The 286,528-nt window shown below is 32.7% G+C and overlaps 26 protein-coding genes, 3 long non-coding RNA genes and 7 other non-coding genes across 140 annotated transcripts in view; 14 read left to right on the top strand and 22 right to left on the bottom strand.

Moving 5' to 3' along the window:
* Positions 1-4,269: 4,269 nt before the first annotated feature.
* Positions 4,270-9,617, bottom strand: LOC101254844 (uncharacterized protein At1g10890). 3 transcript variants are annotated; one of them, XM_069292896.1, is made up of 6 exons: positions 9,171-9,474; positions 8,691-8,883; positions 7,674-8,531; positions 7,342-7,554; positions 5,216-5,435; positions 4,270-4,780 (listed from the first exon to the last, which is right to left on the bottom strand). In XM_069292896.1, exons 3-6 carry the CDS (start codon positions 7,715-7,717, stop codon positions 4,514-4,516), a joined length of 744 nt encoding a protein of 247 aa, XP_069148997.1. In that variant the 5' UTR covers positions 7,718-8,531; positions 8,691-8,883; positions 9,171-9,474; the 3' UTR covers positions 4,270-4,513. The 3 variants fall into 3 exon arrangements, with proteins under 3 accessions (XP_069148997.1, XP_025883548.1, XP_004230496.1); XM_026027763.2 differs by having other exon boundaries at positions 7,674-8,883; positions 9,171-9,617; XM_004230448.5 differs by lacking the exon at positions 7,674-8,531 and having other exon boundaries at positions 9,171-9,516.
* A 383-nt stretch (positions 9,618-10,000) lies between these two features.
* On the bottom strand, positions 10,001-14,874 carry LOC101255143 (ankyrin repeat domain-containing protein 2B). The gene is made up of 9 exons (XM_004230449.5): positions 14,642-14,874; positions 14,380-14,410; positions 13,366-13,514; positions 12,786-12,998; positions 12,535-12,683; positions 11,940-12,105; positions 11,436-11,528; positions 10,487-10,626; positions 10,001-10,333 (listed from the first exon to the last, which is right to left on the bottom strand). Exons 1-9 carry the CDS (start codon positions 14,648-14,650, stop codon positions 10,234-10,236), a joined length of 1,050 nt encoding a protein of 349 aa, XP_004230497.1. The 5' UTR covers positions 14,651-14,874; the 3' UTR covers positions 10,001-10,233.
* Positions 14,875-21,721: 6,847 nt separating this feature from the next.
* LOC101255737 (uncharacterized) lies at positions 21,722-22,528 on the top strand. The gene has a single exon (XM_010316494.4). The coding sequence runs from the start codon at positions 21,847-21,849 to the stop codon at positions 22,297-22,299; it is 453 nt and encodes a 150-aa protein (XP_010314796.1). The 5' UTR covers positions 21,722-21,846; the 3' UTR covers positions 22,300-22,528.
* LOC101255436 (fatty acyl-CoA reductase 3-like) lies at positions 22,520-24,188 on the bottom strand. Its single transcript, XM_069289337.1, has 6 exons — positions 24,051-24,188; positions 23,813-23,974; positions 23,638-23,719; positions 23,236-23,505; positions 22,958-23,085; positions 22,520-22,787 (listed from the first exon to the last, which is right to left on the bottom strand). Exons 2-6 carry the CDS (start codon positions 23,926-23,928, stop codon positions 22,640-22,642), a joined length of 744 nt encoding a protein of 247 aa, XP_069145438.1. The 5' UTR covers positions 23,929-23,974; positions 24,051-24,188; the 3' UTR covers positions 22,520-22,639.
* A 234-nt stretch (positions 24,189-24,422) lies between these two features.
* On the bottom strand, positions 24,423-29,161 carry LOC138338384 (probable fatty acyl-CoA reductase 4). 2 transcript variants are annotated; one of them, XM_069289345.1, is made up of 6 exons: positions 25,687-29,161; positions 25,432-25,526; positions 25,231-25,334; positions 24,886-25,085; positions 24,720-24,820; positions 24,423-24,619 (listed from the first exon to the last, which is right to left on the bottom strand). In XM_069289345.1, exons 2-6 carry the CDS (start codon positions 25,508-25,510, stop codon positions 24,423-24,425), a joined length of 681 nt encoding a protein of 226 aa, XP_069145446.1. In that variant the 5' UTR covers positions 25,511-25,526; positions 25,687-29,161. The 2 variants fall into 2 exon arrangements, with proteins under 2 accessions (XP_069145446.1, XP_069145443.1); XM_069289342.1 differs by having other exon boundaries at positions 25,432-29,161.
* Positions 29,162-47,499: 18,338 nt separating this feature from the next.
* On the top strand, positions 47,500-51,827 carry LOC101256528 (transmembrane emp24 domain-containing protein p24delta4). The gene is made up of 4 exons (XM_004230454.5): positions 47,500-47,850; positions 49,748-49,963; positions 51,311-51,387; positions 51,476-51,827. Exons 1-4 carry the CDS (start codon positions 47,647-47,649, stop codon positions 51,618-51,620), a joined length of 642 nt encoding a protein of 213 aa, XP_004230502.1. The 5' UTR covers positions 47,500-47,646; the 3' UTR covers positions 51,621-51,827.
* Positions 51,828-52,864: 1,037 nt separating this feature from the next.
* On the bottom strand, positions 52,865-55,992 carry LOC101256812 (F-box protein At1g10780). The gene is made up of 4 exons (XM_004230455.5): positions 55,869-55,992; positions 53,827-54,563; positions 53,466-53,746; positions 52,865-53,374 (listed from the first exon to the last, which is right to left on the bottom strand). Exons 2-4 carry the CDS (start codon positions 54,557-54,559, stop codon positions 53,138-53,140), a joined length of 1,251 nt encoding a protein of 416 aa, XP_004230503.1. The 5' UTR covers positions 54,560-54,563; positions 55,869-55,992; the 3' UTR covers positions 52,865-53,137.
* A 7,358-nt stretch (positions 55,993-63,350) lies between these two features.
* On the top strand, positions 63,351-69,062 carry LOC101257115 (uncharacterized). Its single transcript, XM_004230456.5, has 5 exons — positions 63,351-63,963; positions 65,300-65,409; positions 65,500-65,868; positions 67,511-68,108; positions 68,517-69,062. Exons 1-5 carry the CDS (start codon positions 63,723-63,725, stop codon positions 68,603-68,605), a joined length of 1,407 nt encoding a protein of 468 aa, XP_004230504.1. The 5' UTR covers positions 63,351-63,722; the 3' UTR covers positions 68,606-69,062.
* Positions 69,063-69,229: 167 nt separating this feature from the next.
* LOC101261862 (RHOMBOID-like protein 10, chloroplastic) lies at positions 69,230-73,723 on the bottom strand. Its single transcript, XM_004231292.5, has 9 exons — positions 73,369-73,723; positions 72,395-72,648; positions 71,958-72,012; positions 71,789-71,869; positions 71,612-71,708; positions 71,455-71,522; positions 70,936-71,034; positions 70,574-70,615; positions 69,230-69,812 (listed from the first exon to the last, which is right to left on the bottom strand). The coding sequence occupies exons 1-9, from the start codon at positions 73,552-73,554 to the stop codon at positions 69,666-69,668; spliced, it is 1,029 nt and encodes a 342-aa protein (XP_004231340.3). The 5' UTR covers positions 73,555-73,723; the 3' UTR covers positions 69,230-69,665.
* Positions 73,724-73,760: 37 nt separating this feature from the next.
* On the bottom strand, positions 73,761-76,513 carry LOC138340763 (probable E3 ubiquitin-protein ligase RHC1A). 4 transcript variants are annotated; one of them, XR_011213561.1, is made up of 3 exons: positions 74,599-76,513; positions 74,287-74,479; positions 73,761-74,091 (listed from the first exon to the last, which is right to left on the bottom strand). XR_011213561.1 is itself a non-coding variant. In XM_069292898.1 (2 exons), exons 1-2 carry the CDS (start codon positions 75,464-75,466, stop codon positions 74,445-74,447), a joined length of 903 nt encoding a protein of 300 aa, XP_069148999.1. In that variant the 5' UTR covers positions 75,467-76,513; the 3' UTR covers positions 73,761-74,444. The 4 variants fall into 4 exon arrangements, 1 of the variants encoding a protein (XP_069148999.1); XR_011213560.1 differs by having other exon boundaries at positions 73,761-74,130; XR_011213559.1 differs by having other exon boundaries at positions 73,761-74,137.
* LOC101257411 (protein RETICULATA-RELATED 1, chloroplastic-like) lies at positions 76,502-82,301 on the top strand. The gene is made up of 8 exons (XM_004230457.5): positions 76,502-77,101; positions 77,978-78,142; positions 78,237-78,329; positions 78,418-78,533; positions 80,223-80,321; positions 80,493-80,798; positions 80,913-81,077; positions 81,490-82,301. The coding sequence occupies exons 1-8, from the start codon at positions 76,754-76,756 to the stop codon at positions 81,770-81,772; spliced, it is 1,575 nt and encodes a 524-aa protein (XP_004230505.1). The 5' UTR covers positions 76,502-76,753; the 3' UTR covers positions 81,773-82,301.
* A 368-nt stretch (positions 82,302-82,669) lies between these two features.
* Positions 82,670-84,058, top strand: LOC104645217 (fatty acid elongase 3-like). Its single transcript, XM_010316535.3, has one exon. The coding sequence runs from the start codon at positions 83,025-83,027 to the stop codon at positions 83,829-83,831; it is 807 nt and encodes a 268-aa protein (XP_010314837.1). The 5' UTR covers positions 82,670-83,024; the 3' UTR covers positions 83,832-84,058.
* A 254-nt stretch (positions 84,059-84,312) lies between these two features.
* On the top strand, positions 84,313-85,843 carry LOC101257711 (pathogenesis-related thaumatin-like protein 3.5). Its single transcript, XM_010316538.4, has 3 exons — positions 84,313-84,504; positions 84,643-85,303; positions 85,477-85,843. The coding sequence occupies exons 1-3, from the start codon at positions 84,444-84,446 to the stop codon at positions 85,619-85,621; spliced, it is 867 nt and encodes a 288-aa protein (XP_010314840.1). The 5' UTR covers positions 84,313-84,443; the 3' UTR covers positions 85,622-85,843.
* A 266-nt stretch (positions 85,844-86,109) lies between these two features.
* Positions 86,110-100,507, bottom strand: LOC101258009 (uncharacterized). Of its 2 annotated transcripts, none has more exons than XM_004230459.5 (11): positions 100,160-100,507; positions 98,831-99,053; positions 96,626-96,773; positions 95,779-95,886; positions 93,862-94,025; positions 92,873-93,038; positions 92,483-92,619; positions 90,518-91,205; positions 88,891-89,003; positions 87,871-88,126; positions 86,110-86,620 (listed from the first exon to the last, which is right to left on the bottom strand). In XM_004230459.5, the coding sequence occupies exons 1-11, from the start codon at positions 100,359-100,361 to the stop codon at positions 86,333-86,335; spliced, it is 2,493 nt and encodes an 830-aa protein (XP_004230507.1). In that variant the 5' UTR covers positions 100,362-100,507; the 3' UTR covers positions 86,110-86,332. The 2 variants fall into 2 exon arrangements, with proteins under 2 accessions (XP_004230507.1, XP_069148998.1); XM_069292897.1 differs by having other exon boundaries at positions 93,862-94,019; positions 100,160-100,497.
* Positions 100,508-102,863: 2,356 nt separating this feature from the next.
* On the top strand, positions 102,864-102,936 carry TRNAA-AGC (transfer RNA alanine (anticodon AGC)). Its single transcript has one exon. It is a non-coding gene; the product is annotated as a tRNA-Ala (tRNA).
* A 70-nt stretch (positions 102,937-103,006) lies between these two features.
* On the bottom strand, positions 103,007-107,073 carry LOC101258309 (uncharacterized). 2 transcript variants are annotated; one of them, XR_011211817.1, is made up of 8 exons: positions 106,241-107,073; positions 105,702-105,845; positions 105,119-105,191; positions 104,902-105,007; positions 104,725-104,821; positions 103,867-104,018; positions 103,631-103,726; positions 103,007-103,537 (listed from the first exon to the last, which is right to left on the bottom strand). XR_011211817.1 is itself a non-coding variant. In XM_004230460.5 (7 exons), exons 1-7 carry the CDS (start codon positions 106,940-106,942, stop codon positions 103,379-103,381), a joined length of 1,377 nt encoding a protein of 458 aa, XP_004230508.1. In that variant the 5' UTR covers positions 106,943-107,068; the 3' UTR covers positions 103,007-103,378. The 2 variants fall into 2 exon arrangements, 1 of the variants encoding a protein (XP_004230508.1); XM_004230460.5 differs by lacking the exon at positions 103,867-104,018 and having other exon boundaries at positions 106,241-107,068.
* A 1,438-nt stretch (positions 107,074-108,511) lies between these two features.
* On the bottom strand, positions 108,512-112,358 carry LOC101258601 (probable plastid-lipid-associated protein 4, chloroplastic). 13 transcript variants are annotated; one of them, XM_069289396.1, is made up of 8 exons: positions 111,959-112,291; positions 111,750-111,880; positions 111,484-111,628; positions 111,286-111,399; positions 110,098-110,196; positions 109,262-109,336; positions 108,953-109,020; positions 108,512-108,883 (listed from the first exon to the last, which is right to left on the bottom strand). In XM_069289396.1, exons 3-8 carry the CDS (start codon positions 111,580-111,582, stop codon positions 108,811-108,813), a joined length of 528 nt encoding a protein of 175 aa, XP_069145497.1. In that variant the 5' UTR covers positions 111,583-111,628; positions 111,750-111,880; positions 111,959-112,291; the 3' UTR covers positions 108,512-108,810. The 13 variants fall into 13 exon arrangements, 11 of the variants coding, with proteins under 11 accessions (XP_069145497.1, XP_069145499.1, XP_025883566.1 ...); XR_003243953.2 differs by lacking the exons at positions 111,484-111,628; positions 111,750-111,880 and adding an exon at positions 109,858-109,983 and having other exon boundaries at positions 108,512-108,874; positions 110,098-110,212; positions 111,959-112,358; XR_003243952.2 differs by lacking the exons at positions 111,484-111,628; positions 111,750-111,880 and adding an exon at positions 109,858-109,983 and having other exon boundaries at positions 110,098-110,212; positions 111,959-112,357.
* A 420-nt stretch (positions 112,359-112,778) lies between these two features.
* Positions 112,779-112,850, bottom strand: TRNAE-UUC (transfer RNA glutamic acid (anticodon UUC)). The gene has a single exon. It is a non-coding gene; the product is annotated as a tRNA-Glu (tRNA).
* A 2,530-nt stretch (positions 112,851-115,380) lies between these two features.
* LOC778262 (green ripe) lies at positions 115,381-125,997 on the top strand. Of its 6 annotated transcripts, XM_010325870.3 has the most exons (6): positions 115,381-115,716; positions 115,818-115,869; positions 117,525-117,578; positions 118,323-118,381; positions 124,750-125,101; positions 125,275-125,982. In XM_010325870.3, the coding sequence occupies exons 5-6, from the start codon at positions 124,793-124,795 to the stop codon at positions 125,695-125,697; spliced, it is 732 nt and encodes a 243-aa protein (XP_010324172.1). In that variant the 5' UTR covers positions 115,381-115,716; positions 115,818-115,869; positions 117,525-117,578; positions 118,323-118,381; positions 124,750-124,792; the 3' UTR covers positions 125,698-125,982. The 6 variants fall into 6 exon arrangements, with proteins under 6 accessions (XP_010324172.1, XP_010324171.1, XP_010324179.1 ...); XM_010325869.3 differs by lacking the exon at positions 118,323-118,381; XM_010325877.4 differs by lacking the exon at positions 118,323-118,381 and having other exon boundaries at positions 124,768-125,101.
* Positions 125,998-127,050: 1,053 nt separating this feature from the next.
* LOC101259086 (uncharacterized) lies at positions 127,051-134,202 on the top strand. Of its 2 annotated transcripts, XM_019211817.3 has the most exons (7): positions 127,068-127,273; positions 127,733-127,874; positions 129,461-129,920; positions 131,584-131,894; positions 131,975-132,031; positions 133,143-133,546; positions 133,840-134,202. In XM_019211817.3, the coding sequence occupies exons 3-7, from the start codon at positions 129,523-129,525 to the stop codon at positions 134,080-134,082; spliced, it is 1,413 nt and encodes a 470-aa protein (XP_019067362.1). In that variant the 5' UTR covers positions 127,068-127,273; positions 127,733-127,874; positions 129,461-129,522; the 3' UTR covers positions 134,083-134,202. The 2 variants fall into 2 exon arrangements, with proteins under 2 accessions (XP_004230511.1, XP_019067362.1); XM_004230463.5 differs by lacking the exon at positions 127,733-127,874 and having other exon boundaries at positions 127,051-127,273.
* Positions 134,203-134,499: 297 nt separating this feature from the next.
* On the bottom strand, positions 134,500-134,571 carry TRNAE-UUC (transfer RNA glutamic acid (anticodon UUC)). Its single transcript has one exon. It is a non-coding gene; the product is annotated as a tRNA-Glu (tRNA).
* A 279-nt stretch (positions 134,572-134,850) lies between these two features.
* TRNAE-UUC (transfer RNA glutamic acid (anticodon UUC)) lies at positions 134,851-134,922 on the bottom strand. Its single transcript has one exon. It is a non-coding gene; the product is annotated as a tRNA-Glu (tRNA).
* A 1,333-nt stretch (positions 134,923-136,255) lies between these two features.
* TRNAE-UUC (transfer RNA glutamic acid (anticodon UUC)) lies at positions 136,256-136,327 on the bottom strand. The gene has a single exon. It is a non-coding gene; the product is annotated as a tRNA-Glu (tRNA).
* Positions 136,328-137,916: 1,589 nt separating this feature from the next.
* On the bottom strand, positions 137,917-137,988 carry TRNAE-UUC (transfer RNA glutamic acid (anticodon UUC)). Its single transcript has one exon. It is a non-coding gene; the product is annotated as a tRNA-Glu (tRNA).
* Positions 137,989-139,416: 1,428 nt separating this feature from the next.
* Positions 139,417-140,590, top strand: LOC112940111 (uncharacterized). Its single transcript, XR_003243958.2, has 2 exons — positions 139,417-139,656; positions 140,243-140,590. It is a non-coding gene; the product is annotated as an uncharacterized lncRNA (long non-coding RNA).
* Positions 140,591-142,057: 1,467 nt separating this feature from the next.
* Positions 142,058-143,038, bottom strand: LOC101259584 (large ribosomal subunit protein P1). Its single transcript, XM_004230465.5, has 4 exons — positions 142,923-143,038; positions 142,726-142,820; positions 142,421-142,636; positions 142,058-142,319 (listed from the first exon to the last, which is right to left on the bottom strand). Exons 2-4 carry the CDS (start codon positions 142,792-142,794, stop codon positions 142,266-142,268), a joined length of 339 nt encoding a protein of 112 aa, XP_004230513.1. The 5' UTR covers positions 142,795-142,820; positions 142,923-143,038; the 3' UTR covers positions 142,058-142,265.
* A 4,678-nt stretch (positions 143,039-147,716) lies between these two features.
* Positions 147,717-148,354, top strand: LOC543646 (plantacyanin). Its single transcript, NM_001247506.2, has 2 exons — positions 147,717-147,948; positions 148,062-148,354. Exons 1-2 carry the CDS (start codon positions 147,777-147,779, stop codon positions 148,256-148,258), a joined length of 369 nt encoding a protein of 122 aa, NP_001234435.1. The 5' UTR covers positions 147,717-147,776; the 3' UTR covers positions 148,259-148,354.
* A 2,044-nt stretch (positions 148,355-150,398) lies between these two features.
* Positions 150,399-151,022, top strand: LOC101260083 (basic blue protein-like). The gene is made up of 2 exons (XM_004230466.5): positions 150,399-150,652; positions 150,735-151,022. The coding sequence occupies exons 1-2, from the start codon at positions 150,481-150,483 to the stop codon at positions 150,929-150,931; spliced, it is 369 nt and encodes a 122-aa protein (XP_004230514.1). The 5' UTR covers positions 150,399-150,480; the 3' UTR covers positions 150,932-151,022.
* A 1,291-nt stretch (positions 151,023-152,313) lies between these two features.
* Positions 152,314-155,079, bottom strand: LOC101260379 (basic blue protein). Its single transcript, XM_004230467.5, has 2 exons — positions 154,565-155,079; positions 152,314-152,634 (listed from the first exon to the last, which is right to left on the bottom strand). The coding sequence occupies exons 1-2, from the start codon at positions 154,725-154,727 to the stop codon at positions 152,435-152,437; spliced, it is 363 nt and encodes a 120-aa protein (XP_004230515.1). The 5' UTR covers positions 154,728-155,079; the 3' UTR covers positions 152,314-152,434.
* Positions 155,080-156,481: 1,402 nt separating this feature from the next.
* On the top strand, positions 156,482-156,554 carry TRNAK-CUU (transfer RNA lysine (anticodon CUU)). The gene has a single exon. It is a non-coding gene; the product is annotated as a tRNA-Lys (tRNA).
* An 85-nt stretch (positions 156,555-156,639) lies between these two features.
* On the bottom strand, positions 156,640-163,900 carry LOC101260672 (sterol 3-beta-glucosyltransferase UGT80B1). 4 transcript variants are annotated; one of them, XM_004230468.5, is made up of 15 exons: positions 163,706-163,899; positions 163,293-163,364; positions 163,069-163,153; positions 162,854-162,993; positions 162,531-162,601; positions 162,058-162,139; positions 161,628-161,729; positions 161,207-161,262; positions 160,755-160,789; positions 159,999-160,215; positions 158,772-158,987; positions 158,241-158,300; positions 158,035-158,074; positions 157,078-157,299; positions 156,640-156,786 (listed from the first exon to the last, which is right to left on the bottom strand). In XM_004230468.5, exons 1-15 carry the CDS (start codon positions 163,769-163,771, stop codon positions 156,730-156,732), a joined length of 1,521 nt encoding a protein of 506 aa, XP_004230516.1. In that variant the 5' UTR covers positions 163,772-163,899; the 3' UTR covers positions 156,640-156,729. The 4 variants fall into 4 exon arrangements, with proteins under 4 accessions (XP_004230516.1, XP_025883581.1, XP_069149001.1 ...); XM_026027796.2 differs by lacking the exon at positions 158,241-158,300 and having other exon boundaries at positions 163,706-163,900; XM_069292900.1 differs by lacking the exon at positions 162,531-162,601 and having other exon boundaries at positions 163,706-163,889.
* Positions 163,901-200,186: 36,286 nt separating this feature from the next.
* LOC101260973 (uncharacterized) lies at positions 200,187-207,388 on the bottom strand. 50 transcript variants are annotated; one of them, XR_011213580.1, is made up of 11 exons: positions 207,252-207,373; positions 206,889-206,936; positions 206,517-206,740; positions 206,142-206,362; positions 205,036-205,276; positions 204,705-204,862; positions 204,551-204,572; positions 204,093-204,366; positions 203,441-203,659; positions 203,126-203,333; positions 200,187-203,001 (listed from the first exon to the last, which is right to left on the bottom strand). It is a non-coding gene; the product is annotated as an uncharacterized lncRNA (long non-coding RNA). The 50 variants fall into 50 exon arrangements; XR_011213582.1 differs by lacking the exon at positions 206,889-206,936 and having other exon boundaries at positions 206,151-206,362; positions 206,517-206,577; positions 207,252-207,388; XR_011213585.1 differs by lacking the exon at positions 206,889-206,936 and having other exon boundaries at positions 204,518-204,572; positions 206,151-206,362; positions 206,517-206,577; positions 207,252-207,388.
* Positions 207,389-210,669: 3,281 nt separating this feature from the next.
* LOC101262758 (uncharacterized) lies at positions 210,670-227,358 on the bottom strand. Its single transcript, XM_069292902.1, has 5 exons — positions 227,275-227,358; positions 227,046-227,103; positions 226,829-226,964; positions 225,714-225,774; positions 210,670-210,956 (listed from the first exon to the last, which is right to left on the bottom strand). Exons 3-5 carry the CDS (start codon positions 226,943-226,945, stop codon positions 210,787-210,789), a joined length of 348 nt encoding a protein of 115 aa, XP_069149003.1. The 5' UTR covers positions 226,946-226,964; positions 227,046-227,103; positions 227,275-227,358; the 3' UTR covers positions 210,670-210,786.
* Positions 227,359-228,246: 888 nt separating this feature from the next.
* On the bottom strand, positions 228,247-229,126 carry LOC138340766 (uncharacterized). The gene is made up of 3 exons (XR_011213599.1): positions 229,037-229,126; positions 228,611-228,658; positions 228,247-228,471 (listed from the first exon to the last, which is right to left on the bottom strand). It is a non-coding gene; the product is annotated as an uncharacterized lncRNA (long non-coding RNA).
* Positions 229,127-233,176: 4,050 nt separating this feature from the next.
* Positions 233,177-286,528, bottom strand: part of LOC104645291 (uncharacterized) — a 68,680-nt gene continuing 15,328 nt past the window's right edge. For 8 of the 27 annotated variants that reach the window (XM_069292909.1, XM_069292911.1, XM_069292903.1 and 5 more), the window contains 11 exons: positions 286,324-286,384; positions 277,114-277,174; positions 276,004-276,527; positions 270,082-270,232; positions 258,360-258,420; positions 254,784-254,825; positions 254,504-254,543; positions 253,247-253,397; positions 250,068-250,131; positions 234,515-234,757; positions 233,177-233,542 (listed from right to left, as the gene is read on the bottom strand). In XM_069292909.1, the coding sequence (XP_069149010.1) occupies positions 234,534-234,757; positions 250,068-250,131; positions 253,247-253,397; positions 254,504-254,543; positions 254,784-254,825; positions 258,360-258,420; positions 270,082-270,222 (723 nt within the window). In that variant the 5' untranslated portion in view covers positions 270,223-270,232; positions 276,004-276,527; positions 277,114-277,174; positions 286,324-286,384 and the 3' untranslated portion in view covers positions 233,177-233,542; positions 234,515-234,533. The other 19 variants (XM_069292914.1, XM_069292913.1, XM_069292912.1 and 16 more) reach the window with 16 other exon arrangements.
* LOC138347289 (uncharacterized) lies at positions 279,531-281,561 on the top strand. The gene is made up of 3 exons (XM_069295209.1): positions 279,531-279,588; positions 279,925-280,074; positions 281,233-281,561. The coding sequence occupies exons 1-3, from the start codon at positions 279,531-279,533 to the stop codon at positions 281,559-281,561; spliced, it is 537 nt and encodes a 178-aa protein (XP_069151310.1).

Consider the following 286,528-nt stretch of genomic DNA (forward strand, 5'->3'; position numbering starts at 1 on the left):
CAAAAATAGACCTAAATCTTCCCTTTCAAGATGGATATATAGCATATTTACCATGGGTTCAATCATGTGGTGGAGGTAGAATTATTATGTTAAAAAATGACATTTAGCAGCAATAGTTCAATTGTTGCTTAATATATATTTTTAGTGATAACTATCATTTTTTATATATGTTTCTAAAGTTTATAAAGACATTAAATATAATGACACTTAACTAATAAAGATAAAAATTCCTAAAGAGATACTTAGCTTGGTAAACCTCCTCCACCCCCCATCCCCCCGGTGTTCACTAAGCTCAATAGAACTCATCATTTTCGATGACATAAAGTCAGAGGCGTACTATTCAGAATTTGGAGATCTAGATTCTTATCATTGAAAACAATTAAAATTTTAAAATTATAGATCTAAAATTGAAACGCTTAATTAATTAAAAAGTCAAAAGTGCTATCAATAACCACTTATAAAGGTGTTAACCAATTTTAGAAAGAAAGAAAAAACAACATAGATATAAATTCAAATTTCTAACCTCACTAAAAGGTGCACCTGATCATCGTCAAAATATATAATATTTCGCACATCTATGTTCAACAAAAATTTAAAAATATAACAACTTTAGAAAAGAAGCATAAATTCACGTGAAATCGATTATCCCTCTTATATACGCCTCTACATTAAGTACGCAAGTCCATGTAAAAATTACTAAATTTGTAATAAATAGTTAACTCGTACCCGTTAATTCCTAATTTGCAAAACCTAGGTTCAATAGTAACAATATGAGAGAATGCTGGTTTCAGAATTATAGACTTTGAAATTACTACTATATAATAAATATATATATATAAATGATAAGTTTTCACCAATTTTTTGTTGTATTCCCTTTGTCCGGTATTATTTTTTATTGTTTCTATTTTTAGAGTCAAACAATAAAAATTTTGACTAACATTTTAAGATATACTTTTTCATCACATTAATATGCAAAAAATTGTAATGTATAGTACTTTTCATATAGTTTTAGAATATCTAATTTTTTTGTTTAAAATATCAAATTAATATGATATAATTTACCTTTAAAATTAGTCAAATTAACTTTCGAAAGAATTCTCAAACAGAGAGAGTAAACATTAATTTATTTCGGCAGCTTAATCTCCTGACTCCATAAAACTGTTGTATGAATATGTGCATGAGTCATGACATTGTCATCTTCTGAAATCTAGGCAGGTATTTACATTTTCTATTATCTCAATTTATATTGACAAAATTTATTTCGACTTCAAATTTTTTTTAAAAAAACAAACATTTAAAACTTATATTTTGAAATAAATCAAAAATAGTTTATTATAAATTGTCTTATTTAAGTGTGAAATAAGAGGTTATAAATTGAATAAAATTATTTATTAAAAAATATGCCTTTTTTAGGATGGAATTAAAGCGAATTTCATCGCACAAATTGAGACTCCAAAAATAAATATATAAAGAGTATAAGCTTGTATTCTTTCCCACAAAATTTTGTAGAACGAATCATTTATTTCTCTTTTCCATAATTAACTTCTTAAATAGTCAAAATTAAAGTAAGTCGTTGGGTGATATTTTAGACTGCAACAGATTTTGTTTCAACTCCCTAGACCTCTCTAACAACATTTTTTGTCTCGATCAATATATTTTGATTCGTGATGTAATATCATAAACATATTAATATCACAGACCACGAATAATATGATTATTGTTATAGCTAATAAAATATTATCACCGTCAAAAATAAATTTAATTGTACCCCATTATTTTTTAATAGGGTCACTACTCTCATCGACCCTAAACCTTACAATGAAAGTTTTAGCTATAATACTTCGCATACGCAACAACTTGAAATAAGAATAAAACCCCTTTTTTTTTTCTTCTTTTTAATTTAACCCTCCTTCTTTCGGAGCTCTAATTTTATTTTTTTTGTTCTCCCTTCGTAACTTGAACTCACAAGGGAAAAAAATTATCAAATAAATTGTTATTTCACAATGCATCTTTCCCTTCTTCCTTTTAAATATTTTTATTTTTGTTGAATTATTCTAAAAGAAAGACAAAAAAGAAAACAATACTTTTTTTTTTTTGGAGAATAGGGAAGCTCAAAATACAATGATATTTCCTTTTCACTATGTAAAAGAAAGCATAACACAATTCTTGAATTAGAAAGTGTCAATACGTAAGCAATTCCACAATAACAAGCAATCTCCATCCTCCAATACATTTTATTTATTTTTTTAATTAATTAATTGAATAAAAAAGGTAAGATTTGTTTTTTTTTTTGACTCCCAAGAAAATAAAAATGATTCGGGTTTTGTCAGCGGTAGCGGAGGACCCGGAACTCCAAAATCCAATTAGGATTCTATTAAAACCCATGAAACTAAATCCCAGTCGCAACATTATTGTTCACGCGCCATTACGGTGACCCGGTTTGAGTTGAGTTGACCCGAATCTGAATTAAATACAGGTTGTACCCACACCAACTACCTTTCGCTTAAAATTCAGAGACTAGTTAAAATTAGTGGGTCCCAATGACAAGAAAGGTGGTGGGAAAAAAGAGTAATAATGAGTTAATGATAAGAGGTGTCGCTCTCTTTTTGCCAGACCTTTTTTTTTTTTTTTTTTTTAAAAAATGACAGCTCACTACCCTCAAACTATACATTTAATAACATTTTTGAAATATAATAACTATACTCGGACATTTAAAAATGGTAGAAAATGTATGTGAATTTTACGAATAATTTAGTTGTCGCGACATGATATTCGAATCTAATTTAATTTCATAAGCTAGCTCATGAATGGAGGTTTGTTCGAGTTTTTATAAGGGAATCGATTTTCTATTCATCTATTGATGTGAAACTTTTTAACAATTATTCAAAAACTTTAAATTTTAGTTGAAATGATTATTTTGGAAAGAGATAAAAACCCTATTATGCTAAAGATTTGATCAAATGGAATTTGTATATATAAAACATTTGATTTACTTAACATGCAAACTCCCTTTGACTCGAGTCAAATGTTAGGGTTGGCGGGAGTATTTCCGACAATGGTACTATGCTTCAATCCTAAAATAATAGTGCTTTCTCCGTCTCATTTTATTGATATTTTTCGAATTTCGAAATTCAAATAAGTTTAGTTTTGAACGTAAATTTTTTTTACATCTTTTAGATATTTTGTAATATCATTTGTTGTGACTTATAGTATTTTTACTTAGTTTACAAATATATAGATTTCATTTTAAAAAAATTAAAGATTTCATGCCCAAATTTCTCGTTAAACTTAAATTGTTTAACTCTTGAAAAACGAAAAATATCACATAAATTTAGACCGAGAGATTTGATGTTCTTCTGGAGCTGTTGGCATGTGTGTCTTGGTTGACAAGGCCCATTGTGCTGTCTCACTCCATGAATAAAAAGCTATTTTTATGTTCTAATGATAACTCTATTTTAGCTACTTACATTTCATTATAAAATTAAATAATGTTTGTCTTTGTTTATTGTTAGTAAAATAATAAATGGTGAGGGATTAGACTGTAGTCGTCCTCATTTTAGATTATAATCTTCTTGTTCTCTTTCTCTCATCATATACACTCCAAAGTCGTAAATTTCAGTTATTTATAAAATAAATAAAAATTACGAAAAAGTTTCAAATATTTTAATTTCAAGATCAAATTATGCAAAATTGTTACTCTGTTTAGATTGGGTGCAGTTGCAAATGATTGAAAATATCAATTTCATATTGAAACTTGAAGAGGAAGATGAACAACAAATTTATGTATTTTGATTTTTGTATGTCGGGTGTAAAGTTATATATATGTTCGATATATTAAAGACAGATAACAATGTAATTGTCTATTTTTGTATGTCAATTATATGTTTTACTGGTTGTTGATATCTCTATTTATACTAAAACAGATAATTTCACCCCAAACATTGTACCGCTATGTAAAATATCTCTATTTATTATATTTTAACTCAGCTCTTGTGTTGATTTGGACCAAGTATCATGCAGAGAAATGAATACAGCCTAAAACTCCAAGCCCAACTATTTTTTTGGCAGGGTTGAACACTAGCCCATATATCGATTCAAATCAGCGTACACCTAATCTCTTCGCACAGAACATCTCATATTATCCACAACGCGTCGTACACTATACATTATATTCTTGTTTGTGAAATATCACTGGATATGTTTTCTTCTCATTTCAAATTTTCTGTGTCGCCTCGTATAAAGTAAATAAGGAAAGAAAGAGAACAAACGAAACGCAGACAACTAGCCCAATTGATAACAACAACGATATCACAACTGCTAGTAATGGTTGGCTCTAAATTACATCAGTTGCAAACAGTGCATACGACCAAGGAAATATACTCAGCAAGTACTTAAGATTACACAAAAAATGGAGCAACATAAAGGAAGTATCCAACAAAATGAAAAACCAATTGCCTTCTTTGGTGATCAGCAAGATCATGACCGTGATTCAAATGACAAGGCAAGTCATTTGTCATTTCAAACCCAATGCAAACGACAACTTAGGCCTGGATTTGTTCTTGCCCAACACTTTCATTTGCTTTGCACGCTCTTCCTCCTCTTGTTGTTTTTTCCTCCGCAAAGCCTCTTCTTTCTGTCTCTGGAGCTCTTCCAGTTCTCTATAACGCTGTTCTTCTTTCATTTGCTGCTCCATAGCTTCTCTTCTCTGAGCTTCTTCCACCTTTCGCCTCTTCTCTTCAAGCATTCTTTCCAACTCTTCTTTCTCTTTTCGAGCTTGTTCCTACATGAATAATTAAAAAAGAGAGAATCTTTTCACTGTCGATACTATTTTAATATCAATGAAGAATGTGGCGCCCAAGCAGGACCAGTATAACTTCAAGAAAACTAAAAACCCCAGCCCCTGCCCCCACTTTGTCCTGTGGTGTTTTACTTTATTTTTTTTAATGGGATTATTAGCAGACTGTGTAACCTAATAGCAGGCTCATAATAGATGGAATGAAGAACAATCACAGTAAGTGCACTATTTTCTTTTTAAATAGGATGAACATCTGGACACCATCTCGGAAGCCCAAACATTGCTACATAAACTATTGACTCAGAGAAGATGAAATTTATTATCCAGAGTACAAAAAACATGCTCACAAGTCACAGCTAATATAAAAGAAAAAGACCAAGACATGGGGTAACAGCATATTATTAAGCAAAAATAACTTGCCTCTTTTTGTTTCGACTCAATAAGAGCAGATTCCTTCTCTTTTTCAAGTTGAGCAGCAACTTCATTCACAAGTTTCTTTCTACCATCTTCTAATCGCCTTCGAATTTCAATCATGATCTCCTCCTTGTTCAAGCTTTCATCAACTTTTCTCTTAATTGCATCTTCAACTCTTTTTGCAGTTTCTTCTTCTATTAATCTCAGTTCTGCTTCCTCTTGACGCCTGAGAGAGAAAAAGGAGTAAAAATTAGAGACGGATAAACATTGATTCAGAGAGCACAGACTCCTTTTATGTTCCCCAGATTCGTAAAAAAAGAAAGAACTAACTTGCGAAGTATTGCCCTTTTTCCTCCTTAGTATATAACTAAAGGAACAACACACTGACCTCCATGTTGATATATGCACTAAATATACATGTTAATGCTTTATAGCATACCTCTACCTGAATTCTGTCCAAACAAATGAGAATCAAAACTGGTGAACAGTAGATAAACGAAGCACCCAATTGATCATCAAAATTAATTAGTGGAATATAGCAGTAACTTCCTCCAAATAAGCCTGTGGAGAAGAATGTCAAATAACCTGTAGCAATTTTTAAAGCTAATCACCAAAATACTAGATACTTTACAGCAAAAGTAGAACTTTAAACAGAAAAGTTTCTACTTCTTAAATAGATGACCAAAATTGCCAACATGTCAGCTAAATAGTCAGAAATGGTGACAAAAAGAAGCCTGAGCCCAATGCTTGTGTAACAAGAAACTGTTCAAGATTCAGATTAGAGCATAACAGAACTAAAGAAACTTGTTCAAGCCAACTAGAAATTGACAACAAATTTGAAGCAAATAGCTATCATCCATCTACACTAAATAATGGCCAAATTAAATCTTGTCAAATGTTCCTTATTAACAAGTAAATTCATGATTATGCCGGTCCTATTAACTTTTCGTGACGCTGGGTATGAAAACAACATGTTTTAGCAAATGCATGTAACATCTGTCCTTGCAGTTGCCACATCTGTTGATGTAATGAAGGATAGATAAGACCATTGATGGGCAGCATGGCAGAATAACCAAACAAAGATCAAGGTGTTGTGCCATTCTCTCTTTCTTTATCAGCCTTAAATAATTTAGCAAAAGCTGAACTAAATAAAAGGCATAACTAATTACATGCAGCACTTTGGCTGTTGTTTGTTTTGCTACTTGGTGATCCAGCTGCATTCTTTGCATTATGCTGTTTTATAACATGTACAATAGAAACTTGCAATCCACTTGCAACATAGACAGATTCAAATCCATCAACCCTATAGCCATTTACCTATTATTACAAATAATTTTTTTTTTTGAAACTGGTAACTTTCTATGATTACAAATAATAAGGCAAGAAGAAGAGTGCAATAAAACCCAGATCCATTAGGCATAGCTAGAGAGCTCAGGCAAGCAGCGATAATTGTATATCTTCTTTTTTTGGGGGTATTGTCCATGAAATTCTTTTATTCCGAGAGGAACATAACTACCTTCATGTTGAATTAGAAGGATAAGGAGGTTAGATAAAAATGTAAAGCATACAAGTGTTACAATATCATGCTACATTAAACAGTAGATGCACGTTACACAACAACAATTCAAGTCTATCACACTCTACAACTATCTGCCACTCAACACTTGCAGACTAGGTTTATTTTAATTTTAGAGCTGAGCTTCCATGAACAATAAAAATCTTCTCATTTTCAGGCAATGGAGTAAAGCGCCAAAATTCCCACCATCCGATCCTACATCTACCTCATCATCAGGCACATCACAAAAATCTTTCAATTAAAGAACTGACATTCTGTTCTGTAGTCTCCAAAGGCCAGTCCATTATAACTAATCAGGAAAAAACTCTCCTGTGGCCTCAGTGTAAACATTTCTACACAAAATTCCCATTTATCCACAATACATTTCAGGAAAACAGTACAGAAACTAGAGATGTCTGCTCAAAAGTTGAAAGAGTGTATAGAAGAAGTTCTAATTCTATAGGTAGATACTCAAAACAACAGCATAGCTTACTATATGATGAGGAAGAGATGGAAAGGAAAAATACAAGACAGAAATAGCTACAGAAAATGAGAAGCTATACAAATACAGCAGTACCTTTTCTTCTCCTCTTCATCAAGTTTATTTTTTTCACTGATACCCTTTTGCTCCTTCGATCCGATACTTGAACCAGGTGATTTACCAATAGGAGACAATGAGGTACTCCTACTTCTCTGTCTCCTATGGTTCCTTGGAGAGCGACTCTTATGACGTCTGGTGGCTGGAGAACGACTTTTGCGGCGCCTAGGGGACAATGAACGACTTCGTTTTCTGAATAAAAATGATTAACATTTAAGCAACAACATATATTGGCACTAGACAACATACACATCCCCAGACATACTAACCAGTCCTCCAAATCAATTAGATACTAAAGCATGTACAGTTACCTCATGAATTGCAAAGAATAAACTCGAGCTCCGTCTTTTATCATAGGAACAGCTAATATCACAATCGAGCAACCAATGGACACTCACCGGCACCCATGACCTGCTTGCTTCCCATGAAGGGAAGCAATTACTTCTTTTAATTTCTCACTGAAGAACATAGGTTTGCACCGGGTATTACATTTAGGTTTCTATTATTACTCTACTCATTAGGATCATGCATATCGTCGGAATTGCAATCCAACCGAGGACGAAAATTTTGCAGCTGAACAGCGCAAGAATCATCTTACAATAAAACATATTACACCGACAACCACAAATTTTTTAACTATGGTGATGACAGGTATTGAAAACTCTTAGTAGCAGCAACAAGTCAATTCGACAAGTACATAACTTGATTTTGTAGATATCCACTAACTCATAAAATAAAAGACTAGTGAATTTTGATGAGCAAATACCAATCTGAACAAAATGAAGTCAATACGGCAGCAGAAGCACGAAACACATCTGCACCCCCAATCTCCCCGCTTTAAAAAAAGAGCTAGATATCCAGTGATGGAAATTGACCAAATGAAATGAAAATTGAGGTATTTTATCAAAAGAAAGGTTAAAGTTCTGAAACTTATTTATCATTCGGCGTAACTTAGTGCTACAGAAATGCACCAGTCACTAAAAATTCCTCTTGAAGTCTTTAAAATACAAGCAAAAATAATCAATCATCAATCCCACCACATCTTAGACCAATGTTGTCACTACGAAATCCTAAATCCTTTTTGATCAACGCAGCAAGTCCATCCAATAAACGGTAGACAAAAACCAACAGTTATCAAGAATCAAACACGTACACATTGCCTGAACAAACTGTAAGTGAATCAGCAAACACATGTGAGCTTAATTAGAATAATAAAACAACAAATCCTTGTACATACAAAAAAAAAACATACAAACCAAAGACATTAACATAAGGAGAAAATCCATATATGTCAAATCCATAAATCAATTTATGCCAATGGGTATCACCTGCTATAAGCATAAGGGGATCTGCTTCTATCTCTCCTGCTTCTTCTGCTATGTCTGCGCACCACAGGCGAGGGTGACCGTGAATATCTCCTCTTATATGCTGGTGACCTCGACCTAGACCTTGAAATATCCCTATCCCTACCTCTACCCATCTCTTCCTCAAATAGTTATATCTAAAAAGCCAGAAATTCACCTGCAATAAGAAGAATCAGAACTCACCTAAACAATTCAAAGACCATTAGACCAACAACAATACAAAGAAGAAGCTTCACAAACCACACCCCCACAACAATTCCGAAAAACAAGCATTAACTTTAGACCAAAACGAAATAATATTAACAAGAATCAAAACCCCATCTGCCCAAACCAAGTTCAAACACATATATAACCTTATACCAAACAAAAAAAAGCTAAAGTATCAAACTTTATCCACTAAAATAATAATCAAATTGAATAAGCTATATATATAGTGAAAATTACCTGCTATAACAAAGAAAGAATGGATCTTTCCCGGAGCATAACGAGAAAATAAACCCTAAAAAGTGGAAGGAAGTGAGATATATTTTGTGGGTCTTTTTCAGGGCCGAATGAATGATTGAACTACACACAAATGGGAGTTTTCTTGTACAAAGCAAATACACAGAAAGATGAGAGATTATGGATGGAGTCGCTTGCAAAGGAAGATGAGCGATGACTATACCCAACGAAAAAGGGCCAAAAAAACGTAAATAGAAAAAGAAGCAATATTGAATCATTAGGGGAAAATAATGGCCAAAAAGAAAAATATTTGCCTAAATCAGACCAATATCTTTTTTCGTTTTTCATTACACATAGGACTCCTCAATATTATATTTAGGGGAATGGACATGGTAAAAAAAAATTTACTATATAGAACACAGAGATGTTAATTAGAAGAAAATTTTGATTATATTTAAAGATTTACTTTAGTTTGATTTTATATAATTTAAACATATTATCTAGAAATTACAATAAAATGGTGAACTCATCAACTTGCGTCAAACACTTTAATTATTATTACGGATCAATGGTTCAAATTGAAACTTTAAAACTCAAAACTCAAACTCGAGCGTCAAGGGCTAAAATGTATCAACACCCCTGAACGATGTTTAATTGAGTATATGCAAATTGATTCAAGCACCACCGTTATAAAAAAAAAATGTATTACGATTCTACCCCTTTTTACACCCACTCCATACAACAAGAAGCTTTCGTGGCTGATTCTTTGAAGCGGGTGGGTGTATGTAGCCTTACCCTTACGTTGTAAAGGTAGAGACGAAAACTACTGTCAATTGGAAAAAAAAATTGTTGAAGATTAATTTGACATGGTAGCAAAGATGTTTACAAATACAAAACATCCAGAGGAAATTCTTCGAACAGGCACAATCTTAGAAAAACAATAAAATTATACACTGGCAAAGATAACACTAGAAGTATGGATAAGATCCTCAAAGTACAGATGTCTTGAATCACACTCTGTGACATCCAAAGTTTCAATTGTACATGACCAAACATCTATGCCAGTTCACAGAAATGCATCCTTCTCAAGCAGCTTTAGGACATCCTGCTGGTTGTTGAGTTTGGCAACATCAATTGGCGTCTTTCCGTCCAAGTTTTGAAGAGTTCTGCATAAACAAAGGAAAAACTTTTACTTCGACTTGCATGTGTTAAGCATATAGTGTTACATCAAATCTAGTATACTGGACGAGAAAATAAATCATAATTAGATATGTGAGGGAAAACCAATATCAGCAGGATTGTAGAAAAGTAAAACATACACAGCGGCTCCATTCTCCAGCAGCAGTGCTACACACTCCTTTCTACCATATCCAGCAGCATAGTGAAGAGCAGTATTCTTGTTCTTGTCCAATGCATCAACCTTTGCCCCAGCTTCAACAAGGAGCTGAGCACACTTCTCCTGAAATTAATAAAATAACCACTTTCGCTCAGAAGAAATTTGATGAAACATTGGCTTTACTTCAACGGTAATATACTCTCAAATAACATTTAATCAACCTTAAACCTCCTATCTCGACAATATGGAAATTTCCTTATACGAGGATGTTGAAACTTTTCATTTCTTTTTTTTCCCCTGATTGATGACTGTTGGTAAAATGATACTGTTATTGTGCCCCTCAATCCATCCCGGAAAAGTATATAATACTTATTGTTAATTAGGTAAAAGTAAACCCGAAGAAGTATAAAATGATTTCCTAGCTCTGAATCTGAAGCAAAAATAGCGCTTACCAAAACAGCTTAATGAAGAAAAGAAACAATGTATCATAGCTCTATACCAAACCCGTGCAATCAAGTGTGGCTACAAACCCCTACAGCTGAAATTCTAAAATTGGCAAAACTGCTGCTGTTCAGACTAAATTGCTAAGGCTAAAACAAGCTAAAAAAAACTATACCATCAAATTAAAAAAAGTTTGATGATAAGATTTCATCCGGGTATATGGACATTTTCAGAATAATAGAAATGGTCTGAATTAAACAAAACGTAAAATATAAAAGAGTTCCGAAACACACAAATTCTGAGGGAGAAATAATTGGTGCTTTTAGAAAGAATTAATTCCTTAAAGAAAGCTTCGAAACTTTGATAGATTCATAAGAAAGCCAAGAAGGATCACCTAGAAAGCTGGAAATATTTAGGTAGCAAGCTGAAACATATGCATACATGAATATACTGAAGGTCCTATATGAACATCATATCGATCAACTTCTTACCTCGCCATATCCACAAGCAAAATGCAATGCTGTCCTTCCTTCTGAATCTTCTTCATCTTTGTCAGCACCAGCAGCTAGTGCTGCCTTCAAGCCCTAAATTCCAATTAAAGAAATTATTTATTTAGATGGACAATACCGTAAGTCTCGAATGTGATCATGGGTATAGTTCAATTTTAAGGTAAAAGAAAATATAGGCATAGGCGTATTGACACAAAATTGCTTTCTGATATAAGAAAAAATTAACAGAATCGTTCATAATAAAAGCAAAAGAAAAATAATGTTTTATTTGCCGAAGTGTAATTCTAATGTTCACATCAAAAGGATCATAAGCATAATTAAGGAACACATCTTGCATGCATGGAGTTGACAGAAGGGTAATCTCAGACTAGAAGGGGAAGGAATTTCAAACAAGTTAAACGGTTTTTGAACAAAATCGCAAAATAGAACTACCACATCCCTACGTTTAAGCCCCAATAGCAAAAGGAAGTTGAATCTAAAAGGCACCTCTGCATCACCAACACTAGCACACTGATGAACAACAGATTCATCTTCATTTGCCTCTTCCGTTTCATCTGGCCCAGGTATTTCAGAAGAGGTAGCACCCTCTCCTCCAGCAGCAAAACCCATTGCTTCACCAATCTTCTTCAGAACATCTTGATCGTTCCAATACCTGAAAAAAGGAAGGAAAAGAAAACCAACCATTACAGTCGTTACGCCTAACAGAAAAGGCAACATACCCCAGAAAAAAGGCTACAGATATCAGCAAAAGTGTCGCAGATTCCCCTCAAGCCAGAAGCTTAGTAAATTAAACTATTACATGTTCATTTATCACCTTACTGTTACAGACAAAAAGTTTCCTGCAATATTACTATTTGTGGCGCTGTGTTCATTTTAGAACTTTAAAATGTGAAAAGGATAAGAATTTTGAATATATTCTGCAAAGGTTGAAATGATGATTAGATTCATTTAAATTAGCTTAGTGAAGTCACATGCTTAATAAAGTATAGGATATCACTTAAGTTCTGGTTGACCAAAAGTGAGAAGGGAATAATTAACTTCACTTAACACAACCTAAATCAGAACAAATAGGAGATATGACCTCATCATTGCAGCTGGTCCTCCGCTCTCTATCTCTTCCAAGATTGGTTTGAGTGATGGGTCTTCTTTAATGCGCGCCATCCGTTCTTCAAGTTGCTCCTTCTGAGCAGGGTTTGACAAACTCTCAAGCATGCCAGACATGGATGGATCCTGAAGTAAAACAAGTAAATAAATCAAGTGCCAATCACTCAAAGAAGAAACATTTCTCGTTAAGAAATCTAGTGGCTCGTACAACATGAGGCAAAAAGATACCTGCATCAATGCATTACCAAGCCGCTCAGCCATGGTCATAAACTGAGGATTTTGCATAACCTGTTGCATTGTAGAGTAGTATTGTTGGCTATCAAAGTTGGGAACACTTTCTTCCACTGCTGCACCTTGAAAGGTCTTCTGAAGCTGCTCTGCCATCTGATTAAATGCAGGGTCTTTTGCAATCTGCTCCGCTAGTTCTTTGATACTTGGGTCCTGCATCAGCCACAACATAAAAGAGATGTGCAGAATAAACCAAAAGACACTATATAAATAATTCAAAGTTTGTTAATCAACAAAAATAAAATGACTAGAAAGGCAGCAAAACTAAAAGTATAATTGATTGCAAGTTGATGGTAATAGAACTTTTTTCTTTTTTGCATAACTAAGATATAATTTTAATAGGTTATCACCAAGTGCGGGAGCTTTGTTTTTGCATCTAAGTAGTTTGTAACCCACATGTACTTTCACATCTCAAATACCATGTATTCAACCAAAATGAAATTAAATATGTAATTATATTTACTATTTAAAATATTTGAACATAACAGAACTTTTATTCTGCATAGAAACGTGTATGTACATTGAGCAGTCCAGACATGGCTGAGAAATCAAAGGGATTTTGGACTCCAGCTCCAGCCGCAGCAGATGCTGTTCTCCCCTCTCCTGATGGTGCTTCCACGGTAGAAGACTCAGGAGATTTTTTACTCTCAGCTGCCCCAGACTTCTCATCTGAAAAAAAGAAAAATTGAACTTTCTTCAAATTGTGTTCCACATAGCAATTACTTTTTCTAGCAGAAAGAACTCGTATCAAGACAACTTTCAAGAGCACTCATGATGCTATAAAAAGTGTCATCTTCGGTAGGAGGTACAAGAAGGTGTAAAGCTCAAAATACCAGCAATGTGATAATTCCAAGTCATGAGAAAATATAAAATAAATAAAATCTAAAAAAAAACAATGTTCCAAAACAACAATAGACAGCAGGCAACCAACATTCAGACAACTACAAGTATTCATTCTGGCATCCTGATCCTGACCCATAGATATACGAAAGTGCACACATGCCTATTATAGTCAACCTCAGTCAGTTTGGACTGAGGCGTAAACATATCTGGTCATACTAAAGTTTTTTTTTTTTAAGTCATACGTATCAACCAATGAACTGATAAAAAAAACATCATATGCACCAGTTAAGAGAGTACTATTATTGGAGGTTGAGACATGCCTTCCAACCAAGTTTGTAGCACTGTCAACTCTATTTGTCTAAGTGACTTTTAATCAATATAAGTTGCACACTTTTTGCTTGATTCCGCAGCATCAAAACAAATCTAAATTTTCACATGATTGCTTCTTCATTCAGCATATTCTATTACGAAAGTTACTTCAAATCAATTCGATTAAATAACTCAAATAGCTAATGTCAATGTAATCATTCCACTTTCATCCACACACTTATCCCTGAGGTCAACTCTCCTCACATTCAAGAATAGCTGTTTTGGTATTAAGTTCATACATATACTAAAATCCACATACAACTAATATGCACGTCAAACATTCACTATTAAATCAATCCATCAAAAGGGCGATGACTTATACCTTTGGATGCAGTCGGCAAAGCCTTCTCTCCCTGAAATAATGAAATTAAAGTTATATGAATCAAAAACCAAGAAAAAAACAAAAACCCAGAAAGGTAAAAACATACAAATATCAAGAAACAAGATTCTTTGACGAAAACAAAAGCAATCCCCAGAAACCCTCAAAACCCCCAATTCAAAAAATCCAATCTTAAGGGAAAACAAGATTTGATTTGAATTAAAACAAAATGAAGAAACTATGAAATTGAAGTGTGATGATATACCTCAGACATGGCTGCAAAGAGATAGAGAAGTGAAAAAAGAAAAAGGTGAGATTATTTGAGTAAATGGGGAGATTTGGGGTTAGAGAAAAATCAAAAGGGTTTTTGTGTGTGACACAGATAATGATAAAATTGACAGATGGACTTGTTCAATTATCAAGAAAACCTTATACTATATTTTTGTTTTTGTGATATAATGAGTGGGCCACATCAATCTTCAAAATGAATGGCACCCATATGCTTTCTTTAGATTCTCTATTATTTGGGCTTTCCCATTCATATATTGGGCCTAAAATATAAGGCCCATAGCTTGACAAAAAAATTGGGTTATATTTTGATGAATCAAAGAGGAAAAGAGACTGTTTCAATGAAAAGATTATTCAATTACTAATCGATAGTATTTAAGAATATAGGGATATTCAGGTAAATAGTTTGGATTGTGAATCTAATCACGATATAAAGGAAATATTAGATTTAATCTAATTTGAATAAATATTTTACCTAATAAGTCCAATTTGTATAATCTTTCTTAAAGTTAAATAGCCGGCAATTCAACTCTTTAAATCACAAATACCCAACGAATATATTTGTGTACAATTAGTATATTTATAGGTGGTTTTTTCTTTTCTCTTCTCGCAATTTATGAATCTACTAGACTATAATCCGAATATTTCTTCCAAGCAAAATGATAAACTTATAGAGAAAATGTTAAAAGAGTAAAATCTAAAAAAATGATTAAACATTCGATACTAATCTAATAATTTGTAAATTCCAAGGGTCATATTTGCATAATTTATGAAATTAAATCTCCTTATGACATACAATCTGTTATAGTCATATTCATATATATATATATATATATATATTATAATCTTTGTTTATTGAACTTCGTACTTTTAAATAACACTTCATTAAGTTCCACTCTCAATAGTCAATACAACCAACTTTGTATATGTATGTGTATATATATATATATTATGTGAGATTTCACTAATTAATTATTTCCAATCCTTGTAGAAGTAAAACAATACAAATATACTCACTGATTAATTTATAACCAACCACACTATGTAGCTCACAAGTTACAATAATATGTACTTTTATTTGGTGAGTTTCTTCATGATGTTTTCTTGGAATTATTCTTGGCATAGGTCTTGAAGTAAAAGTTGAGAAAAAGTGCTAAAAGTGAAACATTGAAACAGATAGTGTAGAACCAAATATCAATTCCAGAGCACCCAAACTCACTTGTCAAGTGATAATATATCACTGCCCCAAAACACACAAAACAAAACATGAACTGACCAATCTGTACATTAGTCACCAATTTCTTCCACTTTGGCCTTTTTCCAATAGCAGACAAGAAGTAATAAGCATACATTAGTACATGAACAGAACCATTAGTGATCACCCCAACATGCCACATGGATTGCCCACTCGAAACACCAAAATAACAAAAGAGTGGCACCAATGCATGGTGGTACACGTGGAGGAACGAGAGTCGCCGAGATCTCGACCTACTTAGTAGGATTAAAAGAGTGTCTAAAAATTCAAGAATCTTGGAAATATAAAATACGTAGCTCCAAAAAACAATGGGTCCTTGAAGAAGAGCATTTTCGTAATTTAACCTATTATAACAAATGATCCAATTCCAATCATGGATATTGGCGGTCATCTCTTGAATGACTGAGACGCCGCATCCAACGACCATGATAAGCGAGAGGATACAAAGGATGAGGCTGTGGGTGGCGGTGATACAACGGAGGGTGGTGGTGGAAACGATGGGAAGAAATGATGGAAAACGAAGACATAATAAAGTAAAAGACAAGTAAATTAAGATAGAAAATATTGGAAATAACAAAGTGGCACCAAAAGTTTGTCCATGCTTAAACTCAAATTGACTAATAATTGGGTGGTCAACTAGCCAATAGTGGACTATATTGGTGTCAAGATCTTTCATTATTTTTTTATGATATAATAATGAAGAGATGGACGTTGTAGTTATATAATATGGAGAAGGAAAATATATAGGTGTTTGGATAAGAGTATAACAAACAGCTAGAAATTGGCGCCAACCATTTTACTATTGTTTAAAGTTGCCTAATTACATTGCACCTGCCGTTATAGAGATGATAAAGATTCGCTCAAAACTATAATTAGGTTACGTTTAATAACCTTATAGATTTATGTCATGTGTATTATTTAATAATTTGTAGTTAAAATTTATTTAAATTATAAACTTTTTTTAATAATAAAAATAAAATCGTTAATTAATTTTATTGATTTAAACCATCAAATAAAACAACTAACTGTAGTATAGCTAATATTTTCAAAAAAAAATAAGATTAGTGGAAATATGCGGACTTTTTGACTTTTTTACCTGTCAAACCTCGTACTTGTATTGGATTTTTTAAATCATACTAATTTTAAAGAATCCGACACTTTTGAAGAATCTGAAAAAGTATATTTTTTATAATTATTTGAAAACCTCCAATTAAGTTTTTTTTTTAAAAAAAATGTGTTATCGTGTTTTTTAGTTGAATCATTATTAAGAACTCAATGATAGTTTTAAGTTTGATCTATTTTTGGAGATTACTTCAGAATTCGGAGAAAAACATGTGTGAAATTACTCAAGAAGAAGTTTGGCGGATAAAAAGTCAGGAAGTACTCATATTGTCAATCTTAAATTTTTTTTCTTTAAAATATAGCTTGGGTACACTTAATTGCTTTATTTGATAGTTTTAAAAAATAAAAAGAGTTGACAATTTTGTTATTTTATTATTATAATGAGTATATAATTTAAATGGATCTCGACCATAAATTATTATATAGTACACATAACTATTAAACATTACTTGACCGGATCTTCATCTTTACTCTCCAATGAATTTAAAATTAATGTAGACAACTATTTAGTAGGTGCTTACACTACTTATTACTGTATATAATTTAAATTAATATACTCTAATTGCATTGAAAGATTTGGTCATGTGTATATTTCTCTTTCAAGATTGTACATAATATTAATTAGGATAAAAATTTCCTTATATGGTGGGAGATGGAATTAATGAATTGCCAAACTTTCGGTAGAACCTGCTGCAGTAAAGTGTTAGTCATAGTTTTCCCTAAATGTGGTCATATTTTAATTAGTTTGCATTAATAATAAGTATGAAGTTATTTATTATTTTTGAATATCACAAAGTTTATAATTGACAAATAAAAATGGAGTAATAATTTTTTTGCCATTGTTATAAGTAAGACATAGTAATATATACTTTAGCATTGTTTAATATATATATATATATATATATTAGTAAATGTGGTATCGGTTTATTTTTTGTTTGGTAGAATGTTGAGCCTTATACACCATATATTTAGTGTTTTAATGTGGATAACTAATATATATTAGCAAATTATGATCTTCGCAATAAATATATGAATTATTAATGCATGAATAAACATGGATGTTAAAGACATAACAATTCGTAATATATCAAATTAAATAATAGATAAAAAATAATTTCATCATAACTAATTTTAGCATTACTTATTTCAATATTATTATAATATATATTTTATACAATATACCCTCTAACAAACAACTTATAATTAATAATATAATATAATCAAACACATAATCAGATTTGATTCTTCTCTCTTATATTTCTTATAAGATAATATTAATAATTTTGAGACAATAACAATAACATTAGTTTGTGCAGCGATTTAAAAAGAATAAAATAACAAACTCGCTGCATAAACAACTATTTTTATTTTTTATTTTTTAAAACATTTCAATAAATTTATCCAAAAAATAAAATAAAAAGAAAAAAGAAAATGAAAATTTTTCAAAATGTCAATATTTTAGCATTTAAGAGAACTCATTAGCAACAATTTCAATATTTAGTAAAATGTCATTTTAGTTTGTTATGTATCTTATTTATGTTTTTATTATTTATTTTTATTTAAAGAATATAATTATTTAATAACAAAAAGGAAAAAATTAAGGGGGGATATTTCAAAAAAAGGCAAGCATGCTTAATTTTCTCATCAGTTACATTTTCAAATAAAATTTAAATTTTGTTTTTTTTTCTCCAGAATTTTTACCTTTTTAAAATTATATTATTCCACAATATATTATATTTATATTTATTATAGTTTTTTATTAGTTTGTATTCATTCCAATAGGTATGCCGAATTTATCTATATAGTCATTTAAGAAATATATTTGTATTTTCATATATTTTTTCCCTATATAGTTATTCTTTTCTTCAAAAATCATGTATGTATTCATTTCAATATGTATTTTATTTGTATTTCTATTTATTCTAGTTTTTATTTAGAATTTTGTATAATAACATATAAAATACAAAAAATTAGTATGATGAAAAAGTGAATGAAATATAAAATTGAAAAAAAATAAATGAATATTTGGTGTACTCATTCTTAAATAAAATACATAACTAGTTGACATATCTTTAGAATAAATACAAATTAGAAAAAAATGTCAAATTCAGTTGACATACCTTTATTAGTTTGTATTCATTCCAATATGTATGTCAAATAAAATGTAGCTATTTAAGAAATACATTTGTATTCGTATATATTTTTCACTGTGTATTTATTTTTCTTTTCAAAATCTTGTTTCTTTTCTAAGTCATATTCATTCCAATATGTCTATTATTTGTATTTGTATTCGAATACAAATAAACTAATAGAAAGTTGTTCTTCTTATAAATAAAATACATAACTAGTTGACATATATTTGGATGAATACAAATTAGGGACAGATGCAAGATTCATAAACCATGCAACATGAAATTTTTAATAAATACAAATATTGATAGTATACATAGTGATTTGAATACAAATTAAGAAAGCATACCAAATTTTAAAAAAGAACTATAAATACAAAACAAACTAATAGAAAATTGTTCGACAACTATCCGATCTTCGTCGTCTTTTTCAAGATCCTCACAAGTAGACAAAGATTCTACATTTGCGTTCTGAATTTGAGGAAGGTTTTGCACACCAATGAGTCTCGTAAATGTTTTTACCCTCTTTCTTCCCTCATTTTAGCAGCGGATCATATATTATACACTATTTGTAAAGTAATAAATAAATTAAAGGATGAAAAATCACTAGAAATTGGTTGATTAAGATGAATACCTCTAGTAAGCCTCTTGGATTCAGCCATTGGACAGTAAATCATAACGGAAATTGAAAAATACAAACAACATTTTTTTAAGATTTAAACAAAAATAAAATTAGAAAAGAAATCTGAAAATAGGATAAAGATTAGAGATACCTTAATCAAGGGATTCTTGTTGATTCAATTTTGGATTAAAAAAACAACCAAAATATATGACAAAAAATATTTGCAACTTGAATGTTGGAAGAAAATCAGAAAAGTAATCATGAGAGAGAGAAAAAAATTAAATGGGAGAGAGAATTAACAATTTGAAAAGATAAATATGAGAAAGAATGATTTTTTTTTTTAAAAAGATATATAAAATTAATTGAAAAAGAGAGATAAAATAGGAAGAAAATTGAGACACATAAATTTTTTAAAATAATGACATTTTTGACATTATTGCTAATATTTATAAAGTATGAATATTTTTACTAAATATGTTATTTATTTTGACTAATTTACTAATTTTTCCAAAGAAGAAACCCATTGGCCGGGCAGCGAGAAACAAAGAAAAATGGATATATATCTCACATGATTGTGCAGCGAGATTGTCTTAAATTTTACGCTATTAATGGTGGTTAAAATCACAACATATCTAGCTTTCAATAGTACGTTTTGACTAAAAAATAAATAAATGTCAAAAATATATTTAAATTATTAAAAGAGCGAGTTTCATATCTAATTATGCTTATTAATTTGGTTTACCGTTAAAGTGAGAGACAAATATGTTCTAGTTTTTGAACTACAGGAATATCAATATCCAAAAATATGACGAAGGATATCTATATACCATTTACGATAACTCATAAATATATTTGTCCTTTTCCCTTAATTGTTATTGTCATCAGAAAAGGTTGTGGTAAAGTGATGGTTTATAAGTACTTCTTTATGTTTAATCAAATTGAAGGTTTTCATTTCGAGTGGTGATCAGTATAAAATTACCTCTAAAATCTAGACTTCAAAATAAGTATCAAGCACCGAATAGAAAATCAAAAGAATTCACTATAAATATTTTAACAAGACAACAATTGTTACTGCACAGATAGGCTACGTTACTTTCTGATTGAATATTGATACCTAACTAAAAATCCAGGTGTTTTTGTATATGTGAAAATGCAATACTCAGTTTTCCAGTACTTGCAACCTGAGAATATCTAATGTACAAATATTTGCATTATGAAGTTAATCTTCTTATCTTTTATCTCACACATTCTTTTCATTTATTTCAAACACATCCTTCGATTGTGATCTAATTTATTTTCTTGTGCTAATTACTTTAAAATTATTTTGTCAATGAATTTCGATGAAACTTGAATTCGTATCTTTGGGTGTGATTATAGTAGTGACCCAATGCTGACAAGAGATTAGGGCCACTAGTATTTATTACATCTCAATTTTTTGTACGTAAACAGTAACTTTTTGATGTAATTGGCCACCTCCGATAAGCATTAATTATAATTCACACTACCCACAAAATTGCCCCTCTGTAGGATGAGGATTGATGGCTTTGACAAAAACGCAAAATTTCTGGCCCACACATATATATATATATATTTAGGATTAATTCGATTATCAATGTAGAATTATGATGTAGAATCATTTGATCATTTAATATGAAATTATAATCTATGTTATTTAAATATTATTTTTTTTATAATTTAAAATTATTTGATCATATGATATGAAATTATAATTTAGAATTATAAAATAAATAATTTTAATCATACAATATAAAATTATGAAATAATAATCATATATATAATATTAATTTTACTATGTGAGATAAAATTGCATATTCAAACATTTACTCGCTCTATTGTTTTTGTTGTGTACTGCTAATTTTATTGCCGATTAATTTGAATTCGCGTGGAGGAAAAAGTTACTACTGATATAAAATTCAACTTAACCGTTGGTGTGACCCTCATCTGACATTCCTTTACCAAATAGGTGTTGCTGTTTAAATATACTTTTTCAATCATTTTTCTCCATCCCCAAATTCTAGAAGAAGAAAATAATAATGGAATCTCTTTTTGCTCAATTCGCCATTCTTTCGGAGCAAGCTCTTTGTGACAAGAACTTCGATCCTTACACTATAGAAGATGATCTGATGAAGCTCTTTGAAGTGGAGGCTTACAAGGCTTGGGCAGCCATGGAATTGGATCAACAAAAAGAAGTTGAAGAAGCTGAAAATTTCATGAAAGAAGCAGAGGATCATCTTAACACTGCTATGGAAGAAGCCATGGATGAATTTCGCCGATTCGAAGAGGAGATGAATGAGATGGCTAAATCTGAGTATGATAGCCTTGTGAGTGTTGCCGAAAGAGCTAGAAATATGGGGAAAGCTATGGAGAAAGTGGCTACAATTGCTGCCAAAAAGTATATTGAAACTGCTGTAAACTCTGCTGGTGCTTCAACGAAATCTGCTTTTAAAGCAATTTCTTCTCACTCTAAAAAGGTTCATCCTTCTTAACAGATCTCTCCCTAATCATCAATTTGGACTTCATTTGCTGAATTGTGTTGGATTATAAATGCATAATAAGTATTTAAAGTTGTTTTCTATTGAGCTGAGCTGAGAGTCTTTCGAAAACAGCCTCTCTAACTACATTCTACTGAGATTTTAATCGGCTATGTTGTTGTTGTATTCTAATTACTATATATTCTTCTGATTCAATATTATTACATAGTATAAATTATAATAATGTGAATAGTTTATTGAACGGATTAAAAAACAACATAATGGAATTTAAGCAGCAACACAACTTTTTATTTGGATTTAGAGAACTTGCTTTATTAAAAAAAAATCTGTTTTCTTAGAAAATGTACTTTACTAATCCGGGTATGTGAGTTTCCTTCAAGTATTTATCCCACTGAATGGTTGTCGGATCAAAATTGAATGTATCATCTGCATTGCTTTCTCTTGTTGCCATTCGCAACATTTCAGCATTCGTATCATCGAAACTGGGATAAATCAAGTATGAATGTTGTTAGAGTATCAATTAGGAACAAATTTAAGTTTGATCAATCAGTTTCCACTAGTATAGTATATCAGACGTTACATCGAGGTGTCCAAATCAATATAACATAGAATTAAGAGGAAGGAAGGAAGGGACATCAAATTATAAACTCACATTCCTTTGAAGAACACGTAAGGCTTGTAGAGTTCAGCTAGTCGAATGGCATGATTGATCCTTCTTTGTAAGTTTGTGTGCTGGACTTGCAAATGTCGGCAAAGCATGAAGTTTGCCCACTTTAATATCTGAAACATGTTAAAACTATAAACTTAGCTTAGTGGTAGGCCATCAATGCTGAAGTGCATCTCAGCAGTCATAAACACCCTCGGTATTCTTTTATAATACATCGCTCCTACATATCGGGATCTTTCCCTCTTTTACTATGCAAATCTAACCTTTAATGATGGCATGTAGTGGATTGCTATGTATTTGTGAAGACTATCCATGCTATCCAGTAAGTGAAATTGCTTCACTTTGACTGGCTTTCCTCTTTCATCAATCCATGGATTCTTCTTGAAGTAATCAACGCCATTTTGTATAAAATCATCAATTTTGATTTGATTCCTCCTAGACGAGCTAATATGGTAAACAGTTGTTCGGGACGATGGATTTCGATGGGCTACCATAGCTGCAATGACTGAGTTCACAACCATATCTGCTGGAATCTAGGCAAAATTGTAAGATAGCATTAAGGAATTAGTAAATACTTAGTAACTCAAAATATACGTGGATGAACTGATTTACACCAGCTGACATAAGGTACACTATATATATATATATATGACTGACTCACATACCACATCTATTATGGTGTCTCTGCCACCCATTGCAACTTTCTGTTTTCCTTTACCATAGCCAACAATGAACGTGTCCGTGGTTCTGTGGGAAGGAAGAAACAGATTATATTGGCTTACTAGCAAGAATTACGCTTCTCTAATTCCCTTGGGTGCTGAAATGGTATATAATTATTACCTCATTCCTTCAATCCATCCAGGGAATGGCTCCTTGTAGGTGCTCAATATAATCGTTGGTCGGAGAATAATGAGTTGGAGATCCTCCTTGAGGTGTCCCAAAAGCATCTCTCCCATTGATTTTGTGAATGAGTATGTGTTTGCCCATCCATGTAGCCTTGCCCTGAAGAATCATATATATATATATAGGACATATTGATTGATGAGACTCAAAATCGTGCTCAAAGGGAGGAGCTTACCATGTGAAATTAGGTTTTAGGCCTAACTCACACCCCAAAAACTAGCTCAAAGGGAGGTGGATTGCCCAAGCCTTATAAGGAGTCCACCCATCTCATTAACCACCAATGTGGGACTTTTGTCATTCTTTAACACCCCACCTCACGCCCTGTACTTAGCATCTGGGACGTGTGCAATTTTGATTTTGGGGATCCCAACATCGTGTGAGACGGGCCCTACTCTGATACCATTTGAAATTAGGTCTTAGGGCTAACTCACACCCCAAAAGCTAGCTCAAAGAGTGGAGGATGTACAAGCCTTATAAGGAGTCCACCCATCTCATTAACCACCAATGTAAGACTTTTGTCATTCTTTAACAGATTTTATGAATAGTTTTAACTCTCAATACCTAGAACTCTCATAGCTAGCCTAACTTCTTTTTCAGTGGCATTTCTATGTTGAAGGTCCTTTAGTGCCTCCTCGACCAACTTTTGCTCCACGTCTATGTCTAAGTGAGAGCTTCCATTAAGCGTCTCACCATAGTTCAATGTCTTCTCTAGTATCAATCCTTCCTTTTCCCCACAAACATAGGCTGAAAAGAATCAGTTTTTATGCTAAAGTTAATACGCCCAAAGAAGTCACATGATAATGAAATTTGGTTGAGAACACACATAATAAATGATGGAGCTGACCTGTGCTTACATGGAGAAGCATCATAAGTTTTGAACACTGCTTGGAAAAATTGAGAACATGCAGGGCACCCAATACATTGGTCCTAATTGCAGTATCATATCTGCAAAAATATGGAATAAAGTTTTTCGTTCTAATTTAAGAAAAACAATTTCATTCTTTATGTACCTTTCATCAAATCTAGTTGTTGCAGCTGAGTTTACAATTATGTCTATTTCTCTGAACATCTCATCTTTCAGCTCAGAATTTATCCCCAAACTATCACAATCTATATCCCCTACAACTGGGAAAACTTTGTCTTCTATAAAGCCATGTAGGTTGGTGCCCAACTTCTCCCTCAGAACTCCGAACAGATCAGTTTTTATAACCTGCACTTAAAACATCATATTGAGCAGTGAACTCTGATAATCTATGCATGACTACGGTCGTGTAGTCTAATGTGCTAGCTGCTATTATTTCTACTGCTGCTGCATACAATCATATAGGAGTAGTAGTTTAGTAGTATTTATATACCTCGTTGTTAAAGCGTTGTTTCGCTAAATTTGAATCTGGAGCTCTTATTAGCAAGTAAAGCTTCTTCACATTTGGTTGGACTCTGAGTATCTTCTCACTGAGAACTGTAAGAATTTACAATGGGAGCAGTAGCAATACTAATATTATTCACAAAGCACGATTAGTTCAACCTAAAGGGGGAGAGATAGATAGAGAAATTACTCTTTGCTAGGTAGCCTGTTACACCAGTGATGAAAATGGTCTTTCCCTCGAGAAATTGCTCAATGCAGCACGATTCCATTGATGGAGAATGTGAGCTAGAGATGAAGGAAATTAATAATGTAAATATTTATATATTAGATATTATCGTTTTGCAAGTACTGTACTGGAAAAGTATGTATTTTAGGGAAACTGCACTGGAAAACTGAGAATTACATTTGCACATACACAAAATCACCTGGATTTTAAGTTACATACCAAATATTCAACAAGAAAGTAATGTAGGATATCTGTGCAGTAGCAATTGTAGTCCTGTCTAACTATTTATAATGAATTGCCAAAGTCTTATCTTAAGATAGTACTAGTTTTTTCCCCTGTTTCTGATTGGTGTCCTGTACTGGGGCTGGCTATTCCGGATTCGCACCATACACGAGGCTCTAATCCGAGATATTGGAGTAAAAATGCGTAACACTTATCACTCTATCACAATCTTAGGGTGATAGTGCTAGTTTTAATCTTAGGGGTGACAGTACTAGTTTTAGTTATGTGCAGTTCAATATTGGAGCTAGCTAATCCCTAATGGCCTAAATCTAAATCTTAATAAAATATGTGAAATATATGTAGTAAAATTTCACCTTATTCTTCAGTCTTCTAGAGATGCAAAATTAATTACTCCATTTTTTAAAGTTATATGCAATCTCTTCTGTACCAAATTCCTTCCAATTGATCATATATAGCCAATCAATTTAAATTTTTTTAATTGAGACATTGTTGATCCTCTCAGGTAAAGATCTTGTCATTTTCTTGATCTTGAAAAGTTTTTTTTTTTTTTAATTTGAGGTTATTGTTACAAAAACGGTTAAATTATTTAGGGATGAGTCAAATCTTATTATCGAGTATACTAATAAAAGTATTAGTACTAAATATGTATGTTGTCTTACTTAGTTACTTATAAGTAATAAGTCAATGACAGAGATTGTTACTCCTAAATTCTGATATAAGGAGCTTGCCTTTTTGGTTGAGCTTATTATATCAGGAGTTTCATAATGCGGATTACTTTTTTTGTGTAATTTGTAAATTATTTTATAAAAATAATAATTTTACTTTATATGCACCTAATGATAGCAACTATGAGCTTCCCTCGTCATCACAAAGATAAAAGGAAGAACGATTCATTTTTATCTGTCCACACAAGACTTTTCATGCCTTTTCAGAATAATGAATAAAGTACACTTTTATGATTAATGCAAAATTATTAGTTTAGGCAGATTCTACCAAAACTTTGGCAAGTCATTTCGCTAGTGTTTCATCATATATTTTCAAATTTTTTTGGCAAATATTATTAGGATAAAATTCATCATATGTTTGGTCATAATATTTGAAAAACATATTTTACTTTTAAAAAAATATATGATATATACTTATAAATTTTTAAAACTATCAAAACTAACTATGAATTTGTATTACAAGTCAATTGGATATTTGTTGCAACAAATAAGTAGTAATGTCCATGACACTAGAGCAACAAGCATCACTCGATACATCGTGAAATAGACTAAGCACATGACTTTGTTACTTTAAGCCGATTGTTCATCATTTTCAGCAATAACTGTATCATCACTTTAAAATTCTCTGAATATTCCATCACTATTTTGATATTTACGTAAAAAAAGTATGTAATACAACGTAAACAATTACTATAGAGGGTGTTTTTACCAAAAAAAAATAAAAGTTTGGTGTATTTATAACTCGACCAAACCTTAGGGGTGGCAGTACCAGTTTAAGTTTGGCATCGATAATCCAAGCAGCTCAATAATGAAATTGCACGCTTACTTCGATAAGCTACTTAAAACCTTAGTGCAGGGGCACTCCTAGCATAGCTAGTGGCCTAACTTAATAAATCACCTTTAACTTACCTAATAAAACTTCACTTCTATCTTTATTAATAAACTTTTTGATCATATGGCCAACTAATTGTATATTAAAACTTTTTTTAAGTGTAGTTGTTTAAGTAGTTATTCTAGTTACTGTAAATCTCTTTCTATATATAATTCTACTAAAACAATTTCTAATTGAATATTGATCATCTCAAATAAGTTGTTACGAAATCTATTAATATTACCATATTATAAAAAGATAAGTGTCAAAAACACACCTAAACTATTCACTTTTTTTAAGTTTCATATCCAAACTATTGAAAGTGTGAATTTCATACTTAAACTATCACTTTTTTAGTTTGAGAAACACACCTCAGTGGTGTGTGTAGTGCACTCTCTTTTATATGAAAAACTTTGACACGTGGCATTCCATATAGTTAAAATATTTTATCTAGATAAAAATTAATATTAATTAAAAATTAAAGATTAATATCCATATAAAAAATTAAATTATTTTTCTTATTTCACTCCACCACCTCCTCCACGTATCCCTCTTCCCCCGCGACAACCCTTTCTTTTTTTTTAAAAAAAAAAATCATTATAAAATATTTTTAAAAATTTCATATTTGATCCTCCCCCTCCCCCTCGATAGAAATTGATATTATTTTATTTTAAAAAAATCTACCCCATCCTATTTAATTTTCTGCTCCTAATTTTATTTTATTTTTACATTTTTTCTTATTTTGTGTAAGATATGCACTTACATATATTTTTAGAAAAAAAGTTCTACTATTGTACCGAGTATAACATAAACAACTAAAAACTATAAAAAGTCTTGTGACGTCAAGTAAAAAATATTTTTGATATGTATACATAAACACTGAGAAAAAAATTGAAAGCAGAGGGTCAAGTGGGATGGGTAGAATTATATATTTAAGAAAATAAAATAATATCTAAATTAATATTTGATGAGGGGGAGTAGATGAAGTAAAAATGAAATACTTTTATAAAAAGAAATTTAAACAAAATTAAAAACTCTAAAAAATGATGTGGGGTAAAAAAAATATTTTACATTTTATTTTATAAAGAAAATATTTTTTTTATAATAGTTTTTTGATTTTTAATTTTAACTAATACTAATAATTTATTTATTTTTTGGCAAGGTTGAATATTTTGCCATATAGAGTGTGATGTGGAAATTTTTTAAAATAAAAGAGAGTGAGTGTATTACACATGTCATGATGAGAGTGGTATAAAAGAGAGATGTGTGTTTCTCAAACTAAAAAATGATAGTTTAGGTATGAAACTCAAACTTTCAATATTTTAGGTATGAAACTCAAAAAAAATGTAAAGTTTAGGTATATTTTTTAAACTTATCTCTATTATAAGCCACATAAGTGTTTAGGGAAGAGTCTAAAGTCTTATTATATGAACAAGTATATATATATATATATATATAGAAGAGTGAATTGGGAGGACAATCAAGGGCAAAAGCATAATTTTACGCTAATAAAAATCTATGAAATTCTATTCTATTATATAGAAGAGTGAAGTGGGAGGACGATCAAAGGCAAAAACGTAATTTCACGCTAACAAAAATTTATGAAGAAAGATGGTAAATAATTTTAGAATTATCTTTCTATATATGAAGTGAATTATGATCATGGGCAAAAATATAATTTCACGCTAATAAAAATCTACCAAGATTGATAACAAAAAAAATTAAATAGTTCTAGAAACATCTTAAGTAATTGTTATTACCATTAACTTATTTTGTTATTACTTCACTTTCTTTTTCTTTTCTTTTGTGAGTTATTGTGATATTAATTATGCTTATAAAAAAAAGTCTACTTTTTATATAAAAATATCATGAATTAATTATTTCAATCTTTATTTTGGCTCTAATTAATATAATTGAAGATAAATTAGTGTGATAAAATTAATAATATATATTAGATTGAAATTAGAGGAAAAAATGTTAAAAAAATAACTTTACAAATAAAAATGAATAAGCTGATATATTTGTATTAAAGATGACCAAGAATAAAAATATAATTTCATCCTAACAAAAATATATCAAGAATAAATAATTTTAGAAACATCTTTCTATATATGAAGTGAATGATGATCAAAGATAAAAATATAACTTCACGCAAGCAAAAATCTATCAAAAATGATAACAAGAAACTTAAATAGTTCTAGAAACATCTTTAGTTATTATTATTTGTATTACCTTATTTTTGTTATTTCTTCATTTTTATGAGTTATTGTGATATATATCTATTTATTATATGAAAGTAAATAAATAATGATTACGCTTAGCTCTTAATAATTATATATCAAGTATAATATTAGGTGGAACCAATCAACATTAACATTAAAATTTATGTATTGAAATATTTTTAAATTTTGTGATCTTAAATATGTTGTATAAAAAAAAATTAAAATTCAGAAGTTATTTTCTTTTTGAAATGAAATAAAAAAATGAGTTCATATAAATCGAAAAGGAGGGAATCATATATTAAAAATGAAATATATATGTGTTATTACGAAATGAGCTTTCATATATTATTATTTTTTCTTAAAATTGTTTGGCTTCCTTCTATTAATTTGTGCATATATGTCGAGTTTTAAAGATTTGGACATTTTAATATAGAAATATAATGATTAGAAAACTTTAATTCTTCGTTTTAATTTCTAATTTGTTATATAGTTGAAAATTACATAAAAAAGAAGAAGCTTAAAACGCAATATAACAATTTAAGATATTTTTAGAAAAATATAGTTAAAAACACATAATGAAATTTGGTTGACTCCCTTATTTTTATCGAAACAAAAAAATTGCATATATTGTTTGAAAACAACGTAAGAACTAAAAAGTACTATGAATCATAGTAAAATGACAACTAAAATGACAATTTCGTTTACTTTCCTAAAATCACTTGTATCACATAAAATAAAACAGATGGAGTAACATATATTATTCGCAAATAACATAAAAGGTACATAAATTAATAATTTAAAATATATTTTAGAAAACACATAAAAAATTTACTTCACTTTTTTAAATTTCATTTGTGTCACATAAATTGAAAGAAAAAAAAACTAAAATATGTTGTGGTTGCGCTTGCGCTGGCGCGGACACATGATAGCTAATATATACATATATAGAGAGAGCGAGAGAGAGATCGAGCAAGTCATTCTTTATTTATATTAGCAGTTTCTCTCAGTTATTTTTGAAAGTGTCTTGGATCGATCTTTTGGTAATCTTGCAGAACAACGTTCTGCAGTTTAATTCTTAATTAAAAATTAGTCCTCAGATGATTCTAATTAATTTGTGGGTCGGATATATTAATAAATATATTTTATAACTTTATTTATTTATGGGGTTTATATAATTACATGGCATGCATAAAAATATTTTATTTTGTTATATTAAATATATTATTAAATGTAGTTGAGAAATTTTTGAAGTTAAAAGTTTTAAATTGAGTGGTTTTATTGATACAAAAGAAAATTTAATGATTTTATTAAATAATTTATCATAGTTTAGTAACCTTTTAAGATATTAACTCAGACCAAACGCCTTCGAATTATTGGCTCGTCCAACATTCATGAGTCGCTAGTTTAGTAGAAACATTGACAAATCCATGTTCAAAGTTTTCAATGTAATCTAGTTTGCCTAAAACATGTAATATTCATTTTTTACATGTCCTTTTTCTCATATAATTTGGAACTTAAAGTAAAGAAATACATTTTGAAAGATTTAAAACATAACAATTTATCTAATATTATAAGGGGGGAAAAGAAGTACTGCTAATTACCCAAATGATTTGGATTATATCTTTCCATCATTAATATTTAGACTCACTTTCCATGCTCTTTCACTTTCCGTTCATTTCTATTTTTTCACTAATATAAAAATAGATTTTTTTTATTTACTATCAAAAAAAAATAATTACTTTTTTCATATTTTATCCTATCATTAATAATTTATCTTCTAAGACCTAATACTACTAAATATCAATTAATACAAATATTATGATAAGAATATTTAAATCAATTATCATTTTTTAAAATTAATTACTAGCGTATCATATCAGTATAACTTGTGCATTGTAGCTCGACTAATTCTATCTAGCTAGGGACGGTAATTGGGCGGTGCCCGCCCCGTATTAGTTTATTGCAAAAAAAATTTTCATATTTTATTTTTCTGATTAAGTTTGATAGTAAAAATAAAATTCATAAAAATAAATTTATTTTTTCATTAAGTTATATTAATTTAATTGTTGATGACTTAAAACATTATTTTTTAAAGGTCCATTGAAAAACATGTAAGAAATTGGAGAAAATGGTCAAATGCCCCTAAATGTATATCCGGATTTTCAACTACACACTTAAACTTCTTGGGAGTCCTTTCACCCTCCTGAAATGTTCAAAAATGAAATAATTATACCTTTAAAAAGCCATATCCAGATCTATGGTGGCATGTGAATTTCACGCATTTGACACGTGGAAAAGTCATTAAATATATATTTTTCTCACTTTTTATATTCCGTTTCCCTTTTATTTTATATTTTCACCCATACCTTCCATCACCGATGCACTTTCACCATTTTCAACATTATTAGAACACCATAAGTTCATCAAAATTGGGTCTTTGAAGAAGATAAGTGAATAATGAACTGAGTCTTTGAGGAAAATAGGTGAATGATGACATCGGAATATTGGAACATTGCTATAAAAATCTAAAAAACAAATTTTAAAAAGTGAACGAATAGGGGAGAGAGGACGAACAAGGCAGATTATTGCCATTAATAGAGGTCACCGAAGCTCTCGAGAAAGATGAGAAGGAGTCTACTATGTCTTTCACATCATCATCGATAATTTCGAAGAGGAAAAGTTCGATTCACGACGGATGATGAATTAACGAGATTGATAGCGACAATTTCTAAGGTGTAGTTGATTGATTGAGATTTGAGATTGATAATTGAATGATTTATTAGTAAAAAAAATTGAATTTGAAGTAAACCCAGATCCCAAGATGCTAGTTTTTAAAAGGCAAGAAAGAAAAAAATTGGTGTAACCCATATATTGCCTCCCAAAAGAGGTGAAGATACGAACGTAAATCAATTAACGAATTTGGGAGGAATGTCTCAAGAATCCTTGAACTCCATAAAAATTAAGCAAAGTGTTGTCAAATGGTTGGAGTCACAATGTGTTTATCTGTTAAATGTGCACTTTTATATATATTGAAAATTATCTGTAAGAAATGTGCACTTACCCAAAGAATTTATCAAGAAAATTAATATATTATATTAATTTTTATTTATTTTTTTAATATAAAGTAAATTCAGGTTGATTTTTTTCAAATCAGATATAAAGTATTTTGAGGTAATATGAATATGTAAATTTATCTACAATTGATTTTGCAAGAGTTTTACATTGAGTTTGAAAATTTGTTTGAAATCAAATGATAAATTCAGTGGAGATGGTGGTGACAACAATGGCTTAGAGATGGTGAAAGATGAAGATATTTGATTTATATTGCTATAGAGAAGAAAGAAAACAAATAAGAACAAGAAATAATTTAAAATAAATATATTTACTAAAAAGAGATATTTAAAATGAAATTTTAATATTGTTTTGATTGCTCACTCTCTCAAAAGAGAGTGAAATACACTTACTTTTAGGGAGGTAATAATTTCAGTTTTATAAAATTTAGGAGGTAATAGGACTCCCGTAAAGTATAAGTGTGCAGTTGAGAATCCGACTATAGATTAGGGGGACTTTTAACCATTCTCTAAGAAATTGATTATTTTCTACTGACCCATTTTCATTTACTATCTTGCTATTTTAGTAGCTTTAAAGAAATCATCTTGATAATAATGTTATGTCACTCTTGTGATGTAAAAAATTAAAATTAAGTTTGAACCCATATAAAATATAATCATATGAATCTGTTGGCCAAAACTCACTCCGCCCCGCATTAGTATAAGAAAAATCCATTTCAACCCGCCCTGCTCCCTCCCATCCTACCTAGCCTTATATCAATGGCACTCCCACATCCACCTGGTTCTATTGTCATCCTTATATCTATCCGTTTCTATTAGTAAATATACTCCAGATCTTTAAAAAATGCATGTTTGATGTGAAGGAATTGTTTGTAAATAGTGGAAAAATACAATTAAAAGATATACGGTGACTGATAATCGTGTGTTATTGATAGTTTTATTAAGATATCATATTATGATTTTTGAATAATATATCATCTAATTATTATAAAATAATAATTTTGTATAAATCATATTTTATATGATAGTATAAATCATGTTTTATAATTAAAATATATTTTTATAACTTATGATCAAATGCATATTAAAAATTTGCACTCAAATTAAAAATTTTAAAAATATTTTAATATTTATATTAAAACGCTAGCTAACTTCTTTCTTCGTAATCATATGGGTGGCACATGTGGCAGAAAATAGGTTGCTTTTCATAATTTTTGGAAGACCTATAGGATTATCACTAGAATGAAGAAATTATGTTGATCGATTTGTCAGTTGTGACAAAAATATAACATAAGATCGTTTCTCCTAATTTCCCACTTTAGAGCACCGTCCAATATTAAATGCAATTAATAAGTGTTTGAACTTAAATCACGTACGGTATGGTGCAGTAAACACCTACTTTAAGGGTGTATTTCGCACGAAAGAAAATGTTTTCTATGAAAAATATATATTTCTCTAGAAAATGTTTTTATGAAAAATAAATAAATATTTATTTTAGTGTTATGTTTTTGAGTGAAAAATATTTTTAAGAAATATCTTTCATCGTCGTGGTGATGGTAATGGTGGAGGTTTCGAGGATAAAAGTGAAAAAATTAAAATTTTGAAGTTGAATTTTCTTTTTTTAAAAAAAACTATTAATTTTTTTTCTTTTTTTTGGGGGGGGGGGGGGAGGGGGCGAGGGTTCGAGGATATGGATAAAAAAATAAATTTTTAAAGTTGAAAATATTTTTAAAAAACAAACTTAAATTGTTTCTTTTTTGGATGGGGGGGTGGTAAGAGATTATTTTTTTGGGGTGGGGGTGGGGGGTGGGGGAGTGGGGGATCGATGGTAAGGGTGAATAAATGAAATCTTGAAGTTGAAATATTTTTTGAAAAATAAACTTAAATTTTTTTAGGAATAAGTTGGGCTAGTAGGGTGGGGTTTGGGATGAGGGGCTAGGGGTGGAGGAGGTTGGAAGAGAGTTTTGAAAAATATTTTCCTTAAGCTTTGAAAGAAGTCATTTTTTTAAATTTGAGGAAAATGAGTTGATTTAGAAAACATTTTTCAAAATATTTGACCCAATTAAAACATGAGAAAATTGTAAAACATACAAACACATAGTAAATAGTGGTTTAAATTAATTAACTTAAAACTCAGGATCGTTTTGTGTGAAGGATTATATAAAAAAAGCCATGGGATTAAATTATAGTGTCACTTAATTTATTGTTTGATTGGCTGTCCAGGATAACTTATCTCGGGATTAATAACTAGTATCGGGAGGATTTATCCCTCCACTTGGATGATATAGTAATTTTTGAATAAAATAAGTAAATGACAAAAGTATCCTTTAAACTTTTTTTATACATCACTTTTCACATTCATGAAAGGTACTTCTTGTAAACAAATAAGTTGTTCTTAAAATTTATATAAAGCTAATTATTTTAAATACGACAAACCAAACATTCAATAAAAAATATTCTCAACATAACTTATGACTCCATCATAACTTATCGTACAATAATTAATTCTGTCATAACTTAAATTCAAACTAAACAACATAATTAATAACAATACAACGTAATTAGACGATTTTAATTAAATGAGCAACAGTTACAAGGTCTGGCGCCGATTGTTCTCTCTGTGTAAAACGTAACATAATTGGAATCTCCTTCATCCTAAAACTTATATATATATATATATTATATATATATATATATATATATATATATATATATATTCCTTCTCCATATATTATACATATAATATTTATTATCTCATAAAAAATAGTTGAGGAAGTAATAGGATCTTAGTTTAGTTAAGTTGTGTCCCTGAGATTTTGATCATAGTCTAGGGAGATATTGTGCATTTTCCCTTTTTTTTGGAGCCGTTTTCATTTATTATTTTACATATTTTAGTAGCTTTAAAAAAATAATCCTAATAGATAATGTTTTATCACTTTTATAACATTTAACAAGACAAAATTAAATTTGAAACCATATAAAATTGCATATATCCGCCTGCCACGATTCGCTCTATCTCGCAATAATTCAATCTTCCCTGCACAACATTAAACTCACACTGCCTCCGCATTCGCCCCGCCTAATTGTCATCCCTCTTTCCTTCAATAAATAGAAACTCCTATACTAAAAAATGCATGCTCACTGTGAAGTAATTGTTTGGAAATTGTGGGAAGATAGAAATAATAAATATGTGGTAATTAGGGGTATTCGTGGTTCGGTTTAGATCGGTTATTGGTTAAAATCAAAACGAAATCAATCGAGTCAATTTTTTAAATTTCTAATATCAAATCAAACCAAATGAAAAAATAACCATCAGTTTGGTTATTGACGGTTTGGTTTGGTTTGCTTCAATTTTTCTGATTTTTTTTCGATTTGAAAGTAATAAATTTTTAGAAAATACGTATCTTGATTAAAAAAACATCTATTACATGAATAATTCACAAAAGAGCTATTGTTGGTTCAATTAAGCAATTAAGCAATACTAGAGTTCTCATGACACAAACAAAGTTATTAAATTAAGAGAAAGTGTGTGACTATCTTATGAAAGATATGGTAGATAATAAATTTTGATGAAATTGGACTTAGCATTGTAATTAAGCTAAAATTTAAGTGTTAAGTTTGAGAAAGTTGTAAAGTTGAAGACCTAAGTTACTTACAAATTTAACAAAGTATTTATATTTATTTATAAAGAATATATAAATAATTATAGAATTTAAATTTTTAATTTATCAGTTTGGTTTGATTATTTTTGCAGTTGTTTTTTAGTAAAATCAAAACCAAATTAAATAGTATCGATTTTCAAAATTTAAAACCAAACCTAACTAAATCAAATCAAATATCAAAATTTTTAATTGATTTGATTCATTTGGTCATTTAACCATAACTATGAACAGTCCTAGCGACAACCAGTAATTGTGTATTAATTGGTATTTTTATTAAGATGTCAGTATTATGATTTTTGAATAATATATTATCTAATTATTATAAAAATAATAGTTTTGTACAAACTTACATTATGAGTATTTCTCATAATTTTTAGAATTTATAATTGTATAAATCATGTTTTATTATTAAAATATATTTTCAAAAGCTATGATCAAATACACCACGAAAGGCTACCTAGGCGGTACGTACATGTCTTGGTTCAGTGTATGTGTGTGCTATAAATATGTGTAGGAATTATGTTAATCGAATTGTCACTGTTGACTCCTCGTTTAAAGTGAAATTTATTGTGCTACTAAATACCAATAGGAAGAAGTATAATTGGATCAAATAATATTCAATGACTTTATAGATTCATGACATGTGTCTTATATAATAACTAGTGAATATATTTGTGTTTTGCGTTATTATAAAAAATGACAAGTTATGATTAATCATTAAATTTAATGCGTAATTAATCGTTAAAGCTTTTACTGACATCCACTCCATAGGTTGATTATAATTTAATAATTTACATCTTATTTATTGAGTCAAATTAAAATATGCAAATAATAAACATAAAAGAATATAAAACAGCAAAAAAATAAATAAATCAATATACTGCTATAATATCCAATATCAATATGATTATTAATTACTTTAAAAATTAGAAAAATAAAAATTTGTTAATGTAATGAACATAAATATCATTAAAACTTATATTAAAGTAGTTTCTTCACATTTTATTTAATATAATCAATAGAATTAAAGAATTAAATTTCAAATGAAGAGAAAAAAAATCCAAAAAAGTAAATTAAAAAAGAAAAAATTCAATTATTAATTAATAATCCGTTATACTTTTCCAAAAATAAGAAATTCAAAAGCTACCATTTTGCTTACATATAAAAATATATTTCTTAAATATTTCCTTCCTAATATTCCTCTTCTTACCTATATATATATATATATATATATATATATATATATATATATATATATATAAAAACTTAACTCCTGCCAGTCATAAAAAAAGATGAAGTTTAAAAATTAAAAAGATTAAGTTATAAATAAATTTCTGACACAAAAATAACAAATTACAAAAAAATAAAAATCTTTGAAAATGATTGTAATAGAGATTTATCAAAATTTAAGAAAGTGTTTTATTTTTTAATAAATGAAAGAAATTTAGGAGAATGAAAGATAAGTTTTTAAAAAAAATTAACTAATATTATTTTATTAATGATGCTTGTACTCATATTTTCTTACCAATATTTGTAAAAACGGTGATGAAAAGGAGGGATGTTGTGAAACAAACTTATAACATTGATCTCACCATACTTGTGTAAGATGAATGATAATTGTCAATTGATTGGTTTTGTCTTCTCAAAAAGTTACAAAGTTTTGGCGAGTAAAAAGTTAGAAAGTCCACATTTTTTTTTAATCTTAATTTTTTTTTAAAAAATATTAACCTGGATATACTTAATTTGTTGTTTGATTGGCTGTCCGGGATAACTTATCTCAGAATTAATAACTAGTACCGGGAGGATTTATCCCTTCACTTGGATAGTATAGTAATTTCCGAATAAAATAAGTAAATAACAAGAATATCCTTTAAACCTTTTTTATACATCACTTTTCACATTCATGAAAGGTAATACAACAAACCAAACATTCAATAGAAAATATTTTCAACATAACTTATAACTCCATCATAACTTATCCTACAATAATTAATTATGTCATAACTTAAATTCAAATTAAATAACATAATTAATAACGATACAATGTAATTAGACGATTTTAATTAAATGAGCAAAAGGACTTAACATAATTGGAATAACATATTGAAGCAAAACATATAATGGTATTTATCTTGTTTAAAATGAACACCTACGGGTTCTCCTTCATCCTATCACTATATATATATATATATATATATATATATTCCTTCTCCATATATTATACATATAATATTTATTATCTCATAAAAAATAGTTGAGGGAGTAATAAGACCTTAGTTTAGTTAAGTTGTTCTTGAGATTTTGGTCATAGTCTAGAGAGATATTGTGCATTTTCCCTTTTTTTTAGCCGTTTTCATTTATTATTTTGTATATTTTAGTAGCTTCAAAAAAATAATCCTAATAGATAATGTTTTATCACTCTTATAACATGTAACAAGTTAAAATTGAATTTGAACCCATATAAAATCGCATATATCCGCCTGTCACAATTCGCTCCATCTCGCATTAATTCAATCCGCCCTGCATAACATTAAATTCACCTGCCTCCGCATCCGCCCCGACTAATTGTCATCCCTCTTTCCTTCAATAAATAGAATACTCTTAATCTAAAAAATGTATGCTCACTGTGAAGTAATTGTTTAGAAATTGTGGGAAGATAGAAATAATGAATATATGGTAATTAGGGGTGCTCGTGATTCTATTTGGATCGGTTATTGATTAAAATCAAAATCAAATCAATCGAGTTTTTTTAAAAATTTCTAAAACCAAGTCAAATCAAATAAAAAAATAACTATTGGTTTGGTTATTGACGGTTTGGTTTGGTTTGGTTTGATTAAATTTTTCTGTTTTTTTTCGGTTTGAAAGTAATAAATTTTTAGGACATACATATCTTGATTAAAAAATATCCAGTACATGAATAATTCACAGAAGAGCTATTGTTGGTTCAATTAAACAATTAAGCAATACTAGAGTTATCATTACACGAACAAAGTTATTAAATTAAGAGAAAGTGTGTGACTATCTTATGAAAGGTATGGTAGGTAATAGATTTTGATGGAATTGGATTTAGGATTGTAATTAAGCTAAAATTTAAGTGTTAGGCTTGAGAAAATTGTAAAGTTAAAGACTTAAGTAACTTAAAATTTTAACAAAGTATTTATATTTATTTATAAATAATATATAAATAATTATAAAATTTAAATTTCTAATTTATCGGTTTGATTTGGTTATTTTTGAAGTTGTTTTTTAGTAAAACCAATACCAAATCAAATAGTATCGATTTTCAAAATTTAAAACCAAATCAAACCAAATATTGAGATTTTTAATCGATTTGATTTGAATTACAATTCGATTTGATTGTTTAACCATAATTATGAACAATCCTAATCATAACCAGTCATTATGTGTTAATTGGTATTTTTATTAAGATGTCAGTATTATGATTTTTGAATAATAAATTATATAATTATTATAAAAATAATAGTTTCGTACAAACTTACATTATGAGTATTTCTGTTAATTTTTAGAATTTATAATTGTATAAGTCATGTTTTATTATTAAAATATATTTTCAAAAGCTACGAAAGGCTACCTAGGCGGTACGTAAATGTCTTGGTTCATTGTATGTGTGTGCTATAAATATGTGTAGGAATTATGTTAATCGAATTGTCTTTGTTGACCCCTCGTTTAAAGTGAAATTTATTGTGCTACTAAATACGGATAGAAAGAAGTATAATTGGATCAAATAATGTCCACTGATTTTATTGATTTGTATTATATAATAATTAGTGAACTTATTTGTACGATTATGAAAAATGATAAGTTATGAATAAATTTATTAAGTATCATATAAAAGAAAATGTGTTTATAATATAATCGTTAGATCTTGTTTTTTGATATCAAAAAATAATATATAAATTTAATAAGTAATCAATCTTTAAAGTTTGTACTGACATCCACTTCATAGGTTGATCATAATTTAATAATTTGCGTCTTATTTTTTGAGTCGAACTAAAATATGTAAATAATAAACATAAAGAATATAAAACAGCAAAAAAATAAATACATCAATGTGATGATTTCTACATAATCTAACAATATCTCTCACAAAAATAACAACAAAAAAATTATTCTAATGATTTCTATAAAATTTGACTATCTTTATTTATACTACTATAATATCGAATATCAATATGAATTACTTTAAAAATTAAAAAAATAAAAAGTTGTTAATCTAATGAAAATAAATATCATTAAAAACTTATATTAAAGAAATGACTTTTTAGTTTCTTCACATTTATTTAATATAATCAATAGAATTAAAGAATTAAGTATTAAATGAAGAAAAAAAATCCAAAAAAGTAAATTAAAAAAGAAAAAATCAATTATTAATTAATAATCCCCTAATACTTTTCCAAAAATAAGAAATTAGAAAGCTACTGCTTACACATAAAAATATATTTCTTAAATATTTCCTTCCTTATATTCCTCTTATTACCTTTTATATATATATATATTCAAAAAGAAAAACTAAACTCCTGCCACTCATTAAAAAAAGATGAAGTTTAAAAATTAAAAAGATGAAGTTATAGATAAATTTTTGACACAAAGATAACAAATTACAAAAAAAATAAAAATCTTTGAAAATGATTGTAATAGAGATTTATCAAAATTTAAGAAGTGTTTTATTTTTTAACAAATGAAAGAAATTTAGAAGAATGAAAGAAAAAGTAACTAATAGTATTTTATTAATGATGCTTGTACTCATATTTTCTTACCAATATTTGTAAAAACGGTGATGAAAAGGAGGGATGTTGTGACACTGAGTAACAAACTTGTAACATTGATCTTACCATACTTGTATAAAATGAATGATAATTTTCAATTAATTGTTATGGTCTTCTCAAAAGTTCCAAAGTTTTGGCGGGTAAAAAGTCAGGAAGTTCACATATTTTTTTCAAAATATTAACTTGGATACACTTAATTACTTTATTTGATAGTTTTACAAAATAAAGTAGTTGACATGTTTGCTGTTTTTATTTTTTATTATGTATTAAAATGACTATATAATTTATTTGATACTCATAAAGTCACACACAAAGTTGTCTCGAATTTTTAAAAAGATATTTTAACTGTGCGAGTGTCTTATTACCCCACAAAAGTTACCTTTGTAAATAGACTATTCTGATCCTTTTTCTCTTTATGTTTGTTTTCACGCAAATGAAGCGCGTGAATAGAAATTTTTACTTCCAAAAACGAATTAAAAACACTAAGTGTCAATTTTTCTTTATTATTTAGTTATTTATACTTTAAATACATCATCTTCTCCAATTCTACCTATTTTTGTTCTTGTTGTAGCTTAACACTCCCTTGTGCAGGTGAGGGGAATCAGAAAACAACAATCCCAATGAGTTACTGTGAATAACGTTTTAGGAGTAAAACGTTACTGTAAATAACGTTTTAGTAGTAAAACGTTATTGTGAGTAACGTAAATCAACCTAACGCCGTCAGCTTTTAAAAAATGAAATTTACCCTAAAACGTTACTGTGAAATACATTATACTAGTTTCGTAAAAATTTTAAAAAACATATTATTTTAATAAAGTGCTTTCTATAATGACTTAATTTGGTCAAAACCTCTCATATGCTCCAATTGAAAATTACTATTAACAAAATAAAAATATGATAAAACAACATATTAAGGCTTGGAATGTAATAAAAAAAGTGATGTTTGGATTTCTTATTGCCTTGAAATTCTTAGCAAATTTAAGTATAAACCTGGAAGAAGTAAATTTGTAAAAAATATTAATGGTGGGTTGTTATGAAGAAATAGGAGCAGCCGGGGTGGTGCAATTTTGAAAGGGAGGATTTGAAAAGATTGTTATTTTTTTAAAAAAAATAATGAGAAAAAAAGTTTGAAACTGTGTTGATTAAATGATTCACGCGCTCAATAAGGCGTGAATCACACTTGTTTGCCACATGTGCATAACGTGTTTAAATGATTCAAATTCAGAATAATTCAGGTGTTCAATAGGTATAAGTGCTAGTTAAAATTTTTAAATGAATTATACGAATAACTTTAAGAGAGCGTCTATGACTTAAGCCTATTTAAATGAACACCCACATGCTCTCCCTCTTCCAACACCTTTATATATATGTTTGTATGTATATATTCCTTTTCCGTATATTATACCATATAGTATTCATCATCAAAAATAATGAAAAATCTTGACACCAATATAATCCACTATTGGCTAGTTGGCCACCGAATAATCAATCAATTTGAATTTAAGCATGGACAAACTTTTGGTGCCACTTTGTTATTTCCCATAATATCGATCTCAATTTATTTGTCTTTCACTCTATTATCTCTCCGTTTTCCATCACTCCTTCCCATCGTTTCCACCACCACCCTCCGTTGTATCACTGCCGCTCACAGCCTCATCCTTTGCATCCTCTCACTCATCATGGTCGTTGGATGTGGCGTCTCAATCATCCACGAGATGGCCGCTAATGTCCATGATTGGAAATGGATCATTTGTTATAACAGGTTAAATAACGAAAATATCATTCTTCGTGGACCCATTCTTTTTTGGTGCTACATATTTTATCTTTCCAAGATTCTTGAATTTTTAGACACCCTTTTGATCCTACTAAGTAGCTCGAGATCTCGACGTCTCTCGTTCCTCCACGTGTACCACCATGCATTGGTGCCACTCTTTTGTTATTTCGGTGTTGCAATTGGCCAGTCCATGTGGCATGTTGGGGTGATCACTAATGCTTCTGTTCATGTACTAATGTATGCTTATTACTTCTTGTCTGCTATTGGAAAAAGGCCAAGGTGGAAGAAATTGGTGACTAATGTACAAATTGGTCAGTTCATGTTTTGCATTATGTGTTTTGGGGCACTGATGTATTATCACTTCACAACTGAGTTTGGGTGCTCTGGAATTGGTGTTTGGTTCTACACTTTTAGTTTTAATGTTTCACTTTTAGTACTTTTTCTCAACTTTCACTTCAAGACCTATGCCAAGAGTAACACCAAGAAACCATGAAAAGACATAAGTATTCATATATGTTGAGACTTATGAGCTATATAGCACTGTGGTTGATTATAAATTGATCAGTGCCTATTTGTATTGTTTTAGTACTTCTACAGGGCTTGGAAGTTAATAAGTGAAAGGAAAAACGAAAAAATATATTTACGAATTATCATAAATGTATGCAAAAATCCTCCGTCATATTTTTGGGACGTTGATGTCCCTGTCATTCTAAAAACTAGAGCATATATATACCTTGATACTAACAAGTATAAAAATGTCATAAACTTATCCCCAGATCTGTCATCTATTAAATATCGGATCGATGAATAAACTTACGTCACATGTCTCTATTTAATCTTTCGTTAGAGTGAAAGACATATATATTCTAATTTTTATACGACAGGAACATCAAGATTCCAAAAATATACAACAAAAATAGCAATATCTCAAAAATATAAAAAAAGATATTTATATACGATTTACAACCATTTAAATATACACGTCTGTTTCCCTTGGTGAATTTTCATAAATATATACCTACATGTAAAAAGGGTGGTTGTATTGGGAATAACATTTAAGAAGGTTGTTGTAATTGGACAATCTCTGGTGGATCTATTATATTCCTGGCATCTCATATTATTTGATCATTAATTAAATAAAAAATAATTATCGCATATTAGTTGTCTATCTTACTAAATCAAAAAGATATTAATTAATTATTTTTTATATTATTTTTGTAATTAATTTTTTTTGAAGTGTTTATATTTATTTGTAAAAATTTTGTATTTTTCTTAAGAAGTGACTTAACAAAAATTATCTTCTTATTTATGATTTATTAAATATCATGTAAAATAAAAAGTGACAACTAATATGAAACATTTGAAATATTATTTATTACGAATTCATATGTACTCAATAGCTTTTGTAAGAGCCTTATAATTGAATGTGATTCCCTTTATTATATTTTCACTTCATTTTCCTCAAGTATAGATGAATGACTCTTGTTCGGTATAAATTTATTTCCAAAATTATGTCCAAATGCGTATTGAAACTTTGTGCCCAAAATCAAATTTTTAAACGCATAGTGAAACTTTGTACCCAAAATCAAAATTTTAAACTTTTTATAAAAAACTGATTAAAAACGATAGCTAATTTCTTCTTCACGGTTCTGTTGGCAGCACGCATATGGTACAGTAAACACCTACTTTAAGTGGTCGTTTAGACGTTTTATTCGTGTATAAAAAGTTACATTAGCTTTACTATGTTTGGTAGAAATTTTGTATTAGGTCTAAAAGTAATATAATTTATATCATGTTAGGTTGCATTTTTGTAGTCCTACATAACTACATAGCTTTACTATGTTTGGTAGAAGTTTTGTATTAGGTATATTAGCATTATATATTATTCAATATATTTCATATTTTATTAGTAATAATATATATTAATAATTTACAACAAATTTAATATTTAATAGTTAATAATTCATGTATTATAATATCTACGTAACTAAATAATATTTACATAACTAATACCCACATAACTAATATCTGCAAAATTAAGCCCAACATAACTAAACTTGCATAGCTAATACCTGCATAGCTCTAATCAGTAATCATACGGCCACTAAATGGCAAAAAATGAAATTTTTAAAATTAAATTATTTTGAATTATAAACACATAACTAGTATAACTATTTTAAGATGTTTGTAAAAGGGAAAATTGTATATAATAGCAAATTAATAATCTAAAATAAATGGAATAGCTAGGGTTTGATTTAATTGTGCTCCATAGCAAACGTTAGCTAAAATTTGCCAGCGTCTCTCTCCCAGAAATCTCGCTCGCCACTCTCCATTCTCGCTCGCCTCTCTCGCTTTATACACAGAAGTGTATAATTCTGTTTCTGTTTTGTATAAAGCGAGAGAAAATTGTATATACACATGCAAAAATATATATCTTCGTGTTATACACTTAATTATACAATTTACAAACATTTTACTTCAAATATTGCAGAGAAAAAGGTCAACGAATTATACAATTGCAGTGAAATACAATTTTCTCTAACTTTATACAACAGAAGTGTATATATTGTGTTTCTGTTTTTGTATAAAGCGAGAAAAAAACATACATCTTCTTGCTATACACTTAATATTACAGCGAAATAGGTAGTGAATTATATAATTGTGCATTATACAATTGCACTGAAATAAGATAGCGAATTATACAATTGCAGCGAAATAGGCCAGCGAATTATACACTTGTATATGTATAGCGAATTATACAGTTTTTATATTTGCTATGGAGGCAATTATGCAAAGTTTGTTACAGCATACAGATATGAATTTTTTATTGGGAAATTTTTCAAAATGTCAATATTTTAGCATTTAAGAGGCTCATTAGCAACAACTTCAATATTTAGTAAAAATGTCATTTTAGTTTGTTATGTATGTTTTTATTATTTATTTTTATTTAAAGAATATAATTATTTAATAACAAAAAGGAGAAAATTAAGGGTAAGAATATTTCAAAAAAAGGCAAGCATCGTTAATTTTCTCATCAGTTATATTTTCAAATAAAATTTAAATTTTGTTTTTTTTTTCTCCAGAATTTTTACCTTTTTAAAATTATATTCATTCCACAATATATTCTTATATTTATTATAGTTTTTTATTAGTTTGTATTCATTCCAATAGGTATGCCGAATTTATCTATATAGTCATTTAAGAAATATATTTGTATTTTTATATATTTTTTCCCTGTATAGTTATTTTTTTTTCAAAAATCCTATATGTATTCATTTCAATATGTATTTTATTTGTATTTCTATTTATTCTAGTTTTTATTTAGAATTTTGTATAATAATATATAAAATACAAAAAATTAGTATGATGAAAAAGTGAATGAAATATAAAATTGAAAAGAAATAATTGAATATTTGGTGTACTTATTCTTAAATAAAATACATAACTAATTGAAATACATTTAAAATAAATACAAATTAGAAAAAAATATCAAATTCAGTTGACATACCTTTATTAGTTTGTATTCATTCCAATATGTATGTCAAATAAAATGTAGTTATTTAAGAAATACATTTGTATTCGTATATATTTTTCACTGTGTATTTATTTTTCTTTTCAAAATCTTGTTTCCTTTTCTAAGTCGTATTCATTCTAATATGTCTATTATTTGTATTTGTGTTAGAATACAAATAAACTAATAGAAAGTTGTTCTTCTTATAAATAAAATACATAACTAGTTGACATATATTTGGATGAATACAAATTAGGGACAAATACAAGATTCATAAACCATACAACATGAAATTTTTAATAAATACAAATATTGATAGTATACATAGTGATTTGAATACAAATTAAGAAAGCATACCAAATTCTAAAAAAGAACTATAAATACAAAACAAACTAATAGAAAATTGTTCGCGATTTTCGTCGTCTTTTCAAGACCCTCACGAGTAGACATAGATTTTACATTTGCGTTCTGAATTTGAGGAAGGTTTTGCACACCAATGAGTCTTGTAAATGTTTTTACCCTCTTTCTTCCCTCATTTTAGCAGTGGATCATACATTATACACTATTTGTTAAGTAATAAATAAATTAAAGGATGAAAAATCACCAGAAATTGGTTGATTAAGATGAATACCTCTAGTAAGCCTCTTGGATTCAGCCATTGGAGAGTAAATCATAACGGAAATTGAAAAATACAAACAATATTTTTTTAAGATTTAAACAAAAATAAAATTAGAAAAGAAATCTGAAAATAGGATAAAGATTAGAGATACCTTAATCAAAGGGATTCTTGTTGATTCAATTTTGGATTTAAAAAACAATCAAAATATATGGCAAAAAAATATTTGCAACTTGAATATTAGAGGAAAATCAGAAAAGATAACCATAAGAGAAAAAAAAATTAAACGGGAGAGAGAATTAACAATTTGAAAAGATAAATATGAGAGAGAGTAATTTTTTTTTAAAAAAAAGATATATAGAATTAATTGAAAAAGAGAGATAAAATAGGAAGGAAATTGGGACACATGAATTTTTAAAAATAATGACATTTTTGACATTATTGCTAATATTTATAAAGTATGAATATTTTACTAAATATGTTATTTATTTTGACTAATTTTTCCTTTTTTATTTGCTATATATAAAAGTTGTCCCTTCGTAATATGGTTACAACCAAAAGAGGCCCATGGATCCAATGGGCTAATTATGTTCAGAGACCGTAATAATTAATTCATTCAATACGAGAAGATCGATCTCCTTCTCCATAATTGAAGATCCCTAAGCTCTGTCAGTCAAAATTCTTCAAGTAGAAGGGAATGATGGGTGACATGAGCATGAGGCGATGGATATTCTTGATGCTACTCTGTTTATTGCACAAGGGACAAGCTATATGGTTGACTGTTCCCTCCATTGGAACCAAGTGTGTTTCTGAAGAACTTCACAACAACGTCGTCGTTTTGGCTGATTACTATGCCCTTCCCGATGATCATACCCATCCCAGCCCCACACTTTCCGTCAAGGTATCCCCATACTACCATTCTATATGCTCGCTTTACTCTCTATTAGTTAGCTAGCAGCCCCCATGAACACTGAACAACGACAGGGGACCAAATTTGTAGATGGAATTCCAACCTGGGTTTTAATTAGTTTTACTTTAAGATTAGGGAAATAATTGTTTGCTGGCGTATCTTTATGTAAATCAATCTGTGATTTGATCTGCTTAAAAGGGTAGTTAGTTAGGCATGAGCTTCTTTGTTTACATTGCAATAGCTATTAGATAGGCTCCATAGCAAGGAACTTGGTGTCCAGGTGAATCAGACACTTGTATTTGGCTTTGGCTATGCCCCTGAAATTGCTTTTGGTTCTGCCCTTGCTTCTGCATCATCATATGATTCAGTGTGTAGCCTTGTGCTTTTGTTGGCCACATGATAATATCAACTTAGGCTCTACATTCTACATCAATCTTAAAGATTTGACCTGTCAATTGGCATCATGGGTTCCAAATTTACAAAAAGGACTGTCACTCCCTGAATTTGCAAACTCCCCCCACCCCCACTCACACATACCAGTTTTTTGCTACATTTCCTTAACCAGGTTCCTACATTTCACAGAACATGTCTGCAGCCTCATTGCTTAACCTGCTCGAGCTTGCTGTGTGGTTGGATGCAAGTATGGAAAGTTAGCATAAGTGACATCTAATTAGTTCTTGAGAGTGAACTGTATAAACTCGTCTCAACTTGACCATGTAATATATGATACAGTTACAATTTGAATCTTGTTACATTTAACATAGACCTATATATAAAGTAGACTATTAGAAATTAGAAAATACGAAAATATCCCAATTCTCCCTAATGTACAGAAAGCTCTTTAAATCCATTACATTAATCATTTTAGGTGAAATTCACAAATAAAATTGTGCTTGCTTATTGATAGGAGTGTGATTAGTTAGTATATAATGTGACGATTTTACTTGTTTGATGCTGATATGTTCTTTGTTCCTTCAAAATAATTTTAAAAAGTTATCATCCTTATTGATAAAATAACAGTACTCTCCGTTTTCTAGTTGATAGAATAGAATCCTGCTTATACTTTACACTCAACTGCTTCTCAAAGTTGAGTCTCCTGAGTTATCTGATGACAAGGGTGCAGATTTTCAAAGCCGTACTGTAGGCAGATTAAGTATTCAGGCTTTTGGCAAACGATAAAAGAAAACCACTACGTAAATCTTCTTTTCTTGTCACCTTGTCTCACGTTCATGCAGTATTTTTATTGGGTTACCGTGTAGTATGAGGAGTTGTAAGGAGGTATATTTGCATGTAGAAAGTGGAGGAAAATGTATTTGTAAGTTAGCATTATGGGAGAGATTCCTTGCCAAGCCTGCAAATATTTCAATAGTCACACCTTAAACTACCCTGCTCTCTCATAACTAAGAAAATAGATGGTTGTATTCAAATTGCATAGAACAGATTAAACGCTTTAAGATTAAAGTATTCTTAGTTTAGTTGTTTATGTTTCTCTACTGCTTCACCTTCTTGTTTATTGTAGTACTAAAGTCTAGACAGCTCCAATGATTCAATGCATCAAATTCAACTTATAAGCTGGGTAGTGTATTATGTTTGTATATACCTGATTGCTCGATTAATCGATAACAAGTATTAAATCAAATGGGCTTGTACTGTGAATTACTCTGTATCTCTCTCACTCACACATTAGGAGGTGTTTTGAACTTAAAGAGGTATTGCTAGTGTTTTCTCGAGATTCAAGTTTCTTTTCTTTTTTTTACTGAAAAAGTTTATCGTCCTTTTGTTGGCTAGAAAATCTGTACAAATTTTACGGGAAATGTTGTGTCTGATTTTCATACTTCGTCATTTCTGCTATTGTAGTGAATCTTATAGCATGATATTACTTGTGCAGGTCACCTCACCATTTGGGAACACCCTTCATCACAAAGAGAACTTGACACATGGTCAGTTTGCCTTCACAACAACTGAGGCTGGCAACTATCTAGCTTGTTTTTGGGTTGAAGATGGTCATAATCCAGGAGGTAAGAGCTTAAATGTTGGCCTTGACTGGAAAACCGGAATTGCTGCCAAGGATTGGGATTCAGTTGCCAGAAAGGAGAAGATAGAGGTGGGGCCTGATTTTGTTGTCCTTTCAGATTTTGATCTTCGTTCGTAACATAATTGTCTGAAACCGAAGCGTGCTAGTTTGAAGAAAGTACAGACCCTCAAGGGACAAAAGAGGACTAAAAGCTATAAATTTGAAGCATGTTTCACTACTGAGTCAATAAGGCCATAGTTTAATGATGGTATAAATGAATCTAGAGTTCTTTAATGAGGGAAGTCAATGATATCGATGTCACTTGGATTTGAAATCATGGAGAGCTACGGAGAGTGTCAATAGTAAAATCTCTTATTGTCCACAGTTTGAAGAAAAAAAGAATTGGCCTATTCTATATGGCATCTAAATTTTGGTACATCATAATTGGTTGACACAATTTCATTTAATATCATGTCATACAAATTTAAAGAACGTATATTCCATTTAACAATCTAAATTTGAACTGTTTTATGTGATATTTCTCAGTCGAACATTCTGTTTAAATTTAATATTTTCTCCATTATAACTATTCACTAATTTAGTACATAAGTCAAAGATCCATAAATACTGTGTCCAATCATATATCGTCATATGAAATTGGCAGAGGGAGTACGAGGATGATTCTTACCTTGAGTAAGATCGTCAACAGGGAATAAGTAATCTGATTTATACCCTCACAGTCAATTTAACTGCCAAGAGAAATTTGTTTGTTTATCCTTTACCACAATCCCGATGTGGTGTGGTCCTTTCTGGACCCTGCATAAAGCGGGAGCTTTGTTTACCGAACTGCCCTCTATGTGCGTTTGAACACTTTGCCTTAGTTGGTAGAAGACCCTTTGTTTATGAACCATTTATGGATGGTGGTCCTGAGCATATAAGGTTAATTAATGACTTTATGTGGAGGTTTGAGTTCATTAATTCCTTTGTGTGTCTTTGCTTATTGTTTCTGGAGTTGGTAAGTGGTTGGACAAATGAATGTTCTCCTTCTTGTGAGGGTGGAGGGCTGGCCCCATGGACTTTGTGACCTAGGATGTTCAAGGATCAAGCTTTAGCATTAATTATGATTTGATTGTGAAAGCCAGAATTGTCACCTTATAAATCATTCAGGAAAAAGGCTTTGTGGAAGCTTCATTCCATGATGGAAGTTGAACTCCACGATTCATCCAAGACGAGGACAGTTTAGTTTAGCAATAGAAAATTCTGACAAAAGCTTGTATTGTAACTTGTTTAAGCTTCGGTTATGTAGTGTTATCTCCTTCTGTACAATTGATACATCAGTAAAGGATCATACTTTGGCTATTCTTTCCCTGATAAGTAGATTAATAGATCCTTTTCTGGAAACTGTAGAAATTTTACTCAAATTTCTGCCTCTAGTAGGGTATTGAACTTGAGCTGAGAAAGCTTGAGGGAGCTGTGGAGGCCATTCATGAAAATTTGATATACTTAAAGACCAGGTACTTTTTAAAATATGTTTATAGATGCAATGCTTTTGGTTTACTGTTGTTCTTTCACCTTTATACCATCGTCTTTTTGTCCTTTCAGAGAAGCAGAGATGCGGGCAGTTAGTGAAATAACTAATACGCGGGTGGCTAGCTTTAGTCTTGCATCCTTGGGAGTCTGCATCATGGCAGCAGTTTTACAAATTTTGTATCTGAAGCGATATTTCCAAAAGAAGAAGCTAATTTAGATGGCAGATAAAATCTTAGGACTAGCATCATTTGGCACTTTTTATGTGATTTTAGTGGATATAGCTTCAACTGTATCAGATATTGAAGGCAAAGGTTTCATGCCTTAAGATTTGTTCTTCACTTCATCATTTCAGTGGACATTGTTGTTGACTACTTGTACATTCTCTGAAGCAGTCTTGCTTATTTAAGCAGCAGAATTATCTCTACTTTTTCCTCTAGTTGAGATTCACTGTCGACTTTTGATTACAGGTTCATCTGAACTCATAATTTTCTACACGAAGAGTGTATGTCTATATTAATTATGTGTGAGTAAAAATTTACTAAAATCCAACAAATGTATTATTCTTCAATCCATAATTTTAATATTAAATTCGTTAATTTTAAATTTTGAATTCACTTTGAAAGCTCATTTATGATAGTTCCCTTAGTTGTCCCTTTATGGTTGAAGTTGCATCGATAACTTAAATTTTTTGGTTTTAAAAAAACGATAATGTTATCATATTTAATTTACTTGAAATTCAGCATCCTTAAATTTAATATTGGCGATAAATTGATAATTATATTGTTCGACTTTGATTTACATATATTCATGTGATAGAAATATATGATTTTTCGTTTTCAAGAAATTTCTCATTTATATGTGTGTCTTACTGACACTTTATAGATGCAGAAATATTCAAAAAGTAAAATAAAAAAATACAAGCAATTTCATCATTAATCAATTGGCAAAAAAAAAAAAACATTTCAAACAAGATCAAATAGTTAAAATCCAACCTTTAAATAATATATTTGCTAGGCCATATAAATTCTTTATGCTATCGATATATTATTATTATTATTATGACACATTAATTTAACTTAATATGTATTGACAATGTAAAGAATTTATATGGTGGATACATACTCGCTTATCTCTTCATGTAATAATAACCAATTCCACCAATATAGTTATTTATCTAGTACAAAGAGGATTTGTAAAGTATTTCGTGTTTGGGTTAATTTGTTAATGCTTTATAATTTGATTGTATTTTTATTAATTTGAGTGTTCTTAATCAAGTATATTACAAACTTATTACTCGGACATACATTTTTATTCCATATTACATTATCATCATAAAATAAACACTCCACATATTAGTTCCACAAACTGCGGACACTATAGTGATCATAGTAAACTCTTTCTCTTTGTACTGATATAGAAGCTTTCGCAATGATATAGCAAAAATAGAAAATTACGGAAACGTTTCATCTAAAACCAAAGAAATTCATATATGATTTCCTCAAAGTACTCATGAGTTTAAAACATCTGAGCTCCAAGTCTTAGCTATAAAATTCGAAGGTACATAAATCAAAGTAAAAATGTCTAGGAACTATGACGTGAATGGTCCAAGTATGTTCCTATTAAAATTAAAGAGAACAAGGAAATATCCAATCGTTATTCAATCGAAAAAATGGGGTGCGGCCCTTCCGAGGACCCTGCTAACGCGGGATGCCTTGTGCACTGGGCTACTCTTTTCTATTCAATTGAAACAATCCTGCGATGACTGTGAGTGAATTTGCAAATATCCTCAAAAAAATCATCTGTACTGCTATGGCTGCTCTTCATCTGAAGAATTCTTATTCTCATCTTCCTCAGTTTCTTCCCATAGTTGATTAGAGACTCTAGAGTACTCATCTTTTGTTCAGCATTCAGTGGCGACCTCACGGTGACTACAACCTCCTCAAGGCAAGGGATCATAAATCTAGAGTCAACCTGCAAACATCCAAGATTTCAAATGAGCTAAACAAACATTAAGTGCTTGCACCATGAGGAACCATTGAGCAAGGAGAAACTAAAGACTCACATTTCTCAAACTGTTTCTCTGGCAAAGAGCAGCAAACATGGCACCATGGATTTCAAATTTTGTTAGCTTGGGATGACTGTTAAAGAAATCAACAATATCAATCTCAGGAAATGGCTGAAGAGCATCAAAATCCCCAGTGAATTCCACCTTCATCAGGAGATGCTTGACTTCACTTGCCAATTGAAGCATATAGTGTATAGCATGCCAACACCATTGAACTCCTCTCATCTCCAATGACTCAAGTGCCACAAGCTTTCCAAAATCAAGAGCACTAACCCGTCCTACAATAAAAGTAGGTTGATTGTGATACTGTTTGAAAGTAGAGGACTAAACTAGTATTTAAAAATGGAATTTTCAGTACCTGCAGTATTAGCAATGATAAGGTCTCTGAGAAATTGAGTCTCAAGGACTCTGATCCCACTAAAGCCTTGCACTTCCAAATGTTGAAGATTTCGAGAATTGACAGTAAGGGAGCAGTTACCTAAGCCATTGAAATCAAGTTTGCATTTTTCCAGATGAGGAAGCTCAATAAAGACATCTGTCACTCCTTCACAACCAAGGAGCAACAGGTTACTCAAATTGGGGCAAGCCCCTAATGCAGCACGGAGGTTAGAGTCATCTGTTACTGCACCAACTATTTCAAGATTTTTAAGCTTATGGAAAGTGTGCCATTTTGGGCCACGAGTCATATTCACACCCCAAAGTTTCAATGACTCCAAATTAGTTGCTGCTCCGATACTGTCCAACTTCCTGGAGCAAGAATTCAAATCAATAAGGTTGTCATCCATCTTTAGTTCAAGCTTCTGTAGAGAATGTCCTGCCATTGAAAGCCATGACGCTAGGCCAGAACCACTAAAAGGACAGTATACAACAAGTTCTTCCAGTTTATTAATTGATGAAACCATTTGCTCAATAATTTCATCCGGAGAGAACCTCTTAACATCATCAAAAATGTTACGATGGAAGACAAGCTTGTTCAGATAAGGAATTGACTCCTTCCATCTCTTTGATACACAAGAAGCAGAAGCCACATCTTTTGCATTCGTTACATAAACTAAGATGCACGTGACAATGGCATCTGGCAAAAAGTCCATTTTTCTGGGTAGAGATATCAAACAGGTTATGGTCAGTTACAAATCATAACAAAAGAAAAAAAGGCAACATCAAAATTTTAAGCACCTTGATTACACAAGGTTTAAAATTTATAATAATCTTGAACATGAAAAAGAAATATTTTCATTCAAATTAAATCATGAGACTAACTCACACTTTAAAAGCTAGCAGAAAAGAAAGTTTCCTCAAGTCTTATAAGGAAGCTAGGGTTCTCGGCTTTCACTAGATGTGGGATTCATTCAATTCATCCCACTAAAGAAAAAGTACATATGTTAAAAAGTTGTCATTTTTAGTTAAATCCGTAATGGGTAAGGCAGAACAAAGATCTACAGACTACACGGATTAACTGAAATGGCATATGGTACAACGAATCCATGATTATAAACTTACATCTAATAGATTCAAACTTTGGCAAGAAAATTTTTTCAGAATTTTAACTAAACCAATGCAAACATTATTCAGCCTTAGATGCAGATTTGATATAATCATATAAATCTCATCTATCAATTAAAACAGAAATGAACCTACATCAACTGCCCAAAACTTAAATCTTTTAAGGCCAGCTGGGGGTTGGGGTAGCACACAAATCTGTAGCAGAAATTAACGATTGACCCATGTAAAGAAATTTATCGATAACGAACATGAATTTCATCAGATTAACAAACACCAAATACGAAATGTATGTTCATGAAATAAAACAGATTAAATCTTTGAACAGCCACATTGACAGTTCAAATCGATAAACCATTGAATCAATTAAACAGAAGCTTGCTATGAAGGATTCAGTCAAGTTTCCAGCTTTCAGCCACAAAGAAGATGCTCAGATTTAAGCTTATTCAGAGCAGAAATTAACAACGACCCATGAAAATAAATCCATCTATAACAAACAATTAACATGAATTACATCAGATTAACAAACACCAAAAACGAAATGTATGTTCATGAAACAAAAAAGATTAAATTTTTGAACAACCCCATTAACAATCTAAATCCATTAACTATAGAATCAGTTAAACAGAAGCTTAAGATGAAGGATTCAGTCAAGTTTTCGACTTTCAGCAACAAAGAAGATACTCAGATTTAAGCTTATTCAGAGCAGAAATCAACAACGACCCATGTAAATAAATCCATAGACAACAAACAATTAACATGAATTTCATCAGATTGACAAACACCAACAACGAAATGTATGTTCATGAAACCAAAAAAAAAAAAAGATTAAATCTTCAAACAACCACATTGATAAAACCCGATCGATAAACCATAGAATCAAGAAAAGAGAAATCTTACGATAAAGAATTCAGCCGAGCTCTATCCCTTCATCGATGTGGAAGATGCTCAGATTCAAGCTTATTTTAGAGAGAGAAAGAGATATAGAGAGAGAAAGGGAAGTGAAAAAATGGTGAGGGCGCGGGTATATATATATTGGAGCGCTGTGGAGCTGTTTTCAAAATTCAAAAAAGTTGTGTTTTTTTTTCATGCATGCAAAATAAAACCCAAAATGACCCGCTTCGTTTTTGAATTTTTGGACCGTTTATGAGCCTTTTTTTGAATGAAATTTATTCGAATAGCGCCTTAAGTTGACTTCATTTTTTTAATTTTACCCTAAGTCCTAAATTTTATACCATGTGTGAATATTGTTCCCTTTTATTTCTGAAATATTTGTCTTTTTCTTCAAAATATTTTTCAATTTGAAATTTAAAACTTAAATTATGTAATGCCTTGGAGCATTGTTCGTTCATGTTTTTATTCAGATTTATTTTATATATATATATATATACTAGAGAAAAAATAACAGTGAATTTGATTTTAAGGGTCTTTTACTAATCGTGCATGAATATTTGGATTGATTTCACTAGTTTGAGTTGTCTGTGTATTTCATTTGGAAAAAAATGGCATTGTACATTTTAGGGTAAATTAATTTTTTTAATTATTTTACGTTTATGCGTACGTTCGTGCATGGATATAATTGGATTGATCTCACTAGTTTGAGTTGCGTGTTCGTACTGATCATTTACTTATATTCTTAAATAAATGCGCAGATTCTTGAGGGTTTTGGGGTAATTTAATATCACTTTCCTTGATTTATAGATTTGTTTCCATAAATCTAGAACAACTTTTTGTTTTGTTTGGCGTAAAGACATAGATTTCGAAGTTGAAAATTAGAGTTTAGAATTTGTAAATTTTAAAACTTGTAGTAGTGTTTGGAATAAAAATGAATTTTTAGGAGTAACAATGTACTTTCTCTAAAAATCCCTTTGAAATGTGAAAAATAATTCAAGACAGATTTTCATACTATGATTCAAAATCTTTGGTCAAAGATATATATTAAGAATTTTGTTAAAAGTATTAATTGAGAAATATGTGGTCAAACATATAATTAAAGATGAATTTTTGAAATATAATATAGAATTCATGGTCAAAGCTAGCTTAAAATCAGTTTGACCCGAAGATACTTGGAAAATGGTATTGGGTCATATAACTTGGCAAATATATTTGTCAAGTATTTCAAATTTCCTCACGAGTTTCCAAGTACTAGAAAATACAAGTAGTTCTAATATTTGGAAATTTAAAAAAATTAAAAATTACCCCAAACTTTTATATTCTATAAAAAAAACTCATATTTATTAATTCTAACTATATTTTTTACTACCTCCTCCGAAAAAAATTGAGTTTAATTTTAGTGACAAAATTGAGAAAAAAGAATAATTATGTTTAGTGGGTTATAATTATAATTGTAACAATGACAAATTTGAGTATGCGATTAATGTATAGTCTTGCATATATTGTTATTTTGTTATTATTGATTGTTATCAATCATGTTATAAGGTTATTTTTAATGGGACATATTCATTATAAGATGATTATACAAATTTATGGGTATTTCAATAGTTTTTAGAACTTATCATATTTTTTGAAGTAGCGAGGTATTCTTGAAAAAACTTGGAGTCAAAAACATGGTATAATTTCACCAAAAAATTGGCCCAAATATTAATTATAAAAAATATTCTAAAACTCGGGGCCAAACACTGGCTTAGACTTTATAGTTTGAAGTTTTTGGCTAAATTTATCTCTCAAATCCAATGTACATCCTTATATTATCTAAGTGAGCAAAAAACATTTTTATACGATTATACCATCTAAAAAATAGCAAGTCATCTAATCTATTTTTGTTAAGAAACTGATTGAATCAATAATTTTATTTCATTTTAATTTAATCATGTCTTAGCTACGCCGAGAAGATTAAAGTTACCTAAAAAGACTAATGATATGAGTAAAAAATGAATTTTTCATCCTCGGAAATTAAATTGTGTGAATTGTTAATTTATAGAGTATGTTTTTTTTGCATCATCAAGTAAATTAACTTGCAATAATACATGGGTCTTGAAATATATATTTATACATATTGGGTTCTGTTCGTTAGAAAGAATATATATTTAAAAATATTACGTCCAACTATTTAAATATTTTTTTAATAAAATACTCGTTAATCGGTATGTACGTTAGATGCAATCCAATTCACATTTTATAAAATGCCCAAAAATGCTAAAAATTTAGGGAAATTATGTAGGCGCTTAGTTATGAAAATAAAAAAATAATTACTTTATTTGAAAATTTTAGTTGGAGTTGTATTGGGACTTACTTTTTACAAAGAATATTTAGAATTTAAATATATTTTGTCTGAATATGATTTAAATCCTCAATTTTTAAAATTAGAAGAACCGCCCAAATTGATTAGCTTAACCATGTACGTATATTCATTCGATATGGCATATTTTATTTTATTTTTTGATGTCGTGAGTTTCTTAAACAAAGATAAACATAAGGATGAATTTTGTAAGTTTTTTGTTTAATTATATAATACAAGGATGCATTTTGGATTTAAATCATACTTTAAAATTGATTTTAGACGAAAACTCTTATAATGCAGGTTATGCAAATATTATTTATTATTTTTACCATCAACTAAACAAAAACTATGAAAAATTATTTATAATATATTCTACTCTGATTCATCTTATAGTGAAAATATATATAATATGTTTTTTTAAAAAGTAAATTATAGAATTTGTTGTTGTACGTATATAAACATTTGGGTTAATTTTATTAGCTCAACTACTTTTATGTATCATTAATTTAAACATTTATGTTAGCACAATATATTGAATAATCTTGAGGATTTTTGGTAATTTCAAACCACTTTCCTTAATGTAATTTTATGTTTATGAAGTCATCAATTTATTGTAATTTTTCATTATTTATCACTTTCAAGGTTTGTTATTCCAAATAAACATATGTTTTCAAAAAAAAAAAAATAGCATTATCTTCTGTTAGTTGAGAGATGCTCAATTAATTTTATGACCTAAAATTAAACTTTAATCAATAGATTCTATATTAGTCAGTTTATACATTTTTAAGATGCAATACAACTAATAGCAGTTTTTACTTTTTTCAAGTTTTGAATAAGTCACCCCTACCATCCCCTAAAAAAACATCAAATGTGAAAATAATAATTAAAATAATATAATATGTTAATCAAAATAAGTTCTACCTCATTTTATTTGGTACAACATACCATTTGTTATATTGTAAAATATTTATTTATTAAACGATCTATAGTAATGAAGTTTTAATGGAAGAATAATGCACAAGTAGCCCCTCAATCTATGTCGAAATTTCAGAGACATATTTATACCATACTAAGGTCCTATTACTCTCTGGACTTATTTTATTAATAATTTTCTACCATTTTTCGACCTACGTGACACTATCTTGTGGGCCCAACATTGATTGACTTATTTTTTTAAGCTAGTGCCACGTAGGTCGAAAGGGGGTAAAAAATTACTTATAAAATAAGTTCAGGAGCTAATAGGACCTTAGTATAGTATACATGTGACTCTGGAATTTTAGACATAGATTGAGGGGTACTTGTGCATTTTCGCTTGAACGTAAATAGTACCACTTTCAAAATTGTTGGAGTGCTTGGTCCTATTTGTTTCAATATAAATTATTATTTTTTAAACAATATGATCTCCCTTTAACATTTTTAATACTCGAGTTTATGTATTGGTTTCAGTTAATAAGTTATTTCTATGTTTATTTCGTAAGTTTATTTTAGGGCTTTTATTTTAATGAATTACATGACTCTACTGTCTTTTAAGTGTTTTTGATATGGTACAAAATTAAATTCGAGATCTTCCATTTTAAGAGTTTGGTGAGTTATTATTTGTTTGCAGAATTTGATATTTTATTATTGTAAAGAAGTTTATATTATATATATATAAAAAAAAACTAATCAAACATGAGAAAGTTAAAAACATTTGTTACCTACCAAGAATTTTAAAATCTGGCAATTTGCATGCTTATATTATTGTTATGTTATACAGTGTAACTGTGTGTACATAGTTAAATTACATCTAATCTGATTATTTAATGAGCAGTTTTGTTATTTCATCTTTATATTCAAATAAATATTTGATTAGAAGTATTTTTATAATATATTAACCAAAAACATTTTAGTTTGAGCATATCTTTTTTAATTTCTATATATCATCAAATGATACCTTATTCTTTTGGTGAACCAACATCTAATCAAACCAGTCCATGGAATATCCTTTTTTTCATGTGTATCTTTTTTTTTAAAAAAATTAAAAATAAATAAACGTGCATAGGTACTCCTAACAATTTTATAAAAAAATGTTAGGATTCTATACACAAATTTGAATTATTAATTAAATCTTCTAAGGAGCACTATTGGTTAAACGTAATCAAGTTGATTATCAAATCACAAGAATTTTGATCACATAAATAAGATTCCTTTGTAACTTTACTAAAACTTTCTCAAATTGTCGATTATATAGAAGGTCGTTGGTAGAACATTTTTTTTCTATTAAAAAAGTCTAATGTGATGCTAAGTATAATTAGTCAAACTCAAGTGTTGATAACGAAACATCAAGTTTGCGTCAATTTGATTTATTCTTCTAGGTGTGCTGTGTATTTAACACACACCCTTTATGAAGTTTTTATATAATCCCGTAACTAAAAAATTAAACCTTCAACTTATTTTTAAGAGGAGTCAATATATATTGTGGGTCCGCCCCTGTTTATGAGACACAAACACATAAACAAACTTTAGTCATCTTATTAGTAATGTTTCATTTTTCTTGTGTTCGAATATATAAACGGTTAGAGGCAAATTCAATATATATATATATATATATATATAACATCTTATATAAATTTGTTGTTTTTTTGTTGATTAATAATCGATTAGATAGCAGTGGTACATTAGAACTAACTTATGTTTGATTTCTAAATATGTGTAATTAAATAGTTTAACTTAAGTATATTTTTATGATAAAAATAATAATTGATAACAATAAAAAAATAGTGTGTAACTGATCGCATGAATGATGAGACCAGCCTAATCTAAAGTCAAGGCTTTGCCCTATATGCATAATAAACTAAATTATACTAATTCTCAATTCTAAAAAAATATAATAAATATGCATAGTAAACTAAATTATACTAATTCAATTCTAAAAAAATTTAATAAATGTGCATAATAAACTAAATTATACTAATTCAATTCTAAAATTGATAATAAATATGCATAATAAACTAAATTGTACTAATTCAATTCTAAAAAATTGATAATATATACTCCCTCTGTCTTAATTTATGTGACACTTTTCGTCTTTAGAGAGTTAAACAATTTAAGTTTGATCGGAAATTTGCGCATGAAATCTTCAAAAAAATTTAAAACAAGTTACAGCAATTGATAATTTAAAATGTTTTAATTTTTTAAAAAAACTTATGATAAAATATAAACTCCTTTAAATCTCAAAATTCAAAAAGTGCCACATAAAATAAAATAAGATGAAAAAGATAATATTATGATGAAACGTTCTCTAACTAATTTAACTTATTTCTATAGTCAGTGAGTTTAACTATAAAGTGCATTATACATGTATACATTGACTTATATTGAACAAATAACCTTTTCAACTACTCCTATTAACTTCATAAAACAAAATTGTCAAATATTGTCATTAAAGCAATATGATGAATTAATGATTGACCAATCAGAATTTGATTATTTTATTGTCTATGAGTGCCATAAAATATAATCATAAAATTACTCAAAGTAATCATCAAGTTCCAAGTGTATTAATGCAAATGGCTAACCCTTTTTTGCATTCCATTAAGCAAATCATAATAATTCGATGACCATCTTGAGTAACTCTAAAAAAGAGAAATAAATAAAATTATTAAAAATCACACATACAAAATATAAAATAAAATAAAATAAAGTGAAACATTGTCAAAAAGAAAAAGAAGTAAACACAATATTAGCATCATACAAAAATGCAAGAAATAAACTATATTTTCCTTTTATATAAAATTTAATGAATAAGATTGTTTCAAGTAAGTAGACTTTTTTTCTTCTTCTCAAATTAAGAAAATGGGAACAAGATTATCACATAAGAAATCAAACTCTCGTTAATAAAGTGAAAGTTCAAATCATTAATTAATTAATCTATTAAATTTTTACGTAGACTAATGAGTCACTAGTTTAAAATGCCAAAATTCCACAACTATTAGTTTTGCTCGAACTTAACACTTAATTGGAAAAACAAAATAGTGAAATTATTATTAGCTAAGTTTATATTACCTCCGACAATCATATCATTAGGGCCCGTTTGGACGGGCTTAATAAAAGCAGCTTTCAAAAAGTACTTTTGAAAGTGCTGAAACTTATTTTTAAATAAGCAGTTATGCGTTTGGATAAAAGTGCTGAAGTTAAAAAAAAAAGTTGTTGATGTGTTTGGCAAATAAGTGCCGATAAACAACTTTTTAAATCAAATGTCTGAAATATCCTTAAAAGTTGTTAACATAATAAAAGTTAATTAATTTATATTTTATAGCCATAAATAATTATATTTTGCTATCATTTACATATTTCTTTCTCATCACAAATTATTTATAAGAGAAATATAAACTTATTATAGATTTTAAAGATATATAATTTGAATAGATCAAAGAACGATTTAAGATTTTATTTTAGTTTCATCCATAAGTAATAATAATAGTCTATCATTCACATATTTCTTTATTATCACAAATTATTTATAAGAGGAATATAAATTTTTATTTAAGTTATATGTGCAACTTATTTTACATTTTAATAATATATAATTTGAATAGATTACTTGAAAGATTTAAGATTTATGTTATTTTCATTCATTAGTAATAGTAATTGTCTATAATCCACACGTGAAAAGGAAAAAATAGAAAAAGGAGATGTTAGGGTTATGTGGGTAATTTGGAGATTATATAAAAATATTAAGGGTAAAAAGGTAAAAATGTGATCAACTTAAAACAGCTTATAAGCTGGAAAAAAAAGCACTCCTACCCCAGCTTTTAACTTTTTGTTTAAAATAAGTTTTTTTAACTTAAAATAAGTTATTTTGAGGACTGCCAAACAGCTAAATATGTCAAAAATCAGCTTTTAAGTCAGTTTGACCAGCTTTAAGCTGAGCCAAACAGGCTCTTAGTTTTTTTAACTTATTGAGTTTCTTTCAAATATTTGATTTTTTAAAATAAATTTATTAACCGGTCTTTTAATTAGCTCAATCTATTATGCTCATTTTTATTAATCCCAACTATTTTCGTCCAAGTAAATTTTGAGGTCTCTAACAACTTATGTAATTAGCAAATATAATTATACGTATCTTTAATTTAATATCATAAAATTCGAAAGAAATCAGTAATATTTGTTGTTTTAATGAATAATCCCCCTCCATTCACTGGCATTGTCACTTTCTCTTTGTTTCCTCTCTCTTTCACCTTTGCTTCTACCCAACGCTTCGTTTTGCCGAATAATTCCCTTTATATATTCTAAATCCAATATAATAATTCATCTTTCAAGCTTTTTTAGCTTAGTGGACTTCAACTGTAATGGCATTCTACTGTTTTTTTTTTTTTTTGTATTAAACATATATGTTCACAGTTCACCATAAACACTTGGCTTTGAGTAAACCCAGTTGTCAATCCGATTTTTATTTCCTAGAGAGAGAGGGGGAAAAGGGGTGTAGTGGAAGTCCTATATAGAGAGAAACACGGATTACAGATGCTCTGGGCATGGGGAAATTGCAAGGACAGAGACTGCCAGTGCAGAACCAGAACGGCGATGGAGTTGGTTCTACAACTTTCTGTCAGAGATGTTCGATGGGTTTTTCAAGAATCGGCTTACAATTTAGTTTCAGGTGTATCGCCGTTTTGCTACTGAGTATTGCCCTTTTTCTCTCTGCTGTCTTCTGGATCCTTCCACATCGTTCTAAGTTATCTGGGTTTGACGCTAAAGAGGCGATCAAGCATGCCGGTCAGTTTCGCTTTTGACTTATTTAGACTTTTGTCTCCTCCTTTACTGATGTCTTATAAGGGTTTTGGATTTTTTTTTTAAAATTTGCTGTGCAATTAGGGTTTTTGGATTTTTTTTAAAAATTTGCTATGCAATTAGGGTTTGTGGGTGAATTAGGATTATGGGTTTATCTGGGTTTGTTCTTGTTTTGCATAAACATGAAAAAAATGTATTGGTCTGGTGATTCCCCATTTTGCCGTGCCCTAATGTTTACCAATTAGATGCCCAGTATTGAAATGGTTGAGAATTTCCAGACATCTTTGAAGCAGCCAAGGATTCATATAGTTGATCCCAGTTAGTTTTGGATTAAGCATTAGTTGAGTGGTTGACTGTAGCTAAGTTGCTTGGACTCTTTCCGCACTCGTGTTGGATCCTTCAAAATACACTATTTTTGAAGGATCCCGACACACACCCGTCGACATTTTTGAAGTGTCCGAGCAACATAGGACTGCAGTATATGGTTGCACTGTTTTGAGTAGAAGGATGTTTTCTGGTTTTACTATGCTTATACTTGTAGGCTCATTGTGTTTGTTTCTCAATATTATTGCTGGTTTGCTGCTTCAAAAAATTCTAATATTGTCAGGCTTAATTGTATCAAGTATGAGTGATGCTTGTGACGGCTCACATGCAGTTTAAGTTCTTCGTTCTTGCTCTTGAGCGGGGTTTGCTTCTTAGGATTTTTGGTGATGCTTATGAAGGGTTGCATTTTCAATGGAATTAGGGTGTAAGGAGATGGACGTACTGATAGTTTGGTCACTATATTGTGTAGCTTTAGTAAATGGAGATCCTGATTTCTTTCTTTCTGGCAGCATAAAATACAAGATTTTTTTTTCTCTCTGGGATGCTTCTCATGATCTGTTTGGTTATAGGCAGGAAGTGCTGTTGTAGATCTTGCTTCACAAACTTATTACTTTCTGCAGAATTTTGGCACCCTGAGTAGTCAATAACAAGCACTAGATTACTTTTGTGCTTTCCTTGGCTGGTGGAATTCTCACTTAAAGTGGAAGCCTTCTTCTCCTTTGCTGATGTCTCTGTTTATTATAGTGATCTAGGCATTACGTTGAATGTCAGTGTTCAATCTTTTATGGTGCTGTTTTTTCCTTTAAATTTACCTGATGAAGACAATATCCTTAAAATGTATGTGTGATGTGACTGTTTGATCATTGATGTGGATAATCTCCTAATATTGGTGACCATTCAGATATTGTCAGCTGTGGAGACTGATTTCCCGTTCATTTATTTATTTCCTTTGGTTTCTAAACTCATCCTTACGTCTTGGTGTTGCTGTGTTTTTCAGCCACTACTCAAGCATACTTCAGATTGGAGAAGCCAGTTTCAGACATTGTTCCCCACATTGCAAGACTGGAGTATGATATTTTGGAAGAGATTGCTATCCCTAACATGAAGGTTTGCAACCTACCTTTTATTGAAATCATAGTTTATCAATGCTGTCTCTTTTCAGTTGCTTGCAATTTAGCTTGACAATGGAATTTGCAGGTTTCTGTCCTATCTGTGCATGCAGCAGGTTTGGCTAACCAGACTAACGTAATATTTGGTTTTCTTCCGGATCCAGTTGATTCTTCTAGTACTCCAGTGTACTTAAGTCTGCTGAAGTCCGCTTTATTGGAACTGTATCTTCGAGATACCAATTTGACATTAACTTCCTCAATATTTGGACAACCATCTTCATTTGAGGTTTTGAAGTGTCCCGGTGGAATCACTTTGATGCCCGAGCACCTACCCTTTTGGGACCTACCTGATGTCCTCTTCAATTTTACTCTCCACAGCTCTATTGATGAAATAAGGGAAAATTTTATTGAGCTGAAGGAACAACTGATATCTGGCTTACGTCTCAGTCAGAGTGAGGTATATGATAATATCTAAATCTTTTTTTGTTTTTGAATTGACATTTCTGGATGAGTGGGAACGTAAGATTTTGGATGCTTCTTAATTAAGACTTTGTGCATACTTTAGATTGGTCTGCTTTTGGAATCTTGGCAAAGAGTGCACCCACATTTATGTTGAGCTTTTCGACCATACTTTTGTCTACCTATGCATCCCCTTTGGTCTAGCTTAGTACTTTTTCATGGCTTAGGAGTCACCTCGATCTTGATCCTTTCTTTACTGTTGTGCTACCGATCTCAACTGAACAAAGCAGTTCTATTCTATGGTTCATTTTTATGAGAAACAAACTATAAGAAGCGTGTGCAATGCAGTGTTGTTTTATGATTTTTCATTTGGTCTATGGCTCACTTGCTGTTGACTTTTATATTTATTTCTAAGGGAAGTTTCCCCGTGAACTATTCACGGTTTGCAACACACTTAAACTATGGTGTGTTGCTATTACCCCTTGTACTACAAAAACTTAATAAGAAGAGAAGAAAGATAAATACAAAATAAAGGGAAAGTGCCACACAGCAACTGTTTACAGACTAATAGTAGCTGTCACACGTCACCAAGAGAGTGAAGTTTCTCTTCATGCCTCTTGGCACTCCATGATCGTTTGAATAGGGGAACATTGTAGTTCAGGGTAATGGCAACTCTCTGTAGTTCGATTATGAAAGTTATTAGATGTGAAAGCTTTACTGTTTTTTTAACGCACTCTCTTTATATTTTAGAATGAGTTTCTTTAAGTTTTCTTCTAGATGTCATATTTTTCTTCGACGTTTTAATAGCTGAGTGGATACTCTTTTCCAATGTATACTCCTTTATTTTCTTCTTTCTCTTTGACGATTTACCTTTTCACATTATAAATTCCCTACTCAAGTATAGATAAGTCGTCCCAAAGATAAGGAGTTATATTCCTTCAATAAAATTCTTTAGCAATTTTTGTTATTTAAATTACAATTCCTAATTGATGTTAATATTACCTTTGTCAAAAAAGATTCTAAAAGGAACATAATGATACACAATGCCTGTGTTGGAAGTTTCTTGCTTAAATTGTGAATAAAGAGATCGTTGGTTGTCAAGTAACAAAGTTTTGTTGGATATATGCCACACAAATCTTATTGTATCTGGTTTTAATTGGATTTCCCTGTCAGAAATTTGCGTGATCAGTTGCGAGGAGGTCTTAGACATGTTTTTCCTATGTTGAGGCTGTCACAAGCAGTTCAATATTGCTGAATGAGATGGAAAAGTAGGTGGTGAACGTGACAAAGATTTACTTAATATTTTATAGACATTTGGCCGTGGATAAAAACCGTATGGAAGTACCTATTGCTACTCATGCCATAGTGATGTATAATTCATAGTTAAACAATAATTATCTGCCACCCTCTAGTGATGTGATGTCAAAGTTATATGACCCCTATGGGCAAGTTGATATTTTTCATGTTTGTTGCATCAATAATTTCTGTTTGCTGCCTTTCCCTGTCTTATTTTTTCTCCTTCCCCTGTATGGGAAATATTAAAGTGGGTGCAGGCATTGCTGTCTGCTTTTGTTCATGCTGTTTACCATAGTACATTTTTAACTGTCAGATCTGACTTATTTTTCTCCCTTTTTCTTCAGAGTGTTTTCTTACAGATATCAAATAAAGTTGGCTCCACTAAAGATCCCCCAGTTGTAGTTGAAGCTTCAGTATATTCAGATATTGGGAGTCTGCAACCTCAGAGGTTAAAACAATTGGCTCAAATAATTATGGGATCTGTTCCTAAATCAAATCTTGGCCTTGATAACTCTGTTTTTGGTAAAGTGAATCAAGTAAGTTTATCTTCCTTTCTAAACCGTACTGTCCATGCTGCCTCGCCTGCTCCAACTCCAGCTCCTGCTCCAAATGAACCTTTGTGGCCATCACCTTCCCCATCACCTTCTGTTTCTTCATCTCCATCTCCATCTCCAGCTCCCTTGTCCAACTGTCGTAGATTACGGTCACATGCTAGACATCATTGTGGTCCAGCTCATGGAGAAGAACCTAGCAGCTCTCCATCTCCTATAGCTGATCCACCTTCTCCTGTGACAAGCTCTGGTCCACCTTCAAGTAGTTCTGGAGTTGCAGCAAGCCCATCATCACATGCACCTACTTATCCTCCAAAACTAAGTCCCAGGGTGAATCTTTCTCCTGGTCCTTCTCCACAAATGTCTTCCTCAATCTCATCTTCATCATCATGTAAGTTTCTCCTCATCATGTGGTCTTTATATTTGTGTTATCTCAATAATTCATTCTCCGTTATCATTTTGACATGTTATTACCTAGTGGGTAGGATCTATCACTTGCTTGTAATGGATAAAGAACCTATGGAAATTGGCGACTTTAGATTGTTTCTTTAGGATCTTTCTTTAGCTACAGCATATTCTGCTTTGGAGGTCACAAGAAATAAAGTGAAGAAGTAGGAAACTCTTTCATGGAAACCATGTACTGGTGGACCTTGTGATTAGTCTAGTAGGAATTTATGTGAAGAAGTAGGAAGCTCTTTCATGGAAACCATGTAGCGGTGGAACTTGTGATTAGTCTAGTAGGAATTTATGATATTTTTGTGCTGCTCAGTAGCTGTTTGTTTCGTTTTCTTTCTTGCAGCTCTTGCACCTGGCTTTTCTTACAAGGGGCTCTGCTTGTTCTGGTTATTTGGATTGGCAGTATTTCAAATCCTTGGTTGGACGTGGTGACTGTCGTGTTCTGGTTTGACAAGATTTTAACATCTTCAAAGAAGAAGAGAGGTGTATACTTAGCAACAAACAACTTTATTTGATTAGGAATTATAGCATCATTTGCCAGTTAGTCTGTGGTTACCATGGCAAGTCACGGTAACCACACTATATGAAGAGAAGAAATCACAGGTCAAAGCCAAAAGGTGGCAGGACTCTGTTTGACATCACATGAAGACAGTTACAAAGATGTTTTCTTCCCGAAGGGAATGACTACTACATGCTCATCTGCAGGTTTTCAAGGAGATACCAGTCGTAAGATATGTTGGTTCATCTTGAACAAGCTGCAAAAATAATGCAAAAGAGCTAATATTTTACCATATTGTATATTCTTACTCAAAACTGTACTCAGCTGCTTTTCATGTGCTAAGAGCTTTTAATCAGATAAAATATCAGCCTTTTGGCACTTGATGCATTAGTATGTTGCGAAATGCAGACCGGTAACGGTCTTTGTTTCTTTGTGAGGTAAAAAATGTTAGTTTTTAGAAAAAACATTTTAAAGCAGGTTGAAAAACATAATTATGGGAAAAGATCAGCAAGACAGTGCTCCAATAGCCTTCTATCTTAATTCATAACAGAACTCTATTTATTTAACTATGAATAAGAACGGATACTGGATTTTGAATTATAAATTGTTTAAAGCACATTTATCGACTGGATTATTCTACAAAGGGCCAGACGTGCATAAAAGTGTACATTAGATACACACCACCTAAGAGCCTCTTTAAAAACCGTCTGAAAACAAAAATACTGACTGGAAACACTTCAGCACCAGAAGCAGCTAATGAACGCGAGGTAAATAGATGCCTGACCTCTAATTTGCTCTTTACATGTTCTATGGTCACATATTCCATGTACAAAGAAAGGCAAACCATGCACAGCAGACTTGGGAACAGGATCATTAATAAACCACCACAAGTGTATTCATTAATAATATATAGATGCCACACTTGCATATGTATTGGGAAAATCAGCAGGTGCTCAAGGCTTGAGTCATGTCAGCCAGTTTAAATAGTAGGGATTATGACTTGTCCCTTTTAGTTGGAATGAGAGAAAAAATTGGTGCTGTGTCAGCAAATACTCGTCTTCCTTCACTGGAGATGGACTGAATCTCCCATGCTGGGCCAAGAAGCCATGATGTTGCAGCTCCTCCCATTAAACCTCCGAGCTGAAATGTTCATGAGAGCAGAGTTGGAAAATCAGACAACCATTCAAACTTATGCCAATGTAAAAAATTGTTTGACTTGTATGTATTTATTAAACACATATGCTGCATTTAAAACAAAGTGAAAGCGCACAAAAAACAATAGCAAAACAAAAAGAAGAGTTGTAGGAGGAAGTATAAAGAAGAAGACAAGGACATGATCAGTTGAGGTACAGACAAGCCAGTCTGGGCACCACAGTTATCAGAAACAAAAGAGAAAAGATGTAATCAGAAGAGGAATGACTTATCTTCCCATACTACTTCCTTTTTCTGCACACAAATTTGGTAAAACCTCAGAGAAGGTTGAGGTTGGTCCTAAATTGGCTCTAGACAGATTTCTCGATATAAAAAAATAATAATTTAAAACACACAGAATGTACAACAAGCGGAAGGCACCTGTTACGAGATGAACAAACCTTTGTCGGAACATGAGACACCACAGAGACTTTGCATTCTCGAAAACAAAGCTCTTAAATATGGCTTAGTAATTGGATAAAGTGAAAAATTACAGGCAATGATCTTGATTTATTTTTCTTTTCTCTCACCAGAGGTTAAAAACAGCAACAGAAAGAGGAGAAGATGCACATAGGAGAAGCTCGTTATGCCATTAATTGTCGTTAAAAATTAAAAAGCAGGCACATAAATAATTATGTGATAAAAAGCAAGCGCTTTGGTGGTAATACATCCAGATCAAGAACATGATGGCAAAGTCAGATATTACTTACATGTCCCCAGTTGTCGATCCCTTTGGTCATTAGTCCAATTGCCTGCAAGGAAAATGGTTGCCAGCACTAGATGAATTAGGACTGAAATTCGAAAAATAAAAAATACGAAAACAGATCAAACTTGATACTTATGAATCAATAGAGGTGTAAGCATCATGGTTCTCAGGTACTGAGCACAAATATGTGCAGTTTTTATGATTAATTTTCATTCCTTAAACCACTAATAGCATCTTCACCCTATGAAAGATCACAAGAACCTATAAATTTGAAGAATATGCTTAATCATAAGATATGCCCCAATTACTCGCTTGGCGAATGCCAACAAAAGTGCATTGAGCTGGGTAGGGAATGAAGTGTTTTACCAAATTTAGAACAATCACATTTGCTATGTATCGAAGATCCCCCTCGGTGCCTTTGACCATGCCCCTATGCCTCAAAACGAATACTGCAAAAGATCCAACCTGGTAATGACACAAAAACGTGGAGATCAGTATTTCTTAACCTGATAAATGAAAAAGAAGTCTAATTCTTTAATTTCATCAACAACTGTTCAGAAAGATGCATACTTAAATAAATTCCTTGTATTGGCCAGAAACACAACATCAAAGAAAATATATGTACAATGATAATTGAATCTTAAAAGTCTACTTTCTCGTGAACTACATACAACCCAAAGGCAAGTTCATTTTCCCAGTAACACTAATTAAGTCTGTGGCTAAGTAGTACATACATAATGGGTCTACAGAAGTGAAAAGAATTAGATATCAAGTAGTTGGATGACATAAGGAGCAGAAAATCATGAAATAGCATGAAATGATAAACCAAGTTGCATACATCAATTAGCAAGTCCAGTAAAAGTGCAAAAGAATAGCATCACTTACTAATCCAAAAATTGCTCCTGAGGCACCGACTGCAGGTGCCTTACTAAGCCAGTAACTCATAGCTGAACCTGATCTCTTTCATAGGATACAATTAGAATCACTGTATAATAGGAAGTTTCTTTGAAATAAAAATGTCATTGTGGTGATGTGTCATTACTTGCAATTGCAGACGTCAAGTACAGAGCAACATATCTTTTAGGGCCACTAACTTTTTCAACACCAGGCCCAACTGAATTCAAGGAATAACAATTAACCTGAAAGAAGCCACATCTGCTTCAAAACCTTAATAAGGGATGGATTTAGGAATCCAGGAAAACATGAAGTGAAGTCAGACCATGAGATGCACTATGTTTGTATGCAAGAATGACGAAGTAATCAGCCTCCATAGTTGCCCTTTGTCAATAAGACTGTTAATCTGCAAAGCATATCCATCAACCACACAAAGCACACTGTTAATATGGAAAATGATAAGTCAGCTATTTACATATTTAATCCAGTCTAACCTTAGCTCCCCAAAATAAAAGCTTGCCTTCTGTTGCGACTTGTGCAATATATATCCTGCAGTGATTTATATAGAAAATGTTAATTTCTCTTTGTGACAATAGCTCTTAGTCCATTATACCAATCAAGAAGGTGCCTTTTCTGCTTTTATTTTTTTCTGACATTTGCAAGAATGTTTTTCCTTCATTCAGAGAGGGTAAAGGTTAAAAAATTATAAGTACAAAAGCCTGGATCTTTCAGAAAACGGGTTCCTATTCAAAGATTACATAACCACATGATAAGCTCACACTACCCCGTCAATTTGGGATCCAAAGTCGAGAAATTCCTTGGGAGGTACCGACTTAAATAAACATTAATCCAAAACGAAAAAATCATTTTAAAAAAAAAGATAATAAAATCATAATATTCACATCGTTTTGGTAAAAAATGCAAAACTTACAATATGTTAAGTGCAAGGAATATGTTGGTCCATTTCCTTTCACTGGAAAAGAATGATCTTGATGACTTTGAGTATGAATTCTGAATCTTTCTAAATTTCCTTCTACTTTCATCAGCGCTGAAGAATAATAAGCTCATGTCTTCGGCAGAGAAGACATCCTGTGACCACTGAAGGATGTTGAATCCAGTGACATGAAGGGTCCATTTATGACATGCATCCTTCAATATAGGGCCATGAACATGACAAAAGATATGCTGCGGGGCAAGCAAAATGGCAGTTAAGATCTTGTCATTTCCAGAATTTCATGATACCCCTATTATAAGGAGACATGTAGCACATCAAAGCAAATCTGCATATCTGCAACGGGACAAGGTGACCAGGCCATTCAACATCCAGAGGACTCTCTTCAAAACCCTTAATCTTCAGTTCATTTTCTTGGACCCACATTAAAGATGAGGGTTTGTCATAGTTGACAGATAATCAAATTATAATGAATCATCAAATGGATACAGAGGATTTATACAGCCAACCCCAACTAATTGTTATTGACTGTAACAGATCAAAGTATTGCTAATGAATTCCTGTCACTCTTTTCCAAGATTCTGATAAGCAATACATCAGCATGTTAGCAAACATGACACAGGCCAAAGATATCAGCCTCGGTAACCGTGTGAACAGTGTCATTGCTTCAAAATTGCAAAAAAAATAAAAAAAAGGTCTGAAAGGTGAGTTGTAGTATGAACCCAGAAGTCTAATAATGCTATGCACTCACAAAATTAGATTGTGAACAGTCAGGATTCCTACCTAACCTACTGAAGAAATCAAGAAAGTATATTCTAGAGGTAAATTGTTGCACAAGTTATTTGTGTTTCTCACTGTTCTCTTCCATTTTTCCTGCTTGGATCAATTTGCACACAACATTCGAGAACTCAAGAGTTAATTCAAACATAAAAACATCAAGATCAAGAAGGTACCTTGATAGAGGATTGAAGACGACGGTGGAGGGCGTCGCCGAGGCGGAGAGCGGCGGCGTTGGTGATGATGTAGGTGGTTGTGGGACCCCATGTGGATACCGTCTGATGAAATTTGGGATTGGATGGAAGGGATGCCCAACCCGCCATTTCCATTCGGCTCCGACAAATATTCAAAACCCGAACCATATACCCGATATTTTAACGACTGCCAAATCGGTATTAATTGCTCTAACGCCCCTCGTAGTTTCTCATAAATTGCAGATGCACCCGATATAGTTTTATTTTGGGGTTAGGAGTTTAGGGAGGAAATTTGAAATTGGAGAACATATCGAATACATAAAATATATTTTTCTATGTATATACAATAACAATACAGTGAACAATTAAAAACATACCTAATAATATAATGAATACATAAAATATATTTTATATATATAAATTATAATTTATATTAATATATATTCAATAATTTTATAAATGAAACTAAATATAATCGTGAGATAAACGATCATTCCTTCACCTACCACAACAAATGAATTTGTTTATTAGTGGTATCATCATCATTCTAAAAAAAAAAAATACTAAATTTTGAGTTTGAGGTTGTTGATTGCCATATAATTTTGACCATGAAAGACAAATATAAATTTTGGTCCATAAAATCACATTGAACATGGAAAAAGTGGGGCTTCTTTTTCTCTCCAATTCTTCTATGCATATTTGTGCCTGAAAATAATTCCATCACTTTGATAGTACCCTTGAAATCTGTAAGCTATTAGTAAAGGGTCAATTTCATATTTAATAATCAATATATATATATATATGATGTAACACGTTCTTGTGAGCTTCTAGTCAGTGTATATAACTTCAATTCATTCATTTATTTTTTTGAGAAAGAAGGAAGGATAGATAGACGCATACCTTATAAATCTTTTTGATCCCATTCTCAGATAATTTCCATCCATCGAATTCAGAAAGATATATAGTTTTATCAACATACCTGTTTAGTTCCTATTGAAGCAAAGAATGATAAAAACAAACTACTTTGTACTGTTATTAAATGAAATAAGAAACCATTATCAAGAGAAAATCCAAGGATTCCACCAAGCTCTCCCTGCACAAAATTAAAAAAAAAAAGAAGAAAGTATTAGCAATATCTTATAAGTGTGTATAGCAGATAACTCGACCTACTTCACATGTCAGTGTATACAAGTTAAACTCGGAATATGTTACCTCTAGGAAAAGCAGAAGTTGTAGTCTCAAAAGTGTTAAAGTATCTTTCTCTCAAACTTGATATCAAACTAAAAGGCCAAAGAGAGGTAAGCTGAGTCCAACCCCAAATGAGAGGATTCTGTATGTTCTCCTCTTCTTCTTGTTGTTCATTAAATTCATAATTGGTACCAGTTTGATCCTCATTGTTTGAGAATCCTTGCAGTTGATACCGACAAACGGGACAAGTATTATGGAGTCTAAGCCATGGAACAATGCATTCAGAATGATAAAAATGCTTGCAAGGTAACTCTATAACTTGTATCCCAACTTCAAACTCATCCTTGCAAACAGGACAAACGGAGTCATTTTCCAACAGGTTTGGTGTCAGGACAATTCTTGGCAATGCATCGATTGCTGAAGATGGCGTTGGAGGTGGCCCAGGCCTGTCATGATCAATCAATTCTTGAAGGGATGGAAAACTAAACGCGTTCTCATCAGGAGAGACAGGCCTAACAGGTTGATCATCAGGGCCAATAAATTGGAGAATGACACGAGCACGTTGTCTAGTACTCCTACGATGATTTTCATCACCAATATCGCTGTTTAGTTGCCTAATTGGTGGATCAACCATGAGTGCCAAAGCATCAAGAAGGCGAGAATTTGATGAAGGTTGTGGTTGTAGCCTTGTAACATTAGAAAGTACAAGCCTAGGCCTTGTCACATCAAGTTCATAGAAAACTTGACTATAACAATGAGGACATAAAATTTCAAATGGATTGGCTGAGGTTGTCCTTATGGATCTTTGACAATGTCTACACCAATAGTAATGGTATGTCCTCATTCTCTGGACTCCATTGACAATAACTCGAGCGCGAGGGATGGTTGGCATGTTCTTTTATGTGAATGAAGAAAAGAAGGATAGCTAATTAGATGTAACAAAGACAGAAATACAAAGGCTTTTTATAGATGGTCTCAAGAAGAAATGCTTTGCATGGAGAGATTCTTTTTCTCTGCAGTTTCCTTAATACTTCATGACTTCTCCTGCCAAAAGTTAGGTATAAAGAGTTAAGACAAACGTATTGGCAACAGTAAATTGTGTTTTTAATTTTAATACATGAATTCTTTAGTTGTTTTTCAAGATTCTTGTATGAAAAATCATTGTAAAGCTTTAGATTTAGTTAATATCATATGTTGCATAAGACCTAATATAGTATTAGGTGTGCTACAAATATACATAAAGATGATGATAATATCATGAGAAACACAAACTCCGTGCGGGAGATTTATGGAGATTGATGAATTAAGATATCTAACTTTATTTAATAGTCATTTACATGGTATACACTCTCATAATATAGCTAAGTTTTCTTTTTTACTTTTACGTACAGTTTCTTGAGAGCCAAATTTTCTCAGGTTGAATTGTAAATACGTTCTCACTAAAATTATCCAATTTAAAAATTATTAATCTACTTTTTATTGAAAAAATTGGATTAAAAGTAAGACAAACATCACATCGGACTTTGAAAAATTGCTCATCTATATAACCCGTCAAAAGTTTAGCTCATTTATGTCGTTTTTCATTTTAAAAAAGGTATACTCATGCAATTTTTTGTTAACTGAAATGACATAGACGAGTTAAACTTTTAATAGATGATATAGAATAGCTTTTTTTTTAAGTTGGCTGATATATGTGAATATTATCCATCTTAATAAATAATTTAATTAACGACGTGATCGATAGACTTAAGGCATAATACATAAATGTGCCTTTTAACTTGACTTCAAATCACATTTATGCCCTTCAATTTTGAATTTGCACAAATAGACAGTTAAACTTGTATAAAGTTAAACAAATAGTTTTACAAGTCATTTTTTATCCTATGTATATTGTGTCACGTAGAACTCTTATATTTATTTATTTAACAAAGTGATTTTAGTAGATCATTTTTGAGTTAGGGGGTTTAGAGGAAAAAGCAAGTGGCAGCTCTGGATTGGGTTTGTGTTTACCTATTTCTCCTTCATCTTCTTCAAAACCTTAACTCCTCTCTCAACCTTTCCTTCTTTCTTCTTCAACTTCTGCAATCTCTACTCCCATTTTCCATTTTCTCCCATGAAAATTTATCCATAAAGTTTCATTCTTTCTATCCAAAACACCCCAAACAAAGAAAAATCAAGAATGTCTCTACCAGTATTCCAAACTGCACAAATCAAGCCTATCAATACCCAAATCATTCCTTACTCAAAACCCTTGTTTCCCCCTTTGCTCTGTAGCCAAATTAGAGTCTATAAAGTTTGTAAAATCAAGGCTACATCGTCGCCGGCAGTCGATGGAGACCCAGTTTCTGGTTTGGAACGTTGCTTTCAAGGGTCACCTGCGCTTGATCATCCGACGTCTTCGTCATCCTCTACGGTCATGTTTGCGCCAGTGATGAAGGGAGGAAAATATGGTGCGCTTGGTTCGGTTACTTTGGAAAAAGGGAAGCTTGATTTGTCATCGAAGCAGCAGACCAGCTCTACTCCTGAGGTTAGTTTTTCTTTTCCTTTATTCTAGGAAATCGAAGCGTTTTTTTCCATAGCTTCCCAGGTAATTCACTGGAACAGTCTCATCTTTCTTGAGAATTATCTCCTTGTGGTGTATTTATGCTAATACTCAAAACATTTGATCCTAGTTCTTGCTGATTTCGAATGGTAGTTGAGAAGGCTTTTCTAAGAAATAGGACTTGAAGTTAAGAGGCAGTGAGGTTCTTTTGAAGTTGAAGTTAATATAAAAAAATACGAGTGTTTGAAAATTTAGGGAGTTCCAGGGTTTTTGAGATTCCCCAACTAGCTTGGGTTATGAGACGTAGTTGATTGACTGGTATAGAGTTTTAGGAATTGCTTGCGTGTTCTCAGGCTCCTCATTTGTCATTTTCTTTATTCTTGGAGCAAGAAGAAGGTTATTTGTACCAGTAAGGCGATTCCAGTTGCCATTTACAATCGATTGACAAAAGTCTGGCCAACTCTGACAAACCTCAAACACTTAGATGCAAAGTGTCAAACTGCATCTGCTATCACTAAAATGACAATGTGTCCGAGAATTCATAATGCTGAAGTGGCTTATTAGATTTGAGATGTGTGTATGTGCCTTTACAAAGGTATCTTGTTGCCATTTATTCCCTTTTTAGCATCTTTCCTTTTCAATGAAGTAAAAGCTGGCAAAAAAAGTCGAATGCACTTTTTAATTCGGCATATATGATGTGAAATGGTGCTTCTGCTACTATATAAGATATTCAGATTCTAATCCAACTATGTATTCTTTCCGTCTCTGTCAAGATCTTAAGATTGATAACATTGTGGCTTGTGTGACTATTTAGTAAACACTTCGTCAAGCAAATTTGCTTATAATTTAAACACATCACAGCTTTCAACTGGCGGAGGAGGTGGAAATATGGGGAAAAATCTAAATCATGGCGGTGGTGATGGAGGTGATGATGATGGTGATGATGACGATTACTTTGATGATTTCGATGATGGTGATGAAGGAGATGAGGGTGGGCTCTTTAGGAGACGAATGCTACTGCAGGAAGTAAGACGCCTCTGCAAGTGGAAAATTGCTTCTGCTTAATTCTGGATTTTTTCAAACAGTGTCATGTTACTCACAATTTTTTCATGTTGCCCAGTTGTTTGATCGTAAATTTGTTGACGCCGTGCTGAATGAGTGGCAGAAGACAATGCTGGATTTGCCACCTGGACTTCGGCAAGCCTATGAAATGGTAAATTGCGCTATGCAGTTGTCTCAAACTTGTCTCGTTTGGTCGGGTTATTTCGTTTTCTAACTTTAACTTCTGCCTAATCATCCAGGGATTAGTCAGTTCTGCTCAATTGGTGAACTTTCTTGCCTACAATGCCAGGCCTACCGTGGCTAGATTTATTTCTCGGTTACTTCCTGAAGGATTATGTAGGGCGTTCAATGGCAGGTAATGTAGCACTTACAGTACTCTAAACTCCTCACAAGGAAAATATTTTGGACAAAATCTGCCTGATATATAAAATGTAGCGTCGTGACGGAAATATCATTTGCTGTGCAGAGTAGTTATTCTGTCTGTTAAATTAATTTCCTGTTGTTTTTATAAAGTAAAATATTAAGATCCTCTTTTTGTATCTTGCATCTTCAATTACGGTTCTTAGTGTTGCAGTCACTACTTTAAATCATTATTGTGTTAGCTTCACAGACATTTTTGAGCACTCATCTTCCTAGGCTTGTTCAAGATCACGAAAGTATTTTTTTTAGTGAAACAGAGCTGTTTTTACTCATTAGCCCCACACATTCCATCAAAACAGCTACACCGCAATAATAACTAAGAAAGCAAAGCTGAAAAAGGAATTTCTTTTTCTATACTTCTGCAGCCAAGATTGGTGTTATTATGGGATTTTTATTTTGAAATGAGATGAGTTGGCAGCGTTAATCATCACTTTTTAGTTTTTGGTTTTGATCTTCTGCAGAAGTAGGAACAGTCTTGTTTTATCTTTCAAAAACTGTAGGATATTGATAGTGCCAATTTTCCATGAATTCAAATCACTCCACTAAACCCATGTAAATTATAGAACTCTTCAGAATGTAAGTTGCTCCAGCTATAGCTTTCCACAAAGTTGAAAGCTTGTATAAATATTTTTGCCGTTGATAAATAGAACAAAAATTGAAAACAAGAAAGAAGACTGGAAAAATTGGTTGGTGGTTGAATTCGATTTTCTAATTTCATTGGGTACCATAATTGGCAAAAAGGAAAAAGCAAAATGTAACCATTTGTTTGAAGGGATGATGTGTCCCTAGATGCCTCACATCCCTTACCCCAATAGGAACAAGATTTAGATTTCCAAGTTTTCGTATAATACTAAAAGACATCTATACCCACACCTCTATAACATTATCTCGTTATTATTATATCAATTTTCAAAACAGATAAGGTAACCTCAGTCTCAGCTGCTCCATCATCCCCATTGTTGCCAGTGTTCAGTGGCAAAAATAGGAATCTCTACTCTGCTATACTGGCTTGTCAATCATTCACATATTTAAAGCCTTAGTATGAGCACTCATCTAATAAGACTGGGAAACTTTAGTGAAACAGAGCAGTTATTACTTATTACTCATTAGGCCCAAACGTTTATTGAAACAGCTACCCTGCAATAACAACTAAGAATCAAAGCTGAAAAAGGAAATTTCTTTTTCTATACTTCTGCGGCCAAAATGTGGTTATGTTATGGGTTTTCTATTTTGATATGAGATGAGTTGGCAGGATTGATCAATTACTTTTAATTTTTGGGGTTGATCTGCTGCGAGAAGGAGCAGCAGTCTTGTTGTATCCTTCAAAAACTTGAAGGAAATTGACAGCGGCGATTTCCCATGAAGATCAAATTGCACCAGCAGAACATATAAGATATAAAACTCTGCAGGATGGAGGTTGCTCTGGCTATATCAGCCTCAAAGTTGAAAGCTTTGTAAATCCATGGGGCAGTTTGACACCTAAGTCTATGTCATCTAAGCTTTTCAAATTTTTGTTGTCAATTGTTTGCTGTCTAAATAATGTATTTAAGTATTCAGGTTTTTACTGCATATTGAGTGACATCGCCAGCTGCCTAAAATTTTCTGGATTGTCTCTCTGTGACAGGAAGATAGCAGATCCAGCTTTTTTGAGCAAGCTGCTTCTGGATCAGGCACTTACAATTGGTTGCTCAGTGTGGTGGGAGGTAAAAAACCGTAAAGAAAGGTATGTTCTTTATTTATTTATTTAATGTTGTTTTTTTGGGGTGGGGTGGGGTGGGGTTGGCTTTTTTCCACACTTTGGGCATCCTTACTCTGTTCATAAATGTTACTTGCTGATAAAACACAATATAAGAGGATTGACTTAATGCACATGTTCTATTTCACTTTTATCTAGGATTAAGCAGGAGTGGGATCTTGCCCTTCTTAACGTCCTAACTGCAATGGCTTGCAATGCTGCTGTGTTTTGGACGCTTGCTCCTTGTCAATCCTATGGGAATACTTTCCGCTTCGATTTGCAGAACACTTTACAGAAGCTGCCGAACAATATCTTTGAGAAGAGTTACCCTTTAAGAGAATTTGACTTGCAGAAGAGAATTCATTCCTTTTTCTATAAGGCTGCAGAGTTGTGTATGATTGGCCTCAGTGCAGGAGCTGTGCAGGGTGCTCTTTCAAATCTTCTTGCCAATAAAAAGGAGGGAAGGTCAGCATTTTTTGGCTTATTGACCATTTATTTATACAGTTGGCCTTTTGGGTGGATCTAATTTTTCATGTAAGGTATGTCCATTGCTGATGGCTTCTGTTGATCATTCACTAGGTTATCAGTGTCTATCCCATCTGTGAGTAGTAATGCACTTGGTTATGGGGCCTTCCTTGGTGTATATGCAAACCTGCGTTATCAGCTGTTGAATGGATTTGACAGAGCTGTTTTTAACTACTTTGATGTTATTGGGGTGGCTCTCGTCTTCAGCACTGCCATGAGGTATTTAGCTGCATAGTAGATGCTTAGCTGCACAGTAGTTTACTCGGGCAAATTATTTTTTCTTTTTTTGGTTTCAATTTCCCTTTCCTCTTTTTCTACAATCAGTAAAAGTTGGTTATGTTTTCCTATTTCTGTTATTACTCGCTCTTCTGTCAGGTCTATAGTATCTTTTGAATTCTTGGGCTTCAGTACTTGATGACTGCACAGATTTTCATATTTTTTGTGGGTCTGTATGAACACTTTTTATCTTTACAGAAGAATTTTACCACCCGTATCCCAAGATTAGGTGAAATTATATGCAATTTCTTTGATTGGAGGTTGGGTATTATTATTGAATATCATTGATCTAGTAATCATACTGGTGTTTATTGATTTGATCTTTTCCAGTTCTCTAATATTTCATTGTATGCAGAGTGTTGAATGTTCAAGTAGGAGAGACATCAAGATTAGCTTGGCTTGGTGTGGAGGTGGATCCACTGGCTCATTCAGATGATGTCTTGAAGGCATACAGTAGGCCTACTGAAGGAGGGGTTGAGCAGTCATCTTCAAAATGGTTCATATCCAAGAATTCCATTGTTTCCGGGCTTGGGCTTTTGGGTATCAAACAAGGTCAGAGTGGCTCAACGACTGAGGGTGAAACATCAGCTCCTAAGGCTCGAAGAAAAAGAATAGTCAGGAAAAAGGTAGCAAGCTGAGCCTATGTAGTTGATAATAGTACTATTTACTGCTCAATTTTTGCAAACCCAAGCCTTGGATGAGGAGTTTTGGTGTAAAGCACCAATTGGCAAGTAAAGAAAGCTGAGATGCAGGTTTGAATCATGATCATTGGATCCACTACATGAGGAGGTGATTCTACTTTGGATGCTGCCGAAGCTGCTTCTCGGTTTTTCTCCTCATTCCTTAGTGGATTTTAGTAAAATGAGTATAAAGATCTAAAATTTGAAGTTTGCAGTGGCTAGGTGGTTGTAGGTACATTGCTGATCAATCTTGTTATCTTCATATGCTTGTAGTTTCATGGCTACTCTTTATCTTTTAACTGTTTTTCTTTGGCATCCTATGAGGATCATGTTTTCTTTTATTGTTGAGCAGGGATCAACTTGCCTGAGTATTGATCTAGGGGATAAGAACTTAGGTCATTTTCTGTTTATGCTTTTCCTATTCCAACCATGTACAATTTCCACAGCAGGAGTGAATTGGTAACTCTATCTATCTATGTTCATAAAAGTGTGCAACTGCCAAGAAGTTGGTATTTATTGTTATTATTATTCTGTTTAATATTCAAATAAACAGCCTTCATTTTTTTTCCACCCATGAATGTGATGAGCCTTCTGTTTCCTTTTCTCTTTTTAGGATAACTATTCTGAATTCAATGACAAACATATCTAGTGTAAGGAGTATAAATTATACATTAACTTTACTCATCTATTGAGAGGTAGGAATTATCCTACTACCTATTGTATTTTATAAAATGAGATAGCAATCCAATTAACCTCTTTCTGAAACTTTAATTTATTCATTTATCATAATTTAAGTAAAAAGTTTATATAAGATAGAAATATTGATCCTAAAGTCTAAAATGAGTGATATTGTCACTTTTACTTGTTTATTACTCCTTCAATTCATTTTTATTTGTCTAAAATAAATTTCATTTTTATCCGTCACTTTTAAAATATTAAAAGAAAAAAATTAAAATTCTTTTCATGATTTAACCTCAACATTGTATATTTTGTTTTGAAGACACCATTTTAATGAGATAGTTTGATAATTATTTTGTTAATGAGGGAGTAATATTGTAAAGTGGTTCGGAAGTATAAAAGTGAGCAAATAATAAAAAACATCAATCCGAAGGGATGACGTGTTCCTATAGATGCCAAGTCAATTTTCCTAATTGATTACTCTTTATCATCTCAAACAGATAAAGATCGCCGCCGGCGAACGGATTCAGCTATGGAAACTCTTGAATACTGGCTCGTCCATCATCCAATCATCACCAATTTCGAATGGAATCAAAACTCCACATTCGGTTCTTCACTTCTTTTCCTAGCTCTCACTGTCCTCACTTACCTCGCGCTCACTTTCTCTTTCCACTATTTCCCTCTTCTCCCTACACTCTCCCCTGCCTCCCTACGCTTCATCTCCGCCGTCCACAACCTCTTCCTCTTCCTTCTCTCACTAATCATGGCCGTCGGATGCTCCCTCTCCGCCTCCCACCAAATGCCCCATAATGATTGGACTTGGGTCGTCTGCTTCCCGGCTAATCACACTCCCCCACGTGGACCCGTATTCTTCTGGGCTTACATCTTCTATTTCTCCAAGATGGTTGAATTTCTAGATACCCTTTTGATAATTCTGAGCGGGTCTACATCTAGACGGCTGTCGTTCCTCCATGTGTACCACCACGCGGTGGTGGTTGTAATGTGTTATATGTGGCTTTCTTCCTCCCAGACTCTGTTTCCGGTGGCGCTTGTTACCAATGCTTCGGTTCATGTGCTAATGTACGCTTACTACTTTCTGTGTACCTTGGGATTTCGTCCATGGTGGAAGAGATTGGTAACGAAGTGTCAAATTGTACAGTTCGTTTTCAGTTTCCTGATTTCGGGTTTGATGCTGTATTATCACTTTACCGGGTCGGGTTGCTCCGGGATCCATGGATGGTGCTTCAATGCTGTATTCAATGCTTCCCTTTTGGCACTCTTCCTTGATTTTCATTCCAAAAATTATGCAAAGAAGAAGAAAGATGTCAAGCTGTCGTGATTTGCCCGTTATTGCTGAAAAGGAATGAGTCAATTTGACGTATCATTCGATACATACAACATGGCTTCTGATTAAAAGAAAAAAAATTGCTTCTTACCAAACATTTCTTTATTCCCAAAACTCGAATCAAATCGCAAACTAGTATCAGCTATTACTCATTTCAGAGTAGTTGGATTTGCTTGTAACATCATTATTTTGTTGAATGAATGGAAATAGATTGAGCAAAATTCACCTTCTTGTCTAACACTTTATTTATTATATTTTTAATGGGTATTCATTCAGCTTCCCTCGTAATACATTGTATAAATAAAGAAAATTTAGCCTATCACGATTCATACACACACTTATATTTATTATATTAGTAATGTTGGATATAAAAGCATATAAATAGTACTAAGAGACAATTGTAAGGAACACTTAAGTAGGAAAAAGAAATGGTCGGAGGTAAGGAATCGTTTGATTTAAGGAAGAAGAAAGGAAGCCTTATTCCTCTAAATGTTCATGACTCTCTTCTGCACGTATTCTTCTCTAACTTGATATACATATATATATTCACTTGTCTTTCACTTCTTCTTTAACTCACAAACTCAGAATTACTAGTGTTGCGTATTCATGGCTTCTCACTTTACTTCATTTACCAATGTTTGGTTTCTCTTGTTTGCTATTGCCTTGGGTAAGTAACATAATATATTCTCTCCTTCTTTCGCTTGCTTTCTAATGAAGTAGGTGTGGTTAGAGAGTTTTTCCTATTTATTTTCTCTCATGATTTTGATTTTTTTTTTCCGAATAGTAACACAATTTAGTGTGACAGGGGTAAAATTGTCCGAATGTACGAATATTACCATTATAAACTACTGTACAGAGACAGTATGGCCTGGAATTACACCTAAGAACAATTTCAGTGGAGATGGTTATGAGCTGAAACAAGGCGAGTCTGCTGTCTTTACCGCTCCGGCTGGGTGGAGTGGACGTATATGGGGTCGAACCGGGTGTGACTTTGACAAGAATGGTAACGGTACGTGCCAGACCGGTAGGTGTGGGACCGGCTTAAAATGTCGTGAACCGGGTCAACCTCCAGCTTCAATTGCCGAATTTACCCTTGGGGATACTGATTTTTACGATGTTAGCCTTGTGGATGGGTTCAACTTGCCTATAGTAGTAAAACCTGTAAATGGCAAAGGAAACTGCAGTTCTGTAGGCTGTGACAGTGATCTCAGACCAAATTGCCCTTCTGAGCTAGCTCTCAAGTCGGACGGCAAGACGATCGCCTGCCGGAGCGCATGTAACGTCTTCGACACCGATGAATATTGCTGTAGGGGCACATTTAGCAGTCCAATTTCATGTTTGCCTACAAACTATTCAACGATTTTCAAAACAGCATGCCCTGTGGCTTATAGCTTTGCCTTTGATGATCCAACTAGTATCATCACTTGCTCTTCTACTGACTATCTTGTGTCATTTTGTTCGTCAAGGTAAACAACTCTAATCCTTCTCAATTGCTCGATTTTAGCCCCCACCAGCACAAGTATTAGGATAACTCTGTCCAACAAGCCTTGGATAAAACGAAGAAATCATCGAGCATTTCTTGCCCTTACACACTAGGATGTTCTTTTGCTGATTTAAGATTCTGTGTGTTGGATAACAGGAACCAGAACCAGACACAGTGCACAAATCATGGCAAGAATGTGACTTGTAATGGAGCATATGGATTGAATTCACTCTTTAAAACAAGAGATATACTGATGGTTGGATTGGCAACAGTGATAAGTCTTGGAGGATTGATGTTTTGACATAATATTGTACAGATTCTCATCTTTTTGAGCACCTGTTGGCAACTACATTTACTTTTCTCATTCTTTAGGATTTTGATTCCATTTCCTTGTCTTTTGAAATTTTGTTCACTAGTGTGAAAACATCAAAATTTGGCCATTTACACAAAGTGCATAAGCTTCAAATTCTCAGAGCAAAACTGTATATATGGAATATTGTTTTATGCTTTGAAGGTGATAAAATTCCAGCAACTCCCTACACCCCTACCACCACCAAAAAGAAAAAGAAAGAGGTACTGAGATTACAGGAAAGAAGTGTCTTCTATGGTAACAACTTCTAAAAAGGCCATCTTCAGCCAACGAATCTTAAAAGGGCCATTGACGAAAACAAGACACTCTTATGCTCTTCCACCTTAGCAGAAGCAATTGCCAACACTAAATAGCAGTCAGGAACTTTTATCTATTTTTCTTGATGTCGTGCATTGATTAAAATCCCCCAAGAGAAACTATTAGACGGATATATAATATTTATCATATAAAATCAATCACATTTATATCATGCATGTTCCAAGGAGGCTAAACTACGAAATCCCACCCAAATGATACTGTTTTTAAGGGCAAAAAACAGTTTCTGCTTCAATCTTAGAACCGTCACACCAGCTGTAACCACCTACTATAAAGAAAAAAGGAAAAAAAGAAAAGAAAGTTACCTAAAAGAAGATTTACAATAACCTACTGCTTTAACTGTTTCTCTGGTTTTACTACGTCATTGCTGGACAACTTTCTTTGGTTTGGTGCATCGGACTCATCTTCCTCGAATGGTAGTACAACAACTGGGGTGGCAGGCACTGTTTCCCATCGCTCCTTAAGAAAGCTCATGAATCTCAAAACCATTTGCCTTCGAAACGCGAGTTCTCGGGTGAATGCATCAGAAATCAGGAAAGCAGCTATGTACTTGAATGGAACAATTAAGAGAATAGTTGCACCAAATAGTAGAGCCAGAGCGACTTCCATCGTAATCTGACGGAGATTATGAAAATTAACTCAATTAAGTAAAAAACAGATATGGAGTGTTTAGATAAAAATTAACACTACAACTCTGAGGTGCAAGCATGAAAAGTAGAGTAAGCATTAAGAATTAATTGAGCCCCTAAAATAATTGCTCAAAGTAGACCATACCATAAACAAAGAGAGAAATGATTTGGACATAATCTCATCAAACTCAAAACATGCACAACTGAGCACCTAAACAATTAAAAGAGATCATCCAACATAACAGAAAATTTTAAAAAGAGCTATTACTAATTGTTAGATGTGGTTCACATTAGGGGCTCAGGGACTTTTTGAGTGTTCAAGATCTCCATTGTGATGAAGTTCGAAACCAGGGTAAGGGAGCAGGAATTTGACCCAAAGAAATTTCTAAGGAGATAAGGCCCAAGTCTAGTGCTACTATAGTGGAAAAGGCAACACATCATATCAACTCTCCTTATATAAAAGGAGGTAACTTTTGGTCCCTCATGAAAAAAGATTCAATTTAAATTATAGAGCAAAATCTCAATTTTGGTCCCTCATATACCAAGTTCAAACATTCAATTCTTTCTTACTTGCATTTCTAGTCAAATATTTAAGATAAAAATAAATGAATAAGGACAGATCCTTCTTTTTTGTTTTCAGAATAAGTTTATATTTTGGGTTCATAACTTAATAGCTTCTCTTTATAGTCAAAGAATGAGGGTAAGGAGGGGGGATGTGGCGAGAGGATTATCGGCATTGAATTAGAGTGATTAGAGTTGTGAGTAGTCAGCACTAGGGATAGAGCAGCAAGTGGTTCGGGATGAGGAAGGTTCTTGTGAAGATGTGTGGAGCTGGACAAGGGCGCAGCCTGTATTTTCACTAATGCCTATCAAGAATGAAATGGTTCTAAAGCAAAAAGAAACTTTCAGAGTTCAAGTATACACTGATTAGTATTCTAAATACACAGAAAAGAGTCAAAGATTTTTGTTTTGTTAGGTAACGTTTGAGTGAACACCTCGACAACTAATTTATCTACTTAACTTGTTCTAATATCTTTTCGAAGTAGCTATCATGAATCAAATAATTAAAGACATGTACTCTTGCTGGGGCTATTAAGAAGTTTCACACTCCTAAGATTTTCTTAGCATGCATGTCGGTAGCACACATCTCAGTGGCAATATTGTTCAGATCTTCCTTTGGCCACTGAAAGAGATAGAGACCTGTTTTCGTTGTAATCTAAGTTAGATTGGAGGTACCTGAGGTTGACCAGCAAGAATAATTGCTCGAATCTTGAGCAGCGACACATTCAAGCTCTGCATATACTTCTCAACTTCACGCAAAGCCTCTTTAACTGCAATAATTTTCTGTAGAGTATTTGATGGTGGTTGATCACGTATGGTTACTTTTCCAAAATATCTTCCAAGGCGGCCTTGTTCCTTGAGCCCCTTAAGTAATAACATACCAGCAGCCAAGCCCATCAACATTGATGGTAATATATAAGATAGCATATTCCTGATCCCAGAATACCGAGTGTCAAGAAACTCAATGTAATTAAGACAGATAACTAACCACACAAAGAATAACTTCCGGAGCATGCTCAAAAACAAAAGTAACTAATTAAAGAGTCAGCACCAAATTACCATGATCCATTCCTATCATGTATATATATTCATGTGCCACACTCACAGGACATTGTACATTATCCTTCTTTTTATTTTGAAATGGTAAGTGAAGATATCATAAATATAAACAGTTTAGTTAGGTTCTTGAACATTGTACATAATCCTCTAAAACAACAGACAATTTGAAACTTATACAATGCAATATTTTTCCAAATGCACACGGATGGGCAAAAATTTAAGAGTAAAACACAATGTAGCATTCAAGAACCTCCGCATCCTGCAAAAGGAACTCTTCAATCTTCAAAATTGTATATGTACATGGTTTTCAGAAGCTGGTTTTTAGATGACAACTGTGAAAATCATTTGGGACATTTAGAATGGTAACTTAAACAGTCCCTTTAATTAGCATAAATCTAACATAAAAGTTGCCTGCAAGATAGCAACAAGCCCAGGAGATCGCAAGTTCATATGGTTCCAGAAAAGACAAAAATCATGAAGATCATTAATGAAATTTTCATTCACAAGAAGTTTTCTCCAGAGACAAATATATTCATTTGGACTTGAGAGGTCATATACGTATTCTATAAAATGCTCAGTAAACACTTAGGTGTACAGGCAAACCAGATACTGATGGCCAATACCAATGCACTCTACCTGAATATAATCGTATATACGAGTGCAAGAGAAGAGGCAGTTAATAGGGGATCCTCCCAATGCCTAAGTTTCTCAAAGTTTTTTACCACAACTGTTAAAGGAAACACAAGTTCCTGCCAATAAAGGGGAAGAAAATTAAAATTCAACATTACTGATAAAAGAATAAACTTCTAGAATTAGAAAAACACAGACAACATACAACAAGGCTGAAATTGTAAACCCAGAGAACATAACAAGATGTTCTAGCCAACTTCTTTCAAGAAAGAAACGAAAAAACAATATCATTAGTAGTTTTAATATTCTCAATAGATAAAGAATACAGTGCCACATCCCTTTCACATAAGCTCTGGTCCAGTTTTCTTCCACATCGTCACTATGTAAAATGACAGATGACTGTAGTAATGATAATTATTCCTATTTAAGAGGAAAATGTTCCAATAGTAGTGTTATAGTCAAGTATTAACAAACAGTACCGCCTCCCAGGCCATAAGCCAATTATGAGAGAGTCAAATTCATCTAGGCTGGTTGAGGCTTTAATATCCACAATTTAAGACCATTGATTTATACCTTTCAATTCATAGTACAAGCTCTTAAGGTTGTTTTCTTTTCTTTTAAGCGAATCATGGTTGGTCTTTTTCCTTTTCCAAATTATGGTTGAACTTTTACCTTTTCTTCTTGAAGGGAAAAGTAAAACCTGGCTAGATTTTGTATCGCCATGGTCCAACAGACTAACACTCAATCCAAGTGAAGGAATTCCTTGAAATTTCAGTTCTAAGGAAAAGAAAGAAGAAAAGCTGCCTGATTTTAAGCCATAGCCATAAGCACATCGTCCATGAAACAGTAACAATAGCACCTTCATTATTTACTGGCTAATTGTATCTTCCCATAATACAGGTAGGGTAACTCCGTCCACCAAGACTTGAACAATGGAAAGTACCCAAATTCTTTTCTCTCTACGAAATTTGAACCCTGACCCCCGTCGGTCTTTGTTCTAACTCCATCGACTGCTAGGTCATGCCTTTAGGTATAGTGAGGCTTCTATAATTTTGCCGATCACAAGATAGTATCAACATTTCTGTCTATCTTGCACAAAAATTAAATCGCAAAAGTCTAAACTTATCCTAAGCAACAACTGATGATTTTTATACAAAAAAAAAAAAGAAGTACTGCAATGCATGTTTATACTTAAAAGATTCTTGATGCTTATTGCAGGTACCTTTACAGGACAATAAGCAAAATAAGGACTTAGATGGATCACAAAGAATGAAATTCCTTTCAACACTAAACTCTGGGCAAAAAAGTAGCATATTCTAAACCAAGTCTGAGCTTACATTGAAGAATATTTAAAGTTCCCATCACACATTAGTTAAATTTCTTTGTATTTCTATTTTTTCAAAAATTTCTAATATTAGTGCAAGTCCTATCAGAATAACATATCTTTAAGAAATATAACATGCTTATTGCCCTAACTACAACCGAGAATTAAAATATTTAAACGCATGATCCATTTTTACAAAAAATGTTAAATTATTCTGGAGTTACGGGATGCATAAATGCCAATTAATTAATCCAAAAATCAGAAAAAATTGCAGACAGAAACAGCAGAAAAGGAAAGGGACAAGATAACCTTAAAAAGGTCAATGTTACTAGGTATCCCTTCAATCATTGCTGCGTCAATTGTGGCTTGCGTTTTCTCTACTACTTGATATTTATCTCTACATATCAATGCTGCTTTTTCCATCAAATTTATATCAGCGACAACAAGATTTTTACTGAAAACTATTCCCCGTTTCGATCGGGGGTTCTTCCAGAAAGCAAGTGAAGCACTAGAAGCCCATGATGGAGACTTCATCCACTTCTGCAGGTACACACTTCCATCTATGTCAAACACATAACTACTACTTTCTGTTGTATCATTTGTGGATCCAGGTGATCCCCCTGATTGATAATCTTGATCAGTTATTTTTGCAATCAATGGTCCACCCCAACAATTAACTGCTAGAGTTTGTAAAACGACGTCACCATAAGGTGCATTGTACAAATATGAGAACTGAACCAATTTAGTTGGCTCCTCCAAGAGCTTTCGAGCATATTGAAGAGCCTGAAGTCTCTTAACAGCATTGGTGGCATACGAAATTGCTCGTGCCTTCCCTTTCTGGGAACCATAGACATTGTATGCGGATGGATCACCTTCCTCGGGACCAAATTCTCGTATGAACTTGTATAAAGCAATTACTTCACTGATGCATGCATACCACACATCCCGTCTCATTTCTCCTCCAAAGTCGACAAATTCTAATACCCATGTATCCGACCTGATATGAGTACAACAAATTAGAACATAATAAAACAACACAAATTTTTTATCAGCTAAAATTAAAAAGCTGGATATTTCATATATCCCATTCTTAATCAAAAAAAATGAAACACAAGAAAAATCAAATAAAAGCACATAAATTAAATGATAACTTGCTCTCCAAAAGGATTTTGCAGAGAGAAGTTGACATCTAAAAAAAGCTACAGAAGCAAAATAAATGAATAGAACAGAAATTTTATGAAACTTCACTTCCAGTCAGAGGACCTGCATAGTCAACTACAAACATGAGAAAGGACAAACGATTTTTGGATCAACACGTCTAACATGCAAAATGTAGACTCCAATGAAAGCATGAAATTTGCCTATTAATTGGGATGATGAAGAAACTTGGAAGATTTCTATACACATGGCCAAATTGAATTTGACAAAGTACCTAATAAGATAAATCGAGAGATATAACGACTCAGATCGGGTGCAAATTACTAGTTAGTCATATGATAACTTTGGTGATTAGTTACCATACTTCCTTTTAAGATTGGCTGAAATGGATATGTAAAACTTGAAGTTAGGATTAGGGGTGTCAAATGGATGGATAATTAACCCCCACAAATGTTACTTTGGCTGAAATGGGTTGGGGCAAAATGGGCCGAACGATGGTTCATAATAGCCTAACCGGCCAACTCCTACCATATTTTAATTTCCTAGTTTTCTTATAATTTGTTTAGTTTCTTAATAAGACATTTTTGTTTATTATGGCTATATACAACAAATCAAATGATAAAACAGGCAGATACAACTCCTTGCCACACTTCTAAAGCTAGATCTCTTTTTATGGTTATTTAGTTGGCAGAATTTTGCCCCTGTAGATTGCCCTATTAACTTGTTGGATTTTGGATTTCTCCTTCCCGTTTTGTACTTATTGCACCTTCTTGATGCCTATCATATAGAATTTCTTCATAAAAAAAATAGTTGACACAGGCAATCCCTTTTTTTGTCTCTACCAGATAATGACAATGGTCTATACTAGATGTGATAAAACAGAAAGAAGTGCAAAAGTGAGCAGTAACTTTTGGAAAGCTATTTGTTCAAAGGATGTCTGTGATTTTTAAGAACCTAAAACAATTGACAGGTGGCTATTAAATGTATGTACTTTCATGAAGTTGGGGCCTAATTTGAGGCTCTACTTAAGGCTTGGGAGATGCCAACAAAAGTTCTTTCCATTGTAAAACCGAAAGGAAATAGTCCACATGGGATTGGTTGGAGAAGCTTACTCACTGAGGCCCTGAAGTGACAGATACAGCAGAATCTAAAAAGTCAAAGCCCAGAGGCCCAACTCTTGTTCTCTTTATGTGTGAACCTTCTCCTGTAAGATCCAATCTTGATATTTTTCTTTTCCCTGTCAAACCAACTGCCTGCAAGACACGAGAATTGAGTATACACTATACAGTATGTAATGTGCAAACTGTTCAGCTAGCCAACTCAAACAAATTATCATCATCCATTTGCCTCAATTTTCACACCTTAAAAGGAATTACCAACTACCGTTTACATTCAAGAATGATGAAATTGCAAGACAAGAAAGAACTTTCTATCAACAGTGATGGTTAGGACATCTCATGAGACCTTCACACGGTTCTTTGGATGTATATAATTATTAAGGAGTACCTCAAAGTAAAGGGCCCTATCAGTCAAAATAAGTTTTCCTGGCCATGCCATATTATTCTCCCATTTAAGAACAGGGTGTTTTCCACCAGAAGCAATGCACAAGATTCTCTCATTATGGAGCTGGGAGAGATCTTGAAACTGGTACGACTTCCTTCCTTCATGCACTCTAAAATAAGAAAAGAAATATCAGAAAAATTATCATGACTTCCAGATTTCAGGCTTAGTTAAGAGTTCTCATCATAAATAGAATCAAAATTGATAGTAAATTTTCCCCCAATTACTGAAAAGGATAGAACTACTGTAAATACTAATAAACCCAAGCAACTAGAATGTTAAGACAACAAGAACTACTATGCCTCAGCCCCAAACAAGTCGAGTGAGGACCATATATCTCCATTTAAGTTCAACTGATGTCATCATCATACAAAAACAACTAGAGTGTTAAGAAAATGAAAGAAATATTCAGAAGCTTTGTATTCGTGTGAATGCTAAATACTTTCCCTATTCAGTTCTATGTGATAAAGTTTACTTCTCATAGTCAACAGCTACATATCCAATATAGTCCCACAAGTGGGGTCTGGGGAGTGTAAAGCGTACGCAGACCTTACACGTACCTTGTAAGGTAGAGAGGCTGTTCCAGAAAACCCCTCAGCTCAAAGAAAGCAAAAACACAACTCACTTCTCATAGTAAAGTGGAATAATTTTCTAGCATATTCTTTTACATGGATTTAATAGTTTATTTTTTTAAAAAAAAAAGAAATATTTCTCGGTAGTACAACAAATTCTTTTGGGATTGTAACAATTTAAATTTCAGGAAGCAAAAGCCAATAGGAGTATGCAATCTACCACGACATTGTATTTGACAAATTAGTAAACTACATATTCTTTATCAATTATGATGTTTTGTGTATGTGAGCTGATAATTGACCATAAATTTGAATTGTGCAATGACAGAAGAAACTTCTGTACTCAAAAGAGAGGATGCTTACTTGAGAAGTTCACATATGTATGTGGACCATGAGGAAAATGTGATGCCTCGATCATTACCAGCAAGAGCTTTGAAAAGATTGTGTGCTGTTGTCCAATCAGCTATACCAGCAACAGCAGGAGCAATACGAACAAAAGCCTCTTCGCCTACTAGTCTCCTCTTTAGCTTCAGCAGAAACAGATACGTTTAGGTTTGACTCAACTATTTGTGTTCATAGTAAGAACTACTCAATGAAGTACAATCATGAAACGCATAGTTAAGAACAAATATAACATATGAATAATGGAGAAACCACTTTTCCAAAATTGCAAATATTAATATCCTAGCAGATTAGGGAGAACTTATTATTTTGATAGTCATGCAAGAAAATTAGTATACATGGGAAACAAAAGTGAGGTCTGCTATGACTGAGAACAAAAGTATTTTGCTCCTCACAGCATCCACCTCCAGCCTCTCCTTTCCTAAATCTTCTTCACTCTCAGCAATTTCTTTTGTAAATTTTATAGTTACATATATATATAATTGTTATTGATATTGCCACCTAAGGGCGTCCACCCTATAAATCCAACGATACAAAAGTTTAGAAAGAACTAGCCTTACACCAGCCCAAAAAGTGACGAGATAGAAGTGAATCTAGCTACTACATCTTCACTTACATATTTAATACTGTGTGAAGCTTTTCCAGTTTATTCACCCCTAAAATGCACTATTATCACAGCAAAGGCATTTTATCATCCGCCGTTTTACAGCACATTCACCCATAAACTATTCACTGTTTCAGTCGTAAGTTTAAATGTTTGAGATTGTTCTAGGAAAACAATAAGCAGCCTCCAAAAATTATACTCTGTTTAGTGGGAAGTTTGTTAGAACTTCAACAATTCAGTTTGATCTGACTGCACAAAGGGAAAAAAAGACCTTTTATCCATCTATCCTGCTCAAATCCCAATCTATCAAATCCAAGTTAGAAACCCAGGGAGCAGCACCAGCAAACCTCAGCTTAATTGATTAAATATAATAGGCATCTTTACTGAAATCTAAGTTGCCCGAAGTCTTCTCTTTTAGTGCCGCACCCGTGTCAACACGACATGGGTGTGGTGTCGGTGTGGGATCCATGTCCGATTTGGTCAACCGATTTTGGGTACTTTGATCAAAATCGATGGAGAAAGTTGGACAGTTTTAATGATTTCTATAATCAATACAAAAGCTAAAGTGAAACTAAAAAAATGGAATACCTTCTATATAGAAATTTCTGTGTCACTCATTTTCCTTTAATCTCCTTCCAAGATTCTCCTCAAGTTCTCCATATAATATCTCATAATTAAGGTTTTATAACTCTATTTTAGATATTTTAATTACATTTAGGCAAATCCCTGCATCCACATCCATACATGGATTCATATCCCCGAATCTTAAAAATTAGATCATGAAGGATCCGACCTCTAGATACGCACCCGTATCGGACAGCCGCACCTGAGTCCGAGCAACTTAGAATAAACAAACCATTGAAAGGAATAGAGAAGGTTGGCATATAAAGAATAACCTACCCTCCTTCCACACCACAAGTACAAACTGGAAAAAAAAAGGCAAAAAAGAGAAAGAAAAGACAGAATATATGCCGATTCTTGGCAGAGGCACAATGATTAGAGGTTAAAAAGATGATACCAATTGACCTTATTAGTTCTAGCGCATATAAATCACCAGAAAGTTTTCTTCTTTGGCAGATCATCAGAAGAGTGATATAAGATGCCACAAAATTGTGCGTGATTGCATCTTATTTATCCATCAGCTGTCTTTGAAAATGCATCTACAGTTAGATTAACAGCTTGACACTGACAGCCTAAAGACAATAACCTACCCTTAAAGTGGCCCATGTCATGCAATATCATTTAGAACGAGATCTATAGAGCTAAAAAAGAACCTGGAGAGTGTGCTTCTCTGCAAATTTAACTCGGGAGTCTCCTCTACTCCTGTATGGTTGCTCCCACGCAAGCATAGTTACGAAAATCAGTCTCTGGAATGCAGGTTCCTGAAATCACATCTAAATATATTAATGAATAATGAGTGAGTAGAGATAAATCTTATCTTTTACAACTCATCCCTATCTGAAAATATTGAGTTAATAATTAAAGAGAGATTTCAAGCATGGAAAGAAAAACTAACTGGAACCTTCCTATTCCTACAGGACCTAGGAGAGATTTCAAGGATGCTATCAGTGTTTTACTTCTTTTCTTCCATAATCTAAAAAGTTTAAACCAATATTTACTGATCCAACTGCAACTTTCAGATTGTGCTGAATCGACGGAATAGCAAAATTTCATTCTTCATCATAAAAGATAGTATCAAGCTAGATATTGAAAGAAAAAAAACTATCAAAAAGATATTGAGTTCACTTCTATAAATTGAAACCAAAAGTAGAATAAAACAGTTTAACTGGATCACAACTCACAAGGTACTTCAACTCATCTAAGAGTTACATGTTCTATTCTTCAGCTGGGGTTTGTCTACTGTAGATCATCAACAAGCAGAGACCACTTGAGGAATAGGGCTCAATTATACAAGAAACTCTTTCTGATACTCAGAAGCTAATAAATGGAAAATTGGGCTCTCCATAATAGGATTGGAGGGTGTGGGATAGAGAAGCAAGCAGAACATAAGACTCTCCAAAAAGAACTTCAGTTTCATAAAGGAAAAGAATACACGTTATGGTCTTAAGAAAAAAAACTGATGAAAGACTAGAAAGGAAACACATAGGTAAGCCAGCAAACCTTCAGGCAAGGATGAAGGACAGAAGTATCCTTCGACAGAAACCTAAAGCTGCAGTACTCAACCAAATTGCGAGCATCACTATGAACAGATTCAGGAACAAGTGCTTCGAATATCTTCTGCATTTTCTGCCCAGTCAATCCGTTCATCCTGCACATCTATCAGATGTCATATACAAGACATTTCAATTTCAACAACATATATTTACTCATCATTGGTTTGTTGGGCATTGAAGTTAACTGCACATAGAAACATTGGTAAGCTCACATCCACAATTTTAACACCCAATTGCAAGAAGAACTACCTAAATGGAGCAGAGGCTGCAAGGACAAGGATGTGCAAAAAATGTCAAAAGACTTTTTCATCGCCTAACTCCAAGAATATTAAAACACATGTTTCACAATATCATGATCAACTATTTTAAGTTTATAAGACTTCTTCTTTAAACCAATTAAACTATCCACACAACATTTCTACCCTCAATACAATAGCAATAACAACTACTTCAAATCCACCCTAGCTAGTCAGATTCATGAATCCTCTTATCCACCGGCGTGTCATTTCAGGCACATTTCATTCTAATACCACTAAGTTTATTTTAGGACAACAATTAAAGGTCTTCCAAAAATTGAAACGAGTGAGCCCATTATCCCCAAGTTGACCAAGGTTGTGTTTGGTCCTAAACGATTGGCCTCAGATAGATTTCTCAGTCATAAAAGTAAAAAGGGTTTCTAAAACTGAAGGTTCTCTGAACATAACTCATCCCTAAACAGACATATTAATCTCTAATCAAACTAAACAAACTCCTGACCGGCACCAAACCAAATATAAATGTACCAACACTGAACAAACCCTTATCTCAACTAGTCGGTATTGCCTATGTGAATCCTCTACTTCTGTTTTGTTCTCTTATTAGTTAACTATGTATGAATCTCAAGAGAGTACACAGCCACCCTCCACATTCCATGATTTTAAGTCTCTCTTATTCCTTTACAACTCTTTTTATCATCATAGTTTTGTATATATAGACTGGGGTATTTGGATGTCTACTTAGGATAATGACCAAACCAAAAATTGTGATTTGGATAAGACTTCGAAAGTTTCCTCATCAAGAAGTTTTGCACTCCTAACTAGTAGTTCTATAAGATGCCCAAGTTTGGGATGTGCTTAAATGTGCCACATGATGAGAGGTAAACATTATTTTTCCCCCTCCATCGCATTTTTTGGGATGAAGTAGGGATAATTTCATTAAATAGATCAAGAAGATGCAAACAAAAGATTACATGAAAAAGATATATTGTCTGCTCATATGCAAAAGCTAGTGTATACTAATCACAGCTAGATACAGGGGCCTAATTGAGCCGACAAAATAAGTTCAATAAGCACTTAACTTTTTTAAGTACAGGAGTAGGAGTTCAGATCCCATCCAAACATCTATAATTTCTTTCATTCCATATGCACCAAAAAAATAGAAGCAAGGCACACCATTAACCAAGTTTCTTTTGGATGGATTTTCCAACTATCCATGAATAATACCAGATTTCATATGCTTCATGATACTATTAGGCAAGACCCAGGCTAGTCCAAAACAGGAAGAGCATACTCCCCACATCAGCTGCTAAAGTACAACGTAGAAATAAATGTCTAACTCTTTTAGAGACTATCACAAATTTCAAGAATTTAAGCACTTCTTTAAGGACACTTAACTAATCAATCAAACTTTAATATGATGATTTCTCTGTTAAACAAACATTGCATGTGTTGCCTTAATACCAACTACCACTTTTGTTATATACAAGTCAAATGAACATTTTGAATTTCATGTCCAATCAATGGTTCACCTAAATTGAAATGCAGGAGAATTATCATGAACCTGACTTATCAAAAACTAGTCCGAATACATAATTTACCTGACCTTGAGGCCAAATCCCTGTGACACACCTTTTCAACACAGAAAACCCTTTACACACCCAACTTTTCCAACCTTTCTACAAAATGTTCAGCAGACATAAAGAGGCGGACTTCTTGATATGAGAAGATGTCCTAAATTACCTTAAATCTACTGGGGGTTGCCCTTTTGGCAGGATATTCATCACAACACACAGGAACCCAACAAAATTTACAGCAGGTTGATAGACACATAAAATTAAGCAGTTTGATACAGAAATAAGTGGTTCCAATTATATGAGACCATAAAATGTACTTACCTGCTAAATTGATCAATCGAAAGAATGGTAGCTACAGAAAGATCGCCATTCGGTGTTTGGCTATCGACAGTCTGTTCAGCCATGAATACTTCCTCCGTATCTTGCGTATCATCATGAAAACTGGTTCTTTTATCATTTACAGTTTTTACCAGTGGTGAAGTGACTTCATTCCAAAAGTTGTGTGTCTTTGACAGCCAGTGATTTACTGATTCTTGCACTGTACCTGTAAGGAACCACAATATACTTTTAAAGTATTCTCAGACAAGTGGGACCAGGCTTAAAAGTGTGACTGACTTCAGCTTTGCAAATGTTTTGGAGAATATTCATCATTTATTAACTAATTGATGCTATGATTTAGTAAGAAGCTCTTGTTTTGCTACATTGAAGAAGTGGGATTGGGAGACTTTGTTACCACCAATCCACCGGTAAACTCCCACTACCTTGAAAAAAATTGGGGAGCACAGCCTTCAGTGATAACAATATGCTCCAATATCCTTAGCCTTGAAAATCTAATTATACCTCTTCATCCTCCCCTTCCTTTCTTCATCATGCATTGCACTTGTAGTTCTGACATTATTATATTGCATACAGAAGCTCATTCTGTCTCCTTTTTCAATTTCAAACTCCTGAAAGAAGTCTAAGCGGTTTCCTGGATGGTTTTAACTAATTCGGCACTTGGGTATGAGTAAGACTTAGGTGCAAATTCAGTTTCAAAAAGACTTAGGTGCAAATTCAGTTTCAAAAAGACTTAGGAGCAAATTCATATAGTATATGTATTTATTTCATATACTGGATAGGCCATCACTACCAAGAACGATACAATTCATTCTACACCACCTCGTCTTGAATCTTGAATCTTATTTCTTGAAGTCTATTATGGATAAATTGAATCGTTGGTCTATTATAATATCATATGGCAAATTAAAGCTCTATTTTATAGGATTTCCGAATCTCTTACTCACTCTTAAGTAACATAGGAAGTCCCAAACCAAACTAATCTTAAGAATTGGACCTAACTAAACGAATCTTGAAATCTTGAATCATGCATGGTAATCTTAAAATCATGAAACCCTATCGTACATGGAAAGAGCAATAATAAAGAAATTGAAAGAAAGGGTATATTAAAGCTCTGTTTTATAGGTTTTCGGAATCTCCCACTTACTCTTAAGTAAACATAGAAAGTCCCAAACCAAAACTAAACTCAACAAGTTGGACCTAACTAAACGAATCTTGAAATCTTGAATCATTGTAATTTCTTTTTTTACTTAAAGAAATTCAAGAAAAGACCAAGAATAAAGAAATTGAAGAAAAGGGTAATAATGAACTCACTGGCATCAATATCTTTGAACTTCCACTTCCTATCACCCCCAAGATTAAATCTGAACTTATGCTCCGACGACGAAGAAGAAGATGAATTGTTGGTGCAGCAAAGAGTCTTGAACAAGAATGGATGATGAAGACGGTGATTGACTCCACAAAAACCTGATGAAGAACTAACTAATTCTACTCCTACAACAACTTTGCTGTGCATCTTTTTCAACTTTCAACAACAATTTTCATCTTTCTCCGATGAATTTGATTATTTTTTTTCTCTATGTTTTTGGAGAAGACGGTAAATGTTACTATTAGTTTTAGGAGGATCTGATGTCGAAATAATTAATAATGCATTTTACAGATAGTTTATACTTACTTATAACTTCTTTCAACACTTCAAGTTCCGAAAATTCAAATTTGGTCCCTTAACTTCCAATCTTGCCTATAATCTCATAGATATTTCTGTTACTCAAAAAGAAGTCGTTATAAAGCTTTTCTAAATGGATAATAATTATATAAATGAAACTTTAAAATAATATTAATTGCTAATCGGAGTATGTAACATTATAGTATGTTTCTAAATTTGAAAATTTTTAAGAGTAAATATGTGTATCAGAGAAAAAGTGAGCTTTAGTAAAAAAAAATGTATTGAACCATAACACTGAGTAAAATCATAACGACAAGAATGATTTCCACTATATGGAAAACAATGGGGAGGAGTTGCTCTAGGTATGTAGTAATACGCCTCAGCACTAGCAATCAGACATATATACCATAAGAGCTTCATCCAGAGTTTGAAAAAGATTGTCTTATAATTGAACGCCTTCATAATGACGAGAGAGAGATCAATAGACAATCTTGAGTCGTAATAAACTTTAGATGAAGCATTAGAGAATAACATATAAAATAGTTTTTCGATATTAAATGTGAAATCATTTTATATTGAGGTGTTGATTTAATTTTTGTGAGCTATAAAAAAGGCTCCTGGGAGAATATAATACGCCAGAAATCCCAATAAGGAAATATTATTTTTTATCTTCTTCTCTTAAATTTTTGATAAATAGCATTTGTTCATACAATTTGCTATTATTCAATAAATATTTTTGATAAATATCTCAAATTTTCAAATACTGATTTTTTCTAGTATTTGGATTAAATCTCATTATTTGAAATTTTTAAAAAATTAAAATTTTACGTCAATTTTTTATCTTTTACAAAAACATCCCATATAGTTTTTAGTTGTGTTGTATTACACAAGTTTTTGTTCGTGAACACCAAAATAGAGATGAAATATTCGGTGAATATGAAAGTGATGATATGGGTATTGATGAAAATAATGAACAATTGGCTCAGGGTAACAAAGTTATGTGCTTTGTCTATTTCACGATGTATGTAATGATGCTTGTCTCACTCACGTCAAACTATCACATTTCTCTAGTGTCATGGATACTACTTGTTATTTGTTGCAATGAAGATTCAATTGACTTGTAATACGAACTTATGATTAGTTGTTATAGTTTTTAAAACTTATGGGTATAAATCATATTTTTTTTAAAAAAAAAAGAAATATGCTTCCATATATACTATGGTCAAACATAAAGTGAAATTTCACGCAAATAATATTTGCCAAGAATATTTCGAAATCTATGACCAAAAGCTAGCTTAAGCTTCTCCACCCTTATTGTAAACCTATATCGGCACATGATATTATAGGCAAATAAAAATAAACTTAACTAACCTTAACTCACTTATGTTTAACCTCTTCATACAAATTTTACTGTTAATCAAAATGACTAGTTTTTCAGTAAATAATTATAATTTAGGGAAAGATACTTCTCTTACTTAGCTATTTATAACCTTTGTTGGTGATGAATAAATTGAGCTATTTAATGCCAAGTTTGGTGGGAAAAAAAAATTGCCAAGTTTGATATTGGTATGTGACTGAATATGAACTAAAAAAAAAAATACAGGTCCATATGATTCACATGTGATATGTTATTTAATCAAATTTTCTTTGTTCTCATTTGGTGTACTTTCACTTTCCACCTTTTTGAATGTTTTGGTCTCAATTGCACTTTGAGCCAATCTTTAGCACACATCATTGTTTGAGTATTAACTTTTATCAGAAAATAGAATTAGAATTTAAGACGTAAAGCACTTCTATTCATTGATTGTTAAAAAGATTATTAGCTCATTTTCGTATCAAATTTATATGAAGATTGAAAAAAGGGTTTAAAATATATTTTAACTTTTAGCGAATAAATTTTACGGACGACCTTTTATTCATGTACTATTAAATATTGTATTTTAAAAGTGTATATATACTCACGTGGACACATTATTATTCATAATGATGCAATATTTACGATCCACATGGATATATATATATATACGTATATACTTTTAAAATACACTATTAAATAGTGCAGGGGTAAAAACCCTTTTCAAAGTTTGGTATTGTTACAATAATTTCGATCAAAGATAGAATATATTTCAAACTTTTTTACCAAGATTTTTTTATCAAACATGAAATTTAAAAAGAAAGAAAAAGATTTTTAAAATTTGTGATTATAAATGAATAATAAATATTTGTATGATTATAAATTATTTAATTAAGAATTTTAAAATTAAACGTTTAGTATTAAATATAGAAATGTTTCTTTTTCAAAGTAAAAAATTATATAATCCTAATTTATTTGGAACTAAACATGACGCATATGGGGATGTAGCTCAGATGGTAGAGCGCTCGCTTAGCATGCGAGAGGTACGGGGATCGATACCCCGCATCTCCAACTTTCTTTTTTTGTTTGTTTTTTAATGCAAAAAATAGGGACAGAATTATTATGTTTATGAACCAAGAGCTTATAATGTAAAAATCTTGCTGATATAACAGAATTATTATCACAAATATGTAGTACTATTTTACAACAATATTCACTTCAAAATAGAACCCCAATAATACTCCATATCCAAAACCCTGTGCTCTTTATTGTTTTTTCTGTGACTCCTTTACAATTTACATCTTTGCAATGTTATATACAGAACCTTGCTGCTAACCTACCACCAGTTTCGGACCCTCTTCGTTCTTCCTCAGTATTACCAGCTCCTTGTTAAGGCAACAGCTCCATCGTTGTTGAAGTGTGTACCCTAGAGCTGATTATTGCAACGTCCGTGTATCCATCGTCTTGATCTCATACACTCTTAAACTAAATCAGTCCTTATGTTATGATAAAACTATTGTACAAGACTGATGCCTAGGGAAGAACTGTCATCATCTCGAATTAAGTCCTCAACTGGGTTCTCCTTGGCCCACACAGCTGCATCCACATAACCTTGTTCAAAGAGCTTATCAAGAATATCATCTTCTGCAGGCTCGAGTGCCCAATTGAGAAGCTGCATATAATGGCCGAAAAAAAGAGGAGATACAACTTGTTATTGGTCTATCATTAGAAAAATCTGGCAATTTACTGAAGGATGTTCAAGTACCTGGCGGGGAGTGGCCCTGCTATCGGGGTTGCAGTCAGGACTTATCCCAATTCCTTGCAATCCCAAACGACTGGCTGGAAATGCACAAATGCGCACCTGGATACAACCAATCAGTTATCAACTAACCCAAGGAATCATATGAACAGAAATCAATATCCTGACAACTCACCGATGTTTCTACTGTAGAACTAGCAACTAAAAAAACTTAAATTGTTAGCACCCAAGGTTTGTTGTACCTTCCTGATTGAAATGGGCCATGCCTAAACCTTGGAGGTATAGTTACTTGGTACATGTGCCTGTATGAGGTAGCAACTAGCAAGTACCAGTGGAATAGTTGATGTGCGCAAAAGTTGGCCCAATACCACCATTACAAAAAGAAATCACGATACTGGAAAATGTCACAGGGAGGAAAAGCAACAGGATGAAACAGGGAAAATACAGTATCGGCACAGACAGTGAAAGGAAAAAACAAGAAGGAAATGAAGTTCATGCAGAAGACTAAAGACAAGTAGGTTACATATCAAACATGCAGAGAAAATCTTAAGAATTATTGTAATCAACAACCAAGGAGATTTGCAAATTTGCTGCTAATAGTTTTAGGCTACATTAGAAGAGCATGAGGACAGGGAAAATGCATTCTGATTTCAGGTAACTTATTAAACATGAAAGACTACTAATTTGAAGTAGATCATAATGTGTATATTAGCAACTCCGAACTAATTCCAGAGCCGCACACAAGGCCTCAGTTGACAGCTAATTATCAGATGACTTGATGGGTTGAGTTGAGTCAATACATAAATTCATGGATCATATGAGTATCTCTGTTGGATTGAGTAAGTGTTACTCTCTACAATATAGAGTGAAGTCAGGTTAACAGACAAGGGTTTTCGGAGCCCCCCTTCCCCTCTTTTTTTTTAAGAACTTCTCGTCAAAGTTTGGAGGCAGCATTTTTCTTAGAATTGCAAATCAGTGACCATAAAATGCTTTTCCTCTTCAAATTATTTCAAAGCACAGGACATACAATAGCAAATTCAACCTACAACTAGCATCCACAAATGACAGCAGACTATTTGACTAATTTCTTAACAAATTACCGTCTGAGCAGCAGATGTCGGCGGCATAAACAGTGTCAGCCCCCCATCAATACACAATCTATTCCTGAAAAACGTGGCTGGTCTCGGAGCAAGATATCTGTGATTCATGATACTTTGAAGGTTTAGATTAAAGCTTGAGCTAAAAGAGAAACTAATAAAGCCAGAAGGAAAGTGTACCCTGGGATAAACGAAGAAGTAAAGACAGCATTGATAAGATCTTCCTTTGAATCAAACTGATCAACCAACAAGCCTCTGGGCCTCCAAAGTATCTGTGTTACAGCAACTGGGATGAAATGATTACATTATTTTCAACTCAGAGAAAGTGAGAAACCATATTATATTTCGGAAGAGCTTCAAATATCAGCTAGGATGAACAAAGTTCATCTACACTTACCACGAACTCTTCCATTGCATCTAATATGAGCATCATCTGGAAGAAATTTCTCTAGAACTTCTCTAAGAACAGCCTGGTACAGAATGACATTTTAGATGCTTTAACATTTAAATACCAAAAAAGCTAAATATTAGTCTTCAATAACAATACTCTAGAAAATCTCAATGACACAAATAAAGCATTTACCCACATTAGGTATTTCAGTGAGAAAGAAAATCTGCAATCTGTCTCCTTATAAGAGATTGCAATTTTAAGTGGACAAATCAAGTCATGATTAAAATGCTACACACTTGTCACTTCTAAGTTTTTTACTCTTATATACCCAATTCATGCACCTTGATTGAGCCAAACACATTAAAAAGTTTCAATTGATCTATTCTATTTTTACAAAAAACTATTATTTATAGCTGCATTGCTTGTGGGAATACACTTGGTATGTTGTCGTTGTTGTACTATGATTTGTAGATTAAATCTGTTTCATAGAATTTGACTGAGATCAATCCTATCAATTGTAAACATAATTATGAATGGATATGATTTTTATAGCTTGCACAATTAAGAAATTATGTTATGACAAACTTACCCCAAGGCGAAATGCTGTCCCTTTGAGCCGACAATCTTGAGCTAATATTTTCGTAGCATCTAGAGCCTCTTGCATACTGGCACCAGAAGCAACCACTACACAGACAATTGCACCAGCAGACGAACCAGCTAGTGGTGTTGTCTCCTGGGAAAGAAGAAACACGTCGGACTGTGAAAAGACATCTTTGTAATCCTTTGTAACTAAAAAAAGAACATTCAACCAAGACCCTCTCACCAGTAGGTAAGTGGTTTAATTGATCTTTACACAAAGTGGGACTTTTCGTCGTTACATAATGATGGATTAACGCATTATTTTTAAACTAACTACACAATATAATAGGTTATAACCTTCCAAACTAGTTGTAATCCTCTCACACGATAAGCTTATTAGCAAATCAAGATGCTTGAATAATCAGGGAAAAAGCTCAATAAAACTACAGAATGTCGGTCCGTAGCAACTTTAAGTTCTCAAGGAAGCAGATGAACCAAGTTAAAATAAAGGGCATAGTAGTCTCAAAGTAAATGAAGAGTATGGCAAACCTTGATATAGCCCTTCTCAATGAGAAGCTTAGCAACCCCAAGATGATAGGGAAACAAAAGCCCAGCAGCAGAGAAGCTAAACCCAGGGCTAGTCACCGTTTTCAAGCTCTTCTCAGCTTCCACATCCTTCTCCGTCTGCTCCCACACAACCTCCGGCTGAACAGGGTCCTCAACCACCGACGCTATCCCTTCCTTCCTCCTTTTCAAAAAGTAAGACTCACTCTCTTCATCATCCTTGAACATAGTCACACCAGCCGGCTCCTCATTCGACCCATTAACTAAACTACTTCCACGCCTCAAAACTCGTGAAGCAATCCCAAGGAAAAGCTCGCCGGTCGCCACCGCAAACGACTTCTTCTCATCCCCCACTGGCGGAGTAGGCAACGGCGGTTCTCTGATGGTGGGTGGTTGTTTTGCATTGGAGTTCGGAGGGGGTGGGTTAGGTTTAGCGGAGAAATTGAGGGTACGAAGTGGAAAAACGAGATGGGGATTAGATTTAGGGTTTATAGGAGGGCGAAAAGGACGAGGGTTTGAGAGGAAAAGGGAAGATAGTGAAGCAGCCATTGATTTGTTAGGTTGAGAAGAAGAAGATGATGATTTTTGATGGGTAATATGTTTCATATGTATTTGTATTTCTTTCGTCCATACGTATATGCTCGTGATTTTGCCTTTGCTCTGTAAAATTGTTAGCTTTTGGAACATGAACTATTTGGATTTTGTTCTTTGCTCCATTGTTGAGTTTGGAGACGATGATTTGTTGAGTTTCAACCAAAGATTCTTTTTCTCGTCTTCTTTAACAATTACCGCTACTATTACAAATCTCCCAAGTTATCATGCTTTTTCATTTTTAAAGTTTAAATATAAATTTATTAATTAATATTTTATTATATATTTTTTATCGTATTAATATATAAAAATTGCAATATATAATATATTTTGTATAATTTTTTTATTTAAAATATCAATAATGTAATCTAATTTTAAAAATTAATTAAATTATTTTTTTAAAAAAAATAACATAACAAATAGAGTACCTAATAATATAGAGTAATAATGATGATATTTTTATTTATTTTTATGATGGATATGTGCATTTCTACTAATTTGGATGTATTTAGACCATATTATTACTCTAAGGAGTACTTGAAATCAATATAATGTCAACATACTCACTTGATAATTAGTGGTTTTTGAGCATTTTAATATTTGTCTATTGTTAAAAGTGTCATAATTTTGTCATAGGCTTAATATATATAATTAGAGGAATATCATTAGAGGAATGAGTGTTTTGATGAAATCTATTGAAAATACATCATTTAGTTTTACTTAAACATTTTCAATAGATTTCATCTAAAAAAGGATTAACATATTCTCTTCATATTGAATTCTTAAGTAAAATTATTTTTTCATGAAATATGGGTAAATTAGTATTTTATCTAATCCATTTATTATTCAACCCCATTTTTACCCATATCAAATATGGACGGGTTGAATAATTACTCATTTTCAACTTGCCCACATTTGATTGAATCCGCCCATTTGTCTCCTCCGTATTGAAATTTTATTTTTTATTCCTCCATTATACCTTGTAGCATATGTAACTTTTAAGACCATTATTTTTTATTTATCACCCCATTATCTTCTTATGCATTGCTAGATAGAATTCTTGTGGTATAAACAGTGGTGGTCTTCATTTGATTTATACACACATAACACACACGAAAAAATAAGAGTGAAAGAGTTAATAAAAATAAAGAGAGTTCTTATTAGTTGGAAGGAAATGTTCTTTTTATGGAACTTTGAACTCAACTCTTGTCCAGAGTTGTTGAATTATATTTTGTGATTAGGATGTTGCATACCGGAGGAAACAAATCAAAGAAGACTATTGTTGAACCGGTGAAAACATTTGTTGTAGTGGGCTTGAATCTCCATAAAGAAAGTGACATATCTGCGTCTCAGCCTAAAGAAATTTATTTCTTTATTTTTATTTTTAATTGTTATCTTGTATTTTTTGTTATCTTGTAAGATTTTCACTAACAATAATTCCATCGGAAATAACAAAAGTTTGTATCTTGAGTTTGAAGAATTGAATTTCTCAGCTTGAATTGGTCAACATACAAATTAATCATTCTTTCTCGGATGTATGTTCTATAATAGTCGAATCCTTTTGATCACATTTAAAACAATTTGAAATTATGTCTTGACATATAGTCCTTGCTACAACCTTAGTAGATTATTTCTCAGAGTTCTAAAGTTATCCATAAGCTGAACTTGAAAACCAATTGACTTAGTTATTATTATGTATCATAAGAGATGTAGTTCCTTGATCAAACTACAAGCAACGAGTTTATTTGCTATTACAATGGTCAATCATAGCACCACAGTAAAATGTGAAGCAAGTTGGACTATGTTGTTTAGCTTTACCATGAAGCATATCTTCATTGTTGTTGATCGGAAATCTGATCAAGCTTGTACGCGTCATGAGAACTAGTTCCAACACTGATGTCCAACTGAAATGGTTAAGACCGATGCTTGAGAGTTGAGACAATAACTATCCACATGAGCCATGCTTAAAGAGGGACTCTATATGATGGATCCACCATTCTTAGAATAAACAGGTTTCCTTGGTTGCCCCTTGATATCCTGTAACAAATGATGTTGCATGAAAAAGGTATGTGACACAATTGAAAACAGTTGGTTATTTTCCTTTACCTTAGTTCTTCATCCAGGTATGTGATTTCAAGTTCACCACGACCACTTCCTCGGTTCTTTATAGGTATCTACGAGCCAGAAGAAAGATTGATCCAAGATAAGTTAACAAGCAAAGCTTTACAAATTTTATTACGTAATTTCTTGTCAATTTTCTTGAAGCAAGCAATAGACAAAGAGATAGGTAAAGAGAGTAGCAATGTGTCGCCTGTTGATACTTGATAACAACGTAAGAGGAAACATCTTGTTGTTTAATAAATACAATAGAATGCAGGCTGATTAAATTTCCTTGCCAAAATGAAGGTTACTTACCAGACTTGCTATCTTGAAAGAGTCAAATTTTACAGCAACTCTCCGTGCATTAAGAGGAACTAAATTGGCAGTTGCCTGCAGATATGTTAGAAAACTGACTTCAACTTTATTGCAAAAATCAAAAGGAAATATTTTCTTTTATAGTAACTGGCAGTGGATGACCCTTTCTTAAACATATATCGAGTTTTTCTCTTGGAATCCAGGACAATGAGAATCTCATCATGATAATTATAGAGTTTTATCTATTTTCAAAGGCGCAAAAGACAGCCTATTCTATCTGTCCCAACTGAAATAAAGCATCACTTTTGTGCATTACCGTTTTCACAGCAAACTTCCATAAAAGGAAGCAGCTCCAGCAGCTTATTAACTAAATCACATAATAATACTGAGATAAAAAACAATCTTTTTCTTTTTCTGTGTGGTTTATTTTATGGAAATATTTCATGACATAAAGAATGTGTGTGTGTGTGAGCAGAATTTGTTTACAATAGTTTTGAAAACTACCTTATTTGAAATTCGAAGGCTGCATCTACTCATGAAGGTGACAAAACTAAAGAGGTATCCAATATAAATCACAGACCAGAAAATCAAGTTACCAGATGGACGTGCGTGTGTATGAAGCACCCTGAGGTACAGCACAAGTACTCCTGCTAAAAGATTTAGTCCTTGAATTGCAAATAAATCTAACTTGACTAGATTTCTGAGCCTTAATAATACAATAGCTGGAGAAACAGGTAAATTTTTACAAGTTACAGATTAAATAGGACAATATTTCACAGAAAAAGAAAGAAAGACTGGAGATCCTTTGATGTTTCTCTATGAGTTCAAAAAGGGACCTGATTGAAAAATGGCCATGTTTCTATATTTTGAGCCCTCAATGTATCTGCATTGATAGCCTGGTAAATTTTTCCATTGGCTCTCAAGAATTTGGGCCTCTGCGACAATAATAAACTAACAAGAACCTTGTCACAACAGTTAGAAATGAAGCACATTAAAAGGCACTAGCAATGAAGAATCTAATCAAACACACAGTTTGTAGCCAATTTTTCCATTGGCTCTCAAGAATTTGGGCCTCTGCGACAATAATAAACTAACAAGAACCTTGTCACAACAGTTAGAAATGAAGCATATTAAAAGGCACTAGCTCAATGAAGTATCTAATCAAACACACGGTTTGGAGGATCATTGAATTCGTTGCACTAGTCTAATATTGCAATCACATGTTCATGAAACACAAACTACACCAAAATAGTTACAGTCTATAATTATATACTTGTTACAGAACTTTGTTCCCTTTCTAAGAAGAAATCTTCACAAGAATCTTCAATGAAACTTTTTATGTTTTGAAAACCTCTTATAATTCTAAAGGGACACAAATTTTCAAATAGTTGTGTCTCTTCTCTTTTATTAATTAATAAATTAAATATATAATAACTACATATTATTTCTCTAGTAATATGGATCAGGGTTGACCCACATGGTGACCCGATTCAATTTCCTTCACTCTACCTAAGTTGCTGCCTTCTTTTTTTCCCCTTTTAGAAGTTTGTTGTCATATGTCATTTTAGAATGCATCTTAGCATATTGTTGATGTTTCGAATTGAGAAAACAAATTGAAACTTGTGATCTAAAACCAACATTCACAAAACAGAAGGAAAAGAGAAAAGGAATCAATCATCTAACACTCTCAAAAGAATAAGGAAAAAATATTAAAGGCAGACTCTGAGACATCACTGCAAATAGAAAGCATAACTTATTTATGCTTGATATTTGAAGCATGGAAGCGATTATGGAGTTAAATTATGACAAAAGAACAAAGGGTGAAGTGATTAACTACTTATGTATTTTTCCTTTCTATGTACACCCTAGACTTTTACTTTTACTACTTATATGATTCTAAAACCAACAGTCTTCGTAATTGAATTAATCTGTTCCCTAGAGATAAGAACAGATGATAAATGAGCAGGAGCATCTTTAGCTTCTGGAAATGTGCATAAGAAAGATAAATTCAAACCAGACCAGACCTTGGTTTGTAGAATTGATTGAGATGTAGTATACAAAAGCTCCCACTTTCCATTCAGTAAGCTTGACTTCAGGGGCTCCTTCACTTTATTAGCTGCCTCAAGTTTGCTTGCAATCTGCATACACATTAGGCTAGTAATGCACCATGCAGCAAAATAGGAGCCAAAGCCCAAAAGGGCTTCTCTCAAACTTAACCTTACCTGGCAAGTAAACACTCCAACTTTAAACTTAATCTTACCTGGCAAGTAAACACTCCAACATTGAGTATGCATATCTAGACACCCCCAACTCATCTCCATTATGTTGGTTGAACACTCCTACTTACAAAAATGATAATCTCGACACCTTCAAAATTTATATTTTACGTCACCAGACACCATGAGGACAAATCAGAATGTTTAGTTGTCAGTTGAGACCAAATTAAGGTGTCTAGGCGTGCACTCTCAAAATTAAATTGTTTTCTCACCAGCTGGAACCAAGTTTATGTCTTCAAAACAGCATATCTCCCTCGTAAAAACTCGAAATTGATCAAACTCGGCGACGTTGATATATATGCCCTTATTGTTATGCAATCTACGCCCAACGGCCAATTAAGTCCTAAATAACAATCATAAACTACAATACCCACAAATAATTCAAAACAAAAGAATATATTAAACAAGGAGCATGACCCACCTGATCAACAAGCTTTTGATCTTCAGGAGTGGCCTCAGCACCGCGATCAAGTGGGGCTATGGCTTCGAGAAGCTCCTGCTTAAGGCTCTCAATGTCTTCACTTTTGGTAAACAAAAACGGAAATAAGGAAACCCTTGCCCTCAATTTCAAAGATTCCGGTACATAATTGACGGCCGTAAAATGATGGAAAAATGATCTCCTTCTTGAACAAGAAAGTAGTAGTTTCGGATTTGCTGGGAAAGAAGAATTAATAAAGGGGGAGATTGGGTGAAGTTTAACCGGAGAAGATGAAGACATACAAAGAGTAGCCATTGTTGGTTAAAATTTTGAAATAGTATTAGTTCAATTTTGGTACACACAGTTTTGTCCTGGCGTGGATAAACATATTTTCACACGTCTTCCTTAGCTTCCCGCCACATTTTAATAAATATCTCATATGCTTAATTATTAGAGTCGGTTCCGTTATTCGGTATTTACTTTAAAAAAAATATGGTATAATAAGTCAAACTAATTCAAGTTCAGTTTGATTTTTTAACGATTTATTTTAATTCAATATTTTTAATAAAAATTTGATTCTTCGATGCATTAAAGTTTTGAAACTTTTACTAAACATTGAATCGAATAATCAAACTTTTGAAAAAATAACAATAATATCAGACTTAAAAAGTATTTATGCCTACCCCTAAAAATAATACATTTCACTCTTTTTTTTTTATTGTTTTAAACAAAAAAAAAACATGTATTTTCAGAAACATTTATATTCCCAATTCCTAAGAACTTAATAGAATTGTTTAATAAGAAGAAAAATTTTTTAAAAAAACTCCGTTACCGGGAATCGAACCCGGGTCTCCTGGGTGAAAGCCAGATATCCTAACCGCTGGACGATGACGGATGCTTGTTGAGAAAATTGCAATCTTTAAATAATTAATAGTCTTATCCTGAGGCATCTCTTTATTTTGGCCATGTGAAATCAAGTTAATGTAACTTCTTCTTCTTCTTTTTAAATGTTTCCTTGAAGGGGTTATTTAAAAAAAAATGGAAAATGAGGGAGGGGATTACCACGGAGCAATTTGAACTCTCAAAGGTAAGGTGAAAGTTTAGGTAGTCAACCAATAAGGTAAATTTAACTTGAAGTTACTTTATTTGTTTTATCCGATTGTTTAATGCTTTATTTTTATATTATCAAATAAGGCTTGTTTTGGAAATTTTGAGTTAAGTTTGTAGGAAATAAGTATGTTTCTTATTTTTTTAGTATGTGAGTAAAAAATATTATTCTACAACAGTTATACATAATTTAGACATATATTATGTGAGGTGGGAGTGAAGGCAGAAGTATGGGTGTGTTGGATAGTGGTGAGCATACAATTTGTTTTTCAAGGTTTAGCTTGTCCAATTGGCGGTGATCTTGTGATGTCTTTTTTCTGTGCAAGATACAACGATGAATTTCTTTTAGTTATCGTTCTAAATAAATGAGATTAACCCTTAAATTAATCGATTGATTCAAAGTACGAAAGGATTGATTGAAGTTTGAAATCAATTAAGGACTAATGCCAAGCAAGTAGCTGTTGCAAGATTGAACGTCTAGTATCTATTTCACGACACTCCCAAACTCTTATAAAGGTCGGTGGAAGAAAGTTCTTCTCATATTTCTTACCGCTCGTTATCATAACAATTGTTCACTCTTTCGACTTCTTCTATTTTAAAAAGTCACTTGTAAAACTAGTTAATTTTTACTTCTATTAGGAAAGTTAATTTTCTCATTTTTGATGAAGTTGTTATGCATAGAAATCAAATTTGTCAGTCTTCCTCAAATTTATTTTGAAATATAAATAAAAATGGGAAAATTATATATAATATGACAAAATTAATAAATCAAATTAAATGTTATAACCATGCTTTAATTTAATTGTGCCTTGTCGCAAACTATTTGTCAGTCACCTCTCTCCTTCAAACTCTCGCTCGCTCACTCTCACTTTTATACAAACACAATTGTATAAATTGCATTCTGTTTGTATGAAGCGAGAAAAAAATTGTATATATACATATATTTTTTTCTCCTCTCTCTCCTCTCTCAGATCTCGCTCGCCACTCTCGTAGATCTCGCTCACCACCCTCGTCCATATCGTTTATACAAACATAAATGAAATGTATAAATTGCGTTTTTGTTTGTATAAAGCAACAGAAAATTTTATGTGTATACACTTGGAAATACACATATTTTTGTCATATACACTTATAATTATACAATATAAAAAAAAATTCCTGCCCAATTTTCTTTTGTTTTTCTCTCTTTCTTTTTTTATACATACACAAATTATACAATTGATTTGTATACAACTTCTTTCTTTTGTATATGTATAGCGAATTATATAATTGATTTCTTTGTATATGTATAGCGAATTATACATAATTATATTTGCTATGAATGACAATTATGCAAACTTTGCTATTACGTACAAATATAAAATTTGTATTTACTATATGTGAAAGTTGCTAAAAAAATAATTATATTTTCATGCATTTTGTGCAAACTTAACCGATGAATATTTGTCAATTTTCCTTAAATGAAAGTCGTTTTAAAAAATAAAAATCTGAACCTTTTTTTTTCAAAAAATAAATGATGAAAGTCCATAAGTTTTTATAAAGATTTTTTTTAAAAAAAAATTATTGTCTTTTTGACATTATCCTTGGTTTTATCGCCAATTTTCACTTGTTTTTAACAACGCTAATGAGATTTTTTTTAAAAAATATATAATGAGATTTTAAAAAAAAATATATATTTATAATTAATCTTTTATTGCACAAATTCTTATCAAATCTAATAGAAATAGTTTGCTAAATAATTTGATGGACTAAAAATGTTAAACTTTCAGCGATCTTAAAGGATTTCAACCTTGAAATACATTCTTAACAGAATATTTTTAATCTACCTTCAAACATAAAATATCATTTTTAGAAAAAATTATGAGAAAGTCAAAGGATCAAAACTATAAAATGTATACTTGGAAGAGACTAATTGTATGCAACTTTTCCATGTGTTGTTCCTTTCTAATATCATTTTAGAAACTAATATTGTTTTATGTTGTATATTTTAGGATTTAATGAAACAATTTTTTGATATTTATAATCAATCTTTTTTCACAATTCTTGTCAAATCAAATTAGAAACATTTTGTTTGAAAATTGAAAATTTTAACTTTTGACAATCTTAAAAGATTGAAACCTAAGGGAGTATTATTTAGTCTACCCTCAAACATAAAAAGACCATTTTTGTTGAATTAAGACAAATTTAAAGGATTAAAATTATAACATCTATACTTAAGGGACTATTTTGAGTGTTCCCTCAAACATAAGGGACCATTTTTATAATTTTCTCATATTTTTTTTTTTTGGCCCTATTCCAATTTAAATGCAATGAAACCCCAAGACTCAGATGAGAAACCGATAAAGAAGAACGGGAAGAAGAAACATAGAAGAGCTTGAGGAATCATGAATGCTCCACCGCATGACGTATGTAAATGTCAATGGCGTATTCACCCTTCTCTCTATTCGGTTGTCTTCTTCTTTGGTAAGCAAAAGAAGAAGAAGACGTAATAGAGAAACTGAAAGAAAAAAGGGACAAAAATCAAGCTGTCCCGGCATTTACTCTTTGTTTTCTACCAGCTTTCTCTACTTTTGTCTGATCTTCCGAAATGTAACCGCTTCACTCATATCTAAGTTGCTGATTGTAGTATCAGTTTCTTGACCTCGTTGTACTCTGTGAGTTCCCTTTCTTGATTACTCAATGTACTTAAATTTTTTCATTTAATCATTGTTTTTGTTGAATTTGTTAAAATGGGTGTTGGTTTTTCTGTACGTAGATGACTGGAATTTTGAAGATTGCGGATTTGATTGCTGAGAAGACACATTAAGGTTGCTACTAGTTTTTTTTGCTACTTATGTTACTGCTAATTTACTTGCAATTTGTTTTTGATTTTCTGGAAATTTAGTTCTGCAAAGCCATAAGGATGTGTGGGTATACTATAAGTATGATTAAGAACGAAGTTCTAGGGGACTATTGTGTTGAGATGGTTTGGATATGTGAAGAGGAGGTGTTAGGGCGTGCCAGTGAAGAGGTGACTAGACTTTATAGGATGTGGGAGTGAACTTTTTCTTGAATTGGGTCAAAGTGATCAAGTTTGTCGAGGCCAATCATTGCTAAGAATTAATGGAAAACTTGGGAAATAGCTTCTGCTAATTGTAAATTAGCCTTTAATACAATGTCCACATGCTGTGTAATTAAATATATTATATGTTTGAGAAGATATGATGGCCTTTTCTTCCTGGCAGTCTCTCGTTAGAATCGGAATTTCTAGTTTAGTGATGATGATGTGTTTGATTGCCCCTCCTTTCCCTTGTTAGTTATTTTCTTGTTCGTATGTGACATTGGCCTGAAGGGATTTATGCAGCTATTCTATTAACTACATGAGCTAGGGAGATCTTTTTCCAGCAAGTCCTTGCCCAAAAGTGCTTTTATCGTTTCTTTGTGTCCTATACTGAGAAGGGATTTTGCATAATATGTGATTGATATTTAATTTGCGACCAGATGTTGAAGTAATGTGAACTGTAGAGAGAAAAAGAGATCAAATTACTTACTAATGCAGTAAAAGGATCTTATTAGTCATTCTGTTTTAAAGAACCATTCCCATTGAAATTTGCTATGGATCATAATGTAATTGTGGACATAAATTGCATTTTATGGGGTTCATCTTCATCTTTCATGTTGCCTTCAGGAATGCTAAAGCAGACTGGTCTTTACAACTTCACCTATTAATTTTTTCCTACTTGGCAACTGAAAGAAGTAATTAAGTAGAATTGCTTGAAGATAGGGGTAGATGATCTTGGCTAGGATGCCTTTATACTCGTTATGACTTCCTTGTAGAGGTGAAGAATTGGTGAGAGAGATTATACACTTGTACTTAATTAAACTATTATATATATCTTTCTGATAAAAAAAAGTATATCAGACATTCTAAGTTTTCAAATTTACTATGCTGTATGATTACTAAGTGGTGTATAAACCCAACCAAAATAGTCTGTTTGGCCTGGTCCAAATCTTAGTCCATTGTGACTAGAATTCTTAGTCAAGCCTCCACTGTGGGGCATATATAAATGGACAAAAATTGATCCGTATATCAGTTCAGTTCACACATCTCTCTACTTTCTGGTTGTCTTGTTACTGGTAAATTAAAAGACAGAAGTGAACATAAAAGAGAAACAGAAAAAAGGGACAAGTGTCAAGTGGACAACAAAATGTGACCTGTACTTACTCTTGTTTTCTAGTGTTCCTCAGTTGGGATTTCCCCTTACTCATAAGTCATAACTGTAACGATTCGTTGATATCTAAGTTGATGATTGTGTCTCTTCACTGTGTTTTTTGCTTGTTATTCTCTGTAATTATTTCCAGGGTTTCTTTCATCCTTCCCCTATTTTCTAAAATTGATTCACATTACCCAATGCACTTGCATTGAATCAATTTGATCTTTGTTTTTGTTTTGTTAACCGGGTGTTGGTTTTTCTGTACTTAGGTAACTTTGGAATTCTCAAGATTGTATTTTGGTTTGCCAAGAAGACACGATAAGGTTGATGATTGTTCTTTACTTTCTTTTGTCCCTTATGTTATTGCAAATGTATCTACATTTTTACCCTGGAATTTAGGTCCTGAAATCCATCTCGAAGACTCTTTGTCCTTGGCTACCTTAGGTAGGAGTGTGCTCATTTTCTAGAATTTGGTTAGCATCCAAGTTTGAAATGTCAAATCATTGCTCAAAATTAATGAAAGACTTTGAACAATAGCTTGAACTAATTGTAGATTAGCCTATAAAACAATATCAATCAGTTATACTCCTTTAGTATCTTAGATCTTTCAGAAGAAGTGTTCCAACTTTCTCTCTCTGTCAGTCTGTCATTAGAATCTAATTTTGTGGAAGTGCTGGTGATAATGCCTTTATTAGCCCCCTTTCCCCTCTTGCTAGTTCTTTTAATTGTTCTTCATTGACATTTGCATGAATGGATTCCTTCAGCTCTGCTGTTAACTACATGAGCTAGGGAGAGGTACCAGCTCAAAAGGGTTTTTCTCTTTCTTTGTGATTTTTACTTAAAAGGGCTTTTGAATGACTTGATATATGATTTGCCAACAGATGTTAAAGTTATGTGAACTTTATGATTCAGTAAGAAAGAAAAATCATTTCTAAAGAAAAAAAAGTAATTTAGTAAAGAACATATGTTAATAATTGAATCTTTACAGAACCATTTTGTATAACTCGGACTCTGGTCATAATTAATGTAATGGGTTTCATTTTCATATTTCTTCTTCTTGCCTTCAGAATTACCAAAGCAGATGGATCTTTGCCTATAAGTTTTTTCCTTTTCAGATCTGACAAAAGTAAGTACAAGAATTTAAGATATATGATTTTTTTTCTGGGGTGCATTTCATACTAGTTATGGCTTTCCTTTATTAGAGATGTAGTTTAGGTTACTACTTAATGAAGTAATTATATCTATATCTATGAGAAATGTAAGTATTTCACTAATGACACACAAATACATTAGATGTTTGAATTGGGGGTATGGCTCAACCATTTTCTTCTATCAAGTCTACTTGACCTTTTTTTAGATCAGGTGAAGGATTTGATTAATAATAAAAAGTAAATTCAACTATCTATTAAAGAGGGAATTCTTACACTCATAGTGTACCTGAAGATAAACAAGTTATAACTTCTTCAAATCATTCTTACGATCTTAAACAATTTTCTATTTCTTTTAATCCAATTAATCTAAAAGGACACTCTTATCAACCAAAAGGAAAAAAAGGAAGGCTCAATGCTGAGATCTTGCTTTTGAAGCTTTTAAGATGATCCTTATAATAGTATGGGTAAACATGGATATCCATATTATCCATTGGGTAATTCGTTTTTACCCATTTAAAATATGAGTCGAGTCGAATCGAGTATTTTTCCCATTTTTATATAACTCATTCTTGATCGACTTATATTCGATTCGAGACGGGTAAAGGTGTGGATCATCCCCTTCTTTATTGTAGTCTAGCTTCGAGTTATGGTGCAAAGTATTCAATTGGTTTGGTATCTCATAGGTGATTCCAAGAGTTGTATAAGAGCTAATGATCGACTATAATTATGGGAGAAGGTGCATGGCATGGACTATTGCTCCACTAGCTATCTTGTGGGATATTTGGAGAGAAAAAAATAAAAGAGCTTTTGAAGGAGTAGAGATGAGTTTTATTCCGTTGATAAGTAGCCTTCTATTTCTTCTTTTCTTTTGGTGCCCCCATGAAGTCGTATATTGTATATAAGATTGGGTGTCTTTGATATAGGACCATATCTTTTGTAGGCTTACTACCCTTTTGGTATACTTCTCGTATATGGATACTCTTTGCTTTGGTCCATTTATTGATTAATATTTTACTTGATAAAAACAAAAACAAAAATCTTATTGCTGAAATTCAAAAAGATGTTCTCATTTCATGTTTACCTATATTTCTTACAAGATCTTTAACTAAAATTTGTAGACATTTTTTTGTACAACACGAACCAACCATATGAATCCGGTTGTGGATATAGAGCTATGTTTGTCTTGCTCTCATCATCAAAAACAAGGTTCCATGATTGTGTTTGAGACTGCAATGCAATTAGGGGTTGACCTTAATCACAATAAATTGAATTACCGAAGTTTGATTTACTGTATCAGACCGGCTTTTCAAAGTTCGGTATTTGGTATTTACTTCTACTTGCATTAATTTACCGAAATCAGACTTTGGAAATATTAAATTGAATAACCAACTCCTATCCCCAAAGAACTTGTCTATTTTTGTTTGTGGCAACAATTTTCATGTCCTCGTCGTAAATATTCACTAAGCATATTAGCTTATTGATCTAACCAAATTCACCAAGAACGCAAGTTTGAGAAAGTTGGCTATTGATCTAAACATATCTTGTAAAATCATATTTTCCTTCAATACGTAATTACCAAATTACCTGTACTAAAGTTCGATATATTGTAATAATTGATTTCTTTTTTCAATTACTAATTATCCAGTTAACGTTTACTGAAACCAAACTTTGGAGAAGGGAATCGAATACCGAACGGCCACCCTTAAATGCAATAAGGTGTGCTTAGTATCTTCTCCACACTTTTCTCATGATCATACCAACTCATAACAATTTTCAGATTTCCTTATTTTAGCTGCCATTACCATTTCACCCCAATATTATCAACAACGAAAGAAAGCTACTTTCGTTAGCCATCTTGGTACTCTGCATTCTTCCGCACCAAGTGCTATTATTTTAAGCGAATGACTTTCCATAGGCTCCCTTACTAGTGAATCCAAGATTTTCACTAACAGGGTTCAGAAAATAAAATGTAGTGCATGGAGATTGAACTTAGAACCTCAAGGTGAATTTTGAACCCCCTAAACCACTGAGTCAACCTCTAGTTTGTGTTTAGGGAATTCAAAATCTATATATATGCATAAAAAATTACCTTATGTATACAATGTAATTTTTTGTCGAGGAAGTTTAGGTGAACACCATGACTACCCCCTATATTCTCCCTGAGCACCGTTCATATCCACCTTTCTATTTTGTTCTCCTATTGAGGTGTCATAAACTTTTTTTTTGAAACTCCTAGATCTTATCTTATTCCTAATCCTATATGTTCGTGAGATTCCCTGTCTTATTTATTTTCCTAAATAATCAACCATCGTTGTTTCTCTATTAGTCTCTATTAAAACAAATTTACCATTTTGCGGAAGAGTATCTTGTACTATCCTATTAAAACAAATTTACCTAAAATGGCTAGTTTTTTTGGTAAAACCAAACATAGTGAAGTAGAACCTATTTTGAAAATAATCTTAATATGTGTGCCACGACATAGAACATGGTGGAGCAGAACCCAAAATAGTGCATCTTTAAAGGATTAGACGGGTGTGGCAACATTTTTGGAGAGTACGTTTTCAAAAACCAAAAAGAAAAAGGAAAAAGACTCTAAAACAGACTAAAAAGGAAAGTAAGGCGAATAAACTGAAATGAAGGGAGTATCAGAGAGAATGAATCTCGAAGAGCCTCATGTCAACATATTACTTAATACGTTCTTATAATCATATACTCCATCCATCCACTTTTATTTGTCATGTTGCCCTTCGAAAGTCAATTTGACTAATTTCAAGTTAAATTAGATCATTTTAATTTAACAAAAACTTTAGATTTTCAAAAGCTATACGAAACGTACTATAAATTACAATTTTCTTATATCATATGATGAAAAAATACATTGTAAAATGTTAGTCAAAGTTCTTATAGTTTGACTTAAAAAAAGAAAACTATGACAATTCAAAGTGGACGGAGGTAGTATATTTTAGGATTTACTATTCTATATTCAAATTATTATTTTTTGAATATTTGCGAGAAACTGGATGCGAAGGAACTCTTGTCCAATTTTATAGTAGAAATGGACTTAAAAAACAACGTAAACTATAACCCAAAGAACCATACTCCGTCCTAATAGCCTATGTAGTATGATCTCATTGAATAATTTTCTCTTGACACCCTCCATTTCATACCATTCCTTCCCTTCTTATTGAGATGTCATATATTTTCTATTTGAACTCCTCAAACTTTGACTTTTTCGAATCTTGTACGGTCTGTCTCTCCATGAAACTTATCTTGACGTAATTCCCCTATCTGTGATCATCAATGGAGCTCTTAAAGTTTTTTTTCCCTATATGCAAAGGATTAAGACCTCAATTTCAAAAAAAAAAACAAAGGATTAAAACATCTAGCTCTTAAGAAATACCATTAGTTGAGGCATTATTCGTTAATGCTAATTTGTCCATATTAGATTTCAGGCACAAGTAGTTTCACCACTCTAAGTTTGTACTAGGAAGTTAAACAGGGCAACGATAGGCTAAGTTGCTAGGACTTGAGTGTGGGTGTCCTACATGTGTTACAAGGTGAGTATCTAGAGATTGGATCCTTCATGATTGGGATTTGGCGAAAAAGTGATTCAAATATCTAACAATAGAGTTATATGTCTAAACTATGACTCTGAGACATTATGTGGAAAATGGAGAACTTACAAAGTATTCTGAGAAGAAAATTGATAATCCTAGGAGAGAAGGAAATGAACTAGCGCAGAAAGTTCTATATACAAGCTATTATATTTATTCTATTTCACCTTAGCTTTTGTTTTGATTATGGAGATTATTGTATTTATCTCGAATTTCTTTGTCGATTTTGGTCAAAGTACTCAAAATTGGTTGACCAAATTCGGCGCGGATCCTACACTCACACCCACACCCACACCCACATCCACATCCATGCCATGTCGACAGGGGTGTGGCACCGAAAGAGAAGAGTCCGAGTAACTTAGTTGATACGTGACAACCTAATGAACGTGTCAAAGTGCTTTAATTGCACCTTATTTTATAGATTTTATTCACATTTATGCTTCTTTTTTCCACTGTGTAAGTCGTGCCTAAATGATACCTTTTCATAAAAAAGAAAGGGAAGTAGTAACCATTAAGTCCAGTACAATTGTCACCCAAATAAGACAAGGAACGTTATTCAATGCTACTGCACTTTTCTCTCTACAACTCTCTACTGCTTCCCCTTTAGATTTTGGAAACTGACTTTATACCATTATAGAGATATTGCATCATAACACTTTCCAATCTATGACTCAATCAAAAGGGTTATATTTTTCCATTATCTCTTTTCACTGTAGATAGTATTACTGGAATCAAGCCAAGTGAGTGAAATGTTTATTCTGCTTGTTTTGCGTCATTTTTGAATAAGCATACTGTATGAGTTACCACTACCTAGCCTGAAGTTTAAAGGCTTAGGCCTCTTCTTTTTTCCCTTATTTTCCCCATAAAGGTGACTACTGCTATAAATATCATCTACACAAAGGCAGTTGTAGGTGTCATACACAATTCAAAAAGCAAACACAGTGTATCCTTGATTCTTCTTACAAGGATTCTAAAACTCTTCTAAAATAGAGTTTGAGTCATTTATAAATTTCTCTTTCCACCAAAAGTAAACCAGAAGCATACAATTCATTTTATCTTCTGAGTAGAACTATACCTATTCTAAAAGCATCTTGATTCTTTTTCTTCCTCTTTTGGGTATTGGTTCAAAACCTGATGTGCAACCTAATTTTATATAGTACTTTCTTTACTAGAGAGGTTACTTTCACTTGACATACTAATTATTGTTTTTTTCCTTATAAATTACTACTATTATTTAATTGAAAATAAAAACTCTAAGCTCAAAAACCTTTCTGTTCATTGATAGGTTCTCAGCTCCACTTCCTATCAGTAGAGTAAGAATTTGTGCATCAACTTCTAGTGCATAAATTAATGTTTTTCATTGTGACGTGACATAAAATGGGTAAAGGAACTTGCAACAGTGCCGGAGTTTTAATTGCTATAATTCCAAGTCTTATCCGATGCATCATTGATGCATGAGTGTAATTGGCCTATGAAATCTTGCCTTTTTAGCTGATTTGGTGATAATATCGACTACAAACTGGGAACATCAAGCTACAGCCTGACGTTACTTTCATAGTGTTACAAAATGCTGGTGGGATTTTTTTCTTGATTTGCAGTGTTTTTGCTCGGTAGCAGATGAGTATGAATTACAGAGGCATGATTAAGGGTTGGAACTGATAGGATATGGGTGGATGAAAGTTGTTTGCTGCAGCAATGTTTATTCGGAAATAAGAAAGGAGAAATAAGGGTCCTATCATCCGATAGAGTGAAAGGGAAAACTTATAGGTAGCAGTGCATATTTTATATTCTGCATCTATAAGGGGCCAAAAGAATAATTCATGAATATATGTTAAACTAAAGGGTCAAATTGACATAAAATGATGTTCTAGTTCATATGCTGTAATTTGTAATGCATCCAATGGAACATGTTTATGAATATTGAGTCTACTAGTCTTGAAAGTCAGTTGAGTAGAGCTGGACTAAGCTGAGCTCAAGTAGCTTATAGTTTGTCTTGGCTCGGTTACAATTATGGTAAGATTTTCAGAGGTACATTAATCCTATAGCAATCGTTCTTGACATCAGTCTAAGAATTCTTAGATGTGGCTACCTCTTCGGTGTTCCAATGACTATTCTTTATGTGTCTCCTGATATCTTATTGTGAAGCATTGTGGTCAAATGAATTCTTCTTATATTTGAAATCTAGGGATATTTGTATATTGAACTTAAAAAGTGTGGAAATACAGAATAAAGTATATATATATATATATATAGAGAGAGAGAGAGAGAGAGAGAAGCTCTCTGAATAATGTGATTTTTAATTGCTGTTCTGCCAAATTTATCTCAAAGAATGATTGATCAGATATGATATCAGAGATGACTTGTCAAATATCTTTCATGTATTTGCATATAAATATATCCAGTTAGAAGATTTAGTTTCATACAGGTTGAGCTCTTATTCTGGCTATTTTGGACTGTAAGAAGTGGCTTTTCTCCTAAGTAGGAGCTGCTAAGTAGCAAATGTTGATATTGTTTATTCTTTTGTGTTGAGTAATTCTTAATTTTACTTTGGTACACTTCAGCATTTAGATTAGGACCGTATTCTGAATCATCATTCCTTAGTTGGAACGGCTGAGACTCCACTGTTTATAGTGACTGCTGGCCAGGCTTACCTTGAGTTTAAGAATATAGCTTTAGTTTTTGATGACTAGAGGGTGTAACGAGATGATATCCCTTTTCCTATTTAACAGGGAATCTCATTCTTCTAGGAACGACGAAACTGTACCTTGCTATATGCTGCCAAGAAGATATCCTCAGATGGATGCTAATCCTAGTAATGGGGGTGAAAGGGATAATGCTTTGCGAGGAATTCTGCAGGACTTATGGCCACTGGATGAAATTGATCCAAGCACTCAAAAGTTCCCTTGTTGCCTTGTTTGGACTCCTCTCCCTGTGATTTCTTGGCTTGCACCTTTTGTTGGACATGTTGGCATATGCAGGGAGGATGGTACCATTGTGGATTTTTCTGGAGATAGCATGATTCATTTTGGTCAGCTCTTCTATGGAACTGTAGCCAAATACTATCAGGTAGACAGACAGCAGGTATGTGCCCATGACTGCTTTTATCCATTCCAAAATCCCACCCGATCCCCATAAAGAGAAAGTAGTGAGAAAAGTTCAATGGTGTGCTTACAGTAGAATCTCTTCAATGACTCATAAAAAATGACAAGTGATTTTTGGTAACTCTCTTTATCAACTTTGCTATGCTTAAACAGTGCTGTTTTGCTCGCAACTTTGGTGGACACACATGCCGTAAGGGTTATGAACATGTTGTATTTGGGACAGCAGTAAGTTGGGATGATGCTGTTCAGTTGTTTAGGCGCACCTTTGAGAACAGAAACTTCAAAGTTTTCAGTTGCAACGGCCACTCATTCGCTGCTGATTGCCTGAACCTGCTATCATTTAGAGGATCAATGCGCTGGAACATGATTAATGTTGGAGCTCTTATAATGTTTGAGGGAAAGTGGGTCAGTCGCTGGTCAATGTTACGATCATTTCTGCCTTTCATTGGGATACTTTGCTTCGGCTATTTAATGATTGGATGGATGTTTCCAATTGGTCTGCTCTCCTTTGTTATTGGGACTTTTGGATGGTATGTCATGATCTGTTACTGTTGCAAGATTGAGGATGACAATTAGAACCTTGTGCTGTTGGTTCTAGTCTTTTTAGGTGTTTGAGAAAGACACTCAAAAGTGCTCTTTCCTGAATAAAGTCTCTTCTTGTGAGAGAACTCTACTTATTTTCTGTTGTATTGTCCTGTGAAAACATATTATATTAGTTAATGTCCTGTGTTGTAATGTAATGTCAAAACATATTATTTTAGTTAATGTCCTGTGTTGTAATGTAATGTGAAAACATATTATATTAGTTAATGACCAGTGTTGTAATGCAATGTTAAAACATAGAGTACTATATTTAGTTAATGTCCAGTGTTCCTGTCCATTTATGCAGTTTTTACAACAAAGAATATTGTTTTAGTTTTGACAAGTTCTCTTGGAAAATTGTGTGGTAAAAGAAAGTACTGGTTAGTCTTTAAGTAATCCACAAGCGCCTCTCGACTAGGGATGACAATGGGGTGGCGTGAGTTAAAGGTTGTTCTGGGCTGGTGAAAGCAGGTGATGTGTAATTAAGGTTGTGCGGACGGGTGGAAGCAGATTTTCTTATACTAATGCGGAGCTGTTTAAAGGTATAGCACGTGATTTCAAATTTATTATAAGAGTTATAGAACATTAATTATTAAGATAATTTCTTTAAAATTACTAAAATATTTAAGATATTAAATGAAAATAGTTTAACAAAAAAAATAATACAATTTCTTACGTGTTTCACATTTGACTTCTAAAATTAATATTTTAATTCAATATTTTATCGTATTTATTTTTATGAATTTTATTTTAGTATTAAATTAAACTATAAAAAAGAAAATATTTAAAAAATTACGGAATTGATCTATGTGGGAAGGATGGGGTAAATTGAAAATGAAAAAAAGTTGTTAAAGGCAAAAAAATTACTCCCTCGTGAGTTAAGTTCAACTCGCCCAACACCGCCCCGTTGCCATCTCTAAACTCAAAGTCCTCAACCATAGTTAATTTTTCCAAGCAGAATGCAACATTCTCTTTCATTGAATTAAAAAAATGAGATTTTTTTTCTTTTAAATTAATATATCACTTTCAAAATTAATATCTTTTATATAAATATATTAAATATAAATTGAGTAAACCAGTTTTTTTTTTTTTGGATATTTATGCTGATTTTTCTTAGAGGAAAATATATTGATTTACAGAAGTGATAAAATTAATTGAAGTGTACAAATCGGACTTAAAAAGGACAAAATTCTTAGTATTAATTATTATATTACCTTTTACGTAGGCAGACATCCCATAAAAATTAAAATTAGTACTAGCATATATTTAACACTCAATTAAATAAAATTATTTCCAAAAATCAGCAAAATAATATTTTTATAATGTTAATATTATAAATGAAAATGAAAAAAAAAAATGAAGTAAAACTGTTTCCTATGAGGAAGGAATCCGTTTTCTCTTTCTGCTTCTTCCCCAAGTATTTGACAGATAGTGAAACATCTCTGTGTGTCTATATACCCCCACCCCCACCCCACCCCACCCCCCACCCCAGGCCACTCGGCGGAGAATTAGTCTGTTGAGAACTTTTGAATCGGACTGTTTCTTGAGAATTGGAAATTCTTGTATTTCTGTAAGATTACTTTTTCTTCACTTTTTGATTGAATTCTAGAGATGGGTCTTGACGTTTCGGCACTTTGATTTACTTTCTTGAAATAAATGATCATATCTTGAATTGGGGTTTTTTTTCAAAGACCACTGTTCATGTTGTGTTTTTGTATGTTCTTCTGTTGTCTGTTAGGAGAATTCTAAGGTCTGTATGGAATTTGCAATTTAACACTAGAGCAGTTCTGATTTTCTTGAAAATTTCTGTTTTTCTTGAAAATTCCGATTTTCTTGAAAAGTTCTGATTTTATTTTCTTGAAAAAGTTTTGATTTTCTGGAAGGAAATAGATTAAAAAGGGGGAAAGGAGATCCTGATTTTCTGGGAATGCTTGGGTTTGGTGCTATTTAGTCAGAAATTGTACTGGCACTCTTGAATCTCTCAGTTTTTGTTTGATTATAACGATTTTTTTTTTTAAAAATAACTAAGGTGGTGGCTGGGCCTACCGTCTGGGTACTGGTATCTTCTTGGTGATAACAAAGGTGAAAGGTGCTGGTAGTACTAGATAGCTCTGCCAGATATTTGCGTCCTTCCACTAGTGTTGGAACAAATTCTGCCCACCATGAATTAGGTAGATAGGAAAATTGTACATGGCTTTTTATTTATTGTGGAAATCTTACCTCTAATGGTTTCATTCCAACTTCATTTGTACCTTGAGTACTACATTTTTTTATTTTGATGACTTGAATCTTGATTCTAGAGAAAAGCTATTTTTTTTTCTTCTCTGTTCCTTTTCACTCATTTTAGATATTCTTGTTTAATTGGAAGTTCACTATGATTGAAGCTATAGCAAACCCATTTAAAAATTATTTCCCACGATGCACAGCTAATTCTTGCTAAACATTTTATTTCCTTCGATGACTGATTTAGCTTAGTTTGATCTTGTTGATCATCCTTTTGTTTTCTGTGTGTTTGTTTGGTTAGTATTATAATTCATATCATTTGGAGTAGACTTTTGTTACTCATCTAGGATCTCTGTGAAAAATGGTGTTGATAATGTGTGCTTGTGAGAAGATAGAGAGAGAGAGAGGAGGATATGGACCACTTAATTTTCTATTTATTTTTTTCAAAGAATCTGTTCATTTTATTCATATGTATATTCTTTAATTATTACGAGTACTGTTTATAGTTTCATGCTAAGGAGTATGCAACAAACTGCTCCAAATTCCCGTTCTTACATAAGTTCTAGATAGATTTTAATTTGGATAAGGGATTGCAGAAAAACGGCTATAATAGCAGAGTTAACTGCAGAATAGGAACAAGAAAGTACAACAAAAATTTACCCGTTGAAAGCTAAGATGATATATATGGTGAAGGGTAACTTTTTAGATTTTAATGACACATTGCATGGTTGAAAGTTTAGCATTTTGGATTAATAAAGGAGTTGCACCTAGCCTAATTCAACCTCAGAAACTAATACATGAGATGAGGATGTCAAGACTATATGAGGTGAGGATGCCAAGGCTATATGAGGTGAGGATGTCAAGACTATATGAGGTGAGGATGCCAAGGCTATATGAGGTGAGGGTGTCAAGACTATATGAGGAGAAGTGTGTGAACATTTCATCTAAAAGTTTAAGCTAGAGAGAGTACACTGTTATTTATTTAATTGTGCATTCAACATGCCCCTCATGTATGGATTTGACTTTTTTCATGAGCCGAGTATGTGGAGTTTTCTTTTGGATAATGATTAGTGGCAAGACTAGAATCTATGACCTCTTTTTGCTCTAATTTTGTGATAAGAAAATTAACGTTGGGCCTGATTTAACGCTCATGAAGTGAGGATTGTCCATGATCATATAAGGAAACCAATTTCTAATCCCTCAACAGATGAACTTGAACTAGCACTACTTTCAGTTTCAAAAAACTAGCATTACTTGGTGCTTGAAACTGCCTTTACTTATTGATAACGTGTTACAGTGAATGCCATCTGAAAATCTGAAGCAATTGTTGGTACTTTCAGTTTTGGGAATGTATAAAGCAAATATTTTCTTTTTACTTTATTATATTTTTGAAACAATAAAGGATGTCTTTATAATTTATTTTCGGAAATAATAAAGGGTCAACCCTGCAAAAAGGGATGACTTGTAAAAGAAAGTAAATCTTATGTATTTTGTCTTGGAGTTTCTTATTAGCAATTCCCCTTTTCCATGGCAGGTTGTTTGCACATATTTTCTCTCGATGTGCTGAGAATGGTTTGAATTGTAAGATATTGCAAAATGCGACGTGAATTAGAGAACGAGCAAAATATAGACATGATTGTAGAGGCTTCGGCAAAGAAGCAGAATGGAAGTGATTCTAAAGAACTTGAAGCTAGTCATGTAAATTGTGCTAGCAACTATGAAAACCATACCTCCTTGGCTGAACAAGTAAAGGAGGAACCCCATGGCATTGAGGACGATGATATTGATATAATAGAATGTACAGATCCTGCTGATAATGTGCTGGTGCAATCAGATAAAGAGGAGTTGACAGAAAGTTCAAGTTCTTTTGGGAGTATTTTTTCTGAATCAGAGTATTGCACAACTATGAATGATATCGAGTGTACATCAGAATACAGCGGTGATGCTACATCAGAACTGGCATTTAGTGGATTTGGTGACATATTTAGGATGACGTATGTATTCCTTATCCTAGATCTTTATTTATTGGATAGCCCTTTTTTTCTGTTTCTGATGCTTTGACTTATATGCTTCATATTTGTGATGAATAAAGGTAAATTTTATGTATAAAGGTTCAGTTCCAAGCTGGTACTGAGACAAAGTACAAAAAGATTTGCTGGATATGAATACTTCAGAGCTGTAAAGATTTCAAGAACTCCAGCATTATGCCGCTATCAGCAGAAAAATCTGCATTGCACCAATTCTTTTTTAAAATTTTGGATACATGTATGCTTTGCAATAGAACATTCTCCTCGTTCTCCTAAAGCATCTTATGTTCGTTCCTCTCTAGCCAGATTCTACATATAATGCAGAGAGTAATGACCTTACAGATCTTCTTCTTACTTGTTCCTTACCTCTGCCAACAGCTCAGAAGTTGTTTAACATTTGCTGGTATGTCCCAATAGACCCCATAAAGATTGAGAAACATGCACCAAATTTGCCACGCAAAATTGCAATGTAGTAGCAAGTGATTCACAGTTTCTCCCTCTGAATTGTGATGCTTCATATGCGTATAATCGTTATAGTTTCTCGCTTATTCATCAGAAAATGAAACTGATTGCAGAACTCGAGCTGTCTTTCTGGACATTTCTTCTTTCGAACTAGGTTACCTTGTATTATATGTCAAAACAATACACTGGTTAATTGAAATCTTATATACAAGTTTACTAATCTCACTTCTCTATAACTAAATAGAGTCTAGAACTTCAATGATAGAGATACTTTGTGAGGTATTCTACAATTCCATATTTGCTTCCAAGGCCATCTTGTACCCTGCTGATTTGCTTGATCTATCAACTTATTAGCTTTGCTGACTTTGAACACTCCTCGGTCATGTCGTGTCCATCATAGTTCATCCTCCCATCTACAGTCAAGTGAAGGTGTCCACGGTGTTGAAAAAATCAGCAAGTCTCATGACCTCCCAGTCATTCAACTGCCTTCTGAAAGTGAATTTGCAGGGATTGATTTAATCTATTGAAGTCAATTTTCATGTTACATTGAAGGATTGGTTTGCTATGAAGAAATATCTATGCGTGGTTTAGTTGTTCAACTAAGGTGTTTTCCTTTATTGGACAATCGTGCTCGGGCTAGCTTGTGCCTGCCTCAACTAATTCTCTTGGTATTTTACCATTCAGTATAGGTAGAAATATCTATGCATGGTTTAGGTTCAACTAAGGTGTTTTCTTTTTGGATAATGGTGGTGGTCGGGCAAGCTTGTGCGCGCCTTGACTAATTCACTTGGTATTTTACCATTCAGTATAGGTATTGGCTAACTCAGCCACCAAGGTTTCCGCATATAGGAAGAATTCATTCTGTGTCGCTGCTTCTGGGTTTGAACCAGGTTCCTAAGGTCGTTATTCTGATCTTCAACCGTCAGGCTATACCCCCCTAGGGTAGTTGTTCAGCCTAGTCTGACCATGAACTTGCTGTTAAGTAACTTGAATTTCTTGTTCACAGACATAACAGGCTAATGATATCATCCTTGACTTATGTGACTTAGTGTCAGGTTCAACATGGGCTTAGGGGGATAGTGTAGTCCCTTGTGGTGTTTTGTGCCTTTTCTAGAGTAAAAAATATATATGAAAAATCTTAACATGTTTCTTTTTTTCTTTCCTTTAGGAGGAAAAAGGTGACACCTCATTGGAGAGACTTTATTCAACCTATTAGGCAGCGATGCAAGTTGATTGAATTGAAACTTCATCTGCTTCAGTCTCAAAGTCGGAAGTATGAGAAACAAATGCGGGATGAGAACCACCAGATGAAGCTTCAAATTGGAAGTGTTCCATTGGAAGATTTTGGTTCAAAGTCACTTTCATTCTCTTGTAATAGTTTAAGAGATAATGTTGTGAAGAGAAAGAAGAGAAGAAGAACTGAAGATACATTGGATATAGCAGCTTATATGTCTCATCATCCCTTGTTCTCTTTCTTTGGTAATATTTCCCCTCATTGTCCTTTAACCTAGTTTCACATTTTCATTTCCAAATCATGAATTTGTATTTATGACATGCAGAAAAAAGAAATTCAAGTGCTGATGGTTCTTTTCTGGATAACGAGTTGGACAAAATAGGTTCGAATGCATCCTTTTCTTAATTTTCAGTTGCAGTTGTTGTGGCTCTTTGTTGCTTCTTGGTGGAAAAATAATTTGGTAACATCAAAATGTTAGCAATACATATGTTGTTCCTATTCAAGTCTTCTATTAATGGCTATTTGCACACACAACATAGGCTATGTTTGGAAGCTATATGGAATTACGACTTCTTGTGCAACACAGCTGCTGTTTGGTTAAGAATTTACAATTATTTCTCGAGTACAAGTTTCTTTAATGTTGCAGGGAGATGTTAAAGATTGAAGTTTTCCAGTTCAGTTAGAACTTTTCCTTTTCTGTGTACCTGAGATTTGTTAGTGAAGTTGATCCCTAATTGCCTATTGCTGGTGACTTCTCATTCTGTCAATATGCCACAAGTCCTATTCTACTTTCATTGATCAGTTAGAATTAGTTAGTACTTTCATTGAAAGGTACAAGATTGCTTGGTGTGAACGGTTAGGTGGTGGCTCGAGACTGCACTGTCAGTTAGGTTTCATCAGACTGGTTGGTTAAGACTGGTGGTGATAGTTGGAAATAGTGCTACTTGTGATGGTGAAGATGGTTTGTAGTAGAAATTGACCTAAATGGTGGTAGTGGCTGATTGTGACGGTGAGGTGGTAGTGGATGTAATTATAACAATGAAGGTGATAGGCCAGGTGATAGCGACTGTTTGTAATTGGTGGGAACAATGATAATTTAAACACTAAATGATTAAGACCTAAGTTTTTGGACTCTCCAAAAATGTTGCTGCACCCGTGTCGGTTTCCCAAAAAAGCACTACTTTTGAAGGAAGATTGTAGTTATTTCTTCAACATTTGATCACATTGAATTGAGAATTATAAAGTATTAACTTTAAAAAATACAATAACAACATAACTAATATCTTTCCACAAAATAAAATTTAAATAGTATGATCATTGAATATTATATTTAAGCACATAGATATACAAAAAAGGGGGGAAATTTCTTTACCCAGCACACCCTTTGTAAATGTAATCCTATACAAAATCGCCTGTTGCGTGTGCTTAGTTCTTCTGCTAGCTTTCTTCTAATTGTTGGAAGAATTAAATCATTTCACTTCTTAATTCTGTAGCCATCTGCTCTGACAAGATCAATGCTGATGATGACTTGCACCAACATCCTGCTGATGGTGATGCTTCCCTGGAAAAAATACTCCACAAAATTGGGGTTCTTCAGTCACAAGTTATCCAGCTTAAAACTAGACTTGACAAGGTAACAAGTGAGAATGGGATGTTCTCCAGCACAGGTGACTTGAATTCGCTTCTACCATGTAATGTTTTGGGAAGCTCTGCCCTTCTTCAAGACAATCGGGGCAAAATGCCAGCGGGATCACATGATGTTGTATCACAGCTGATATCTGAGTATAATATGGTTATGCCTCCTGACAGTGCAGCTGCAAGACATGGACAGGCAGTGAACGTCCCTGATGTGATTGAAAGCACAGATTGTTCCTTACCTGTGGGTACAAACACCAATGTGAGTACTTCAATATAACTCACTATGTAGGCACCTATGACTTATCATTTATCATTAACCCTTCAAAAAAGAATATCGTGATTTTCAAAATAGGTAGGTAAATGGAGGATGTGTGCTTTTATTTGTTTTCATTAAGCTTGCATTTTACTCTCTGTGTCATTGTTATTTCTGGTTAAATCTTTTGTTCGCTCATAAAGTGAGGAAGTAAGAGGTGATTTAGATCATGAATATTCTTCCTATGGATAGTATGATGATCATTTCTATTCAACTGCTGATGATTCAACCATGTGTAGTCTGAAGATGGCGTTCTAATCTACAATGAAAAAATGAAGGAAGAGATGAGTAACTTTGAGGAATTCAAGATCCATTCTGCAGAAAATCATCGGGTTTTAAAAAACGTTACCATCCCAGCTAGTGTTCCAGATCCTGATCCAGTCGATGATCAACCAGCTCCGAAAATACGCTCTATTTCCCAGCTTTCTGCTCCTAAGAACAAGAAGAAGAAGGCTCGACGGAGAGATGCTCGGAATTACTGATCTTCATCTCAACTCTCCTTCTCTTTTGGAACTCAAAACTGTCATAAATTCTATTTCCTCAATTTCAATCATGTCAATATGTTACGTTTATTTTATTGAGTATATATTCTAGTCGACAAATACCATGATTGAGTGCACTTCACTTTCATACAGTAACATCTTCATTTGCTTATTTCTTCGGATTATTTGCCGTTAGAATCAAAATCGAATCGAAATTGATGATTAAAAAATGTTATTGATTTATTAGTAATGGTTTTAATTTTTTTAATTATCGGATTATTAATTTTTGACAGTTTAAGATATTTTAAATGAATTGATCGATAACTCGATAGTAAATTAAAAGATTATATTTATCATAGATTGTCTTAAATTTTTTGTTATCGCAGCCTTTATAATCAGAAAAGTATCATTAAAAAATTCCGTTACCGGGAATCAAACCCGGGTCTCCTGGGTGAAAGCCAGATATCCTAACCGCTGGACGATAACGGATGCTCGTTATTAATTTTTCTCTTAAACATCATAATCAAATACAGATATTTAATTATGGCAAAATATATGTCCATTTCAAACTAATATAATGTATTCGTATAAAAGTGAAAGGAAGCGAGCGAGAGTTTGAGATAGAAACGACTGACAAACAGTTTGCAACATGACATAGTGAAATCAAAATTTGGTTATAACATTTAATTTTGATTTATTAGTTTGTCATTATACGTAATTTTCCAAAAAAAAAAAACTGATTCATTATAATAAAACGATTAAAAAAATTTCCGTTACCGGGAATCGAACCCGGGTCTCCTGGGTGAAAGCCAGATATCCTAACCGCTGGACGATAACGGATACTTGTATTCATTTCTTCTCTCAAATATAAAATAATGAAATATGAATACTTTATGGTAAAATATATCTCCATTTTAAACTGATATAATGTATTCTATATAAATTTAGGAAAGTTGGACCGTACAAGTTTTATTTTGTTATGGTGGTCCGATCTTATACTTAGGCGAAGATTTAGTACATCAGGTTATCCTTTTATTTTTAGCTCCAAAAGATTGTAGGTGAATATTCAATGGAATTTCGATCTTATTTTATTCAAAAATTCATTTTTATCAAAACGTTATATTTTTATTTCAATAACATATATTAGGCAAGCACTTTGTATTTATTCAATATTTATTAACATTTGAAATAAACTTTCATTCTCATTAATTTTATTTTGGCATGAGGAGGATCCGATCCCTATAGGAAGATGTCAATTTATTTTCCTCTTAAATATAAACAGTAGTTTTGCTGGTTCATGAATACATCTTTTCTTTGTTTGTGCAAACAGCTGCTTGATGGCTTGTTGGTTAGAATTCAACTTATATATGAGGTTTCATTTTGAGATAGTGTAACATATATTGGATCGTGTTAGCACAGGCTTCTGTATAGATATCAACTTTGTTCATTAGTTGTATATATGACATTGATTTTATATCAGTTAAACGAAAATTATCAACCTTGAGGATATATAAGTTGTAAAAATTATTATTTTTTGAGAGAATAAATTACATTAAATTGAAATATGAAGATGTAATTATACTGAGTTTTTCGCTCATTTATATAGTTTTTCCTTAAAAGTTATAAACAGAGGTGGCTCGACAGTGTTAAAAAAAAGGCATGTGTTTTAGAACCCCAAATTTAAGGGTTCTCACTTTTTATAATTATAGGTTATAAGTTATTATCTTTTAAAGAAATATTGAATACTATTTGTAGAAAAAATAAACAATTCATGAAAAATAAAGGGATTATTAGAAGAAATTTGACATATTTAGAGTATTATATCTCATGAGAAATAATTTAATATAAGAATGGTTATATTATCAGATGAAAAATAGAAGAAATCTATATAAGTGTTATTAACAATTTAAGTTTAAGGCCCCATTCGTCATGAAGAAGCGTAATGCAAAAGAACGTCTTCTTTCGGAAGCCTCGGACATTAAATTTTTGCTTTAGGTCACTAATACGCTTGAGCCGCCCCTGGTTATAAGTAAAGTGCATTTACTTTAGCTATGATGAAAAATCACACAAACATTGCGAGGACATCTTTGATGGTTCTATTTGCTAATTTATCCAAAAAGAATAAAAAATTAAATATGTATTTATTGAACAAATAAAAGATAAAAAAAGAGAGTTCCGTTACCGGGAATCGAACCCGGGTCTCCTGGGTGAAAGCCAGATATCCTAACCGCTGGACGATAACGGATGCTCGTTATTAATTTTTCTCTAATGATAAATACTTTATGGAAAAATATATGTCCATTTCAAACTAATATAATGTATTCTAATGGTTAATTATATAATATCCTTTCCCAATTTTATACATAGCAAAAACTTAGTACATCAAGTTACCTTTTCTATAGCTCTATGTGAATATTCTATGGATTTTGATCTCACGTTGTTTCAATAGTATACATTGACAAACACTCTATATATTTAATCAAAATTTATTAACATTTGAGATGACTTTCATTCTTATCAGTTATATATTTAATCAAAATTTATTAACACTTGAGATGACTTTCATTCTTATCAGTTTTATTTTGGCATGAGGAGGATCCATTTAGGGAGATATCAATTTTTTTTTAGAAAATGTAAGCAGGAGTTTTGTTTGTGCAAACAACTCCTTAATGGCTTGTTGTATAGATATCATTATCATTGATTAATGAGTAATTTCTTAACAAGAAATCTGAATATATTAATACAATGCATACATATATATATTGATTTAGTATCAATAAAGCAAATTAGTCTTAACGATACTAACACAATATATGATACCGATTTAGTATCAGTTAAGCGAAAATTATCAATCTTACTGAAAGGACTGTGGGCTATAACTTTTTTTTTTATAGAATGATATTTCTTAAATTACTTTGAATTGGAATATGAACATGTAATTATTTTAAATTTTATCACTTATTTATATTGTTTTTTTCCTAAAATTATTATATAAAGCAAATTTACTTTGCTATGATAAAGAATCACAAAATATTGCATGGACATCTTTGATGTTTCTATTTGCTAATTTAACCAAAAATAAAAAAGAGAATTTTTATCTATTTATTTATTGGAAAAAAAAAAGAGTAACTTTCACATATAGCAAACACAAATTTTATATTTGTATGTTATAGCAAAGTTGACATAATTGCGCTCCATAACAAACATAAATATGTATAATTCGCTATACATATACAAAAAAAATAATTGTATAATTCGCTATACATATACAAAGAAATCAATTGTATATTTCGCAATGCATATACAAAAAAGAAAAAAACAGTTGTATACAAATCAATTGTATAATTTGTGAATTTATAAAACGAGAAGGGAGCAGGACATAAGAAAATTGGGCAGGAATATATTTGTATTATATAATTAAGTGTATATGACGAAGATATATGTATTTGCATGTGTATATACAATTTCTCTTGCTTTATACAAACAGAAACACAATTTATACATTTTGTTTCTGTTTGTATTAGCGATAGAAGTAAGGGTGGCGAGCGAGATGTGGGAGAGTGAAACGAAAATATGTATATAAAAAATTTTCTCGTTTTATACTAATACAAACGCATTTCATACATTTGTATTTGTATAAAAGCGAAAGGAAGCGAGCGAGAGAGGGAGCGAGCAAGAGTTTGAGAGAGAGAGACGACTGACAAACAGTTTGCTACATGTCACAGTGAAATCAAAGTTTGGTTATAACATTTAATTTTGATTTATTAGTTTGCCATTATATGTAATTTTCCAAAAAAAACAAAAAACTGATACGTTATAAAACGATTAAAAAAATTCCGTTACCGGGAATCGAACCCGGGTCTCCTGGGTGAAAGCCAGATATCCTAACCGCTGGACGATAACGGATGCTTGTATTCATTTTATCTCTTAAATTATTGATGAACAATTAATCGCAAAAAGACATATACAAGTAATTTAACAAAAAATTAAAGACAATAACTTTAGAATGAAGGCAGTGTAAATGCTTTGAAAAATTGAATGTGAATTCAAGAATAAAATGGATCACTCATATTCATGTTAGTCAAAATTCACTCTACAAAAATCTTCCAACTTTTATCATACACATTATAATTTACATTTTATGAAGATTTATCATGAATATAAATATAAACTAGATCGAGATGATCTTTTTTTCTTAATTATCCATATATATTTTGGCATAAGAAGTATTATATATATTATATAAATTGACAGATGAAAATATGTGACACAGCAATCATGTGAAAGTAGAATTAATTAATTTAAATGTGAAAGTAATACCCAAAATAGTATATCATGTGATAATATATAAAACCATTATTTTCATCCCTCTTTTTGTCCCCAATTATCATTTAAAAAGTCTTCTCTCGCTAACAATATATAATCAAAAGTTCTATTAGAAAAGTTAAAATATACAAATTAATTAATTCAGTATGTATATATAATTATGTTAATTTTTTGACAAAAAATATTCGAAACGAGAGATTGAAATGTGAAAAAGGGTTTGAATTGATGTGAGTTGACAATGGTGATTACCTAGTAAATGGGAGACAGTGGCAGCTAGCCCCATTTTGCACTCACCTTTTTATTGTTGCAAAAGTCAAAAAACCAAATCATACACTCACAGCTATCATAAATCATCATCATCATGCAGGTCCATCGACTATCAATCAAAAACGAATACGGTTTATATAAGTCAAACATAAAAATAAGTTATAAATATTTATATAGTTTAAAAATTATTTCATTAAATATAAAATGAATATTTTAAAAATTAAATTATTACCAAATATAGATATGTTAAACGAAAGAATATGGTCGTACGTTATAAATTTATAACTATGCATGCTTCACTTTACAAAAAGAAGATTAAGGGTAATATTTTGTACATAAAGTACAAGAGTAGTGAAGCAAAATTAGAAGTTTTAACGTGGGAATGAGGTAAAGAAGAAGGAAAAAAGCAACATTGTTTTTACTTGTGAACTTTCCCTTTTACCTTCCACTAAGTCGTACAACCACCATGCACGCTCATGCACCCACTTTCCCCTTTTCTTTACATTTTTTTTCAACTTAAAAGACTTTCAAAAAGTCAAAGTCAAACGTGGATTCGAGATTTGAATTTTATATACGTAAATTCAACGTAAAACAACAATAACATGTCCAGTAAAAAGTTGTGTGTAAGCTAGGTTTTAATGAACCAGAATATATACTAGTACACTACATCCGCCCCTAAAGACTAAAAAAAAGACTACATTTATATTATATATAGAAATCAAAGCCCTCTCTTATATATATATATATATATTTGCCTCTTCTGGAAGATGAATGGTGTAGTAAAAGAGTTTCTTAGGAGTATCAGTGTAGAGCCATTTTGGCATTCTGTCCACCTCCCAGCTTGCTGAGGACTGAGGAGGGGGCCAAAGTGCCAAACTAGCTCTGCAGCTCTCTCTCTTTCACAAAACCTCTAAGATTACGTACTTTGTGCGCGTAGGGAAACAACCTCCATCTCTACCTCCAACAGATGAATATGTAGGGGTAAGATCTCCGGACCTCACTTGTGAATTACACTTGAGTATATTGTTGTTATCACTATTATTGTGTATAAAATTCATGTGCAATGGTCATGAATCTCATTCTGTTGTTGTCTCTACTTGTTGTTCTTAGGATGAAATTTCCATTACTAATTCAATAAAAGCACAGAAATAATACTACTTGTATTCTCTTATATGGATAAAGAGGCCTATAGTTTGATTATCTCAATTTTTTTTATATTATATGGAATGATATTGAATCGATGATTTTCTTTTGTAATGGACGAACCCAAGGACGACTTAATAAAACAGTGATCAACCAAAGCCAAGATCGATTTATTGGTGATGAGATCATTGAGAAGACACAGCTTTTGGATGACCACAGAATTTTCAATTCAATCCCTTCGAAATTCTGTTGCACTGAACAGTTTTTCAGTTTTTAAAATATAATATAAAAGATGATATTGTCTTTATGTTATTCTACACAGTAATGAGTATTTTTCAAACAATTAGAGGTACCTTTTGTTATTGATGTTTAATACATCTTGTTGGATTAGTTTTACTGATTACATTATTTAATTTGAAATTAGCAACTGGCTGGGGACTGGATGTTGGATGAAGCAAATTATTATTTTCCTGAAATTGAGAAATTGTTGCCTGGCGATAGTGGGCTAGTGGCAAGTCAAGTTTTCTTTGAGTCTGGCCTATCCGAAACAATTTTCCTCTCGTCACGAGGTAGTGATAAGATCTACCTTACTGTGGTATTATACTGGATTTTTTGTTCTTTTTAATCTATAATCACCATCAATGTCAACTAGGAGATCCACTTTCAAGTTTAAAGTCTATGGGGATAATACGTTATTAAGTTGATGTTCCAAATCTAGTGCATTTTACATACATCAGACATGTCATTATTCAAAGGTGTCGCCTTTGCTGCTTATGATGTTTCTTTTGTTAACAAACGTCTTCAGAAGTTGAATGATTTTTTATCTTTTCTTGCATTTGATAGAAAATGGGAAGAGCCGATCATGGCTTCAAGGCTAAGTATTCAAATGACCTTCTCTGGAAGGCGTATTCGTTTAACTCAGATAGTTGCTCGAAGCCATTACCAACCCAACCATTGATAATAATAGTACAAGTTCTACATTGAAGCATGGATTTTTAAGTAATAGAGGGAGAAATCAGGTAGCAAATATAGTTAAAAGAGGTAGCGAATGGACATACCATGGTCTATATAATCTACTCACAAACATCGTTTCAATCACAAGCATGGGACAGTGACGTGGATTCTTCAACACATAAAAAATGTTCATTTTCACCATAACACATGTTTAGTGCGTTTTTTGGATTGAGATAGATAGTTGCAGGAAGCCATTACCACAACTTAAATATTACAAGTCCTAAATTCTAGCATAGATTTCTCGGTAGTAGGGGGAGAAATGAGGTTAGCATGTATAGTTAAAGAGGTATTATTGAATGGACATATCACAGTTATCAACTACTCACAAATACCATTTAAGTCACAAGCATGGGACAGTGGCTTGAAGGATTTTTCACCTCATGAAAGACGTACACTTTCAACAGACTCAAATTCACAGTTGGTGGCTTTGTATTAATATATCATTTGTATTTAAGATGAAAACTCTACTACATACATATAATTCCGCTAAACAAATTTTATCTGTTTCAATAGAACAATCTCTTTGAAAGACATCCACAAAAAATAACCAACAAAGACCATTTCATAAAGAATTTAAAATCAAATAGTGAACACTATGATTACATCATATCATGCCGAAGCGGATTCTTGGCTAAAATAGGTCATTTGCTTGGAAATAGATAAAACCAAGTTTCACCAATTTGATAAATGCTAAAATGAACACAGGAAGGACAACGGAGTGGCAAGGCTCAAGGACAAATAGATATCAAAAGGCTAGCATCTAACTTACATAAATCTAAGGACAGATCAATTATATACAACATTCTCAAACTGCCACTAGATTGCCACCAAAGAACTCCGTAGCCACAAATGACTACCCCTGAAACAACTTATCCTACTCACTTGTTACTGATATCTACTGAACAAATTTTCAAGCATAGAGAAAACCTCAGTTCAAATGCATATCATGTAAATATGGAAGACAATTCCAAATCAACTTCCATTCAGGCAGTAGGCTAAGGCAGTTAAACTGCATCACTAACTGTCTCAAAGTCAAAACTACAGTGGCATAGCCTCACATCCCAAACTGTCAAGACAGAGACTCCAAAATAGATAGGTATGTTTGCTGGTTGCATAATTCCTTAATTAACTATCAACAGCAACTTTCTACTTTCTTTAATATCAACTAAGAGTATTCTTATGCTTGTTAAAGCAAAACCTAGCAAGTAAAAGATCACCAACGATATAACGAAACAGACGATTAAAATTGTAACAATAGAGGGACAAACATTTGACTGAACTGACAAAAATGGCTCAAACTACGGCAAAAAACTAGAACAAAATCATGATTAAATGTTAACTCTTACACTTTCCAAATATCTCAAACATCAAAACTAAAACTTTAACCAATATATTCTGGAAACAAAAGAACAGATCATACTAACGGTAGCTTTCTAATCGAACAAACTGAATCCCATATCATCATCACTTTCTTCCTTTGGCTCCTCCTGTACATACATACAACAAACAATAACACTCGGTTAGTTATTAATAAGCGCGACTTGTGGTTAAACCAATTTGAAAAAAAAAAGATGAAACAGTTCATTACCTTCTTCTCTTCAGCAGCAGGGGCAGCTGCTGCACCACCTCCAGCTGCGGCGCCACCGACGGGGGCAGCAACGGCAGCGACACCACCACCGCCGGCACCAACGTTCATGATGAGATCTGAGATGTTTTTCTTCTCGGCAAGCTTGGCGAACAAGAGAGGCCAGTAAGGCTCCACTGTGACATTTGCTGCTTTTACAATAGCAGAAATCTTCTCTGCCTATTAACAATCAAAACAAACCATAATGAATACTTCACAAAACGATAAAAACAGATCCGTATAATAACTTATCAGGCAGAGAAACTAACGGTGATGGCGATGTCATCGTCGTGAAGGATCAAACAAGCGTAGGTACTAGCAATTTCTCCGAGCGACATTTTCTACTCAATCGAATTACCTGTTCCTGCAATTTTTTTCACCAAAATTGAAACTAAGACTTAGAAAATGCCTATTTCATATATAGATGAAATTGTGATACTGCAGATGAATTGATTAGGGTTTGTACCTTAGAGGATAAGAAAATGGCGGTCTGCTTCTTCGGCTGCTGTTACAGAGCTGTTGCTGCTAGGGTTTTGAGATTTGAGATGATGAGAGGTTTATAAAGTGGAGAAACACATCGTTAGCAGGGTTTTGGGGGCCCAATATTGAAAAATGAAGCCCAATAAACATTGGGCCTATTAGCCCTGTCAGATTACTTCATATTTCCTAATAAATGAGATTATTGAAACAAAATTTATTTATTTTTTCACTTGTAAAAATAAATAAATTATAAATATAGAGTTATTGTATTATTTATTAAATAGAAAAGTTTGTGGAAAAGAAAATTTGGAACATGCGAAGGAGTGATCTAGGGGTGATAATTGGACGAGTTGGGTTAAATTTTGGTGAGTCATAATTGATTTAGACAATAAATGAACCGAAATTCAATTCAATTCAAATTTGTTTGGATCACGGGTTGGGTGGATGATGGGTCATAAAATGGATCAAGACTCAACCCGACTCAAATTTTATTAAGTTCTATAAAAAAGAAATTATTAATTACACAAATATTCAATACAACAAATGTGTCAACATCTAATTCAATTCAAATTTATTTGGATCAACATGGGTGGAAACAGGTGGATAATGGTTTATAAAAAGGGTCTAAGACTCAATTCGACTCAAATTTTATTAACTTTTATAAAATAAACTACTTAATTGCATAATATTCAAGACAACAAATGTGTTAATATCCAATTCAATTCAAATTTGTTTTGATCAATATGGGTTAGATAGAAACAAATTGGATAATGGTTTATAAAACGGGTCAAGACTCGACTCAAATCAATTTTTATTAAAATTATAGAAGAAACTACCTAATTATACATATATTCCTACCATATTAACTAATTCTCCTTATAGTTTGAAATACTTACATATTATTTCACTATTTAATAATCTCATATCATATTTCAAGTTACATACTTGATTCACATGTATATAGAACATCAAATACACTAGCGATATATCAAAGATGGTGGGCGATCGAGATGGCAGGGCGGTGAGTGAGATTATCTATGTATGTGATATACATGTGAATCACATAAAATACACAATATATACATGCATATAGTGTTATTCCATGGAATATCATATATTCAAGCGATATATTCGAAAAATGATCGAGATTTGCTTATGTATCTCAGATGCATGCGAACTACACATATATAGTACATTAAGTGTGATTTGCATGTATCTCAAATACATGTAACTGGATGTATATAGATGTATCAAAATCTAAGAAGATATGTAACTAGCATGTATCTTAGTAATTTGCTCAAACTGGTGGGATTTTCGTAAGTTATCGAATTTAGGAAATGTTTAAAAAACACACAACTTAAGATATCATAATCTCTAAAATTTTCTACCATTTAAAAAATTACAAAAATCTCCTCTCGAATACATTCTTATCCCATCTCAATTACATCCCTCCTATTAAGTACTGTATCATTTACAATGTATCGAACAACCAAAGAATGTATCAAGAGCAATGACAAACCTGAGATTTTTATAATTGGAAAAAAGCCCGAAATAGAATGTAACCTAGCCCCAAAATATATGCGATTTTTTTACTTTACACTAAAATTTAATATCCAACACAATAATGATTAACTCTAAATTAAAAAAAAAAGTTGAAAATGTATTAAATTTCAATATATTCGTTACGAATTTAAATTTACTTTATAATATTAGCAAATTATTCTTCTCACTTTGCATCTGAGAAAAACAATTCTTTTCTTTTTATAGTATATTCCACAACAATATTATTACTATTATTTTTTTCCACCAACAACAATATTATACACTTTGCATTTGTAGAAGCTCTATTAAATTCCCCCATTTTTACTATTAAAAAAATTTTGAGTCAACATATTAATAAAGAGCTTTTAAGTTTGTTGCACTAAAATACATATTATAATATGAGGAAATTATAATTAATTACAAATAAAAATAACAATAACAATAATAAATAAGATTTTCCAAATTCAATAAATAGTGAGTGTAAATGTTTGAAAAATATGACTCTTGCCAAACTAGTGGAGGACAAGTTTTTAAATCAGGAGATGAAAAAATACCACTTGAAACGGGGATATCGTATTTTATTTGTACTTTCGGAAAACATTGTTCTTATGGTATCAAAGCTATTGTTACAATTAATTAATTTATTTCAAATTATATGTATCAAAACATAATGATTTTATTTCACATTTATTGTTATGATTTCGAATATTAATGATATAATATATTTTATTTCATGATAAGCATACATGAGTTTTGCTTGTGGAGTACTTTGAATTAAGATAAAATTAGAGTAATTATTTTGGCACTTTATTTAATACTAATGAATGAATGTGATTCTTTAATATATGATCGTTTAGTTATTCACTCGAAAAAATTACACAACATTTGTATATGGCATATCTTTGGTGTATATGATTAAGATGTGTATAACTTGACTTGAAGATATACAACTGGCAGAAAACAAGACTCTAAAATTTACATTTTTTAATTAGTATGACCAACAATATTGACACATTAGCATAATATATATATATATATATATATATATATATATATATATATATTATTTAATTTTATTTTTTCAAAAAAAAGAAGAAGAGAAGATTGAGATTATATTACCAAAGGGAAAATTTTATAAAAATGAGAGAAATATTGATAGTGTTCCAAAGAATTTATAATTTAATAACTCATAAGTATTTTGTCAAAACAATATGATTAATAAAGAATCTGTCCAGCATATATCACATTCAAATTCATAAAATTAAGTTCTAAATCTTTTTTTTTTCAAAAATCAAATCAATGAAGTTTATTTTATTCTGTACTTATGACTTTTATTATTATTATAATTTAACTTTATTTTTTTTTTTTTTGAAAAAAGAAGAAAAGATTGAGATTATATTACTGAAGGGAAAATTTCATAAAGAAATGAGAGAAATATTGATGGCACTCTAAAGAATTTATAATTTAATAACTCATAAGTATTTTATCGGGAAAAAAAAAGGGAAGAAGATGTGATTAAATATAAATGACACATAATATTTTTTGTCATTTTTGATAAAGAATGTGTCCACCATATATCATATTCAAATTCATGAAATTAAGTTCTAAATCTTTTTTTTTTCAAAAATTAATTTAATGAAGTTGATTTTATCAGTACTTATGTTAAATTAGTAAATATCTGATATTTTATCAATTTCTTTAATTATTTAATCATAATTATAATTATTTGTGAACTCAAATTTTAAATTGATACTCTTATAATTAAAATTATAAAGTGGAGAAACACCGCATTAGCATAATTTTGGGGACCAAATTTGCAAAGGAAACTTAGATAAATCTCATTAGTTTAGGAGCTAACTATTTAGATACACTATGATTTGCAATATTATGTATCTTATTAGATTTTAGTGTCTCAAGATACGTCTACATACATATTTAAAATTTTTTTTTTTTTGTTAAAAACATATTTTCAGATACGTGGGGTCAAATTTATGTGTAAATTTGTTATAGATACATTGTATCTAAATGGATTGATATATATGTAGTTGGGATACATTATACATAGCAAATCTCGTTCGACTTCTCACTCCTCTTCATTTCGCTCGCCACTGTCCGCATATTTAATAATCCAGATATATGTGAATCACTTCAGATATATACATATACATATACATATGTCTAGTGTGATTTCTTCTAGTCTATTGTGAAGTATTGAGATTTGGCACACACTTAAAAAAATTATTTAAGGACATAAATTAAAAACTATTTTTATTATTACTCTTTTGATTATTCTAGAACTATTCAATTAGAAAATGTAAAGCAGTTAACAACCTTTTCAAACGAAGGGTAAGTATGAAAAAAGAGTTTCAAACAATTCTCTCGAACAATTAAAGTATTAGACTTGATGAATTGATTTAGATAATTATTTTTCATTGGTGTTGGTTGTCGCGTCGAAGTTGAAATAAATTTTAATATGACTCGGGAAGTCGCACATTGGGATTTTTTTTTTGTAGGTTATCCAATTTAAAGAAAATACATAAATACATAACTCAAAGTATCATAATTTTTAATTTTTTTTTTATCATTTTTAAAAATTACGAAATGCTCCTCTCAAATACATTTCTATCCCCTCGGGTACATTCTCTCATTATGTAGTGTAGCATTTGCAATGTACCGAACAATCAAGAAATATTTCTTAGAGCAATAACAAGTCCAAGACTTTGTTATTGAAAAATTTTCGAGATAGAATGAGTGTAAATAGTTTCAAATATATGAAATTTTTGTATTTAACACTAAAATTTAATCATCCATCCAATAATGAATAACTCTAAATTAAATTCAGTTGAAAATGTATAAAATTTCAATATATTAGTCAAGAATTTACATTTACTTTAGAATAATAGCAAATTATTCTTCTCACTTTGCATCTGTGAGAAACATATCAAATTGCACAACAATTTTTTTTTCCCACAAACAACAATATTATCCACTTTGCATTTCTAGAAGCTCTATAAAATTTCCCTTTTTTTTGCTTTTGCAAAATTTTATTAAGTCAACATAGAAATAAAAACCTTTTAAATTTGTTACACTAAAATCTCTTATGAGGAAAATATATTTAATTACAGATAAAAGTAACATCAATAACAAGTAAAAAATTTCAAATCCAATAAATATTGAGTTGAAAAAAAATACCTATATAATGACCTATATTCTTTCTCAATTAGCACACCAATATCAACAACATCTTTCATTCTAATCCTTTTTGCATATATCTAATTAATACATCCATTTTTTCAACATGTTTGGAGTAAGCAAATCCACAATTATTGTCATTGTTATGATTTTGTGCATTTTACTTCAATCCAACATCTCAAATGCAGCTACGTATCCTGCTGGTGATGGTAAAGGTTGGGGTTTTAATATGAATGGTTGGCCTAACGGCAAAACGTTCAATGCTGGTGATGTTATTGGTAATAATTTATTAATAAAATCTTGGTTAAAAAAAAATCATCTATTCACATCATTTTCACTATTTAATTTTATTTTTTTGACTATATTTATACTTTTTTTCTTTTCTTTTCAGAATTTAAATATAAAGTTGATGAGCACAATGTGGTAAAAGTGAGCCAGGAAGAATATGACTCTTGCAAGACTAGTGGGGGACAAGTTTTCAATTCAGGAGATGATCAAATACCACTTGAAAAGGGGACATCGTATTTTATTTGTACTTTCGGACCACATTGTTCTGAAGGCGTCAAGGCTGCTATTACAGCTAATTAATTTGTTTCAAACTATATGTATCGAAATGTAATGATTTTATTTCACATTTATAATTATCATTTCGAATATCAATGTTATAAAATATTTTATTTCATGAAATGTATGCATTGTGGAGTACTTTTAGTGAAAAATAAAAATAGCTAATTATTTTGGCACTTTGTCTTTCTTTCGTCATAACATTAATGAACGGATATGATTGTTTAATCTATGATCATTTAAGTTATTCACTAGAAATATTACACAGACGCTTGTATATTGTATATTTTAGGAGTATACAAATACACTTGTATATTGTATATCTTTGGAGTATACAATTCACATGTGTACATAACTTGAAGATATATAAGTAATTAAAAATTAGACTTCAAGATTTACAAATTTTCTTGAAAAGTATGACCAAATTATATAAATTTTACAATCTCTTGAGGTGCGATTCTTTTAAAATTTTTCTGATGCAAATATTTAATGTATCAAGGTGTCTTTTTTCTCTTATAATGGTTTAGTAAAATAAAATGACAAGTGCTTCACAAATAAAAGACATTTATAAACTAAACGATACTAATAAAAATTATGTCTCTGAGAAATCTTATTCTCTTCCACTTCATACATTTTGTGGATCTTAACATTAACTTTTTGGTACATAGAACTGTAAAGAATAAAAGAAAAAAGATAAATATAATTTTCAAAAAAGAAGAAAAGAATAAGATTATATTACTAAAGGAAAAATTACATAAAGAAATAGAGAAAAATATTGACAATGTTCCAAAGAATTCATAATTTAATAGCTCACGAGTATTTTGACAGAAAAAAAGAGAATAAGATGTGATCAATATACGTGACACATAATGTTTTTTGTCATTTTTATAAAGAATTTGTCAAGCATATATCACATTCAAATTCATAAAATTAGGTTCTAATTTCCAAATCATTTTTTTTTCAAAAATCAATTTAATGAAGTTAATTTTATTCGGTACTTATGTTAAATCAGTAAATGTTTAATATATTGTCAATTTCTTTTAATCATTTAACCATAATTAAAATTATTTAATTAATGTGAACTCAAATTTTAAATTGATACTCTTAAACTTAAACTTAGAAAAAATGAAGAAGTACTTATCATTTTACCATAACCATTATTATTATTTTTTGATAGATACTTTCAAACAATTCCGTAACTTAATTAATAATAATTTTCTTTTTCATTTTTAAATGCACTTGATGCAGCCAAGACACAATGGTATCATAATTGAGTTTTAGTCGATAAAGTTTGGGTGCATTTACAACTTTTTCAAACTAGTTTTGATATAAAATATAAAAAAAAAATTGAAGTCATATTTTGCTAAGACTACAAATATGTATATCATCCATATATTTAGTATATATTCTATGTATATCATGTGCATCAATATTGTATTTGACATATGATAAATAAGTAACATACAAATGAGTACTACTTATGTTTATCAAATGGCGTTTATGAGGTTATATCTTCGATCTCGAAGTTATATGAAATTCAATTCAAAATCTCACCAAATAGTCTCAAAGTTGAGGTGTAATTATATCCTCCTCGAGTCATTTGTGAGTTTCTAGTCTAATATTCACTAAAACGTACAAGTGATTGATGCTAATAAGTGATTGAATCATGATATTCAACTTTCGGAACATAATAATTGATTAAACAAATAAGAAATTGTCCACGTGATATGAATCTCAAAATATAGTAATCAAATAAACGTCAGATAACTTTTTGGGACAAAAAAGGGGATTAATTGGTTATTGATAGAAATTGAAGATGTAAATGTATTGAACCAAAATGGACTATACATATTAGGAATTTTAACTAATATATAATGTGAATTCTTCCTCCCTTCAAATACTCAAAATAATTGCATTTATCTTTTTTCATAAAAGGAAAAAACTATTCAAATGATATCCATATCATCTCATCATTTTTGCATATTGGGAAACTCACTCAATTCTTTTTTCCTTTTTTTACCATTTTGTTAAAAGTTAGTAAGTCACTAAAAAATGGACTTTTTTTTTTTTTAACTTTGTTACTATAAAAGGTTCCAATATTATGATTTTGTATGTGTAAAGTTCCCTATATAAAGGCCTACATTCTTACTCAATTGTCATTCACAACAACACTAAGAGCCTTCATTCTAACTCCTTTTTGCATCTATCTATAGTTAATAAAATATATATTAATTCTCAAATTAAAGATGTATAGAGTAAACAAAGTCACAATTGTTGCCTTTGCTATGATGCTTTGCATCTTCCTTCAAACCAACATTTCAAAAGCAGATACATTTCTTGCTGGTGGTGCTAATGGATGGGGTTTCCAATTGAATGGTTGGCCTAATGGCAAGACTTTCAAGACTGGCGATGTTATCGGTAAGAATTTATTGGTAAAATTTACTATTCAAATAACCGTGCTTGACTTATATGTATTTTTTTTTGTTAACAAAAATACAAGAGTTTAAGTATCCAGCCGGAGCGCACAATGTGGTGAAGGTGGACCAAGCAGGGTTTAACTCTTGTAACGGAGCTGGTGGACAAGTTTTTTCTTCCGGAGACGATAAGATAACTCTTACAAAAGGAACATCATATTTTATTTGTACTATCGGACAACATTGTGCTAATGGTGTCAAGGCTGCTGTAATCGCCAACTAACTTACTCCAATTCTATAGTCTTTATTTTCAATAATTATAACTTTGGAGTTACTAAAAACTATATAATATAATGTTTTATTTCTTTCGTCCACATAGATGTGTTTTACTTGTCTACTAATGATATACTAATAATTTCATACCAAGCACATCACCAACTTTGAAATTCTTGCCATTAGGCCAATTGCTAACACCATTACTATCTCCAACATAATAATTTGTTGATGCATTACTAAATTTGATGGCAAACAACATCATGAATATTACAAGGAAAATAGCACATCCTTCTAATTTCCATGCCATTTATTTATAATTCTCTAAATGGGAATTTGTCTAATTCAAAGGTTTTTGGAATTTTCAAAGGTGTTAATTGTATAGACTTAAAACTTAGATGAATGCTTTTAAGTTACCACCTTTTATAGTAGTATTAGCTAGAACTTCATAAAATTTAACTCTTATAAATTATTTGACTAAACACAAATTTTATTAAGAATAAAAAAAAGACCTTTGAAATTTGTGGTTAAATAGAATTTAATGATTTTATGGACTTATAAATCATCTCATTACGAATAGATTACGAATAGATGAAAAGTTTAGAAACAAACTATTTACCAAATATAAATAATATCATAATTTTTTCGAAGGACTTAAAAGGAAAAAAATGGTGTCTGGAGTTTAAGCTCTAATTAAATTTGAATCGCTCTCTGCAAGGCGCATTTGGTGGTGGTGCTTCCAATAGAATTTTCTCCATATGAATGCACAGATCCGAGACATCTGATTAAGGACCTAACGCTGCACCACTAAGTTGTGGTCCACAACCCATGTTAGGTATATTTCCAGTTAATTTCTCTAGCCCAATTACTACCATATTCTTGACTTTCCTTCTTCTAGGACCAATGGGCCATTTTCTAGTTATTCTTTAGGCCCAGTTCTGTATTCCTCAATGGGCTTGGAGATCACAATTTACAGATCTCCCTTGCACGATTCAGCTGGAAAATGTTTCAAGTCACATTTTTGGACTTCGAATACATATATTTGACGGCACGCATTCATATACATTTATCGTGGATATATGAAGTCAAAATTAGATATGTATTCACATGTATATTAACTTTATTTAACTTGAACTCTGATATCAAATTATTAATTAGATATATGTATATATAATGTGGAATTAATGTTGAACAATTTGAGGCATTTGGCCAAAAGTATTGTAAATCATCCGTTTATCGCTTAACTTAAAGTTTCCGATAGTTTTTTTTCCAAATATTTTCTTAATAACAGCGTCCCTAGTCAGGTAAATGTTGAAATAGCTATTACCTTCTGTCAGTACAAATATCAAATAACTATGTGTACGCGTACAAAGACGTAAACAAAATCCAATATAGAAGTAGCAAAAAGTTCATATTAATCCATTATTTGTCATATATTATATGGTAGTAGTACTAGTACACCAACATAGGTGACACATGATAGAAAGTTTGTAGGATAATTGATTTGGTAATTTCACATAGCAAAGACAGAAATCTTCATTCCAGACTGACAATGACCAGGAAAATTGCAGATGAAATAGTTCTGTCCCTTTACTAGCTTTACTTTGTCACCCCCTTTGTTGTACACTTTTGCACCTCTTGGTGTGCTGCAACTGTTGTAACCACCTTTATTCACCGCCACCACATTGTGCGCACCACTAGAGTAGTTGAATGCTGTAGTAACGTATTCAGAATTTTTTATTTATTGATAACTTTAAAAGAGGATAATATATTTATACTATAGTAGTAGTACTGTTTTTTTGCAGTGTCATGATTGTGGGTGACAAACAAAATCAAAATTGGTTGGAACATAAATGCTTTACATGTAATCATAAAACATTTCTCTCAAATGGACCACATATTGGTAGGTATAATTATCATTAACCGCAATATAACATTTGAAATCATCGTCATTATAACCACAAGTGGGAAAGTTAAATTTTTAGGTTTAAAAGTGGTAGTTGAACATTTGTCTCTAATTACTCTGTTATTTTTTTAGTTATTCCGAATTACTTGTTTATCTGACAAATTAAGAAAGGATAATTTTTTTTTATCAATTATACCCTTAATTAATTATTTTAAAAAAAAGTATAAATTTTTGAAAATCTTAAATTTCTAATTCATCTGCTTAATAATTAATTAGATTAAAATAATAAACTCACTATATCAATAATTATTTTCTTAATAGATATTTCACTTTAAAAATAGACAAGTTATTCGGGACGGAATACCTTTGAATTAAATTTATATATTGTCGGTAACTCATTTTAATTTGATGGTGCAAAAGAATAAAAATATATGATTCCTCTATCCAACGAAAGTTGGAAACAATAAATAACAAGGGCAACAGTCAAAATGTTATTATATTATTCTTTACTTATATTAAATTTAATATTTTAATAAATGTTAAATAATATTTAATATTAAAGATGAAATATGAAAATCTCTTAATTTTTTAGATTAGACTAATATTATTAGATAATTATTTTAAAAAATGGACAAATGGAATACTTCCGTTGGAGTTACTTTCTTGGTAGTACTTTCTTTGTCTGGTGCATGAAACATAAATTTTGATAGTACTTTATTCGTCTCGTATTGTTTATCATGATTTTTACTTTTAAAGTTAAATTATTAAATTTTTGATTGATATTTTAAAATGTATATTTTTATCATATTAATATATAAAAAAATTATAATTTATAATACTTTTCATATAGTTTTAAAATATCTGATTATTTTATTTAAAATATTAAATTAATATGATACACTTTATCTTTAAAAATTAGTTAAATTAATTTTCGATAAGCGTAATATGATAAATAACTTCAGACAGTGAGAGTTGTTCTTTGAAATGTTTTAGGATGACAAAATTAATAACCAGTCAACATTATGGGACCATAAAAGAAGAAAACAAAGCATTTATTTTGGTGGGGGGAGGAGTACTACATTTTGTGGAACATTTAACATTTTAATGAATATCTGGAGCGCGAACAAAATAATTAGGACCATTAACGACTTAAATAAATTTGAATTTATTAGTCTACAATTTTTTTTTGGTTTTTTTTTACTTATTCACTTTTGAATTGACATATTTATTAAACAATAATTAATATCGTAATGAGTTTACTATTTTATTCCTATTAATTATGAAGTGGGTGAAAAGTTTTATATTTTTCAAAGTAATTCGTCATTTAATTAAAGGTATAATAGATAAAAAAATTTATCTTTTCTTAATCTGTCAAAATGGACAAACAATTAGGTACAACTATAAAATGAAAAGTGAACAAATAAAATGGGGAGTATTTTATATGACCCGATTGATATATTTAGTAATTTTTTTCAATCACTACCTAAAAAAATGAGATTAAGCGACAATAATTAGCAATTGCCGCTAAATATAAATTTTTAGCGACAATTAACACTCTTTGTAAAAGATTTTAGCGATACAGGATCTAATGACACTTAACTAGTACTGACAAAGACTTTAACTCTCTTTATTAATGTGTCTACTTATTACCGCTAAAAAAATATTTTTGTTATAACGAATACGAGTAAGGAATCCATACAAAAATTAACTCACGAAGTAAAAGACGATGATACTTACTAAGAACATCACCAGCCCTAAAGCGTTTGCCCTTAGGCCAACCAACAGTGTTAAAAGTCCAGCCACCAGTACCTCCAACGTTGTACACAGCAGCATGAGTTATCTCAGCTTGAATGAGCACCACAATACATAACACAAACACCATTTTCATGTTCATTTCCATTTGCACTGCTTCTTCCCAGACCAAATTAATTTAATTAAAATTTGACAACTCTATATAGTAAAAATAAATAACTGATTATGAGTAGTATGGACATATATATATTAGTTATAGCTCACATTTTATAGAGAAAATTATGATGGTGTATGTAGTGTAGGTCCTTGGATTCTTTAATTTACTGTTATTGGGTCACGCAGTATGTAGTGTAGGTCCACAATATTCCACTCTCGAGAAAAATAAGATAAAAAGCGGATTGCGATACAAAGATCAAGTTTGAATTCTATCTTTTTTTTATGAGTTTTGAATTTTATAGTCTTAATAATTGACTTCTAATTTTAATAATAACACATTAGTTAAGTTCGATTGAACTCGCATACTTAGTAATTATCTGGGATTTTTTGATATACCATTGACGTTAACAGATATTTACATTATCTTTCTCGTAATAAAACATTAATTTCCATTTGACTTGTACTCCGTTTCGTTTAATTTTTAAATATGTAAATTTTATTATAAATATTTTATATACACAATAAGTTGAAAAAAAATAAGAAAGCAAGAGATGAATTAGTGGAGAGACAATCTACGTATATCATTGAAAGTAGGGCATTCAATTTTCAATGCTGATTACCAACCCACTATTTTAAAGATTGTATGTGAACATTATTTGTCCAGAAAGAGGGGCAATTAAATAGTTAAAATTAGTAAAAAAAGTCAATTTTTTTTGCAGATTTGCAGGAGTATTTTAATTTTATGTACTTTTTATGTCTCAGTGGATTTAGCTACTAGAGAAAGTGGGAGTAGGAGGGAAAATTTAGAAAAAGAAATGTCAAGTTACCATTATTTTGCTCTTACTTTATTTGATAGATCACTTGTGAATGATTTTATCATATTTTTAAATGCTTAACTAGATATTGTGAGTATTATCTCCTTTGACTTTAGTAAGATATGGTTGATTTGAGCTACGAAAATAAAATTATTTTTAATGAAGAACGTTTCGCTTCAAAGTAAAAGTTAATGGTTTAATTGAATCTCAATCTGAATGCCGAACAACATGTGATAAGGATTGTGATATAGTAATAAATATTTCTTCATCTTTAATAAAAAATTTTCGGATTCAAGTTCCTCTATATACAAGGTTTTCTTTGTTAAAAAGTAATTTTAATGTGAATAATAGATATCAAATCAAAAAAATAAATTAAAAAATTACTGGTTCAAGTGACCTATGGATCATTATTGTGTCAGTTAAATCTACACTCTTTTGACCTTTTCAAAAAGTTGAACTACTTTTTTCAAACTTTATTCGAGCCAACCAACCCAACATTTGATTTTTAGATAAACTTGTTTTTTCTACTCCATTTTTCCTTCACATTAATTTGACTCTAATTAGTTTGGCGAAAGCCCTCAATACATAAATTTAGAACTAGAAGGAAATTATTTCTACAATCCTTTTTTCTTTGTGTTTTCACTTAATAATATTTGATATCTATATTGAAGTTCGACTAAATTCATATTATATTCGCGCAGTAGAGAACTCATTTCTAGGTGCGATACTCCCAACAATTTTTTTCATCATCAAAAATTTGAAACCTAACACCTTTAATTAACAATGAAGGATCCAATTTTTCTTTTACCATGTCTAGAAAACAAAACAGTGTTCTTAAACTAGGAGCTTTCATATGTTAAATGCTCTAGTATGATACTCATTTTTATGTTTTACTGTCTTAATCATTGCTTACAATAGGTCCCACAACATAGCCCGTCTAGCTCAGTTGGTAGAGCGCAAGGCTCTTAACCTTGTGGTCGTGGGTTCGAGCCCCACGGTGGGCGTCCTTTTTTTCTTTTGAACATTTTAACCCAATCAAACAAAAAGCGTTTGCAAATAATTGAAAGAAAAGAGAAAACCCAGATGAAATGCCGTTAAATTTGTTTCAAAGGAACAAAAATAATCCAGTACTAATATTATCCTCTACCCAAAAGGACAAGAAAAGATGAGAACAATGTATCATCGACAACTTCTAAGCTCTTCCTTAATGAGATGAACTGCTTCCGACACTCCATCCTGAACATTTTCCAAAAGATATCAGCAATCTCACTATTAAACTGATACTGCCTATAAAATGTGTTTTATAACAGTATTAGTAATAGCAGTAACCACAGGTAGATATAGAGCGAGTTTGGCTGAATTCGTTACTTTCAACTCACATCACTTATACATATGCAAAATGAAGTTATAATACATCAATCACATCTATTTGGAAGTGTTGACAGGCATCAGCAGCATTGCAACCCATTACGATGTAGGATTTTAGAAGGACCTTGTGTTTATTCGTCATCAGGAATTTGATCTTACCTCATTAGATAATTTATTAGAGATCTGCAAAGCACGGGTTTTGACTTCAGAAGACTGCGAATAGTCCAGGGCCCTCACAAGCATGTTTGCAGCTTTCTTGATGTAGAAATCCTCATCTTTATCTGGCACCAAGTGTTCTCTTTTCAATGGCTCAGGGGCAACACCGAGCCAATACATCCTCTCCGCCCAGTAAAATTGATCCAGCATAAACGGACATATCACCTGTCATTATGTAAAGCAGACATCATGTAGGAGAATTCGCACCAATTTCTGATCTTTTACCTTTACTAACCAAAATCTTAACGTTAAATATCAACTGTATTTCACCACATCAATCGAAACATTCCATGACATCTTTTGACAGTCTATCAAAATATCCATCCAACTTTTAATGCAATTATAGGTTAAGTGAGCCCATATACATGATGGTACCGAATTTTACCTAAAACAATCTTAATCTTTCTAAGCTTCCTTTCGCAGTTTAATCAATATATTACAACAACAAACAACAACTACGCCTCCATCCCCAACTAATTCAGGTTGCTATATGAATCTTCACTATTCATTTCACTTCATTATGATCCGTCTCATTCCAATATTCAATAATTTAACTTCTCTATACCATAAGTTCTTTAAACTTTAAACAGACAAATGAATCTATTTAAACAACATATGATAGTTTTGCTAAAAAACAATATGCAATCTCATGTGCTAGGTGAAAATCTTATTCCCAAAGACAGCCAACCGCAGATCAGAAGCGCTACATTAACTTCTCTGAATTGACCTTTCTCATTTTTCCACTCCAGCAAGAATGACTTACTACTGAATTATGAATAAGATGATAGTCAAATACCAAGTTTTATAGACAATAAATTGCTTTCACATTTGCAATTTCTGTAATTTCAGACAGGCTGCAGAGATTGCCATAAGTTGCAGAAACCCAACGATGAAACAAACCTGAGGAACACCAGCCAGTAAAGCAGCAGCGGTGGATCCACTGGGGTTATTGAGAGCCAAAGGTAAGCAAACACATTAATAACAAGAAAAAGTGCATAATGGTTAGCATAACTCCTCACTCAGAGTGAGGATAGAGAGACAGAGAACAAGTGGAGGTAGGAAACAGTAAAGAGACAATGGAAAAAGGAAAGTGGAACACATCCAACCTTCCACCATGATGAATTGCAGCAGCACACCTTGGAAACAGCCAATTGTATGGGACAGAACTTGGAGAAAAATAACCAAATCTCAGTCACCAGAATAATTGTATAGGATGTTTCTAGTTATAGCTTGAATCCTTAGCATGGAGATTAAACATTAAGAGCCTGTTTGGATTGGCTTTTTGGCTTGTTAGCCCATCGTCATATATAAGTTAGAAATCCTAACTTACGACTTTTGGATTATTTTTATCATTTTCGCTTAAAATCAAGTGCTTATAGGCACTTTTTAAAAATAATTTACCCAAACACTGAAAAAATGCTTTAAAGCTATTTTGGCTTAAAAACACTTGAAATAAGCCAATCCAAACAGGCTCCAGTATTGCAATAACCTACAATCATTTGTTATTAAAAAATGAAACATTATGGTCCTTTGTGCATCTTTTAATGCAAAAACATAGTCCAAAGCATAAACGTAGGCCTAATACTCCCTCTATTATAATTGTTAAGGATCCAAGTGGGTCCAGTATATGAACATACCCAGAGAAACAAAAGAGTCGGCCTCCAAAAAAAGAAACTCCTCCATTACTCCGTTGTGTTTGTTCCGGACAAGAGGATGCTTCCTTGGCATAAGACTCAATTGCTGCTTCTAAAGGTTCATAGCCAGCTGAGAATAAAATAAATCTGCTATCTGATATGTCTAATGCAGTTCTAAGCACCTGAAGGAATGCATGTGGGTTCCTCAAGAAACCCATGCTGCAGAGCCAATCAGAGACAAGTTCATGATAAGAAGGTATATATTTAACGATAGCACAGAGAGTAATTAAGCAAAATTCAACTAAATTCGTCCTGCAGAAAGCATACATGTTAAAAACATAAAATTAAGGAATGAAGTTAAAATATCGCGAATCAAGTTGCAAAAAATTAGAGACAACATTATATTGATTTTGCAATTTTGTTTATGGAAGTAATTATTTTTATTAATGTAATGGGGAAAAACCTAATTTACAAGAGGTATACCAAAAAGTAGAAAGCCTAAACAAAATTATGTTTTTTTAAGCAAAACATTCAAACATCTATGGCTATGGGAAATGCAGATCACCTCCTTCCTCACTGCCGGGTTGCTTCGAGGTATGGTGGGAAATTGTGTCATGGTTTTGTCCAGGCAGTGTAAAAGATCTTATGTTTAGCTGGAACTGCAGGAGAAGAAGCAGGGATTGGATTGTTGCCCCACTAGTATTGATGTGGGTCCTGTGGAGAGAAAGATGAGTTTTTGAGGGTGTAGGGATGAATCTTGTAAAGTTAAGGAGTAGTCACTTGTCCCATATTTTCTTTTGATGCATCCATGAGTTCTCCTTTCGTAAAGATTATTGGGTATTTTTGAAGAAAACCATCACATATTGTCGGTTTTCTAATTTTAGGCCTACACCTCTTTTAATAAAATTGATTTACCTTATCAGGAAAAAAAAATCAGCCTGTGATTATTAATCTTCAAAAAGACATAAAAGATGATGGAACAATTAAAAAAATCAAACTCAAAACTAACAACGAGAACCAAAATAAACCTCTTATATCCAAATTAGATTTAATGCTAGAATTGTTTTGTACTATTTAAGAGGAAACAGAAAGACATTTGAAATGAACATAAGCAGTTAGCAGCAAACTAACTTCAAGACAGGAAAAGAGTTCTCATTAGTCCCTCAAAACTTATAAACTGAGAGAAGAACAAAGCTTTGCATGAAAATAAAAGTCAAAATGGGACTTTACCTTCCAATTGAACTCAGACCTATGAAAACAGGCAGCTCTGCAGCAGGAAATTCAATGAAAAACTGCAAGCCGAGGTGGATAGAACACAATTTGTTTTGCTTATTTGAACTCCCTGGAGAAACCGATGCAGAGATTTCTGCACAGTCAATGCAAGAAAACTGCCATTCCTTGGGAGGAAACCAAAAGCCACAAACATGCACTTTTGATGGCCAATAACCTAATATATAGTCCACTGATCAGCTTAATAACAACGGTATAATAACTTTATTAATACAACTTCGTCAATAATAACTTTTTGCATTGACAAAACCATCTAAAGCAGGCGGCTCAACTTTTTTTTCTTCTCACGATTTTACAAAGACCATAGTTAGGTTATCTTACATAGCCAAAGTCCGGAAAGCTTGTAGCCTTAAAGTCAATAGAGTAGCTGAATGTGCAATATAGCTGGATTTACCCTAAAGTCGAAAAGTAAAGTGTGGCTTTCAACTGATATGTACTTTACAACTCCAAAGAACAAAAAAGGCAGACATATATTCTCAGAAGCATCAACTTGATTCCTTATAACACCATTATTGCAATTCTCCATTGTAATCATGCAGTTATACAGAATCTAAGTGTCATGTTACAAAAGGTCAAAGATCACCAAAATGGAGAGATATATACTATATTAATTTTTTAGCATTTTATTCTCGTGTCAGGAAATTTTCATATGAAACTAAGAACAAATGTCTATAGACATTTCATCATAATCCATACCAGGGTATTCAACAACTTCTTTGCTAAATCCATACCTGTGAGCAAGTCACAATATGTCAGAAAGTGCAAATACAATTATCCTGTTACAATAAATAGACACATGGAAACATATATATTAAGATGCCAATAACCTATAGGCCAAAGATAAAATATTGAATTATTCCATTTGGAAATACTGTGAAAATACATCTTTACACAATTTTTCCTTGCTTCTTCGTTTAGAAGGCAACATGGCTAATGGAACACCAAATCTCAGGTAAGCTTTCTATAGAATACTCAAGATGACCGGGAAGACACAATCTGAAAGCACTTTTTATAGAGATATTGAAAAGCTAGTAAGGGCCAAATTTATTCTTTTCTACACCTTTAAGATTTATCCTACTATTATCTTCTAGAACTTCATAGTGTTCCATAGTTCTATAGATACTTTTTAGCAGGTACAATTATCTTACAATAGTAGAGGAGACGGAAGCCTCTCATGAAATGTTGGAAGACCAGTTACAGGGTCCTGCGTCCAAATGAGAGACCAGTAAATACAAAGAAGCAGCAAAATAACAGAGACTCAATGGAGAGGGAGCACTACTCACCTTTAACCAAAACACTAGTGACCCTAACAATTCAGTTAATGGGTTCGGTTCTGAATTGGTTACTGGTTTTGATTTAGCAAAATATAAGTTCTACAAAATTTTTGGTTATCAAAAGCCTGGTCGTTGCATCATACAATAAGCTAAAAAATGAACCGTGTGGTTCAGTGATTGGCTTGCCCCTTAAAGACGAATATCTAAACTGAGTGAATTCCAGCCTCAAAGTTCAACGCTCTGATCAGAAAGGAAAATTTAGGAATATTGTCATTGGCTGGAGTAAAGAACACACCGTAAAAGGAAGGGCACTCAGATTCAGGTCGAGACTTCTCCACGATCCCCACTCCTCAGTGAAAAGTGGCCACATCCAATGGATAACATCTTTCCAGCCAACCTACCATCAGCAAAAGCCTCAACTCATGCAATTGCTGTGATGCTGTTTTTAGTCAAAGCAAATAAGACTAAAATGCAGGGGAAGGACTCATATAACATTAACAACCTAACAGGGTTGAAACAAAATTGACGATCAATCAGCTCGTATTTGTACTGAAGAAGCTTATACCACAGGCACAAAATATGAAATGTGGATGAAGATTTTACTAGAATCACAGCCATAAGTCCATCCATTAACTCACTGTACATTTTAAATGAAAAATGGAACTGAATTTCCACATGAGAGTCAGTGAATAATATACCAAGTGGCTAAAGAATTCCTCAAGTACCTTGTCAGTGGGAGCTTCCTGGAGATGGTTATATAAACCTGGATGTTCTTTCCTAAATTGCCGCTCAAATGATGATGGAGCACTACATTGCATGAGGAGAGCTGAAAGTCAGACAAACAAGCAGTGTAGGTTCTGCATTATATCCAACCTAAGTATCCAGATACTAGAGTAATTTCAAATGCCCAAGATGCTTCAGAATGAACAGATGAGCATATTTTACACATAAGGGATTCATGAGTTTAAATGCTTGGCCTCCATACACTTAAAGCAAGCAAGCGTGTGTCCAGAACAAGAAGTTCATGGAGAAATGTTCATCAAGTTCATTGCCATATGAATCAAATCAATGGCATACCAATTAAAAAAAAGGAGCCATAAATTGCTGTAACTTGTAAATAAATACATAGTTGAAGGCAGAGGTAAAGACAATAAGATTTTTATCAAAAGAAGAAAAATAAGAAAGTTTCTCTTGCTACCTATAGGGAACAACATAAGGAGCAACCACAATGCAACGGACCTGAAAAAGCTCAGCAAGACTCCAACCTTCCTGGAACTCAAGTTATAGGGTGAAAAAAATAAAGCATTGTGACTTTACTATAATTGACAATGACTTTACTTCCCATACATATAATTGAAAGCAATTCACCCCCTCATTCCTTCTCTCCACATTGTCTTCCCCCCAAACTCTCTACCCTTCTAAGGAGATAGACTCGCCAAGCTCATCTTGATGAAAGGAAATTTCCTTTACAAAAACAAAAATTAAAAGGGATCTAGAACAATGAAATGTCAGAGAATTTACCAGAGCGAAGAAATTAATAGCAATAACATCGCCTTCCACTGAGCTATCTCCAAGGATATCCTCAATAATCGAAGTACACTCATACCTATGTTTCTGGATAATTTCCCTTTTGTGGGCAGAAAAAGATAACTCCATCTTACCTGATCAACAGGCAGTACTTGACTGATGATATTGGGATAAGAACAAATATAACGAAGTTGTATTAAGTGACATACCATAATGTTCAAGAGGGGAAACAACAGGTGGCGATGAAACTGGTATATACATAACTTTATTTGCTCTCAAGTGCACCATCAAGTTCTGTCAGGAACAGAAGTAAATAACAGAAAGAAAAAAAAACTCTGAAGCATTCAGTGTCAACTTTCTGAAATCAAACTAGATCACTTCATATAAACACAAACAACACAATAACATGTCAACTTGTTCTGCTTTTGCTAACCTCATGAGCTGAATGAGTGATAAAAAACACTTGATACTGCTCTTGATCACAAGCAAACGCTGCAGCAATGGCCTATTCATCAAGTCACTAATTAAAATATGTGGCACAAGTGAAAAAAAAACAACCTCTACATAGGTAATTAATGATTCATACAAACATATCCCTTGTATATTGTGAAGGGAATATACAAAGCCTGTAATGAAATTCAGCACAAGAAAGATAACCCAAAAGCTTTGAGCCTACAGAAACCAGTACAGCACAAAATCCAGAAATAGAAACTATTTCAATATTGACACAGATAAATTTTCAATTAGTTGCAATAACAATTCAATGTCAATGTGAAGGCATTACATTTACACAACACACACACAAAAAAAAAAAAAAAAAAAGAGGAGGAGGAGGAAGAGGGTTACGGCAAGAGGGTAGATATCGCCTTTAGTACCGAAAGCCATGAAAATAGCAGCTGGTTTGCTCCTCATCTTCCTCAATTACTCACTTCCTTCACTTTACCACTTCTTCTTATCAATTTTCACCTATTTTGTCATTTTTTCTGAAAGTCAAGGATACATCAGAAAAGTTTTTTTTTTTTTCCAGAATGTGCATTTTTTTTGCTGCAAAATTCTAAAATAGTTACTCCTCAAATTAAAATAATATTAATTATTTTTTTTCCATTTGGTTAAATTTTTTAAATCCAGGAAAAATTTTATTAGATTTTACCAATAAATTTCAACAGCATTTTAAAGTAATAATTAGCGTTTGAGTATTTTTCTAGAAACCAATTACGACAAATCACCGTTATACTAGACCATCCATTATCACCGTACACCTAACATAATCCCAATCGACACTTACAAAGCTACAACCAATTGCTAGCTATCATCATCTTTAACTGTCATATAATTTTTATATTTGTTGATTCTAAATAAATGATATTTTGTATATTTACGTGCTGAGAAACAAATAATCTTATTTAGTATAAATTTTGTGCATTCAGTATAAAATGTCTCAATATTTAATGAAAACAATTAGAAATTAAGGTGGTGAAAGAAATATAAATATTAAATTGAGATTAAAAAAAATATAAGAACAATTTGAACAAATATCTTGATATTGATCGACACATAGAAGTCATTCTTCCAAATTCCTTCAATTTAATATTAATTTCTTTTATTCTATCCTAAAAACGAAATCAACCCCTCATATACTTAGAAACTATTTAATTTAGCATTTACATATTGCTTCTCAGTAGTCCATTTTAGGTGATATTTAAAGATTTTGACTAAATTCCTTTTATTCTATCCTAAAAATGATCCAATGGTACTCATAAACTATTTAATCTAATATTCAGAAAATATCCCCCGGGTCCATTTTAAGTGAATTTTTAAAAAGATTTTCTCATAAAAAAAGTCAACTATTAACATTAATGAAATGAGTTATTTTATTAAACATTGTTTAATATTTTATTAGACAAGGATAATTTTGGGAAAAAAGTATATTAATAAATTTATGGAATTTTCAACAACCATATTTAGACAACTTTTTATTTTACATTACTACCGAGCAATTTTGATTTAATAAAGCATTAATTTTTTGATGGTGAATAATTAAAAAGAATCACATCACCAACAATATAAAGATATATAAGATATTCAGAAGCAAGACTTTTATTTTAGAGTTAGACAGTAGACCATTAAAAAACTACTACCTTATTTGTTAAAATCAACCAATTGAAACAATTTGGTCAATTTACCATTGTTGAAACAAAGCAAGTACATAATAAATTGTTCTGATAAGATCACACAATATAATGACATATGCTTAATTTTGGTGAACAAAGTTACTTGATATTTGTGTCAACAACAAGAATGCCCTGCTTGTCTTGTTTTAGTGACCAATACTCAATGTACTTTATGTTTCTTTCAGGAATCAATATACCATCATGTATTGATCATTAATTTGCTTATGTAAGATGATTTTATCACGACATAAAAACTAAATACATCTCCATATAAAGATTAAACAAAGAATATGTAAGATATTCCCCGTAACATAATAGTAGTGACGGCAAATGAGTTGAAAATGGGTCAAACAAACCGGAACATAACCCAACTAGCTCATATGATCACTTTGTTTTTCAGGTTGACCATTAGATTTCTGAGAACCTAGCAAGTTAAATCATCACAAAGAGGCAGAGGCAGAGGCATAGCCAGAACATCTGTGTTGAACCTGCAGCTGCCGACAGACAAAGAAGCTCACCATTTAGTCATTAATAAGCATCAAACATACTCCAGTAGCCTTGAAAACATGATGTGTGAGTGTGTGAAAACCTTAAAAACAGCACATCAATAATGCACTACTTTGAACAAGTTTGATATATGACCTGAACATCACAACTCACAAGTGCAATAAATAATGTTTCCACTAGCTTAAGCTGATTGAATCAAGATTGATTTTTACAAGCAATATACTGAGACATCATTGACTGTTAGAACTTATACATCCATGTACTCGGGGCAAAGGACTATACTGTACCTACTTCACATTCGAGTAAACCAGCAAAAAAGGGAAATGCCATAATTACTAGTATCAATTTATCAAACACAATCTTATCTTGGTATATTCAAACATTTCCAAGTCATGTTGGATAGGAAGTTATAATGAGAGATCTGGCAAGGAGACACCTCATTAGTCACAGAGCTGGAAGACTAAGAAAAATTAAGATGAGCCAAGCATATAAAATGATCATCTTTAGATAGGATTTACCCAATAACATACTAGGGAAACAAGAGCAAACTCATTGCTGCTGATAAGAAACACCCACTGAGATTCTTTGATATAATGCTTCATAATTTTTAGATTAAAGGCTTAGCATTGCTAAATCATTTAGAACTACAAAAATAAAGTCTCTTAGGCACCATGTGTTACACACATTTCCGCTTAGAGCATTGAAATTTATAACTAAATTCAATATTCAATTATGCAAGAGTATTGAAACGAAAAAAAAAAATACTAATGCCTCATGCAACTAGATGGATACAAAAAGAATATGCACACAACTAAAATCAGCATTCCTCTCCTCTTCACAGCTCAAAACACATTTTTGGCATCACACAGAAGTAGATAACAGAGTACACAGAGCCAGTGATATTTCATATATTTTGAAGTGAGGCGTGATAGTGGTTGTTAATTGGAAGTCAGCAAGAATGACAAAGAAAAATCCATCTGCTTAGATACACAAATTTCTGTCAATGGGGACAGATAAATGCGAAAGCATGTAAGATAGAAAAAATAAGCGCCGCTGCTGCATCTCAGTAGCAGGGACTGATCTGGAAAAGGAAACATCCATAACGGAGTCCATTAAACAATAAACAGATAGCCAAGACCGTAATATATTATCTGCATTTCAAGAACAAGGAAATATTGTTTAGATGAGTCATCAAAACAAGCAGTTGTGACAAGGACCTCAGAAATTGACAATAAAGCTGCCAAGAAGAAACATGAGAACATTCATGATTTGGAAGTTCACTAAGGTGTATTCAGACAGTCAATTGGATACTTTTTGGCAACTGATTTTCTTTTCACTTGGTTATTTGGCAACTCTCTTATTTGCTCACTCTTAGATATTTCAATTATCATATAGAAAATATTTAACGCTCCCTTGCCTTAAGATTCATTGCTTAACAAGCCTTGACCACTAGACTGAAGGCCTAAAATTGTTAAGATTCACCAAATCCAGCATTCACCCATCCACTCCAACCCCAAATCCCCACCCCCATTTTTTTTTATAGAGAATGGTAAGACTTCTCTCATTGGAGTTCTATTGTCAATAGTTGAGAAATTACAGTAATCAAAATTGATGAGCTATCACAAACGGGAAAACAGAATAGATCAAAGTTAATGACTCTTTATCATCATTAATCTATTTCCATAAATAAATGACCAGCTGTAGTCTACTGATTTCTTATCTGTCTATACATTTTATCCGTCGCCTCAGTCAGACATTTTTAGATTTTGAAAGCAAATCGAACTCTAACGCTAGCAGTAGTACATTCTACCTGATTTGAACAGGAATCATTCTGAACCAGATTTTATGGGTAAACAAGCGTAAGTTCTATTAACCACCTATATCCCACCTTTTATGTTTATCAATAATCTCGTGCTTTACAGGATAATTGATTCAGTAATATTTAGAATTTATGTGCCTGATGTTAAGCAAATAAACATTGAAGAATCACATACCTGAAACACGAAATAACCAAATTTCCCTAAATTGCTGATCTGTTAAACATGAAACATAGCGTACTTGAATTTTCTCACCTCTCAAGCCAAATGGTAATTGATTTTCAAAAAACAGTTACCCTTAGTCTAACAGGAACTGAGGTTATCTTGGATAAATTGTAGATTTGGTATCCAATCCCTGGCATAGATGCACATTTTAGACCCTGCTGTCTTCCGCTTCATATTTGGCACCAATGACCCTGCTCCACAACAACTGTCTGTCATTGGCATATCTCCATAACCACTCCATTCTTAGACCTTTGCTTTGAAATACCAGATTCTTTTTCCCAATCCCCAATTCTTCTTAGCAGTCATCACAGGTTTCTATTTTAATACGTGGTACCCTTTCTTTTCTTTGTTTCCCAGCAACAAAAACTCTCTCCTAATGTTGTCCGACCTTTTGATAACCCCTGGTTGGGATGGGAAATAAAGGCATCATATAAGTTGGTAAAGCATCAAGGACTGAATTAATGAGAGTCGGTCTTCCTCTAAGGAACGGTATTGAGTTTTCCACCTGGCTTAGCTTATTTTCACACTTCTTTATCACTCTATCCCATATTTCTATAGATTTAGATTTAGCCCCCAGAGGTAGTCCCAAGTAAATTGTTGGCAGACTGCCAAATTCTCCATCATGTATAACAGCTAACCAGTTCATGTTGGTGACTTCATTTATAGGATACATTAGGATCTTCCTCTGAAATCTATGTTTCTTGGACTCTCTGAACTCTCTGAAATTGTTGCCGCATCAGTGTCGAATTCTCCAAAATGCTCTAATTTTGGAGTATCTAACATGCACCTCTCGACATTTTTGAAAAATCTGAGCAACATAGACTATGATACCTACTCCATTCCTACTCCTCAAACTTCCTGATTACCTTAACTTGAACCCTCCTATATCCCTAGTTTTAGTTCCTACACATTAGGTGTTCTAAACACAAGGTATATTGATCCTCCTCCTCTAAAGAATAATCACCAACTTTATTGACTTCCTCGTCAATGTCCCTATGTTCCAAGACAGAACTCTCAACCTAGGAGTTCCATTGGTACCCTTACCACCCCTTCCCTCACCCATATCAATGACGTGACTTTTAACTACCATCAAACCTTTTGAAGCCACTAATGCCAGTTATAGAATAATCAAGTGGGGCAACCCGCTACGTCAAAAACCCTAGATCCAAAAGTGGCAGTTACACTATACAATTAAGAAAATGAAAGCAATGAACTATAGCAAAGATACCAGTTCAAAGTAGAACAAAGAAGATGTAGTAATATTCACAAGGGCACAATAGTAAATTCACAAACACAATATCCGATTTAAGGAAATCAGTTAACAATCAAGCAACAATAAGGGTCTGAACAATTTCTCAGGGAAATATCAGGTCTATATAAGACAGGAAAATATATCATACCTAGGAGTTGATGGGGATAAAAAAAACTATGGACTGATTTTCCGAAGCCCAGCGAGCTCCGATATGCTCCTTTGGTCTGTCGGTCGTCGGTCATCAGGATGGGGTTGCTGGATTCTTGCTGACCGTGGTGGCAGTGCAGTAAAAAAAAACAGAGAAAGGGAGAAAGAAAGAGGGCAGGGGGATTTCGTACCTGCTCGCCACTGGTGGTGAGAGGCCAGTAGCTTGCAGTGGAGGAGAGTAGTGGGAGAACTGCTTGGTGGGTGGGGTGGGGGAATTATTTTACTATTGAGCGCTAGAGAAAAAGATAGTCCTTGTTGAATATTATACTGTTAACCACTGCCAGATTAGATTATAGTGTTCCTCCTTAAAATATCATGCAAATAAATGCAGTCTGCCAAGAGGTTAACTATTTTGCATGGTTCCTTAACACAACAAGCAAATCCTTTTCAATCTTTCCAACATCAAGCTCGTTCAACTATGTTGTATAGTGCCATAAAATGGTGATCAAAATGAGTGTAAAAAAACAGTTGACACAACCTAAAAGTCTATATATGTTTCACAGAAAGATATTTTCTCTTGTTTTGCCAAAGATATTCCCCGCTACAAGTACTCCAGTTCCGTGAAGCTGTTGTTCTCATGCAGTACATTCTAAACCTTATACAGAAAATCTTAATTGTCAATGATCATTGTGCTTTAGTTTCTGAGATAAGTTGCCAGTAAGATTTTATTAATATTTTGTCCCATTTAAATGCTAATTAATTGGGAACTTAACCAGAAACCAGCCTCTATGGAGACCTGGGCCAACTGCAAACCAGTGCTCTGCAATGCATGTGGAATAAGATGGAGAACTAGGGGAACACGAGATGACTATCTTCCAAAACATGCAAGCAAAAAAGACAGAGCCATCAGTTACCTTCTGAGATGAAGCCGCATCTCTTAGCTCGTGATGACCAAAAGCAGGAAGTTGGCGAAGAGGTTTCTGGACAGGATGGCTCTTCAGCTTGTCTTGAAGAGGAAATGATTCACATATCAAGCTTAGGTTCAGCAGGATCATCCCCAGACAAATGCATGCAAATGGAAGAAACAAATGGTAAAAAAATTTCACTTATATATATACATGATGGACTTAACTCCACCATCTCTTTTGACTCTTGCTGCCTCTTCTCTTAACCCAGATCTTTAAAAACTCTGAAGTATGTTCTGGCATTGTCCATTTCAGACTAGAGATGCTGAGAAACAAATTCCAGGTTTGCTTAGTAAATTACAATGCAAGAATAGGTAGCTGTCAGTTTCTCTAGTCAAATTGCATAAAAAGCACCTAGGGACAAGCTTTCTGTCCTCCTTTTGTAGTAATTCCTGTGTTAAAGATGCCTCTTTATCACTAGCCAAGTGAGACATTTCACTTCTGTAGGAATGTCCCCATTCCAGAAATAGTTCCAAGAGACGTTTTGGATCCCCAGCCATCAGCTGGAGACCTCTTCTGTAGACACTGCTAACTGAATAAAGACCACTTTTATTAATGCTTCCACAGCATCTTGTCTGGAAATTGTATCCATACACATTCCACCTATTTTCCCTAGTAACTCTGAAACCCTTTCCACCTCCCAACCATTTACAAGTCTTCTGAAGGCTAAATCCCATCCCTGTTCTGGCCCAACATGCACCTAGTTAGCATCAGGATTCACACAAATTTGGAAGAGATTCTTTAGAGGGAATTGTTCTATCCAGAAATCCTTCCAAAATCTTGTTTTACTATCATTTCCCACTTTGATATAAAAGTCTGCCTTCATTTAAGACCACAAACTTCTGATTGTTCTCCATACTCCCACACCCCTTAAGGTGTTCAACTGTGTTCTCTGTACACCATGGGGTTAGCTCACCATACTCGGGTTCAATCACCTCTTTCCAGAAACCATTTCTCTCCTCAATGTACCTCCACAGCGACTTCTTCAGACTTTCATTTTGCAATCTCAAATTTCAAATTCCCAGCCCCCCCGGTCTTTGTCAAATCCTTTCTTAAGCGTAAGGGTTATAATAGAGTGGAAAACTAATATATTAAACCATACAAAGTCTCCCACACACACAAAAAAAGATCTATTTTATTAGTACCTTATTGTTTTATGTGCACTAACGTTCATCATCTTTTTGGAGAAGCAGACAAAGATCCTCACTTGGATCCTGACAGTGTCCCAAGAAGAAAGAGATCAAAGCTTAGACAACGCATTTTGTCACCTGCTCAAAGACTCCAGAGGACACTTGATAACAATCTCCAGGCACCAGACTTTGAAATAATATCTGATGGAGATGAACCTGTTACTCTAATTTATGCAAGGAACAAATACATTCCTCCTAATGAGATTGGTCTTGGAGCTATGCTGCTAGTATCACCAACTACTACTACAGAACTCTTGACGCCTCAATCAGTGGTGGCAGAAGATACTGTCTCTTGCTCAATGGATATTTCTAAAAAAAATTCATCTACAAGTGAATTTTTAGATGCATGCATAACATTCAAGCTGGTATGTGAAGCCAGATCTTATTGTCTAGCTAGTGCAACGTGGGCTAAAAACAATTGGGCTGTTCCAACTTTACAGATTTCCCCAACAGTCTAGGTGTTTTGAGACCATCTAGTTTGTCTTGTTCTGGATATTTATAATTTCTTCCATTTTAATGGTTTGAATTTTTAGACACGTCAATTCTGCTTTTTGGATGCATTTAGTATGTCAATTCCGAAGTCTATCATGCTTGCTTACCTACAAGTTTGTCCTTCTGTGTGGACTCAACGGTAGACTAAAATTGTAACATCACAAAGGCAATTTGACTTACATATGCTTGACATTACAACTGTAATGTCTTGCATTGTACTTGTTTCTGGAGAAACAACAATGTACTGGATCATGTGGCTATGCAAAATGATAACACTGGAAATGAGGATGGAAAAGCAAATGCATGTGAAAATAGACTCACTCCACATCATATGAATACTACAATCAGGTGTATGTCAATAAACTGTTCTAAAAATGCTGTTGCTATTGAATTTTCATCTGTATATGGAGATGAACATCTTATTATTGAAGAAATAGGTATATCAGCCTCAGGATTATAGCTACACTAAAAGAGATTCTAGAGAGTCATTATTAAATAATCCGAGAGCAATTATCATAAAGATAAATGAAGCATTATGAGCTTAAGTGAAGCAAGATAATAGAGATTCATAGAGTTGCCTCAACTAGCTTGAAGTGAGGCATGATAGTGCTTGTGAAGTGGAAGTCAGTAAGAATAAAATTTAAAAAAATCCATCTGGTTAGATACACGAAATTCTGTAAATGGCGACGAATGAATACGCAAGCACAGTAAGAGAGAAAAAATAAGTGCCGCTGCTGCATCTCAGTAGCAGGGACTGGCCTGAAAAATGGAACATCCTTAATTCAGTCCATTAAACAATAAAATGGTTGCAAAGACCGTAATAGATTATCTGCATTTCAAGTACAAGAAATTATTGTTTAGATGAGTCAATATCATCTTACAAAATATTGCCAGTCGAGTCTTCACGACTAACAGTTGAGATAAGGACCTCTAAAATTGACGATAAAAGTGCCAAGAAAAAGCTTGAGAAAATTCACGATTTGGAAGCTCACTAAGGTGTGTTCAAACAGTCACTTGGGAAGTTTTTGGCGACTAATTTTCTTTTCACTTGGTTATTTGGTTACCATCTTATTTGCTCACTCGTAGATCTTTCAATTATCATATTGAAAATATTTAATGCTCCCTTGCCTTAAGATTCGTTGCTTAACAACCCTTGACCACTAGACTAAAGGCCAAAATATGATGGTTCACCAAATCCAGCAGTCACCCCCAAATCCCCACCCCCATTTTTTTAAAGAAGACTTCTCTCATTGGAGTTCTATTGTCAATAATAGAAAATTGCGGTAATAAATATTGTTGAGCTGTTACAAAAGGGAAAACAGAATAGATCCAAGTTAATGACCCTCTATCATGATTAATCTTATTTCCATAAATAAATGACTAGCTGTAGTCTACTAATTTCTTATTTGTCTATATATTTCATCGTTCGCCTCAGTCAGACATTTTTAGGTTTTGAGAGCAGATCCAACTCTAACGTTAGCAGCAGTACATTCAACCTGATCTGAACTGGAATCAGTCAGAACCAGATTCTATGGGTAAACAAGGGCCATGTTGCCATTGTGGCATCGAGCGTAAGTTCTATTAACCACACGCATCCCACCTTTTATGTTTATCAATAATCTCGTGCTTTACAGAATAATTGATTCATTGATGCTTAGAATTTATGTGCCTGATGTTAAGAAAATAAACATTAAGGACTCACATGTCTGAAACAGTAAATAACCAAATTTCCCTAAATTGCCGATCTGTTAAACATAAAACATAGGGTACTTGAATTTTCTCATCTCTCGAGCCAAATGCTAATTGATTTTCAAAACAGTGCCCCTTAGTCTAACAGGAACCAAGTTTATCTTGGATAGATTGTAGATTTGGTCCCCAATCCCTGGCATAGATGCACATCTTAGACCCTGCTATCTTCCGCTTCATATTTGGCATCAATGACCCTGCTCCACTACAACTGTCTGTCATTGGCATATCTCCATAACCACTCCATTATTAGAGCTTTGTGTTGAAATTCAAAATTCTTTATCCCAAGCCCCCATTCTTCTTAGTCACAGATTTCTATTTTACCAGGTGGTACCCTTTCTTTTCTTTGTTGACCAGCAACAAAAACTCTCTCCTAATGTTGTCCAACCTTTTGATAACACCTGGTGGGATGGGAAATAAAGGCATCATATAAGTTGGTAAAGCATCAAGGACTGAATTAATGAGAGTTGGTCTTCCTCTAAGGAAAGGTATTGAGTTTTCCACCTGGCTAGCTTCTTTTCACACTTCTTTATCACTCTATCCCATATTTCTATAGATTTAGATTTAGCCCCCAGAGGTAGTCCCAAGTAAATTGTTGGCAGACTGCCAAATTCTCCATCATGTATAACAGCTAACCAGTCATGTTGGTGACTTCATTTATAGGAACATTATGATCTTCCCCTGAAATCTATGTTGCTTGGACTCTCTGAAATTGTTGCCGCACTCATGTCGAATTCTCCAAAATGCACTACTTTTGGAGTATCCGACATGCACCTACTGAAATTTTTGAAAGATCTGAACAACATAGACTATAATACCTATTCCATTTCTACTCCTCAAACTTCCTGAGTACCTTAAGTTGAACCCTCCTATATCCCTAGTCTTAGTTCCTACCCATTAGGTGTCCTAAACACAAGGTATTTTGATCCTCCTTCTCTTGCTTATAATCACCAACTCTATTGACTTACTCGACTATATCCCTAAATCACAACCTAGGAGTTCCCTTGGTACCCTTACCACACCTGCCCTCACCCCAAATCATTGACATGCCTTTAAACTACCATGAAACCTTTTGAAGCCACTAATGCCAGTTATAGATGGGGCAACCTGTAACGTCAAAAACCCTGAATCCAAAAGTGGCAGTCACACAACACAATGAAGAAAAAAATAAAAAAAAAGGCAACAGCAAAGATACAGTGCAAAGTAGGAACCAAGAAAATGTAGTAATATTCACAAGGGCACAATAATAAGTCACGAACACAATATCAGATTTAAGGAAATCAGTTTAACACTAAAGCAACAACAAGGGTCTGAACAATCTCTCAAGGAAAAATCAGGTCTAGATAAGACAGGGTAATACATAAAAGGTGCGGCGGATCATACCTAGGAGTTGATGGGGATAAAAAGTACAATACACTGATTTTCCTAAATCCAGCGAGCTCCGATATACTCCTTTGGTCTGCCGGTCATTAGTCATTAGTATAGGGTCACTGATTCTTGCTGACCGGTGGAGGCAGTGCAACAAAAAAACAGAGAAAGGGAGAAAACAAGAGGGCATGGAGATTTCGTTGATATTTTAGTTGATAGTGTTCCTCCTTAAAATATTATACAAATAAATGCAGTCTGCCAAGAGGTTAACTATTTTGCATGGTTCCTTAACACAACAAGCAAATCCTTTTCAAACTTTCCACCATCAAGCTCGTTCAACTATGTTGTATGGTGCCATAAAATGGTGATGAAAATGTCTGTAAAAGCAGTTGACACATCCTAAAAGTCTATACATGTTTCACAGAGAGATATTTCCTCATGTTTTCCCAAAGATATTCCCCACTACACGTACTCTAGTTTCGTGATGCTTATGTTCTCGCGCAGTACATTCTAAACCTTTTTCAGAAAATCTTAATCGTCAATGATCATTGTGCTTTAGTTTCTGAGATAATTACCTGTTAAGTTTTTATTAATATTTTGTCCCATTTTAACGCTAATTAATTGTGAACTCAAACAGAAACCCCCCTATGGAGACCTGGGCCAACTGAAAAACCAGTGCTCTGCAATGCATGTGGATTAAGATGGCGAACTAAAGAGACACTAGATGACTATGTTCCCAAACATGGAAGCACAGACTTACCTTCTGAGATGAAGCCGCATCTGTTATCTCGTGATGACCAAAAGCTGGAAGTTGGTGAAGAGGTTTCTGAACAGGATGGTTCTTCAGCTTGTTTCGAAGAGGAAATGATTAAAATATTAAGCTTGGGTTCAGCAGGATCATCCCCAGACAAATCCATGCAAATGGAAGAAACAAATGGTAAGAAAATTTCACTTATATATACATTAAAAACATTGTATGCCCTTCTTCGGTAGTACTACCTGTGTTGAACATGCCCTCTTTATCACAAGCCAAGTGAGGCATCTCACTATTCTAGGAATGCCCCCATTCCAGAAATAGTGTCAGAGATGTTTTGGGTCCCAGCCATCAGCTGGAGACCTCTTCTGTAGACACTGCTTATTGAATTCATACTTATTCCACCTATCTTCCCTAGTAACTCTACAACCCATTCCACCTCCCAATCATTTACAAGCCTTCCGAAGGCTATATCCCATCCCTGTTCTGACTTCTGGCCCAACAGGCAACTACATTAGCATCTCACAAATTTGAAAGAGATTCCTAAGAGGAAATTGTTCTATCCAGACATCCTTCCAGAATCTTGTTTTACTGTCATTTCCCACTTTGATATAAAAGTCTGCCTTCATTTGTGACCACAAACTTTTGATTGTTCTCCATACTCCCACACCCCGTAAGGTTCAACTGTGCTCTCTGTACACCATGGGGTTAGCACACCATACTCAGCTTTAATCACCTCTTTCTCGAGAGCATTTCCCTCCTCAATGTACCTCCACAATGACTTCTTCAGAAGACTTCCATTTTGCAATCTCAAATTTCAATTTCCCAGCCTCCCCTTCCTGTCTTTGCTAAGGAGTACAGTATTCCAGTTTACAACCGGAGAGGAGTTTAGAAGCCCTGAAGGGACCTCCAAAGGTTTATCTTGGAGTTCATATCTGGGAGCAACAAGGATTTGTAAGATAGTATCTAGGTCGTTTCATGAATCACATCCTTTCTTAAGTGTAAGGGTTATAAAAAAGTGGAAAACTAATATATTTAACCATACAAATTTTTGCAACAGCTTTACCCCCACTCCTACACACACAAAAAATGATAATATCAATTGTATTAGTACTTATTGTTTTATGTGCACTAATGTTCACCATCTTTTTGGAGAAGCAGACAAAGATCCTCTCCCAAGAAGAAAGATATCAAAGCTTAGACATGGCATTTTGTCACCTGCTCAAATCCAGAGAACACTTGATAACTATCTCCAGGGACCAGACTTTGAAATAATATCTGACGAAGATGAACCTGTTACTCTAATTTATGCAAGGAACAAATACATTCCTCCTAATGAGATTGGTCTTGGAGCTATGCTACTAGTATCACCAACTACTACTACAGAACGCTCGACGCCTCTATCAGCAATGGCAGTTCCTCCTAATGAGATTGGTCATGAACCTACGCTGCTAGTATCACCAACTACTACTATAGAACACTCGACGCCTCAATCAGCAATGGCAGAAGATACTGTCTCTTGCTCAATGGATGTTTCAAAGTAAAATCCATCTATAAGTGAATTTTTAGATGCATGCATAACATTTAAGCTGGTATGTGAAGCCAGCTCCTATTGTCAAGCTAGTGCAATGTTGGCTAAAAACAATTTGGGCTTACCAACTTTATGGATTTCCCCAACAGACGCGCGCAACAGTCTGGGAGTTCGAGACTATCTAGTCTATCTTGTTCTGGATATTCATAGTTTCTTCCGCTTTATGGATGGAATTTTTAGACATGTCTATTCTGCTTTTTGGATGCATTTAATATGTCAAATCCGAAGTTTATAATGCATTCTTGCCTACAAGTTTGTCAGTTGGTGTGGACTACACAGTAGACTAAAATTGTAACATCATAACGGACATTTGACATACATATGCTTGGCATTGCAACTGTAATGTCTGCATTGTGTTTCAGGAGAAACAACAATGTACTAGATGTTGTGGCTATGCAAAATGAAGCTACTGGAAATAAGGATGGAAAATCAGATGCATGTGATAATGGACTCGCTCCACAGCATATGGATACTACATAAAGGGTATGTCATAAATTGTTCTATAAAAATGCTGCTGCTATTGAATTTTCTTCTGTATATGGAGATGAACATCTTATTATTGAAGAAATATATCAGCCTCTGCATAAGGTATGCTCAGCCACAAAAAGTTTAAAAGTAAGTCTACTAAAAAGTCTTTTCGATCTCCTTTTAAGTTACTAGGACAAGTCGATAAGACATTACACTTTCCAATAATAGCTACACTAAAGAGAAGCTAGAGAGTCATTATTAAAAATGGCTCTGTGTTCTCAAAACAAGAATTATTTTCAGATGAAGAAATGTCAAAGGGGTTCAACCCCCTATATGTGGGCTCCCAAGCACATGGAATAATTTTAATTACGAGTGACAGTAATACTCAAATATTGAATCTTTGTCCGCTCTAATACCATATTAAAGAACTCATCTAAAACTTAAATTGACAAAGCAAATGCACTTTTATTTTTTAAAGCAACATAATAGCTAGAATTTTTCTAAAATACTCACCCGACAAATCAAAGCACCGGTACCTGAATCTATTTTAGTAACCTTACCATTATATCAAGAAAGACTACAATCATACGGAAAAGATACAACAATTTATCCGTAACTCCTCCATGTTTTGTTGGTTCCACTTCATTGCTCTTTTCTTTTTCGTCAAGTAACTGAATCTATGTTTCCTTTTTGCATCTGTTGCAAATAACACATCTACTTCTGTCCCTTTTCCTCTTAATCTCTTTTTTGGCAACTTATCCTTCCATCAAAAAAAATTGTAATTAAGAGGTTATGTTTCTATCCTTCGAGTATAAACATATTGATACTTGAAACGGCACTACTGATCCCATCTGGAAGATCAGCACCTAAAGTCCTAAATGAGCAAAATGAATAGTTTCATTTGTACTAACTGACAGAAAACTAAATCAGAATTCTTCCAGTAAAGATAACAGCTGCATTATCATCCTATTTGTGTGGTGTTCCCATTCATCTGAATAAACTGAAACAGAAAATGTGGAATGCACCCAAGTAGTAAACAACTAATGGACTCATCACACAGAGGTAGAGACACAATTTGATCGGCTGAAAACACAATTCAAGAATCAGTTTATTTATTTCTACGGATACAATACACTTCTTAATTTTAAGAAACTTCTTTTTCCAAACATCTCTTTGGCTTTTATCTAAGAATTGGCATGCCACCTCTGTTCTGTATTTGGTATATACAAGAAAATACAAATATACAACTGTTTCCTCATTGACAATCTTCTTTGCAGTCTAGAACTAAAATAGAGAATTTCAAAAGCAAGTCAGGTAATAACGTATGTTAAATCTCTTTTGTGTTTTGTACATCCTTAGATATTTCATAACTACTAGAGGTACCTTATTTAATTACTGCTGACATTAATTGCTCGAGGTCTCCAGCCAGCAACTATATTCTCGAAGAGCTCGCTGTGGAGCAAAAATAGGATATCCTAGAGGTCAATCACGGCTCTCGAAAACCTAAGCTACATCTCTGCTTAAAATTGTTTCGGTTAATAAATCTACTTCTAGAAAGCTCTACAAAATTGAAATCAAACAAATATCATATATTTGAAAGACGTGTTGCTATATCTACCGGCACCAGCAGACATAGGCACAATTCAATTAAGTATATTTTATAACCGGAGAAATCCCTGAGGTTCCAAACTCAGTGGATCTTGAGCAAAGCTTCTTCAACCCATCTCCCCTCTATCTCCCAACCCCAGCCCACCCAAAAAAAGGGCAGTGAATTTTAAAGTACTTCTGAACCTCTTAAATTTATTTGAACGCACCTTAAATTAAATCTTGAAAATGCTTCCTACCAGACTAATAGGTTTATAGTCCTTTATTCTCTTCCTTCTTTGGCACATTAGTAACAAAGGATGCATAAGACTTTACTCATACTCCCCTGAATTCTGCAATGGTCACCAACAGCTCACATTTGACTTTCATCCAACATTGTTGTAAAAAAGCAAAGGAGAATCCATCAGGACTTGGAGCCTTGTCACCAAGACAACTATCCCTCGCCTCTTCTTCTTCTACAGCCCTTTCTAGCCACTCCCTCACCCTCTCGCCTATTAGGTTAAATACTAGCGCCCCCAATATTTTCATCTCCATCTGATATCTTCCTTGAAAGAATGTTCATAAAACCATACAATGGCCTCCTCTACTTCCTCCTCCCCCTCATGCACCTATAAAGACAATAAAGTTTCCCTTCCTCCTCCCCCTCACACACCTATTTTGTTAGAATTCCCCCTTCTGTCAACCACAATGCCCTCAATTTTTGCCTCCAACTAGACTCTTCAGAAACCACTAGAGCCTCATGCTCCCCCCCTGCCTGCTCCTATCTAACCTTCTCCCTTTATTCGAACACCCTCATACTTTCCACATGCTCAATCTCCCCCTTCTCATTTATTAGCTGTGTCACCTCTTTGCTCCATCTCCTTATCTCCTTTTAACAATTTCAACTTACAGGCAAGTCGAAAACATGGTGTGCCAGTTTTTCTTCTTGAAAAACTTCAAACTATATTAAAATAAATAACACATGACTTGAGCAACTACATATGTTGGGATCCAGTTTTAGTAGCCCAATGACTCCAGCAGTATATTTTTTAGTCATTTTATTCTCAACACAGGGAAATTCCCCCATGGAACTAAGAAGAGATGTCTATAGATAATTCATCATAAGCTATATCGTGGCATTCAACAACTTTTTTTCTAAATCCATACTTGTGATCAAGTCATGTCAGAAAGTGCAATAACAATTATCCTGTTACAATAAATAGACACATAGAAACATATACATTAAGATGCAAATAACCTGTAGGTTAAGATAAAATACCAACTTATTCTATTTGGAAATACTTCAAATATACTCTCCACACAATTTCTTCTCGTTCCCCTGTATAAAAGGTAACGTGGTTAATAGAGCACCAAATCTCAGGTAAGCTTCCTATAGACTTCTCAACATAACTAGAAAGCCACAATTTGAAAGCACTTTCAAATAAATTTTAGGAATGCTAGTTATTTTCTACACCTTTAGGATTTATCCTATCCTAATCATCTACAACTCTATAGAGTTCCGTTGTTCTTTAGATGGTTTTAGCTAGTACAATTATCTTAAAATAGTAGAAAAGACAGAACTTTTAACTGCTTTGATGTACATTACTCGTGCTGAGGATCTTATGGAAAGAGCCTCTTTACGTCTACGAGGTAGGGGTCTGTGAACACTCTATTCCAGACCACACATAAGGGACTAACATTGGGTTTGTTTTTGTTGTTAGCAAAGGATATGAACACCTCTCATGGAATGTTGGAACACCAGCTAGAGGTTCCTGCATTCAAATACAAGACCAGTGCTCCAAAACAATTCAGTTTCTGGTAATTCATATTCGCCACTGGTTTTGATTTTGCAAAATCTAGGTTCCACAGTTTTTTGGTTACCAAAAAAATGTAATACCTGATCCCTGTTTGATAAAATAAACCAAAAAATTGAACCGTGTGGTAGAAGGGAATATTCCCACCTCGAACCCTGAGTGAATTCCCACCTCAAACTTCGACATTGTTCCCACCTTGGAATGATGATGACTACTGTCCTTTGTACACCAGAAGCATTTTCTTCATCCATGAAAAAGAGAACTTTATAAATAAATTTTATAGTCTTGTTATATTGCCAGTGTTTTACTTGGATTAGAGGAAAACATGAACTTTGTGATGTATTATTTCACCAAAAGGATACCCGTACTTGCAATCTTTGCATATGATATGTGTTTCTCTTAAACTTTTGGTCCATCAACCAAAGCATCCCACAAACTACTAAAAAAGTCTCACGTAAAACCCAACTTCTCACCTTTGGTATATCACTTGTAGGTTTGTATTTCGGTGCAACATATGCTTACTTAGAGATGAATGTCGAATTATCGATGAATATTTTTGTCTGATCATAGCAGGGTTGTTAGAGACCTGCAACCAACAACAGTAGAAATTTTCATAATAGCCTACAACTTCTGTTTTCACGTTAAACATAAACAGTATGAGTTTAACAATAAAAGTGCAACTACAAAAACATAATCATGTCTGATACTTTGGAGAGTTTGTTTGGAACTTGGACAACTATATTGATGTTTACATTTTATTGAAGAAATACTGAAACTTATTAGAATAAACCTTCTTGATGCGGTAAAATCAAATAAACATAAAGACAAAGGCCAGAAACTTGACGCAGTTACATCTACCTTGATGACATCAATAATTACAACATAACAAAGGTAAAGAATAAATCTGTCTTTCAAGGTACATAACATTTATAGCAATAGTAATGAGGCATTCCAAAACATCATGTAACTTCCAGTGAGTATGATACTTGGTTTAAGACCAATGAACACTTCCAGGAGCAACATTAATTATGCTTAGTTGTTCAGAAATGTGAACTTACAGGTAAATTAGAAATTCCATACTGGATGAATGCTGCCAAGTTCGGATGCTCTACCGAGATTGGGACTGAAGGTTGTGTTTCAGCAGGAGGCGTAATTGGTGATGGATTCACTTCCATGATTCTAGGAAAAGCAGGAGGCATAATTGGTGATGGATTCACTTCCATGATTCTCGGAAAGTAAGACCTGCAAATATGTTAAGGTATAGCTGGTGCATGAGAAAGTACAAATAAAGGATCACAGAGGCAAGAAAAAGAAGAAACAGACCCCTCTTGGGCACGATTTCTTGCAAGTAATGTTCAGCATCCAAAGCTGCCGTGCACCCTACAAAAGCATGCCCCAAAAGAAAGAACAAAAAGAACGTTAAGCCATATGTTATCTCAAGAGAAAAGAAGAGTCAAAACACAGTTTGTTGCACTCGAAGACCAAAGTGATAAACGAAGCAAAAGCACATGGATATAATAATCACAAATACCAAAGTCACGTGCGTCAAAGATGCTAAGGTTACCTATACGAGTATACCAAGGATGCTGATACATATAGCAAGAAAATGTTTTAAGAGAATAAGGCCAGAGACACTTAAAAAAATAATAATCTAGGCACCAACGACAAAGGTACCAACGTTACAAAGCACACCCAACAGAGATCAAACTATCTCACAAGGTTCTCACTTCTCCATATGTCCACTTCATCCAACAGGCATCATATGTCTTTCACAAGTACATAAGCATAATGTACGATGCAATGCTGAATGGAAAAGGCAAATAAATCATTTGTTCAAGAACGTAAACCTAAACTTGGTAGGATCCTTGAGACACATTCCTGTAAATTAGTAACCAGAAGAAGAATAAAACGATCAGGTTAGAAAGGGACTGTGGAGTACTAACTTAGGTAGCGGAAATAAAAAAAATGTCAGGAAAGTCTAGAAGTCAAAATTAGGAATTTTATAACTCACGCAGTAAGTAAAACAATAAATGGTTAAGTTAAATACTCACTGTAGGATTTGATACTTGGCTAATCACCGCCTTGTCCAATTAAAAGTATTTTAACTAGCAGCAAGTGGAGTACTTGAAACATAATGTCGATTGTGGATGGCCTCCTATAGTTAAAACAGGAGAGGGAGAAAAGTTCTTTTGACAAAGCAGGAGTGGCCTGATAGTTTTGGTAACCAAGTATACTAGGAAGGTGACACTGAACATGGATCATGGAGAAAGGAGAAACATCTGAGGCACTAGATTCAACTCTACTTCAAGTGCACAAGAGTTTATCAATGATGTATTGGGGGAAATATATGGAAAATGAACTGTTATGACTTCGGAAATGGGTAGATGCAGTTTCTGTAGAATTTTTCATTTTATTATGTCAAGCCCTGTTATTTCCACTGCAAATGTATTTAAAATGAGGATAAAAAGGTTGATCAACAGTTGATTGGTTAAATACTAATGATATGAAAGGCCTAGTTTTGTCGATGACACTCCCTGTGCATTGGAAACACTAAATGAAGACTAACCTTTTGACCTGCAAATCACCCACCATGAAGTATAAAAGTGTTAATTGAATGCAAGGTAGATTTCTTTGATATCTACAGATAAGAAAACAAGTTACGGACACCTTTATTACCTAACTGTAGTCCTCAAACCTCAACTCCTCCTGGCCTTTTCTTGATAAGTCTGCATTCCACTAACGGATTGAACTTGTCCACCTCCGGTGTTGTGCAATTATCACTAGAGTTGCAATAAATAATGTTTTTCTTCTACCTTTAAGACTAATACTAAATGCGGACTTCCCAAAACCAGAACTCTTGAGCAGATGGTGTTGTACTTTCTTTTCCTAATTTGCAAATTTGATCAAGATTGAACACTTAAGATATCCAAAAATATGAAGTAGGAACAAATAGTACTTAGTATTAGTATTTAATAAAAGCTCAACAAGGATTTCAGATGAATGTAGAACATATAGATTACAGAAGAGAACAAAGTAAGAATACCTTTATCACCTAACTGGTAGTCCTAAAACCTCAACTCCTCCTGGCTTTTATCTTTACATGTCTGCATTATATTCCACAAATGGATTGAATTTTTCCATCACAGGGTTGCAATATATGATGTTACTCTACTTCCTTTCTGATTAATTTCAAATGCTGACTTTCCAAAATCAGAGCTCTTGAGAGTTGAGAAAAGGTGTTGGTACTTTCTTTTCCTTGTTCGCATATTTGATCAAGATTGAACACATCAAGGTATATGAAGTAGGAATATACAGTACCTAGTGGTATTTAGTAAAAGCTCTCCTTTCATGAAATTGGCAGTATTAAGTGTATCATCTATAAATGTCAATCCTCACGTGGACCAAAGGCAAGAAAGAATGCCGTAATCAATCAATTTGACAAAGAAATCTTTCGGAAAAACATATTCAATAAAGTGTGTGTAGGTCATTCCCTATTTGCCATGCAATACCCTATGTGGTCTTTCTTCTGAGACATAGTAATGTACCAAAATCAAGCTATAAACAAAATTAAGTTTCAATTAAGTTCTGAAGAATAAGCAAGAAAGTTGAAAAAGGTGTTGTTAGACTTTATGAAAACAAAGTCTTGTTAACTAACCAATACATCAAAAAGGAAAAGGAAAAAGAAAGAGAGCGACATTCCTAAATTCAGTTTTCTGAATCAAGAATGCAGGAAAGTGCAGAAATTGAAAAGTGTGTTCTCAAGAATAATGTATAAGGAGATTGGACCGACCACATAAACTATCAAGAAACCAGAAGAACCCAACATGTAAGTAATCAAAAGAAAATTTACAAAAACTCATAAACACGGTACACAATGCATCAAAAAGCTCCAGAAGAATGAAATTTTACTCACTTGTAGCCGTTGATACCGACGACAGACAAAACGAAGAAGAACAAGAAGAACAGCCCCTTTGATTGTCAATGTTTTGATAGGTGGTATATATATACATATATATATATAGCGTCGCTCCATATTTAAGCTTTCCAGCTTACGGTTTAAGCTAAGTATTAATTAAAAAACACGTTATTTTCCTCAATTATATACAGAAGTTCAGGCTTATTATTTTTATTTTATTTTAATTTATACGACATAAATAAGATTAGGAGAGTTAACTAAATTTTTAAATATTTTTTATTATTAAATTATTTATATAGTAATATTTTCAAAATACTTTTCTAGTAATATATGTGGTACATCAATTTTTAAATATATTTATTTAACTATTTTAAGTTGTTAATTATTATGATTTCGATATTCTTAGTTGATATAATTTTCAAATAATATATTATTACTATCCCTCTCTTAAATTTATGCGACATAGGTGAAACTTCGAATGATAATTAATTTTTAATATTTTATGTCATTAATTATTGTGATTTGTAATAATTTCGACGTAATTTTAAAATAATATATGTTACTTTTTTAATCTCAATTATTTCACGTAGGCGAAATTTTGAGAGTTCACCAATTTTTTTATAAGTAATTTCTAAAGGTATACTTATAATCATTCTTCTCTTTGAAAAATAAAATATTGCTTAATGAAGATGACTCGTAATTTCTTTCGAATACTATTTTAATACACGATATACTAAGATGGACAAAGAACTACGACATACAAATTAGAGAAAATTTGAGAAGGGCAATTGGTCAGTTGACCGGCTGACCGTAAGTGTGTTGCTCGCTATGATGCAATTTAAGCTTTCCAGCTTACGGTTTAAGCTATTGATATAAAAAACACGTTTTTTTTCATAAATTATATTACTTAATAATAAACTGGATACAGAAGTCCAGGCATATTATTTTTTTTATTTTAATTTATACTATACAAATAAGATTAGAAGAGTTAAACAATAAATTTAAATATTTTTTATTATTAATTATTGATATAATATTTTTCAAAGTACTTTTCTAGTAATATATGTGGCACATGTGATATTTAGATAATTCATCAATTTTTAAATATATTTTTGTTCAAATATTTTAAGTTGTTAATTATTGTGATTTATGGTATTCTTAGTTAATATAATTTTCAAATAATATATATTACTACCCCTCTGTTAAATTTATGTGACAGAGGTAAAACTTCTAAAGATAATCAATTTTTTAAATATTTTAAGTCGTTAACTATTGTGATTTATAATAATTTTTGACACAATTAAGTAATATATGCTACTCCCTCAATCTCAATTTATTTCGCATAAACGAATTTTTGAAAATATACTAAATTTTTACAAGTAATTTCTAAAGTTTTACCTATGACCATTTTTCTCTCTGAAAAATAAGATATTGCTCAAAGAAGGTGACTCACGGTCCTTTTCGAGTATTATCTTAATACATAAATTGTTTTTGTTTAACACAATAAACTAAGAAAGAATAAACACAGATTTAGTACATGCAAATTAGAGAAAATTTGTGGGAAAGGAAAAAATGGTCAATTGACCGACTGAGAGTAAGCCCCTGAGATGCACTCTTTTTATATATATATATATATTAATTCAAATTATTTCATTTTGTTATAAGGTGAAAATGTTTTGATATGTCAATATTTTGAAATGGTGGTATATATACAAAGAAAGCAAAGAGAAAGAACCATTTTATTTGTCGATGTTTTAGAATGGTGGTATTATATATATATATAGAAGAAAGAACAAGAAGAAAAGTTACATAATCTTTTTTAACCATGTTTTACTTGCTATCTAAGCTAATATTCTTTCAATTTATTGTTCAAGTTAATATTCTTCTCTTATATGATTTATTTTCACCTATTTTTTCGTTTTTCTGAAATTAGGTTACATCAGAATAGTTTTTTATTCAAAATGTATTTTTTCACTGCAAAATTCTAAAGCCTAATTTCTAAAATAGTTATCATTTAATAAAACTAAAATAATAATAATAGTAATTTTTCTTTTCATTTGGTTAAATTTTTAAAATCATTGGGGAAAAAAAGCTTATTTATTATGTTTCACCAATAGATTTAAAAAGCATTTTAAAGTAATAATTAGTGTTCGATTAATTTTTTAAAAATTGTTCACTGTTTGTTAAAACTATTTTTCAAAAAGGATTTTAGAAAAAAGCTTAATTATTTTAACTTTTGAAAAACAATTTTTACCACTTTTTTTTTTCCAAAAAGTTTGATTCTAACACCTCACTTTTAAAAAATAAATATATTTTACTTCCCAAAAAATTGATTAAATAGACTATTAACATTTAATATTAACCATTTAGATTCTAATTATTAAATGTATTTATTTTTTATAATTTTGCAACAACTTAATGAGATTGAACAAAATTCGAATAAGCATGGTCATAGTTTTCGTATATTTTATCAATATTTCTCTATTTTCATTGATGTAGTTATTGGTTCATTGCCGTCATTCATTATTATCAACTATAATTTCTGAATATCTACAAATCACCATCACCATCATATTAAATTCTCACTATCATTAACAATCGTCAATCATAACCATCTATATTAATTATCACTATCTACTATCACGATCAACAACAATTAATTAATATTGTCATCCATCATTGCTACTAGACCACACAATATCACCACCGTCAGGTTTGGAACCCTGTAGAGAATGAAGAGGGGCCAAGGATCTTCCTCTCAACAGTGCTTTTCGAGGCTCCACTCTCCCCCCTGAATAAGTAAGGCCCCGTTAAGCCTGGGCGAAGATGAGAGTAACGGTGACAGTTACATTTATAGGGCCATTTGTAGTGGTCAAAGTCTAAATAGTAGTGAAAACGAGGGTTCCAGTAGACGAACTCTCCAAACATAATCCCAATCGACACCTTCCACCATCATTGCTTAGACCATCGCCTTTAATTGGTCATATAATACTTTCATGGTTTCTTAATATAATATAAAATAATCTAATATTTTATTCTAATTTTATATTTATTAATTCTAAAGAAAGGAATTTTTTTATATATTCACATGTTTGAAAATAATTAATCTTAATTATTTAGTATTACAATTTTAGTACGATATCTTAATATTTAGCTGTGTATTAATTTAATTATTTTTTATCTTAATGAAAACAATTAAGATTTAAGGCATTGAAAGGAATACAAGGATTAATTGAGATTCAAATAATAAATAAGAACAATCAAATCGTCCTTCTACTTAATATTTTTTTTAAAGAAATGCAATAGAAAAATTTGACAACTAAAATGAACCCAAGAGTAGCACAAGATATTACAAATAATTATTGATATTGATCAACACATAAAAACGATTCTTCCAAATTTTATGTAAAATTAATTCCTTTTATCCCTTAAAACATCAACCCCTTAGAGAAACTATTTTATTTAGCATTTAGAAATGTTTTCCTCAAGTCTATTTTAAGTTTTTTTTTAAAAAAAAAAATTCGACCAAATTCCTTTTATTCTATTCTAAAAAAAATGACCCCCTCATACACTTGGAAATTATTTAATTTAGCATTCATAAATTGAATCTTATCGATTTTAGGTATTTTCTAAAAGCTTTGACAAAATTCTCATTAAAAAAGTCAATTATTAACATCAATAAAATGATTTATTTTATTAAACATTTGTTCAATATTTTACTAGACAAAGATGATTTTGGAAAAAAGTTATTAATAAATTTATAGAATTTTAAATTCCACAACCAACTTTTTGATGTTACATTAATATCAAGCAAATCTGAATTAGAGAAGCAAATACATTTCTGGACAATGAATAATTATCAAGATCTTCAGAAGCAAGACTTTTAATTTTAGACCATTGAAATTATCACCTTATTTGTTAAAATCAACTAATTGAAGATTGAAAGCTACTATTTGGTCAACCATTGCCAAAGCAAAAAACGGAAATTTATAGTCAAAGCAATTACCATTCTTGAACAAAGCAAGTGTGTGTGTATATATATATATATATATATATATATATATATATATATATATATATATATATATTGTCCTAATGAGATCACTCAACATAATCACACATGCCTAATTTTGGTGAACAAGTTACTCGGTATTTGTACTGACGGCAAAGATGCCCTGCTTGTCGTGACCAATACTCAATGTACTTCACGTTTCCTTTAGGAATCAATATGCCATTATGCATTGATCATTAATTTTCTCATGTAAAATGATTATATCGTGACATAAAAACTAAATACTTCTCCATATAGAGATTAAACAAAGAATATGCAAGACTCTACCCCATAACATATTAGTGGCGGCGGCGGCAAATGAGTTGAAAATGGGTCAAACAAAACCAAAACATAACCCATCTCGCTCATATTTCATACACTGTGGGTATGATCACTTTGTTTTTCAGGTTGACCATTACATTTCTGAGAACCTAGCAAGTTAAATCATCACAAAGACTCAAAAAGGCAGAGTCTAAGCCGGTAGCCTTGAAAACATGATGTGCGAGTGTGTGAACCATAAAACAGCACATTAATAATGCACTACGTTGAACAAGTTTGACATATGAACTGAACATCACAACTCACAAGTGCAATAAATAATGTTTCCACTAGATTAAGCTGATTGAATCAAGATTGATTTTCACAAGAGATGGGAACAGTGAAAAACAACCAACATCAGCTTAAAGCAACATACTGAGACATCATTGACTGTTAGAACTTATACATCTATGTACTAGGGCAAAGGACTATACTGTACCTACTTCACATTTGATTAAACCAGCAAGCAAGGAAATACCATTATTACTAGTATCAATTTGTCAAACACAATCTTATCTAGTTTATTCAAACATTTCAAAGTCATGTCGGATAGGAAGTCAAAAGAAGCGATCTGGCAAGGAGACACCTGATATGTCACAGAGCTGGAAGATTAAGAAAAATAAAGATGAGCCAAGCATATGCTTCCTAAAATGATCATGTTTAGGTAGGATTTACCCAATAACATACTTATGGAAACAAGAGCAAACTCATAGCTGCTGATAAGAAACAGCCACCGAGATTCTTTGATATAATGCTTCATAGTTTTTAGACTAAACGCTAGCTCCGCAAAATCATTAAGAACTACAAGAATAAAGTCGATTAAGCATCATAGTTACACATTTCCTCATAGCAGTAGTGAAGTTTATAACCAAATTCAATATCCAATTATGCAAGAGTATCAAAACGAATTAAAAAAAAAACACTTAAGCCTCTTGCAACTAGAAGTATACAAGAAGAATATGCACACACCTAAAATCAGCATTAAGATAGCTGCCAAATAACCAAGTGAAAAGAAAATCAGTCGCCAAAAACTTCCCAATTGAACCCTTCGGGTGGCCCAAAAGCGAAAGCACGGGTTTTGCCTTCTGGGTCGAACTCGTTGCACCAGGCTTGCCTAGTGCGGATTACCTCTCCTATGTGGTTTGCGAGCTATTGCATAGGAGCGGAAATTTCATACTGTGCGCACCCAAAGGGTAGCGACTGCAGGTTTCCCTTGTCATCAAAAAAAAAAATTGACCATAAAAGTGCCAAGAAAAAGCATGAGAACATTCATGATTTGGAAGCCGACTAAGGGCCCGTTTGGATGGGCTTAATAAAAGCAGCTTTAAAAAAATACTTTTGAAAGTGTTGAAACTTATTTTTAAAATAAGTAGTTATGTGTTTGGATAAAAGTGCTGAAGTTAAAAAAAAAGTTGTTGATGTGTTTGGCAAATAAGTGCTGATAAACAGCTTTTTAAATCAAAATGTCTGAAATACCCTTAAAAGCTGTTAACATAATAAAAGTTAATTAATTTATATTTTACAGCCATAAATAATTATATTTTGCTATCATTCACATATTTCTTTCTCATCACAAATTATTTATAAGAGGAATATAAACTTATTATAGATTTTAAAGATATATAATTTGAATAGATTAAAGAACGATTTAAGATTTTATTTTAGTTTCATCCATAGGTAATAATAATTGTCTATCATTCACATATTTCTTTATATCACAAATTATTTATAAGAGGAATATAAATTTATATTTAAGTTATATGTGCAACTTATTTTACATTTTATTAATATATAATTTGAATAGATAACCTGAAAGATTTAAGATTTATTTTATTTTCATTCATTAGTAATAGTAATTGTCTATCATCCACACGTGAAAATGGAAAAATAGAAGAAAGAGATGTTAGGGTTATGTGGATGATTTGGAGATTGTATAAAAATATTAAGGGCAAAAAGGTAAAATGTGGTCAACTTAAAACAGCTTATAAGCTGGAAAAAAAAAACACCCCTACCCCAGCTTTTAACTTTTGGCTTAAAATAAGTTTTTTTAAACTTAAAATAAGTTATTTTGAATATTGCCAAACAGATAAATAAGTCAAAAATCAGCTTTTAAGTCGGTTTGACCAGCTTTTAAGCTGAGCCAAACAGGCTCTAAGGTGTGTTCAAACAGTCAATTGGGAGGCTTTTTTTTTATGCTTAGGAAAACCCAAAGATGCTACCCTTTGAGTGCGCACAGGGTAAAATCTCCGCTCCTATGCAATAGCTCGCAAACCACAAAGGAGAGGTAGCCCGCACTAGGAAAGACTAGTGCGACGAGCTCTATCCAGAAGGCAAACCCCTTGCTTTCGGTGGCAAGGGGTGTTGAACTTGAGACCTCCAACATTAAAGTCTCAAGCTCAACCACTGGGTCACCCCGAAGGGTTCAATTGGGAAGTTTTTGGCAACTAATTTTCTTTTCACTTGATCATTTGGCAGCTATCTTATATGCTCTTCCTTAGATACTTCAATTATCATATTGAAAATATTTAACGCTCCCTTGCCTTAAGATTCATTGCTTAACAACCCTTGACCACTAGACTAAAGGCCTAAAATTATGAAGGTTCACCAAATCCAGCAATCACCCCCAAATCCCCACCCCCATTTTTTAAAATAAGACTTCTCCCATTGGAGTTCTTTTGTCAATAATTAAGAAATTACAGTAATTAAAATTGATGAGCTGTCACAAAAGGGAAAACAGAATAGATCAAAGTTAGACCTCTGTCATGATTAATCTTATTTCCATAAATAAATGACTAGCTGTAGTCGACTGATTTCTTATTTGTCTTTATATTTTATCCGTCGCCTCAGTCAGACATTTTTAGGTTTTGAAAGCTAATCCAACTCTAAAGTTAGCTGCAGTACATTCAACCTGACCTAAACTGGAAACATTCAGAACAAGATTTTATGGGTAAACAAGGGCCATGTCGCCATTGCGGCATCAAGCGTAAGTTCTATTAAACACCTATATTCCACCTTTTATGTTTATCAATAATCTCGTTCTTTACAGGGTAATTGATTCATTGATGCTTAGAATTTATGTGCCTGATGTTAAGAAAAAAAACATTGAAGACTCACATGCCTGAAACAGTAAATAAATAAATTTCTCTTAATCTAACAGGAACTGAGGTCATCTTGGATAAATTGTAGATTTGGTCCCCAATCCCTGGCATAGATGCACATCTTAGACCCTGCCCTCTTCCGCTTCATATTTGGCACCAATGACCCTGCTCCACAACAACTGTCTGTCATTGGCATATCTCCATAACCCCCATTCTTCTTAGCCGCAGATTTCTATTTTACCATGTGGGTACCGTTTCTTTTCGTTGTTTCCCAGCAACAAAAACCTCTCTCCTAATGTTGTCCAACCTTTTGATAACCCCTGGTGGGATGGGAAATAAAAGCATCAATACAAGTTGGTAAAGAAAGCATCAAGGACTGAATTAGTGAGAGTCAGTCTTCCTCTAAGGTGAGTTATCGAGTTTTCCACCTGGCTAGCTTTTTTTCACATTCTTTATCACTCTATCCCATATTTCTATAGATTTAGATTTAGCCTCCAGAGGTAGTCAGTAAATTGTTGGCAGACTGCCAAGTGCCAAATTCTCCATCATGTATAGCAGCTACCTAGTTCATGTTGGTGACTTCATTTATACAATAGATTAGGATCTTCCTCTAAAATCGATGTTGCTTGGACTTTCTGAAATTGTTGCCGCACCTGTGTCGAATTCAACAGAATGCACTACTTTTGGAGTATCTGACATGCACCTCTTGAAATTTTTGAAAAATCTGAGCAACATAGACTAATACCTATTCCATTTTTAATCCTCAAACTTCTTGAGTACCTTAACTTGAACCCTCCTATATCCCTAGCCTTAGTTCCTACCTATTAGGTATCCTAAACACAAGGTATATTGATCCTCCTTCTCTTTATTATAATCACCAACTCTATTGACATCCTCGACAATATCCCTGTGTTCCAAGACAACTCACAACTGAGGAGTTCCCTTGGTACCCTTACCACACCTGACCTCGCCCCAAATCATTGACATGTCTTTTAACTACCATCAAACCTTTTGAAGCCACTTTCCAGTTATAGAATAACCAAGTGTAAATAATCAAGCAGGGCAACCCGTAACGTCAAAAACCCTAAATCAGAAAGTGGCAGTCACACAATACAATGAAGAACATTAAAAAAAAGCAACAGCAAAGATACCAGTTCAATGTAGGAACCAAGAAAAATGTAGTGATATTCACAAGGGCACAATAATAAATTCACAAACACAATATCGATTTAAGGAAATCAGTTTAACAATCAAGCAATAATAAGGGTCTGAACAATCTCTCAAGGAAAAATCAGGTCTAGATAAGACATATAAAGGTGTGGTGGATCATCATACCTAGGAGTTGATGGGGATAAAAAATACAATGTATATACTCCGTTGGTCTGTCGGTCGTCAGTCATCAGGATGGGGTAACTGACTCTTGTTGACGGGTGGTGGCAGTGCAACAAAAAAAAAACACAGAAAGGGAGAAAGAAAGAGGGCATGGAGATTCCGTACCTGGTCGCCGGTGGTGGTGAGAGGTCAGGCCAGTAGCTTGCAGTGCAGGAGAGTAGTGGGTGATTTGCTTAGGGGGGGTGGGGGAATCATTTTACTGTTGATAGCGTTCCTCCTTAAAATATCATGCAAAGAAATGCAGTCTGCCAAGAGGTTAACTATTTTGCATTGTTCCTTAACACAACAAGCAAATCCTTTTCAATATTTCCACCATCAAGCTCGTTCAACTATGCTGTATGGTGCCATAAAATGGTGATAAAAATGTGTGTAAAAGCAGTTGACACATCCTAAAAGTCTATATATGTTTCACAGAAAGATATTTCCTCTTGTTTTGCCAATAATATTCCCCGCTATACGTACTCCACTTCCGTGACGCTTATGTTCTCGTGCAGTACATTCTAAACCTTATACAAAAAATCTTAATCGTCAATGATCATTGTGCTTTAGTTTCTGAGATAATTTACCTATAAGTTTTTAATCATATATTGTCCCATTTAAACGCTAATTATTTGTGAACTCAAACAGAAACCCGCCTATGGAGACCTGGGCCAACTGCAAAACCAGTGCTTTGCAATGCATGTGGATTAAGATGGCGAACTAAAGAGACACTAGATGACTATGTTCCCAAACATGGAAGCACAGACTTACCTTCTAAGATGAAGCCGCATCTGTTATCTCGTGATGACCAAAAGCTGGAAGTTGGCAAAGAAGTTTCTGGACAGGATGGCTCTTCAGCTTGTCTCGAAGAGGAAATGATTAAAATATCAAGCTTAGGTTCAGCAGTATCATCCCCAGACAAATGCATGCAAATGGATGAAACAAATGGTAAGAAAATTTCACTTATGTATACATGAATAACATTGTATGCTCTTCTTCTGTAGTACTACCTGCGTTAAACATGCCCTCTTTATCACAAGCCAAGTGAAGCATATCACTATTCTAGGAATGTCCCCATTCCAGAAATAGTTTCAGAGATGTTTTGGGTACCAGCCATCAGCTGGAGACCTCTTCTGTAGACACTGCTTACTGAATCCATACTTATTCCACCTATCTTCCCTAGTAACTCTACAACCCATTCCACCTCCCAATCATTTACAAGCCTTCCGAAGGCTATATCCCATCCCTGTTCTGACCTCTGGCCCAACAGGCAACTACATTAGCATCTCACAAATTTGAAAGAGATTCCTAAGAGGAAATTGTTCTATCCAGAATCTTCTTTTACTGTCATTTCCCACTTTGATATAAAACTCTGCCTTCATTTGTGACCACAAACTTGTGATTGTTCTCCATTCTCCCACACCCCGTAAGGTTCAACTGTGCTCACTGTACACCATGGGGTTAAGCACACCATACTCAGCTTTAATCACCTCTTTCCCGAAAGCATTTCCCTCCTCAATGTACCTCCACAATGACTTCTTCAGAAGACTTCCATTTTGCAATCTCAAATTTCAATTTCCCAGCCTCCCCTTCCTGTCTTTGCTAAGGAGTACAGTGTTCCAATTTACAACCGGAGAGGAGTTTAGAAGCCCTGAAGGGACCTCTAAAGGTTTATCTTGGAGTTCATATCTGGGAGCAACAAGGATTTGTAAGATAGTATCTAGGTCGTGTCATGAATCACATCTTTTCTTAAGTGTAAGGGTTATAAAAAAGTGGAAAACTAATATATTTAACCATACAAATTTTTGCAACAGCTCACCCCCCACTCCTACACACACAAACAAAGATAATATCAATTGCATTAGTACCTTATTGTTTTATGTGCACTAATGTTCACCATCTTTTTGGAGAAGCAGACCCTCTTTATCATAAGCCAAGTGAGGCATATCACTATTCTAGGAATGTCCCCATTCCAGAAATAGTTTCAGAGATGTTTTGGGTCCCAGCCATCAGCTCTACCTCTTCTGTAGACACTGCTTACTGAATCCATACTCATTCCACCTATCTTCCCAAGTAACTCTACAACCCATTCCACCTCCCAATCATTTACAAGCCTTCCGAAGGCTATATCCCATCCCTGTTCTGACTTCTGGCCCAACAGGCAACTACATTAGCATCTTACAAATTTGAAAGAGATTCCTAAGAGGAAATTGTTCTATCCAGATATCCTTCCAGGATCTTGTTTCTGTCATTTCCCACTTTGATATAAAAGTCTGCCTTCATTTGTGACCACAAACTTGTGATTGTTCTCCATACTCCCACACCCCGTAAGGTTCAACTGTGCTTTCTGTACACCATGGGGTTAGCTCACCATACTCAACTTTAATCACCTCTTTCCCGAAAGCATTTCCCTCCTCAATGTACCTCCACAATGACTTCTTCAGAAGACTTCCATTTTGCAATCTCAAATTTCAATTTCCCAGCCTCCCCTTCCTGTCTTTGCTAAGGAGTACAGTATTCCAGTTTACCACCGAAGAGGAGTTTAGAAGCCCTGAAGGGACCTCTATAGGTTTATCTTGGAGTTCATATCTGGGAGCAACAAGGACTTGTAAGATAGTATCTAGGTCGTGTCATGAATCACATCCTTTCTTAAGTGTAAGGGTTATAAAAAAGTGGAAAACTAATATATTTAACCATACAAATTTTTGCAACAGCTTACCCCCCACTCCTACACACAAAAAAAGATAATATCAATTGTATTAGTACCTTATTGTTTTATGTGCACTAATGTTCACCATCTTTTTGGAGAAGCAGACAAAGATCCTCTCCCAAGAAGAAAGATATCAAAGCCTAGACATGGCATTTTGTCACCTGCTCAAATCCAGAGAACACTTGATAACTATCTCCAGGGACCAGACTTTGAAATAATATCTGACGAAGATGAACCTGTTACTCTAATTTATGCAAGGAACAAATACATTCCTCCTAATGAGATTGGTCTTGGAGCTATGCTACTAGTATCACCAACTACTACTACAGAACGCTCGACGCCTCTATCAGCAATGGCAGTTCCTCCTAATGAGATTGGTCATGAACCTACGCTGCTAGTATCACCAACTACTACTATAGAACACTCGACGCCTCAATCAGCAATGGCAGAAGATACTGTCTCTTGCTCAATGGATGTTTCTAAGTAAAATCCATCTATAAGTGAATTTTTAGATGCATGCATATCATTTAAGCTGGTATATGTGAAGCCAGCTCCTATTGTCAAGCTAGTGCAATGTTGGCTAAAAACAATTTGGGCTTACCAACTTTACGGATTTCCCCAACAGACACGCGCAACAGTCTGGGAGTTCGAGACTATCTAGTCTATCTTGTTCTGGATATTCATAGTTTCTTCCGCTTTATGGATGGAATTATTAGACATGTCTATTCTGCTTTTTGGATGCATTTAATATGTCAAATCCAAAGTTTATAATGCATTCTTGCCTACAAGTTTGTCAGTTGTGTGGACTACACAGTAGACTAAAATTGTAACATCACAAAGGCCATTTGACATACATATGCTTGGCATTGCAACTGTAATATCTGCATTGTGTTTCAGGAGAAACAACAATGTACTAGATCTTGTGGCTATGCAAAATGAAGCTACTGGAAATAAGGATGGAAAATCAGATGCATGTGATAATGGACTCGCTCCACAGCATATGGATATTACATAAAGGGTATGTCAATAAATTGTTCTAAAAAATGCTGCTGCTATTGAATTTTCTTCTGTATATGGAGATGAACATCTTATTATTGAAGAAATAGGCATATCAGCCTCTGCATAAGGTATGCTCAGCCACAAAAAAGTTTAAAAGTAAGTCTACTAAAAAGTCTCTTCGATCTCTTTTTAAGTTACTAGGACAAGTCCATAAGACACTACACCTTCCAATAATAGCTACACTAAAGAGAAGCTAGAGCGCCATTATTAAATAATCCAGGAGCAACGGAGACCGAGAATAATTTAGTACTGAGTTTCATTTATGCTCCCAAGTGGCAACATAGGACTCTTCAAAATATAGATTTATACTTTTAAGTCTTAATCCACACTTTTTCCTATTCAAAGAGCATCTCCCTTGGCTTTGTGTTTTCACAACGAGAATTATTTTCAAATGAAGAAATGTCAAAGGGGTTCAAACCCCTTACATGTGGGCTCCCAAGCACATGGAATAATTTTAGTTATGGGTGACACTAAGACTCAGATATTGAATCTTTGTCCGCTCTAATACCATATTAAAGAACTCATCTAAAAACTTAAATTGTTAACGCAAGTGCACTTTTATTTATTTAGAGCAACATAATAGCTGGAACTTTTCTAAAATCCTCACACAACAAAATATTAGAAGCACCATAATAAAAGACTGCACATCTTTTAGAACATGAATAGGTTTATACAATCTTATTAGAATAGAAGTGGGTTTATACAATCCTATTTAAAATAGGAATAGAAATAGTACGTAGTATCCTACTTGGTAAATGATTGTTTTATAGTGTCAATAAATAGGGTCTCAATGTAATAATGTAGACACAACAACAATTCAATAATATTCTTTTCAATAATTCTCACATGGTATCAAAGCCTCTACGATCTTGGTAGAAAATCAAAGAGCTTCTGCTGTCAGCGGGTGGCTATTACCCGTATATGCCGCCCGTCTGGCCAATAATTATGTTAACAAAAATGACACCAATGATATATGCATGAACCCCATATTCAGAGAAAGAAAATTCAGTGAGACAAGTTATCAAGGTCAATTTCCAATGATTGTTTTGTGTCAACCCCATATCCGTTGGTATTTGTGTAGCAACGTGCTATCTTTTCGTTGACTACTTTTTCATATTCATTTGTTTAGCACCGCGTCATCATTTCGGTGACTACTTTCTATATCTATTTTGTGCAGCATCGCGTCATCTTTCCGGTTTACTAATTTTTCATATTTAATTTGTGTAGCACTGTGCATCTCTCCAGATTACTTTTCATATTTAATTTACGTAGAACCGTAGATTTTTCCAAACTACTTTTTATATCTAAGTTGCATAGCACCGTGTCTTTTCGGTGACTCCTCAAATTTGATCAGCGCAATTCTATTTGTCATTTCGATGAATCCTCAAATTTGATTTTTGAGGGTTGTGCCATCATTCCAAACCCTACTCATATTATATTTCTCTTTTTCAATAGGGTTGTGCCATCAATATGACCTTCTATTTTCTAGTTGGGTCATGCTACCATTCCTATCCTACCCATATAATGTTATTTGTTAGATTATAACCACTATTATCCATCAAATCTAATATACCGGCTTAGGAGCATGTTCCGGCCAACTTTTCAGTGACTTTCTCGTTTAATATCGACTCATCTATTGATTCGAGCATGATTCATATACTTTAGACTAGAGTTTGAGCACTTTGTAGCTCACGGTGAGTTTAGTAGCCTTGTATGTCGATTATGTAAGTCACTGTATGGTCTGAAACAGTGTTTGAAAGTTTGGTTTGAAAAGTACAACATAGTAATTTTATCACACTATGTTTTATCGACATTATACATCAAATTCAATATCTCATGAGAAAGATTAAGCACATTGAGATTGTCTGTCAATACGCATCAAATCCAAGATTTAATGAGAAGACACTACACTGAGAATGAATGTCAATTTTGTGAAGTTGACTGATCAACTTGCAATAATCTCACCAAGTTCCTCATTGTTCCCCGTATTAATTACATTTGTAACAAGCTAGGTACATGAATTGTACGCACGAGATTAAGGGGGAGTGTTAGAACATGAATAAGTTTATACAATCCCATTAGAATAGGAATAGGTTTATACAATCCAATTTAGAATAGGAATAGGAATAGGAATACAAATAGAAATAGGAATTGTAAAATACAATCCTACTTGATTAAAAAATTATTCTAGTGTCTATAAATAGGGTTTACGTGTAATGATGTAAGACACAACGATTCAATCATGTTCTTTTCAATATTTCTCTCAATTGAGACAACATTCCTCCATGTGATATCAAATTCACTTTGTCCCATTTCATCACATTCAGTCATCATTTTAAGTGCTACATCTTAACGCAATAAAATCTAGCTTAAATCAACTTATCATCAAAATATACATGTTACGGTTATAACATTATCATCATAAGAAATCTACCATTGTCTTTTCATCACTACTCGTATCTATAAATTAATTACTTCTTGAAGTGTCAAAAGATGTTCTCTTTAGCTTAATATATTTTCTATCCCCTTGATTCCAATATTTTAGTTGTAATGGTAACCATGCTTGTTCAACCTGATAAAGAAACTAGTAATCAGATAACCGCCACAGCCAAAAAAGTCCTAACTTTAAATTAGCGCTAGAAAGGAATCGTTAAAAGCATCTCAAAGTTAAGAGAATAAAAGTTAAAAGAATGAGGACAAATCAAAGCACCGGTACCTGCTAATCTATTTAGTAACCTTACCATTATATCAAGAAAGACTACAATCATAAGGAAAGATACAACAATTTATCCGTAACTCCTCCATGTTTTTGTTGGTTCCACTTCATTGCCTTTTCTTTTTCGTCAAGTAACTGAATCTATGTTTCCTTCCTTTGCATCTGTTGAAAATAACACATCTACTTCTGTCCCTTTTCCTCTTAATCTCTTGGGTAACTTATCCCTCCATCAAAAAAAAATTGTAATTAAGAGGTTATGTTTCTATCCTTCGAGTATAAACATATTGATACTTGAAACGGCACAACTGAGCCCATCTGGAAGATCAGCACCTAAAGTCCTAAATGAGCAAAATGAATAGTTTCATTTGACTAACTGACAGAAAACTAAATCAGAATTCTTCTAGTTAAGATAACAGCTGCATTATCATCCTATTTGTGTGGTGTTTCCATTCATGTAAATAAACTGAAACAGAAAATGTGGAATGCACCAAAGTAGTAAACAACTACTGGACTCATCACACAGAGGTAGAGACACAATTTGATCGGTTGAAAACACAATTCAAGAATCAGTTTATTTATTTCTACGGATACAATACACTTCTTAATTTTAAGAAACTTCTTTTTCCAAACATCTCTTTGGCTTTTATCTAAGAATTGGCATGCCACCTCTGTTCTGTATTTGGTATATACAAGAAAATACAAATATACAACTGTTTCCTCATTGACAATCTTCTTTGCAGTCTAGAACTAATATAGAGAATTTCAATAGCAAGTCAGGTTATAACGTATGTTAAATCTCTTTTGTGTTCTATACATCCTTAGATATTTCATAACTACTAGAGGTACCTTATTTAATTACTGCTGACATTAATTGCTCGAGGTCTCCAGCCAGCAACTATATTCTCGAAGAGCTCGCTGTGGAGCAAAAATAGGATATCCTAGAGGTCAATCACGGCTCTCGAAAACCTAAGCTACATCTCTGCTTAAAATTGTTTCGGTTAATAAATCTACTTCTAGAAAGCTCTACAAAATTGAAATCAAACAAATATCATATATTTGAAAGACGTGTTGCTATATCTACCGGCATCAGCAGACATAGGCACAATTCAATTAAGTATATTTTTTATAACCGGAGAAATCCCCGAGGTTCCAAACTCAGTGGATCTTGAGCAAAGCTTCTTCAACCCATCTCCCCTCTATCACCCAACCCCAGCCCACCCAGAAAAAGGGCAGTGAATTTTAAAGTACTTCTGAACCTTTTAAATTTATTTGAACGCACCTTAAATAAAATCTTGAAAATGCTTCCTACCAGACTAATAGGTTTATAGTCCTTTATACTTGTCACACTTTCCTTCTTTGGCACATTAGTAACAAAGGATGCATGAAGACTTTTCTCATACTCCCCTGAATTCTGCAATGGTCACCAACAGCTCACATTTGACTTTCATCCAACATTGTTGTAAAAAAGCAAAGGAGAATCCATCAGGACTTGGAGCCTTGTAACCAAGACAACTATCCCTCGCCTCTTCTTCTTCTACAGCCCTTTCTAGCCACTCCTTCACCCACTCGCCTATTAGGTTAAATACTAGCGCCCCCAATATTTTCATCTCCATCTGATATCTTCCTTGAAAGAATGTTCATAAAACCATACAATGGCCTCCTCCACTTCCTCCTCCCCCTCACGCAAAGTTTTCCTTCCTCCTCCCCCTCACACACCTATTTTGTTAGAATTCCCCTTCTGTCAACCACAATGCCCTCAATTTTTGCCTCCAACTAGACTCTTCAGCAACCACTAGAGCCTTAAGCTCCCCCCTTGCCTACTCCTATCTAACCTTCTCCCTTTATTCGAGCACCCTCATACTTTCCACATGCCCAATCTCCCTCTTCTCATTTATTAGCTGTGTCACCTCTTTGCTCCATCTCCTTATCTCCTTTTAACAATTTCAACTTGCAGGCAAGTCGAAAACATGGTGTACCAGTTTTTATTCTTGAAAAACTTCAAACTATATTAAAATAAATAACACATGACTTGAGCAACTACATATGTTGGGATCCAGTTTTAGTAGCCCAATGACTCCAGCAGTACATTTTTTGTCATTTTATTCTCAACACAGGGAAATTTCCCCATGGAACTATGAAGAGATGTCTATAGATAGTTCATCATAAGCTATATCGTGGCATTCAACAACTTCTTTTCTAAATCCATACCTGTGATCAAGTCATGTCAGAAAGTGCAATAACAATTATCCTGTTACAATAAATAAACACATAGAAACATATACATTAAGATGCAAATAACCTGTAGGTTAAGATAAAATACCAACTTATTCTATTTGGAAATACTTCAAATATACTCTCCACACAATTTCTTCTCGTTCCCCTGTATAAAAGGTAACGTGGTTAATAGAGCACCAAATCTCAGGTAAGCTTCCTATAGACTTCTCAACATAACTAGAAAGCCGCAATTTGAAAGCACTTTCAAATAAATTTTAGGAATGCTAGTTATTTCTGCACCTTTAAGATTTATCCTACCCTTATCATCTATAACTCTATAATATTACATTGTTCTTTAGATGTTTTATGCTGATACAATTATCTTACAATAGTAGAAAAGACCAAATTTTTAACTGCTTTGATATGCATTACTCGTGCTGAGGATCTTATGGAAAGAGCCTCTTTACGTGTACAAGGTAGGGGTCTGTGAACACTCTATCCCAGACCACACATATGGGACTAACATTGGATTTGTTTTTGTTGTTAGCAAAGGATATGAACACCTCTCATGGAATGCCGTAACACCAATTAGAGGTTCCTGCATTCAAATACAAGACCAGTGATCCAAAACAATTCAGTTTCTGGTAATTCATATTCGCTACTGGTTTTGATTTTGTAAAATCTAGGTTCCACAGTTTTTGTTTACCAAAAATATGAAATACCTGATCCCTGTTTCATAAAATAAACCAAAAAATTGAACTGTGTGGTAGAAGGGAATATTGCCACCTTGAACCCTGAGTGAATTCCCACCTCAAACTTCAACATTGTTGGTAGAAGGGAAAATTTTAGAAAAATCCCAGTCCCTTTGAATGATGATGACTTCTGTCCTTTTTACGTCAGAAGCGTTTTCTTCATCCATGAAAAAGAGAACTACATAAACAAATTTTATAGGCTTGTTAAATTTTCCAGTGTTTTACTTGGATTAGAGGAAAACATGGACTTTGTGATGTATTATTTCACCAAAAGGATACCCGTACTTGCAATCTTTGCATATGATATGTGTTATTCTTACACTTCTGATCGATCAACCAAAGCATGACACAAACTACTAAACAAGCCTCACATAAAATCCAACTTCTCCCCTTTGGTATATCACTTGTAGGTTTGTATTTCGGTGCAACATATGTTTTACTTAGAGATGAATGTCGAATTATCGATGAATATTTTTGCCTGATCATAGCAGGGTTGTTAGAGACCTGCAACCAACAACAATAGAAATTTTCATAATAGCCTACAACTTCTGTTTTCACGTTAAACATAAACAATACGAGTTTATCAATAAAAGTGCAGCTATAAAACATAATCATGTCTGATACATTGGAGAGTTAGTTTGGAACTTGGACAACTATATTGATGTTTACAATTTATTGAAGAAATACTGAAATTAATTAGATTAAACCTACTTGATGCGGTAAAACCAAATAAACATAAAGACAGAGGCCAGAAACTTGATGCAGTTACATCTACCTTGACGAAAGCATCAATAATTACAACAAGGTGCATAACATTTATAGCAATAGTAATGAGGCATTCCAAAACATCATGTAACTTCCAGTGAGTATGATACTTGGTTTAAGACCAATGAACACATCCAGGAGCAACATTAATTATGCAGAAATGTGAACTTACAGGTAAACTAGAAACTCCGTACAGGATGGATGTTGCCAAATTTGGGTGCTCTACCGAGATTTGGACTGAAGGTTGTGTTTCAGCAGGAGGCGTAACTGGTGATGGATTCACTTCCATGATTCTCGGAAAGTAAAACCTGCAAATATGTTAAGGTATAGCTGGTGCATGAGAAAGTACAAATAAGGATAACAGGGGCAAGAAAAAGAAGAGACAGGCCCCTCTAGGGCACCGATTTCTTGCAAGTAATGTTCAGCATCCAAAGCTGCCGTGCACCCTACAAAAGCATGCCCCAAAAGAAAGAACAAAAAGAACATTAAGCCATATGTTATCTCAAGAGAAAAGAAGAGTCAAAACACAGTTTGTTGCACTCGAAGACCAAAGTGATAAACGAAGCAAAAGCACATGGATATAATAATCACAAATACCAAAGTCACGTGCGTCAAAGATGTTAAGATTACCGATACGAGTATGCCAAGGATGCTGAAACAAGTAGCAAGAAAATGTTTTTAGAGAAAAAGACCAGAGACACAATTAAAAAAAGAACAATCTAGGCACCAAAGGCAAAGGTACCAACGTCACAAAGCACACCGAACAGACATCAAATTAACTCACAAGGTTCTCACTTCTCCATATGTACACTTCATCCAAAAAGCATCATGTCTTTCACAAGCACATAAGGATAATGTACAATGCAATGCTGAATGGAAAAGGCAATAGATCATTGTTCAAGAACGTAAACCTAAACTTGGTAGGATCCTTGAGCCACATTCCTGTAATTAGTAACCAGAAGAAGAATAAAACGATCAGGTTAAAAAGGACTGTGGAGTACTAACTTAGGTAGCGGAAATAAAAAAAAATGTCCAGGAAAGTCTAGAAGTCAAAATTAGGAATTTTATAACTCACGCAGAAAGTAAAACAATAAATGGTTAAGTTTGACACTCACTGTTGGTCGTTGATACTTGGCTAACCAACTCCTAGTCCAATTTCTGAGCAACTAGACCCTTCTTAAATAACAGGTGCTGGGAGGATTAGTTACATGGATTACAATCCAGCATACTATCAACCTCAAAAGAGCCAGGCAAACTGTACTGAGTAACAGTTGATGGGTGAGAAGCGTTGGTTGTTGAAGTGTTCCTCCAACTTTATGGAGTCATTTCTGGCTGCAGAGGACCAAAGAACAAAGGCTGCAAGAATAGCAATAGCTTAGATATACAACACCACAATAGAAGTTCTTCACCGATTTTATCGACCATAAGGTGCCTTTTTTATTATTTATATGACTGAAAGTCAATGGCAGATAAGTATAAATGAGATATAATTGCATAAACGTTCAGAAACACTTAAAAGCATTTTAACTGGCAGCAAGTGGAGTGCTTGAAACATAATGTTGATTGTGGCTGGCCACCTATAGGTATAACGGGAGAAGGAGAAAAGTTCTTTTGACAAAACAGGAGTGGCCTGATAGTTTTGTTAACGAAGTATACTTGGAAGGTGACACTGAACATGGAGGCAGTGGAGATTGTTATGTGATACAGTCGCAGATGTTGATAAAGCCCATGCATTCCTTGATGGAGAAAAAATGGACGTAGTGGAAGAACTGGAAGTTGGTTTTAAAGGTGAAAACGGTCTTGAATGGATCCATGGAGAAAGGAGAAACGTCTGAGGCACTAGATTCAACTCTACTGCAAGTGCAAAAGAGTTTATCAATAATGTATTGGGGGAAATATATGGAAAATGAACTGTTATGACTTCGGAAATGGGTAGATGCAGTTGCTGTAGAATTTTTCATTTTATTATGTCAAGCCCTGTTCTTTCCACTGCAAATGTATTTAAAATGAGGATAAAAAGTTTGATCAACAGTTGATTGGTTAAATACAAGTGATATGAAAGGCCTAGAGTGTTGTCGATGACACTCCCTGTGTACTGGAAACACTATGAACACCAACCTTTCTGACCTGCCAATCACCCACCATGAAGTATAAAAAGTGTTAATTGAATGCAAGGTAGATTTCTTTGATATCTACAGACAAGAAATCAAGTTACGTACACCTTTATTACCTAACTGTCGTCCTCAAACCTCAACTCCCTCTGGATTTTTTCTTGATAAGACTGCATTCCACTAATGGATTGAACTTGTCCACCTCCGATCTTGTGCAATCTATCTCTGGAGTTGCAATAAATAATGTTGTTCTACTTCCTTTCAGATTAGTACTAAATGCGGACTTCCCAAGACTAGATCTCTTGAGCAGAGGGTGTTGTACTTTCTTTTCCTAGTTTGCAAATTTGATCAAGATTGAACACTTAAGATATCCAAAAATATGAAGTAGGAATAAATAGTACTTAGTAGTATTTAATAAAAGCTCAACAAGGATTTCAGATAAATATAGAACATATAGATTATAGAAGAGAACAAATTAAGAATACCTTTATCACCTAACTGGTAGTCCTAAAACCTCAAGTCCTCCTGGCTTTTATCTTTACAAGCCTGCATTATATTCCACAAATGAATTGAATTTTTCCATCACCGGGTCCTGTGATATCATTCTCTAGAGTTGCAATACATGATGTTATTCTACTTCCTTTCTGATTAATGTCAAATGCTGACTTTCCAAAATCAGAGCTCTTGAGAAAAGGTGTACTTTTTTTTCCTGGTTCGCATATTTGATCAAGATTGAACACTTAAGATATCAAAAAATATGAAGTAGGAATAAATAGCACCTAGTAGTATTTAGTAAAAGCTCTACTTTCATGAAATTGGCAGTATTAAGTGTAGCATCTATAAATGTCAATCCTCACCTTGACCACATCCCTGTTTCCCATGCAATAGCCTATGTGGCCTTTCTTCTGAGACATTGTAATGTACCAAAATCAAGCTCTAAACAAAATAAAGTTTTGAAGAATGTGTTGTTATAGTATATGAAAACAAATTCTTACTATCAAGAACTTGATTTCAGCCAAAATTGTTTCATATGCTTATGTAGTAATGTAGACTATGTGTACTAATTAATATCAAGAACCTGAATTTCAGCTAAATTGTTTCATCTGCTTATGTAGTAATGTAGACTATGTGTACTAATTAATACCAAGAACGATCATTCGCACATTCAGATTTCTGGATTCAACAAAGAGAAATTGCAAGTAATCAAAAAGAAAACTTACAAAGGGCAATGCATCGAAAGCCCTAAAGAATATCGACGACAGACACAGAAGAAGAAGAGCCCTTTGATATATATAGAGAGTGAAGAATAAGAAAATACGCAAATATTGAACCGAAAGCGCGTTGCTGGCTATTTAAGCTAATATCTTTAAAAACGCGTTTTTTTTCTCAATTATGTTTACTTAAAATAATTAAGAGACTAGATACAAAAGTCCACGCATATTATTTTTATTTTAATTTATACAAGATTAGGAAAGTTAACTAAATTATTAAATAATTTTTTATCATTAATTATTTATATCATATTTTTAAAAGTATTTTTCTAGGAATATATGTGCACATGTGATATTTAGATAATTCATCAATTTTTAAATATATTTGTTTAAATATTTTAAGTTGTTAATTATTGTGATTTATGGTATTCTTAGTTAATATAATTTTCAAATAATATATATTACTACCCTTCTCTTAAATTTATGTGACATAGGTGAAACTTTGAAAGATAATCAATTTTTAAATATATTTCTTTAAATATTTTAAATTGTTAATTATTGTCATTTATGATATTCTTAGTTAATATAATTTTAAAATAATATATATTACTATCCCTCTCTTAAATTTATGTGACATAGGTGAATCTTCGAAAGATAATCAGTTTTTTAAATATTTTAAGTCGTTAATTATTGCGATTTATAGTAATCTTTTACATAATTTTTAAGTAATATATGTTATTCCCTCAATCCCAATTTATTTCGCATAGGTGAAATTTTGAGAGTAAATTAAATTTTTATAAGTAAATTCTAAAGGTCTACTTATTATCATTTTTTTCTCTGAAAAATAAAATATTGCTCAAAGAAGGTTATTCATAGTCCTTCTCGAGTATTATCTTAATACACAAATTGTATTTGTGTAACACAGTATACTAAAAAAATAAACAAAGATCTACTACATGCAAAATAGAGAAATTTTGAGGAAAAAGACAAATTGATCAGTTGATCGAGTGAAAGTAAAGTTCTGAAATGTGCTCTTTTAATATGCGTGTGCGCGCGTGCGCGCGTGTGTGCGTGTGTGTTGCAATGACGGTATATAATATATAGAGAGAGCATAAAGAAGAAGAAGAAAAGTTTGCAAAATCTTTTTAACCATGTTTTGTCTGCTATCTAAAGCTAATATTCTTTTCAATTTATTCTTTAAGTTAATAATTTTCTCATATATGATTAATTTTCACTCATTTTCTCATTTTTCTGAAATTAGCAAATATCAGAAAAATTCTTTATTCAGAATGTGCATGTTTTCGCTACAAAATTTCACGCCTAATTTTTAAAATAGTAATCATTTAATAAAACTAAAATAATAATAATAGTAATTTTTCTTTTCATTTGGTTAAATTTTTAAAATCATTGAGAAAAAAAGCTTGTTATGTTTCACCAATAAATTTTAAAAGCATTTTATATATTCACATGTTGAAAATAATTAATCTTAATTATTTAGTATTATAATTTTAGTACGATATTTTAATATTTAATTGTATATTAATTTAAATATTTTTGATCTTGATGAAAACCACTAAGATATAAGGCAGTGAAAGGAATACAAGGATTACTTGAGGTTCAAATAATAAATAAGAATAATCAAATCATCCTTCTAAATAATACTTTTTCAAAGAAACACAAAAGAAAAATTTGACAATTAAAATGAATCCAAGAGTAGCACAAGATATTACAAATATTTCTTGATATTGATTATTGATCAACACATAAAAACGATTCTTCCGAATTTTATTTAAATTAATTCCTCTTATAATATCCCTTAAAAAATCAACCCCTTAGAAACTATTTAATTTAGCATTCATAAAATGTTTTCCTCAAGTCTATTTTAAGTTATTTTTTTTAAAAAAAAAAAAATTCGACCAAATTCCTTTTATCCTATTCTAAAAAAATTGACCCCCTCATACACTTGGAAATTATTTAATTTAGCATTCGTAAATTGAATCTAGTCCATTTTAGGTATTTTCTAAAAGCTTTGATAAATTTCTCATTAAAAAAGTCAATTATAATATTAATAAAATGAGTTATTTTATTTAACATTTGTTCAATATTTTACTAGACAAAGATGATTTTGGAAAAAAAGTTATTAATAAATTTACAGAATTTTAAATTCCACAACCATATTTGGACAACTTTTTAATGTTACATTACTACCATGCAAATCTGAATTAGAGAAGCAATTTACTTTTCTGGACAATGAATATTTATAAAGATATTCAGAAGCAAGACTTTTAATTTTAGACCATTAAAATTATCACCTTATTTATTAAAATCAACTAATTGAAGATTGAAATGTACTATTTGGTCAACCATTGTAAAAGCTAAAAATGGAAATTTATAGTCAAAGCGACTACCATTCTCGAAACAAAGCAAGTTGATAATAAATTGTCCTAATAAAATCACTCAACATAACCAATCACACACGCTTAATATTGGTGAACAAATTACTCTATATTTGTGCTGACAACAAGATTACCTTGATACTCAATGTACTTTGATGTATCCTTTTGGAATCAATATGCCATTATTAATCAATGTCATTATGCATTTATCAAATGTAAGATGATCTTATCGTGACATAAAAACTAATTACTTCTCCAACAAAGAATATGTAAGGCTGTTCCCCGTAACATATTGGTGAGAATCTAGCTAAGCTAGAACATCTGTGTTGGATCTGCAGCTGAAGACAGACAAAGAAGCCCACCATTTAGTCATTAATAAGCTTCAAACATACTCCAATAGCCTTGAAAACATGATGTGTGAGTATGTGAAAACCATAAAAACAGCACATCAATAATGCACTACTTCGAACAAGTTTGACATATGAACTGAAAACAACTCTTGATTAAGCTGATTGAATCAAGATTGATTTTCATAAGAGGTGGGAACAGTGAAAAACAACCAACATAAGCTTAAAGCAACACACTGAGACATCATTGACTGTTGAAACTTATACATCCTTTACTTGGGGCAAAGGACTCCCTCATGTATCTAATATACCGTACCTACTTCATATTCTAGTAAACCAGCAAGCAAGGGAAATACCATTATTACAAGTATCAAATTGTCAAACACAATCCTATCTATAGTATATTCAAACGTTTTCAAGTCATGTTGGATAGGATGTTAAAAAGAGAGAACTGGCAAGGAGACACCTGATATGTCACAACTCATGTCACTAGATGGATACAACAAAGAATATGCACACAACAGCAATCTTCTCCTCTTCCCAGGTCAAAACACATTTTTGGTATCACAGAGCAGTAGATAACAGAGTACATAAAGCCAGTGATATTCCATAACTATTATGCATGTGTAATATATTAGTAATCTTGAATACAAAAGAAGTACTTTTACATCACTAAGCATGATCTTAAATGAAAAAAGATAATGAAGATTCATAGAGTCGCCCCAACTAGCTTGACGTGAGGCATGATAGTGGTTGTTAATTGAAAGTCAGCAAGAATGACATAAAGAAAAATACATCTGTTTAGATACACGAAATTCTGTCAATAGCGACAGATAAATGTGCAAGCATAGTAAGATAGAAAAAATAAGTGCCGCTGCAGCATCGCAGTAGCAGGACTCGCCTGGAAAAGGAAACATCCATATCTGAGTCCATTAAACAATAAAAAGGTTGCCAAGACCGTAATAGATTATCTGCATCTCAAGAACAAGGAAATATTGTTTAGATAAGTCAATATCATCTTACCGAAATATTGCGCGTCGAGTATTCAGGACTAACAGATAAGGACCTCTTAAATTGACAATAAAAGTGCCAAGAAAAAACATGAGAACATTCATAATTTGGAAGCCCACTAAGGTGTGTTCAAACAGTCAATTGGGAAGTTTTTGGCAACTGATTTTCTTTTCACTTGGTTATTTGGACACTCTCTTCTTTGTTCACTCTTAATAATCATACTGTAAATATTTAACACCACCTTGCGTTAAGAATCGTTGCTTAGCAAGCCTTCACAACTAGACTAAAGTCCTAAAATTATGATGATTTATATATTCGACTCCACCAAATCCATCATTCACCCCATCCAGTCAACCCCCAAATCCCCACCCCAGTTCTATTTTCAATAGTTGAGAAATTACATTAATCAAAATTGATGAGCTGTCACACAAGGGGATTCAGAATAGATCAAAGTTCATGACCCTCTATTATGATTAATATTTTTCCATAAATAGATGACCAGCTGTAGTCTACTGAATTCTTATCTGTCTATATATTTTATCCGTCACCTCAGTTAGACATTCTAGATTTTGAAACCAAATCCATCTCTAAAGTTAGCAGCAGTACATTCAACCTGATTAAAACAGGAATCGTTCAGAACCAGATTTTATGGATAAACAAGGACCATGTTGCCATTGCGGCACCGAGCGTAAGTTCTATTAACCACCTATATCCCACCTTTTATGTTTATCAATAATCTCATGCTTTACAGGATGATTGATTCAGTGATGCTTAGAATTTATGTGTCTGATGTTAAGGAAATAAAATTTGAAGGCTCACATGCCTGAAAAACTAACTAAACAAATTCCCCTAAATTGCCGATCTGTTAAACATAAAACATAGCATACTTGAATTTTCTCACCTCTCGAGCCAAATGTTAATAAATTGTAGATTTGGTTCCCAATCCCTAGCATAGATGCACATTTTCTCACCTCTTGCTTTACTATCATTTCTCACTTCGATATATAAGTCTGCCTTCATTTGAGGCCACAAACTACTGATTGTTCTCCATACTCCCACACCCTGTAAGGTTCAACTGTGTTCTCTGTACACCATGGGGTTAGCTAACCATACTCGGCTTTAATCACCTCTTTCCAGAAAGCATTTCCATCCTCAATGTACCTCCACAACGACTTCAGAAGACTTCCAAATCTCTAATAGCCCCAGCACCCCATCCCCCGCTGTCTTTGTTAAGGAGTTCAGCCTTCCAGTTTACCACCGGAAAGGAGTTTAGATTCCCTGAAGGGACCTCCAAAGGTTTATCTTGGAGTCTATGTCCTGAATCAAATCCTTTCTTAAGCGTAAGGGTTATAAGAAAGTGCAAAGCTAATATCTTTAACTAAACAAATTTTTGTAACTGCTTACCTCACACCCGCTCACGCAAAAAAAGGATCTATTATATTCGTATCTATTTGTTTTATGTACACTAACGTTCACCTTTTTTGGGAGAAGCAGACAAAGATCCTCACTTGAATCCATACAGTGCCCCAAGAAGAAAGAGATCAAAGCTTACACAAAGCATTTTGTCACCTGCTCAAATACTCAAGAGGACACTTGATAACAATCTCCAGGCACCAGACTTTGAAATTATATCTGACGAAGATGAACTTGTTACTCTAATTTATGCAAGGAACAAATACATTCCTCCTAATGAGATCGGTCTTGGAGCTATGCTGCTTGTAACACCAACTACTACTACAGAACGCTCGACGTCTCTATCAGCAATGGCAGAAGATACTGTCTCTTTTTCAATGGATGTTTCTAAATAAAATTCATCTATAAGTGAATTTTTAGATGCATGAATATCACTCATGTTGGTATGTGAAGTCAGCTCTGATTGTCTAGCTAGTGCAATGTTGGCTAAATACAATTTGGGCTGTTCCAACATTACGGATTTCCCAACGCGCAACAGTCTGGGTGTTTTGAGACCATCTAGTTTGTCTTACTCTGGATATTTTTAGTTTCTTCCGTTTTATTGGATGGAATTTTTAAACTTGTCAATTCTGATTTTTGGATGCATTTAATATGTCAAATCCGAAGTCTATCCTGCGTGCTAACCTATAAGTTTGTCAGTTTGTGTGGAGTCCACGGTAGACTAAAATTGTAACATCACAAAAGCCATTTGACTTACATGTGCTTGACATTACAACTGTAATGTCTTGCATTGTACTTGTCTAAGGAGAAACAACAATGTACTAGATCATGTGGCTATGCAAAATGAAACTACTGGAAATGAGGATGGAAAAGCAAATGCATGTGAAAATAGACTCTTTCCACCTCATGTGGATACTACACCAAGGGTATGTCAATAAATTGTTCTAAAACTGCTGCTGCTGTCAAAACTAACGAAATTCAAGGTACCACACAAGAAAGAGTTGATGAACAAATTGTAGCAAATCATTCATCAATTTACTCATATTTTCCTCTGATGATTTTCATCACATACATACATCAATATTATTTGTATAATTTTAGAACATTAATACTCTTTAAAATAACCTACATGTTTTATTCATTAAAGGGAAAATGGTCTGATATACCCCTCAACTTTGTCATTTAGAGCTGATATACCCCTTGTTATGAAAGTGGCTCATATATACCCCTACTTGTAAACAAATGGCTCACATATACTCTTTTCCTCTAACGGAAATGGAAAAAATAATAATTTTAATCTAAATTTTTATTATTTTTTTCTAAAAAATATAATCCCATATGAGTAAATTTAATCCTCGTCAAACATATTTTTTTTGACCTTTTTTTGTTTCAATGACTAATTTATAATTATTATTTTGATAATCATATTTATTTATCTTTCACTAATATCTTGTAAAACTTATTGTAGATGACCAAATTTTTTCTTCGAATACGAAATTAAATTACAATACACACAAAAAAATTAGTTTAAATTTGTTTTCTTTGAACTAAGGAATGAAAGAAAAAACATAAGAATAAGAAACTCAAATAATTATATTAAAAAAAGTCAAAAAATAATGTATATATGAAAAAAATTAAAATATACCTTGAACTTTGATAGAAGAATCATATATACCCCTAAATAATTTTTTAAAAAAAATTACAAGTAATAAATATAAATTTTAAACTAATTTTTTAACTCCCGTTAAATGAAGGGTATATATGAGCCATTTTGTAACGGGAGGGGTATATGTGAGCCGTTTGTATAACGGTAAGGGCATATATGAGCCACTTTTATAACGGGAGGTATATTAGCTCCAAATGACAAAGTTGAGGGGTATATCAGACCCTTTTCCCTTTATTAAAAAAGAAAGACTAATTTCCTACGAATAGTCACAACAGTTTCTACCTTCATGTTTCTTCAGCCATAATTCACAACCATTTATAAATTCTTGGGGTTCTCTTTTCGGTGACTTATTCATCTCCAATGCATTGATATGTTTCGCCGAACTAAGCATTATAATTTAGGTATTGACTTTCAATTAAAGAAGAAAAGAAGAGAACAAAGAAATGTGTGATTATCTATAAATAGTCAAGCATGAATGTTGAATTACTATAATACCCCTAAATTAAAAATACTCAATTTATTTAATCATGTTATAATAAAAGTTTATACCTTTTTCACATAAACAAATTGTGACTTTTGCGATGAGTTGTGTCTTTTTCAAATGGTTGTGACTTTTTTAACGAGTTGTGACATTTCTGCTGAGTAGTGACTTTTTCAAAGGCTATGACATTTTCAAAGAGTTGTGACGTTACCAAAGTGTTGTGTCTTATCCGATGAGTTTTGAATTTTTCAAAGGGATAAGACTTTACTGATGAGCAGTGACTTTTTTGAAGAGTTGTGACTTATTCGAGGAATTTCTTCAGACCTTTAAACTACAATTTTTTTAGGGTTTATACTCTTCTTTTTCTTCTTAAAATCTCAACTATTAGTTGCAATTGTTGATTAAGTTCGAAAACCAACAAAATTCGAGGTACAACATAAGAAAGTGTTGGTGAACAAATTATAGCAAATCATTCATCAATTCACACTCATATTTTCCTCCGACGATTTTCATCACGTACATACATCAATATTATTTAAATAATTTTAGGACATTAATACTCTTTAATTAACCTACATGATTTATTCATTAAAAAAGACTAATTTCCTGTGAATAGTCACAACAATTTCTACCTTCATATTTCTTCAATAATAAATCACAACCATTCATTCCTTATAAATTCTTGGGGATCTCTTTTGTGTGACAATTTGAGATCATTTAAAAAATTTATAAATAATTTATTCCCAATCCATTGATATATTTCGCCGAAGTTTTTAGCATTGAAATTTAGGTATTGACTATGAACTTTGCTTCACACATAAATCTTCTATATAAAGTGCGCTGAAACTTTAATTTATTTATTTATTTTTTGAATAATTTCTTGTGTTTTCATTTGACAGAGACTTTAAATATACACATTGTTTAATTTTTTTCATAAAATAAATAGATGAAGATGTGGGCGAGACAATAATAACAATAAAAAATACAAAAAGGAACATGATTGGGATAAAATATTTCTTGTTTGTATTTCCATTTATTATTCTTTTAACATCAAATGAAGGAGTTGAATTTTTCTCTGGGTAGATTTTTGTATTTCAATCAAAGTATTTTATATATATCACAAATTTATTATCAAGTCAACAAGATCTTCAAACTTCAAAATATATTATTTTAAATTGTTCCGAGTTTATTTTTTAAAAAAAAAACTCACAACAAATGTGAAAATATGTGAATCATTTAAAAATTACATTTTCATTTTATCGAATACTTAACTTTTTGTCCCTATACTAAATTAATTAAAAGTCCTATTTATTTGTTAATATACATAAATAAATATACAATACATATCGTCTATAAGGTAATATTATTGAGATACAACCAATTACATGATTGGACCTCAACAAATTGAAATAGATATATGCACTTAACTAATAAAAATACCATCTTTATGGGTTCGCGTGAATAAGAGGTATATATGATGATCCACATTGCACATTCACAAAAAAACTACAATTTTGTTTTGTGGAAAATTTATTATTCAAATCTTTACTTAAATAAACAAATACTATTATCCAAACGCATAACTGCTTATTTTAAAAATAAGTTTCAGCACTTTCAAAAGTACTTTTTTAAAGCTGCTTTTATTAAGCACATCCAAACGGGCCCTAAATACCCAAATATCCATAAAATGGTGAATATGTTAAAAAATAAAATATAGAGTACAATAATTTTCTCATCTGTCGAGCCAAATGTTAATTAATTTTCAGTACATCTACCATCAGTCCAACATGAACTGCTGTCATTTAGGATAAATTTTGGATTTGGTCCCAAAATCCTACCATCCATGCACATTTAGTTACCAATTATTTAATCTTTTGACAACTATTTGATTAGAAAACAAGAAAAAATATACAATACATACCGTCTATAAGATAATATTATTGAGATACAACCAGTTACATGATTGAACCTCAACAAATTGAAATAGATATATTCATTTAACAAATAAAAATACCATCTTTATGAGTTCGTGTGAATAAGAGGTATATATGATGATCCACATTGCACATTCACAAAAAAATTTACAATTTTATTTTGTGGAAAATTTATTATCCAAATCTTTACTTGAATAAACAAATACTATTTACTATAACGTATATTTTTTGAATTGGTAATCACGTGCAACACACGTGTCGAAAAACTAGTTTTCATAAAAGGACCAATAATAGTCTACCGAATTCTTATTTGTCTATATAAACTGTGACCCATCACCTTACTCAGACATTTTAAATTTTGAGAGCAAATCAAACTCTAACGGTTAGCATCAACAAATTTTAATTGAATAATTCATTATCAGATCTTATGGGTAGACAAGGTCTATGCCTCTATTGTGGCATCAAGAATAAGTTCTATTCACCGCTTATATCCCGTCTTTTATGTTCATCAATAGTCTCATGCTTTACGGGACACTTGATTCAGTTATGCTTAAGATTTATGTACCTGATGATCAACAAATACATTTTGAAGACTCACGTGCAGAAACACTAAATACCCAAATATCCTTAAAATGGTGAATCCGTTAAAAAGTAAAATATAGAGTACAATATTTTCTCATCTGTCGAGCCAAATGTTAATTAATTTTCAGTACATCTACCATCAGTCCGACATGAACTGCTGTCATTTAGGCTAAATATAGGATTTGGTCCCCAATTCTTACCATCCATGCACATTTAGTTACCAATCATTTAATCTTTTGACAACCATTTGATTAGATAAGAAGAAAAAATATACAATACATATAGTCTATAAGGTAATATTATTGAGATACAACCAATTACATGATTGAACCTCAACAAATTGAAATAGATATATGCATTTAACTAATAAAAATACCATTTTTATGGGTTCGCGTGCATAAGAGGTATATATGATGATCCACATTGCACATTCACAAAAAAATCTACAATTTTATTTTGTGGAAAATTTATTATTCAAATCTTTACTTAAATAAACAAATACTATTTATTATAACATATATTTTTTGAATTGGTAATCACGTGCAACACACGTGTCGAAAAACTAGTTTTCATAAAAGGACCAACAATAGTCTACCGAATTCTTATTTGTCTATATAAACTGCGACCCATCACCTTACTCAGACATTATTGATTTTGAGAGCAAATCGAACTCTAACGGTTAGCATCCACAAATTTAAATTGATTTGAACTGAATAATTCATTATCAGATCTTATGGGTAGACAAGGTCTATGTCTCAATTGTGGCATCAAGCATAAGCTATATTCACCGCTTATATCCCGTCTTTTATGTTTATCAATAGCCTCATGCTTTACGGGACACTTGATTCAGTTATGCTTAAGATTTATGTACCTGATGATCAGCAAATACATTTTGAAGACTCACGTGTAGAAACACTAAATACCCAAATATCCATAAAATGGTGAATCCGTTAAAAAGTAAAATATAGAGTACAATAATTTTCTCATCTGTCGAGCCAAATGTTAATTAATTTTCAGTACATCTACCATCTGTCCAACACGAACTGCTGTCATTTAGGATAAATTTTGGATTTGGTCCCCAATTTCTACCATCCATGCACATTTAGTTACCAATTAATTAATCTTTTAACAACCATTCGATTAGATAACAAGAAAAAATATACAATACATATCGTCTATAAGGTAATATTATTGAGATACAACCAATTACATGATTGAACCTCAACAATTTGAAATAAATATATGCATTTAACTAATAAAATTACCATCTTCATGGGTTCGCGTGAATAAGAGGTATATATGATGATCCACATTGCACATTCACAAAAAAATCTACAATTTTATTTTGTGAAAAATTTATTATTCAAATCTTCACTTAAATAAAAAAATACTATTTACTATAACTTGTATTTTTTGAATTGGTAATCACGTGCAACACACGTGTCGAAAAACTAGTTTTCATAAACAGACCAACAATAGTCTACCGAATTCTTATTTGTCTATATAAACTGTGACCCATCACCTTACTCAGACATTTTAAATTTTGAGAGCAAATCAAACTCTAACGGTTAGCATCAACAAATTTTAATTGATTTGAATTGAATAATTCATTATCAGATCTTATGGGTAGACAAAGTCTATGTCACCATTGTGGCATCAAGAATAAGTTCTATTCACCGCTTATATCCCGTCTTTTATTTTTATTAATAGTCTCATGCTTCACGGGACACTTGATTCAGTTATGCTAAAGATTTATGTACCTGATGATCAGCAAATACATTTTGAAGACTCACGTGCATAAATACCCAAATATCCATAAAATGGTGAATCCGTTAAAAAGTAAAATATAGAGTACAATAATTTTCTCATCTGTCGAGCCAAATGTTAATTAATTTTCAGTACATCTACCATCAGTCCGACATGAACTGCTGTCATTTAGGATAAATTTTGGAATGGGTCCCCAATTCCTACCATCCATGTACATTTAGTTACCAATCATTTAATCTTTTGACAACCATTTGATTAGATAACAAGAAAAAATATACAATACATATAGTCTATAATGTAATATTATTGAGATACAACCAATTACATGATTGAACCTCAACAAATTGAAATAGATATATGCATTTAACTAATAAAAATATCATCTTTATGGGTTCGCGTGCATAAGAGGTATATATGATGATCCACATTGCACATTCACAAAAAAATCTACAATTTTATTTTGTGGAAAATTTATTATTCAAATCTTTACTTAAATAAACAAATACTATTTACTATAACATATATTTTTTGAATTGGTAATCACGTGCAACACACGTGTCGAAAAACTAGTTTTCATAAAAGGACCAACAATAGTCTACCCAATTCTTATTTGTCTATATAAACTGTGACCCATCACCTTACTAAGACATTTTAGATTTTGAGAGCAAATCGAACTCTAACGGTTAGCATCAACAAATTTAAATTGATTTGAACTGAATAATTCATTATTAGATCTTATGGGTAGACAAGGTCTATGTCTCTATTGTGGCATCAAGCATAAGCTATATTCACCGCTTATATCCCGTCTTTTATGTTTATCAATAGTCTCATGCTTTACGGGACACTTGATTCAGTTATGCTTAAGATTTATGTACCTGATGATCAGCAAATACATTTTGAAGACTCACGTGTAGAAACACTAAATACCCAAATATCCATAAAATGGTGAATCCGTTAAAAAGTAAAATATAGAGTACAATATTTTTCTCATCTGTCGAGCCAAATGTTAATTAATTTTCAATACATCTACCATCTGTCCAACATGAACTTCTGTCATTTAGGATAAATTTTGGATTTGGTCCCCAATTTCTACCATCCATGCACATTTAGTTACCAATTATTTAATCTTTTGACAACCATTTGATTAGATAACAAGAAAAAATATACAACACATATCGTCTATAAGGTAATATTATTAAGATACAACCAATTACATGATTGAACCTCAACAATTAGAAATAAATATATGCATTTAACTAATAAAATTACCATCTTTATGGGTTCGCGTGAATAAGAGGTATATATGATGATCCAGATTGCACATTCACAAAAAAATCTACAATTTTATTTTGTGAAAAATTTATTTTTCAAATCTTCACTTAAATAAAAAAATACTATTTACTATATCGTGTATTTTTTGAATTGGTAATCACGTGCAACACACGTGTCGAAAAACTAGTTTTCATAAACAGACAAACAATAGTCTACAGAATTCTTATTTCTCTATATAAACTGTGACCCATCACCTTACTCATACATTTTAGATTTTGAGAACAAATCGAACTCTAACAGTTAGCATCAACAAATTTAAATTGATTTGAACTGAATAATTCATTATCAGATCTTGTGGGTAGACAAGGTCTATGTCTCCATTGTGGCATCAAGCATAAGTTATATTCACCGCTTATATCCCGTCTTCTATGTTTATCAATAGTCTCATGCTTTACGGGACACTTGATTCAGTTATGCTTAAGATTTATGTACTTGATGATCAGCAAATACATTTTGAAGACTCACGTGCCGAAACACTAAATACCCAAATATCCATAAAATGGTGAATACGTTAAAAAGTAAAATATAGAGTACAATAATTTTCTCATCTGTCGAGCCAAATGTTAATTAATTTTCAGTACATCTACCATCAGTCCGACATGAACTGCTGTCATTTGGGATAAATTTTGGATTTGGTCCCCAATTCCTACCATCCATGCACATTTAGTTCCCAATTATTTAATCTTTTGACAACCATTTGATTAGATAACAAGAAAAAATATACAATACATAGCGTCTATAAGGTAATATTATTGAGATACAACCAATTACATGATTGAACCTCAACAAATTGAAATAAATATATGTATTTAAGTAATAAAATTACTATCTTTATGGGTTCGCGTGAATAAGAGATATATATGATGATCCACATTGCACATTCACAAAAAAATCTACAATTTTATTTTGTGAAAAATTTATTATTCAAATCTTCACTGAAATAAACAAATACTATTTACTATAACGTATACTTTTTGAATTAGTAATCACGTGCAACACATGTGTCTAAAAACTAGTTTTCATAAAAGGACCAACAATAGTCTACCAAATTCTTATTTGTCTATATAAACTGTGACCCATCACCTTACTCATACATTTTAGATTTTGAGAGCAAATCGAACTCTAACAGTTAGCATCAACAAATTTAAATTGATTTGAACTGAATAATTCATTATCAAATCTTATGGGTAGACAAGGTCTATGTCTCCATTGTGGCATCAAGCATAAGTTATATTGACCGCTTATATCCCGTCTTTTATGTTTATCAATAGTCTCATGCTTTACGGGACACTTGATTCAGTTATGCTTAAGATTTATGTACCTGATGATCAGCAAATACATTTTGAAGACTCACGTGTAGAAACACTAAATACCCAAATATCCATAAAATGGTGAATATGTTAAAAAGTAAAATTTAGAGTACAATAATTTTCTCATCTGTCGAGCCAAATGTTAATTAATTTTCAGTACATCTACCATCAGTCCGACATGAACTGCTGTCATTTAGGATAAATTTTGGATTTGGTCCCAATTCCTACCATCCATGCACATTTAGTTCCCAATTATTTAATATTTTGACAACCATTTGATTAGATAACAAGAAAAAATATACAATAGATAGCGTCTATAAGGTAATATTATTGAGATACAACCAATTACATGATTGAACCTCAACAAATTGAAATAAATATATGCATTTAACTAATAAAATTACCATCTTTATGGGTTCACGTGAATAAGAGGTATATATGATGATCCACATTACACATTCACAAAAAAATCTACAATTTTATTTTGTGAAAATTTTATTATTCAAATCTTCGCTTAAATAAACAAATACTATTTACTATAACGTATATTTTTTGAATTGGTAATCACGTGTAACACACGTGTCGAAAAACTAGTTTTCATAAACGGACCAACAATAGTCTACCCAATTCTTATTTGTCTATATAAACTGTAAACCATCACCATACTCAGACATTTTAGATTTTGAGAGCAAATCGAACTCTAACAGTTAGCATCAACAAATTTAAATTGATTTGAACTGAATAATTCATTATCAAATCTTATGGGTAGACAAGGTGTATGTCTCCATTGTGGCATCAAGCATAAGTTATATTGACTGCTTATATCTTGTCTTTTATGTTTATCAATAGTCTCATGCTTTACGGGACACTTGATTCATTATGCTTAAGATTTATGTACCTGATGATCAACAAATACATTTTGAAGACTCGCGTGCAGAAACACTAAATACCCCCCATTTCTTCTCTTTCTCTCTTTTTACCCCTTCATCTTTATTGACTTTTCATTTTCACCTTGTAATTTTGCGTCTTCGAGCCGATATGATTCACCGGACTCATAGCCATAACCAATCAAATCACGGATTGGGCTAGACTAGCCCAACGAGCCTAACTTATATTGACAACTCTAAATTTGTCAATGATCATTGTGCTTTAGTTTAAACACTAATTAATTTTGAACTCAAACAGAAATCCCCCATTGGAGACCTGGGCCACATGAAAAAAACCAGTGTCTGGAATGCTTGTGAAACAAGGTGGCGCGTTATGGGGACACTACAGAACTATATTCCTAGACATGCAAACAGAGAAAAACAGAGCATGCAGATGGAAGAAACAAATGGTAAAATACTTCCAGAAACAGAGAGCACTTAACTTGTCTCAGCAAATATGATGCATGTTCTAATAAAATCCTTTCTTAAGCATTCAAGTATTAAGAAAGTGGAAACTAATATCTTTCTGCTTAATTTCTGGCCAATTTCTTTCTTCAATTTTGCATGATAGTAATTGCAAAACTCTTAGGAGCACGTTTGGCTGGGAACGAGTTACCACGGGATTGTTATCCCACCCTCAATGTGGAATAAAAATAACACTAAATCCCTGGATAACTACCACGGGGATAAGTTAGATCTTATCCCTACTAAACATGGGATAAGCTCATCCTAAAATTAATCCCAAGACTAGTTATGCCTTATCTTTTGTACCAAATGAGCCCTTAGTCACAAAGAAATTATGAGATAGGTGAAAGACAACAACCAAATCATTGTAGATGCACCTTACCATAAAGTAATTCTAAGAAAAAAAAGAAACAGTTAACCCAATAATACTATTGATTACAAATACAAACTTCTCTTATTCTATTGATTGAAAATGGATAAATTTGAATCACCCCCAAAAAAGGAGCGGAAAACAGTGGAAGAGAATCTACAGAACATACACAACAATTTAACCGTGAGACGGAAAATTTTTTCAGCATTCTTCCATTGTCTAAGTGGTTGTTTTATGTTGGTATCTAATATTCAAAAGAATCATTTACACCATAAGCTCTAAGAAAACTTGATAAGCATCTATCAAGATTCACGAGACATGAATTTATTTTTATGCAAGAAATTCCTATCATTGTCCGTTTACTGTGATGTGCTTGTCAAATTATGTAATGTCAAATCACATTCAGGATTTTACCAAATAAGCCGTAGGAAAGTAACTATTATATGATACTCTACGTACTCTACATACTCTACAAGCACAATCTTTGTTCTCTTTCTTGCTAAATGATCATTTATTATAGTGTCTATCCTAAATTTTGAGATCTAACTTTCCTTTACACAATGAACTAAATCGAGGATTTTCAATAAAGATATGAACTGACTAGTCCAACTATACTTTAACCATACAAATAAAACTAGCTTGACCAAAATAAATTCTATTGTATTAATACATTATTGTTTTATGTGCACTAATATTTACCTTTTGATGGGAGAAGCAGACAAAGATCCTATCTGGAATCCTAACAGTGTCCCAAAAAGAAAGAGATCAGGGCTTACACAACACATTTTGGCACCTGTCGAAAGACTCCAGAGGCAACTTTATAACATTCTACAGGAACCAGAATTTGGAAACATACCAGACGGTGGTGAAGATGCTACTCTAATTTAAGCAAGGAACAAATACATTCCTCCTAATGAAATTGGTCTTGGAGGTATGCTGCTCATATCACTAACTACTACTACAAAACACTCAATGTCTCTATTTCCAATAGCAGAAAATAATGCTTGTCGCTCAATGAATGTTCCTGTAGAAAATCCATATCTCTAAGTGAATTTTGAGGTGCATGAATAAGATTCAATAGGGCCGCCTGGTGAACTAAAACTCTCGCTATGTGCAGGGGGGGGTCCTGGGAAGGTTCCATTTTATTGGATGGAATTTCCATGAATTTAGATATGTAAAATTCTACTTTTTGGGTGCATTTAATATGTTAATTCCAATGTTTATCACCATGTGCTTACCTACAAGTTTGTTAGTTTTTGTGGACCTCGTGGTAGAATTACATTATGACATGTCAAAGGCCATTTGACTTACATATGCTTTTCATTGCAACTTCACTGTCTTGCATTGTACTTTGTTTCAGAATAAATAATAGTATAATGGATCACGTGGCTATCCAAAATGAAAATATTGGAACTGAGGCAGAAAACATTATTCCTTCTAAACCACCTTTTCTCTAACCAGGAAAGCAGCAAATTAACCTAATAGCTGCATCCTCTAATAAAGAACTTAGCATACTCCACACCATCAAATAAACACTGAACAAAATACCACTATCAAAAGATAATTGCAGTAATATTCTTGCTTGAATTAGAAATTTCTACTTGACATATTTATATGAGAGAGTTCTTGGGTTCTCCTAAATTGTCTTGAAACGAGATTCCCCAATCTTGGATACTGAATCTTGAATTAAAAAAATTTCAATAGGGAATCTTGAGTAAAGTTCCGATTAGAAAGATTAGGGGCAAAAAATTAGTTGAATAGATGTTGGGCTCCTTATCTTCCTCGATACCTCTATTGCCATAAAAGGATAAATACATGAAATTCTGTCAATGGTGGCATATAAATGTGCAAGCATGGTAAGATGGAAAAAATAAGTGTCATTGCTGCATCTCAGTAGCAGGGAAACTCTCAACCAAAAAAAGGAAACATTCATAACCTAGTCGATTAAACAATAAAACGGTCACGAAGACCATAATAGGATATCTGCATTTCAAGAAAAAAAAAATCGTTTTCAGGACTAATGTTGAGATAAAGACCTCTTAAAGTGGCATTAAAACTGCCAACCAAAACATAAGAACATTCATGATTTGGCAACTCATTAAGGTGTGTTGAAACAGTCTATAGGAAGGTTTTGGAGACTGATTTACTTTTCATTTCTTTCTGGAGTAGAAGGTGATCAAACAGTAAATTAATTTACAAGAAGAGAGTCAACACAAAAGTTTTTTTGGTCTTGTTTTCTTTTGAAAATGTTTGTTTGTTCTTCTAGAAAACAATTTTGATAAGCAAACAAATGTCTTTGTTCTTTTTAAAATCCTTTATTACTGGGCCAGCATTGCCTTCAGAAGCTTGAGACTTTGCTAACCACACAGTACTGTGGTTTTCGGTTGCACCAGAAAATCAGAATCAAGGAGCCAGCACTATGCTAATCCATGTATCTACTCAATTTAATTCACAAGTTGAGGCATACTCACCAAATAAGAAACTAATCCAATCATCAGTCACAAAGCCACCTGTACGGACTTCATCTCTCACCTGCAGAGTATTAACGAGACCATCTTATATTTAGGAAAATCGGTTGATTTTAATTAATGTACTAGTGCAAGCAGAAATGGATGTAAAAAAGCATTGTTGGAAAGAAATTGAATGTAGCCATTCTTTTCCAGATCTGCACAGACTCTTCACTATTGATGTTGCACCCATGCCGGATTCTCAAAAATACACTACTTAAAGCGAATCCAACACGCACTCATTGACATTTTTGAAGAGTCCGAGAAACATAGAACATATGTCCTTATTATTTGAAAACTCTCACTCTTAGATATTTGCATTATCATCTTGAAACTGTTCAACACTTCCTTGACCTAAGATTCATTGCTTAATAAGCAACCACTAGATTAAAGGCCAAAAATTATGAAAATTCACCAAATCCAGCTTCACCCCACCCACACCAAGCCTCAAATTCCCACCCCCTTTTCATTTGATAGAGAATCTAAGACTCTTCTCTCATTGGAGTTAATAGTGTAAATTGTTCAGAAATTACTGTAATCAAAGTTGATGAGCTGTCACAGGGGAAAAAGAAAAATTCAGAATACACAAAAGTTAATGAAAAATCTGTCATTATTAATATATATTTCCATATAAAGGACCAGATATAGTCTACCTAATTCTTATCTATCTATATATATACTGACCCGTCACCTCACTCAAGCATTTTAGATTTTGAGAGCAAATCGAACTCTAAAAGTAAGCAGCAGCAAATTCTATCTGATTTGAACTGAATAATTCATAATCAGATCTTATGGGTAGACAAGGTCCATGTCTCCATTGTGGCATCAAGAGTAAGTTCTATCCACCTCTGCCTCAAGTGTTGCGTCATTGAAGTTACACGGGGAATACTTTGTTTTAGTTTTGCTAACCTTGAAACTTTAATCTCTGAGATCTGTTCCTGAGATTAAAATTTTAAAATTTATAGCAATAGTAATGAGGCATTCCAAAACATCATGTAACTTCCAGTGAGTATGATACTTGATTAAGACCAATGAACACATCCAGGAGCAACATTAATTATGCAGAAATGTGAACTCACAGGTAAATTAGAAACTCCGTACTGGATGGATGTTGCCAAATTTGGGTGCTCTACCAAGATTTGGACTGAAGGTAGTGTTTCAGCAGGAGGCGTAACTGGTGATGGATTCACTTCCATGATTCTCGGAAAGTAAAACCTGCAAATATGATAAGGTATAGCTGGTGCATGAGAAAGTACAAATAAAGGATAACAGGGGCAAGAAAAAGAAGAGACAGACCCCTCTAGGGCACCGATTTCTTGCAAGTAATGTTCAGCATCCAAAGCTGCTGTGCACCCTACAAAAGCATGCCCCAAAAGAAAGAACAAAAAGAACGTTAAGCCATATGTGATCAAGAGAAAAGAAGCGTCAAAACACAGTTTGTTGCACTCGAAGACCAAAGTGATAAACGAAGCAAAAGCACATGGATATAGTTATCACAAACGTGCGTCAAAGATGTTAAGGTTACCGATACGAGTATGCCAAGGATGCTGAAACAAGTAGCAAGAAAATGTTTTTAGAGAAAAAGACCAGACAAAATTAAAAAAAGAACAATCTAGGCACCAAAGGCAAAGGTACCAACGTCACAAAGCACACCGAACAGACATCAAATTATCTCACAAGGTTCTCACTTCTCCATATGTACACTTCATCCAAAAAGCATCATGTCTTTCACAAGCACATAAGGATAATGTACAATGCAACGCAAAAGAGTTTATCAATAATGTATTGGGGGAAATATATGGAAAATGAACTGTTATGACTTCGGAAATGGGTAGATGCAGTTGCTGTAGAATTTATCATTTTATTATGTCAAGCCCTGTTCTTTCCACATTAAATGTATTTAAAATGAGGATAACAAGGTTGATCAACAGTTGATTGGTTAAATACAAGTGATATGAAAGGCCTAGAGTGTTGTCGATGACACTCCCTGTGTATTGGAAACACTAAATGAACACTAACCTTTCTGACCTGCCAATTCACCCACCATGAAGTATAAAAAGTGTTAATTGAATGCAAGGTAGATTTCTTTGATATCTACAGACAAGAAATCGAGTTACATACACCTTTATTACCTAACTGTCGTCCTCAAACCTCAACTCCCTCTGGATTTTTTCTTGATAAGACTGCATTCCACTAATGGATTGAACTTGTCCACCTCCGATCCTGTGCAATCTATCTCTGGAGTTGCAATAAATAATGTTGTTCTACTTCCTTTCAGATTAATACTAAATGCGGACTTCCCAAGACTAGATCTCTTGAGCAGAGGGTGTTGTACTTTCTTTTCCTAGTTTGCAAATTTGATCAAGATTGAACAGTTAAGATATCCAAAAATATGAAGTAGGAATAAATAGTACTTAGTAGTATTTAATAAAAGCTCAACAAGGATTTCAGATAAATATGGAACATATAGATTATAGAAGAGAACAAATTAAAAATACCTTTATCACCTAACTGGTAGTCCTAAAACCTCAAGTCCTCCTGGCTTTTATCTTTACAAGCCTGCATTATATTCCACAGATGAATTGAATTTTTCCATCACCGGGTCCTGTGATATCATTCTCTAGAGTTGCAATACATGATGTTATTCTACTTCCTTTCTGATTAGTGTCAAATGCTGACTTTCCAAAATCAGAGCTCTTGAGAAAAGGTGTACTTTCTTTTCCTGGTTCGCATATTTGATCAAGATTGAACACTTAAAATATCAAAAAATATGAAGTAGGAATAAAGTGGTATTTAGTAAAAGCTCTACTTTCATGAAATTGACAGTATTAAGTGTAGCATCTATAAATGTCAATCCTCACCTTGACCACATCCCTATTTCCCATGCAATAGCCTATGTGGCCTTTCTTCTGAGACATTGTAATGTACCAAAATCAAGCTCTAAACAAAATAAAGTTTTGAAGAAAGTTGAAGAATGTGTTGTTATAGTCTATGAAAACAAATTCTTTTTATCAAGAACCGCTTCCAGGTCTCAATCTTTTTTTCTTTTTTTTTCTCATAGTAGTGTTTATCTACGTTATGCCACTTTTCTTGGACTCATAGTAATGTTAATCTACATATTCTTGCTATCAAAAACCTGATTTCAGCCAAAATTGTTTCATATGCTTATGTAGTAATGTAGACTATGTGTACTAATTAATACCAAGAACGATCATTCGCACATTCAGTTTTCTGGATTCAACAAAGAGAAATTGCAAGTAATCAAAAAGAGAACTTACAAAACTTACAAAGGACAATGCATCGAAAGCCCCAAAGAATATCGACGACGGACACAGAAGAAGAAGAGCCGTTTGATATATATAGAGAGTGAAGAAAAAGAAAATACGCAGATATTAAACCAAAAGCGCGTTGCTGGCTATTTAAGCTAATATTTTTAAAAACACGTTTTTCTCCTCAATTATATTTACTTAAAATAATTAAGAAACTAGATACAGAAGTCCACGCATAGTATTTTTATTTTAATTTATACAAGATTAGGAAAGTTAACTAGATTTTTAAATAATTTTTTATCGTTAATTATTTGTATCAGATTTTTCAAAGTATTTTTCTAGGAATATAAGTGCACACGTGATATTTAGATAATTCATCAATTTTTAAATATATTTATTTAAATATTTTAATTATTGTGATTTATGGTATTCTTAGTTAATATAATTTTTAAATAATAAATATTATTACCCTTCTCTTAAATTTATGTGAAATAGGTGAAACTTCGAAGATAATCAATTTTTTAATTATTTTAAGTCGTTAATTATTTCGATTTATAGTAATCTTTTACATAATTTTTAAGTAATATATGTTACTCTCTCAATCCCAATTTATTTCGCATAGGTGAAATTTTGAGAGTAAATAATTTTTTTTTAAGTAATTTCTAAACTTATGATCATTATTTTTTCTGAAAAATAAAATATTGCTCAAAGAAAATGACTCATAGTCCTTCTCGAGTATTATCTTAATACACAAATTGTATTTGTGTAACACAATATACTAAAACACAATATACTAAAAAAACAAAAAACAAAGATCTACTACATGCAAAATAGAGAAATTTTGAGGAAAAAGACAAATTGAAATAATTCAAATTATTTCATTTTGTTATAGGGTGAAAATGTTTTAGTATGTCAATATTTTGGAATGGTGGTATATATACAGAGAAAACAACGAGAAAGAACCATTTCAATTGTCAATGTTTTGAAATGGTGGTATATAATATATATAGAGAGAGAAGAAAGAAGAAGAAGAAAAGTTGTATAATCTTTTTTAACCATGTTTTGCTTGTTATCTAAGTTAATATTTTATTTTATTTTACTGTTTAAGTTAATATTTTTCTCATTTATGATTAATTTTTACTCATTTTTCTAAAATTAGGATATATCAGAAAAAAATTATTTAGAATGTGCATTTCTTCGGTGCAAAATTGCAAGGCCTAATTTCTAAAATAGTAATCATTTAATAAAACTAAAATAATAGTAATAGTAATTTTTCTTTTCATTTGGTTAAATTTTTAAAATCATTGAAAAAAAAGCTTGTTGTGTTGCACCAATAAATTTTAAAAGCATTTTAAATTAAGTAATAATTAGTATTTAGAACTATTTATCAAAAAGTATTGTAGAAAAAAGATAATTATTTTAGCTTTTGGAAAACAATTTTTACCACTTCTTTTTTCCAAAAAGTTTGATTGAACACCTCACTTTTAAAAAATAAATATATTTTACTTCCCAAAAAATTGATCAAATAGATTATTAACATTTAATATTAATCATTTATATTCTAATTATTAAGTGTATTTATTTTTTATAATTTTGCAACTACTTAACGATATTGAATAAATTCAAATAAGCATGGTCATAATTTTCGTATATTTTATCACTATTTCTCTATTTTCATTCATATAGTCATTGACTCGTTGCCGTTATTCATTATTATTAACTATAATCACTGAATATCTACAAATCATCATTATCACCGTATTAAATTCTCACTACCATTAGTCACCATTAACAATCATCGATCATAACCATCATTACAATTTACAATCACCAATTAAAAACAACAATCACCACAATAACTATAAAATATATATTGCAAACCATTGTTATTAATTATTACTATAATCCCAATCGAAACCTTCCACCATCATTGCTTAGACCATCGCCTTTAATTGGTCATATAATTCTTTCACGGTTTTTGAATATAATATTAAATAATTTAGCATTTTATTTTAATTTTATATTTATTAATTCTAAACAGTAGGAATTTTTTATATATTCACGTGTTGAAAATAATTAATCTTAATTGTTTGGTATTGCAATTTTAGTACGATATCTTAATATTTAGTTGTGTATTAATTCAAAAAAATTAAATCTTGATGAAAACAATTAAGATTTTAGGCGGTGAAAGGCATACTAGGATTACTTGAGATTCAAATAATAAATAAGAATAATCAAATCATCGTTCTAAATAATGCTTTTTTAACGAAACACAAAAGAAAATTTTGACAATTAAATGAACCCAATAGCACAAGATATTACAAATTTTTCTTGATATTGATTATTGATCAACCATAAAAACGATTCTTCCAAATTTTATTTAAATTAATTCTTCTTATAATATCCCTTAAAAAATCAACCCCTTAGAAACATTTTTATTTAGCTTTCATAAAATGCTTCCTAAGTCTATCTCCGTCCCGAGCTTCCGTCGTCGGCCTTGGCATTAAACCACTATCTATGCATGTATTTTCAGTCTGAAGTGACGAATCTTTTGCTTCTTGGGTGGTGTCGAACAATGGTGCTTGCGTTGCGGGAGATGCCCGCTGTAGGGTCCGGCTTGCTTCCCGCCCGAAAGTTTTAAGTTATTTTTTAAAAATAAAATTCGACCAAATTCCTTTTATTCTATTCTAAAAAAATTGACCCCCTCATACACTTGGAAATTATTTAATTTAGCATTCACAAATTGAATCTAGTCCATTTTACGTATTTTCTAAAAGCTTTGACAAAATTCTCATTAAAAAAGTCAATTATTCATATTAATAAGATGAGTTATTTTATTAAACATTTGTTCAATATTTTACTAGACAAAGATGATTTTGGAAAAAAAGTTAATAATAAATTGACAGATTTTTAAATTCCACAACCATATTTGGACAACTTTTTAATGTTACATTACTACCATGCAAATCTGAATTAGAGAAGCAAATACATTTATGGACAATGAAAAGATATTCAGAAGCAAGACTTTTAATTTTAGACCATTAAAATTATCACCTTATTTATTAAAATCAACTAATTGAAGATTGAAAGGTACTATTTGGTCAACCATTGTCAAAGCTAAAAATGAAAATTTATAGTCAAAACAATTACCACTCTCGAAACAAAGTAAGTAGATAATAAATTGTCCTAATGAAATCACTTAACATAATCAGTCACACACGCTTAATATTGGTCAACAAATTACTCTACATTTGTGCTGACAACAAGATTACCTTGATTGTCTTGTTTTAGTGACCAATACGCAATGTACTTTGATGTATCCTTTAGGAATCAATATGCCATTATTAATCAACACCATATGCATTGATCACATGTAAAATAATTTTATCGTTACATAAAAACTAATTACGTCTCCATAAAAAGATTAAACAAAGAATATGTAAGGCTGTTTCCCGTAACATATTAGTGGTGAGAATCAAGCTAGCAAGTTAAATCATCACAAAGAGGCAGAGGCTAAGCCAGAACATCTGTGTTGGATCTCAGCTGAAGACAGACAAAGAAGCCCACCATTTAGTCATTAATAAGCTTCAAACATACTCCAATAGCCTTGAGAACATGATGTGTGAGTTTGTGAAAACCATAAAAACAGCACATCAATAATTCACTACTTCGAACAAGTTTGACATATGAACTGAAAACAACTCTTGATTAAGCTGATTGAATCAAGATTGATTTTCACAAGAGATGGAAACAGTGAAAAACAACCAACATAAGCTCAAAGCAACACACTGAGACATCATTGACTGTTGAAACTTATACATCCTGTACTTGGGGCAAAGGACTCCCTCCTGTATCTAATATACCGTACCTACTTCATATTCTAGTAAACCAGCAAGCAAGGGAAATACCATTATTACAAGTATCAAATTGTCAAACACAATCCTATCTATGGTATATTCAAACGTTTTCAAGTCATGTTGGATAGGATGTTAAAAAGAGAGATCTGGCAAGGAGACACCTGATATGTACCTCAAGTCAGTAGATGGTTACAACAAAAAATATGCACACAACTAAAATCAGCAATCTCCTCTTCCCAGGTAAAAACACATTTGTGGTATCACAGAGCAGTAGATAACAGAGTACATAAAGCCAGTGATATTCCATAAATATTATGCATGTGTAATATATTAGTAATCTTGAATACAAAATAAGTACTTTTACATCACTAAGCATGATCTTAAATGAAAAAAGATAATGAAGATTCATAGAGTCGCCCCAACTAGCTTGACGTGAGGCATGATAGTGGTTGTTAATTGAAAGTCGGTAAGAATGACATAAAGAAAAATACATCTGTTTAGATACACGAAATTCTGTCAATAGCGACAGATAAATGTGCAAGCATAGTAAGATAGAAAAAATAAGTGCCGCTGCTGCATCTCAGTAGCAGGACTCGCCTGGAAAAGGAAACATCCATATCTGAGTCCATTAAACAATAAAAAGGTTTCCAAGACCGTAATAGATTATCTGCATTTCAAGAACAAGGAAATATTGTTTAGATAAGTCAATACCATCTTACCTAAATATTGCGCATCGAGTTTTCAGGACTAACAGATAAGGACCTCTTAAATTGACAATAAAAGTGCCAAGAAAAAACACGACAACATTCATGATTTGGAAGCTCACTAAGGTGTGTTCAAACAGTCAATTGGGAAGTTTTTGGCAACTGATTTTCTTTTCACTTGGTCATTTGGAAACTCTCTTCTTTGTTCACTCTTAGATATTTCAATTATCATACTGTAAATATTTAACACCACCTTGCCTTAAGAATCGTTGCTTAGCAAGCCTTCACAACTAGACCAAAGTCCTAAAATTATGAAGATTCACCAAATCCATCATTCACCCATCCAGTCCACCCCCAAATCCCCACCCCCATTTCTTTTATGCAGAATCTAAGACTTCTATCATTGGAGTTCTATTTCCAATAGTTGAGAAATTACAGTAATCAAAATTGATGAGCTGTCACACAAGGGGATTCAGAATAGATCAAAGTTCATGACCCTCTATTATGATTAATATTTTTCCATAAATAGATGACCAGCTGTAGTCTACTGAATTCTTATCTGTCTATATATTTTATCCGTCACCTCAGTCAGACATTCTAGATTTTGAAACCAAATCCATCTCTAAAGTTAGCAGCAGTACATTCAACCTGATTAAAACTGGAATTGTTCAGAACCAGATTTTATGGATAAACAAGGACCATGTTGCCATTGCGGCATCGAGCGTAAGTTCTATTAACCACCTATATCCCACCTTTTATGTTTATCAATAATATCATGCTTTACAGGATAATTGATTCAGTGATGCTTAGAATTTATGTGTCTGATGTTAAGCAGATAAAATTTGAAGGCTCACTGACTGAAAAACTAACTAAACAAATTCCCCTAAATTGCCGATCTGTTAAACATAAAACATAGCATACTTGAATTTTCTCACCTCTCGAGCCAAATGTTAATTAATTTTCAATACAGGAACTGAGGACATCTTGGATAAATTGTAGATTTGGTTCCCAATCCCTAGCATAGATGCACATTTTAGACCCTGCTGTTTTCCTCTTCATATTTGGCACCAACGACCCTGCTCTACAACAACTGTTTGTCATTGGTATATCTCCATAACCACTCCATTTTGAAATTTCAGATTTATTTGTCATTGGTAACCTTTCTTTTCTTTGTTTCCCTGCCACAAAAACTTTCTCCTAATGTTATCCAACCTTTTGACTGGGAAATAAAGGAATCATAAAAGTTGGGAAAGCATCAAGGACTGAATTAATGAGAGTTAGTTTTCCTCGTAAGAAGAGTAAGTTTTCCACCTGGCTGCCTTTTTTTTACACGTTTCTATCACTCTATCCCACATTTCTATAGATTTAAATTTAGCTCCCAGAGGTAGTCCCAAGTAAATTGTTGGCAGACTGCCAACTTCTCCATCATGTATAGCAGCTAGCCACTTTATGCTGGTGACTTCATTTATAGGATACATTAGATTCCCACCTCTAAAATCTATGTGCTTGGACTCTCAGAAATTGTTGCCGCACCCGTGTAGAATTCTCCAAAATGCACCACTTTTGGAGCATCTGACAATTTCCCTATGTTCCAAGACAGAACTCTCAACCTAGGAGTTCCCTTGGTACCCTTGCCCTCACCCCAAATCATTGTCATGAATTTTAACTACCATCATATCTTTTGAAGCCACTAACGCCAGTTATGGAATAATCAAGGGTAAATAATCAAAAGGGGCAACCCGTAACATCAAAAACCCTAAATTTAAAAGTGGCAGTCACACAATACAATGAAGAAAATAAAAAAGGAGCAATAAACTATAGCAAAGATACCAGTTTAGAGTAGGAACCAAGAAAATGTAGTAATATTCACAAGGGCACGATAATAAATTCATAAACACATTATCAGATTTAAGGAAATCAGTTAACAATCAAGAAACAATAAGGGTCCGAACAATCTGTCGGAAAAATCAGGTTTAGATAAGACAGGAAAATATTAAAGGGGTGGTGGCTCATACATAGGAGTTGATGGGGATAAAAAAAACGATGGACTGATTTACCAAAATCCAGTGAGCTCCGATATACTCCTTTGGCTTGTCGGTCGTCGGTCATCAGGATGGGATCGGTGGATTCTTACTGACCTGTGGTGGCAGTGCGACAAAAAAATACAGAGGAAGTGAGAAAGAAAGAGGGCAGGGGGATTGCAGTGGAGGAGAGTAGTGGGTGATCCGTTTGGAGAGAGGGGGGGGGGGAATTATTTTACTATTGAATATTATACAGTTCACCACTGTCAGATTAGATGATAGCGTTTCTCCTTAAAATATCATGAATATAAATGCAGTCTGCCAAGAGGTTAACTATTTTGCATGGTTCCTTAACACATCATCCAAATCCTTTTCAATCTTTCCACCATAAAGTGGAGATGAAAATGTGTGTATAAAAGAAGTTGACACATCCTTAAAGTCTATATATGTTTCAGAGAAAGATATTCACTCTTGTTTTGCCAAAGATATTCCCCGCTATATGTACTCTAGTTTCGTGACGCTTTTGTTCTCGTGCAGTACATTCTAAACCTTTTACAGAAAATCTTAATTGTCAATGATCATTGGTCTTTAGTTTCTGAGACAAGTTACCTGTAAGATTTTATTCATATTTTGTCCCATTTAAATGCTAATTAATTGTGAACTCAAACAGAAACCCCCCTATGGAGACCTGGGCCAACTGCAAAACCGGTGCTCTGCAATGCATGTGGATCAAGATGGGAAACTAGGGGGACACTAGATGACTATCTTCCAGAACATGCAAGCAAAGGAAAACAGAGCTATCAGTTACCTTCTGAGGTGAAGCCACATCTCATAGCTCGTGATGACCAAAAGCTGGAAGTTGGCGAAGAGGTTTCTGGACAGAATGGCTCTTCAGCTTGTCTTGAAGAGAAAATGATTCATATATCAAGCTTAGGTTCAGCAAGATCATCCTCAGACAAATGCATGCAGATGCAAGAAACAAATGGTAAAAAAAAATTCACTTATATTTACATGATGGACTTGTCCTATACCATCTCTTTTGACTCTTGCTGCCTCCTCTCCTAATCCAGCTCTTTAACAACTCTGAAGTATGTTCTGGCACTGTCCAGTTCAGACTGGAGATACTAAGAAACAAATTTCAGATTTGCTTAGTAAATTACAAAGCAAGAATAGGTGGCTGTCTGTTTCTCTTGTCAAATTGCATAAAAAGCACCCAGGGACCAGCTGTCTGCCCTTCTTCTGTAGCATTTCCTGTGTTAAACATGCCCTCTCTATCACTAGCCAAGTGAGACATTTCACTTTTGTAGGAGTGGCCCATTCCAGAAATAGTTCCAGAGATGTTTTAGATCCCCAGCCATCAGCTGGAGACCTCTTCTGTAGACACTGCTAACTGAATAAACACCACTTTTTAAAATGCTTTCGCACCATCTTGTCTGTGAAATTTGTATTGATACTTATTCCACCTATCTTTCCTAATAATTTTGCAACCCTTTCCACCTCCCAATCATTTACAAGTCTTCTGAAGGCTAAATCCCATCCCCGTTCTGGCCCAACAGGCACCTACATTAGCATCAGGATTCACATAAATCTGGAAGAGATTCCCAAGAGGGGATTGTTCTAGCCATAAATCCTTCCAGACTCTTGTTTTACTATCATTTCTCACTTCGATGTATAAGTCTGCCTTCATTTGAGGCCACAAACTACTGATTGTTCTCCATACTCCCACACCCTGTAAGGTTCAACTGTGTTCTTTGTACACCATGGGGTTAGCTAACCATACTAGGCTTTAATCACCTCTTTCCAGAAATCATTTCCCTCCTAAATGTACCTCCACAGCGACTTCAGAAGACTTCCAAATCTCTAATAGCCCCAGCACCCCCCTCCCCCTCTCCCTCCCCCGCTGTCTTTGATAAGGAGTTCAGCCTTCCAGTTTACCACCAGAAAGGAGTTTAGATTCCCTGAAGGGACCTCCAGAGGTTTATCTTGGAGTCTATATCCTGAATCAAATCCTTTCTTAAGCGTAAGGGTTATAAGAAAGTGCAAAGCTAATATCTTTAACTAAACAAATTTTTGTAACTGCTTACCCCCCATCCCCTCACGAAAAAAAAAGATCTATAGTATTCGTACCTTATTGTTTTATGTGCACTAACGTTCACCTTTTTTCGGTAGAAGCAGACAAAGATCCTCACTTGAATCCATACAGTGCCCCAAGAAGAAATAGATCAAAGCTTACACAAAGCATTTTGTCACCTGCTCAAAGACTCAAGAGGACACTTGATAACAATCTCCAAGCACCAGACTTTGAAATTATATCTGACGAAGATGAGCCTGTTACTCTAATTTATGCAAGGAACAAATACATTCCTCCTAATGAGATCGGTCTTGGAGCTATGCTGCTTGTAACACCAACTACTACTACAGAACGCTCGACGTCTCTATCAGCATTGGCAGAAGATACTGTCTCTTTTTCAATGGATGTTTCTAAATAAAATTCATCTATAAGTGAATTTTTAGATACATGAATATCATTCAAGTTGGTATGTGAAGTCAGCTCTGATTGTCTAGCTAGTGCAATGTTGGCTAAATACAATTTGGGCTGTTCCAACATTACGGATTTCCCAACGCGCAACAGTCTGGGTGTTTTGAGACCTAGTTTGTCTTGCTCTGGATATTTTTAGTTTCTTCCGTTTAATTGGATGGAATTTTTAGACATGTCAGTTCTGCTTTTTGGATGCATTTAATATGTCAAATCCGAAGTCTATCCTGCGTGCTTACCTACAAGTTTGTCAGTTTGTGTGGAGTCCACGGTAGACTAAAATTGTAACATCACAAAGGCCATTTGACTTACATATGCTTGACATTACAACTGTAATGTCTTGCATTGTACTTGTCTAAGGAGAAACAACAATGTACTAGATCATGTGGCTATGCAAAATGAAACTACTGGAAATGAGGATGGAAAAGCAAATGCATGTGAAAATAGATTCTTTCCACCTCATGTGGAAACTACATCAAGGGTATGCCAATAAATTGTTCTAAAACTGCTGCTGCTTTCAAAACTAACGAAATTCAAGGTACCACACAAGAAAGAGTTGATGAACAAATTGTAGCAAATCATTCATCAATTTACTCATATTTTCCTCTGATGATTTTCATCACATACATACATCAATATTATTTGTATAATTTTAGAACATTAATACTCTTTTAAAATAACCTACATGTTTTATTCATTTAAAAAGAAAGACTAATTTCCTACGAATAGTCACAACAATTTCTACCTTCATGTTTCTTCAGCCATAATTCACAACCATTTATAAATTCTTGGGGTTCTCTTTTCTGTGACTTATTCATCTCCAATGCATTGATATGTTTCGCCGAACTTCTTAGCATTATAATTTAGGTATTGACTTTCAATTAAAGAAGAAAAGAAGAGAACAAAGAAATGTGTAATTATCTATAAATAGTCAAGCATGAATGTTGAATTACTATAATACCCCAAATCAAAAATACTCAATTTATTTAATTATGTTATAATAAAAGTTTATACCTTTTTCACATAAACAAATTGTGACTTTTGCGATGAGTTGTGTCTTTTTCGAATGGTTGTGACTTTTTTATCGAGTTGTGACATTTCCGCTGAGTAGTGACTTTTTCAAAGGCTATGACATTTTCAAAGAGTTGTGACGTTACCAAAGTGTTGTGTCTTATCCGATGAGTTTTGAATTTTTCAAAGGGATAAGACTTTATTGATGAGCAGTGAATTTTTTGAAGAGTTGTGACTTATCCGAGGAGTTTCTTCAGACATTTAAACTACAATTTTTTTAGGCTTTATACTCTTCTTTTTCTTCTTAAAATCTCAACTATTAGTTGCAATTGTTGATTAAGTTCGAAAACCAACAAAATTCGAGGTACAACATAAGAAAGAGTTAGTGAACAAATTATAGCAAATCATTCATCAATTCACACTCATATTTTCCTCTGACGATTTTCATCACGTACATACATCAATATTATTTAAATAATTTTAGAACATTAATACTCTTTAATTAACCTACATGATTTATTCATTAAAAAAGACTAATTTCCTGTGAATAGTCACAACAATTTCTACCTTCATATTTCTTCAATAATAAATCACAACCATTCAATTCTTACAAATTCTTACGGATCTCTTTTGTGTGACAATTTGAGATCATTTAAAATTTTCATAAATAATTTATCCCCAATCCATAGATATATTTCGCCGAAGTTTTTAGCATTGAAATTTAGGTATTGACTATGAACTTTGTTTCACACGTAAATCTTCTATATAAAGTGAGCTGAAACTTTAATTTTTTTTCTTGAATAATTTCTTGTGTTTTCATTTGACAGAGACTTGAAATATACACATTGTTTAATTTTTTTAATAAAATAAATAGATGAAGATGTGGGCGAGACAATAATAACAATAAAAAATACAAAAATGCACATGATTATGATAAAATATTTCTTGTTTGTATTTCCATTTATTATTCTTTAAACATCAAATGAAGGAGTTTCTTTTCAATTTTTCTAAAACACCAGGCATCAACATAGTTCATTGAATTTGTAGTTTTGAAGTTAAGTCTGTTGTTTCAAAAATAATATTTGACTTTTACTTATAATATGATAATATTACCATGATAATAATTATATTATTATAGATATGGATGTAAAAATGAACGGAGAAAGTAAAGTGTTGGTGGCAAGAGACCTCAATCAAATGAAACACTAGGGTGAATATATCATGAACATATATTTCACCTTCCTTCTTCATTGAGTATGAATTGAACCACATATATTTACTTTTATATATTTATGTTGGGTATTAATTTTTTAAAGTATGAATTTCTTGTTATTTTGATATAAGAAAATGTTATGTCACAAGATACATCCTTTGCTAGCTATATAAAAATAAAAACAAAATAGTAATTGATCATAAAATAATTTTAAATCAAATAGAAAAATTCTCTAGATAATACTGTAAATTTTTTTCATCTTCCAATTTTTTACTTTAAAAAGTTTAATGTTTTTTATCGCGATAGAACATATATAAGATACTAGATACTCTGATAAGACAACATCTATATGAAATGTATGTGGCAAAATAAAGGATAATTTTCTTTAGAACTAATTATTGACGTAATATACTTTTCTTTGTTACATTCTACATCTAAAAGTATTGGCATTCACTATTTAAGTACACTTCTGTTTTTAGAAATTACATCTATATCATAACCTTACTCTAATATTAATTGAATAATAATATTTTGTGCAAGATATATCATATTTAAAGATAATATATTAAAATATTTTACAGTCATAACCTCAAGAGAAAAAATTAATGCTGATTATTTTTTATGTTGATATTATTTTTCTATTTTGTTGGTTAAGTTTATTTACAAAATTGAGTAAAGTTTATTTCGTGTGATTTATTGTCATTGGGTGAGCTCGAATTAGGCAGTAAGTGATGCCCTTGCTCTTAGTATACATGCTGATTACTGTCGCGAGTAGTGAGTGGAAAGAAAAATTTATTTTTGGTAAAACCAGAAAATGTAAAATTTTGTCGGTGTATTACTTGTACCATTAGTTGTTTGACAACTTGGTGGTACCTTTTTTTTCTACAATAATTTTATCATATCAAAATTAAATCTATTGCTAATGGTGGTCCATTTTTAACTTGCTAAGTGCATGATTGTGGTGTTAACTCCCCTTTGATGATATGCTTCAATGTTCTACCAACAATAAAATAAATTCAGAAAAAAAAGGAGAAACATATTTGTCCTTTCCTTTCACTCAATTTTTCTCTAGGTATGTTTTTGTATTTAAATCAAAGTATTTTATATATATCACAAATGTATTATCAAGTCAACAAGATCTTCTAGCTTCAAAATACATTATATTAAATTGTTCCGAGTTTTTTTTTTAAAAAAAAAACTCACAACAAATGTGAAAATATGTGAATCATTTAAAAATTATCATTTACAAAGTAAATTTATTTTCAATAATATGGAATAATCATTTACATTTTGTCCCTATACTAAATTAATTAAAAGTCCTATTTATTTATGTTAATATACATAAAAAATATATAATACATATCGTCTATAAGGTAATATTATCGAGATACAACCAATTACATGATTGAACCTCAACAAATTGAAATAGATATATGCATTTAACTAATAAAAATACCATCTTTATGGGTTCGCGTGAATAAGAGGTATATATGATTGATCCACATTGCACATTCACAACAAAATCTACAATTTTATTTTGTGGAAAATTTATTATTCATCTTTACTTAAATAAACAAATACTATTTACTATAATGTATATTTTTTGAATTGGTAATCACGTGCAACACACGTGTCGAAAAACTAGTTTTCATAAAAGGACCAACAATAGTCTACCGAATTCTTATTTGTCTATATAAATTGTGACCCATCACCTTACTCAGACATTTTAGATTTTGAGAGCAAATCGAACTATAACGGTTAGAATCAACAAATTTAAATTGATTTGAAGTGAATAATTCATTATCAGATCTTATGGGAAGACAAGGTCTATGTCTCTATTGTGGCATCAATCATAAGTTATATTCACCGCTTATATCCCGTCTTTTATGTTTATCAATAGTGTCATGCTTTACGGGACACTTGATTCAGTTATACTTAAGATTTATGTACATGATCAGCAAATACATTTTGAAGACTCACGTGCAGAAACACTAACTACCCAAATATCCATAAAATGGTGAATCTGTTAAAAAGTAAAATTTAGAGTACAATAATTTTCTCATCTGTCGAGCCAAATGTTAATTAATTTTCAGTACATCTACCATCAGTCCGACATGAACTGCTGTCATTTAGGATAAATTTTGGATTTGGTCCCCAATTCCTACCATCCATGCACATTTAGTTCCCAATTATTTAATCTTTTGACAACCATTTGATTAGATAACAAGAAAAAATATACAATACATATTGTCTATAAGGTAATATTATTGAGATACAACCAATTACATGATTGAACCAAAACAAATTGAAATAAATATATGCATTTAACTAATAAAATTATCATCTTTATGGGTTCGCGTGAAAAAGAGGTATATATGATGATCCACATTGCACATTCACAAAAAAATCTACAATTTTATTTTGTGAAAAATTTATTATTCAAATCTTCACTTAAATAAACAAAGACTATTTACTATAACGTATATTTTTTGAATTGGTAATCACGTGCAACACATGTGTCGAAAAACTAGTTTTCATAAAAGGACCAACAATAGTCTACCGAATTCTTATTTATCTATATAAACTGTGACCCATCACTTTACTCAGACATTTTAGATTTTGAGATCAAATCGAACTCTAACAGTTAGCATCAACATATTTAAATTGATTTGAACTGAATAATTCATTATCAAATCTTATGGGTAGACAAGGTGTATGTCTCCATTGTGGCATCAAGCATAAGTTATATTGACCGCTTATATCCCGTCTTTTATGTTTATCAATAGTCTCATGCTTTACGGGACACTTGATTCAGTTATGCTTAAGATTTATGTACCTGATGATCAGCAAATACATTTTGAAGACTCGCGTGCAGAAACACTAAATACCCAAATATCCATAAAATGGTGAATCTGTTAGAAAGTAAAATATAGAGTACAATAATTTTCTCATCTGTCGAGCCAAATGTTAATTAATTTTCAGTACATCTACCATTAGTCCAACATGAACTGCTGTCATTTAGGATAAATTTTAGATTTGGTCCCCAATTCCTACCATCCATGCACATTTAGTTCCCAATTAATTAATCTTTTGACAACCATTTGATTAGATAAAAGAAAAAATATACAATACATATCGTCTATAAGGTAATATTATTGAGATACAACCAATTACATGATTGAACCTCAACAAAATGAAATAAATATATGCATTTAACTAATAAAAATACCATCTTTATGGGTTCGCGTGAATAAGAGGTATATATGATGATCCACATTGCACATTCACAAAATAATCTACAATTTTATTTTGTGAAAAAAATTATTATTCAAATCTTCACTTCAATAAACAAAGACTATTTACTATAACGTATATTTTTTGAATTGGTAATCACGTGCAACACACGTGTCGAAAAACTAGTTTTCATAAACAGACCAACAATAGTCTACCAAATTCTTATTTGTCTATATAAATTGTGACCTATCACCTTACTCAGATATTTTAGATTTTGAGAGCAAATCGAACTCTAACGGTTAGCATCAACAAATTAAAATTGATTTGAACTGAATAATTCATTATCAAATCTTATGGGTAGACAAGGTCTATGTCTCCATTGTGGCATCAAGCATAAGTTATATTCACCGCTTATATCCCGTCTTTTATGTTTATCAATAGTCTCATGCTTTACGGGACACTTGATTCAGTTATGCTAAAGATTTATGTACCTGATTATCAGCAAATACATTTTAAAGACTCGCGTGCAGAAACACTAAATACCCAAATATCCATAAAATGGTGAATCTGTTAAAAAGTAAATATAGAGTACAATAATTTTCTCATCTGTTGAGCCAAATGTTAATTAATTTTCAGTACATCTACCATCAGTTTAACATGAACTGCTGTTATTTAGGATAAATTTTGAATTTGGTCTACTATCCATGCACATTTAGTTCCCAATTATTTAATCTCTTGACAACCATCGTCCTTACTTTTAGATGATGTTCTCCCCAAAATTCAAATCTTCGTGACTCACTAGGGCTTTTACATGCACCACAAGCATTAAAACCCCCTTACCCCATACAATAAATATAGGTCTAACCACTACTTTATGCGACATACCTTTAAGCCATGGCAACACATTTTTATCGCAAAGTATATCGGAAATGCCTTCAAATTACCCACCCTACTCCAATATGACGTGCGACATCATAAGCCTATAATTATTGACCCAAGATACTTGAAGTTTCCGCTCTTGGTGTTGGATAAAATTTGTGAGTGGTTGCTCACTTCCAATTTTGCCTCAAGTGTTACATCATTGAAGTTACACGTGGAATACTTTATTTTACTTTTGCTTAACCTGGTAAAATATGTCCCAAAACTTCCAATTTTTCGTTAACTCTACGTCGTATCTTGTTATTCCATACTATGTCATCTGCGAACTGAAAAGACCACAATACCTTCAGTTGAATATACAGTGTCAATTCATCCATCACTAAGGCAAAAATGAACAAGCTAAGGGTCGATCTCTAGTGCAACCCCATCATTATCGAAAAATGTTCCAAGAATCCTCCCAATAATATTATATGTTGATACCCATGCTAAAAAGCATAAATGGTGCACTTGATTAAATATTTGGTTATATACTTCCTACTCAATACATTTTTTCCTTCTTATTATAGTGGTGCACCCATGTTCTAGAAATCCTAGATTTGTTTGTCTATATTCGTTTTTTCCTTCAGATTGCACAACACCTTATTGTTGCTTGCTCGTTTACTGATTTCCTTAATCTGATATATTGCAGCGCCGTTATATTAGATGATGTACAAGGCACTTTCGGCTTTAGGGATAGAAATGAAGGATTTCTCTTTTGAACTTCGCAAAAGCTATTGAGATGATTAGAGTTGATTCCAATTTCTAGAAGAGGGAGGACCTTTTGTAGTGTGGTGGCTAAGACTCGGCTAGATTCTTTACTCCTTAGAATATTTGATAGAGGTTTATGCAATGACTGGATCTTACAACTAAACATAAGCTCGTGGTTATGGCTAAGTTCAACTTTCTTGCATGGTTCCTTACGTGATAAAAATGTGATTAAAGAAACAGTTGAAGCGATCCTTAAAACTCAACGCAGGTTTCACAAAAGGAACTTTCCTCTTGTTTTTAATATTATACATACTCTAGTGTCATGACACTTTCGTTCTCATGCAATACATTCTCTACATTTTTTTTGTAGAAAAATCTTTATGGTTAATAGAGTTATTAATATGGGTTGACCCACCCTATCAGGGCTAATCCATACAGGTTTTGAAATTTGACGGGTCAGGCCAGGCTAACCCATTTTTTTTGTGAGCTAGAAAATGATTGGCCAACCCAAAAGTACGTGGGCTTTGGTAAAAGTAATTTTTTTTATAATATTTTAAATAAAATTATAATTTAAACTTATAATCATAAATATCGACAAGATAATAGTACATACTGTTGGTATTACTAGTATTTAATCAAATCCACAAATAAAATTATCTTTATAATATTTATTAGGTTTGATTTTAAATTTAAGCATAATTAGCTGAACAAATGTATTAATCTAACTGTTTTCCAATAATTATAATAAAGAAAAAAAATTATGACAATATTTCATACGCTTACGACCTATGTAGTGATCCTAGAAATAGTGGGGAATTTTTATTTTATGTGATACATATTTTATAAATATAAATTGTAAATTTCAAACTTCAAAAGTGATTTTGAGTTTAGACTCTTGTTATTTTTAATAGGGGAACTTTCACATATAACCTCTTAGAATAGCCTAATTACTCTCCATAGCTATAGTTTGATAATTACATTTCGTAGTTACATCTTACATGAAAGAGAGAGGCTAGCGATACTGTGAAAAGGGGGGGGGGAAGAGTAAAAGAAAGGTAATTTGTATATGTATATTGGTTAGATAATTGTATATTATACATATGTATTTGTATATATGGCAAGAGAGATTGGGAGAGAGAGGAGAGAGGCAAGCGAGAGAGGACAGAGAGTGGGCGAGAGGTGAATTATATATGTATTTAATTATATATGGCTTTAGTCATCTACAACTACTTAAAGTTGTCCTCATAATTCATTTTAACACCTCAACTAAGGATTGTATATATTGAGCACTTTTACCATTTCGAATTGATTCCTATTTAACATTTTTTTACAATCATCTAAAAATATTAAGTGTGTGAGTTATACTTGCGATGACATGACACAAGGACGAATCAAATCATAACATGTGTCGTTTGAATCCAAAAAATTATTCAGAAATATATTTTAAATGAAAAAGTAAAATAAAATTTTGTACCCCTAAAAGATCCACCCACCCACCGAAACCTTCCCACATTACCCAATAGAAAAAACCAATTAATACTTTTACCATTGGAATGAATTGATGTTTGCCAGAATATTGAAAATGTAGATCTACATAAAAAAAAAGAAGGAACAAAATAGAAGAAAAAGAACGAAAGAGGGTGAGAAAAAGAGAAAGGAGGAGAAGGTGTGGTGTGGTGTGGTGTGCGCCTATGCAGAAAAAATTATGGAGACGGTCAATATGAATAGTACAGGGGGTGTGACTTGAGCAAGGGAAGAAAGAGTACATTTTTTTTATCCATTTTCATTAGTTTTAGTAAATAAGTTGGAAAAAGAAGAAGAAAATATTGATTTCAATTGCTTTACGCGCCTAGAGAGAGTGTAGCACACCTTTCTTGACATGTCAGCATTTTGTGTCAAATAGAAATGACTTTTGAACAAATAAAGTGTTCAATAGGCACAAAGATAAGTTGAGGTGTTCAAATGAAATATGCGAACAACTTTAAATGACGATATATGACTTAAGCCATTATATATTATACATATGTATTTGTATATATGACAAGCGAGATTGGGAGAAGGCGAGCGAGAGAGGGCAGAGAGTGGGACAGTGGTGAATTGTATATATATACATATATAGGTTAAATAATTGTAAATTATACATATGAATTTGTATATCTAGGCGAATTATACATATACAAATGTGACTAATTATACAAACTCGAAGTCAGCCCACATAATCAATGTATAATGTTAGTCGCGAGTGGTAATTATAGCAAATTATAGCTATGATGAGTATTTGCTTTGCCGCGTAGTTTTCCCTTTTTATAATACTCTATTCTATTTAGCCCAAGGGCCGGCCCTATCCATATTTCTCAAGCTCCACAATCAGTAGATTTATTCAGGCCGGGCTAAACATTTTTTTTCAAAAATGGGCTCCAAAAATCGTGGTAAAATGTTAAAATACTCCAAACTATAAGAACATTATATTTACATTTTAGATTATAGGAGGAAAAAAAAAAAAAAACTTATGTATAACCACTCTAAAAAGCCAAGAGTCAATGTATCTTGATATTTCATCATACTATATAATATAATATATAGCTTATTTTCTAAGCCCAACTAAGTTTGAACTCCCTATTAGTCCGTTAAATGAAGCTGACAATGTCAGTGCCTTTTGGTCGTTATCTTCATTGACCTCTTAATTTACATTAACGTCCTTAATATTTCCTAAACTAATAAAAATGACCCCATTTCTTCTCTTTCTCTCTTTCCCCCTTCATCTTTTATTGGCTTTTCATTTTCACCTTGTAATTTTGCGTCTTCGAGTCGATATGATTCACAGGAGTCATAGCCCAACCCTATCAAATCATGGATTGGGCCAGGCTAGCCCAACGGGCCTAGCTTATATTGACAACTCTAAATTTGTCAATGATCATTGTGATTTAGTTTAAATACTAATTAATTTTGAACTCAAACAGAAACCCCCCATTGGAGACCTGGGCAACATGAAAAACCTGTGTCTGGAATGCTTATGGAACAAGGTGGCGCGTTATGGGGACACTACAGAACTATATTCCTAGACATGCAAACAGAGAAAATCAGAGCATGCAGATGGAAGAAACAAATGGTAAAATACTTCCAGAAACAGAGAGCACTTATCTTGTCTCAGCAAATATGATGCATGTTCTGAATAAAATCCTTTCTTAAGCATTCATGTATTAAGAAAGTGGAAACTAATATCTTTCTGCTTAATTTCTGGCCAATTTCTTTCTTCAATTTTGCATGATAGTAATCATAAAACTCTTAGGAGCACGTTTGGCTGGGAACGAGTTATCACGAGATTGTTATCCCACCCTCAATGTGGAATAAAAATAACACTAAATCCCTGGATAACTACCTCGGGGATAAGTTAGATCTTATCCCTCCTAAACATGGGATAAGCTCATCCTAAAATTAATCCTAAGACTAGTTATGCCTTATCTTTCGTACCAAACGAGCCCTTAGTCACAAAGAAATTATGAGATAGGTGAAAGACAGCAACCAAATCATTGTAGATGCACCTTACCATAGAGTAATTCTAAGAAAAGAAAGAAACAGTTAACCCAATAATACTATTGATTCCAAATACAAACTTCTCTTATTCTATTGATTGAGAGTGTGTTTGGTATGAAGGAAAACATTTTCTGAAAAATGTTTTCCAATTTCCCATGTTTGGTTGGGACAAAAGTTTTGGAAAATATTTTCCAAATCAACTCATTTTCCTCAAAATTAAGGAAAATGACTTCCCTTCAAAAATTAAGGAAAACATTTTCCATAGCTCTCATTCAATTTCAAATTACATTTTTTTTTTGGAAAAACATCAATTTAAAAAAATATTTTCAATTTCAAATTTTTTATTTTTCACAGGATCCTTGATCTTCCCCCCACCGGCCAGCCCCCCCCCCCCCCCTCCCTTCCCCAAAAAATTAATTTTGCTTTTTAAAAATATTTTCAACTTCAAATTTTTATTTTTAAACTCCTACCCTCCCCTCCCCCCCTCTCGGCCAGCCCCCCTACCAGCCCCCACCCACCCCAATCCCCCAAAAAATTAATTTTGCTTTTTAAAAATACTATCAACTTCCAATTTTTATTTTTTCGCTCCTACCCCCCCCCCCCCCCACTACCCCCACCCCCACTCCAAAATAATGATAATTTTGATTTTAAAAAATATTTTTAATGTCATAAATTATTTTTTACTTGAGTAAAAATAAAAGATGTCTCTCAAAAACATTTTTCATTAATAAATCAAACACTAAAAATCATTTCTGGAAAATATTTTCTACTCACCAACCAAACATGAGAAAATAAGTCCAAAATCTACTTGTTTTCCAGGAAAACATTTTCTAGGAAAACATTTTCCTCCATACCAAACACACCCTGGAAATGGATAAATTGGAACCACCCCCAAAAAAGGGAGCGGAAAATAGTGGAAGAGAATCTACAGAATATACCAACAAATTTAACCGTGAGACAGAAAAAAATTTCAGCATTCTTCCACTTGGTTGTTTTATGTTGGTATCTAATATTCAAAAGAATCATTTACACCATAAGCTCTAAGAAAACTTGATAAGCATCTATCAAGATTCACGAGACATGAATTTATTTTTATGCAGGAAATTCCTATCATTTGTTCGATTACTGTGATGTGCTTGTCAAATTATGTAATGTCAAATCACATTCAGGATTTTACCAAATAAGCCGTAGGAAAGTAATTATTATATGATACTCTACATACTCTACAAGCACAATCTTTGTTTTCTTTCTTGCCAGCACTATGCTAATCCATGTATCTACTCAATTTAATTCACAAGTTGAGGCATACTCACCAAATAAGAAATTAATCCAATTATCAGTCACAAAGCCACCTGTACGAGAAACTTCATCTCTCACCTGCAGAGTATTAATGAGACCATCTTATATTTAGGCAAATCGGTTGATTTGATTAATGTACTAGTGCAGGCAGAAATGGATGTAAAAAAGCATTGTTGGAAAGAAATTGAATGTAGTCATTCTTTTCCAGATCTGCACACTCTTCACTTTGATGTTGCACCCATGTTGGATTCTCAAAAATGCACTACTTTAAGCGAATCCAACATGCACCCATTGATATTTTTGAAGAGTCCGAGAAACATAGATTATATGTCATTATTTGAAAACTCTTTTATCTGCTCACTCTTAGATATTTGAATTATCATCTTGAAACTGTTCAACACTTCCTTGACCTAAGATTCATTGCTTAATAAGCAACCACTAGATTAAAGGCCAAAAATTATGAAAATTCACCAAATCCAGCTTTCACCCCACCCACACCAAGCCTCAAATTCCCACCCCCTTTTCATTTGATAGAGAATCTAAGACTTCTCTCATTGGAGTTAATAGTGTAAATAGTTCAGAAATTACTGTAATCAAAGTTGATGAGCTGTCATAGGGGAAAAAGAAAAATTCAGAATACACAAAAGTTAATGAAAAATCTGCCATTATTAATATATTTCCATATAAAGGACCAGATATAGTCTACCTAATTCTTATCTGTCTATATATATACTGACCCGTGACCTCACTCAAGCATTTTAGATTTTGAGAGCAAATCGAACTCTAAAAGTAAGCAGCAGCAAATTCAACCTGATTTGAACTAAATAATTCATAATCAGATCTTATGGGTAGACAAGGTCCATGTCTCCATTGTGGCATCAAGAGTAAGTTCTATCCACCTCTGCCTCAAGTGTTACGTCATTGAAGTTACACGGGGAATACTTTGTTTTAGTTTTGCTAACCTTGAAACTTTAATCTCTGAGATCTGTTTCAAAACTTATAATTTTTCGTTAACTCCAACCCGTGTCTCGTTATTCTGTACAATTTCTTCTGTAAATGGAATAATCCACAGTCCCATCCATTGAATATATCATGTCAATTCATCCCTCACTAAGGCAAAAGAAAAGAACAACAGGCTAAGTGCAACCCCATCATGACCGGAAAGTGTTCCAAATCTCCTCCCATGATATCATGTGGGGGCACCCATGCTATAAAAAGGCTAAATGGAGCACTTGGGTAAATGTTTAGTTATTTACATAGAGGATTTGGAATCACTTCCTACTCAATACATTTTTTCCTTCTTTTTTTTAGTGGTGCACCCATGTTCTAGAAATCCTAGATTCGTCCGTCTAAATCTGATTTTTCCTTTACAGATTGTGAAGCGCCTTATTGTTACTTGCTTGTTAACTGATTTCCTTCATCTGATATTGCATTCATGAATTTATTTCTGCATCCTTACAGATACTACTGCATTTTTTGGTTCACTTTGAACAATATCTTTTCTATAGCTTATTACTTCCATTTATTTTCGTCATTGAATTGTGTGACTGTCAATGTTAAGATTTAGGTTTTTTGTCCTTATGGGTTGCCCATTTTTTGTGGTTTATTGCACACTTGATTATTCTTCAACTTGCATTAGTGGCATCAGGGTTTGATGTAGTTTATGGTCATGTACTTGATTGGCAGCGGGAAGGGGGGAGGGGTGGTAAGGGTTCCAAGAGAGATCCAGGTTGAGAGTTGGCTCTTGAAACATAGGGACATAGACGATGAAGTCAATAGAGTTAGTTAAGATTCTTATGAAGAGGAAGATCAATATAGCTTGTGTTCAAGTCACCAAAAGGGTAGGAATCAAGGCGAGGGTTCTAGATGGATATAAGTTATGGTACTCGAGAAGATCGAGGAGTAGAAAGAGTAGGCATTAAGTAGAGAAGGAACTCAAGGAGCAAGTGGCAGAGATTAAGAGGGTGAATGATAAGTTAATGTTCATTAAGCTAGCCTTGGGAGGGCTAACTATTAACTTAATTAGTGCACAAGTGCAGCAAACGGGTATAGACAAGGAGGTCAAAAAAATCTTTTTCGATCTGGGAGGAGTTCGATGAGGTCGTGAGAGTTATCCCGTGTACTGCGAAACCAATTTTATGAGGGGATTTTAATAGTCACAAAGGGACAACTTCGAGAGGATATGATGAAGTACGAGGCACTTTCAGCCTTGGGGATAGAAATGGAGTTTTGCTTTTATACTTCACAAAGCTATCGAGTTGATCATAGCTAATTCCAGTTTCTAGAAGAGGGAGGAGCACTTGGTGACGTTTTGTAGTGTGGTGGCTAAGATTCAGATAGATTCTTTGCTCCTTAGAAAATGTGATTGAGGTTCATGAAAGGACTGGATCAAGAGAGGGGATTACAACCCAACACTTAGGAAATTGGAGAGAAGTTAGTGGTTATGAGGATTTCAGAGAGTAGTGAGGAAACAAAGGGTGTACGGGCTAGGACAACAAACTATATCAGAGAAGTAACAATAGAGGTGTAGGGGGTCCCGAAGAGTTATCCAGAGAGGCACAAAAGGGAATGGTGGTGGAATGAAGAGGTCCAAAGCACAATAAAAGCCAAGAAGGTTGATTACAAGACGTTAATTAAAGCTTAGATGAGGAGGAATAATTAGAGGTTTAAGACGACGAAAAAGGAAAGCAGAGCTAGTGGGGTTGCAATTAATATATGGTCTAAAACAATTGATTGCATCAAGAAAACAACAAGAGAGGCGGTAGGGATCTTGAGGGGTTACCCAGGTTGAGTATTCTAGGGATAATAAGAAAGACTGATACATGGTGTTCAGGGATTACCTAAAAGTCTATGCATGTTTCACACAAGGAAATTTCCTCTTATTTCTAATACTATACATACTCTAGTATCATGACAATTCCATTCTCCTGCAATATATTCAATACCTTTTTACAGTAGATCTTCATTGTCAATGATCATTGTGCTTTAGTTTCATACCTGTAAGAATTTTATTCAAATTTTCCCAGTTTAAACACTAAGTAATCTTGAACTCAAACAGAAACCCGCCATTGGAGACCTGGGCCACCTGAAAAACCAGTGCTATGCAATGCATGTGGATCAAGGTGGCGCAGGGGGCCACTACATAACTATATTCCCAGACATGCAAACAGAGAAACACAGAGCTATCAGTTACCTTCTGAGACGACGACGCGTCTCTTAGCTCGTGATGATCAAAGGCTAGAAGTTGGAGTAGTGGTTTCTGGACAGGAAGGATCTTCAGCTTGTCTTGGAGAGGAACTGAATAACATACCAAGCTTAGTTTCAGCAGGATCATCCTCGGCAATCTGCACGCAGATGGAAGAAACAAATGGTAAAACACTTTCACATATATAGCGAGCATTTAACTTGTCTCAGCAAATATGATACATGTTCTGAATCAAATCCTTTCTTAAGTGTACAGGTCATAAAAAAATGAAAAATTTATATCTTCCTAGTCATCTCTGGCCAATTTCTTTCTTCTGATTTGCATGATAGTAAGCGCAAAATTCTTAGGGCACGTTTGGTTAGGGAACGAGTTATCCCGGATTGTTATCCCACCCTCAATGTGGAATAAAAATAACACTAAAATCCCGGTATAGCTAATTCCGGGATAAGTTATACCATGATTTTAACCCAACTAAACATGGGATAAGCTCATGCTAAAATTAAACCCAAGATTAGTTATCCCATATTCCTCTTAGCAGACGAGACCTTGGTCAAAGAAAATTATTAGATAGGTGAAATTAAGCAACCAAATCATTGTAGATGCACCTTCCCAAAAAGTAATCCTGCAGTGAATATTATACTGATTCAAAAGATTCCAACTACAAACTTCTCTTATTCTATTGATTAGAAATGGGAAAAATTTGAATCACCCCCACCCCCCAAAAAAAGGAGAGGGAAAACAGGGGAAGAATCTACAGATCCTACGCAACAAGTTTGACAGTGAGACCGAAAATTTTATCAGCATTCTCCCACTGTCCGAGTGGTTGTTTATGTTGGTGATTAATACTAAAAAGAATCATGATACTTGGATTTTCTTTTACGCAGGAAATTCTTGCCGTTTCCGATTACTGTGATGTGCCTTTCAAATTATGTAATGTCAAATCACATTCAAGATTTTACCACATAAGCTGTAGGGATGTAATTGCTTTATGATATTCTACAAGCACAATAATTGGTTTCTTTCTCATAGGCCATTAATTATAGTGTCTCCCCTAAATTTTGAGAACTAACCTCCCCTAATACAATGAACTGAAATTGACAAATTTCTGGTAATTTGGATTCAATAAAGATATAAACTGACCAGTCCAACTATACCTTAACCATAAAAATAATACTAGCTTGACCAAATTAAAATAAAAAATCTATTATATTAGTACTTTATTGTTTTATGTGCACTAACATTTACCTTTTGTTGGGAGAAGCAGATAAAGACACTTTCTGGAATCCTAATTGTGTCCCAAAAAGAAAGAGATCAAAGGTTAGACAACACATTTTGTCAACTGTTGAAAGACTCCAGAGGCAACTTTATAACATTCTACAGGAACCAGAATTTGAAAATATACGAGACCGTGGTAAAGATGTTACTCTAATTCATGCAAGGAACAAATACATTCCTCCTAATGAGATTGGTCTTGGAGCAATGCCGCTCGTATCACCAATTACTACAGAATGCTCCACGTCTATACCTCCAATGGCAGATGATAATGCCTCTTGCTCAACGAATGTTCCTGTAGAAAATCCAAATCTCTAAGTGAAGTTTGAGCTGCATGAATAAGATTCAATAGGGCAGCCCAGTGAACTAAAGCTCTCACTATGTGCGGGGGGGGGGGGGGGGGGGGATCCTGGGAAGGTTCCATTTTATTGGATGGAATTTCCATGAATTGGATATGTCAAATTCTACTTTTAGGTGCATTGAATATGTCAATCAGATGTCTATCACTCTGTACTTACCTACAAGTTTGTTAGTTTTTCTGGACCTCATTGTAGAATTACATTGTGACATCTCAAAGGGCAGTTGACTTACATATGCGTGTCATTATACCTGTACGGTCTTGCATTATACTTTGTTTCAGGATAAACAATAGTATACTGGATCATGTGGCTATGTAAAATGAAACTACTGAAAATGAGGGTCGGAAAACAATTGGATCAATCCTCGCATTCAGTGGAAAACATCTATCTGAATGTGTTCATAGTTCTTGACATTAAAAATGGACATTTTGAGAGTGAAGATGTCCACCCAAAACAACATGGACATGTCCAGTTGTCTCTTGCTTGGGTGTTCGCAATTTTCTAATTTCTTTCGCTCCAAATACAAAGTTAGTTGCTCTCTCTGTAGCACTTCCTTTCATTGCCTAAACATTCTTACTCTTTTTTTGCCAATGATACAATCTGCTAACCATGCAGCAAAATGAGCTTGTATATGCAGAACACGGGATCTTCTGTTTCGTACCATATAAGATTTATGTTTTCCCATCTAGTTCATGGGTTGTTCACATTCTTCTAGCAATTTTCTCGAATATTTAAAACAAAGTTTGGAATATCTCGAATTTTCTCTCCAAATTCAAAAGCCACACTTGCCTGCCACTCTGGGAAGCAAAAAGATACTTTTGAAATTATCTGTGGAATGGCGGAAAAGATTCTTGGAAATTCTTTCACCACCAAAATTTTCCGAACTAATTAGGAGTGACTCATTTTTTCCCACTAATATCTCAACTCCTACTCCATTCACCAATTGTTATCTATCATTAATATTTAAATATCAGTAAAACACCATACTCGTGACCCAACCCTCACCTTTCAACTGCTATCAAGTGTGAGTAAAACACGACAAATAATATTTAGACCAGTTTACCCAAAATAAAAATCCAATAAGAAGATTACTCCTTTTAAAACCCTTTTATTAAAACCAAGAAAGCAGCAAATTACTGTTACCCCAAATAGGTTTTATTCACAACCTAATAGCTGCATCCTCAAATAGAGAACTAAGCATACTCCACACCATCAAATAAACACTGAACAAAATACTACTATCAAAAGATAATTGCAGTGACATTCTTGCTAGGATGGAAATTTCTAGTTGACATATTTATATGGGTGAGTTCTTGGGTTCTCCTAATTGTCTAAAAACGAAATTATCCAGTCTTGGTACATGATCTTGGATGAGAAATAATTTCAATACAGAATCTTGAAAAAAATTTCCATTAGAATGAAAAGCGGCAAAAAAAATAAATTTGAATATTGAATCTTTTATAAATTTTCAATTAGTTGCAATATAACAATTTCAATATGTCAATGTAATGGCATTACATTACAAAAAAAAACGAGGAGGAGAAGGAAGAAAAGTTACGGCAAGAGGACTCCAAAAAGCCATGAAAATAGACGTTGGGCTCCTCATCTTCCTCAATCCTCTAACGCCAAGAAAGTTGCCAAATGGAAGACATGTATATAGATGAAGGCTTTAAAAACACGCATGGGCTAATGATACTACACTTATTTATTTACTTATCCAATATTTCATTAGTTTTAGAATGGTTTAATTATTTATTTGTTAGGATTTTGAGCTTATGTTATACTAATAATTAATACATCACTAGTAAAACTATATGGGCTTCGTGCGAGAATTTAATATCACAGAATATATAAAATAATACTTAAAATTTTACCTAAAAGATTAATAATGTAAAGAAAAATGAAAATTATTACATCTTATAATTTATCCTTAATAACATATAAGAATAAACTAAAAATTGCAAAATATATACCTTGATCTATAACATAAGCAATGGTATCATGTAGCCACTCAACATGAGTAACGTACACAAATATTTAATTGTGAAGAAGAAGGGCTTCAGAATTTTTGTTGTTTTGAAATGAGAGAAATATCTCTATTTATAGTCAACATATGGTAGTATGAACAATTATTTATTCATTTATTGTGCTTTATCAGAAAGGTTACAACTATTTGGAAAAGTTTTAACCCTTTAGAAGGGTCACAATCTTTTATAAAAGATACAACTTTTCATAAAAGTCACAATTTTTCATTTAAGTCACAAGATTTCATAAAGTCACAACTTTTCATAAAAATCGCAACTCTTCATCAAAGTCGTAACTTCTCATAAAAATCACAACTTTTCGCAAATATCTCAACTTTCCATGAAACGCAAGACTAATTTTGTAAGTAAATAAATAAATTAAAAGTGAATTCTGATTTGTGGTGACGCCACGTATGCGGGCATAAGGTTCTATTATACATATATATATATATGTGTGTTAAAAGTAACTTTTTAATTGTATCAATAAAATCACTCAACTTTTTATTTGTATCAATAAAATCACTGAAATAAATTTATTGTTACAAAAATATTAACATGAAAAAATAATTTTTTTATATGAAATTCATAAATTAAAGATAGTGGAGATTCATGCTACAAATTAACAAAAAATTAGTGTTATTTTCAACTAGAAAAAGCGTAAGTGTTCACTGGAACTGTGATTCAGGCTACAGAGATTGGAAGAGGTAGAAGCAAACATTGAATTTTTGGTCGCGGACGATGACATTGAATTTTGATATCTCTCAACACATTTGACAAATCATTTGAAAACATGTCTATTTAAATCATTTTTTTATTGATTAAAAAAAATAAGGTAAACCTTTGCCTCTTTTCTGGAATTCATTACACCAGTCATGTCATTTCTTTAAAGTGTTCCATTATTACTGAAGCTTCTTGTTTTAGCACTACTCGACAACTTTTTTCCTTTGTAGCTCCACCGTATAGTTAGCTCATGTTGAAACTTTAAAAGATAATTCAAAATTGTGTTTGAAAAATAATTTATGAAATTTGAAAAATAATATTAAGTAATATTATAAAAGTATTTTTCATAAAAATCTCTTAATGAATTTTCTTTAATTTTATTTTATTTAATACATGGGTTCAGGTTAACATGGCGTTAAAAAATAATTTACTTTGTCATGTCATAAAAAAAAATTGATTAAGTGATTTTATTGATATAAATAACAATTTTGTTTCCTGATAATCAAACAAACGTGGTTTGTTCTTTTTAAAATCCTTTCTTATCAGGGCAACATTGCCTTAATATAATTGAGCCTTTCCAAACAGCACAGTACAGTGGTTTTTTAGAGCACCGGAATATCAGAAATGAAGGAGCCAAAGTTTTAAAGAATATTTCCTAGGAAATAGCCAGCTCTAAGTTAATACTTGTATCTTCTTAATTTAATTCACAAGTTGAGGCATACTTACCAAATGAGAAATTTATCCAATTATCAGTCAGGGAGCCACCAGTATGGACTTCAACTCTCACCTGCAGAGTAATAATGTGACCGTCAAATATTTAGGCAAAACGGTCAATTTGATTGTTGTACTAGTGCAAGGGGAAATGGACGTAAAAGAGCATTATTGGAAATAAATTGAATGTAGTAGTTCTTTTCTGGGTGTAAAAAAGCATTATTGGAAAGAAATTGAAGTTTAATAACAAATATATCATAATTTATCCAATTAGTGACGGAGCAACCTGTATGGACTTCAACTCTCACCTGCACAGTAGTAATGAGACACTCATTATATATTTAGGCAAAATGGTCGATTTGATTATTGTACTAGTCCAAGGGGAAATGGATGTAAAAAAACATTATTGGAAATAAATAGAATGCAGTAGTTCTTTTCTTGATGTAAAATATCATTATTGGAAAGAAATTGAAGTTAATGACAAATCTATCAATATTCATCTATTTCCATAAAAGGACAAGCTATAGTCTACCAAATTCTTAGTTGTCTATATATACTGTGACCCATCACCTCACTCTAGACATTTTAGATTTTGAGAGAAAATCGAACTCTAAAGGTTAGTAGCAGCAAATTCAACCTTATTTAAACTGAATTATTCATAATCAGATCTTATGGGTAGACGAGGTCCATGTCTCCATTGTGGCATCAAGAGTAAGTTTTATACACTGCCTACATCCCATCTTTTATCTTTGTCAATAATCTCATGCTTTACAGGATACTTGATTAGGTTAATTATGCTTAAGAATTATGTACCAGATGTTCAGCCAATGAATTTTGAAGACTCACATGCATAAACACGAAATACCCAAATTTCCCTAAAATGGTGCATCTGTTACAAAATAAAACATAGAGTACATTACTTTTTTCATCGCTCGAGCCAAATGTTTATTAATTTTCAGTACATCTGCCATTAGTCTAAAAGGAACTCAGGTCATTTAGGAGAAATTGTGGATTTGGCACCCAATCCCTACCATTCATGCACATTTAGTTCCCAATTATTTAATCTTTTGAAAACCATCGCCCTTACTGTCTAGATAATGAACCCCCCAAAACACCACTCTTCACCACTCCATAGGGTTTTTACACGCACCGCAAGCATGAACAACCCCTTACCAATACAACAATGTAGGTCTAACCACCACTTTATGGAACATACCTACGACAACACATTTTTATTGCAAAGTACCCCCGGATGCATGCCTTCAATTTACCCACCTTACTCCAATATGATGTGCGACATCAAAAGCCTCTAATTATGGACCCAAGATACTTGAAGTTTCCTAGTCATTCCTCACTTCAACGTGTTTCTTAAGTGTTACCTTATTGAAGTTACACACAAAATACGTTGTTTTAGTTTTGCTTAACCTAAAAACTTTATTCTGTAAGATCTGTCCCAGACTTTCCAGTTTTTCGTTATCTCCACCCCATGTCTTGTTATTCTATACTATGTCATCTGTGAATGGCAAAAAACAGAATACCCTTCATTAAATATATCGTGTCAATTCATCCATCACTAAGGCAAAAGGGAACAGACTAAGGGTCGATCTCTAGTGCAAACCCCATCATTATTGAAAAGTGTTCCAAGCCTCCTCCCAATAATATTATATGTTGGCACCCACGCTACAAAAAGCCTCAATGGTGCACTTAATTAAATATTTGGTTATTTACTGAGAGGACCTAGAATCACTTCCTACTCAATACATCTTTTCCTTCTTTTTTTAGTGGTGCACCCATGTTCTAGAAATCCTAGATTCGTTTTTCTAAATATGATTTTTCCTTAAAAGATTGTGCAGCCCGTTATTGTTGCTTGCTTGATTACTTATTTCCTTAATCTGATATCGCGTTCTTAAATTTATTGCTGCGCGTTTATAAATATTACTGCATTTTTTGGTTCCTGCTTAAAACAATATCTTTTCTATAGTTTATTTCTTCTATTTATTATCGTCATTGTATTGTGTGACTGTCAAAGTTTATGGGTTGCCCATTTTTTGTTGTTTATTGCACACTTGATTACTCTATAACTGGCGTTAGTGGCATCGGGGTTTGATGTAGTTTATGGTCATGTACTTGATTTGCAGCAGGGGCGGGGGGCCGAGGTGGTGAGGGTACCAAGGGAGATCCTAGGTTGAGAGTGGGGTCTTGAAACATAGGGACATTGACAAGGAAATCAATACAGTTAGTGAAGATTCTTATAAAGAGGAAGATCAATAAAGCTTCTGTACAGGAAACCAAACAGGTAGGAACCAAGGTCAGGGATATGTGCAGCAAACAGGTTTGGACGAGGAGGTAAAAAAAAACTTCTTTATTCTGGTAGGAGTAAGACTAGGTTGTGATAGTTATCCCACGTGTTGAGAAACTAATTATTTGAGGGGGATTTTAGAAGTCGCATAGGGACCACTTCGAGAGAATATGATGATGTACAAGGCACTTTCGGCTTTAGGGATAGAAAATGAGGAGTTTTCTTTTGAACTTCGTGAAAGCTATCGAGATGATCATAGCTTAATCCAGTTTATAGAAGAGGGAGGATCTTTTGTAGTGTGGTGGCTAAGACTCGGACAGATTCTTCATCAGAAAATGTGAGAGAGGTTTATGCAATGACTGGATCTTACTGCCCAACATAAGTTCATGGTTATGGCTAACTTCAACTTTCTGGTATGGCTCCTTAACATAGTGATGAAAATGTGAGTAAAGTAACAGTTGAAGAATCCTTAAGGTCAATGCATATTTCACACAAGGAAATTTCCTCTTGTTTTTAATATTATACATACTCTAGTTTCATGACTCTTCCATTCTCCTGCAATAAATTCTCTACCATTTTTTATAGAAAATCTTTATTGTCAATGATCATTGTGTTTTAGTGTAAACACTAATTAACTTTGAACTCAAACAGAAACCTCCCATTGGAGACCTGGGCCACCTGAAAAACCTGTGCTCTGCAATGCTTGTGGAATAAGGTGGTGCATTAGGGGGACACTGCAAAACTATATTCCCAGACATGCAAATAGGGAAACACAGAGCATGCAGATGGAAGAAACAAATGGTAAAATACTTTCACATATATAGTGAGCAGTTAACTTGTCTCAGCAAATATGATACATGTCCTGAATCAAATCCTTTCTTAAGCGTACAGGTTAAAAAAATGGAAAAAAAATATCTTCCTACTCAATTTCTAGCCAATATTTCTCTTCTGTTTTGCATGATCGTAAGCCCAAAACTCTTGGGGCACGTTTGGTTGGGGAACAAGTGATCCCGGGAATGTTATCCCACCTTCAATGTGGGATAAAAATAAAACTACAATCACGGTATAGCTAATTCCGGGATAAGTCATACCATGATTTATCCTAACTAAACATGGGATAAGCTCATCCTAAAATTAATCCCAAGATTAGTTATCCAATATCCCTCGTACCAAAGGAGAACTTAGTCAAAGAAAATTATGAGATAGAAATTAGGAAACCAAATCATTGTAGATGAACCTTCCCAAAAAGGGGAAGAATCTAAAGATCCGACACAACAAATTTAACGGTGAGATAGAAAATTTTATCATCATTCTCCCATTGTCCTATGTTCGTATCTAACACTCAAAAGAATCACTTACACCATGAGCTCTAAGGCAACTTGATAAGCATGTATCAAGATTCACCACATTTGGATTTATTTTTTACGCAGGAAATTCTTGCCTTTTTCTGATTACTGTGATGTGTCTTTCAAATTATGCAATGTCAATCACATTCAAGACTGTACCATAAAAAACTTAGGGATGTAATTACTACGTGATACTCTACAAGCACAATCTTTGGTTTCTTTCTTGCTCATAGGCCATTAATTCTAGTGTCTCCTCTAAATTTGAGAACTAACTTTCCTTTTAACAATGAGGTGAAATTAAAATATTTCAGGTGATTTGGATTTTCAATAAAGATATGAATTGACCATCCAACTATACCTTAACCTTGCAAATAATACTAGCTTGACCAAAATAAAAATAAAAACTAATGTATATTAACCTTAATGTTTTATGTGCACTAACATTTACCTTTTGTTGGGAGAAGCAGATAAAGACACTTTCTGGAATCCTAACTGTGTCCCAAAAAGAAAGAGATCAAAGCTTAGACAACACATTTTGTCAACTGTCGAAAGACTCCAGAGGCAACTTTATAACATTCTACAGGAACCAGAATTTGAAAATATACGAGACCGTGGTAAAGATGTTACTCTAATTCATGCAAGGAACAAATACATCCCTCCTAATGAGATTGGTCTTGGAGCAATGCCGCTCGTGTCACCAACTACCACAGAATGCTCGACGTCTCTACCACCAATAGCCAAAGATAACGCCTCTGACTCAATGAATGCTCCTGTAGAAAATCCAAATCGATAAGTGAATTTTGAGATACGTGCATAAGATTCAACAGGGAAGCTCGATGCACTAAGCTACCCTATGTGCAGGGTCTGGGGATGGTTCGGTTTTACTGGATGGAATTTCCATTAATTATATATGTCAAATTCTACTTTTTAGGTGCATCTAATAAGTCAATTCCGATGTCTATCACTGTGTGCTTACCTAAAAGTTTGTTAGTTTTTCTGGACCTCATTGTACAATTACATTGTGACATCTCAAAGGGAATTTGACTGACATATGTGTGTCATTATAACTGTACTGTCTTGCATTATACTTTGTTTCAGGATAAACAATAATATACTAGATCATGTGGCTATGCAAAATGAAACTACTGGAAATGAGGGTGGAAAAACAATTGGATCAATCCTCGCATTAAGTGAAAAAACATATCTCTGAATGTGTCCATAGTTCTTGACATTATTAGTGGACATTTTGAGGGTGAAGATCTCCACCCGAAAAAACATGGACATGTCCAGTTGTCTCTTGCTAGGGCGTTCGCAAATTTCTAATTTCTTTCGCTCCAAAGGCAAAGTTAGTTGCTCTTTCTGTAGCACTTCCTTTTATTGCCTAAACATTCTAACTCTTTGTTTTTCCAATGATACAATCTGCTAACCATGCAGCAAATTGAGTTTGTATATGAAGAACACAGGATCTTCTGTTTCGTACCATATAAGAATTATGTTCTCCCATCTAGTTCATGGGTTTGCTCATATTCTTCTAGAAATTTTCTGGAGTATTCGAAACAAAGATTGGAATATCTGAAATAGAATTAGTCATTTTTCCCTCCAAATTCAAAAGCCACTCTTTCCTGCCACTCTGGGAAGCAAAAAGATACTTAGGTTAGCTGTGGAGTGGCAGAAAAGATTATTCTAAATTCTTTCACCATCAAATTTTTCTGAACTACTTAGAAGTAACTCATTTTTTCCAATAAAAAGATTACTCCTTTTAAAACCCCTTTTTTTCTAACCAAGAAAGCAGCAAATGATTGTGATCCCCAAATAGTTTTTATTCACAACCTAATAGCTGCATCCTCAAAACAAAGAACTAAGAATACTCTACACCATCAAATAAACACTGAACAAAATACTACTATCAAAAGATTATTGCAGTGACATTTTTGCTAGGATGGAAATTTCTAGTTGACATATTTATATGGGTGATTTCTTGGGTTCTCCTAAATTGTCTAAAAACAAAATTGTGATACTAAATCTATCAGTCATTAGAACTAAATCACTATATTATTTTACAGAAAAGATTAATAATGTAAAGAAAAATGAAAATTATTACATCTTATAATTTATCCTTAATAACATATAACAATAAATTAATAATTGCAAAAATATATACCGTGATCTATATCATAAGGAATGGTGTCACATAGCCAATCAACATGAGTTACGTACACAAATATTTAATTGTGAAGAAGAAGGGCTCCAGAATTTTTGTTGTTTTGAACGGAGAGAAATCTCTCTATTTATAGTCAAAATATGGTAGTATGAAGAAATATTTATTCATTTATTGTGCCTTATCAGAATGGTTACAACTATTTGGAAATTTTTAACCCTTCAAAATGGTCACAATATTTAATAAAAGTGACAACTTTTCATGAAAGTCGCAACTCTACATTAAAGTCGTAACTTTTCATGAAAATCACAACTTTTCGTAAATATCTCAACTTTTCATGAAAGGCAAGACTAATTTGTAAAAAGATAAACTAAAAGTGAATTATGGTTTCTGATGACTCCATGTAGGCGGACCTAAGGTTCTATTATATATATATATATATATATATGTGGGGGGGGGGGGGGAGGGGTGTGTGTGTGTGTGTGTGTGCGCGCTAAAAGTAACTTTTTATTTGTATCAATAAAATCACTCAACTTTTTATTTGTATCAATAAAACCACTCAAATAAATTTATTATTAAAAAAATATTAACATGATAAAATAAATTATTTTTTTATATGGAATTCATAAATAAAAGATAATGGAGATTCATGCTACAAATTAACAATTAATTAGTGTTATTTTCTACTAGAAAAAGCACAAATGTTTGGTGGAATTATGTTTCAGGCTACAGAGATTGGTAGCGGTAGAAGCAAACACTGAATTTTTGGCCGGCGGACAGTGACATTGGGTTTTGATTTCTCTTGACACATTTGACAAATCATTTGAACATGTTTATTTTAGGGAAAAGGCTCATTTATGTATTCCGTTACAAGTTTGGCTCATTTATGCCATTGCTGTTAAAGGAAAGGCTCATCCATGCCATTTTTTTAACTCCGATTTTGCAAAACCATTTTTTACACACCAAACAAGGTTTTACACTTTTGTATTGGTGTTTTTGGATCAAATGTATATTTTTTGCTTGTTTTTCTTTAAAACACCAAGAACACATGAAGAACATAAACAACGCCCAAATTTTCAACATCTTCAATTCTTCATGAAATCAACTCAAATTTCGGCTACAACATTAATTACTTTTTTAAAAAAAAAATTCTAACATCATTTGCAGAATTCAAAAAAAATTAATCCATATTTTAAAAATATATATTCCAAAAACGAAAATCAGTCTCAAAATTTCAAAATTTTCCTTGATTCTTATTTTTGTAGTTTTTTACATTAGATCTTTGTTGACCAGTGTTTTTTGAGTTTATGTTCAAAATTTCTAATGATTTGAAGTTGTGAAGAATCTACCATTAAAGAATGTTGAAGTTTTGAAACTTTGAGGAAATTTCAATTGGGTCTTGTTGAGTTAAGTTGAATTTGAGCTCAAAAGAAATCGAGTTTTGATATCTAGCTTGGAGCGAAACTACTCTTGAAATTTGAGGCGATTCGTGAAGAATTGAATAAATTTGAAATTTGGGAATTGTTAATGTTCTTATGTGTTCTTAGTGTTCTAATGAATGTAGAAGCAAAAAGTATACATTTGATCCAAAAACACTAATAGGAAGTGTTAAACCTTGTTTGTTATGTAAAAAGTGGTTTTACAAAACTGGAGTTAAAAAACTGGCATGGATGAGCCTTTTTTTTAACAACAATGGCATAAATTAGCCAAACTTTTAACGGATGGCGTAAATGAGCTTTTTCTGGAAGTCTGATGGCATGTTTGAGCCTTTCCCCTTTATGTTATTCATTTTTTTATTGATTAAAAAGAATAAGGCAAACCTTTGCTTCTTTTCTAGAATTCATTACACAGTCATTTCTTTAAAGTGTTACATTATTACCGAACCTTCTTGGTTTAGCACTACTCGACAGTTTTTTCCTTTGTAACTCCACCGTATAGTGAGCTTATGTTGAAACTTGAAAATAATAATTCAAAGTTGTGTTTGAAAAATAATTTCTGAAATTTGAAAAATAATATAAAGTAATATCATAAAAGTATTTTTCATAAAAATCTCTTAATGAATTAAATAAATCGAATTAGTAGTTCTTTTCTTGATGTATTAAATAATTATTAGTGACACAGCAATTTGAATGGACTTCAACTCGCGAGGCTAGCCCAACCCGACCCTTGTAATAAGTGGGGTTAGATTTAATTTTTTTGGCCCATTTAGGAACGAGGCTTTTTAGCCTACACCATTTGGCTCGTTGGCCACAGAGGCTCAGCCTGCAAGCCTCAGAGGCCAGCCATGGGCTATTAATTTTTAAAATATATTTTAATATATTTTTAATAGTGTTTTACTTGTAAAGATTTTATCAATAAATATTTTGAAAACTAAAAAATTAGGCCTTCTGCAATATCATATTGTATGGTGAATTGTAAAAGAACTTTTGAAGGAAACTGTATCACACGTTGATTCAAATGTGATTGATGGTGGAAGAGGAAGCGGAAAGGGGCGTAGTCATAAAACTTTAATTAATGGGTCATGTAATATGTAGCAATTTAGATTTGCTAAGTATTTTGGTTGTCTTGCGTTGCTGGAAATCTTTTAAACCAGCTAGTTTTTTGTGGGAGAAATGGTGGAATGATCAACATTTATCCGCCAAATCTTACGTTGGCTATTATATATTTATGTAACTATTCACCGAAGTGTGATTCATAAATGTATTTTTATAAGTATTCACCAAAGTATCTGATTTATAAGTGAATTTTTGTATGAATTGATGTCGTATTCATAGACGTCAACATTCGATACTATTTCTAAGAAAGTAACATTGTTTATTTTTTGGTTGAAGGGTCAACCCGTCCCAAGTCGTGGCCCGTTTAGGGATGGTTAGGCTGCTATTTTATAGGCCCTTTAATTAAAAGTGTCAGCCCACCCCAACCCATTTAACTCTCTAGCCCGTTAGGGTTGGTTTGGTTGGGTTGGGCCAGCCATTTTGACAGCTCTACCCTCATATATATAGGCAAAATGGTCGATTTGATTATTGTACTAGTGCAAGGGGAAATAGATGTAAAAAAGCATTATTGGAAATAAATAGAATGTTGTAGTTCTTTTCTTGATGTAAAAAAGCATTAATGGAAAGAAATTGAAGTTAATGACAAATCTATCATAATTCATCTATTTCCATAAAAGGACAAGATGTAGTCTACCAAATTCTTAGTTGTCTGTATATACTGTGATCCATCACCTCACTCTAGACATTTTAGATTTTGAGAGCAAATCAAACTCTAAAGGATAGCAGCAGCAAATTCAACATGATTTGAACTGAATAATGCATAATCAGATCTTATGGGTAGACGAGGTCCATGTCTCCTTTGTGGCATTAAGAGTAAGTTCTATACACCGCCTATATCCCATCTTTTATCTTTATCAATAATCTCATGCTTTACGGGATACTTGATTAGGTTATGCTTAAGAATTATGTACCAGATGGGTTCAGCAAATGAATTTTGAAGACTCATATGCATAAACACTAAATACTTCCAATAAAATGGTGCATATGTTAAAAAATGAAACATAGAGTACATAACTTTTTTCATTGCTCGAGCCAAATGTTTATAAATTTTCAGTACATCTGCTATTAGTCTGAAAGGAACTGAGGTCATTAAGGATAAATTGTGGATTTGGTCCCCAATCCCTACCACCCATGCACATCTAGTTCCCAATTATTTAATCTTTTGAAAACCATTGTCCTAACTTTCTAGATGATGTACCCCCAAAACACCACTCTTCACCACTCACTAGGATTTTTACACGCACCACAAGCATGAACAACCCCTTACCACATACAACAATGTAGGTCTAACCATCACTTTATGGAACATACCTTTAAGCCATGGCAACACATTTTTATCACAAAGTACCCCGGGATGAATGCCTTCAATTTACCCACCCTACTCCAATATGATGTGCGACATCATAAGCCTCTAATTAAGGACCCAAGATACTTGAAGCTTCCTCTTGTGGTCTTGAATAGGATTTGTGAGTCATTCCTCACTTCCACCTCTTCTTCAAGTTACGTCATTGAAGTTACACACGAAAGACGTTGTTTTAGCTTTGTTTAACCTAAAAACTTTATTCTGTAAGATCTGTCCCAGAACTTCCAGTTTTTCGTTTAACTCCACCCCATGTCTTGTTATTCTATACTATGTCATCTGTGAATGGCAAAAACCAGAATACCCTTCATTGAATATATCGTGTCAATTCATCCATCACTAAGGCAAAAGGGAGCAGGCTAAGGGTCGATCTCTAGTGCAACCCCATCATAACCGAAAAGTGCTCCAAGCCTCCTCCCAATAATATTAGATGTTGGCAGCCACACTACAAAAAGTCTCAATGTGCACTTAATTAAATATTTGGTTATTTACTTAGAGGACCTAGAATCACTTCCTACTCACTACATTTTTTCCTTCTTTTATTAGGGGTGCACCCATGTTCTAGAAATCCTAGATTCGTTTTCTAAATATTATTTTTCCTTAAAAGATTGTGCAGCCCGTTATTGTTGCTTGCTTGTTTACTGATTTCCTTAATCTGATATCGCGTTCTTCAATTTATTGCTGCTGTTTCTTTTTTTTCTACTTTGAACAATATCTTTTCTGTAGTTTATTTCTTGTATTTATTATCGTCATTGTATTGTGTGACTGTCAATGTTAAAGGGTTGCCCATAATTTGTTGCTTATTGCACACTTGATTACTCTATAACTGGCGTTAATGGCTTTAGGGTTTGATGTAGTTTATGGTCATGTACTTGATTGGCAGTGGGGGCAGGGGCCGGGGTGGTGAGGGTACCAAGGGAGATCCTAGGTTGAGAGTTGGGTGTTGAAACATAGGGACATTGACAAGGAAATCGATACAGTTAGTGAAGATTCCTATAAAGAGGAAGATCAATAAAGCTTGTGTACAAGAAACCAAATGGGTAGGAACCAAGGTCAGGGATGTAGATGGATTTAAGTTATGGTACTAAAGAAGATTCAGGAGTAGAAATAGAGTAAGTTAAGCTTTTAGTAGACAAGGAACTTAAGGAGCAAGAGGTAGAAATTAGGAGGGTGAATCATAAGTTAATGTTCATTAAGCTAGTTTTGGTAGGAATATGTGCAGCAAACATGTTTGGACGAGGAGGTCAAAAAAAACTTCTTTGTTCTGGGAGGAGTAAGACTAGGTTGTCTGAGTTATTCTGCGTGCTGAGAAACTAATTTTATGAGGGGATTTAGAAGTCATATAGGGACCACTTCGGGAGGATATGATGATATGTACAAGGAACTTTTGGCTTTAGGGATAGAAAATGAGGAGTTTTCTTTTAAACTTCGTGAAAGCTATCGAGGATCATAGCTGATTCCAGTTTCTAGAAGAGGGAGGATCTTTTGTAGTGTGCTGGCTAAGACTCGGACAGATTCTTCGTCAGAAAATGTGATAGAGGTTTATGCAATAACTGGATCTTACGGATCAACATAAGCTCATGGTTATGGCTAACTTCAACTTTCTTGTATGGTTCCTTAACATAGTGATGAAAATATGAGTAAAGAAACAGTTGAAGCATCCTTAAGGTGTCAATGCATGTTTCACACAAGGAAATTTCCTCTTGTTTCTAATATTATACATACTCTAGTTTCATGACACTTCCATTCTCATGGAATACATTCAATACCTTTTTACAGTAGATCTTCATTGTCAATGAACATTGTGCTTTAGTTTGTGACCAGTACGAATTGTATTCATATTTATCCCAGATTAACCACTAAGTAATTTTGAACTCAAAAACAGGATCCCGCCAGTGGAGACCTGGGCCACCTGAAAAACCAGTGCTATGCAATGCATGTGGATCAAGGTGGCGCAGGGGTCACTACATAACTATATTCCCAGACATACAAACAGAGAAACACAAAGCTATCAGTTACCTTCTGAGACGACGACGCGTCTCTTAGCTCGTGATGACCAAAGGCTAGAAGTTGGAGTAGTGGTTTCTGGACCGGAGGGATCTTCAGCTTGTCTTGGAGAGGAACAGAATAACATACCAAGCTTAGTTTCAGCGGGATCATCCTCGGTCATCTGCATGCAGATGGAAGAAACAAATGGTAAAATACTTTTACATATATAGTGAGCACTTAACTTGTCTTAGCAAATATGTACATGTTCTGAATCAAATACTTTCTTAAGCGTACAGGTTATAAAAAATGGATAACTAATATCTTCCTACTCAATTTCTGGCCAATATTTCTCTTCTGTTTTGCATGATAGTAAGCGCAAAACTCTTAGTGCACGTTTGGTTGGGGAACGAGTTATCCCGGATTGTTATCCCACCCTCAATGTGGGATAAAAATAACACTAATATCCCGGTATAGCTAATTCTGGGATGAGCTATACCATGATTTAAACCCAACTAAACATGGAATAAGTTCATCCTAAAATTAATCCCAAGATTAGTTATACCATATTCCTCGTACCAAGTGAGACCTTAGTCAAAGAAAATTATGAGATAGGTGAAATTAGGCCAATCATTGTAGATGAACCTTCCCAAAAAGTAATCCTGTAGTGCATATTATTCTGATTCAAAATATTTCAACCACAAACTTCTCTTATTCCATTGATTAGAAATGATAAATTCGAATCACCCCCACCACACAAAAAAAAGGAGTAGAGAACAGGGGAAGAATCTACAGATCCTACACAACAAATTTAAGAGTGAGATAGAAAATTTTATGTTGGTGACTAATACTCGAAAGAATCATGATACTTGGATTTATTTTTACGCAGGAAATTCTTGCCGTTTTCAGATTATTGTGATGTGCATTTCAAATTACGTAATGTTAAATCACATTCAAGATTTTACCATATAAGTCGTAGGGATGAAATTACTATTTGATACTCTACAAGCATAATCTTTGGTTTCTTTCTTGCTCGTAGGCCATTAATTATAGTGTCTCCCCTAAATTTGAGAATTAACTTCCCTTTATACAATGAACTGTAATTGACAAATTTCTGGTAAATTGGATTCAATAAAGATATAAACTGACCAGTCCAACTATACTTAACCATACAAATAATACTAGCTTGACCAAAACAAATAAAAAATCTATTGTATTAGTACTTTATTGTTTTATGTGCACTACTAACGTTTACCTTTATTGGAAGAAGCAGATAAAGATACTTTCTGAAATCCTAATAGTGTGCCAAAAAGAAAGAGATCAAAGCTTAGACAACGCGTTTTGTCGCCTGTGGAAAGACTCCAGAGGCAACTTTATAACATTACAGGAACCAGAATTTGAAAATATACGAGATGGTGGTGAAGATGTCCACCCAAAACAACAAGGACATGTCCAGTTGTCTTTTGCTTGGGTGTTCGCAATTTTCTAATTTCTTTCGCTCCAAATGCAAAATTAGTTGCTCTCTCTGTAGCACTTCCTTTTATTCCCTAAGCATTCTTACTCTCTGTTTTTCCAATGATACAATCTGCTAACCATGCAGCAAATTGAGTTTGTATATGTAGAACACGGGATCTTCTGTTTCGTACCATAAAAGAATTATGTTTTCCCATCTAGTTCATGGGTTTGCACATATTCTTCTAAAAATTTTCAGGAATATTCGAAACGAAGTTTGGAATATCTCAAATTTTCTCTCCAAATTCAAAAGCCACACTTGCCTGCCACTCTGGGAAGCAAAAAGATACTTTTGAAATTATCTGTGCAATGGCGGAAAAGATTCTTGGAAATTCTTTCACCATCAAATTTTCCAAACTAACTAGGAGTGACTCGTTTTTTCCTACTAATATCTCAACTCCTACTCCATTCACCAATTGTTATCTATCATTAATATTCAAAACATCAGTAAAATACCATACTCGTGCCCCAACCCTCACCTTTCAACTGCTATCAAGTGTGAGTAAAACACGACAAATAATATTTAGACCAGTTTACCCAAAATAAAAATCCAATAAGAAGATTACTCCTTTTAGAACCCTTTTTTTAAAACCAAGAAAGCAGCAAATTACTGTTAACCCAAATAGTTTTTATCCACAACCTAATAGCTGCATCCTCAAATAAAGAACTAAGCATACTCCACACTATCAAATAAACACTAAACAAAATACTACTATCAAAAGATAATTGCAGTGACATTCTTGCTAGGACGGAAATTTCCAGTTGACATATTTATATGGGCGAGTTCTTGGGTTCTCCAAAATTGTCTACAAACAAAATTCTCCAGTCTTGGATGCTGAATCTTGGATAAGAAATAATTTCAATACAGAATGTTGAATAAAGTTCCCATTGAATTGAAAAGGGGAAAAAAATATATTTGAATCTTGAATCTTTGATAAATTTTCAATTAGTTGCAATAACAATTTCAATATGTCAATGTAATGGCATTACATTGCAAACAAACAAAAAAACGAGGAGGAGAAAGAAGAGAGTTACAAGAGGACTCCAAAAAGCCATGAAAATAAACGTTGGGCTCCTCATCTTCCTCAATCCCTCTAATGCCAAGAAAGTTGCCAAATGGAAGACATGTATATAGATGAAGTCTTAAAAAACACGCATGGGCTAATATATCTAATTTATTTACTTAGACAATATTTAATTAGTTATAGCTTATATGATTTAGTTCTTTATTTGTTAGGATTTTGAGCTTATGTTAGAGTAAGAATTAGTACATCACTAGTAAAACCATATGCGCTTTGTGCGAGAAATTAATATCACGAAATACATAAAATAATATTTAAAATCTATCAGACATTAGAAGTAAATCACTATATTATTTTACATAAAAGATTAATAATGTAAAGAAAAATGAAAATTAATACATCTAATTTATCCTTAATAATATACAAGAATAAATTAATGATTACAAAATTTTATACCATGATGTATAACATAAGCAATGATACCACATAACCACTCAACATGAGTAACGTACACAAATATTTAGTTGTGAAGAAAAAGAAGAGTTTCAGAATTTTTGTTGTGTTGAAATGAGAGTAGATCTCTCTTATTATAGACAACACTAGTATGAACAAATATTTATTATGCTTTATCAAAAAGGTTACATTTATTAGAAAAGTTTTAACCCTTCATAATTGTAAAAATCTTTCATAAAAGTCACAACTTTTTATAGAAGTCGCAATTCTTCATTAAAATGGCAACATTTCATAAAAGTCGCAACTCTTCATTAAAGCCTTAATTTTTCATAAAAATCACAATTTTAGTAAATATCTCAACTTTTCATGAAAGGCAAGGCTAATTTTATAAATAATTTAATTAAAACTAAATTTTAATTTGTAATGGCGCCACATAAACGGACCTAAGATTCTGTCATATATATATATAATTAAAAGTAAATTTTAATTTGGGATATCTTAATTTGTGATGGCTCCACATAAACGGACCTAAGATTCTATCATATATATATATATATATATATATATATATATATATATATATGATATTTAGTATTATACGATATGATGCATAACTAATCATAAAATATTATTAATACACTCTATTCTATATTCTTATACAATTTATCAGTTAAGCCGATCCATTTTTAGGCCGACGAACATCAAACTAGGGTTTTGGGAGTGAATGGGTTTGCGGGTTTGGGTTATATTTTTGGGCGTGGATATTATGTATTTGGGTGGGGTTTTTTATTAAAAAAATCAGGTGGGCTTTTAAATTTTGGTAGAAATTTCATCAAGGTGGAATCAACAGATAGAATTAAGATACGTCTATCACTATTAGTATGAATGGTATGAACTCCAAAATTTGGACAATAAGGACATTGATGTACTAAAAATATAACAAAGGGTATAGGCAAACCAATTTCAACAATTCAGGGGTGTATTTCAATTTTTCCCGTTTATCAAACCACCTTTATTATTGTTTAAAAATTATAAGGGACATTTCATGCGGATAAATAATTTTACTATGATAAAGTTTGAATAAATTATTTTAAAAGGATTAGTATTTCTAGATAAAACTATGGATCATTATTTTAAAAGAATGAATTCCTATCCTGATTCTCCATTGAATTTGGATTGATTAAAAGACATTGATTATTTTCATCAAAAATCCTTCTGTAGAAGCAAAGAAAAGAAAAATAGATATTGATAAATGAAGAAGGATGAAGACGAGGAGAAAATATGCAACAAAAAGAATAAATGAAGAAAAATAATTGAAAATGACGAAGAAGGAGACAGCTTAGCAAATTCAAGGAATTGGTGAAAAAAACAATTTTAAAAGGTTAATGAATCAACTCATATAGTTATTATACATATGCTGAGGTGGATGAAATTTTATAGGAACATAATGAAACACCTAGAAATGATATGATGCAAATATTTAATCTCCTTAACATCGAAATGTTTTTCGATAAACATTTAATGATATTCATTTGATAAAAGTTGTACATCTAACAACTCAATTATGAACCTTATAAAAATATGATACTTAATATATGTTATTAACCATTCTCTATGGTATTAAAATGAATGTCAATCAAGGGAATTATGTTCCCATTCAAAAGCTAAATAAGGTATTATTTTACTTTTATTAAAGATTAAGGTGTTAAAAGTATAGGAGAATAGTAACTTTGTTAAGATTCAATTCTCCACCTTGTAATCACCTAATTCCTTTTTCCCTTATCCTACCCCTAATTTTATCAAAACAATATACCAATTCCGTAAAGTGAGTCTGGAGAATAGAATATATGTAGACCTTATACTAGTTTAAATAGAGAAAGATTAATTTCGATAGATCCCGATTCATAAAAAATCAGTTGAAAGCAATATATTAATTTACTCGGAGAGAAAAAAAAGTGAATAAAACGATACAATCACCCTCAAAATGTGCATTTCTTGTTGGTTACTTACTGTGCTTGATGTTTCTTGAATCAATATGCCATTATATATTGATCATTAATTTGCTCATATAAAATGTTATTAAGATGAAAATCAGATACTTCTCGATATAAAATTAAACAACAAATATCCAAGTCTCTTTCTTATTAGATACAAGAGAAATTTCTCAATTGATGGTTCAACAGTAATAGGTATGGTAACTTTGTTAAATCATCACAAAGAGGCAGAGGCTAAGCCAGAACATCTATGTTCCTTTCACACAATAGCGTATTTAAAGTCCTACTATGCTAAAGAAGCATGACACATAGGGTGTTGGAGAAGATTTAGATCACAGAGCACAACAAACCGCTAAACCAGTGTGTGTGACTTTGCTCACCTATCATGAGTTTGACTTGCGCAAATGGTATTTGGAGGAAAGGCATGATTTTCTCTCAGCAGTAGTAAAGTTTATAACCAAATTCTATATAAATTATGCAAGAGAGTCATAACCAATTTAATACAAAAAAACGAATTTTGCATAGATAAATAACCAAAAACATCACTAAACAGAAAAGAAGTAAAAGAAAAAAGCAGAACGGAGACAAATACAGCGGAAAACATTACAAAGCAGAAAAGATTTGCACAATGAGACTCTGAAAGCTCCTTTATTACGATAATACCAAAATATCAAGTAAGTGCACTCGTATTTATCTTTATTTTGATACTTGTGGTCCTCTTGAATTCTCTTTTTCCCTATTTCTTTCTGGAATTTGTGGAATATGGCATTTATTATTTGTTAGAACAGACAAAGAAATTACAAAACATACTATTCTTTTTTTGATAAATAGAGAAAAAAACAGAGCAAACTAAAGAAAATAATAGAGAAGAGAAAAGAATAACCCTGCACCAGCAGTGCAGTTGAGTAGCAGCAGAGAAAATAGAGATAAGAAGAAGAGGAGAAGATAGAATAAAAAATAAGAGAAGAACTTACCTCGAAGAGAAGTCACAGGCTCCTAGCAGTCGAACTCTAAGCAGATGTTTAGGAAGAGAAATCCCATGAGTATGTTTTTACAAAAATTTTAATATAAAACCCGTCGCAGCAATCGAACTCGCTAATACGCGCCTTTCGTTCCTTTCTCTCTTCTCGCTTCAGTCATATAAGCGCTCACTTTTTCTTCTATTCCCGCTTCAGAAAACCAATATAGCTTAGCTCCACCTTGTCCAACATTCCGCCCCATACAACAAAGTTGGTCAAACTCTATAGAACCTGACTTTAAGTTTTGGTGGCAGCTTCTCTTAATCACACAAGACCTTAGAAGCGAACTCTATTTCATCCACTTGGCAACAATATGATCTGTGATATCATTCCCGTATCTTTAGAGAATAGACCCAAGATACTTGATACTTCCTCTCGTTTGGATGTCCTGGTATCAAGCCTCACTTCCCTGTGAGTCTCATGGTTACGTCAGTAAACTTCCCCTCAATAAAACGGTAGCTAAGACAATAATAGGATATCTGCATTTCAAGAACAAGGAAATCTTTTTTAAGATGAGTCATTATCATCTCACCAAAAAATTGTGAATCTATTTTTCAGGACTAATTTTGAGATAACGACCTCATAAATTGACATCAAAACTGCCAAGAAAAACATGAGAAACATTCATGATTTGGCAACTCACTAAGGTGTGCTCAAACAAACTATTGGGAAGTCTTTGGAAATTGATTTTCATTTCAGTTCTTTCTGGAAAAGAAAGTTAATGAAACAGTTTAGGAGAAGAGGGCCAAATTGATAATATTTAGAATTTGGGGCTAATGCAGAAGTTGGTTCAATTTTGGTTTGAGTAAAAGAAAAAAGACAAGTTTTTTTTGTTTTGTTTTCTTTTAAAAATGTTTGTTTGTTCTTCTAGAAAACAATTTAGTTCCTGATAATCAACAAACATGGTTTGTTCTTTTTAAGATCCTCTTTTACCAAGGCAACATTGCCTTCAGAATATCTGAAATCGAGGAGCCAGAGTCTTAAAGAATATTTCCAAGGAAATAGCCAGCTCTATGTTAATACCTATATCTTCTTAATTTAATTCACAAGTTGAGGCATACATACCTAATAAGAAATTTATCCATTTATCAGTCACAGAGCCACCTGTATGGACTTCAACTCTCACCTGCAGAGTAAGAATGAGAACCCCATATATTTAGGCAAAACGGTCGATTTGATTATTGTACCAGTGCAAGGGGAAATGGATGTAAAAAAGCATTATTGAAAATAAATAGAATGTAGTAGTTCTTTCTGGGTGTAAGAAAGCATTATTGGAAAGAAATTGAAGTTAATGACAAATCTATCATAATTCATCAATTTCCATAAAAGGACCAGCTATAGTACCAAATTCTTAACTGTCTATATATATTGTGATTCATCACCTCACTCAGACATTTTACATTTTGAGAGCAAATCAAACTTTTCAGGTTAGCAGCAGCAAATTCAACCTAATTTGAACTGATCTTATGGGTAGAGGAGGTCCATGTCTCCATTGTGGCATCAAGAGTAAGTTCTACACACAACCTATATCCCATCTTTTATGTTTACCAATAATCTCATGCTTTACAGGATACTTAACTAGGTTATGCTTAAGATTTATGTACTTGTTCAGCAAATGAATTTTGAAGACTCACATGCATAAATGTTAAATACCCAAATTTCCACCCAGATTTCCATAAAATGGTGCATCTGCTAAAAAATAAAACATCGAGTACAGTACTTTTTTCATTGATCAAGCCAAATGTTTATTAATTTTCAGTACATCTGCTATTAGTCTGAAAGGAACTGAGGTCATTAAGGATAAATTGTGGATTTGGTCCCCAATCCCTACCACCCATGCACATCTAGTTCCCAATTATTTAATCTTTTGAAAACCATTGTCCTAACTTTTTAGATGATGTACCCCCAAAACACCACTCTTCACCACTCACTAGGGTTTTTACACGCACCACAAGCATGAACAACCCCTTACCACATACAACAATGTAGGTCTAACCACCACTTTATGGAACATACCTTTAAGCCATGGCAACACATTTTTATCACAAAGTACCCCGGGATGCATGCCTTCAATTTACCCACCCTACTCCAATATGATGTGCGACATCATAAGCCTCTAACTAAGGACCCAAGATACTTGAAGCTTCCTCTTGTGGTCTTGAATAGGATTTGTGAGTCATTCCTCACTTCCACCTCTTCTTCAAGTTACGTCATTGAAGTTACACACGAAAGACGTTTTAGCTTTGCTTAACCTAAAAACTTTATTCTGTAAGATCTGTCCCAGAACTTCCAGTTTTTCGTTTAACTCCACCCCATGTCTTGTTATTCTATACTATGTCATCTGGAATGGCAAAAACCAGAATACCCTTCATTGAATATATCGTGTCAATTCATCCATCACTATGGCAAAAGGGAGCAGGCTAAGGGTCGATCTCTAGTGCAACCCCATCATAACCGAAAAGTGTTCCAAGCCTCCTCCCAATAATATTAGATGTTGGCAGCCACGCTACAAAAAGTCTCAATGGTGCACTTAATTAAATATTTGGTTATTTACTTAGAGGACCTAGAATCACTTCCTACTCACTACATTTTTTCCTTCTTTTTTTAGGGGTGCACCCGTGTTCTAGAAATCCTAGATTCGTTTGTCTAAATCTGATTTTACCTTAAAAGACTGTGCAGTCCCTTATTGCTGCTTGCTTGTTTACAAATTTCCTTAATCTGATATCGTGTTCATGAATTTATTTCTGCGCTGCTATAAATACTACTGCATTTTTTGGTTCCTATTTTGAACAATATCTTTTCTATAGTTTAATTCTTCTATTTATTATCCTCATTGTATTGCGTGACTGTCAATGTTAAGATTCAGGGTATTTGTCCTTATGGGCTGCCCATTTTTTGTTGTTTATTGCACACTTGATTACTCTATAACTGGTGTTAGTGGCTTCAGGGTTTGATGTAGTTTACGGTCATTTACTTGATTGGCAGCAGGGCCGGGGTGGTGAGGGTACCAAGGGAGATCCTAGGTTCAAAGTTAGGTCTTGATACGTAGGGACATTGACAAGGAAATTGATACAGTTAGTGAAGATTCTTATGAAGAGGAAGATCAATAAAGCTTGTGTACAAGAAACCAAATGGGTAGGAACCAAGGTCAAAGATGTAGATGGATTTAAGTTATGGTACTAAAGAAGATCGAGGAGTAGAAATAGAGTAGGCTTTTAGTAGACAAGGAACTCAAGGAGCAAGCAGTATAAATTAGGAGGGTGAATGATAAGTTAATGTTCATTAAGCTAGTTTTGGGAGGGATATGTGCAGCAAACAGGTTTGGACGAGGAGATCAAAAAAACTTCTTTGTTCTTGGAGGAGTACGACTAGGTTGTCAGAGTTATGAAACTAATTTTATGAGGGGATTTTATAAGTCACATAGGGACCACTTCGAGAGGATATGATGATGTACAAGGCACTTTCGGCTTTAGGGATAGAAAATGAGGAGCTTTCTTTTAAACTTTGAGAAAGCTATCGAGATGATCATAGCTGATTCCAGTTTTTAGAAGAGGGAGGAGATTTTGTAGTGTGGTGGCTAAGACTCATATAGATTCTTTGCTCCCTAGAGAATGTGAAAGAGGTTTATGCAATGACTGGATCTTACGGCCCAACATAAGCTCGTGGTTATAGCTAACTTTAACTTTCTTGTATGGTTCCTTAACATCCTTAAAGTCAATGCATGTTTCACACAAGGAAATTTCCACTTGTTTTTAATATTATACATGCTCTAGTTTCGTGACACTTCCATTCTCTACCTTTGTTTTATAGAAAATCTTTATTGTCAATGATCATTGCGCTTTAGTGTAAACACTAATTAATTTTGAATTCAAACAGAAACCCCCCATTGGAGACCTGGGCCACCTGAAAAACCAGTGCTCTGCAATGCTTGTGGAACAAGGTGGCGCGTTATGGGGACACTACATAACTATATTCCCAGACATGCAAACAGAGAAACACAGAACATGCAGATGGAAGAAACAAATGGTAAAATACTTCCACATATATAGAAAGCACTTAACATGTCCCCGCAAATATGATGCATGTTCTGAATCAAATCCTTTCTTAAGCATACAAGTATTAAGAAAGTGGAAACTCGTATGTTTCTACTCAATTTCTGGCAAATTTCTTTCTTCTGTTTTGCATGACAGTAATCGCAAAACTCTTAGGGCACGTTTAGTTGGGAACGAGTTATCACGGGATTGTTATCCCACCCTCAAAGTGGGAAAAAATAACACTACAATCCCGGGATAACTAATTCCGGGATAAGTTATCCTGTGATCTTATCTACACTGAACATGGGATAAGCTCATCCTAAAATTAATCCCAAGATTAGTTATCCCTTATCTTTCGAACCAAACGAGCCCTTAGTCACAAAGAATTTAAGAGATAGGTGAAATTCGGCAACAAAATCATTGTAGTTGCACCTTACCAAAAAAAGTAATTTTGCAGTGCATAGAATTCTGATTCAAAAAAGAAAAGGAAGAAACAGTTAACCCAATAATACTATTGATTCCAATTACGAACTTCTCTTATTCTATTGATTGGAAATGAATAATTTGAACCACCCCCAAAAAAGGAGCAGAAAACTGGGGAAGAGAATCTACAGACCATACACAACAAATTTAACCGTGAGACAGAAAATTTTATCAGCATGCTTCCACTGTCCAAGTGGTTGTTTTATGTTGGTATAATATTCAAAAAAATCATTTACACCATGAGCTCTAAGAACACTTGATAAGCATGTATCTTATTCACGATACATGAATTTATTTTTTGCAGGAAATTGCTTTCGTTTTCCAATTATTGTGATGTGCATGTCAAATTATATAATGTCAAATCACATTCAGGATTTTACCAAATAAGCCGTAGGGAACTAATTACTATATGATACGCTACAAGCATAGTCTTTGGTTTCTTTCTTGCTAAATGGTCATTTATTTTAGTGTCTCCCCTAAATTTTGAGAACTAACTTTCCTTTACTCAGTGAACTGAAATTGAGGATTTTCAATAAAGATATGAACGAACAAGTCCAGCTATATTTTAATCATACAAATAATACTAGCTTGACCAAAATAAATCTGTTGTATTAATACCTTATTGTTTTATGTGCACTTAACATTTACCTTTTGTTGGGAGAAGCAGACAAAGATCCTATCTGGAATCCTAATAGTGTCCCAAAAAGAAAGAGATCAGAGCTTGCACAACACATTTTGTCACGTGTCGAAAGACTCCGGAGGCAACTTTATAACATTCTACAGGAACCAGAATTTGGAAACATACCAGATGGTGGTGAAGATGCTACTATAATTTATGCAAGGAACAAATACGTTCCTCCTAATGAGATTGGTCTTGGAGGTATGCTGCTCGTATCACCAACTACTACTACCGAACGCTGCACGTCTCTATCTCCAATGGCAGAAGATAATGCTTGTTGCTCAATGAATGTTCCAGTAGAAAATCCAAATCTCTAAGTGAATTTGAGGTGCATGCATAAGATTCAATAGGGCAGCCCGGTGCAATTAAGATTCCGCTATGTGGTGGGGTCTTGGGAAAGTTCCGTTTTATTGGGTGGAATTTCCATGAATTAGATATGTCAAATTCTACTTTTTAGATGCATTTAATATGTTAATTCCAATGTTTATCTCTGTGTGCTTACCTACAAGCTTGTTAGTTTTTGTCGACATCGTGGTAGATTTACATTGTGACATCTCAAAGGGCATTTGACTTACATATGCTTGTCATTACAACTTCAATGTCTTGCATTGTACTTTGTTTCAGAATAAATAATAATATAATGGATCATGTCGCTATCCACAATGAAACTACTGGAACTAAGGGTGGAGAACATTATTCCTTATAAAACCCTTTTTCTCTAACCAGGAAAGCAGCAAATTATTGTTACCCGCCAAAAAGGTTTTATTCACAACCTAATAGCTGCATCCTCTAATAAATAACTTAGCATACTCCACACCATCAAATAAATACTGACCAAATTACTACTATCAAAAGATAATTGCAGTAATATTCTTGCTTGGATTGGAAATTTTTACTTGACATATTTATATAGGCGAGTTCTTGGGTTCTCCTAAATTGTCTTAAAATGAAATTCTTCAGTCTTGGATACTGAATCATGAATAAAACATAATTTCAATACGGAATCTTGAATAAAGTTCCAATTAGAAAGAAAAGGGGCAAAAAATTATTTGAAAAGATGTTGGGCTCCTTATCTTCCTCAATCCCTCTAATGCCATAAAAGGATAAGTACATGAAATTCTGTCAATGGTGGCATATAAATGCGCAAGCATGGTAAGATGGAAAAAATATGTGTCGTTGCTGCATCTCGGTAGCAAGAAACTCTCACCTAAAAAAAGAAACTTTCGTAACCAAGTCGACTAAACAATAAAGCGGTTGCTAAGACCATAATAGGATATCTGAATTTCAAGAACAAGGAAATCTTGTTAAGATGCGTCAATATCAACTTACCAAAAAATTATGAGTCTAATTTTCAGGACTAATGTTGAGATAAGGACCTCTTAAAGTGACATTAAAACTGCCAACAAAAACATGAGAACATTCATGATTTGGAAACTCACTATGGTGTGTTCAAACAGTCTATTGGGAAGTTCTTGGGAGTTGATTTACTTTTCATTTCTTTTTGGAAAAGAAGGTTATGAAACAGTAAATTCATTTACAAGAAGAGGTATAAAGTGATAATATTAAGAATTTGGGGGCTAATGTAGAAGTTGGTTCAATTTTGGTTTGAGTAAAACAAAACTGACCAAAAAAATTATTTTGTTTTCTTTTGAAAACTAGGTAAATTACCCGTGCTTCGTGCGGTGGTGAATTATGTCAATAATCTACTTCTGAACATTTGATAATATAAGTGTTTTCGAGAGAGTACAACCCTATGATAAATTTCAAGAATAATTTATCCAAAGAAGATATAAAATGTTTTTTAATCTTAAAACGCAAAAGATTTGATTCTAAGTGTTTATGGATTTTGTTATATATTCTTCATTTTACCGTAGTTCTTCATCACCAACGTCTTTCGAAAATATATGTAATTGTTTCATTGTCTTTATTTGTATTTTCAAAAAGTGGTTCAAACATTTTATTCATCAACTTCGAGAGTTTTTCTGCTTCGCGTGATAGTGAACTATGTCAATAATCTACTTCTGAACATTTGATAATATAAGTGTTTTCGAGAGAGTACAATCCTATGATAAATTTTCAAGAATATTTTATCCAAAGAAGATATGAAAAAAAAAATTAATCTTAAAACTAAAAAAAATTGATTCTTAGTGTTTATGGATTTTGTTATTAATTATTCATTTTACTATGGTTGTTCATCACCAAAGTCTTTCGAAAAGATATGTAATTGTTTCATTGTCTATATTTGTATTTTCAAAAAGTGGTTCAAACATTTTATTCATCAACTGCAAGAATTTTTCTCATATTCAAGGCCTCTACATACAGAATCTAAATATTATACATCTTATATAATTAGGTGTGTACTTGATAAGTTTATTATACATCTTGGATTTCAATGCAATAACATATGTCAACCAAATAATTTGGATTAAATGATGTCTTCGCAAGTCCCTTATTCAAAATATCGGCAGTCGATGACACTAATTTGTTGTTGTTTAGGTTTCGATCAACATGGTAAAAACTTTATTTTTTGTAACTTTTAATCTAAAGTTTATAAGGAGATAATTATTTCTTTAATATTTCATTGATATAGATTCATCCTACTTTGAGGGGTGATTCGTTGACTCCAACTCAACATTGAACCCCAAACGTTTGATTAAGATTGAGTATAATACTTACCATCCCACTAAATTCCTTTATTTTTAGGTTGTCACTAATCGATTGAATGTCTCGATGAGATGGAAAGTTGAATAAATAAAACTCCAAGTTAGTGTGGAACCACCATTACTTTTGAACACTCAAAGTCCCTTCTTGGACATCGCATGGATCTTTTAGCCACTGAAAACTCTATAAAGATCAAAGTCATTTATTTTAGGGAAAAGGGTCTGATATACCCCAACTTTGTCATTTGGAGCTGATATATCCCTCGTTATAAAAGTGGCTCATATATACCCTTACCGTTATACAAACGGCTCACATATACCTCTGCCGTTGCAAAATGGCTCACATATACCCTTCATTTAGCGGAAGTTAAAAAATTAGTTTTAAATTTATATTTATTAATTCTAATTTTAAAAAAAAAAATTATTTAGGGGTATATATGATTCTTCTATCAAAGTTCAAGGTATATTTTAATTTTCATACATAAATTATTTTTTGACTTCTTTTATTATATTTATTTGAGTTTCTTATTCTTATTTTGTTTTTTTCTTTCATTCCTTAGTTTAAAGAAAAAAAATTAAACTATCTTTTTAGTGTGAATTGTAATTTAATTTCGTATTCGAAGAAAAAATTTGGTCTATCTACAATAAGTTTTACAAGAATATTAGTGAAACATAAATAAATCTGATTATCAAAATAATAATTATAAATTAGTCATTGAAATAAAAAAAAGTCAAAAAAATATGTTGACGAGGATTAAATTTACTCATATAGGATTATATTTTTTAGAAAAAAATAATAAAAAATAAAAATAAAATTATTATTTTTTTCATTTCCGTTAGAGCAAAAGGGTATATGTGAGTCATTTGTTTACAAGTAGGGGTATATATGAGTCACTTTCATAACAAGGGGCATATCAGCTGTAAATGACAAAGTTGAGGGGTATATCAGACCCTTTTCCCTTTATTTTACAAGTTAAAGAATTCTAATCTACATGACACCAATAGTCTAATGATTACATTAAATTTTTTATTAACAGATCTTTACTTCAGCATAATGATCAAAAGCATAAACATAAACAACAAAGTTTAAAACATGTACTCAAAAAAAATTAATAAATAAGCATAAACTAATGATTATAAAAAAAAATAACAGGATCTTTAATAATAAAATGAAACATAAAGCAAAAGGTTGAACCCACTGAATGCACATTATCCCCTTAAGAAATTTTTTTCATTCTAATACCCGAGGTTTAAAGGAATAGATCCTCTCAGAACAGAACGATTCTAAGTGTTTTGATACAAAATCAATAGTGTCAGTGAGCCAGTAAACAGGAGCAAAGTGCACAAATATTTAATTGTGCAGCAGTTGAAGAAAAAGTTCAGAATTTTTTTGTGTTAAATGATAGAAAATCCCTCTATTTATAGACAACAAAGGATAGGGTGGATCAATGTTTATGGTGCCTTATCAAAAAAGTCAAAACTCTTTGGACAAGTCACAATTTTTCATAAAAGTCTCAATTTTTAATAAAAGATGCAACTTTTCATAAAAGACACAGCTCTTCATTAAAGTCGCAACTCTTCGTAAAAGTCGCAACTTTTCATAAAAAGTCGCAAATTTTTTCATAAAAGTCGTGACTTTTCATGAAAGAGAAAACTAAGGGCCCGTTTTGATGGGCTTAATAAAAGCAGCTTTAAAAAAGTACTTTTGAAAGTGCTGAAACTTATTTTTAAAATAAGCAGTTATGCGTTTGGATAAAAGTGCTGAAGTTGTTATGTCAAACGTGAAAAGGGAAAAATAGAAGAAAGAGATGTTAGGGTTATATGGGTAATTTGGAGATTGTATAAAAATATTAAGGGAAAAAACATAAAAATGTGGTCAACTTAAAACAGCTTATAAGCTAAAAAAAAAAAAGCACCCCTACCCCAGCTTTTAACTTTTGGCTTAAAATAAGTTTTTTTTAACTTAAAATAAGCTATTTTGAGTATTGCCAAACATTTAAATAAGTCAAAAATCAGCTTTTAAGTCAGTTTGACCAGCTTTTAAGCTGAGCCAAACAGGCTCTAATTTTGGAAATAAATAAGTTAAAAGGGAATTCTGGTTTGTGGTGGCACCACATAGGGGGGCCTAGGGTTCACTTTTATATAAATATATGATATGATGTTTGTTTGTTCTTCTAGAAAACAATTGTCCTGATAACAAACAAATGTGGTTTGTTCTTTCTAAAACTCTTTTTTACTAGGCCAACATTGCCTTAAGATGCTTGAACTTTTGCAAACCTCACAATACTGTGATTTTCGGGTGCATCAGATTATCAGAATCAATGAGCCAAAGTCTTGAAAAAAAATTTCAAGGAAATAGCCAGGTCTATGTTAATATATGTATCTTCTCAATTTATTTCACAAGTTGAGGCATACTCACCAAATAAGAAATTTATCCAATTATCAGTCATGGAGCCACCAGTATGAACTTCAATTCTCACCTGCATATTATTAATGAAACCATCTTATATTTAGGCAAAATGATCGATGGATTATTGTACTAGTGCAAGGGGGGAAATGGATGTAAAAACATTATTGGATATAAATTGAATGTAGTCATTCTTTTCTAGATCTTCTCTCAGTAA

Source organism: Solanum lycopersicum, chromosome 1, assembly GCF_036512215.1.
Source record: "Solanum lycopersicum chromosome 1, SLM_r2.1".
NCBI classification, from domain to species: Eukaryota; Viridiplantae; Streptophyta; class Magnoliopsida; order Solanales; family Solanaceae; genus Solanum; species Solanum lycopersicum.

What these genes read in the sequence shown, in the direction of transcription:
- LOC101254844 (XM_004230448.5), bottom strand. Translation starts at nt 8,842, where the DNA reads ATGGGTAGAGGTAGGGATAGGGATATTTCAAGGTCTAGGTCGAGGTCA. An exon ending in TCCCCTTATGCTTATAGCAG is followed by an intron (nt 7,555 to 8,690) that starts GTGATACCCATT and finishes ATTTTTATTCAG; the next exon opens with AAAACGAAGTCGTTCATTGT. An exon ending in GATGAAGAGGAGAAGAAAAG is followed by an intron (nt 5,436 to 7,341) that starts GTACTGCTGTAT and finishes TTTCTCTCTCAG; the next exon opens with GCGTCAAGAGGAAGCAGAAC.
- LOC101255143 (XM_004230449.5), bottom strand. An exon ending in CTAGTGTTGGTGATGCAGAG is followed by an intron (nt 11,529 to 11,939) that starts GTGCCTTTTAGA and finishes ATTGGAATTTAG; the next exon opens with GGCTTGAAGGCAGCACTAGC. An exon ending in TTGCTTGTGGATATGGCGAG is followed by an intron (nt 10,627 to 11,435) that starts GTAAGAAGTTGA and finishes TATTAATTTCAG; the next exon opens with GAGAAGTGTGCTCAGCTCCT.
- LOC101255737 (XM_010316494.4), top strand. Translation starts at nt 21,847, where the DNA reads ATGGAATCTCTTTTTGCTCAATTCGCCATTCTTTCGGAGCAAGCTCTT.
- LOC101255436 (XM_069289337.1), bottom strand. Translation starts at nt 23,928, where the DNA reads ATGGGAGAGATGCTTTTGGGACACCTCAAGGAGGATCTCCAACTCATT. An exon ending in GAGACACCATAATAGATGTG is followed by an intron (nt 23,506 to 23,637) that starts GTATGTGAGTCA and finishes AATTTTGCCTAG; the next exon opens with ATTCCAGCAGATATGGTTGT. An exon ending in ACTACATGCCATCATTAAAG is followed by an intron (nt 23,086 to 23,235) that starts GTTAGATTTGCA and finishes AACATGTTTCAG; the next exon opens with ATATTAAAGTGGGCAAACTT.
- LOC138338384 (XM_069289345.1), bottom strand. Translation starts at nt 25,510, where the DNA reads ATGGAATCGTGCTGCATTGAGCAATTTCTCGAGGGAAAGACCATTTTC. An exon ending in AACAGGCTACCTAGCAAAGA is followed by an intron (nt 25,335 to 25,431) that starts GTAATTTCTCTA and finishes AAATTCTTACAG; the next exon opens with TTCTCAGTGAGAAGATACTC. An exon ending in AACAACGCTTTAACAACGAG is followed by an intron (nt 25,086 to 25,230) that starts GTATATAAATAC and finishes TTTTAAGTGCAG; the next exon opens with GTTATAAAAACTGATCTGTT.
- LOC101256528 (XM_004230454.5), top strand. Translation starts at nt 47,647, where the DNA reads ATGATGGGTGACATGAGCATGAGGCGATGGATATTCTTGATGCTACTC. An exon ending in GCCCCACACTTTCCGTCAAG is followed by an intron (nt 47,851 to 49,747) that starts GTATCCCCATAC and finishes TTACTTGTGCAG; the next exon opens with GTCACCTCACCATTTGGGAA. An exon ending in TTGATATACTTAAAGACCAG is followed by an intron (nt 51,388 to 51,475) that starts GTACTTTTTAAA and finishes TTGTCCTTTCAG; the next exon opens with AGAAGCAGAGATGCGGGCAG.
- LOC101256812 (XM_004230455.5), bottom strand. Translation starts at nt 54,559, where the DNA reads ATGGACTTTTTGCCAGATGCCATTGTCACGTGCATCTTAGTTTATGTA. An exon ending in TATCATTGCTAATACTGCAG is followed by an intron (nt 53,747 to 53,826) that starts GTACTGAAAATT and finishes CTTTTATTGTAG; the next exon opens with GACGGGTTAGTGCTCTTGAT. An exon ending in AGAGAAACAGTTTGAGAAAT is followed by an intron (nt 53,375 to 53,465) that starts GTGAGTCTTTAG and finishes GGATGTTTGCAG; the next exon opens with GTTGACTCTAGATTTATGAT.
- LOC101257115 (XM_004230456.5), top strand. Translation starts at nt 63,723, where the DNA reads ATGGGGAAATTGCAAGGACAGAGACTGCCAGTGCAGAACCAGAACGGC. An exon ending in TACGTCTCAGTCAGAGTGAG is followed by an intron (nt 65,869 to 67,510) that starts GTATATGATAAT and finishes CTTTTTCTTCAG; the next exon opens with AGTGTTTTCTTACAGATATC. An exon ending in AATCTCATCTTCATCATCAT is followed by an intron (nt 68,109 to 68,516) that starts GTAAGTTTCTCC and finishes TCTTTCTTGCAG; the next exon opens with CTCTTGCACCTGGCTTTTCT.
- LOC101261862 (XM_004231292.5), bottom strand. Translation starts at nt 73,554, where the DNA reads ATGGTTCGGGTTTTGAATATTTGTCGGAGCCGAATGGAAATGGCGGGT. An exon ending in CTTGACGTCTGCAATTGCAA is followed by an intron (nt 71,523 to 71,611) that starts GTAATGACACAT and finishes GAAAGAGATCAG; the next exon opens with GTTCAGCTATGAGTTACTGG. An exon ending in ATGTGATTGTTCTAAATTTG is followed by an intron (nt 70,616 to 70,935) that starts GTAAAACACTTC and finishes TTTTCCTTGCAG; the next exon opens with GCAATTGGACTAATGACCAA.
- LOC138340763 (XM_069292898.1), bottom strand. Translation starts at nt 75,466, where the DNA reads ATGCCAACCATCCCTCGCGCTCGAGTTATTGTCAATGGAGTCCAGAGA. An exon ending in AACTTCTGCTTTTCCTAGAG is followed by an intron (nt 74,480 to 74,598) that starts GTAACATATTCC and finishes AATTTTGTGCAG; the next exon opens with GGAGAGCTTGGTGGAATCCT.
- LOC101257411 (XM_004230457.5), top strand. Translation starts at nt 76,754, where the DNA reads ATGTCTCTACCAGTATTCCAAACTGCACAAATCAAGCCTATCAATACC. An exon ending in GACGAATGCTACTGCAGGAA is followed by an intron (nt 78,143 to 78,236) that starts GTAAGACGCCTC and finishes CATGTTGCCCAG; the next exon opens with TTGTTTGATCGTAAATTTGT. An exon ending in TGTAGGGCGTTCAATGGCAG is followed by an intron (nt 78,534 to 80,222) that starts GTAATGTAGCAC and finishes TCTCTGTGACAG; the next exon opens with GAAGATAGCAGATCCAGCTT.
- LOC104645217 (XM_010316535.3), top strand. Translation starts at nt 83,025, where the DNA reads ATGGAAACTCTTGAATACTGGCTCGTCCATCATCCAATCATCACCAAT.
- LOC101257711 (XM_010316538.4), top strand. Translation starts at nt 84,444, where the DNA reads ATGGCTTCTCACTTTACTTCATTTACCAATGTTTGGTTTCTCTTGTTT. An exon ending in CTTGTTTGCTATTGCCTTGG is followed by an intron (nt 84,505 to 84,642) that starts GTAAGTAACATA and finishes TTAGTGTGACAG; the next exon opens with GGGTAAAATTGTCCGAATGT. An exon ending in GTGTCATTTTGTTCGTCAAG is followed by an intron (nt 85,304 to 85,476) that starts GTAAACAACTCT and finishes GTTGGATAACAG; the next exon opens with GAACCAGAACCAGACACAGT.
- LOC101258009 (XM_004230459.5), bottom strand. Translation starts at nt 100,361, where the DNA reads ATGCACAGCAAAGTTGTTGTAGGAGTAGAATTAGTTAGTTCTTCATCA. An exon ending in TCGATTGATCAATTTAGCAG is followed by an intron (nt 96,774 to 98,830) that starts GTAAGTACATTT and finishes ATAGATGTGCAG; the next exon opens with GATGAACGGATTGACTGGGC. An exon ending in GTAACATTGACCTTTTTAAG is followed by an intron (nt 89,004 to 90,517) that starts GTTATCTTGTCC and finishes CTTTATTGGCAG; the next exon opens with GAACTTGTGTTTCCTTTAAC.
- LOC101258309 (XM_004230460.5), bottom strand. Translation starts at nt 106,942, where the DNA reads ATGTTCCAAAAGCTAACAATTTTACAGAGCAAAGGCAAAATCACGAGC. An exon ending in ACTTCTTCGTTTATCCCAGG is followed by an intron (nt 104,822 to 104,901) that starts GTACACTTTCCT and finishes CATGAATCACAG; the next exon opens with ATATCTTGCTCCGAGACCAG. An exon ending in GCAGGGCCACTCCCCGCCAG is followed by an intron (nt 103,538 to 103,630) that starts GTACTTGAACAT and finishes CATTATATGCAG; the next exon opens with CTTCTCAATTGGGCACTCGA.
- LOC101258601 (XM_026027775.2), bottom strand. Translation starts at nt 112,270, where the DNA reads ATGGCTACTCTTTGTATGTCTTCATCTTCTCCGGTTAAACTTCACCCA. An exon ending in AATCAATTCTACAAACCAAG is followed by an intron (nt 110,213 to 111,285) that starts GTCTGGTCTGGT and finishes GGTTCTTGTTAG; the next exon opens with TTTATTATTGTCGCAGAGGC. An exon ending in CATGGCCATTTTTCAATCAG is followed by an intron (nt 109,984 to 110,097) that starts GTCCCTTTTTGA and finishes CTGTTTCTCCAG; the next exon opens with CTATTGTATTATTAAGGCTC.
- LOC778262 (XM_010325870.3), top strand. Translation starts at nt 124,793, where the DNA reads ATGCTGCCAAGAAGATATCCTCAGATGGATGCTAATCCTAGTAATGGG. An exon ending in ATCAGGTAGACAGACAGCAG is followed by an intron (nt 125,102 to 125,274) that starts GTATGTGCCCAT and finishes ATGCTTAAACAG; the next exon opens with TGCTGTTTTGCTCGCAACTT.
- LOC101259086 (XM_004230463.5), top strand. Translation starts at nt 129,523, where the DNA reads ATGCGACGTGAATTAGAGAACGAGCAAAATATAGACATGATTGTAGAG. An exon ending in GGTGACATATTTAGGATGAC is followed by an intron (nt 129,921 to 131,583) that starts GTATGTATTCCT and finishes TCTTTCCTTTAG; the next exon opens with GAGGAAAAAGGTGACACCTC. An exon ending in TAACGAGTTGGACAAAATAG is followed by an intron (nt 132,032 to 133,142) that starts GTTCGAATGCAT and finishes TTAATTCTGTAG; the next exon opens with CCATCTGCTCTGACAAGATC.
- LOC101259584 (XM_004230465.5), bottom strand. Translation starts at nt 142,794, where the DNA reads ATGTCGCTCGGAGAAATTGCTAGTACCTACGCTTGTTTGATCCTTCAC. An exon ending in ACGATGACATCGCCATCACC is followed by an intron (nt 142,637 to 142,725) that starts GTTAGTTTCTCT and finishes GATTGTTAATAG; the next exon opens with GCAGAGAAGATTTCTGCTAT. An exon ending in CTGCTGCTGAAGAGAAGAAG is followed by an intron (nt 142,320 to 142,420) that starts GTAATGAACTGT and finishes ATGTATGTACAG; the next exon opens with GAGGAGCCAAAGGAAGAAAG.
- LOC543646 (NM_001247506.2), top strand. Translation starts at nt 147,777, where the DNA reads ATGTTTGGAGTAAGCAAATCCACAATTATTGTCATTGTTATGATTTTG. An exon ending in CAATGCTGGTGATGTTATTG is followed by an intron (nt 147,949 to 148,061) that starts GTAATAATTTAT and finishes TTTTCTTTTCAG; the next exon opens with AATTTAAATATAAAGTTGAT.
- LOC101260083 (XM_004230466.5), top strand. Translation starts at nt 150,481, where the DNA reads ATGTATAGAGTAAACAAAGTCACAATTGTTGCCTTTGCTATGATGCTT. An exon ending in CAAGACTGGCGATGTTATCG is followed by an intron (nt 150,653 to 150,734) that starts GTAAGAATTTAT and finishes CAAAAATACAAG; the next exon opens with AGTTTAAGTATCCAGCCGGA.
- LOC101260379 (XM_004230467.5), bottom strand. Translation starts at nt 154,727, where the DNA reads ATGGAAATGAACATGAAAATGGTGTTTGTGTTATGTATTGTGGTGCTC. An exon ending in TAGGGCTGGTGATGTTCTTA is followed by an intron (nt 152,635 to 154,564) that starts GTAAGTATCATC and finishes ACGTTACTACAG; the next exon opens with CATTCAACTACTCTAGTGGT.
- LOC101260672 (XM_004230468.5), bottom strand. Translation starts at nt 163,771, where the DNA reads ATGAGGAGCAAACCAGCTGCTATTTTCATGGCTTTCGGTACTAAAGGC. An exon ending in TTCCCCTCTTGAACATTATG is followed by an intron (nt 162,994 to 163,068) that starts GTATGTCACTTA and finishes CCTGTTGATCAG; the next exon opens with GTAAGATGGAGTTATCTTTT. An exon ending in TGAGTGCCCTTCCTTTTACG is followed by an intron (nt 161,263 to 161,627) that starts GTGTGTTCTTTA and finishes ATTTGGACGCAG; the next exon opens with GACCCTGTAACTGGTCTTCC.
- LOC101262758 (XM_069292902.1), bottom strand. Translation starts at nt 226,945, where the DNA reads ATGGAAGTGAATCCATCACCAGTTACGCCTCCTGCTGAAACACTACCT. An exon ending in ACGGAGTTTCTAATTTACCT is followed by an intron (nt 225,775 to 226,828) that starts GTGAGTTCACAT and finishes AATACTCTGCAG; the next exon opens with GTGAGAGATGAAGTCCGTAC. An exon ending in TTGGATTAGTTTCTTATTTG is followed by an intron (nt 210,957 to 225,713) that starts GTGAGTATGCCT and finishes CTTGAGATGCAG; the next exon opens with ATAATCTATTACGGTCTTGG.
- LOC138347289 (XM_069295209.1), top strand. Translation starts at nt 279,531, where the DNA reads ATGAGGAGCTTTCTTTTAAACTTTGAGAAAGCTATCGAGATGATCATA. An exon ending in GATGATCATAGCTGATTCCA is followed by an intron (nt 279,589 to 279,924) that starts GTTTTTAGAAGA and finishes GAATTCAAACAG; the next exon opens with AAACCCCCCATTGGAGACCT. An exon ending in GCAGATGGAAGAAACAAATG is followed by an intron (nt 280,075 to 281,232) that starts GTAAAATACTTC and finishes TGGGAGAAGCAG; the next exon opens with ACAAAGATCCTATCTGGAAT.